The 269456-nt window shown below is 39.6% G+C and overlaps 3 protein-coding genes across 3 annotated transcripts; 1 reads left to right on the forward strand and 2 right to left on the reverse strand.

The window, feature by feature from the left end:
- The first annotated feature begins 38424 nt into the window (after nucleotides 1-38424).
- LOC119258586 (lithostathine-like) lies at nucleotides 38425-40587 on the forward strand. Its single transcript, XM_037526848.2, has 5 exons — nucleotides 38425-38509; nucleotides 39058-39170; nucleotides 39358-39495; nucleotides 40113-40239; nucleotides 40520-40587. The coding sequence occupies exons 1-5, from the start codon at nucleotides 38425-38427 to the stop codon at nucleotides 40585-40587; spliced, it is 531 nt and encodes a 176-aa protein (XP_037382745.1).
- A 6519-nt stretch (nucleotides 40588-47106) lies between these two features.
- On the reverse strand, nucleotides 47107-49325 carry LOC119258587 (regenerating islet-derived protein 3-alpha-like). Its single transcript, XM_037526850.1, has 5 exons — nucleotides 49241-49325; nucleotides 48580-48698; nucleotides 48255-48392; nucleotides 47514-47637; nucleotides 47107-47183 (listed from the first exon to the last, which is right to left on the reverse strand). Exons 1-5 carry the CDS (start codon nucleotides 49323-49325, stop codon nucleotides 47116-47118), a joined length of 534 nt encoding a protein of 177 aa, XP_037382747.1. The 3' UTR covers nucleotides 47107-47115.
- Nucleotides 49326-58842: 9517 nt separating this feature from the next.
- On the reverse strand, nucleotides 58843-180669 carry LOC119259873 (lithostathine-like). The gene is made up of 6 exons (XM_054701777.1): nucleotides 180318-180669; nucleotides 178931-179731; nucleotides 60349-60467; nucleotides 60025-60162; nucleotides 59360-59486; nucleotides 58843-59078 (listed from the first exon to the last, which is right to left on the reverse strand). The coding sequence occupies exons 3-6, from the start codon at nucleotides 60409-60411 to the stop codon at nucleotides 59011-59013; spliced, it is 396 nt and encodes a 131-aa protein (XP_054557752.1). The 5' UTR covers nucleotides 60412-60467; nucleotides 178931-179731; nucleotides 180318-180669; the 3' UTR covers nucleotides 58843-59010.
- Nucleotides 180670-269456: the final 88787 nt, after the last annotated feature.

The raw sequence follows: 269456 nt of genomic DNA on the forward strand, positions 1-269456 counted from the left end.
AAAAAATGGTTGTCCACTTGAGTACAAATAAGCACTTGTCTCTTTGAAAATAACAACCAAACCATGAATCATAGGAACTTTGCCTTGTTTTACCTATCATTCTTGCTCTTTGTCTTCATTAAAGGAAATACCTAATGAAAATATATGATTTTCCCACCTTGCTCCTCAAGCTTAATTGATTTCCAGCATGACAAAAAAAAAAAAAAAAAGAAGCAGCAGCAGCAGAAGAAGTATTAGGCAGGAAAAAGAAAATTCAAACCTCATGAGTTTCCTCTTAAAAACCATTTAATCCTAAGTTGTTTTCACAAATGCTAATTATAAACATCCTTAATTGTGCATGTCGCCCACCACGGTTGAATGCAATTCAATTTCTTGGACTTTGACATAATGTTCTACTACTATATCACCAGCCAAGGAACTGTCAGGAATTTAGCCTTTTTACTTCCTACTCAGGAAAGCAAAATCGGTCAGCAGTTCAAGCCTAGTAAATCAGTTTCTATCAGTAAGGAATATGTCTTAGGATGCAGGAGGCCTCACCAGGACAGGGATGGCCTGGGATGGGCCCACTGGCAGTAACAGCTCTGTGTTAATTAAAAAGTCAATGGAATTAATTAATTTGATGATCACATGCAGAGAACAGGGGGTAGTTCCGGAGGCCCGGAGATATTGTTCCTGTCTTCAGAGACAATTCGCATTAGAAAGAGAGATGATTCCGGTTTATTAAGGCAAGCTGCTAAGAACTATGATATTGGCTCAAGCACCCAGGGGTGGGGAGCAGAGGACTCCTCCTGCAGAAAAAGGGCTCTGGGAGAGGGCAAAGGGCAGAAGGAACAGCATGACCAGGACCCTGGTGGTATCAATTTGTTCAGGGCTTTCAGGGAGGCCCATAGTTCTGTGGGGCTTCTGAGAGGCCATACCAGGCTGCATCACTACAAAAGGATGAGATAGGAGTGGAGAGAGGCAGCAGTGCTTTCATAGGAGGTATAGGCATCATCGCTTAGGGGGTCTTAAGGGTTGTGTATAGATAAGAAGTGCTCTCACCTACAGTTTAGTAAGACCTCTCTCCCATTCACACATGCTCAGAGGGACCTGCAGCTCCGGCGTGTAGGTAAAATTTGTCACTGAAGCCCCAAGTCTCCTGCTGGTCCCTTTTTGTGCTACTTCTCCTCAGGTCCAGTACCCCTGCCTCCTTGCAGGAACCAACTTGAGCCCCTTTCAGAAACGGTAGGCTTTCCCTCCATCTTGACTTGTCACCTCTAAAACTTTCTTGACCTCTTGACAGAAAGCTTTTGTTTCCCTGTTCTGGAAGGAAGCAGCCCAATAAGGAAACAGCAAGGACAGCAGCTGTAGGGGAGAGGGGTGGGGTGGGATGTGAAGTCAAAGAGCCTCAGTCTCCCTCCACCTGCAGGGGAGGATCAGAGGTGAAGCTAGAACTGCTGATGTCCTGGACTTGGGACCCTCCACCCCGTTACTGACATATTATGAGGAGGGGGCAAATTTGTAACAGACTAAGTCAAATAGAACCCAAGTGAGGAGAGACAATGGACCTCAGAGAAGTTGAGGGGGTGGGCGAGGAGGCAAGGGAGCACAACAATCAATTTACTAAACACTGCTCTGTCCTGTTTTGGTGAACGTCGATGAGTGACAGCTCAGCAGTAGAACATCAGCTTTCTTTGTCTTGACCACGTTTTCCCAATGATGAAAAAAAAAATTTTTTTTTAAGAAAAGCTTAAATTTCCCAAAGAGATTGCATTTCTTTCTAGTTTAAAATTTACCTTCCAGGTAAATAGGCAATCAAGTTGTAATCATGTAAAAATGTATTTGCTTTGAAAGAATATTCACTTATATGATTTAAGATAATTTCCTGTGAGACATACATCTCTGATAATAGAAATAATTTAAGTTATGCTAAGTATAGGTAAATGGTTAGTAAAACGTCTATGTGCTAAATGCAGTTAGGAAGAAAGGGAAGGAGCACAGAGTACCCAAGAGGGATGAGGCAACTTCTGAGATAGTGAATACACAGACACTAAATATATATGAACACTTAGTACACAGCATCTCAATTCAGTTGCCCTTTGGAGACTCCCATTCTGCCTTGATGTAGCCTCTGCCCAAGAAACGAAAATAAAACAAATTAGCCAACTGCTCGTCTGTCTAATTGGCAAGCTGCAGCTGTTAACCAGGTGTCCTCTGAGTCTTTTTTGATAGAACAGATTAGTGTCTTTGACACAAGGCATCTCCATCTGGAGGCCTCTTGCTCAAATGTCACCTCTGGTCCTCATAATCACCTCATCCGTTTGGGAGGCAGAAGATGTAGAGAGAGGCGGGAGGCAGAGAGATGGTAAATCCCAGGATTTGGGTGGTGTGGGCCCTCCAGCCCTGCCACAGCCTCGCTTCCTCCATCCTTTCCACTTGCTTCTCTCTCATTATACATTGCAACTGATTTCATAAGACAACCAAACTTTGCTTTTTAAAAAAATTAAACTTAAAAAATACTTTTCTCTTTCAGTTAATCTTCATTTGCAAGACCACCAAATTTCCTGGACTTTGAACCTCACATGGAGTGATGGTCGTCCATATCTTAGGCAGGATCTACCTTCCCCATTGAACAGGGGATGCTACTGAATAAGCTGATTATACACCTAACCACGACTACAGTTCACTAGGAACACAGACGCATTGTCTCAGAATATTAGCCCTACTTCAAAGGTTATGCTCCAGGAAATGGGCTAAACAGTGGTGAGCAAGATGACATGGTTTATGATCCAACTGGAGATTACATTTTAGAAAGACAATTCAAACCCAACTAAGTAAACCTGTACATAAGATAATTAAGGAATGTGATAGATAAGCAAAGTTGTTCAACAAATAACCTATCAGAGGTTCAGTTCAGTAACCTAGCAAGGAATCAACAGAGAAAAGGGTTTTCCCCCAAGCAGCCAGAAGAAATTATCTGCTGACAATTCCCTTTGGGCCAGTGGCCCTGGGCAGCTGGGGCTTCCCAGCACTTACCGAAAGAAATCACACCTCAGCTCTGACTGCTTGGTGCCTAAGGCAAGACTTTACTCCACAGTATAAAGTCATCTCATGTCCAGATTTGGGGTGATATTCATCTGGACCATGATGGTAGGGTTGACAATGGAGAGCAGTAGGCTGATTCCACTCTGTCTGGGAGGTGGGGTTGAGAGTGGTGGAAATGAGTATCAAGGTTTCTTCCAAGTTTTTTTTTTTTTTTAAAAGATTTATTTATTTATACAAGCACTGGGTACAGTCAGAAGCGTGGGAGGGTGAGAGAATTCACCAGAGCCAGAGCGGGGAGCAGAGCAGGCAGAAGGACCAAAGCACACTGCTGAGGGGAGCAGCGGGTGCCAGGAGAGGTCTGTGCGCCATGTGGGACCCTCCTCCGGTGGCTGGGGAGTAGCCAGGGATCGAACCTGTGCTGCAGAGGCTGCGGTCAGCTTTGTAACCCAACGCTCAACCACTGTGCCATCGGGGAGGCCCTCTTCCAAGGTTTTGACTTGAGCAACTGGTAGAAGGTGATGTTACTTAGGGAACTGAAAGGCTTGGGAGACATTTGAATGCACTGAGGTGGCAAGGGATCATGGCGTTTGGAGTGCCATCTTTGAGATGACTTTTGGGCACTTGTGTACTCGGGAGACTTTGTCTAGGGAACCCTCACGCAGTTAGGGCTTCTGTAGGCTTTTTTTTTTTTTTAACTTATTTATTTATACAAGCACTGGGTACAATCAGAAGTGTGGGAGGGTGAGAGAATTCACCAGAGCCAGAGCGGGGAGCAGAACAGGCAGACTGATGAAATACACTGCTGAGGGAGCAACGGGCGGCAGGAGAGGTCTGCGCGCCATGTGGGACCCTCGCCAGTGGCCGGGGATCGAACCAGCGCTGCAGAGGCTGCGGGCAGCTTCGCAACCCAGCACTCAACTGCGGCACCGCCAGGGGAGACCCCTTTTGTAGGCTTTTGCCACAGGCAACAGCCCACTTCATCTGAGCATGGCTGGCCCTTTCCTACCAAACCCCTCCCTACTTCTCTGAGGGCAAGTTTAAAGTTTGCACAAATGATCTCTTTTCCCATTACTTCTCCTTCCATATGATCTCAGACATTTTTGCTTTGTCTCCATAAGAGTTTTGCATCATCCCACTGTCAACCTGGCAGGTAGGGAAGTCCTGTGTCTTTACATCTTCACCTCCAAGAAAAGGCACATAGCAGAAATCTAAAGGGAAAGCCCTTCTTCATCATCTGGAAACTGGTTTCCAGGAGTCTGGGGTCTGTCTGGCCAGGATCCCTGCCTTGTAAGGCCCTGCCCAGGAGAAGTTATCAGCCGACTGTTTACAATTCAAATCTAGGGCTGTTTTCCCCCTTTCCTTCCAGGATCTGAGAGCGGGAGTGATTCTGTCAAGGAAAGTAATAAAGAATGCTAAACACCTGTACTTTTTAGGTTCCTGCTTCCAGAAATGGCCTCAGCAGACTCTCCCTCCCTTCCAATGCCCGCCTTCTACATGCATGACCTCAGTGACCCAATGAGGCCATTCATCTGTCAGGAAATGTACTACAAATTCTCTTTGATAATGTCCTATGCAAATGCTCTCTTTAAAAAAAATGTATTTCCTGAAATATCAACAAGTTCAAGACACAACAGTCTGTACCAACCACATCACAGGTCAGGCCCTGTTCTGGTGGAATTCACCCTGTTAGGGGGTAGCCAGTGGAAAGATGAGCAAGCTAGTGAGCACAGGAAGCACATCCCAGTCAGTGCTGTGTGCTGTCCAGAAAATGAGACAGTAAAACAGAGTAGACAGAGGCAGGACGGGGGTGGGGGGTGGGAGGGTGCAACCCGCAAGGAAGATTAGGGGAAGGGATGTTGAAAGGGTAAGATTTGGGTTTGAAAAAATTAGGAACACAACTTTTTGCAAAGGGGGTCCTAGCTCAGGGAACAGCAAGGGCAGCACTTGCCAGCTGAGGTCAGATTTGGAATGACAGTCTTTCCATTTCCAGCGTGGCTGCAGCCTGCTGAGAAGGGGAGTTTTCAGCCCGATGTCTGGTCAGGGTGAAAAGCAGAAATCACATTTCATTTATTTACCATTTTCCTTGCACAAAGCAGCATGGGATTAGGCAACTAGGAAGCATAAAGACATAGTTGGGATGGAAACGAAGCAGATTTAGATGCAAGTGGGGAAGACTCAGGTCAGAAGAGCAGATCACACAAGTCATTCCTCTTTGCTTCACAGATGATCCTGGGTCTTCACCAGTCAGCTAGTTCCTCCAGCAGACCTCTGCTGTGCCCTTGAGAGCCTCAGTTTGCAGAAGTTTCCCTCCCCTCTCCCTCTCTGTGGCCAGCTGTTGCTCCCCCTTTACAGCTTCTCTCAATACCACCTCCTCCAGAAATGGTGAGTGGCACTTCTTGAGTCTTGACAACCAAAAATTTCTCCAGACATTATTAACGGTCTGCAATGGGATTGTGGGGAGATCATTCCCAGTCGAGAATCAATCTCTATGCCCCTTTTCTATCTAGGCACATGCCTTCCTTCAGGGAGCGAAGGAAGGCAAGCAGAAGTGAGGATGTTGGGAAACACAGCAGCCCCCAGGGCTTGTTTCTTGTTACAAATCACTTCTGAGTTAAAAAACAAAACAAAACAAAACAAAATAAAAAAAAAACAACCAGTCAATTAGTGCAAACTGCCACATGTCAAGTGCAGAAAAGGCACAATAATTAAATAATCAGAGAAAGTGAGTTCAAGAGACCCATTCTGGAACCAAGACTCAATTTTTGTACCCACTGCCCCAACAACACCATCAAACTTCAGGTTGTTCAAGCCAGCACACTAAAAAAAAGTTGTTTCTTTAAAAGTACCGCTAAGTGGGCCTCCCCTGGTGGCACAGTGGTTGAGCGCTGGGCTGCGAAGCTGCCTGCAGCCTCTGCAATGCTGGTTCGATCCCCGGCCACCAGGGAGGGTCTCACATGGCGCGCAGACCTCTCCTGCCGTGCCCGCTGCTCCCCTCAGCAGTGTATTTCATCAGTCTGCCTGTTCTGTTCCCTGCTCTGTCTCTGGTGAATCCTCTCACCCTCCTGTGCATCTGGCCTGTACCCCAGCTCTTGTATAAAAACAAATAAATAAATACATCTTAAAAAAAAAATAAATAAAAGTACCACTAAGTAATCTACCATAATTGCATGTTGGGTGGTTGGTTGAATGTGTTGGAAAGTAATTGAACTTTGAAACCTCACCCTGGTAACCGTTGTGTTTATAACTTCCCGTGAACCCATGTTTTGCATAGCTATTTTCCACTCACACCCACAGAAGGCCTGCTGTCATCCTCGAAGTCGCTGTAATCTGTATCTAGAGGACAAGGAAATTGAGAAGCTGGAACCAGCACCTCAGATGCAAATGAGGGTTCCAGGGTTCTGCCCGTGATGATGAGGTTGGGTAAGGAGGGGCATTTAATTCAAGCCTGGCAGGGATCCCAAGACCAAGCAGTTCACGTCCTCCTGGAGTCCTTGGAGAGTCAAAGGCGCTTGAGTCTGCAGGAGAGTGCTCCCCCTAAAGGTTCTAAAAGGAAGTCTCAGACTTGTCAACCTGTTTCCTTTGGGACCCCAGCCTTTTTGCCTACTCCTTCCATCCCTAAACTTTCCTCTTCTCTAAGATTTTAAGCTTGTTTGCTCTTTCCCACATCTTTCTCAGAGCTCTAAGTTCTTCCTAAGAAAGTAAGCAAATGGCTGTAAACTCGCAAATGAACTTTACACATTATTCTTCCATTGCAGAATTTATACTCTGGGGGGAAGGGCAAATTTTCTTTTCTTTTTATTTTTTATATCTAGTTGATATTAGCAATGTTTCATCTATGTATAACACCCTGTATGTTAAAAAAAGAAAAAAAAGACTAACAATTATATAGAAATCTACAGTTCCATTCTGTGGACACTAGTCAGGTGTGTCTGTTGAGTAAATGAAATGTGACCAGTCTGAGTTGAGATGTTCTGTGAGTATAAGATACAAGCCATGTTGGCGCCTCCCTGGTGGCACAAGGGGTTAAGTCTCAGCACTGTGAAGCTATCAGCAGCCACCACAGAACAAGTTCAGTCCATGTCCGGGGAGCTACCCACGTGGCGCAGCAGACCTCTCCTGTCTTGCCCACTGTGCCCCTCAGCAGTGTATTTCAGTCCGTCTGCCTGTTCTGTTCCCCACTCTGTCTCTCGTGAGTCCTCTCACCCCCTGCATCTCTGGTCTGTACCCCAGCTCTTGTATGCATAAATAAAAAAATCTTTAAAAGAAAATACAAGCCATGTTTTGAAGATGTAGTGTGAAAAGCGGTAAAATATCTCATTAGTAATGTTCATTTTGATTACATGAGGTGATATTTAGGATATAGATTAGGTTAAATAAAATAGATTATCAAGATTGATTTCACCTGTTTCCTTTTACTTTTTAAAATAGTTATTAGAAAATCTAAAGTGGTATGTATGCTTTTAATTTCTCTTGGACAGTGCTGTTAAAGTCCCATAATCTGGAAAGGATTTGATTGTTAAGCCATTTCACCAAAAAAATGAAACAGAGGTAAAAAATTTGCTCTCGATCATGCAGCTAACAGCAAAATATACCTGAGTCAGCTAAATACACAACCTCCTATCCTCTATGTAAAAAATCCAAGGACAACTTCACTTCTTTTGATAAAACTATGAACTTAAGTCTCAGACAGACTTAAGTTGTCAGACAGACAAACTTCAGTACAAATCTCCTTTTTTCTAAAACTTTATATTCTTCTTAAAGCATTTTTTCACCTTTTAAAGTTGAAACAACAAAGACAGATGGAAGGATAAGGAAATCTCATTGTCCTGGGGCCTCAGGGGAGTCCTTCATCCCTGGTCAATGGTACCCTGGGACAATGAAACAGATCATTGGTAAAGAAAGCTCCTTTGTAACAAACCAGGAAATAATAAAAAGGACAATTTATGTTCCTTTTTTGAGGGAAAATAAATTAACTCAGCTGACTGTCTAGTTATTTGCAGTCAATTTGCCTCAAACCCTTCCCCTCTTTCCCCAAGCTCAGCAGAGATTAATTACCCACCTCTCACATCCTGCTGTTACACACTCTGAGCAGAGAAGAGCTTTGCTTTCCTTCCCCGAAAACCGGCCGCATCCTCCCTGTTCAGCAATGATGAGTACAAGATTAGGTGGTTGCTAACCTATCCCCAAAGTCATCCTCATGAGTCCTGCATCCCTGGCCAGGACCCATAAGGGCCTGTTCCGATGCAGTGGATGAACCCAGGGGGCAGGGCAGAAAAAAAAAAAAAAACTGGGGCTGGGATCAAAACACTTGGTTCAGGAGAATGACTTTCCCATCACTGGAGACACTTAGATTTTATTTTATTTTTTTTAAGATTTATTTATTTTATTTATACAAGCACTGGGTACAGCCAGAAGCGCAGGAGGGTGAGAGAATTCACCAGAGCCAGAGCAGGGAACAGAACAGGCAGACTTAGGAAACACACTGCTGAGGGGAGCAGAGGGCACGGCAGGAGAGGTCTGTGTGCCATGTGGGACCCTTGCCAGTGGCCGGGGATCTAATTGGCAGCGCTGCAGAGGCTGCCGGCAGCTTCGCAGCCCAGAGCTCAACCGCTGTACCACCAGGGGAGGTCCTTGGATGTTCATTTCATGGTGAAAAACACAAACACACTAATTAGAGGAGCATATGCACCTCCATGTTCATCGCAGCACTATTTACAATAGCCATTAGCTGGAAGCAACTTAAGTGCCCATCAGCAGATGAATGGATTAGCAAAATGTGGCATATATACACAATGGAATATTACTCCGGTATGAAAAAATGAAACTCTGATTTGCAATAAAATGGATGGACCTAGAAGACATTATGCATCGTGAAATACCTCAGAGGAAGCAAATACCATGTGATTTCACTCACTTGTGGCATATGAAGAAGCCAAACATATTAACTAAATTCAGCAAAATTAAACTTTTGGACTCTAAGACTAATTAGTGGTTACCAAAATAGAAGAGGGGTGGGTAAATAGGACCAAAGTGGACAACTGTGGACTTTTAGCAGTGGACTTAATGCAGTATACATTAAATATACATCAACATTCATGTTGATTTTTCAATGACACACACCTGAAACTTACGTAAGTTATAATCCAATGTTACTTGCCAAGAACTGGAAAGCAAAGTGCCCATTGATAGATGGCTACATTAAAAATGTGGGCTATGTGCACAATGGAGTACTTACTCAGTTACAAAAGAAAGTTCCTGGGCCTCCCCTAGTGGCGCAGCAGTTGAGTGCTGGGTTGAGAGGCTGCCCACAGCCTCTGCAGCACCAGTTCTATCCCTGGCCACCGGCAAGGGTCCCACAAAAAAAAAAAAAAAAGAAGGAAAGTTCCTACCTTTCACAACATGGATGGATTAGTGACTTAGTGAAATAAGTCAGACAGAGAAAGACATAACCACATGATTTCACTGATATATGGCATATGGAGAACCTAAATGAATGGGCTAAATTAAACAAAAATAAGCTTACAAAATAAATTTCAAGTGTCTGCCAGCCCTAAGGGTCAATAATTTTATGGCAAGGAAATTCTGCAGAGGAAAGAAACCCTTCACAACTTCTTTCTAGTCAGCACCCCACCCCCTACCCATGGCCCATGCCTGGCTTTGACCATTGCTGTTGAGATGACCACCTCTACAGCTGTTAGGGTGTCTCTTTCTGGCTCTGAGATAATTGAATCTTGGAAGTTGATGATAAATGCAGCAGCTCAGACTGATAAACAAGCAGCACTGATAATAGAGCTCAACGGAGATAGCTGTGCCAGGAAATATTTAGGGGTTGGATGTAATTTCAAAGGTCAATAAACATGCCAGTGACTGAAGCCTGAACTGAATATACACTGAGAAGGGCAGGGGGCTGGACTGAATTCCCTCCTCCCTTGGTAAAAAGAGTTTGAGTCTATCCTCAAGTTGTCATTGTATTTCTACGTTTGGCTGTAGACTAACATCCATTTTTAACCATCATGTTTCTTTTTTCTTTCACCTAAAAATAATTCAAGGATTTCTTTGCAGGATGGCAAAATAAAAAAAAAAAAATCACACACCCTTTATATTTATTTATAATAGTTTACTTGTCACAGACAGTTGAAGTTAGAGAATTTCCAGGGACCAAGTTATTAGCAAGATGTATACTCCCCCTCACATGGAAGTCCTCTGTACCCAGCCCCCAGCTAGCTAGTGCAACATATTAAAAAGAGGAATACACAATCCCTGCCCTTGAAGCATCTTGATGTAGTTGGAGAGATAAGAACAGGTGGCACCATGAACATCAGAAGATAAATGTGTAGAACTGGGGTTTGAACACGAACTCTGTGCATACTGATGTCCTCCAATGCCCTCTCAACAACTCCCAGACTCTGGTAGTTTCACTGTTCCCATTTGGTCATTCTCTTCATACCCATACCAATGGATCCAGAGAGCACCTCAAACACAGGACTCTTCTTTGAAACTAAATCTGACCTGGCTCCTAAGTTTCAGTCTCACATTCCTCTTGGAATGCCTACCACAAAACTAACATACCAAATATCAAAACCATCTCCATTATCCACAATCAGAATTGCCCTTCAGGTGCATATATTACCTCTCCCTAGGCCTGATCCATGCTGTATTTCTCACCATATATGTGCCCTTGGACAGGTCATGTATGCCCTCTTTGACACTTCATTTCCTCACATACAAATTTGGACTAATAACATTCCCCTGATGTGCTCTCTCCTGTAATACTAAAAAACCAAAGGGAAAATAACAAAAAGTTTAGATCAGGTACAAATAATAAGCCTCTCGAACATTCTGGTGCTAGATTGGGTATATGTTCTCTTTTGTCTGTATAGTATTTTCACCTAGTAACTGGTCTCCACCTCTCTAGCAACTCTACCTCATTTTATCTCTGATTCATGAAACTCTTCCACCAGTATAAGTCCAAAAATTTACCCTAGATCCTTGGTTTCAATTTTATCACCCTAAATATCAGAATGAGCCAAAACTGTGCTTACATGTTGAGTTCAGGTACCAAACACCTATCTGCAAATGTTCTGACCAATCAGAATCTTCCTTATTTGTGGGAGGCTGAGGAGACTTCTGGGAAACAACTTATCAAAAAAAGAGAATCAAGCAGACAAGTCCGATTCTGACACATCTGCTAAGCCATGAGAGAAGAGGGGTGACTGAATACAGTGCTGTGACCATGATATAAATCCTCCAGCCCTCCCATTGCAGAATCTGAGTCTGCTGCTCAAGAGAGAGGAAGAGCAATGACTGTCTTGTCAGGAATGGAAACAACTGGTTTAGAGAAATGCACTAAGATTGTGGGACTTAGGCATGAGGGACCCCTAGGCAGAAATGCCCTGGCCCTGTTTTAAAGTCCCTTCACAGGATACAACATGAAGAGAAGAGTGATCAATCATCCCCTACCACCTTGCAAAACTTTTCAGAGTCCACAGCCTGAAGTCACAGGGCTGTCGTGTGAGGATTAGAGCTACTGCCATCTGAAAACTACCCGTCAGTGCTAATGCTAGAGGGACACCAGTGGAGATCCTAATGGAAATTGGAATTGCAATATCAGAAGAGCTGCCCACAGGCATCTATCAGAAAAACCAATGAACTTGCAAAAGCTCTTGAGATGACACGAAGGAATAGAGATTTTCAGAATGCACTGTATCAGCAAGTGTGGTCAAAAGTCAATGAGATTAACATTTCTTAATGGGATCCCATTTAAATCAACAATTTGAAAAATTCAGACCATTGTTACATATCCCCCAAACATGACCAGAAATCCCCATATATTAGACATAGCTTAAGTATGATGATCTACCCATACATTATCCAAATAAATGTTGGTTTCAACTCAGTTCATTTCACTGAGTTTCAAGACTCAGATGTCACATCAGCATTTCATGTGGCCACTTTTAATGTCCCAAGGAAAACCTTCCCCTTTATAAATATCTAAACAACTGAAGATATATGCATGCACAAGGAATGAAAGAAAAAGAAAAATGGAAAACATCCCTAGGTTGCTTCCCATGGCACAGACAATAAGCACTCTGTGATGGCTCCAAAAAGTTACTTTTATTTTTGCTTGTCTTGTGTCAACATATTAGCAGCTACTTTGAAAGATTACTGAAATTTTTGTCTCAAAGAAATAAGAAGAGATATGTAATTCTTGGCAAAGTATAGAATTATAGTCCTGGGAATGGATTTTGGCTGGAGAAGACTGAACAGGATGATGGGATGTCATAGATGAAGAAGGGACTCAATGGGGTGAAACAAGCATGTTACAGTATGGTATGGACAAAAGTGGGTTGGTAAGGACAAGTGGGTAGAGAAAGCTGGAGGAGGGGTCATGATTCAGAAGCTGTTAAGTAGTGACAAATAGTTGCTCATCCTGAAAATAAAATAAGTTTCCCCAAGGTGTCCAGAACAGGCCTTCTTAACATGTTCCATTTTGATATGTGGCTTATTTCAACTAGGGTCTATCATGGCCCTGCAGTTCCATGAGAAAGTGTTTGCTACTCCCTTACAAGCCTAAAGGACTGAAAATTAGGGGCACTACCCAGGATTTGGATTTTTACCAGAAATAACCCTTTTTTTTAATCGGAGAAAACTATATGTCAGGGCAAACATGAAATTGCTGAGCATCTGGTCTTCATCATGAATCACCTTCTCTTCACTTCTTGAAGTCCCAAGTCCCAAGTCCCTATTACATTTCTTAACTCAGAATAAATACTCTCATCTTGCCCCATTTGCTTCAGGAGGCACATGCGTGTGGATTTCCCATATGTATGTAATTGCATTTATACTTTTCTCCTGTCTGGTGTTAATTGCTTGAGCAGTCTGAGAAGAAACCATAGGGGTAAGGGAAAATCCCTCCTCTACCCAGACAGAAGCCTAGATGCTATCATCACCATTTATGCAGAAAAAAATTAAAATTAGTGTTGAGGTGATAAGAAAAGCATTCAGACACACTCAGTAGGAGAGTGAACTAGAATATGAACTTTGGGATGTTGTGCCAGCCTCATTACCCACTTGCTCTGCTGGGAATGTCAGTGTTTCTCTGATTCTCCAAGACTCTTGAGATATTGTTTCCATTTTATCACTGATGAAACAGATGCAGAGAAGATATGTTACCTGCCTTGTCTCACTTAGCCAGAAATTGTCAAAGTTTATATTTATATCCAGTTCTCATCTGAAAAACTCAGTTCTTTATTCTTTCAGACTTTGCCGTAGGTAGAAGCTGGTGTGGATCAGGCTGCTCCCCCAGAAGTAGCGCCATAATTGTAGTAATCACTTGCTGTTGGGGAATGTTTAGTGCATGTGCTATTAAACCACAGCCTCTTGGCTGCTGTGTTTGCTGCATTCCTAATTTTTTGGGGTGAAAGAAAGGACCGTAAGCTTTATTTAAAAGATATATGAAGTGTATAGCCAGAGGGACAAAACTACCTGGTTTACCACCAACCATTCCCTAAGTGAGGATTAAAACACATTTTATTTTATTTATTTATTTTTAAAGATTTATTTATTTATTTGTTTGTTTATACAAGCACTGGGTACAGTCAGAAGCACGGGAGGGTGAGAGAATTCACCAGAGCCAGAGCGGGGAGCAGAGCAGGCAGAAGGACCAAAGTACACTGCTGAGGGGAACCGGCAGCTGGAGGGGTCTGCGCGCCATGCGGGACCCTCCGCCAGTGGCAGGGGAGCAGCCCGAGATCGAACCGGCACTGCAGAGGCTGCAGGCAGCTTCGCAACCCAGTGCTCAAACGCTGCGCCACTGGGGAGGCCCTAAAACACATTTTAGAGTATCACTGGGACATTGCTTATGGTGGGGGAAAGGGTGATTAATGATCACAATCACTAGTTTGAGGATCTCTCATCTTCCCTTGAGCTTAAGCCCAAAATACCAAGGTTAGCATATTCTACTAAACAATTCAAACATTTGGAGCTGTTCCTTCTGCCTTCTGCATTTGAAGGCAATGTCCTTGACCACATTTTAGTTCCCTTTAGTAGCGCTGAACTGTGAGTCATATCTTCAGCAGAGGAGAAAGTTATATTAATATGTGCCTGCTCCCTGCAAACTGAGTACCTGTATTTATGAGCAGCTGGTGGGATCCAACTTCAAACACTTGACTTTCCCCAAACTAGATGTGCTAAGCCATTGGAAGCTAGAGAAAAAATATCTAAGGATTCAAATTTCTGCTGGTCCTTCCCCTTAATAAAATAGAGCAAGTAGAGCTTTCCATGCCTTCAATTAATAAGACAATATAAAAGTTCATCACAATGAGCTCCACAAAGTTTGTATATAGGAAAAATTGTTGCAAAAGAATTCAAAGCCAATTTCATCTCAGACTCAGTCTGTGTGTGCATGCATGCGTATGTGTATTTATTCCTATTACATATATGATAAAATCACAGTCCAACTGAATACAAAACAATGCAGTTGAAACTTGAGATGCAATGGACCTTAAGAAATGATAGTTACGGGGCCTCTTTGGTGGCACAGGCAGTTGAGTGCCGCACTGTGAAGCTGTCCACAGCCTCTGCAGCACAGGTTTGATCCCCGCCCCCAGGCGAGAATACCACATGGCGCGGCAGACTTCTGTCTCGCCCGCTGCTCCCCTCAGCAGTGTATTTCTTCAGTCTGCCTGTTCTGTTCTCCACTATGTCTCTGGAGAATCCTCTCAGCCTCCCGAGCATCTGGCCTGTACCCCGGTTCTTATATAAATAAACAAATCTTTTAAAAAAATGATAGTTACTATCATCCTTATACTTGTCCATGACAACATCGTAGTTTTTTCAGTGCATTTTTTTAAATTTTTTTTTTTAAATAGAGGCATGTTTTTATTTATTTATTTATTTGTTTGTTTGTTTTGTTTATACATGCACTGGGTACAGTCAGAAGTGCGGGAGGGTGAGAGAATTCACCAGAGCCAGAGCGCGGAGCAGAGCAGGCAGAAGGACCGAAGTACACTGCTGAGGGGAGCAGCTGGTGGCAGGAGAGGTCTGTGCACCATGTGGGACCCTCCTCCGGTGGCCGGGGAGCAGCAGGGGATCAAACCGGCGCCGCAGAGGCCACGGGCAGCTTCGCAACCCAGCGCTCAACCTCTACGCCACCGGGGAGGCCCTTCTCAGTGCATTTTTAAATTATTGACCTTACTACATTCTCATATTGTACCTCTGAACTAGAAAGTCACAAGAGCACCACTTCTCAAGAATGGACAGTTGATACCAGACAGGTTAAATCCCAATTCACCAATTGTCCAGGTATGCCAAGTGGCATTCTAGATTTTTTTTTTTAAGATTTATTTTTTATTTATACAAGCACTGGGTACAGTCAGAAGCACTGGAGGGTGAGAGAATTCACCAGAACCAGAGCAGGGAACAGAACAGGCAGACTGATGAAACACACTGCTGAGGGAAGCAGCGGGCACGGCAGGAGAGATCTGTCACGCCATGTGGGACCCTCGCCAGTGGCCAGGATTGAACCGGCTCTGCAGAGGCTGCAGGCAGCTTCACAGCCCAGCGCTCAAGTGATGCACCACCAGGGGAGGCCCAGCATTCCAGATTTTTAATATCAGTTTTACGCTGCAAAATTCTTTCTGCCATTAAACTGAACCCTACTGGTTTACAAGTCAGGGATCTTGAGTTCTAGTCTCAGCTCAACAGTTATAGTCACATGACCTTGAGGAACAATTCCTTAACTCATGAGTCTCAGTTGACTCATCTGATTCTCAGGTAAGACTCAATGCTAAGAAATGAAGCATAGTAATAAAGAAGAAAACCATAACCTCTTCCTTCACTGAACCCATATCCTAGACGGGAAACTAGCTATAGTGTAAATAGTTGCAGTAAAGTGCAGAGAATCAAATATGCTATGGGAGCAAATACCAGAAGAACCCTATCCAAATAGAACTTCAGGAAAATTCCAAAGAGGTGATGTATAAGTGGGGGCCTAAAGGGACACTCAGATGAAGTAGGAAGGGGAAAGTATGAAATTGAAGAGAAGTTGGTTCCATTCATCCAAGACAGAGAGTTGAACTTAACACAGGTAGCTTGTGGTTTAATAGATACACCCAGAATCTTTTGAATTTACTTTTCCAGCTTCCAGCATGAATCTACTAAACTTTGAGTAAATTCTTAGGCTACCCTTGAGGCAAATGACTATCACTCATCTATTACTCTTCCCATTAGCCCATCTGGCTTGCCTGAGTTTCAGTCTTTGTTTCCTTTGCACCTGAGTTCAGCAGGGGCCCAAAATCCAATTTTGAATTTCTATCCTTTATGACTCACACTACATTTTCCCAAGACATCTGATATATCCTTGCCTTGTCTCTTCCAAATTCAATATAATTTCCTGAGGTCTAAAACCTCCAAAGTTCCTAGGAATTGACATTTGTTCTTAGTCTAGCTCCTGACTGAAGAATGCTGAATCTAAAGGGCTTCTGTGGTATGCCCATGGATTTACTATTCTCTATTTTTAAGGCTTTCCTCCTAGTGAGTTTTCTCTGTGGTCTTGAGGCATGTTGATTCTCATACCTCCAGCTCCAGATCTCCCAAAAAATACTGTAAGCAAACTCTTACATTGCCTAGAGCTGAAACAACTGTAGGACACCGTGCCATCTAAAAAGGTCTTGAAACATGTCTTGATTTTTGCAAAGGAAAACCAAAATTCTGAACTAAATTCACATAGCTGTGTGCTTAAATTTACACTTGTGGACACCTACATTTACCTAAAAAATCCTAGTGACAACATGAAGGATCATGGTCCAATTATAGCTAAGAACAACAGAGAAGTGCCTAGTTACTCTCAAAAATTAATTAGACCAATATTCCATGCAGTAAATACCTTTGCATGAAATGACATTTAAACTCTGTATGAAGCTTAGAAAAGGTAACTAACCAATAACCTGCTGAAACTTCCATTAGCAGAAAGTAAATAACATGTTCTAAAGTTAATGAATCCATCAACTAAGGCAAAACCTTACAAAAACCTATCATGTCAGAGAGCAATTAATTGAATCTTTTTCAGGATTTAACTCATTGCTGCTGAATACTTAAAGGGTTTTCATTCAAATGAAATAACATGGGGTCTACTATCAAGAAAAAATAACTTAGGGGTAAAATTCATTCTCATACTGACTTGTAATTAAAATGCAGTGTGACATAGACTAAGTCGGGCTCCATCTCTGTCCCTGAATTTCTTCATTGTGATGTGGAGTTCATTAACACCTGTCCTGCGTAACATATAGGGCAGTTTTGAGTATAAAAGCAAATAATGAACAATATTGGCAATTTAGACAATTGTCTAAATCAGAGGGAAGTTGGAGTTCATAGCATTTGGATGCTTTATTATAGGGAAAGCAGGATTGTATCAGTCCTCTAGACACAAGAGATTGATGATGTTTTATTTTGATTAAGTAAAGAGAATCTGATAACTCCATGAACACATTCATTTTCTTAGTGTCCATTAACTTAATGTAGCTTAGTAAATAACTACACACGGCTGTTGGTCACATTATTTCCCTGGTGTTTTCAATTCCCTGTGTATATCAGAAATCTGATATTCTAGGTTTAGATCTTCCAAATGTCAGGTCCATCCTAATGGTAAATTGAACATCTTAGAAAAACTATTTTCTCTTTCATGATGCAGAAGCTAATGGCCTTGCAGGAAAGACCAATACTCTATTTCTGTTCTTGTAGGAAAAGAAATCTCTATGCTAGAAGCAGCAGCTATCAGTGATCAAGATGTTTGAATTTGATGTTTGAATTTTAATCTCTTCTGTGGAACCATGACAAATTATTCAACCTCACCCAAATTTCATTTTCTTGGATGAAAAGAATAATAGTTTCATCATGATGATCTGGATATTACTTATGATAATTTATGCAGAGCTCTTAGCACAATGCCTGGCATGAAATTAGTGGTGAATAAATGGATAGTTGTAATTAGATGAGTACACTACAAATTAGTCAGAAAAATCTCTGATAATACTGAACTTAAGAGTAAAGCGCTTTCCGCTGTCTGGAATTTCCTCAGTCTACTAAAAATGGAGCTACCATATGACCCAGCAATTCCACTCCTAGGGATCTACCCAAAGGACACAAAAACACTGATTCAAAAGACCACCTGTACCCCTATGTTTATTGCAGCACTATTTACAATAGGTAAAACCTGGAAACAACCCAAATGCCCAAAAATAGATGACTGGATCAAGAAGATATGGTATATATACACCATGGAATATTATTCAGCAATCAGAAAAGATAAACCGATGCCATTCACAGCAATGTGGATGAAGCTAGAAGGAATTATGCTCAGTGAAATAAGCCAGAAGGAAAAAGAAAAAAATATCGGATGGTTTCACTTATAGCAGGAATATAGGGGAACCAAATAAGACATCAGTGTAAAAAAATAACAAATAACAATATAAAACACAACAAAGCAAAAACAGACAATTATAAATCAGAGACATCCTGCAGGGGAGGAGGAGGGAGAGGGATCAGAGGGAGGGAGGGAGGAGCACAGGGGACTGAGGTGATGGTGCACGGGTGCATTGGGGAAGGACACTCTATGGGGACTGCATCTGAGGGGGTGGGGGGAAGCAAATATTGTATAAAAATGAACAGTGATGTAAAAAAAAAAAGAGTAAAGTGCTTTCCTAAATTAGCAACATTTAAATAATTTATAAAAATAGATACCCTTTCACTTTTGAGCTGACCATAGGTTTGAGGCACACAACAGGGGAGATAGAGGGAGAGCAATCAAAATAGGGGAGGGAATAGCATAAGGAACTATAGTGACAGTTCAAAAATGACATGGTGGTGGGAAAACTGTAGGGACTACACCTGAAGGGAGAAATCAAATATTGTACAAAGACAAGCAATGCTGGGCCGCCCTGGTGGCACATGAGGTTAAGCACCATATTATGAAGCAATCCAAAGCCTCTACAGCACGAGTTTGATCCCCAGCTGGCCAGGGAGCAACCCACATGGCACAGCAGACCTCTCCTGACTCACCCACTGCTCCCCTCAGCAGTGTATTTCACTCAGTCTGCCTGTTCTGTTCCCCACTCTGTCTCTGGTAAATCCTCTCACCCGCCATTCCCCTCATCTCTGATCTCTGGTCTGTACCCCAGCTCTTGTATGCATAAATACATAAATCTTTAAAAAATAAAGACAAGCAATGCTGTAAGAAAATAAATTAAAAAATACTATTTCATTGCATCTAAGGCTGTATAAATAGTACAAAGGCTGGACAAGCAAAGCTCCCTTGATTTCCTCAAAGGAACATTTTCCACTTAGATAAGTTCCAACTTGAGACATACTATTCCTTTTCTACTTCACCTAATACTCCATCTCTACCTATTCCTGTTTGGTGTCTCCATTTTATTTATATCCTACTCCTGGTTCTCCCTTCACTTTGTCCACATCTCCATTCTCCACAAAGCAACTAAGGTTGCTCTATGAAAGAAAAAGTAGGGGGTGGGTGGGGGAGATGTGAAATAAAGAAAGCCTTGGATACTGTGTACTATGATTTGAATAGAATTTTCTATCAATTTCCTTTCCTCTCTATTCTTCCCAGCTCAGACTACTTCAAAATGTGAGATAAAGGAGGAAAATTTCTTTTACTCCAAGGTCTTGACTCTAGCTAACTCACAGATCAGATATGTTAAGATTTTCAGATTATCTTGTCTGTTTTCCTTCTACTCTTGAACCTTCTTTTTTCTTTTCTTTTCCTTTTTTTAAGTAAATTGGTCTCTAAAAATGGACTTCTGAGCACTCTCTTCCATGAAATATAATTCTGTGTCGAACTGTGGTCCCACTTCTGTTTTAATTTAGCCCAAATTCCAGTGTCTTAATATATATAATGGATCTCCTGGCTGGATTTAGCAAGGAGGAGTTGGACACAGAAAGAACCTGTGATGTTTTACTAATTTTTGAAAGATTTTCTGAAAGAATATGTCCCCAGTGTGATCAGATTCTGTTCTGGCACTTTTTCACTGTATACCAGACACCATGTACAGAACTTTGAGAAAAGTTCTCTTTCTTCTAATGCTCCATAAGGGTTGGGATTACAGAATTTAACAAATCATTATACTTTGAATTAAGTTAGTGAATCAAATATATTAGGTGGTAATTCTTTAAGTACTCTATGTATATAAATATCCAAGGAGAACCCAGTAGGAATGTTTCCACTTTGGAAGTAGACTGTTTCTAATGGTCAATAGTAAAATAATAGTGTGAAAATTCTCTGTAATTGCTCATTTCAGACTGACTTCATGACATGGTATTTTTACTAAAGCTCGTTCACACATGAATCCACTGATGCAAGAAGAGAAGAAGAGGGCCTTCCCAAAGATTATCAGAGAGTTTAACATGGGAGCAGTAATTTTTCCAGAAAGTCTTTGACCCTCTGCATTCATGATTTTCCACCATTCCAGCCAACAATAGAGAGCAATAGAATGTAACTTAGAGACGTCTTTGTCCAATATCCTCATCAGAAAATAGTGACACACACTTATTGAAAGGATGGGGGAAAGTTACTTCCTCAAAACAATACATCAAATGAAAGAAAATCAATTAAACATCAAATCTTTTAAAACTCTAAAGAATTATATGATTAAATGCAGCTGCTGTCATTACAAAATTATTGTGAATAAGTCACTTTATTTAATAAGCATGAATAAGTGCTTAATATTCTAGATACCAGGGAATACAAAGTCATGTTTGATCAATAGAGAATGATGGGAATGGCATTATGCCATTCCTCAACCTTGTGTAAGAGAACTGGTAACTTCTGCCTTGCCTTCTGGAGCCCTGCCCAACAATGAAAGTTCTACTATCCCAACAACTCTATAAGAAATCCAAACACATAAAAAAAGCCCCACACTGACACTCTAGTTAACAGCTCAACCTGAACTCTCACTGAACAGTCAACATCAATTACCACTCATATTTATGGATGACTTTCTTTGGGGCCCAGTCCATTTCATCCATGTTTCCAGCTCCAGTCATTTCAGAATGAGAAAATTCAGTCGATTAACAGAACCATGAGATCTTCTAATATTAAATTGCGGTTTTAAGCCACTAATTTTAGGTAATTTGTTGTTCCATAGGTAATAATTGCCGCAAGTAATGTAGAAATCATTGAAAGATTTCAAATGAGAGTTATGATATATTCAGTTTATAACTCAGTATTTTTTAATAGATAGGGCTCTAGGTATCATTTTCTTCAGACAGTCGGAGATAAGAACCCTGTCCCCATACATCTGAGTTTAGTTGGATTTTTGTATATCACATAGATTCAGATCTACTAGGAAAAAGAATTACCAAGCCTCTTACACATGACTTCTGATTCATGGCTAATAAAACATTGGGTTCCAACTTCAGTAGTAAACTACTAAGATAGCACCCAAATGCCTATTTCCTGGTATTCACACCCTAGTGTAATTTAATTTCTTACCAGATAAGACTGACCCATGTAACCAATAAGATATTGCAGAAAAGACCAAGTGAAGCAACTGAAACTAAGTTTTAATGACACTGCAGCTTTCATGTTTGCCTACTTGAGTCACTCATTCTGGAGTAAGTCAAGTACCAAGTTGTAAGAATACTCGAGAAGCCCTATGGAAAAGTCCATGTGGTGAGAAACTGAATCCTCCTGCCAACAGCCAGCACAAATTTAGTATAATAATAAGGAGTTACCTTTGAAGTGGATATTCAAACCCAAGTCAAGCCTTCAGATGACAATAACTTGGCCAATATCTTGATGAAACCATCTAAAGTTCAACAACAGTTTCAGATTAATTTCTATGGGCTATCTCCAATAATTTATGGATAATTTAAATTAATTCTAGTCTTTCTACCTTGCTTAATTCAATTGGACTTAAGTAAATTTTCTTTAATTTTTATTATGGTTTATGAGTAAAAGACAATATACATGACATAAGTATTATCAAAAGAATAATTTTTAAAAGTTCAAGTATATACCACTCTACTTAAAAATAAATGACTGCCAATATATGTTAAGCCCTCTGTGTCTCATTCCAATAATACTCAATTTTAACTCAATAAAGAAAGAACATGCAAGATGATTAAAAAGGTACTCTATTGAATAGGAGACAATATTAACACAGCATATAATTGATAAGAGATTAATACCTAAGATATGTAAAAAACAACTCAGCAATAAAAAAAGAACCCAATTAACAGGCAGCTATGAACAGACAATCTACCAAAGAGGATATTCAGAAGACTAATAAAAAAATGTTCATTGTTGCTTCAATAAGAGAGGTACAGGTTAAAACCACAATGAGACACCATCTCTTGCCCATGAGAATGGCAGATATTAAAAACGCCTGCAGCAAGTACTGGAGAGGATGCAAAAGGAAACCAGTTACACTGTTGGTGGGAATGTAAAGTGGTACAACCATATAGAAAGTAATCAGAATTTACTTAAAACAACTAAATATAGGGGCCTCCCCTGGTGGCGCAGGTGGTTGAGCGATGTGCTGTGAGGCTGTCTGCAGCCTCTGAAGTGCTGGTTCAATCCCAGCCGGCTGGCGTGGGTCCCACATGGCGCGGCAGACCTCTCCTGACGCACCCGCTGCTCCCCTCAGCGGTGTATTTCATCAGTCTGCCTGTTCTGTTCCCTGCTCTGTCTCTGGTGAATCCTCTCACCCTCCCAGGCATCTGGCCTGTACTCCGGTTCTTGTGTAAATGAATAAATAAATCTTAAAAAAAAACCAACTAAATATAGGAGTATAATACAACACAATAACCTTATGTCAGGCTTGTATTCAAAGAATATGAAAACATCCACAAAAATCCATATGTGCCTTGTTCATAACAGCATTATTTATAGTAGGTGGGAACTGGAAGCAGTTTAAGTGTCCATTAAGGGATAATTTGATCAAGAAGATGTGGTATATCCACACCAAGGAGTATTATATAGGCATAACAAAGGATGAAGTTTAGCCATTTTCAACAAAATGGAGGTAGTTTGAAAAAATTGTATGTAGTAAAGCAAGTCAGAATGATAATAACAAATACCAGACATTTATAAGGGAGATGATTTAATAACATAAAACACTTTCAATTACTGGTAGACATCAATATACACTATGAGGACTCTGAGGTGAATTTGGTGGGATGAGAGGAAAGAACAAAGGGATATAAGAAATGATGGTGGGAAAAACATATCTTAATTAATTAAAAACAAACAAAATTAGAATTAAGGAGAGAAAAAGAGTCAGTTCCCTAATACATTCTAAGCCACTGGGGAAAATAAAACAACACAGAAAAGTCATGAAGTTATTTCTGGTAATACTCTCATTGTGGTCAAATCCCTGAATTTAAATTATTCCAGGTTGGGCCCCTCTGATGGCTCAAGGGGTTGAGGGTCAGCACCATGAAGCTATCAGCAGCCTCTGCAGCACGAGTTCGATTCCTGGCCACGATTCCTGGCACATAGCACAGCAGACCTCTCCTAACTCGCCCGCTGCTCCCCTCAGCAGTGTGTTTCAGTCAGTCTGCCTGTTCTGTTCCCGCTCTGTCTCTGGTGAATGCTCTCACACCATGCCCCCTCCATACCTCTGGCCTAAATAAATCTGTTAAAATAAATAAATAAATAAATAAATAAATAAATAAATAAATAAATAAATAAATAAATTCCTGGTAGTTAAAAAAGAGGCAAAATTTCCTTTTGAGTATGCAGGACCTTATTTGCCTCCACCTTAAAATAACCCACAATACAAAGTGGTACATGTCTCTTAAAGCATCTTTTCCACATTGTGCCTTATATATTAATTTTTATTTTGCTTTTAAATTTAAATGCAGTCTCAATTAGTAATGTCTTAAAATTTGTGCTTTTTGTGTTTAAGAAATACAATCCCTAACCCAAAGTCAATTTGCATTTTTAAATATTCTCTTCCAAAATTAAAATTTTCGGTTTTCATATGTGTCAACAATCCTCCCAGATTTTTTTTTGTTAAGGGGAAGAGAAGTTTATTGTTTTGTTTTCATGTTTTCAGGGACAGGGACCTAATACATATTTTATTCATATGGTATCAATGAACCTAAATCATTCAACACATGCTTTCTCACTGATCAACAATGACCTGCTATAGTTCCACTTTCTATATATCAAAATTATGTTTCTGGACTCTTCTCTATTACACTGGTCAATTTTCTATCCTCTCACGAGTACTAATTTACAGAAAACTGTCTTGATGTATGGTCAGACAAAATATTCTTCAGCGGTTTCTTGACTACTCTTGCCCTTTATATTCCTCTATGAAATTTTAAATTAGTTCTTCACATTATCTGGAAACTCTTTTGGTATTCCAACTGCATTCCCATTGATCAAAATTGTGAGATGAGACATGTCTTGGGCATTGAGAAATTCCTTTTCAAAACATGATAGATTTTTTCCATCTATTTGTGTTTTCTTTGTAGTTTAAATTTTTTTATGGGATCCTGACTGCTATATATCAGATATGTTCTTTGGAAGTTTATATTTTCATTCCTATTAAAAATTGCAACTTTCTTAAAAATACAGTTTTCTATTAATGGGATGTAAAATACATTTAGAATTTACATTTTGAGTATATATTTTCTTGCCTGTTAGTGTGTCAGTTTGATTTAACAATTAATTTAAAATCATTTGGGTCTGCTATGGAGAAAATAAATCATATGCAAGTAGTGACAATATAATTTACTCTCCTTCCACATTTAAATTTTCTTTCCTAACTGTGATTTTATTTTATTTTATTTTATTTTAAAGATTCATTTTTTTTTATTTATTTATACAAGCACTGGGTACAGTCAGAAGTGCGGGAGGGTGAGAGAATTCACCAGAGCCAGAGCAGGGAGCAGAGCAGGCAGAAGGACCGAAGTACACTGCTGAGGGGAGCAGCGGGCCGCAGGAGAGGTCTGCGTGCCATGTGGGACCCTCCTCCGGTGGCCGGGGAGCAGCCGGGGATCGAACCATTGCTGCAGAGGCTATGGGCAGCTTCGCAACCCAGCGCTCAACCGCTGCGCCACCGGGGAGGCCCCTAACTGTAATTTTAAATCACAGTATTGTAGAATAGAATCAGTGAATGGAGGAAACTTTCATCATCTGATTTAGAAGAAAATGTATTCAATGTTTTACTTTTGAGTTTACATATGTTTCTTTCTCTTGTTAAGGAATTCCTATCTACCCCTTTTGTTAAGAATTTTTCTCAATCTCTGGTGGGTGTATAATTTCACTGATTACTTTTTCTAGGGCATTTATGCAAGGATGGTCACATGTATTCCTCCTTTAATTTCTTTTTTTTTTTTAAGATTCATTTATTTATACCAGAACCGGGGTACAGGCCAGATGTGTGGGAGGGTGAGAGGATTCACCAGAGACAGAGTGTGGAACAGAACAGACAGACCGACTGAAATATATTGCTGAGGGGAACAGTGGGAGAGTCAGGAGAGGTCTGCTGCACCATGGATGTCACCTTCCTGGCTGGGGATCGAACTCACATTGCAGGGGCTGCAGATAGCTTCACAGGTTGCATCTTAACCCCTTGCACCACCAAAGGGGCATTAAAGGCCCCTCTCCTTTAATTTCTAACTAAAATATTGTGTTATATCAATGGAATCTGATAATGAACTAACCTTGCATTCCTGATATTGGTTCTTTCATTCTCATTTGTTACATACATTTGTATGTACGTATACACAATGCATTTGTTGAATTTGATTTGCTTAGTACTTTTTACAGGATTTTTGCATTATGGCTTAAAAATATCTTTCTCAATTGTTGTTCATCAATTTATCTTTTTCCAAAACATTTCTCCCTATCTATTTCATGATAAATACTTAAACCTAACAAGAATAATACAATGAGCCTCTATGTATCTACCCCCAAACAAGTCCATCATTACCTTGTTGCCACTTATTTTATCTTACATCCCCCTTTTTTAACCCCTACCACCCTGAATTATTTGGATGTAATAGCAACAACATATTTCTTCTGAAAGTATTCCATTATGTGTTTCTAAAGGATAAGAACAGAATAACTGCAAGATGATCCCATAGTCACAACAGATAAATACAGCCTTATAACAATTTCATTTATTTATCTATTTTGTAAATAATGTTTATTGAGGTAAGCTTGGTTTACATGTTTGTATCTTCTTTGGGGGTTATAGATTTTAAACGTCTACAAATGTTTGTTTTCATACCAAACCCATTGCCTGTGCCCAACTAATCCCCATCATAACAATTTAAAATGTTTGCTTTTAGTCAGTTGTCTCATAATTATTTTTCCCATTTGAGTTTTTCAAATCAGGATCTAACAGTGTCCACACATTGCATTTGATTGATAAATCTCTTCAATGTCAGGAGTGCTATATGTTTATACTTCCTTAAATTTGCTAGCTAAAGAAATGGGGGGGGTCATTGACATTATAGAGTTCCCAACTTTTAGTCTCTTGATTGATTCTTCATTTTTTTTTTTTTTAAGATCTATTCATTTATACAAGAGCTGGGGCACAGGCCAGATGTGCCAGAGGGTGAGAGGACTCACCAGACAGAGTGGGGAAAAGAGCAGGCAGAATGAGAGCCTTCCTGGTGGCACAGCAGTTGAGCGCTGGGTTGCGAAGCTGCCCGCAGCCTCTGCAGCACCAGTTCGATCCCCGGCTGCTCCCCGGCCACCAGAGGAGGGTCCCACATGGCGCGCAGACCTCTCCTGCCGCCCGCTGCTCCCCTCAGCAGTGTACTTCGGTCCTTCTGCCTGCTCTGCTCCCCGCTCTGGCTCTGGTGAATTCTCTCACCCTCCCGCGCTTCTGACTGTACCCAGTGCTTGCATAAATAAGTAAATCTTAAAAAAAAAAAAAAAAGAAAGAAAGAAAGAAAAAGAACAGGCAGAATGAAATACCCTGCTGAGGGGAGGCGCAGGCGGGACAGGAGATGTCTTCCGAGACATGTGGGCATCTCCCCAGGCCCACCGGGATCAAAATTGCACTGCAGAGGCTGCGGTCAGCCTCACAGCGCTGCTCAACCACCTGCGCCACCAGGGAGGCCCCGTTCTTTTTTTTTTTTAATTAATTTATATATTTATGCAGGCCAGATGCACTGGAGGGTGAGAAGATTCACCAGAGACTGAGCGGGGAACAGAACAGGCAGAATGACGAAATACATATACTGCTGAGGGGAGGAGTAGGAGAGACAGGAGAGGCCTGCCGCACCATGTGGGACCCACGCGGGGCAGCAGGGATCGAACCAGCGACGCAGAGGCTACGGACAGCTAAACATTACGGCGCTCAACTGCCTGCGCCACCAGAGGAGGCACCGATTCTTCATTTTGTATGATAAAGTCTGTTACCATCCTCTGTATTCCTAGAAATTGGTAGCAACATTAATCAGAAATTCTTAAAATATTTTGATTAGGAAACTTACGCTCCTAAATTATGAGGACTCCATTTGTATTCATGTGATACTACTACTTATTAAAATGTAATTTTAAAAAGCTAGCTAACTTTAACTCTTTTTTAAGAAATTGTCAACAAAAACAGCATGTGTGAATAACTGAAGTTGGCCTGCAGGCCATTTGTCAACAATCGGGTTCCTTAAATAAAGCAGATTAGAACTCTGTTTTACACATGCTTTTCCATACTTTTTTTTTTTTTTTTTAAGATTTATTTATTTATTTATACAAGAACTGGGATATAGGCCAGATGGGCAGGAGGGTGAGAGGATCCAGCAGAGACAGAGCAGGGAACAGAACAGGCAGACTGACAAAATACACTGCCGAGGGGAGCAGCAGGGGAGATAGGAGAGGTCTGCGGCGCCATGTGGGACCCTCGCTGGCCAGCCGGGTATGAACTAGCGCTGCAGAGGCTGCAGACAGCTTCACAGCACGGTGCTCAACTGCCTGCGCCACCAGGGGAGGCCCGTTTTTCCGTACTTTAAACTAAGTAGTCAAATGTCCCATTTAGTCAGATAGGATAGTAAAAGCAATGTATTCAAGAGTTCACATCTAGCACAATTAATATTCTTACTTATTCACCTAGTTCATCAAGGACATTTTAAAGCGAAAATACAAGTTTAAAGGAAAATACAAATTTATGCCACTGCTTGATCAATGATAAGACACTAGAACTTTTACCCACTAGTGCTTTTGCTCCATGAATGCAAAGGTCAACAATGAAAAAAATAAATATTTCACTACCGTTAATAAAATAACAGGCTCACAGTCCTGCTGACATGATTTTGAAGATGTCATGTGTGTGCAGATCAAAATCTGAGAATGCTACCATGAGTTATCAAATTGCCAGAACGCAAAGTAAACAGAGGAACTATTTTCCAGCCTTCCCACAGAAAATGGCTGAAAGCAAGTTTGTTTATCTGCCACCCCATAAAATCCTAGTAAGAGTGTTGATTTAAAAGCTCATTCCGGGCCTCCCCTGGTGGCACAGGTGATTGAGTGCAGCGCTGTGGAACTGTCCACAGACTCTGCAGCGCGGGTTCAATTCCCTGCCTGCCGGCCAGATTTCCACATGGCACAGCAGACCTCTCCTGTTGCGCCCACTGCTCCCCTTAACAGTGCTTTCGGTCCGTCTGCCTGTTCTGCTCCCTGCTCTGTCTCTGGTGAATTCTCTCACCCTCCCACACATCTGGTTCTTGTATGCATGAATAAATAAATCTTTAAAAAAATAAATAAAACATCATTCCATGCCTCCTTAACAACTCAATGCAATAATGAGGCAGCAGCTCTGAATCATTACTCTTTTCCTAGTTCCAGCTCCTTTTTTCCCCTCATAATTTTTGGACCTGTGTCAAAATCCTTTATATGGGCCTTAGCAACACAGCTCTGCTTAAGAGTCACAGGTACCAGATTAAGTACTGGACACCTCTCTATTATAAATTCAAATTTGATGCTTTAGGGAATTTCCATATCATTTTCCATAAGGTACAATCCCAGCAAAATTATACAGGGATTCTTTTTTCTGCCACCTCTTTGCCAACACTTGTGATTTCCTATGTTTTTGAGATGGGCTGTTCTCACAGGGTGAGGTGATATCTCATTGTGGTTTGATTTGCATTTCTCTGATGATAAGAGATGAAAAGAGAACATTTTTTGATATGCCTGTTGGCCATCTGTCTACTTTGGAGAAGCAACTATTCATATCTTCTCCCCAGTTATTGATTGACTTGCTGCTCTTTGGTGTTGAGGTTTTCAGTACTTTCATATTTTTGATATCGACCCTTGTGAGAGGTACCCTGGGTTATAACACTATGCCCAATAAAAAGGAGCTCAACTAATACAGATATTTATTGATTCACTTAAGAATTCTACGAACAGAACTTTTAAGGGCTCACCAATAACTAAAAGATGACAGGACTATGGGCTATTTTTTCTATAATTATCTTAGCCTTTTTTTCATTAACACAAATAAAAACAATACAACCTAAACTTTTTCTGCAATTCTCAATGCAGTAGAGGCCCCAGTAGATATAACTTCACATTTCATTTGCCAAAGTAGGGTTTCAGTTCTAGTTTCACAACAATCACCAGAAAAGGGATTGAGATTGCCATAATTTACTTTGAACAACAATGATTCATCACCTGGGGCTGGACAGAAGATCATCAACAAAAATCAGGATTTTTTTTTAGCAGAAGGTAAAAGGAATATTTGTCAAGACAAACAACATTGTCAACTGCAGTTAGAGCCACAGTCATTATGTGATATTCTTCTCACAGAGGATCTTCTGCTACATTTATAACTTTTATTCAAGATTAGTCTTTGTTTTGGACCATTTTTAAAGTTTTCTTGCCCTGGTAAGCTCTCATGAACTTTCTATTTACAAATACATTTATTTTCTTCCTCTGCCAGATGTATCCCTCTGCAGTCTCCATGACTTCATACCTCTCAGTCAGCTTAGGGCACTGCTCTGACACTGGTGATAAAAATGTACTCTCCCGGGCCTCTGTGGTGGCGCAAGGGGTTAAGACAAAGATGCAGCCTATGAAGCTATCCATAGCCACTGCAGCATGAATTCGATTCCTGGGCAGGGAGCTACCCACATGATGCAGCAGACCTCTGCTGCTCCCCTCAGCAGTGTATTTCAGCCAATCTGCCTATTCTGTTGCCCACTCTGTCTCTGGTGAGTCCTCTTACCGCCCCCCACACACACCACTGGCCTGTACCCTAGTTCTTGTATGCATAAATAAATAAATCTTTTTTAAAAAATATACTCTTCCTATTAGTAATCTCTTACATACTCTCATAATCTACAGCCCATCAAGATGGGGGAAAACGTCAGGATGCTTGATTTTTGTGTATAGGATATACCTAAAATCTGAGTGAGAAATTTCGTGATATATCCAATATCCTATCCCATAAAATTCCTCTTCTAGAGTTCATGATCCCATTGATTTGCTGCCAGCTCAAAGGTGTCCTGCCTGAAATAGTACACGGGCATCTTTTAGGCAAACTGAGTTTAGGATCATTGGATATAAGTGCTAACGTGTATTCTAACTGACTCAAGAAAAGGGGGCTGTTTTGAGAAAGGACACAGATGTATCTGAAGGCATCCAAGATTAGGACATTACCAGGGTTTCATGAAGGACCAGATAAAGGAAAAAACAAGTCAGAAATTGGGGTTACTCCTTCCCTTTCTCTCTTTAATGTACTAAGCTTTATTCATTTTCATTCATTGAATCACTTTCCTTGCATTTGGGTGCAGACAGAATGACCAAACAAGATAATTTCATCAGAGTTCTCCAAACTTTTCATTTCAGGGATTCAAATCATTTCTTCTTGGTCGATCAACCTTGGCAAAGAATGAGTCACACTGCTATTATTAGGTGCTTCACACACTTCATAAATAGGAACAATAAACGAGACCTAACTTTCTGGAAAGGGGTCAGTACAGAAAAACTCCCCAACAGAAGTTCATTGCAGGAACAAGATATAATTATTCCACCTTCTAACTTTTTTTTTAAACCCATGTTTTCCTCCCACAATATTGACATGTTGCCCTAGGTGCCATAACTGCTTCTGACCTTGGACTGTCCTCCTGACTTGCTGGATCATTTGAATTTTATTACACTTATCCATTCTTGATCATTTGAGGGCTATATATTTAACTCATTTTGGCATTGATTTCTGTATCACTGTGAGTCAATGAACTGGACAAAATTTTTATTATTTATTCACATCAGCATATCTCCACAAGTCCCTGGTCTTTAGTGATGACTTTCACTGATGTCACTCTCCATATGGAATTCAGGAGATGAAATAATTTGATAGCTTCACAGATGCAATGAGCAGCTGGATAATAGTAAGATGAACAGAGGGACACTACTTCCTAATATCCTTGAATGAAACTTGATTATTCACTCCAATCAGCTTTAACAGAATTCTTCCCGCTCCAACTCTGGTCATCCCATCTGAAAGCTAGTTTTTTCTGGTCTTCCTAATTCATTTTGCAAGGACACCTTTGGGAGGCCATTGCCTACTAACTCATAGATATCTGCTTATTTTGGTTTTGATCTTTTAAAAAAAAGATTTGTTCACATGTTAAATCTTCTATTTTTAATTCTTTTCCCTCCACATTATTTTTCTGAGATTATATGATATTAATGCCTATAACTATGAGTCTCTCATTTCCAATGACACAATATTTTCTAGTACTTGTTCAAGTCACAAAATATTTATCCATTCTCATGTTAGTGGCTATGTTTTTTAAGTCCTTGGCAATACAAATAATGTTTTGCAAACATTCCTGTGTAGAACACTTGCCATACATCTGGAAGCTGCATATCCCAAAAATAGAATAATTACCAGAATTAAGAAAATGCCAGTTGTCCAAGATAGCGTATTAATTCACACAAACAATGGCAGAGATATAGAAGAGCTGTTGCTTAAATTTGCATTAAAATGTTGAGCAAACTGTCTTATTGGTCAATAAGATGGTATATTATATTCAGGTTTGATGTGAATTTCATTGATTAATAATGAGGTTGACTTATTTTCCTATGGGTAGTGATCTCACTGTTTTTTCTTCTGGGAAATGTATGCTCTTGGTTGTTTTGTTTTTTCACTTCTTTTCACTAAATGCATTATTCTTTTTCCTATTGATATTTAGTGCTATTTACATATTATATATATAAATCCTTTCTAAACTATATGGCATGGTAATTTAAGCTTCCCCGTATCATTCTTCTCTAGTGGTGAAATTAACAAATCAAAATCAAACAAATTCACAGGAAAGAGAAGAGTTTAATTCCATCAATACAGGTACCATATACCCATGAGAGGTTCAGAAGCCAAAAGGTAAACTGCAAAAGGGAAAGAAATTGGGGTCTTGGACTTCAAAGGAGACAGAGAGTAATTCACATGCTATAAAGAGAACAGATGTTCACTAACTAGATGTTGGCCCTCTCGTACACGTAGTCATCAACAGTCATTTCTGGTAACATAGGGTAAGACCCTCCTTAATTCTTCCAAGTAGTGAAGGGAGAGGCAAAAGTTACTCATAAGTACGGGATCTTGATTACCTTGAGCTCATGATAATTCACATGCCAAAGAGACTCTTCCTGGGAAAGCCTGTTCTGAAACCTTAGGTAGTCTTATCTGAAGCCCTTGATTTTCTAAAGCTTTTACTTCCTTATGCCTTACACATTACTGCTATTTTATTTTTATTTAATTTTCATGAGATCATACTTAGCAGTATCTTATAACATTAGTGTTTTTTTTTTCTGTTTAAGAACTGTATTTCTAACTCCAATAAAAAACAAATGTTTTAGTATTCTTTTCTAAATATTAGAAGAAAAATACATTTTTGTGTGTGTGCAGGTGGTACCAGTTGTCATTTTGTTTTCAAACACTAAGGGTTAGAGATTCAATTTAATTTTTGTTTAATTATATAGTCAATGAACCAAATCATTCAGCCCATCCTTTCTACTGCTCAGCATAGACTTGCCATTATTCCAATAGCCAAGTATCACTCTTATATGCTGCTGGATTCTCTTCTGTTATATTAGTCAAGTTTTCTATCTCTGCACCCACATTTTATATCAAGAAGTTTTGATGAATGGCAAAACAAAATCTTCACTCTCCGTTTTTTAGAATATCTTGAATACACTGGTTCTTTTTTTTTTTTTCTATGACTTTTTAGGTTAGTTTATCAAATTAATTGCAAGCTATGTCACTATTCTAATTGCTTTTGGATTGATCAGTATAGTAAGAAAGAACACATTTAGGGTACTGAGACTTTCTTCTGCTAAAAATGAGAGAACTACACATATATAAGTCTTCTTTGTTGGTTCAAATTTTTATGGTATTTAAGTATATTTTATCAGATACATATATATTCATATGTTTGATATATATTATATTCCAAGGTACTTTATTTTGTACTATTAAAAAAATGGTATCTTTATTGAAAATGCCTTCATCTGTTCCTAGAATACAAAATTCATTTGGGATTTATATGTTGATTTGATGTACTAAATCTTCCATTGATTTTTGTTTGTTTGTTTGTCTACAGATTTATTTATTTATTTATTTATACAAGAAACAGGGTACAGGTCAGATGGGCAGGAGGGTGAGAGGATTCACCAGAGACAGAGCAGGGAACAGAACAGGCAGACTCACGAAATACACTGCTGAGAGGAGCAGCGGGCAAAACAGGAGAGGTCGGCTGCATCATGTGGGACCCTTGCCAGCTGGCCGGGATCGAACTGGCGCCACAGAGGCTGTGGACAGCTTCACAGCGCTGCACTCAACTGCCTGCGCCACGAGGGGAAGCCTAATCTTCCATTGATTTTAACAATTATTTTAAAAATCTTTTGGGATTTTCTATGGAGAAAATACATATGCAATTTGTATAATTTTATTCTTCTTTCGTGTTTTAATTTTCTTTTTTTCCACTAAGTATAATTATATAACATGATATTACTGAATAGAATCAGTGAATGTGAGATATTTCTATCTTCTTAATTTATAAGGAAAATTCTTTTATGTTTTATCCACTTTTTGAGTCTATGTAGGTAACTATCATGTTAAGGAGTTCCTATCTACTCTTATCTTTCAAGAATTTTTCTCACTTACTAGCTGGTGAAGATTTTCACTGAATTACTACTTCTAAGATATTCACATTTTTATTCTCCTGTAAATTTTCATGTGAGGTTCAATTAACATAATGGTTTCTCATTATAAACTCACCATACATTCCTGAGGTCACTTCTTTCTCTTCACTAATTATATGTACTGGCAAATTTAATTTTTTTAGTATTTTGTTCAGGAACTTTGCATTATGGCTTTGAGTCATCTTAAAATTAAAATAGTATTTTTAATTACTGCTTCTCAATATTTATTCTTCTAAAAAATTTCCCCTTAATATTTTAAAACAAATATTGAAACAAACCCAAAGACAATAATGTAATAAGGCTCTGTGTATCTATCCCCACAATGGTCAGCTATCACTTTATGACCTCTTTTTAATTTGTATCCCCTTGTTCCCCCTTATCACACTAGAATATTTGGAGGTAATACAAACAATATTTTTTTCTGAAAATATTTCATTACATATTTATAACAGATAGAAAAGTTTAAGTAATAAAATTATGAAACCACAATCACACCAGAAAAATAGAATCTTATAACCATTTCAAATGTTCATGTTTTCTCTTGTCTTATTGCTCTGGTTAGAACTTCCAGTATTATATTGAAAAGTCCACTTTTGAGAGTGGACATCCTTGTTTTGCTCCAGATCTTAACAGAAATGCTTTCAACTTTTCACCATTGAGAATGATACTGGCTATGGGCTTGTCATATATAGCCTTTATGATGTTGAGGTATGTTCCTTGTATCCTGAGAATTTCAAGGGCCTTTATCATAAATGGGTGTTGTACTTTGTTGAAAACTTTCTCAGCATCTATTGATATTATCATATGGTTTTTGTATTTCTTTTTGTTGATGTGTTGGATTATACTGATTGATTTTCGGATGTTGAACCATCCTTGTGTCCCTGGAATAAATCCTATTTGGTCGTGGTGAATTATCTTATGGATACATTGTTGGATTCTGATAGCTAAAATTTTATTGAGGATTTTTGCATCTGTGTTCATTAGAGAGATTAGCCTGTAGTTTTCTTTTTTTGTTTTGTCCTTGTTCGGTTTTGGTATTAGTATAATGTTGGCTTCATAGAACGTGATTAGTATTATCCCTTCCTTCTCAATTTTTTGAAAAAATTTGTGAAGGATAGGCACTAATTCGTTTCTGAATGTTTGGAAGAATTCATCTGTAAATCCATCAGGTCCTAGGCTTTTGTTTTTGGGGAGGTTTTTGATTACCATTTCAATTTCGCTGCTTGTAATTGGTCTGTTTAGGTGTTCTGTTTCTTCTTTATCTAGCTTTGGGTGATTGTAGAGTTGTAGGAATTTGTCCATCTCTTCTAGATTGTTGAACTTGTTTGCATATAAGTGTTCATAGTAGTTTCTGATTATTCTTTTGATTTCTGCTGTGTCTGTTGTGATTTCTCCTCTTTCATTTGTGATCCTAATTATTTGTGCTTTCTCCTGTTTTTCTTTGTGAGCCTGGCTAGGGGTTTGTCTATTTTTTATTTTTTCTAAGAACTAGCTTTTGGTTTCATTGATCTTTTGGATTTTTTTTTTAGTTTTGATTTCATTTATTTCTGCTTTGATTTTTATTATTTCTTTTCTTCTACTGGTTTTGGGGTTTTTTGTTATTCTTTTTCTAGTTCTTTAAGTTTTGAGATTAGGTTGTTTCTTTGAGTTCTTTCTTGTTTCTTGATGTGAGCCTCTATTGCTATATATTTTCCTCTTATTACTGCTTTTGCTGCTTTTGCTGCATTTAGGAAATTGGTATCCTCTTTGTCATTCAACTCAAAGTATTTTTAATTTCTTCTTTGATCTCCTCATTAGTCCAGTGGTCTTCCAGTAATGTGGGTTTCTATCTCCATGAGATAGGAGAGTTCCTTGCCTTCATTCTATGGTTTATTTCTAGTTTAATCCCTTCATGGTCAGAGAAGGTAGTTGGTATGATTTCAATCTTGGTGTTTCTGTTGATGTTTGTCTTGTATCCCAGTATGTGATTGATGCTGGAGAATGATCTGTGTGCACTTGAGAAAAATGTGTACTCAGATTTTTTTGGATTTAGTGTTCTATAGATGTCTGTTAAGCCCAGGAGCTCTAGATCCTTATTTAGAGCTTTAGTGTCCTTACTTATTTTTGCCTCGTTGATCTATCCATTATTGATAGTGGTGTGTTGAAGCCTCCTACAAATGCTCATGTTTAGTGGAATTTCTCATAAGGATCTAAACATCATTCAGATATTGCATTTAACTTATAAATCTCTGGAATGTTAGAATTGTCATTAGGCCTTATTTCCTTAAACTCATTGAAAGAGGAAAATGTGTCATTGATCTTAAACATTCTCATTTCTAGACTGCTATTGTATCTTTGCTTGTAACATGAAGACTGCCACATCCTTTGTCTTCCTGGAAACTAGTAGCTAAATTTTTATCAGAGGGGCCTTCCTCATGGCATTTACTCACTTTGACTTTTGAGCAATTATCAACTAAATGTCTATAGCTTAACTTAGAATGGTAGGTAGACCATTTTTCAGGAATTGTATCCTATAAAATAATATATTAAGACCATGTTTACCAAGTGTTTATTCTGACAGCATTGAAATCAGTAGACCAACTTCCCAATTAGTGTAACAGATTAAAATAAAACATACTCAAGGACTGAATTTACAAAATTAATTATTGTACTGCTTCATCTAGGTCATCAAGGAAGTCTTGTAAGTGAGAATATCTTTTTATAACTTGTAAGTACATGTATAGGAGGAACATAGATTGATGACCCTTTGTGACTATTACTAGGACACACAACTTGTACGCTTCCTTACCTTTCATATGCATGGGCAACACAGAGTAAATAGCAAATGACATTTCACTATGGTTAAGAAAATGACAGCAAAAGAGTCCTGCTGAACAGACTCACACGTATGCAGGTCACAGTGTGAGAAGTTTGTTACGCTGGCATCAAATTGCCAACTCAAAATTGAACTTAACTGAGAAACTATGAGATAGTGTTCCCTCATCAAGGTAGATGGAAGGCAAGCCTATCTGCTAATCCTTAAAATCCTGACTTGTCTATAAATTTATACATTTTTCCATTTTATATTTTAACGTTTACTGTAACACTGAAGCAACAAGTTTGAAACATTATACCTTTCCTTATTCTTTTTACCTCAACCAAATTTATATTCACCAATTCCCTTAGATACCCAATTTTAAGTTATTAACTTGTCTTCATTTAATCATATAGGAGAGTTGAAAAATCATGCTTACAGGAGTAAATTCTTGACCAAACATATTTTTTTTTTTATAGAGGCATGTTTTTATTTATTTATTTATTTATTTTATTTGTGTGCTTTGTTCATACATGCACTGGGTACAGTCAGAAGTGCGGGAGGGTGAGAGAATTCACCAGAGCCAGAGTGGGGAGCAGAGCAGGCAGAAGGACTGAAGTACACTGCTGAGGGGAGCAGCGGGTGGCAGGAGAGGTCTGCGCACCATGTGGGATCCTCTTCCGGTGGCCGGGGAGCAGCCGGGGATCGAACCGGCGCCGCAGAGGCCGCAGGCAGCTTCGCAACCCAGCGCTCAACAGCTGCGCCACCGGGGAGGCCGACAAAACATATTTTATATTTTCCTTAACTAGCCAAAGCCACAGAAGTTTCTAAAATATACATGAGAATTATATCTATAGAGCTGTCTTTATACTTGGAGTTTTCCAGCGTAGGGCTGAAAGGGTGGGGAAACTTCTAATATCTTTCCCGAAACACCTGTTTCGGAAAATTATGTTCTGTTATCAGGAGAGAAGCAATATTTATCACCACGCCCTGCCTTTGGCAGTAAGAGGCCCCTCCCCAGGGCAGAATCCCTTGCACCCAAGCCAAGCCCTTCTCAGAGCGCTGTCCCCATCGTGGTACTGCTATTTGGTTCGTGGTTCCTCCCTCACATCCTCTTATAAAAGCCCAGAATTTTCTGACCTGCTAAACCACTGCCTAGCCCAGCCAGACTGGTAAGTGGAAGCTGAGGGGATGTGAGACCCATGGCACTGGGATTTGCCTCACCCTTTGGTAGACGGGATGGGGGTACCTGCCTCCCAGAACAAGGAACCGGGATCTCAGCAAGGGAGGACCTGGGAGGCCTGGGTGGAGCAGTGTGCAGAGATATTCAGGTTCTTGAAGAACTATGGTAGGGCTGCCACCATGAGCAGTAGGTCTCAGCATGTACTCTCTCTGACCAGCGCCCTTCAGAGACCAGCTACCTCGTGGAGTCATGGACAGGGTGGTGCGCTCCGTGGCCCTGCGCAGCGTGTCCTGGACGCTGCTCTCCTGCCTGATGCTCCTGGCTCAGGTCCAAGGTGAGATGACTCAGCCTCTGCATGAGCTTCCACTGGAGGCTCAGGACCAGGGAAGCAGGTAGACTCCTGATGACACCTGTGGTCACGGGGATAAGGATCTCGCACAGAGGAAGTGCTGCAAATTCCCCTGCTCACCCCTTCCTTCAGGGAAGTGGGCGGTGGGGAGGCACCACAGGACAATGAACAGGGGGCTGGTGGGATTTCCCGTGGGGTCAGTGGACGCTGGATGAGAGGTGCAGCAGACAGGACATGAAGCATCAGCAATCAGACTTGGGGAAGGGGTTGTGGGAACTGTCGGCCCTGAGTGGGAGTATATTGAGCATCTGAATTAAGAGGAAGAGTATAAAGCAAGGAGTGGGTGCCTCATCTGAGAGTGGTTCAAGGTCAAGCATTGTTGGAAATGCTGGCAATGGTGAAAGGTTGTCAACAATTTGGTGTTGCTTCCTCAAGTTTTGGCCCCATAGATGTTCCTCAAGGTGTTTCCCACCCAAACCCCCACTCCTCACACTCCATCTCTCTTGATTGATCATTTTCCACTCCAGGTGCAGCCGTGCAGCAGGCACAAGATTCTCCACGGAGCCGCTGTCCTAGTGGCTCTATGTACTATTCCTCCTACTGCTATAGCTTTTTTCCACGAGGCAAAACCTGGATGGATGCATATGTGAGTGGGAGCATTTGTATTTAAGGACTTATATCTTCACCCAGGGCAGGGGTCCTCCTTTCCCCAGAGTTTCTCGGGTGACATGAGCATCCCCTACTTTCTCATAAATATCACTCCCTCACCTCCCTCAGCCCTGCTCCTCATTCACTGACTTCTCAAGCTCCACCTCTTATGTCCTCCCACACAGTTTGACTGCAGCAGAAGACCCGCTGGGCACCTTGTGTCTGTGCTGACTGGATCGGAGGGTTCCTTCATCTCCGCCCTGATTAAGAGCACTGTAAATAGCTTCAATCATGTCTGGATTGGACTCCATGACCCCACAGAGGTGCGATGATTTCTGTTTCTTTCTGTTACCACTGAAGATGCTGTTGCCCTGCAGCACTCTCAATCCCCTTACCTGCCCAGGGAATAGCCTAGAGATCTTGGAACAAGATCTGGGAGATGTTTGGAGAAAGCAAAGTCTCTGAGGTAGTTGAAGAGCCATGTCTGTGGAGGTCCCTCAACTAAGCTGAAGTGCAAGTGCATCTTGTCATGTTTTTATACAATTTGCTCAAAATTCAGGTCTCTGGATTTCCAGAGTCTGCACAGACTATGCTGAGAAAATACCACATGAACTTAGGATGTATTCCAAGCTCAAGCTATGGAGCAGACACCTCTCTGCAGCTCAGGGGCTGTCAGGAATGCACTACCAATTGTTGTAACACCTGGGACATTCTGCTTGAGGGATGCCATTGTTATTTGTGGTACATGCATTGGGATTTCCCCACAGTAGCCAGAGTTTAGGGAGAACTTCCCAGGAGAAAGCTCTGCCATAAGACCTGGAAGAAAAAGCATAAATTCCTGATGCTGGAAGGAAGGGGTCAGGTTTTGCAGTGATGGACTTGAGCATGGAGAATTCTCAAGGTCATTCAGCCTCACCTGGTTTTATCCCCTACTCCTCAGGGTACTCGGCCTAATGGGGGAGGCTGGCAATGGAGCAACGGTGATATTCTGAGTTACAGCTCCTGGGAGAGATTTCCTCCCATCAGTTCAACATCTAGCTACTGTGGGAGTGTGTCAAGAACCTCAGGTAAGAACCAGAACTGGCCACTTTTTGCCCCCAAATTTTCATTCTCTCATACCCTATTTTTGAACCTGACCTTTAGGGTATCTCACCCAACTGTGAGTGGCAACTTTAGTTTGCTCTCTCCCTGGCTTCTCTTCTCTCCTTTCCTTCATTTTCCTTCCCATGGAACAGCACCCTGGTGAAAATGAAGGAGAGGCTTTGAGCCTAAGCCAGAATCCAGGAGGAATTTCTAGTAGGTGACAAACTCCACCAGGCCATTCACTTGTCTTTTTTGTCTCTCCAGATTTTAAGAAATGGAGAGATGTTAACTGTGAAGCAATCCTCCCCTATGTCTGCAAGTTCAAGAACTAGGTTGGAATCCATCTGCTGAGTAGGTTGTCAGCTCATCATGCACCTGGAACCAATCAGAAGTCTCCCGAAACCCACCCCCCACCCCAGAGCATATTCTCCCTGGACCCTTAGCTTGGCCCATTCCATCTGATATTTTCTCCTCCCCAGCCTGTTTCTGCCTTTTATGTATCTGCATGCATTCTATGGCCTCAGGCCTCTGAAAGCAATAATAAACACCTTAGTGCACAGTTGCTTGCTTTTGTGTTCTCTTCTCAGATTAAACCTTTAAAGGAAAAATGTGTGTGAGAGGAATTTGAGGTCTTAGGTCTGTCAGTTTCACACAACCCCCCAGGAAAAGACTAAATGCACATTGCCACCCATTTTTATTCACATGCAGCCTGTGTCTAGCACAGAGAAACATATTGCTCTCCCACAAACTCCACTGCACATTTCTGCTGGAGTGTGATATTTGTTGAATAGCAGTTCTGAAATCATGGACTGTAAGCAATCATATTTTTTTAATTTCTAAACTACCTTGAGTAAGACTTTTATAAAATACAGTAGGAAATCAATTACTTGGACCTCAGGGTACTGTGCTCATAATTACAGAATTTCAATCGTCATTATGAAACAAGAAGAAAGCTGATCAATTTGAAAACAACAATTTTGGGGGACATAATTACCCTAATATCTGCACAGTTTCTACAGTATATAGAACTCCTGCTTGCATTTTTCCTTATCTAAAACAGAGCTGCTTGTGTCACAAACTTTAGGAACATCAGATGGTATTTTTGAGTAATAGTTCTGTGGATGGTTTAAGAGCAAAAAATTTCTGGGCTCCAGGGCTTCCCCCGGTGGCGCAGCGGTTGAGCGCTAGGCTGTGAAGCTGCCCACAGCCTTTGCTGCACCAGTTCGATCCCCGGCTGCCGGGCGAGGGTCCCACATGGCGGGACAGACCTCTCCTGCCATATCTGCTGCTCCCTTCAACAGTGTATTTCGTCAGTCTGCCTGTTCTGTTCCCCACTCTGGCTCTGGTGAATTTTCTCACCCTCCAGCGCTTCTGACTGTACCCAGTGCTTGTATAAATAAATAAATAGATAGATAAATAGATAAATAAATAAATAAATCTAAAAAAAAAAAATCCTGGGCTCCAAATCTAAGGGAGGTCTCCAAGCTTTCATGGGTCTTACCTTTTGGACCCTAAACAGAGTATTGTTGTGAAGGGAAAAAAACTACATTTTGATTTGTCTGTACAAAGCATTATTGGCTCTGTTCTTGAATTTTCTTCAACCACATTATCTTTTGCTATGTTGCATAATGTATGACTTAGTCTTGCTTGGACTCTCCTTCCCGTCTCTGGTTTTGTTACTGCTTTTCTTCACCTACTGTATCAATTTTGATACTCTGTCCGTAACAGAATGCAGAACCACCAGAAGCCTAAATAAGTTACCTATGTTTCATTTACTTATGAATTCTGGAAACAGCTTCTTTTACAGATTCGCCAGAAATGCAGAGATGACAGGATTTGGGTTATATGCTCCATGATTATCTTGGCCTTTCCCTCATTGACACAAAATAACACCATTGCCCAAGCTTTATCTGATCATTTCCAATGCACTAAAGAAGAAAAGAAAGTAAGTAAGGCTTCTTTTCCATACAATTTTATTATGGAGCAGAAGTTTCCACACCAGCCCTTAGTAGATTTAATCTCACATATCCTTGATACAAGTTGGGTTGCAGTTCTAACCTCCCATCAGTAATCAGGAAAGGAATTGGATTGAAATTCCCATTGAGGGGCCTCCCTGGTGAAGCAAGGGGTTAAGCACTGCACTATGAAGCAATCTGAAGCCTCTGCAGCACGAGTTCAATCCCCAGCCCACCAGGGAGCTACACACATGGTGCAGTAGACCTCTCCTGTCTCGCCCACTGCTCCACTCAGTAGTGTGTTTTGGTTAGTCTGCCTGTCCTGTTCCCCATTCTGTCTCTGGTGAATCCTGGTGAATCCTCTCACCCTCACCCCCACACACCTCTGGCCTGTACCCCATCTCTTGTATGCATAAATAAATAAATCTTAAAAAAAAAAAAGAAATCCCCATTGACTTCTTTATAATAAGGATTCATTTCCTTGGATTGCATACACTGTTTTCCATAAAAAGTCAGAAGTTTTGTTGGTAGAATTTGAGTTAATCAACCCCTAGAGCCATGCTTAAGTTCCAGAGGAACTTCTCACAGAGGATAATTTGTGGTATTTAAAGTCTTCATTCATGATCAGTTGGTTCTGGATAATTTTAAATGTACATATAATGTACATTTAGAAATGTACATTTCTCCATGGAAATTGAGAACAGAAATTGTCAGGCAGTTTCTAGTTCTTCTCCCTGCTTATCCATTTTATCCCATCAAAACTTCCATCATTTCATTTCTTCCAGGGAGTGCAGGTTTCTATTTCTACACATTTGATAAATGCCCTATCCTCTAATATTATATTTTATCCTCTCTCCCTAAAAACTAGTCTCACTCAAATTTGGGTGAGAATGTAGGGTTGTGTCAGTTTGTATATGGGCTTCTACAACCTAAAATTTGTGTATGAAATTTGTCATATAATCAGTATCTGAATTTGCAATAATTTTCTTTTCCAGAATCCATACTCCTACTGAGTTGCAATTCAATAATGCCTTATTTATTTTGTTGGTAAAATACTTCCAATTGGCTTCTGGGATCTCCTTCATTTAGAGCTTTTATTCAATTCACACAACACCAAAAATATGTTTTTATTTTTACAATTATGTCCATAATTTCTGGCATAGCCTCATTTTATATATTCACAATGGTGGTCTTGATTCAACCATTTCATAGAAAAGTTCTTTTTTTTGGAGAATGGCATTATAATCAACAAAATCTGAGTACCATGGGTGTCCCACAGATCCATGACATTCTGTCCCTGAGACTACCTAGGACCACTTTGCTGAGTCTCCGAGCCCATATTTTCTGAGTATTGACATCCTCCTATACCTTCCCTCGATGTGTGAGGTAAAATCACTGCCCTGGATCTCATCTCTCGGCTGCTACTTACCTTTCTTTTTGGATGTTCTTTGGTTTGCCAAGTCAGAAAAGACTGGGCTTTTATAAGAGCTCCTGAGGAAGGACCCTGGAATGAGTGATAGAAGGGTGGAGGCCTTATAGGGGTCATGGTAAAGGGCTGGGCATGCATTCAGGAGATTCCCGTCAAGGGCTGGGGAATATTTCCAGCAAAGGCTGGGAATTGCTACAGATGTTGCCTTATTCCAGTTAGCAGTCAAAAATTTCTCCAGGAACAGGTTAAGTTTGAATTTCACCCACCATTGCTCAAATATTTGTGTGTGTGTGAAAAAATGAAAGATGGCGTCTCTGTGGATCAAATTCTGATATGCATAGTTTAGAAACCATTGTGGCATTGGGTAGTTAAGGAAAATGTCACATGTGTATTTTGGAGCATCTGCCAATAACTCACTCCTGTAAGGATAAGTATGAATTTTTAAATACTTTTCTAGTACAATTAAACAAGCCCAAATTAACAAGTAAAACTTGGGTGTTTTGGGGAATTGGAAGCATTAGTGAGTGTAAAGTATGGTTGAGAAAGAATTGAAACCAAGGGAAGGAAGAACGTTTCAGAGTCACTACCTAGTATTAGATGTTTTAGCAGATTGAAAAGGAAAAATGGAAAAATCTGTAAATACATAGGCAAGTCAGGATTTTAAGGAACAGTATATATATATATATATATATGTAAACTTGTCTTTCATCAACCTTTGTGTGGGAAGACTGAGTAATACTTTCTCAGTTTTGTTCATTTTTTAACTGGTAGCTTGATAACTCATAGTAGTATCCTTAGATTGTGATCTACACACAAGGAATTATCAAAACCAATTCAGCAGGCCAAGGTTGTAATCTTCCTAATTATAGTAAAAAGTCATTTGCTTTTTTTCCTCTTGATTGATCTTTGGGTAAAATTGTTGGTGCCTTAGCAGTAGTCAAACAGAAGCATCAACTTGAATTCTTCCTATCCATACACTTGCAAGAAATAAGAAGGGTGTTTTCATTTAAAAATGACCTGGACAAAACTTGACAAACCAGTAAAGATAACTGATTTTGCAAATATCAACCCTTAAATAAATAGACTGGAATGAACACCCAGATCTAACTAAACTAATCAGATATTCTCCTAAAAGTGAATTTGTTCATGTGAATAGAGTTAAAGTTTTGAATACCTAGAGTAAAAAGTTTGGAAGAATTCTAATGAGTTAGTCATGTTTGATCACTCTTGTGCCCCAAAGGCAAGTAAACTGATGGACTAAACGAGAATGAAACAAAGCCAATGAAATAAAGAGAGAAGAAAGGAGAGATTGACCTTGCCTTCTGACTTTCTTATTTCTTTTCTTAGGTCCTTCCTGAGACCAGCCATTTGCCCTAGCTTGGGGAGTTTTGGAGTACAGCAAAATCCTCCAGCATCCCTCTGGTTTCTTCTCTGGCTAGACAAGGAGACAAAACTACATCAGATGAGATAGCAAAGGAAAACCAACCAATTTAATAACATACATTATGATGTATGATACACGGTTGTAAATTCTAAAGAATAATGAATCAGACAAGGAATATTTATTCTGTGTTTTGTTATCTAGGACCTCCAGAACTGAGAGGAGAAGATTAAGAGGGCGTGATCAAATCCTCACTCAAGAGTAAAGAGGAGAGGGCATCCCCTAGTAGTGCAGGCAGTTGAGCGCTGTGCTGTGGAGCTGTCCGCAGCCTCTGCAGCGCTGGTTCAATCCCCGCCTGCCGGCGAGAATCCCACATGGCGCGGCAGACCTCTCCTGTCTCTCCCGCTGCTCCCCTCAGCAGTGTATTTCTGTCAGTCTGCCTGTTCTGTTCCCCACTCTGTCTCTGGTGAATCCTCTTACCCCCAGCATCTCTGGCCTGTACCCTAGTTCTTGTATGCATAAATAAATAAATCTTAAAAAAAATCCTTTTTTCTTGCTTAAGCAAGGTAAATTTTAGCTACCCATTGGGAGTTTGGAAGAGGAAATTATCGGAAATTCAGATATTGAATATAACAGTTTCTCACACAAATATTGGTACTTGCAGCTCATACAAAAAACAGGCATAATCCCATATTCTGACTCAAATACGAGTGAGACGAGTTTTTAGAGAGAAGATAGGTGGCTCAAATACCAGTGCATTTATCAAATGTGTGTGAAATAGAATTTGAATGTGGCTTGCTAATACCTTGTTGGGATTTTGTATCCTTGCACATCAGGGGCATCCATCTGTAGTATTCTTCCCCTGGAGTGTCCTTGTCTGGACAGATTTGAAAATGATGTTTGTTTTCCCTCACAATAACAATGTGGTTGGGTTCCAAAGGGCAATTGTCATGAAACTGTGGAGACCTCCCTAAGACCCAAGGAATTTCTCAGGCTTTAATTTCCAAAGAGTGATTACTCAAAAATACATTTTGGTGTTCCTAAGGTTTGTGATTAAGTAGCACTGCTCCAAGTAAGGAAGTATACTGGAAGAGGCTTTAAGTAATCAAGAGCCAGTACAGATAGCAGCGGTATTAGCCCAGAAAATGCTGTTGGTTTTCAAATGATCAGATATTTTCATGTTTTAGGAAGAGAGTGACACTACAAAGCTCTAATTATGAGCATCAAATAGGCAATTTCCTATTGTATTTTATAAAGTCTTAGTCAAAGGGAGTTTAAAAAATTCAAAAACAGGGGCTTCTCTGGTGGTGCAAGGGGTTAAGTTGTAGCACTATGAAGCTATCCACAGCCTCTGCAGCATGAGTTTGATTCCCGGCCAGGATGGTGATCCACATGGTGCAGAAGATCTCTCCTGTCTTGCCTGCTGCTCCCCTCAGCAGTGTATTTCAGTATATCTGCCTGTTCAGCTCCCCACTCTGTCTCTGGTGAATCCTCTCACCCTCCACACCTCTGGGCTACACCTCAGTTCTTGTATGCCCAAATAAATAAATCTTTTTAAAAAATTGAAAAACAAACAAAAAATGATCATTTCAGACCTGCTACTCAAAAAACATCACACTCCACTGAGGCTATGAAGGTCTCCCCATCAGCAGGAATGTGAAGTAGAGTGTGTGGGAGAGCAGCATGTTTCTCTGTGAGAGATGCAAATCATATGTGAACAGAGCATCACCACAAACACTTGGGTGGCAGTGTGCATTTAGTCATTTCCTGGGGGTGTTGCATGTAACTGACAGGCCTGAGACCTCAAATTCCTCTCACATACAGCTTTCCCTCAAAGATTTAATCTGCGAACAGAACACAAAAGCAAACAAGTGTGCGCTAAGGTGTTTATTATTGCTTTCAGAGGCCTGAGGCCATAGAATGCATGCAGATACATACAAGGCAGAAACAGGCTGGGGAGGAGAAAATATCAGAAGGAATGGGCCAAGCTAAGGGTCCAGGGAGAATATGCCCTGAGGTGCGGGGGTGCGGGGGAATTCTGATTGGTTCCAGGTGCATGATGAGCTGACAACCTACTCAGCAGATGGATTCCAACCTAGTTCTTGAACTTGCAGACATAGGGGAGGGCTGTTTCACAGTTAATATCTCTCCATTTCTTAAAATCTGGAGAGACAAAAGAGACAAGTAAATGGCCTGGTGGAGTTTGTCACTTACTAGAAATTCCTCCTGGATTCTGGCTTAGGCTCAAAGCCTCTCCTTCATTTTCACCAGTGCATTGCTCCAGGGGAGGAAGATCAAGGAAAGGAGAGAAGAGAAGCCATGGAAGAGAGGAAACTAAAATTGCCACTCACAGTTGGGTGAGATACCCTAAAGGTCAGTTTCAGAAATAGGGGATGAGGGGGCGTATAGCTCAGGGGAAGAGCATTTGACTGCAGAAATAGGGGATGAGGGAATGAAAATTTGGGGGAAGAGAGTGGTCATCCTTGTTCTTACCTGAGGTTCTTGACACACTCCCACAGTAGCTAGATGAACTGGTGGGAGGAAATCTCTCCCAGGAGCTATAACGCAGAATATCACCGTTGCTCCATTGCCAGCCTCCCCCATTAGGCCGAGTACCCTGAGGAGTAGGGGATAAAACCAGGTGAGGCTGAATGACCTTGAGAATTCTCCATGCTCAAGTCCATCACTGCAAAACCTGACCCCTTCCTTCCAGCATCAGGAATTTATGCTTTTTCTTCCAGGTCTTATGGCAGAGCTTTCTCCTGGGAAGTTCTCCCTAAACTCTGGCTACTGTGGGGAAATCCCAATGCATGTACCACAAATAACAATGGCATCCCTCAAGCAGAATGTCCCAGGTGTTACAACAATTGGTAGTGCATTCCTGACAGCCCCTGAGCTGCAGAGAGGTGTCTGCTCCATAGCTTGAGCTTGGAATACATCCTAAGTTCATGTGGTATTTTCTCAGCATAGTCTGTGCAGACTCTGGAAATCCACAGACGTGAACTTCGAGCAAATTGTATAAAAACATGACAAGGTGCACTTGCACTTCAGCTTAGGTGAGGGACCTCCACAGACATGGCTCTTCAACTACCTCAGAGACTTTGCTTTTTCCAAACATCTCCCAGATTTTGTTCAAAGATCTCTAGGCTATTCCCTGGGCAGGTAAGGGGATTGAGAGTGCTGCAGGGCAACAGCATCTTCAGTGGTAACAGAAAGAAACAGAAGTCATCGCACCTCTGTGGGGTCATGGAGTCCAATCCAGACATGACTGTAGCTATTTGTAGTGCTCTTGATCAGGAAGGACACAAGTGAACCCTCATGTCCGGAGTGGACAGTCACAAGGTGCCCAGCGGGTCTTCTGCTGCAGTCAAACTGTGAGGGAGGACATAAGAGGTGGAGCTTGAGAGGTCAGTGAATGAGGAGCAGGGCTGAGGGAGGTGAGGGAGTCATTTTATGAGAAAGTAGGGGATGCTCATGTCACCCGAGAAACTCTGGGGAAAAGGAGGACCCCTGCCCTGGGTGAAGATATAAGTCCTTAAATACAAATGCTCCCACTCACATATGCATCCATCCAGGTTTTGCCTCGTGGAAAAAAGGTATAGCAGTAGGAGGAATAGTACACAGAGCCACTAGGACAGCCGCTCCATGGAGAATCTTGTGCCTGCTGCACGGCTGCACCTGGAGTGGAAAATGATCAATCAAGAGAGATGGAGTGTGAGGAGTGGGGGTTTGGGTGGGAAACACCTTGAGGAACATCTATGGAGCCAAAACTTGAGAAAGCAACACCAAATTGTTGACAACCTTTCACCATTGCCAGCATTTCCAACAATGCTTGACCTTGAACCGCTCTCAGATGAGGCACCCACTCCTTGCTTTATACTCTTCCTCTTAATTCAGATGCTCAATATACTCCCACTCAGGGCCGACAGTTCCCACAACCCCTTCCCCAAGTCTGATTGCTGATGCTTCATGTCCTGTCTGCTGCACCTCTCATCCAGTGTCCACTGACCCCACGGGAAATCCCACCAGCCCCCTGTTCATTGTCCTGCGGTGCCTCCCCACCGCCCACTTCCCTGAAGGAAGGGGTGAGCAGGGGAAGTTGCAGCACTTCCTCTGTGCAAGATCCTTATCCCCGTGACCACGGGTGTCATCAGGAGTCTACCTGCTTCCCTGGTCCTGAGCCTCCAGTGGAAGCTCATGCAGAGGCTGAGTCATCTCACCTTGGACCTGAGCCAGGAGCATCAGGCAGGAGAGCAGCGTCCAGGACACGCTGCGTAGGGCCACGGAGCGCACCACCCTGTCCATGACTCCAGGAGGCAGCTGGTCTCTGAAGGGCGCTGGTCAGAGAGAGGACACGCTGAGACCTGCTGCTCACAGTGGCAGCCCTACCATAGTTCTTCAAGAACCTGAATATCTCTGCACACTGTTCCACCCAGGCCTCCCAGGTCCTCCCTTGCTGAGATCCCGGTTCCTTGTTCTGGGAGGCAGGTACCCCCATCCCGCCCACCAAAGAGTGAGGCAAATCCCAGTGCCATGGGTCTCATATCCCCTCAGCTTCCACTTACCAGTCTGTCTGGGCTAGGCAGTGGTTTAGCAGGTCAGAAAATTCTGGGCTTTTATAAGAGGATGTGAGGGAGGAACCACAAATCAAAAAGCAGTACCGCAATGGGGACAGCGCTCATGGAAAGGGCTTGGCTTGGGTGCAAGGAATTCTGCCCTGGGGAGGGGCCTCTTACTGCCAAAGGCAGGGTGTGGTGACAAATATTGTTTCTCTCCTGATAACAGGACATAATTTTCTGAAACAGGTGTTTCAGGAAAGATATTAGAAGTTCCCCCACCTTTTTCAGCCCTACGCTGGAAAACTCCAAGTATAAAGACAGCTCTATAGATATAATTCTCATGTATATTTTAGAAACTTCTGTGGCTTTGGCTAGTTAAGGAAAATATCAATGTCTTTATTTAGCAAGCTGTCAAGAACTTAGTCTGTAAGTATGAATATGATTTTTAAACTTGGTGTACAGTTAAGTGAATACAAATTAATAATTTAAAATGGGGGGCTAAAGGAATTGGTGAATATAAAGAATTGTTGCAGTAATATCTCAAGTGAAGGAGCAATGTTTCAAGCGTGTTGCTTCAGTGTTAGAGCAAATTATAAGCATGGAGGGAAAAATCTATAAATCCATAGGCAAGTCAGGATTTTAAGGATTAGCAGATAGACCTGCCTTCCTTCCACTTTGATGAGGAAAGATTACCTCATAGTTTGTCAGTTCATTTCAATGCTGAGCTGGCAATATGATCAGCATAGCAACCTTCTCACACAGTGACCTGCATAAATGTGGGGTCTGCAAGGTCATTTCAGCTGGAAAGATTTGTTGTCATTTTCTTAACTATAGTGAAATGTCATTTGCTATTTACACTGTGTTGCCCTGTGCATGGGTATGAAAGGCATGGGGGGTACAAGCTTTTGTGCCCCAGCATACGTCAAGCAAGGGCGTCAACCTGTATTCCTCCCATCCCCGTAGTTACACCTAACAAAGACATTCTCGCTTACAAGACATCCTTGATGAACTAGATGAAGCAGTGCAGCTAATTAAATTTAAAATTCTCAAGCCTTGAATACATTTATTTTACTATTCTGTCTCACTAAACGGGAAGCTGGCCTACTAATGTTAATGCTGTCAGAGGAAGAGCTTTGGTAAACAGCATTCTAATATATTTTGTGGAACACAATTCCTAATAAATGGACTGGTACCATCCTAAGGTATCTACATGTGGGCATTTTGTTGACAATTGTCAAAGTGAATAAATGAAGAACTATTTTTATATCCTTTTCAATGTGTATCATTATAAATAGCAACAAGTCACATATAGATATTGTGTATATTTTTATATTTCTCAGACCACAAAATGTCTGTCCTGCTCAGAACATTTTTAGAACTTCTGATTAATATTGAGCTACCAGTTTCCAGGAAGACAGAGGATGGGCAGACTTCATGTTACAAGTGAATATACAACAGCAGTCTAGAAATGAGAATGGTACAAAATCAATGACTATTTCCTCTCCAAATGAATTTAAGGAAATAAAGCCACATGACACTCTCAGCATTAAAGAGATTTATCTGTAAAATGCAAAATATGGATGATATTTAGATCTTTATGAGAGATTTCACTAAACATGAGCATTTGAAATAGGAGATTCTCTATTTGTGTGATTGTGGTATTGCTATTATATTCTTTAAGTTGTTCTTATCATTTAAAAATATATAATGAATTTTTTCAAAAAAAGTATGTTTTTGGTATTATTTCCAACTTATCTATCCATGGTGATAGGGGTAAAGAAATGAATATAGATGAAAAAAGAAGCCACGACATGGTAACTGACTTTGCTTGGGGATAGATTATAGGGGTTTATCATATTATTGTCTTTGGGTTTGCTTGATTGTTTATCTTAAAATGTTTTGCAAAGGAAAAATTGATGAGTATCAATTTAAAAGATATTTTAAGTTTAAAGTGACTTAAGGCCATAATGTAATATTCCTTAACAAAATACTAAACAAATTCATTGATGCATAGAATCAATGAAGAGAAAGAAGAGGTGAACTCAGAAATGCAAGAAGAGTTATAATGAGAAATCATCACTTTAACTGTATCCTCAGAGAAAATTTAAAGGAGAATAAATTCATGACCATCTTGGAAGTAGTAATTTGGTGAAATTCTTGACCCACTAGTAGGCAAGAAAACTTCTTGAGAAAATATGTATAGATAGGAATTCCTCAGTATGAAAACGGTACCTACATAGGCTCAAAAGTGGGTAAAACAAAGAAGACATTTCTTTATGAAACAGGATGATAAAAATTTCCTACATCCACTGATTCTATTCAACAACAGCATGACAGAGGAAGTATACTTAAAAAAAAATAAAAAGTAAGCATGAAGTAAAATATTTGAAATTATTCCACTTGCATATATATTTTTTTCTGTGGAAACCCCCAGAGAACTTTTAAAGACAATTGTCAAAATCAATGGGAAAATTTTCAAACAAAAGAATATGAGATCAACATAAATGTCCCAAAGGAATTTTTATCCCAGTAACAGAGAAAGTTAACTTTAAAAAATACACCATTATAGGGCCTCCCCTGGTGGCGCAGGTGTTGAGCGCTGGGCTGCGAAGCTGCCCGCAGACTCTGCTGCAGCGCTGGTTTGATCCCCGGCCACCAGTGAGGGTCCCACGTGGCGTGCAGACCTCTCCTGCCGCCCACTGCTCCCCTCAGCAGTGTATTTCGTCGGTCTGCCTGTTCTGTTCCCCACTCTGGCTCTGGTGAATTCTCTCACCCTCCCGTGCTTCTGACTGTACCCAGTGCTTGTATAAATAAATAAAATTTAAAAAATACACCATTATAATAGGAAAAAATATAAAGTTAATAGCAATATTTTATATATAATAGATATGAATGTATATCTGATAAAATATAGTCAACAGGACATAAAAAAATTGAACAAGAAGATATGTATATTTGGAGAGACCTATCATGTTTATTAAAAGTCTCCATACCCTAAACGCATTCCTTCTCAATATGCTGATGAATCTGAATTTCAACAGGATCTTCCAGATAATTTGATAAACTAATATAAAAAGTCATAGAAGAGACAAAGTGTTCAGTGTTATTAAGATATTTCTGAAGAAAAACAGGGAGTGAAGATTTTGTTTCACCAATCATCAAAACTTCTTGTTATAAAGTAACATGGGTGCAGAGATAGAAAACTTTATCAATATAACAGAAGAGAGTCCAGCAAGAGTGATACTTGGCTACTGGAATTGTGGCAAATCTTTGCTGAGCAGTAGAAAGGATGGGCTGAATGATTTAGTGTATTGACTATATAATTAAACAAAAATTTAAATTGAATCCCTACCCCTTAGAACATGAAAACAAAATAGCAACTGGTCTCCTCTGCATTAAAGAAATGTATTTTGTCTTCTAATATATAGAAGAGAATACTAAAACATTTGCTTTTTCATTGGAGTTAGAAATACAGTTCTTAAACAGAAAAAAAAAATGCTGTAAGATATTGCTAAATATGACCACATTAAAATAAATAAAAATAAAATAACAGTAAATGTGTAAGGTACAAGGAAGTAAAAACTTTAGAAAATCCAGGACTTCAGAGCTGACTACCTAAGGGATTCAAACAGGCCTTCCCAAAAAGAGTCTCTTTGGCATGTGAATTATCATGAGCTGAAGGCAATCAAGATCCCATGGATTGCCTCTATCTTCACCGCCTAGAAGAATTTAAATAGGGGGGCCCTTGCTTAGTGTTACCAGAAATGACTTGATGACTGATGTGTATGAGAGGGCCAACATCTAGCTACTGAACATACAGTTCTCTTTATAGCATGTGGATTATAATCTTTCCCCTTTGAAGTCCAAAGCCCCAAATCTTATCCTTCTGCAGGATAATATATATTCTTTCGTTTACCTTTGATGCTGAAACCCCTCATAAATATCTGGTACTTGTATGTATGGAATTAAAGTGAAAGTCTTGAAGTCTCTGCTATTAATATTAAGGAAATTTTATCTATATTTTAAAATCTGTACTAATCAGTCAATAAAAAAAAAAAAGAAATCCTGCCATTTGCAACAACACAGATGGAACTGGAGCATATTATTATGTGAAGAGAAAAAAACACCTCAAAAGACAAAACAAACCCTTTACACCTGACAGTACAACTGAGGCTACTAGGAGGGTGAAAGATAGGATCAAATTGGGGAGGGGGGCTGATCGATTATGCTGGAAGATTATTGATGCTTTTGGTGGTGGATTCTGTCAGAGGATCTACACTTTCACAGGTGTGAGTCTACAGTGTAGGAAATCAACATTTTTTTTTTAAGATTGTTTATTTATTTATTTGTTTGTACAAGCACTGGGTACAGTCAGAAGTGCGGGAGGGTGAGAGAATTCACCAGAGCCAGAGTGGAGAGCAGAGCAGGCAGAGTGACAAAGTACACTGCTGAGGGGAGCAGCGGGTGGCAGGAGAGGTCTGCGCGCCATGTAGGACCCTCGCCTGGTGGCCGGGGATCAAACCTGCGCTGCAGAGGCTGCAAGCTGCTTTGCAACCCAGCTCTCAACCGCTGCACCACCGGGGAGGCTCTAGGAAATCAATATTAACTCAATAAGTCAAAATTTAAAAATAATAAGTTGAAATAAAAATAAAAATCTCACAAAGAAAATATTAGGTCAAGAGAGATTTTCAGATTAGTAAACTAACATGAAAAATCTCTTTTTAATCTATACAACAACTTTTAGAGAAAAAATAAAAAATACACCATAGCTGTGACAGGTAATAATAGAAAAAGAATTCTTTGTCAAGAGGACTAAATAAGCTTTTTGTTAAGTTTCTGTTGCAACTGGTGTTTCTCTCTCTTTGAAGATAGGCATCTTATCTTAGAAAGGGTACAGCAAACTTGCAAAACATTAGTTAGGACAAGTAGATATTGTTCATTTATCTCTTATTACTTATTTATTATAGAAGGTGATGACAGAAACAAGTACAATGGTATAAAAATATTTACATTTATTTAAAAGCTCATCTTTCTTCACTCACATAAGTTTTGCTTTTCACATAAATACTTTTATTCAAGTAAGGCAAAACTTTAATTAATTAAAAAACATTTATTCCTTTATGAAAGTTTAGTGGAATATTTACCTGATACTAAGTTTTCCCAGGTCTTGGCCTGGCTGAGTCCAGATTATTCTTAGGACATGTGTCAGAAATCCCACTGGGACCTTTACTTGCAAGTCTAAAGAAAATATTTCCATTCAGCATCTGTAGGGATAATAAAGTAATTTTGTGGTCCATGATAGGTGCTGATTCTCAGATGTTTATTGTCCATCTATGGGGAGAGTAATACAGAAATTGAGAGTAGGAGTTTAGAAAATCTTTTTATTATTATTATTATTATTATTTATTTATTTATTTATTTATACAAGCACTGGGTACAGTCAGAAGCACAGAAGGGTGAGAGGATTCACCAGAGCCAGAGCTGGGAACAGAACAGGCAGACTGATGAAACACACTTCTGAGGGGAGTAGCCGGCGTGGCAGGAGACTTCTGCCCCGCCATGTGGGACCCTCACCCAGTGGCCGGAGATCCAACCCGCGCAGAGGCTGCCGGCAGCTTCGCAGCCCAGCGCTCAACCGCTGCACCACCAGGGGAGATCCTAGAAAATCTTACAGTAATTTGACAGACAATTTTTAAAATCTAAAACTTTTTTTTAATATTTATTTATACAAGAACCGGGGTACAGGCCAGATGTGTGGGAGATGAGAGGACCCACCAGAGACAGAGTAAGGAACAGAACAGGCAGACTGACGAAATACACTGCGGAGGGGAGCAGCAGGCGCGACAGGAGAGGTTTGTGGCACCATGTGGGACCCTCACCGGCTGGCCAGATCAAGCACGCGCTGCAGAGGCCGCGGACAGCTTCACAGCACGGCGCTCAACCGCCTGCGCCACCAGGAGGCCCTAAAATCTAAAACTTTTAAAATGAACTTGGAATACCTTTTTTTATATTTTTGGTAATCTATTTTTTAAACAGACTTGAATATTTAGACCTTTTTAGACTTATAGAATTATTGCAATGGTAACATATGCCTTATATTCCGTTTCCCTATAATCAATATGTTATAAATCTTACATTAGTATAGTACTTGTTTTGACTAATGAATCACATTGATAAATTATTACTCATTAAAACCCAAAATTTTCCGATTTCCTTAGTTTTTACCCAGTATTCTCTATACTTCCCTCTTGCTTGATAAACTTGACAGTTTTGCAAAGCATTGACCAGGGATTTGGTGTAATATTATTTTATTCCTCACTGTTAAATTATTCCTCCCTCCTCACCTCTTTTCAAGGCCCCCCTACACACTGCTTTTCTAGTTTTATCTTTGAAAAGAAGTCACTGTGTACAACCCATATTTAAAATGTGGGAATTTCTGTTTTCCATCGTTGAAGGTGGAGGATTCACATTAAATTTTTTGACATTTTCCTTCATAAGAGATTTGTCTTTTACAATTTTTTTATTTATATCGCTACTAACTCATAATTATTTACTATTGATACTATTGGTTGCAATCCAACATTATTTATTTTGTTTCTCAATTATTTCCAGCTCTGGCCATTGGCACATCTTTCAGTTGGCTCCTGTGTCCCATTGACACAATCCCAGCAACATGCTTTTATTTTTATAGTCACTTCCTTACTTTCTGGAAACATAAATTCTTCTGGATCATTTTATATATTTGTCATATCAGTCTTGATTCAAGTACTCCTGTAGAAGCTCTTCCTTTAATTGGAGAATGATATTAAAACCAACATTTGGACACCAACTGATCCTACAGCTCCTGGGTATTCTCCTCCATTTTTTTCACATCTTCATTGAAAAATAATCTGTATACAAAAGGTACATAATGTACACAATTTGATGAATGAGACATACATATGTGTTGCCATCAACACATCCAAGGTAATAACTAATCCATTACTGACAGTTTCCTTGTATCCCTTTTTTTGTATTTTCACAGTTTTTAAGAGTATAATACCTTACTATAGACTATAAACTTTATGTGGTACCAAGATTCTGTGAATTTTTATGCATCTATTGAGATGGCCATGCACATTTGTTCTTTATCGTATTAATGTGGTGTGGCCTTTTAATTTATTTGTATATGTTGACCCATATTTGCATCTCATAGGTAAATCCCAACTTCATCATGGTGTATATTTTTAATGTTCTATTGAATTTGGTTTGCTAATATTTTGTTGAGCTTTTTGCATTCAAGTATTCAGGGATCTGATTATACTATTAATTGCCACTCTTGTGGTGTCTTTGGACAGACTTCAAAATGGTTATTTTTTTTCACACCAAAGTATCTGGTGGGGAATGAAGAAGGCAAAACCCAAGAAAGTGAAAAGACCACACTATGAAGTGATCTGTAGCCTCTGCAGCACAAGTTCAAATCCCCCAGCTGGCCAGGAGCAACACACATGGCTAAGCAGACCTCTCCTGACCCACCCTCTGCTCCCCTCAGCATTATATTTCAGAAGATCTGCCTGTTCTGTTCCCCACTCTGTCTCTGGTGAATTCTGTCACTCCCCACACATCTGGCCTGTACCCCAGTTCTTGTATGCATAAATAAATCTTTAAAAAAAAGTGTGAAGACCTTTGAGATTGCTACCCAAAGACCTTTGAGATTGCCACCCTTAAACCAGACACAGAGATTTCTCAAAATTATAATTCAATGTTCTTAGCAGCTCCTGCTCCAAGTAACCAGAAATCAGATGGGATATATGTATTCTGGAGCCTCTGCAGCTATCATAAAGATGAGTCTAAGAAAAGCTATTGGTGGGCCTCCATGGTGGCGCAAAGGGTTAAGTCTCAGCACTATTAAACTATCACCAGCACCAGCGGCATGAGTTTGATCCCTGGCCATGGAGCTGACCCATATGGCGTAGCAGAGCTCTCTTGTCTCCCCCACTTCTCCCCTCAACAGTGTATTTCAGTAGATCCACCTGTCCTGCTCCCCACTCCCTCTGGTGAATCCTCTCACCCCCTCAACTCTGGCCTACACCCCAGTTCTTGTATGCATAGATTTTTTTTTTTAAATATCATCCTATGTCTTTTTTTTAAGATTTATTTATTTTTATACAAGAGCTGGGGTACAGGCAAGAGGCATGGAAGGGTGAGAGGATTCATCAGAGACAGAGTGCGGAGCAGAACAGGCAGACTGATCGAAATACACTGCTGAGGAGTGCAGCGAGCACAACAGGAGAGGTCTGCTGCGCCATGTCGGTATCTCCCTGGCCGGCCAGGAATCACACCTTCAGATTCAAAGCCTCTCCCTCATCTTCACCGTGCTGCAGAGGCTGTGGACAGCTTCACAGCACTGCTCTCAATGCACTGCACTGCCGGGGAGACCCCCATAGATACTTTTTTTTTAAAAGAAAAGCTATTGGGCCTCCCCGGTGGCACAGCAGTTGAGTGCTGGGTTGCAAAGCTGCCCGCAGCCTCTGCAGCGCTGGTTTGATCCCCAGCCACTGGGCGAGGGTCCCACATGGTGCACAGACCTCTCCTGCCGCCTGCTGCTCCCCTCAGCAGTGTACTTCATCAGTCTACCTGTTCTACTCTCTGCTCTGGCTCTGGTGAATTCTCTCACCCTCCCGTGCCTCTGACTGTACCCAGTGCTTGCATAAATAAATAAATAAATAAATCTTTAAAAGAAAGAAAAGCTATTGGCTTTCAAACTGTTCAGAATGTTTTTTCTTGTTTTAAGGATGAGAGTAATGCCACCAATGCTCTACATGTGAGCACTATAACCAAAAGTCCAAATAGTTAATTTCTTACTATATTTTATAAAAGTCACTTTCCAAGGAGGATTGAAATCACACACACACAAAACTGATAATTCTCAGTAAATGGTTTTAAAAGTGCTATTCTGCAAACATCGGACCCCACTAAGTTTGTTTTTGTCAAATCAGCAGAAATGCACTATAGATTGTGTGAAAAAGTAATGTCATTCTCTGTACTCAACACAAATCCCATGTAATAGGGCTTAAACACACCAACCCCAGATACATGGGTGGGGAGGTACATTTAATCATTTCCCCTGGGCCCTGATTAAACTGGACAGAGATATGATCTAGATTTCAATTCACACAGAGTTCTTCCTCAGTTTTGCAATGAGAACAGAGCACAGAAGAATGCAAGTTGGACTAAAATATTTATTACTACTTTTTGAGACCTTAGGCCATAGAATACACCAAAGTGGAAAAAAAAAAAAGCCTGAATTGAAGCCGGAAGGATGGAAGTTCAGAATGACAAGGTCAGGTTTAAGTGTGAGGAGAATATTCCCTCCAGGGAAGGCCTTCAAACATGGTTCCATGTCCATCAAGAGCTGCATATCAGGCTCAGTCACTTGACTTTGCACCAACCTAGGCCTTGAACCGGCAAACAAAGGGTAACTTCTGATTACAAGCATAATCTTTCCATTGCTGATAACCTAGAGGGACAGAAGAACTGAAGTGAATGGTCTGCTGGAGTCTGGGAGCCTAGTGGAGAGGCATCTGAGATTCCAACTTCAGATTCAAAGCCTCTCCCTCATCTTCACTGGTATCCTACTCCAGGAGAAAAAGACTCAAAGAAAAGCGAGAAGAGATGGCATAGGAGAAGAGAAAAGAACAGAGCACTATCTACGTTGGGAGGACTCCAGAAGGAAGGCTCACATATAGGGGATGAGAGGACAGAAATGGCGAGACAGAGGGGAATTCTTCAGTTTCTTACCTGTGTTTTCTGAGACAGTGGCACAATAGCCATTATATGCACATGGGGGGGGATTTGCCTCCCAGGCATGGTAATGCAGCACATCATTGTTAATCCACCTCCATCCACCTCTATTGGGTTGCTGACCCTGTGGAGTAGAGGATGGAGCCAGGTGAGGTTGAATAGCCATTAGAGTTCTAGTTTTGTGATTCCCTCTCTGGTCACCAGATCTCCTCCCAGCCTTAGATTTTGGTCTGAGCTTACAGATGCTTCATCAGAACTGTCCCCTGAGAAACTCTCCCTAATTCCACAAAGACCAGTAGACCACTCAGAGGAACATGGTACTGGCTGGTGCATTGGTGATTACCTTCTGAAGCCCAAACACCATGTCTGTTATATAGGAGAAAAGTGCACATTATCTTTATTTTTTGATGTCCTCAAGACAGAACTAAATTTACACACAGTTCTTATATGAATTGCACAAACATTTGACATGAGTCAGATTAAAATCAATTTGAGATGAGGGACTACCACCAACTCACAGTAGGCCTCAGTCTTCCTTTCCCTCAAATAGCCCCCTCATCTCTGAGCTACAGAGATGGAATTTCCTGGTTAGGCAAGGTAAATGACAATGGCCTGGATGGCAATAGATCTCGGGAGATATCAGAGAGAAGATACAATTGTACCTCTGTGGGATCATGAAGCCCAATCCAGATGTAAGGTTTTCTAATCCCACTGGTCTTAATCATAGTGGCCACAAAGGATGCCTCAGTTCCACTGAGCACAGACGTGAGGTGTCCTAAATGTTGAGTCTGACAGTATATCTGTGTGGGAAGCAAGATATGAGAAGGAGTTTCAGAAATCTCTAGAGAAATGTAAAGCAGAGGGAGGTGAGAAGAGGTATGTGTACAGATGATGAGGTTACTCACTCTCATCTCCAGAAGACCTTTCCCCAGTCTCCAATGAATTTCCCCCTAAAAATAAACTCATTGAAAAATCCTACTACTCACTTCTGCTTCCATCCAAGTTACTTCTTGCCTGTGCAAGGTATAGCAGTAAGAGGAAAAACCCATTGAGCCTGCAGGACAGTTGTGCCGTGAAGAGGGCTCTTTCTCCTGCAAGTCTTCAGCTGAGGTGGAACAAATAAAGAATAGAGATGGAGTGCAAGGATGAGTGGGGATTTGGATGGGAAGTGACCTTCAGGGGCATCTATGACGCCATGGCTTGGGAAAGTGATACCAAACAATTGCCATTACTTTTAGAATTCCTTGATCTGAACCAACTCCAATAAACGAGACCATCTCTTTCTTTCATACCTGTCTCCCTTTTCAAAATTTCTACCTTTCACCATTGTGGTCAGAGAGTTTCCACATGGGTTGCAAGCAATCTCTTTCACCATGTCTCATTACTGACCCTTCTTGATTTCCCACTTCCTCCTGCCAACACTGACAGAAAATGGCAAATCATCTCATTCCAATGGTCCACTACTCATTCTAGTGTCCACACTATTAGTTACACTGAAGGAAGGAGGCTATGGAGGAATTGCAGGCAATTTCTTGTAGGGAGATGGACCTCCCCAATACCACTTGTGTCACAGAAGAGTCTGCTTTTCTATTCCTTGGCCCTAACCATTCACTGGGAACCCAATGCTAGAGGCAAAGAAATTTCACCTTGGACCTGAGAAAGGAGCATCACACAGGAGAGCAGCATCCAGGACACCCTGGGGAGGGCCATGGGAGAGAGCATCCTGTCTGTGACTTGAAGAGGCAATCAGCAACACTAAAAGAAATGTGGTCAGAGAGAGGGCATGCAGACTCTGCTCCCCTACCTCTTTTCCTTCGTCTAGTCTCCTAGAACCAGAGGTGACATCTATCCCTTCTATAGTTCTGGAAAAGATTCAGAAATAGGGGCCTCCCTGGTGCCACAAGGGGTTAAGCACAACACTATGAAGCAATCCGCAACCTCTGCAGCATGAGTTCGATCCCCAGCCAGACAGGGAGCAACCCACATGGCGCAGCAGACCTCTCCTGACTCGCCCGCTGCTCCCCTCAGCAGTGTATTCCAGTCAGTCTACCTGTTCTGCTCCTACTCTGTCTCTGGTAAATCCTCTCACCCCCCCACAATCTCTTGTCTGTACCCCAGCTCTAGTATGCATAAATAAACAAATAAATAAATCTTTTTAAAAAAGATACAGAAATATAATACACATACTCTACCACCCCTGGGACCTCCCAGGACCACCTTTGCTGAGTCTCAGAGCTCCTCTATTCTCCGAGGACAGGCACCCTCCTATATCTTCCCTGTACCTTCCCTCAAATGTGTGGAGAAAAGCCTCCAGCATGGCTTCCATCTTCTCTTGGTTCCTACTTACCTTTCTTATCGGATGTGCTTTGCTTTGTTAAGTCAGAGAAGCCTGGGTTTTTATAGAAAGACTTGAGGGAGGGGCAGTGAAATGAGTAACAGGATGTGGAGCCAGGACAGGGGTTTTGGAGAAGGCCTGGTGTGGATTCAAGGACATTTCCGCCATGGGAGGAGACTTCCAGCAAAGGCTGGGAATTGCCACAGATGTTGCCTCTTTCCAGTTAATAGGCCAGCTTTACCACAGAAACAGGTGAAGTCTGAATTTTCATCACTCGTGCTCTGATAACTTTTTCTGAAAAAACTTAAGGGAATGAAGGTACCTCCGGCACAAATTCTGATATACATGGTTTAGGATATACTATGGGACTGGATAGCTAAGGAAAATATCAAAAGTGATTTTTGAGCAATCTGCCATAAAATTACTACTATAAATATAGATATGGTTTTCTTTTTCTTTCCCATCATGACCCCTTTTAACCATTGACCTTTTCTCCCTGCTCTCCTTTTATAACCTCAGAAACCATTATTAATGTTGATTAGTTTGGGGTATTTTGCTCTGATGAATTCTTGGCATGTTAATGTCCAATATTTGTTGTTATGACTTGTTTTGTATAATTCCTTCAAAACCTCATTTTGCAGTAAAGACAGCATTTTGCCTTTCCATATGACTGAATAATGTTTCATTGTGTGGATGCATGCATCTTGATCAGTGAGTACTTACATTATTTCTATGTCCTAGCTGTTGTAAATAATGCTGTAATAAACATCGTAGCATATATAAATTTTCAGTTGACAGTATGGTATTCTTCCAACAGATGCCCAAAAGTAGAATTGCTGTATTGTACAGTATTCCATTTTTGCTTGTTAAGGTAAATCTAGATCACTAGTTTACATTCTCACCAATAATGTAATAGGGTTCCTCTCCAGTACTTGTTGTTGGAGGTCTTTTTAATATGTGCCCTCCTTACAGGTGTGAGATAATATATTTTGATTTTGACTTGCATCTTCCTTAATGAAAGTGGTGATGAACATTTTCTATGTATCTATTGGCCTTCTGGATATCCTCATTAGTAGGTTGTCAGTTCAAGTCTGCTGTCCGTTGATTAATTGGGTTGCTAATTTATGATTAAATTCAGTAAGTTTTTTGTATATCTTATGTATTGTGTAATTTTGAATATTTTCTGCCTTCAGTAAGATATCTATTCTACTATTATTTGCTTTTGCTGTATAAAGGGTTTTTTAATTTGGGGTTATCCCAATTGCTAACTTTTGCTTTAAAAAAAAAAAGATTTATTTATGCATACAAGAGCTGGTGTACAGGACAGAGATTTTAGGAGAGGATTCACCAGAGACAGCATGGGGAACAGAACAGGCAGACTGACTGAAATATACTGCTGAGGGGAGTGGTGGGCGAGTCAGGAGAGGTCTGCTGTGCCATGTGGGTTGCTCCCTGGCCAGCCGCAGATTGAACACCTGCTGCAGAGACTGTGGATTACTTCAATGTGCTTAAGTCCTTGCGCCACCAGGGAACCCTGCTAATTTTTGCTTTTAATTCACTTGCTATAGGGTCTAATCTCCAGAAAAATCTTTATCATTGATGTCACGAAGTGTATTGCCAATGTTTTTCTCTATCTTTTAATTATGTCAGGCCTCATAGCAAGGCCATTTTTTTCTTTTGGTTTAATGCTTTTGCTTGCCATCCAGACTGTACCCTTTTTGTATTGTATTATTTTTTTTCTTGATTGTGGTAACATTGGTTTACACCCTGAATATATATTTAGTCCACACTGAATATATTTTTGTGCATGCAATCAGAGAGTAATCCAACTTCATGTCTTCACATTTTATTATCCAGTTTCCCCAGCACAGTTTGTTAAAGAAAGTCTCCTTTCCCCATTGTTTGGGCTTGACTCATTTGACATGAAATTAGTATGATATATACATGGGTTTATCTGGATGCTTCTGATTCTTTTCCATTGATTCATGTATCTATTTTTATTACAATGCCATATTGTCTTAATTACCGTAGCTTTATTGTATAGTTTAAAGTTTGGTAAAATGATACCTCCATTTCACTTTTTTCAGGATTGTTTTTTCTATTCCAGGTCTTTTATATATATTTTAATACTTTTTATTCAATTTATTTGAGAAATAGTATTAGTATTTTAATGGAGATTGCATTAAATTTACACATCACTTTTAGCAGAAAGGTCATTTTGACTATATTGATTCTCCCCATTTATATGGAATGTCTTTGTCCTTATGTCCTGATCTACATCCTTTAATATTTAATAACATTGTATATGCAATGATATACCATCTTACACCAGTGAGAATGGCACATATTAAAAAAACTAGCAACAACAAATGTTGGCGAGGATGTGGTGAAGTAACTCTCCTGCACTGCTGGTGGGAGTGCAAACTGGTCCAACCGCTATGGAAAGCTGTGTGGAGATTCCTCAACCTACTAAAGATAGAGCTTCCATATGATCCAGCAATTCCACTCCTAGGTATTTACCCAAAGGACACAGAATCATTAATTCCAAAGAGCACCTGCACCCCTATGTTTATAGCAGCACTATTTACGATAGCTAAGCTTTGGAAACAACCCAAATACCCAAAAATAGATGGCTGGATCAAGATGTGGTACATATACACAATGGAATATTACTCAGCAATATTCCCAAAAAAGATAAACACATGCAATTTGCAGCAACATGGATGGAGCTGGAAGGGATCGTGCTCAGCGAAATAAGCCAGAAAGAAAAAGAAAAATACCAGATGGTCTCACTCATAGCAGGAATCTAGAAAACCTAAATAAGGGACCAGGAAAAAGAATAACTATAAGAAAGAAAAAATCAAAATCAACAAACAACTATGAACCAGAGACACACTATGGGGAGGGTGGGGAAAGGAGGGATTGGGATCAAAATAAGGGGGTTGCAATTGTATAGGGAATATAAAAATAAAATTAAAAAAATAACAACATCATATATGTTTTTCACCTCTTTTGCTATGTTAATTCATAGGTATTTGATTCCTTTGAATGGGATTATTTTGGACAAAACAGGACATATGTGTTATGTAATTTGTGTATGTATGGGTGTGTATGGAAATATTTCTTGCATGACTAAATTCAACACTAAGTTATGCAAAGCCAAAGAGTTTCCTCTGCTGCAGGGTCTTTCCACGTCTTTCTGTGCAAATTTATGAAATAAAAGAAAGTGATATGGTTTGAAATTCATCAGGTGTATGGTTACAGGGTTTTTTTGTGTGCATTTTTCTGTATCTCTATTTAACAGAAATACCTATTAGTAGCTCACTAGTTTAACTGAGTTTTAACAATAGCCCAAAGTACTGTTTTTAATAAGTATGGGTTAAAATTTATGGTTCAGAAGTCATTAAATCAATTTAGTGAATAATAAATCATATATTTTCCTAAGTGAAAGGAAAATGTACAAGAAAATTCTACCATATATTGCACAATGTTGGTAAATACTGTTTGGTAAAATTCTAATTTTAGTGTTGTATAGATATGTATACACACATATATACATATATTTATGAAGAAATATGGAAATACAAAATATATTGTTTTATAAATAGCTGTCAACATTTTGAATGCCACGAATCTAAAGCATAGGCTTTTACAAGCTGTGAGAGGATTGCACAAATTTACCACTAGAGGGAGAACTGGCCAAACACAGAATGTAGTACTGGGAAAAATTACAAGCAAGCACTGGTTGCTTCAAAACAGAGGTTAGAAAAAGACATTATACCAAAAAAACAAAACAAAACAAACAAAAAAAAACTTTAATATATTTCTATATCCTATGAGATTAAATATTTGCCACAGTAGCACATCCCAGGGAACAGAAGGAACAAATCTTGCGTAGAAAAATTCATTGTAGGGCCTCCCCGGTGGCGCAGCGGTTGAGCGCTGGGTTGCGAAGCTGCCCGCGGCCTCTGCGGCGCCGGTTCGATCCCCGGCTGCTCCCCGGCCACCAGAGGAGGGTCCCACATGGCGCGCAGACCTCTCCTGCCGCCCGCTGCTCCCCTCAGCAGTGTACTTCGGTCCTTCTGCCTGCTCTGCTCCCTGCTCTGGCGCTGGTGAATTCTCTCACCCTCCCGTGCTTCTGACTGTACCCAGTGCATGTATAAACAAAACAAACAAACAAATAAATAAATAAATAAAACATGCCTCTATTAAAAAAAAAAAAAGAAAAAAGAAAAATTCATTGTATGTAAATAACAGGAATCAGAATTGGGTTGTTTTGCTGTGTCCTTCACTCAATTGATGGCCAAGAGAGTGTAGTGCCAAATGCTATCCACAGGAATAAATCAGAGACCTAGGACACAGTGTATCTTATGCCTTCAGAAATTAAGTCACGTGAATACTTGCAGTCATTTGTCCATTTTTCCCTTTTGACTGCAGAAAATGACAATGCTTTGTATTAAGGAACATCCCATGCTGGGGTTTTTGGTGTTTGGAAGCTAAGAGCACAGCTCCAATTACAGAAGCTAAGACGGAAGATACGTCTATCTCTCAATTATCTGGCAACTGGACTCTGGGATATGATGGAAGCATGGCCGTGGAATGCCCCAGCCAAGTATTGATGCCAAGAAAGAATCAGCTAGAGATCATTCACAATGCAGTAGGTTTGGGTGTCTTTAAGTGAAGGCAATGAGGAATCAATGGTTGTGGTTCACATAGAGTTGCGTAACAAAATTGCTCTAACTACATGAACCTATTTGTATTTGTAGCTGCCAAACTTTCCTGTTACCTTCTCTTGTCCAGACCTGGGAGGCTCCAGCCTCCCAATGCATCTTTGATCTAATTAAGAGTCTTTATATTTTATTTTGGCTGCATAGCTTTATCAAGATATATTTGAGGTAAAGAAATTGCATACATATATATACACACATACAAAGTTTACAAGTTGAGGGCTTCCCCTGGTGGCGCAGGCAGTTGAGTGCCATGCTGTGAAGCTGTCCGCAAACTCTGCAAGCCCCAGTTCGATCCCGGCCACCCAGCGAGGATCCCACATGGCACGGCAGACCTCTCCTATCTCGCCTGCTGCTCCCCTCAGCAGTGTATTTGGTCAGTCTGCCTGTTCCATTCCCCGCTCTGTCTCTGGTTAATCCTCTCACCTCCTGCGCATCTGGCCTGTACCCTAGTTGTTGTGTAAATGAATAAATAAATCTTTAAAAATAATCATAATAAAGTTTACAAGTTGATAAACCTTGACGTTTCTATACAGTCAAGAAATGATCAACGTAATTGATGTAATAACTTATGGATAGCCATTAAGGGTTTCCTTCCCCTTCTATAGCAGTCAAGTCACCCTCAACTTGTCCCTTCCTTCCAATATAGGGAGCCATTGATATGTTTTCTGACTCTATAGATGGGTTCCATTTGCATTTTCTAGAACTTTGTATAAATTCTATAGTAGATGTATAATTTTCTCTCATGTTTCTTATACTCAGTGTAATTATTTTGGGATTCATTCCCATTATTGCATGTATCAATATTTCATTTACTTTCACTACTTAGTAATATTCCATTGTGTAGATATGGTAATTTCTCTATTCTGCTGATGGACTGTCAGATGGCTTTGAGTGTTGTCTATTATAAATAAAACTGCTGTGAATATTAGTATATAATTTTATGTGAGAAAATGTTTTTATTTTTCTGGGGTACTGTAAAGGGCAGGACAGGACACAGTGCAGGTTTTTTAGGATCCCATGCAGACCGGGTGAAGGAGGAGTCAGAGTCCTCAGTGGTTTTATTGCAGGTTTTATTTGGTCACCAGGCATATGGCAGGCAGGGGTGCTGGGGGGGCTGGGAGGCTGGCAGGCCTCCCAGCCCCCAGCAAGTCCTCACTCTATCTGGGCTCTCTAGCGTTCGTTCTGCTGCTTCTCGGCTTCGGCTTCGGCTTGCGGCGGCTGCTGCTTGCTGGTGCTGGTGCTGCTGCTGGTGCTGCTAGCGTCCCCCCGTGACGCCGCCCTTAAAAGCACAGTCTTAGCTCAGCTGAATCCCATCTACCTATGCCCACACCCTATTCCAGGTGCCCACCATCAGGCATGCATTCAGGACAAGGATCCATCATCTATCCTGATGGCGGAAGGGCAGAAAAGCCTGATATTTCTTTACCCTACAGTCCACCCCCTCAGGGTTTTCTGCCATACAGTCTATACATATATACACAATTTCTAAGCAAACAAACAATGCAGCCATGGCCCACAAAAGCAAATACATCAAATAACAAAATACAACATAACAAAATACAACAGAACACAAATAAGTCCAGGCAGGGCACCAACCAAGTGCAAAAGACAATTATTGGTACCAGCAGATGAGCCACCAAATCTGCTGCCGAAGGCACTGCTCATGCGAGGGAGGGGAAATCACACACGGCATCTGCTATAACACACCAGGAGCCGTCAGGCTTCTGGCCTTCTCTGGCTGTAGTCTCGGCTACAAGGCATCACACAGCATCCACCCCAGGATGCACTAGCTCTGGGATTGGCAATTTTATTCTGTTGGGGTAATCGCCAACCCTCAGGGTTTCTGTCTGCAGTCGCTCCAACACTCGGCCTTCATGGCCACCCATGCGACTCACAGACCCCTGCTCTCAAGCCAACCCACTGCACAAGCACATGGGTTGGGGATCCAAACTTTGCATTTGGCTTGGGCTCCACCCCAAGCCACATTCCCCACCCGTCCCCCAAGGACGGGCTCCTCAGCTCCTCACCCTCACTCAAGAATGAGCAGGCATCACCCATAGGTGATTTTACGAGACTCACAGGGCTTCAGCATACCCAGGCTGCTTAACAGCCGCTTTAGGGCTTCTCAACTTAGCATCAGTACCAGCTTTTGCCACCTTAGTTGGCTTTTTCTCCTCCACCTGGCCACTGGGCATACACAGGCTGCTTTGGCCATCTAGGCCCACTGGCCACCCCCAGATTCTCAAAAAATAAACAAACCTGCTAAGGTCCTCCGCCTTCTGGCGGGATTGTCAGTCCAAAATCATCAGTTCATCAGTTCTATCAGTCCATGGCCTCTCCCTGCTTCAGCAATGGCTGCTGCCTCAGGGTCATTGGCTGGTCCTTTCCGGTGTCGTTGGCTGGTCCTATCCGGTGTCGTTGGCTGGTCCTTTCCGGTGTCGTTGGCTGGTCCTTTCGGGCGTCTCCTTCACGCCAGGTCTCATCCTGTAGCTCGTGGACGTATCCATCTTCTTTATACCGCCATGGTGCCTCCAGCGTCGTCACAGGCAAAGTCTGCCTCTCCTAGTCCCTCCAGGTCTTCGGAGGGCTCCAATACCCGTCTGCATGGATCTTGCCGACATACGCCAATTGTAAGGGGCAGGACAGGCACAAGGCAGGTTTTCTGATCCCATGCAGATCGGGTAAAGGAGTCAGAGTCCTCAGTAGTTTTGCAGGTTTTTTATTTGGGGTTCACCAGGCATATGGCAGGCAGGGTGCTGGCTGGGGGCTGGGAGGCTGGCAGGCCTCCCAGCCCCCAGCAAGTCCTCACTCTATCTGGGCTCTCTAGCGTTCGTTCTGCTGCTTCTCGCTTCGGCTTCGGCTGCGGCGGCGGCTGCTGCTGCTGGTGCTGGTGCTGCATGCTGGTGCTGCTAGCGTCCCCCCGTGACGCCGCCCTTAAAAGCACAGTCTTAGCTCAGCTGAATCCCATCTACCTATGCCCACACCCTATTCCAGGTGCCCACCATCAGGCATGCATTCAGGACAAGGATCCATTCATCTATCCTGATGGCGAAGGGCAGAAAAGCCTGATATTTTTTCTTTACCCTACAGGTACTGTAAAGGGCAGGACAGGACACAGTGCAGGTTTTTTAGGATCCCATGCAGACCGGGTGAAGGAGGAGTCAGAGTCCTCAGTGGTTTTATTGGGATTTACCCGGTACACAGCAGGCAGGGGTGCTGGGGGCCGGGAGGCTGGCAGGCCTTCCAGCCCCCAACAAGTCTTCACTCTATCTGGGCTCTCCAGCATTCTCTGCTTCTCTCTCGGCTGCTTCTTTTGGCTTCTTTTTCGGCTTCTGCTGGCATCCCCGTGACGCTGCCCTTAAAAGCCCAGTCTCAGCCCAGGTGAATCCCATCTACCTCCGCCCACACCCTATTCCAGGTGCCCGCCATCAGGCAGGCATTCAGGACCACAAGGATCCTTCATCTATCCTGATGGCGGGAGGGCAGAAAAGCCTGACATTTTTCCTTACCCTACAGGTACATATCTTAAAGTGGAATACTAGAATTGCACAAAAGGTATATGCTTAACTTTTTAAAAAAACATCTACAAGTCTGCTAATGTGATTTTATCATTTGCTTCAACACCAGCAATGTTTGAATCGCCTAGTTGCTTGTTTTTATTAATTTTCAGTGTGGTCTGTCTTTCTAATGTTAGTCATTCTAATAAGTGTGTGGTGACAGCTCATTATGATTTTAATCTCTAAAAATGATGAGGCTTTGGGGCAGTAGAGTCAAGACGTAGTTGAGTAGCTCAAAGCTGGCAAGCCTCCCCTTCAAGTATGACTAAAATAGTAACCATCACCCACACATGTATCTCATCAGCTCATTGCCAGCGTCACCAGATCAACACAAGCCTCTTTCTCCCAGAGGTGCATGTTTTGTTTCTTGCTAAGGTTTGGAGCAGAGAGGAAGTGGAGGGCCGGCTTGGTCATAGTGGTGGTCATACCTGATGGAAACACAAAGTTGGGCAGGGCATAGGCTCTGTGTGCCCAGACTAGCACAAGGATCTCTGAAGTGAGTGTGACATAACATAGTGCTTCCTGACTCAGTCCTGGGCCAGAGTGACCAACTCCAGAGCATTAGCTTGGCTACAGTGAGCTCTGGCAGAATGCCATCCTGCCCCACCCATTTTAATGAGTGCGTTCTCCTGAGGGTGGAGAGAAATGAACCGTGGATCATGCAGTCCTGAGGTACCAAGACAGGGACCTGGGAAGCAGGCTCCAGGCAGAGTAGAGCTTATTTTAATCATGGGAAAAGAAGTAGCAGTACAAGTTTCTCAGGTTTAGCATGACTTTCCCCACCAGACATGATGAACACTTACTCAAAGCATCTGGGCTCCCCTCTTCTCACACTCTTCCCTCCAGATTGCCTTGAAAAACAAGGAGAGGGGCCTCCCTGGTGGCGCAAGGGATTAAGAGAAAACCTATGAAACTATCTGCAGACTCTGCAGCACGAGTTCGATCCCAGGCCAGGAGCTACTCTCTTGACTCCCCTGCTGCTCCCCTCAGCAGTGTATTTCAGTCAGTCTGCCCGTTCTGTTCCCCACTCTGTCTCTGATGAAGCCTTTTACCCCCGACTCCTCTGGCCTGTACCCCAGTTCTTGTATGCATAAATAAATAAATATTTAAAAAGAAAAAGAAATACAAGGAGAATCCCAACACTAAAGCCATAGCACACCTACCAGGGGAATAAAGGACCTCTCCCATGAAAAAGAAGGAACAACTCAGAGAACTCAACATGGATAAAGGTGACAAAGCTGAACTTAAGCTTCATGACTCAGAATGAATTGGAGGAGCTAGCAGACGAATAGTTCAGAAGAACAATCAAGGAAATAATGGTCTTAAGTGAAGGAATGCATTGAGTGTACTTAATAGCCATGTAAAAGAGCTTTCCATCCCATAAAGCAGAATTTGCATCTAACTTTACTCTCTCCTCACAATGCCTATTGGCAGGATAGCAAGAGTTAGGATGTTGAGGGAAGGTGTTACTGGACATGTGCAGGGAAGGCTGAGCAGGATATATGGTGCTGAGCTTCTGATGCAAAACTCACTCAGAGAAGAAATAAGATCTCACTAAAAAACATAATAGCTTACCATTAAGACAACAAGAAATGACAAAACATATGTTTGGGACTTACAAAAACTGTTAATTAAACAAAATATGCCCATACTGGCAGCTTAATAAATGTGATATGTCACCACTTCGATTCCAGCACCCTCAACACCCTACTTCTACCTAGCAACATAATCTGAGCTCCACAGACTGATACTCCATCTGCTTTCCCATGCTAGCAGTGCCAGCCATTCCTTGAAAAAACCTCAGTGATCCTCACTAAGAAAAAAAACTAGGAGATTTTTTTTCAGGAGCTCCTCACCATTTTCTGGATCTTGCTATGAAGTGAGAACAGCTGTTAGTCAACTCTTGCCAGCTTCAAGCTGATAACTCCCAACACCATGAGGCTCTAAATAAACTGTCCTCTGACTATATGGAACCTGTAATTGGAAGTGTTTAAAATTCTACACAGGCTGTTTTTTTTCTCTCTCACAGCTATAAATGCATCTGCACTCAACTGCCAACTTCTTTCTTTCTTTCCTTTTTTTGTTGAGGTAACATTGGTTTACAACACCACATTATGTAGGGGACAGGTTCACACCTCCTCAGATATTTGTTGCCACACACACCATCCACACCATCAAAGCACGTGTAGTCTTTTACCCTAGGACGTGGGGATCCTTCTGCCCTTTCTCACACCCTTATTCTTCCACCCCCTCTAGCCACCTCAGTTCTGCAGTCATATATCTAGGGTTTATTTTGGTTCAGTTTTCTCAGTTCCTTTTCTTTCTCACTATATTTCACTTATGAGTGGAATCATCTGGTATTTGTCTTTCTTTTAAATTATTTCACTTAGCATAACCCCCTCCCGTTCCATTATTACAATGGCAAGAGCTCATTTTTTATTTAGAGCTGACAAATATTCCATTGTTTATCTACACAACACCTTCTCAATCTACTGCTCTGCACATAGCCACTTCAGTTGTTTCCATAGCTTGGCTATTATAAATAGTGCTACAATGAACACAAGAGTGTGCATTTCTCTTCAAATACGTTATTTTGTATTTTGGGGGTAGACACTTAAGAGTGGAATTGCTGGGTCATATTAAAGATCTATTTTTAATATCTTGAGGAGTCTATACAGTATCCATTGGGGCTGGACCAGACTGCATTCCACCAAATATATGAGTGTTCCTTTCTCTTTAAACCCTCATCAATACTTGCTTCAGTTTTCTTTGATATGGAGCATTTTTATAGATGTGAGGTGGTACCTCATTATAGTTTTGGTTTGATTTCCTTATTAAACCAATATTCATTCAGTAGTGTGTTTTGCACTCTCCAGATATTTGATTTTTGTGCTGATTTCTAGTTTAATTCCATTGTGATCATAGAAGATAATTGATATGATTTTACTTCATGAATTTACTGACAATTATGTTGTGACCCAACATGTGGACTATCCTGGGAAATGTTCCATAAGCACTTAAGAAGAATGTACACTTAGTTTTTTGTTTTTTTTTTTTTTTTTTTTTATGCAGTGCTCTGTAAAGGTTTAGTGGTCATCTGGTCTAATTACTCTCTTAAGGCTATTGATTCCTTGTTGACTTTCTGTCTGGTTGATCTGTCCATTGCTGTAAATAGATCTGAACTGGAACTCACTGAGCTCTGTGAAGGCCTATTGTGGCAGATCTGTTTCTAGGCTCTTCCCTGGAGTTCTCTTAAGTCTATTCGGGATAGGGAGCTACCTTGGTGGTTTTGCTTCCAGGTGCCTCCCTGGAGCTTGCTGAGACCTGCTGCTGATGAATGCCCATGGAACTGTTTCCAGACCCACCAAGCTCTGTGCCAATGGCTTTGAAGTGCTACTGTGGCAAGTCTTCTTCCAGATCCCATCCAGGGGCTCACTGAACAAACTGCCAATTTTTAAGATAGATAGAAACCTACAGACTTTTTTTCAGGTAGAAAATTAGTTTCAGGGGCCTCCCTGGTGGTGCAAGGGGCAAAATATAGCACTGTGAAGCTATTCGCTGCCTATGAAGCATGAGTTCCATCCCCCCAGCCAGGGAGTTGACCCATATGGTGCAGCATACTCTCCTGTCTTGCCTGCTGCTACCCTTAGCCTTGTATTTCAGTAGATCTGCCTGTTCTGTTCCCCACTCTGTCTCTAGTGAATCCTCTTCACCCCCCCCACCTCCGACCTGTACCCCAGTTCTTGTATGCATAAATAAATAAATCTTTAAAAAAAAAAAGAAAAGAAAACTGGTTCCATATTTGAACAAAAGCCATTGAATGCTTTGCTTCTTCATATTTCTATAATACTCTAGAGTTTTCATGACAGTCTTCTCTTTTCCTCACTGTGATCCATCCCATTATCCAAAACTTTACATTCAAACTTCCACTTTTGGAACAAAAATAAAAAGTTTCTGGCAAAAGGAATCCAGATGTGAAGGAGCAGAACTGGAAAGAATTGGGATGCGATTTAGAGTCAGGGAAAGTTTCTAAAGAAAATTCTATATGCAAATACTCCAATTCACAATTAATGCTTCAACTTATGCTTTAGGAAACTAACAGCACCCAAAGATAAGCTTTTACTCTGGTTACCGAATACCCTCTCACCAGTTACATCCTCCATAAGTTTTTTCAGAAACCTTTCTCCATGTACTCTCGGGAAAGAATCACCTGGGATCTTGACACTCTCTTTTGGAAGTTCTGAAGATTCACTTGAACACTGGCCAAGATCCTGCCGAAATTTTGCCTTTCTGGATCAGCGTGTGTTAAATCACCGGAGAGAAAATTTCTTGAATTAATATTACTCAAAGAATATATTCAAAATAATTATTCATTAAATTATTCTAAAGCATTCTACTGTAGACAAAGAATAATTGCCATGATTTTAAAGTTATGGCTCAATAGCCACCCTATCATGATTAATGTGCTTATCCTTGGAATGATTGTCTCACAGGTTAGGTAGGCATTGGATACACAAGACCCACAATTTGTGCAAAGGGGTTTATTTGGTTATTACTTCAGAATGGACACTGCTCTAATTCAAATACTAGTCAACATTGTATTTTTTAAAATCTTCTAAACAACTCTACGAGAATTATTACTATCCCAATTTTATACATAATGGAAGAGAGTCACAACACAGTTAAGTAACTTAACAAAAGTCACAAATAGTGCTCATGGGTCTGACTCCTGTTGTTTTGCAAACTTGTCTGTTCTCAGGTGAATTCTAAAGCTGTCCTCCATGCATTGAGGGCAAGGGGAGACCAAAGAGAGAGGAAAACCACTCCAGATTGATGGGTTGTAGTTTTAGTAAACACAGGAATTAATATGAGAATTTTCATGGGAGTAGCAAGACAAGTATGCTCCACATCCAATCATGGGAATCTTTTTTTTTTTAATAAATCTTTTTTTTTAAAGATTTATTTATTTTATACAAGAACCGGGGTACAGGCCAGATGTGCGGGAGGGTGAGAGGATTCACCAGAGACAGAGTGGGGAACAGAACAGGCAGACTGACGAAATACACTGCTGAGGGGAGCAGCGGGCATGGCAGGAGAGGTCTGTCTCTCCATGTGGGACCCTCGCAGGCTGGCTGGGATCAAATCGGCACTGCAGAGGCTTCGGACAGCTTCAGAGCATGGCGCTCAACCGCCTGTGCCACCAGGGGAGGCCCCATCCATGGGAATCTTAAGATTGCAAATAGAGGCTTTTGTGAGGTTCAGTCATGTCCAGATAATCTCAAGAGCACATCATTCTCTCAATGCTGTGTCCTTAAAAATGGCTCCTCACTGTGGGAATTATGGGCAAAACACATTCCCAGCACAGGGAAGGGAACAAAGGCCCTCGTATTGCCTGGCTCCAACTCATAGTTCAACACGAGATCATATTCTTCTCCAACAACTCCCCAGGACCAGATGAAATAAGAGAGGATGCAAGGTTACCTTCAGGTCTCTTTCCTCATTGAACAGTCTTTAATAAATAAGTAAATTATATAGAGAATGAGTAGTGCAAAGCAAACAGAAACAGTTGAGAAGGGTAATAGAAAATGGTAGATCCTATAGGAAATGAAATCTATCAAAATTATAAATACATAGGTCAGGATTGGCTTGTCAAAAATTTGACACTTGAACAAAAACTTATTGTTGAAAAAGTTAACCATGAAATATATCTGAGATGTATTTTCAAGGAAGAGAGCACAACTAATACAAACTTAATAGTTAATGATGCAATGCCTGGTGATTTCTGGAGTAGAGTCAGAGAGCAGAGATCATGGAGGAAATAGTACCAGATCATTCAGGACCTTGCAGATTTTTTTTTTAAATGGCTAAGTTTTTTTTTTTTTTTAAGATTTATTTATTTATTTATACAAGCACTGGGTACAGTCAGAAGTGCAGGAGGGTGAGAGAATTCACCAGAGCCAGAGCAGGGAGCAGAACAGGCAGAAGGACCGAAGTACACTGGTGTGGGAAGCAGTCAGCGGCAGGAGAGGTCTGCGCACCACGTGGGACCCTTCTCCAGGGGCCGGGGAGCAGCCGGGGATTGAACTGGCGCTGCAGAGCCTGTGGGCAGCTTTGCAACCCAGCGCTCAACCGCTGTGCCTCTGGGGAGGCCCAGAACCTTGCAGATTTCTACTCTGAGTAAGATGAGACAATGCATGATTTTGAATGAGAACTAAGTATATAAACTGGCTATTATTTAAAAGTAACTCCTGGTTACTGAATGCACAGTAGATGCAGAAGATGGAGTGAAAGCAGGGTTAAGAAATAACTGCAATAATTCAGGCAAGGATAAAATGGTGCTTGAGCTAGGATGACAGCATCAGATATTTAGAAATGGCCAAGTAGGATATATATTGAAGAGAGTATCAGTGACATATCCTTAACATGGAAAGTGGACATTGAATGAGCAATGACTCCATGTACTGGCTTCAACAACCAGAAGAAACTATCATTAGCGAGATGGGAAAACTGGTGTTCAAGCAAGGTTTTTTATATGGAGTTATCAGGAGGAGAAAATCATGTGGGCTTGAATTTGAAGTGTGTATGAGAAGCAATGGAGCTTATATATAACTGCGTGTGTGTGTGAGTGTAAGTGTGAGTGTGTGTGTGTGTGTGTGTGTGTGTGTGAAAAGACAGGGAGAAAAGAGGAAAGGAGAGGAAGAGGTAGGAGAGGGAGAAGGATGGGAGAGGGAAAGAGAATCAATGACTGGGAACTTGAGTGTTTCAACATGAAGAAACCAGGGGCCTCCCTGGTGGTGCAGGGGGTTGAGCGCAGGGCCGTGAAGCTGTCCGCAGCCTTTGCGATGTGAGTTTCATCCCCTGCTAGGGAGCTAATCCACATGGTGCAGCAGACCTCTCCTGTCTCGCTCGCTGCTCCCCTCAGCAGTGTATTTCGGTGCATCTGCCTGTTCTGTTCCCTGCTCTCTCTGGTGAATCTTCTCACCCGCTGCGACTCTGGCCTGTACCCCACTTCTAAAAAAAAATAAAAATAAAAATAAACTGATTATAATTTTTAAAAATTAAGAAGCCAGAAAAAAATAAACAGCAGGAAGTAGGCACAAAAAGTGAAAGGGGTGACTGACTGATGAGGTGATAAGGAATACCAATAGATAGTGCAGTGTCCTAGAAACCATAAGGGCATCTAGAACAGATTGGAAGGGATAGATTAATTATTTTAAAATTAAACCTCTCCGGGCCTCCCTGGTGGCGCAGCGGTTGAGCGCTGGGTTGCTAAGCTGCCCGCGGCCTCTGCGGCGCCAGTTCGCGATCCCTGGCTGCTCCCCGGCCATTGGAGGAGGGTCCCACATGGCGCGCAGACCTCTCCTGCCGCCCGCTGCTCCCCTCAGCAGTGTACTTCGGTCCTTCTGCCTGCTCTGCTCCCCGCTCTGCCTCTGGTGAATTCTCTCACCCTCCCACGCTTCTGACTGTACCCAGTGCATGTATAAACAAACAAACAAACAAATAAATAAATAAATAAACATGCCTCTAAAAAAAAAAATAAAAAATAAAATAAAATTAAACCTCTCTGAATACTAAACTCCTCACCTGTAAAACCTAAGGCATATAGCTACCTCAGGATTAAATGAGGTAACATGTATGGTAGACTTAAAATATGGTCCCTTAATTCTTAAAATATGTAACTATTACCTTATTTTGGAAAAGACGTTTTGCAGGTATGATTAATTAAGAATTTGGGGATGAGGAGATTGTCTTGGATTATCCAGGTAATTCCTAAATGCAGCCACAACTGTCTTTATTATACAGAGAAACTTAACACATACACACAGAGAAGAAGAACATGGCAAAGATAGCAGAGAGGGAGTTTTAAAGTAGTGAGCTTGAAGTTCAGCACAATGCAGCAAGGTTATAGCAAGCAAATGCAGAGAAAGGATCCCCCAGAAGATCCTGAGGGAACACAACCTTGCCAAAACTTGTAGATTTTCCTGAGTGATACTAATAGATTTTTGACCTTTATTACATAAGAGAATACATTTTTGTTGTTCTAAGCCACCAACTTTGTGGTAACTTGTTACAACTGCCTTATGGAATTAATACAAGTAAGCAGAACAGAACCATAGAAGACCCTCAGTGTGTGACAGTTCTATCCAGGGTGTTGGACAGGGAACAGGCGATTAAGAAACTTGAAGTCGGATATGAAATTCACCACCTGCTTAATTCACCACTTCAGGCTTCTTTCTGCTGGAGCTATACATATTTTATATCCAAAATGCTTGCTGCATGAACACATGGAATTTCTGCACCAATGAATTTGTCCATTACTATACAAAGACCATTTCACAGATGGAAAGAGACTATTATGAAGGCATCATGGCTATCACTCTGAAAGACAGCAAGCTTTGAAAATATCTGAAAATAATGACTCTCAAACTGGTGGATGGCTTTGCATGGGGATCATTAGAAAATCTTTACCAACAACAACATTCTCCAGTATAAAACCCACCTAGCTGGGGTTGTTTATGCAAAAAGAAAGTGGCTGAATCTTGGTATTGAAGCCACTTGGTGAATCTCATGCAAACTGATTGCCTATGATTTAGTACATGGCTTATGGCTCAGTACATAACTCCCTAGACCAGGATAATGCTAACATTTTATTCAAAAGTATCTTTCAACTTAATCTATCCTCCTTCCAATAGCAAATTGGTAGATTTCCTCCTACTCCCTATAAATTTGTAAACTTACTTTGTTGTTAGGCATGGGTAGGAGTGGGAGAAGAGTTGGCTACTTGAGAGGATATTAATATCTATATATTATCCTTAAAATATAGAGATACCAAATTAATATCTATACATTATCTACTGATTAGTTCACATGTGATTTAAAAATGAAAACCCAAAATGGGAGAATATAAAGAATAATTATTATAGTATTTTCCCTTATTTATAAATTTTTAGTTTTCTTTTTAAAAGGCAAGAGATTTTATATAAAAATGGTAAATGTTACTATTTTTATTTGGACTAATGGGTTCATATGTGTTTGCTTAATTAGTCCAATTTACTTACCCATTTATTAAAAATAGCTACACATAAGAGTTATGATTATGAAAAGATATATATTTTTTTTCCTTCAATAAATAAGAGATTCAATTATGTTCTTCCGAGTGATTGAAAGATGCAGTTGTGAGGTATCCACTGTATTTCGTTCCATGACAGATTAGCTAATAATGAATAAGCACTTAATTTTAAAAAAAGCATACTTTGTGGCATTTTTTTAAATATGAAAGTTTTTGTACTTCAACTTAAAACTTAAACTTATAACTTAAAAAAATTAAGGTCTAATACTTTGGAGTGCACAATAAAATTTATTATAGCTAGTAATATATAAGGTGGGAACTACTGGGATATAAAAAACAGGAGCATTTAAAAAAGGAGAACTATCAACACAGCTCTCTTCTCAAATTTTGTATTGCCTCCATAGCTATGATCCCATTGAGATAGTTGTCCTTATTGCTTACACACATGATTGACTAGGTTCCACGTGCAAGGTAATAAAATTGAGGACATTTGCTGTGTCCAAACTCTTGCCTTTCTGGAGGAAGTCTTGTTTCCCATCGCTTCAATATTTATCTCTTTATCCTCATGGGCCTCAAAGTTCTGTCTTCCCACCTTGCCTCACAAAATTCACAGGAACGCCTCTGAAAGTCTTCTGATAGATGGAAAGCAGTAGCCTGCACATCTAATGACAGTGTGTCCCTAAGTGGAATAGTGGAATAATTTTTTTTATTTATAATAGTTTCTCTTTTATTTTTAATTTATTTATTTATACAAACACTGGGTACAGTCAGAAGTGCAGGAGAGTGAGAGAACTCACCGGAGCCAGAGCAGGGAGCAGAAGAGGCAGACTGACGAAATACACTGCTGAGGGGAGCAGCAGGCATGGCAGGAGAGGTCTGTCACGCCATGTGGGACCCTTGCCGGCAGCTGGGGATTGAACCGGCACTGCAGAGGCTGTGGGCAGCTTTGCAGTCCAGCGCTCAACCGCTGCGCCACCAGGGGAAGCCCTGGAATAATTTCTTAATAAATTTCCACCAAGGCTAAGGAAGTCTCATGGCTATGACTGGTGCGTGATATTGACACTGCTGGCCTTCCTCCAGTAGTTATGCACTAATTTTCCACCATGTGCTAAGTATTTTAATCTTTCTATAGAGAGATTATCTCCCTCTTGTTTTAATGGTTGGAAGTCATATGGATAAGAGCTTGTTTGCAAATATTAGACTGGGGAGAAAAGAAGCCAGAAATTACAAGATGAACTTTCAAGTTCAAAATTACGAGATGAGGACTTCCATGATCTGCTTGTGCTCCTTAGGTATAAGGAAACTTACTTATACCTTACACATTACTGCTTCAAAGGAAACTAGTTTATTTAACAGATACTTTACTGATGTTCTAGGTAGCAGATACTATCCTAAATGCTTTACGAATAGTAACCTGTTTAATAACCCATAACATAGCAACCTGATAATATAGGTGGTTTTATTAGGCACGTTTTACAGATGAAAGAGTGAAGATCAGAGAAGCTAGTAGCTTACATGAGATCAAACAACTACTAAGTATTGAAACTAGATTCACTTGAAACCAAGAAGTTCTGTGTCAGGTTTTTTTTTTTTTTTTTTTGTATTAACAAAACTGATCTCCCTCTCTTTAGTATTTTTATACTTAATTCCTCCAGGTCTCTGGGATCTGGCTGATTTCAATAAACAACCACCCACTGATCATGGTTATAGCTATAGACGGCCCCCCTAAAAAAACTTGAAAGTGAATAAATGTCAGGAATCTAGCACTCAATCATTTGACTCACAATTTAATTTCCCTTTACATACACCAGCATCACAAATATATTTGTGTGTTTGGGCAAGAGTGCTGTTTGTCATCTAAACATATGTACAAGCAATCCTCACTGATGGTCAGAAACACACAGAGCAAAATAATTTGAAATCTTGATGGAAACTTGGATGGACAAAAGCAAGTTAGATTTCCCATCTCTCCCTTTCTCCTGTCTCAGCATATGTCCACAGAAATAAAATTTGCAAAAGCATTAGGAATAAAAAACCAGCTACTACAGAAAAACATCAATGATGTCTCCTTCCTCTGTCTCACATCTTGGGTGGATAGAAAAACATACTCTATGAAGCAACTCACTATTTGATTTATTTAACTTGATTATGAAATTTCACAAAAGTTTAAATTCTTGAAATCCAAATATAGTTCTTTTCTTCTAGATTCTTTGTCTTGACTTTGGGGCCTCCCCTGGTGGCGCAGCGGTTGAGCGCTGGGTTGCGAGGCTGCCAGCGGCCTCTGCAACACCAGTTCGATCCCCGGCCACTGGCGAGGGTCCCACAAAAAAAAAAAAAAGATAAAGTCTTGACTTTGAATTATAAGGAATACAAAGTAAAAGCTCAAAGAGTCTTCAGAGAACGCTGATACTAGACAATCTGGCATCAGGAATAGTCTCTTTCTGGCACACCCTGAGAATAATCACAGATGAGGTGCCCTTCCCGCAAACAGGTTGGCAGACTGTTCAAGTGAAACATGACTTTGTTCTTCCCAATAGCAACCAAATGCCCAGTTCCCATGGCCCTGAACAAACTAGGAAGTACCAGAGACTTTCCTGGAATCGTTGTGAGTGTACTAGGACAACCTCAGTCACACTTCCAACTTTTCAGATATGAATTTCGTAATCATTCCTCCAATTTTGATTTTTAGGCATTGACTTCATATATCTACCAACCATTTGTAGTATTTCTTTCTAGATTTACATATATGTTCATTTTATGTAGCATTCTGGATTTTTTTTTTTTTTTTTGCTCATTTGATGTTAGGGTTCTAACTCATTTGTTTTTTAACTGCAGTGTAATATTTATTTTATATCTGTATCTCAAGACTATGTATCCATTCTTTTACTGGGAGAAATTTGTCATATGTTGCTGATTTTAAGATACATAATTTGTCACTTTTTAAAATCTCTTAAATCTGAAAAATGGTATTCACCATGTAGGGCAAGTGTCATTAAAGTTCTTCTGCAAGGGGCCAGATTATAAATAGTTTGTGTTCTATAAATTACACTATCTTTTTCATCATTATTCAACTCTGCTATCATAGCTTGAAAGCAGCAAAAAACAACATGTAAATGAATGCTCATATCTGTATTCTAGTAAGCATTAAATATGGACATTGAAATTTGAATGTGCATCATTTTATGTGTCACAAAATGTTATTATTTTTTGCACTTTTTCCTAACCACTTAAAAGGTAAAATACTACTCTTCACACATGGACCATGTGAAAATAGAGAATGGACAAAATTAAGACCACTGACTATAGTTTGCTGACCTGGTATATAGAAATAAATGTAAAAAATCCACAATGCAATAGAAAAACACTGCATGCAAAATTATGATCAGTCTATCATAAATTGCTCTCATATAATAAAAAAATATAATTAAAACTATACTGAGTCATATGGGAAATCTCTACTTCAATGAAATATAAGTCTACAATCTCTGAACCAAATGTGTTAGAATTCTGAAGGTTTTTTTTTTAATTAACAGTTATTATAGTACCTGTATATTACATAATGTTCAAAGAAGGGACCAGGGTGGTACCTCTTTATCAACCACATTAGTATTCTGCAGCAACATGTTTGAAAAATCACACTGTAATACATAAAGACTATTATTATCTAAGTATCTTCACTTCAAGTCAAGTCAGATCAGGTCAAATAGGATGAGATTACATCACTGGTTTAAGCAGAATAATGGCTCCTGAAAGATATCCATGCCCCATCCTTGGAACCTATTAGTGGTATGCTTACATGACATTACATTAGGCTGGGTGTGTTATATGCATTGATATGCCATTACATACATTGGGTTATAAGATAAAATGGGCTGTACAAGTGTAATTAGCATTAAGAACATAGAGATGGGGAGACTATTGTATATTTTCCTGGTGAATTAATATAATTACCATAACCATTAAAAAATTGATAAATGCCCTAGATTGGAAGAAGAAGCAGACAGAAGAGGAGAGATATGGCAGGGAAAAAAGAAAAAGAAAGAAAGAAACAGGTTCAGAGAAGGACTCTGGGCACTAATCCTGATTTAAAGGTGGAAGAGCAAAAAGGAATGTGGTGTCCTTAAGGACTGAGGAAGGTGATGGCCAACAAGGAAATGGAGACCTCAGCCCTAAAAAATCATGGAACTCACTCCTGGTAACAACCAGAATGAATTTGAAAGCAGATTCTCCTCTAGAATCGCCCTTCAGAAAGGGAGATATTTTGATTTTTGTCCTGATGAAATCTGAGACAGAGAGCCAAATGTCTACTCTACCTAGATTTCTAAACTATACAACTATGAGGTCATATTTGTGCTGTTTTAAGAGTCTAAGTTTATGGCAAGTTGCTGAAGAAGAAATAAAAAGTAAATACAATCACCAAATGAGTACTCAGAGCACTTTGTCTAATGTTTTCCTCTTACTTTATTTTATAATATGTACACAGATAATTCCACAAATGGTAAATGATTGTTCAATGAATTTTCAATAACTGAATACAGCCAGTGTATCCAGAGCTCAAATCAGGAAACTGTATATTGCTAGAATCCCAGAAACCCACCTGCACTTTCTTCCATGGAGATCTAGCCCCAATATATAAATGAGTTTAGACTCTTTCTGTACTTGACATAAATGATATCATAAAATATGTACTGACTCATGTTTGGTTTCTCTCAATGGCACTTGTATTTGTGATATATGTTCAAATTATTTTGTATACTTGTAGATTATTCATTCTAATTGCTGTGTGGTTTTTAATTATATGGATACACTTCAATTTATTTATTTTTTCAGTTGACATAGATTTTGATAATTTTCAGTGTTTGAATATTAATACTATTAAGAACATTCCAATACATGTTTTATGCACACACTATTCTTGGTTATATATCTAGGAGTAAAATAATGAGCAATTGAAAGTTTTGGTTTTCTTTTTCTCAAAATATAGATAAGGACTTGAGGACCTATACTACGCAGGTATGAAAAACAATAAAGAAGTTCTTCATGTACTGATCAGAAAAACTTCTAGGATAAGAATAAATGGAAAAATACAAAGTGGAGTATATTGTATTTTGTGTAAAAGGGAGATAAGAAAATAAATATTTGCTTTTATATGCATGAAGAAATTCTTGCAGGATAAGCAAGATGTGAATAAATGTGTTACCTTCAGGTATGTTTATATACATTAATATACATAGCTTTTTCAACTGTGGGGATGTACTCAAAAATAAAAATAAAATTAGCAGGCAACCATAAATCAGACATTCTGCAAGAGAGGGGGAGGAAAAGGGATCAAAACAGGGGAGAGAAGAGCACAAGGGCCTATGGTGATGGTTCATGGGTGAATTGGTGGGAATTTTACAAGCAATACACAATGATGTAAAAGATATAAATGATAAATAAATAAATAAATAAATAAAATGGCAGCTTTAAAGGGTTAAACCTTAAATAGTATGAAGTCGAAATTTCCTTTGTTAGGTTTGATTACGTTTGGTTGGCCCTGGAAATTCTCAGAAAGTTATCCCCTTCCTAGTCAGTTTCCTAGCAGTAGTTATTAGCCTTAGCCTTTAGCAAAAATGTTCTCCTTCCAGGGAAAATGATGCCTTTTCTGGGGAATGCTCCAATTCTCTCTCTTGCATTAAGGTAGCTAGAGGCATGGTATGTATGATAATGAAAACCAACAAGTAAAGCAAAACACTTCTTTAAAACCATTATTATATTACCAAAAAATCCTCATTTTGTTTAAGGCCCTAAAGGGGCTTTAATTTCCAATTTTCTGTGATCTAAAACTTTGGCACATATTCCCAAAGTAAAATTTCATAAGAGAGAAATTAGCAAGCTATCTATCCTTTCACCCTAATGGAGACATGTGGTATGTTACACAAATAGAAAACAATATAAATAAGAGAAACAAGAAGTGTTTTTTCCAACAGTCAAAAACAATGAACATCTTTGTTTCCTTTTATACAATATACGCTCCATGGCAGCCTGGCCTCATGAAGGAAGAAATCTCATAGCCAGCGTATGTCTACTGAACTTCCCTATCTTTCTACCTCCTCAGTCCCTTACCTCCTTTGATTTGTTCCAGTATGAGAATACAAAGAGACACAGTGCCACCTACTCTGCCCAAACATAAAGTCAAAAGACATTATGAGCTTCAATGTGACTCTCTGATTTCTGGTCCCATGTTCAGTCTCAATGAAAACTTGCATAACTCCTTCTCCAATCATGATCATAAAAATGTCTTCTTTTCCATAACAGGCTACCATAACTGATGGCTACTTTACAAAGACAAAATAGTCAATATACTGGGCAAGTCTCTCCATCTATTTCCTGTAAGACATACAAACAATTTATGATCCTTCTGTCTGATCATCCAGGAATATATTGATTTTTTTAACTACAGAGTTGACACCTGTGATTACTAGTTCCAAATGCACCAAATAATTAAACAGCAAAATCATTTTACCCTTTACATTTGTGATTGATCAATGGTACTCATTTCCCTCTATTTCCTGCAAGTTTTCAGTCCCCAGAGAATCTTTAATTTATAGTCTTCTTATTGAAGGAACAAATACGTTTTCCTTCAGTATAGGAGATCTGTTCAACATTGTGCTTGGCAACATTTTAAACATGCCTCTTCCAAGATTTCTGCCAAGATTTCTTCCAAGATTTCAGTTATTCAATGAAATACTGATGTAGGTACTGTTGGGAACTTTGCAGATATAACTAAAGCCACCAGGTAGCTGGCCATAAAGTGGGACAATAATCTTTGATTATCTGGGTGAGTGTAATGTAAATACAGGCACCCTCAAGAGCAGAAGAGGTATATAGAAAAGCCAACCAGAGAGATGTGGAAGAAGAAGGCAAGAGAGACGAGGCAGAAGGAAAATAGAGATCTTGAGTATGAGCACTTGGCAGATCATGTTGGCCTTGAAAATGGAAGGATGGGGCCATGAGCTATAGAAAGCTGTTATTCTCGAGAAGCTGAGAACAGCCCTAGTAAACAGCCAGCAAGGGGTCTCCCTGGTGGCGCAGCAGTTGAGCACTGGGCTTCGGGGCTGCCCGCAGCCTCTGTGGCACCGGTTCAATCCCTGGTCGCCAAGCGAGGGTCCCACATGGCGCAAAGACCTCTCCTGTCATGCCCGCTGCTCCTCTCAGCAGTGTATTTCGTCAGTCTGCCTGTTCTGCTCCGTGCTCTGGCTCTGGTGAATTCTCTCACCCGCCCACGCTTCTGACTGTACCCAGTGCTTGTATAAATAAATAAATGAATCTTAAAAAAGAAAAAAAAAAAGAAAAGAAACAGCCAGTAACAAGGATTTCAGTCCTACAACCACAAAGAATGGAATACTGCCAACTACATCAATGAGCTGGGAAGCAGATTCATCCCCAGAATCTCCAGGAAGAAATACAAGCCTATCATTACATTGGTTTCAACTTTGTGAAAACTAGGGCATTGAAATAGCTGAGCCATACTCTACTTGCATATCTCATAGACAGAAAAGGAAGATAATAAAAGTGTATGATCTTCAGTCACTAAATTTATGGTTACTTGCTGTGAAATCTATAGAAAATGAGTACAAACATTTATTCATTTTCACATAAGTAAAAATTTTCCATATAAGAAGACATGGTGTGGGCCTACCCTGGTGGTGCAGTGTTTGAGCGCTGGGCTGCGAAACTGCCCACAGCCTCTGCAGCACCGGTTCAATCCCTGGTCGCTGGAGGAGGGTCCCACATGGTGCACATACCTCTCCTGTCGCGCCCACTGCTCCCCTCAGCAGTGTATTTCGTCAGTCTGTCTGTTCTGCTCCCTGCTCTGGCTCTGGTGAATTCTCTCACGGTCCCACACTTCTGACTGTACCCAGTGCTTGTATAAATAAATAAATAAATCTTAAAAAAAAAAATAAAGACATGAAGAAGGCTTAACACAAACCTTGATATCTACCCTGCCATCATCATCAACATCTTTACTTTCATCTGCTTCATCTTTACTACTAAATTCTGTTCATAATCAATTATTGTGACACTATCACTCATGAAAAAAATGCACTCTGTTGAAAAAAAAAGTCTTTTTTTTTTTTTAATATCAAAAGCACCTAGTGCAGAGACTGGCATACAGCAAGTCTTCAATAACCACGTCGCTCTGAGTTGATTATTTAGCTTTTCCCATGAATACCATCTGAACACTTTATTTTCTGACATGTCTTCTCCCACCTTTGTACCAACTGATTACAAAAACTTAGATCATGGAGTTGTAACTCCCTAGTAATGGTACAACGTAACCCTGGTCAACCAAATCCTTACCTGATCCCCTGGCTCCACTGGAGTATGTGACTGTTACAGGTCAAAAGAAACACAAAACTAGAGGCCAATTGGTCAATCTGTAGTTACGCTTAGGAATCTGTCTTAAAAAGAATTGTCAAGTGTTGATTTATAGATCTAGAAACATGTTTGTAGGTCAGCTTGTGGCCACCATATCAATTTTTGCTTTCGGCAAGGACAGTGTTCAAAATTAACTTCAGAATCTCACCAAAGTCTTCAGATTATTTTCAGGACTTCTCCAACATTTACTTTGTGTGAAAATGGCAAATCCCTCCTAAATATCCAGCTTCAGGAAAACCTTTCATATTCTTCCCAGAAAAAGGAGGGAAACTGTGAGAACTGTGGCAGCCTTGATGTCTGTGTCTTGTCCATGTCCACTACCCAGGGGGCAGAAGTCTCACAAAGGAAATTAAGATGCCTAAATCATGCAGTTTATTGAATCAATTCAAAACATAAGATGAAAATGCAGGAAGAAGCAATAAGGTAAATTAACATAGGTAAGGGTATAATCTGCATAAAAATCCAACGCTTCTTAATTTCTCAAATATGTCCTTAAAGTTACAATTCTATGGGCCTGGTGGCACAAGGGGTTAAGACACAGCAGTATGAAGCTGTCCAGAGCCACTGCAGCACAAGTTCAATCCCCAGCCAGGGAGCTACCCACATGGCACAGCAGACCGCTCCTGACTCGCCCACTGCTCCTCTCGACAGTGTATTTCAGTAGATCTGCCTGTTCTGCTCCCCACTCTGTCTGGTGAATCCTTTCACTCCCCGCATCTCTGACCTGCACCCCAGCTCTTGTATGCATAAATGAATAAAATCTTTTTTTAAAAATTTTATTTCTGTTTTAGATCAGGTCCATTCTTTAGTTTCAGATCTGATAATTTTTTTAGTTTTTCTTCCCTATCTTATATCTTAGTTAAAAGATGAAATATGTAGAATACAGACTACAGAGACCAGAAGATGTAATTTGTAAAATTAAAGAAAGCCAGAACAAAGGAACAGGAAAAAAATAGTCGAGGAAAAAAGAAACTATAAAATGGAGAATTATGTGAATTACTGGTGGGTTTTAGAAGAGAGATGGGGTGGGGACATTTACTATCAAGATGACCTAAAGCTAGACGAATGAACTTGAAGAATAAGAAAAATTAGCACCATTATAACTTCCCCAGTTATTCTCTTTTCTCTTCAGTACCTGCTTCTTTTCATTAATAGCTTCTTGCTCTTCTGAGAATACAAAGAAATTTTCAAAAAACATTTCTTCTGTTTTTTTTTTTTTAATCCAGCTGTGTTCTTCTTTTAAGCCTTGTCTTCTTGTTTGACACTACACACTTACAGCTGCAAAACTTGATTGCCTTTAAATCTATTCATCTTTATATATCATTATTCATCTATATATAATTCATCTATAATGATATATATATATTCATCTATATATATCATTATTTATCTATATCATCTATTCATCTATATATATCATTATCTTCCCTAGAGGAAAAATTTGGAGGATTCCACTCAACCCTTCTGTTTCCCTAGATACTTTTAATTTTCACTTAGTGCCTGGGCTGGAAGGCAATGTATTAGTGGTTTGTAATCTCTGCTACATCTTGTGTTTGAGCGTGGGAGGTGGCTGCAGTATCTGGATTGAATTGGCAAAACGAGCAGTTGGCAGTTGGTAATACTAATTCAAGTAAGCTCTGTCTTAGCACTTGCCAAATTAGAAATACCATCTGCCTGAGGGATGTATGTGCTCCCTTGATTAAATGTGTGAGGTTACCTCAGAGTTCACCCTTTCCATTGCTTTGAGGAGAGCAAGTTACATTTTGGGAAACTAGTGACTGTGAAATCCACTTGGCTTCCAAACTTTCTGTTGCATTGTTATTAACTTATTTCAATTGACTTTCTTTTTTTTTTTTCTTTTTTTTTTTTTTCCAATTGACTTTCATCTGAAACTACAAACCTGAATCTTCCTTTTTGTTTCCCTGCTTCATCTCATAATTTAGGACTATTATAAATAATGAGACCCAATGACTTCAGCAATAGGGCTTTGTTTGCATAAATGGAAATATATAAACACTGGGATAAATTTGTGTAGGACTGATCTACCACTAAAGACCCAGGATGTTTCCAATTCTGATCCACCTGCTTCATTCATAGTTTAATATTAGTAGAATTGATGCACATGTGGTTTACTATACTGTTTTCTTTGCTTTTGTGTACACTTGAGATTTTATTTTATTTTTTAAGATTTATTTATTTATTTATGCAAGCACTGGTATAGTCAGAAGTGTGGGAGGGTGAGAGAATTCAACAGAGCCAGAGCAGGGAACAGAACAGGCAGACTGACAAAGTACACTGCTGAGGGGAGCAGTGGGCGGCAGGAGAGGTCTGCGCGCCATGTGGGACCCTCACCCGGTGGACGGGGATTGAACCGGCGCTGCAGAGGCCGTGGGCAGCTTCGCAGCCCAGCACTCAACCGCTGCGCCACCGGGGAGGCCCTACACTTGAGATTTTAAATATAAAAAGTAAAATAAAATTAACCAAATGAGGAACTCCCTACATATCTTTCCCTATACTCAAAACTTCCATAAAGGATAGTTTTGGGGTCTATTCTTGCTTTCATCTTATGTTCAGACCTCTGCTTTGTGCTTGACAGTTAAAGCGTTCTCTGTACCTGTCTTTCTTTTATTTGATTCAAATTTCATATATTTGTTAAGTTTGTCATATGGACTTGTGACAGATTGATTGGAGATGGACTTTACCATTTTAAACTTTTGTTCATTCAGATGGATTGCTTTTGGAAAGGGGAATTAAATAAACAAGAACTTTTTCTTGCCAAGAGAGTCTGTTGAGAAGGAACATTTATTAATTTGTTTGACAGAGGTGTCAATACAAATCTAAAAACCACAAGGAACAAAACATAAAGTCTCTATACAAATAATCCCCAAAATGTCACCACCAAATGTAGTACTTTTTCCAGGATTGAGAGCTCAAAGAAATCTTTACCAGCTTTTCAAATTTGTTCTTTTGCTTGGTCCTAACTCCTTCCCTGGTGAAGTTATAATTCCTTCATGAGACTGCTACAGCTCATCCTGCAAGCAACACTACTCAGTCCAAGACATTATTTGAGCCTCTTTCTGATTTATAAATGAAGTTTTAGTTATTATTTCCTCAATTCCAAGGTGCCATCATTATAAAAAAAATCAATGGATGATGTTGCGGATCACTGAATTAATAATGTTTTTTCCACAAAGGGTACATAGTATCTAGAAGATTCTCTCTGATTTAAAAAAAAATAAGAATATGACAAAATACATCTGCTAGAATTGTTGAAATATGCAAGTCTTCTGTTTTCTGAGACCCCAGAAACCTGAAGTTTCTTAGAAACACAGATGTCAGCAGTCATACCAGATTGCAGCTCATCCGGGGCAGCTTTAGCAGCAGGTTGTGTGAGTCTGGTCTTTTTCTGTAAGTTGTGTCTTTATGGTTTCTCCTTGCACCCTGTGACCCAGGATGCTGTGTTTTCTACTGATACTTGAGCCTCTCTATTACCTCTTTCTATTCAACTCTATTTTTCAGCAAGATCTGAGGTTTTGAATCTTCCTCACCTTATCTTGATTTAGATTAGCTAATTCCAATTCCATTCTGCAAATTTTGCCATCATTTTCTCTTCTCTGAAATAATAAAAATGTTCAATCTTCTTGCTTATATGCAGGGATAGTTACCCCTCAAGAGTGAGAGATAACATTTAGGATTGGTGTTATCTGTCATACTCTTATTTGTGAGCTGATCCACAAATAAATGGTCTATGCCATTGTAAATATGATAATCTCCTTCTGCCCCTCCTTTGCCCAGCTATTTATATCAACTGCAGGGAATCAGTGATGATAGTGTTGTTGAAACCACAATTTGCCAAACAAAATGCCGTGGTCTTTTGGATAGCTTTCAATTCTGTGACTGCCTTACAGGTTAACTTTGTTTTCGAGGAGAAAGAGGGGAAACAGATACAAAAAATTTTGTGATAGGGTTCCTGAGGAACATAATAATTGGTGTTGTCAGAAATGTGTGAAGCCTCCTCCCCAAATGAACACACATCATCTGCAGGGCCAGCTGCCACATCTTCATAAGGGTAATTTTTTAGGGTAAAAGCAACTCAATCTAATAGCTGCCATATTAAATCTTCTAATATCCTCTCCTCTTATGATAAAGGAAACTACAACTGGCCAAGCAAAGAAGTGACTACTGCTGTTCTGATGTAAATCAATGAGGGTCTTCTTCCCACATCTGAAAATTTTAAAAATTATTTAACAGAAACTCTGGATGCTGGTATATAATGTTCCTGATGTTAGTCCATCTCAAATCTTTACTGTACCAAGAAGAGAAAATAAAGAATTTGGCCTCCCTGGTGGCACAAGTTAAAGTCTTAGGGCTATCAAGCTATCGCCAGTCACTGTGGCACAAGTTCGATCCCCGGCCAGGATGCTGACCCACATGGCGCAGCAGACCTCTCCTATCTTGCCTGCTGTTCCCCTCAGCAGTGTATTTCAGTAGATCTGTCTGTTCTGCTCCCCACTCTGTCTCTGGTGAACCCTCTCATTCCCCCACACTCTGGCCTATACTACCCAGTTCTTCTGTGCACAAATAAAATAAAATAAATCTTTAGAAACAAAGAAGTTGGTGAAACAATTCACAATTACATTTATTCAATTAAAAATTTTCCCCATGACTATGTTTTTCATATGTGTGGGGATATACAAATATAGCGAGTAATTTTTACTTTATTTTACATTTTTAATTTTAATAAAATACAGAATTAGCAGCCATATTATAGCCTCCCATATCTAGTCCATGAAATTCAAAAGCTTGATAAGTACTTGGGTATTCTGAACCTAGAAAATGCATATAATGGCATAGTGTCTGCCACAGAAGAGTATTTAATAAATGATTGCTATTGTCATTGCCATTTCCTTTAAAAAAAATGCTCACTTGTGCTTGTGAATGCTAGATTGTGCTCTGAGTTTCTGAGTCTTTTTCTCCCACTTATGAACTGTGAAATGGAAAGTAAAAGTGGCAAAGTCTTTAACGAAGGAAAATGAAAGATGTATACTGTTTGTACAAGTGTGTTCATAGACTAGCAAAACATTGTCACATGTATTTTGTATAAAAAGTACTGCATCAAGAAACCTAAAAGTGTCTGCTAATTACACAGCCACCGCTGAGTAGAACTCCTACAAATAGTCTCCTACTTAAGACTGTCATATTTCATACCATGATATCTTACCACTCTGGCATCAGCAGATCAAGTTAGGGTCAGGTGCCTAGAGTGTAAAAGGTGACAGGATGGCTTGGTATGAAATATCCACCTAAAACTAAACTCTGAATTTGATAGCATGTAACCCAGGAATAGTTAGCAAAAAATATTCCTCTTCCTAAATTTTAATGCAAGACTTTTGCTAAGTAACAAATGTAAATTTAGAAAGTGCAGATAAAAATTCACCCATCCATCCATTCATTATATATATACATATATATATATTTATATATATGTATATATATATATATATATACATACCCGTAATCATTATAGGAGTTTTGTCAAAGAAAAGAGGAAGTGAGAAGGAGAGAAAATAAGGGATGTCTGCTTCATGAGAGATGACCACTCTATTTAATACTAGAAAATCAGAACTTCTATTGCCTCCTGAACTAAAAATCTATTGCACTTTAATGTGATTGCTTTCTCTTTTATTATATGTGACAAATGAAACTCACGTTAGCTAAAACAAAAAAGATGAACATAAAGATAAGAGCTTGTTTAACATAACTAATATTAGGAAAAATGCTATTTCCCCATCTCCTGTCACTGCCCCTTTTCCACCGTCTTTTTTTTTTTTTAAGATTTATTTATTTATGCATACAAGAATGGGGTATAGGCCAGAGGTGTGGGGGGTGAGAGGATTCACCAGAGACAGAGTGGGGAACAGAACAGGCAAAATGACTGAAACACACTGCCGAGGGGAGCAGCGGGTAAGTCAGGAGAGGTCGGCTGCACCATGTGGGAAGCTCCCTGGCCAGGGATCAAACCTGTGCTGCAGTGGCTGCCGACAGCCTCCTAGGTTGCATCTTAACCCCTTGCACCACCAGGGAGGCCCTCACAGTCCTTTCTTAAAGCTATTCTTTCTTAAGGGGGGAAAAACAGTCTAAATTTTTTTTTCTACTTTTCTGCTTTTCTACCATCATACAAGCCTCCATGTTACTGTTCAGCCACCAGAGAGAACCTGACCTCTGCAGGGTCCCTTTCCAATTCCAGGTTCCCAATGAAAGGTTTTATTTGTTTCAGCTTGGATCAAATGGGTATAAAAAACAAAAACAAAAATGTTCCCACTTTGATTATGTTATAGAAAGGAAGACAGTTCATAGGGAAAGGATTCTATGTTGAAAATCCAGTTAAGGGTCTATCAATTTCCCTGCCTCTCCACTTACCTTTGCCTTACTCTTATTTTTTGAAACCCAACGATCAAAGAAATGTAAGATGGTAACTAGAAGTTCTTTTCTTTGAAAAACAAAAGTTGGGTATTGAAACTAATGGTAGGATTGGGATGTTTATATATGGTATTATCATCAGAAGCTCCAGACTTGTCTGAATCTGTGTTTGAACTACATTTTTCTAAAAACTGTCTGATGAAAGTATCAACAGCCAAGGAAACATTAGCACTACATATTTTTTTTTTCTTTTTCTTGACTTACTTTTATCTTGCATTTCTCTCCAATTTTGTGTATTGAGGTAAAGTTGTTACACACCATTGTGTTTGTTTTAGGGGTTATAGGTTCAAATCTCTACAAATGTATGTTTTCACACCATGCCCAACTGCGAAGCTCCAAAAATCCTCCACCATGCTCCATTGTGTCCCCTCCCTATTATTCTCCCCTTCTTGTCTCAGTTTTGCTTCAGAAGTCAAAGGTTTGTTATTGGTTTGATTTTATCTAACCCTTTGTTTCATTTCTCTATATTCCACGTATAAGTGTAACCATGAAGTATTTTTTTTTCTTCTTCTGACTTATTTCACTCAACATTATCTCCTCTAGACCTCTAGATCCATCCATGTTGTCACAAATGACAAGAATTCATCTATTTATATCTGATAGTTTCTGTTGTGTTCGTGTATGTATATGTGCATATATTTGATACAAGGTTTCCTTTTTCTCCACATCTTCATCAATACTTGTTGTTTCTGGTCTTTTTGACATGGCCCATTCTCCAGGTGTGAGATGGTGGTTTTTGCTTGCATTTCTGTGATGATAAATTATGATAAGCACTTCATTTACTTGTTGGACATCTGTATGTCTTTTTAGGACAGGGTTCTATTTAGCTCTCTGCCCACTTTTTTGACTGGGCTCACTATTTCTTTTTGTTGAGTTGAATGAGTTCATTATATATTTTGGATATCAGTCCTTCATCAGAAGTGCAAATATTTTCTCCCATTCAGGAGGGTATCTTTTTGTTTAAATGGTAGTTTATTTTGCTGCAGAAAAATTTTAATTTGAGGTAATCACATTTGTTTGTTTTTGCTTCTTTTGCTATTAAAATAAATCCCCAAAGGGAAAAAAAAAGATAAATCCCCAAAGACATCTCTAAAGCCAATGTCATGGAGTGTTTAGACTATTTTTCTTCAATGTATTTTATAGTTTGAGGTTAAATAGCCATGTATTTATCTAGTTTGAGTTACTTTTTGTATAAGGTGGAAGATGGTGTTCTAGCTTCATTTTTTTTTTTTTTTTTTTTTTTTTTGCTTATGGCTTTCCAGTTTTCCCAACACCAATTGTTGAAAAGACTCTCCTTTCTCCAGTATATATTCTTAGTTCCTTTGTCCTAGATTAACCCATTAGTCAGTGTGTCTGTTTTTGGTGAAGTACCATACTGTTTGGATTACTAAAACTTTGCAATAGCTTGAAATATGGGCGTGTAATACTGTACTCTTCTTTCATCAGGATTATTTTGAATATTTAGGTTTTCTGTGGTTCCATATGAACTTCATTATCATTTCTTCTATTTTCTTGAAGAATGCCACTGGAACTTGATAGGCATTTAATCTATGTATTGCTTTGGCAGGGTGGCCATTTTAACAATGTTAATTCTTTCAATCCATGAGTCAGAGATCTCTTACCATTTTTCTGTGTGTCTTCTATTTATTTTAACAATGCCTTTAGTTTTCTTTTCTTTTTTTTTAAAGGTTTATTTGTTTATGCATACAAGAACGGGAGTACAGGCCAGAGGTGTGGGTGGGGTGAGAGGATTCACCAGAGACAGAGTGGGGAACAAAAGAGGCAGATTGACTGAAATACACTGCTGAGGGGAGCAACGGATGAGTCAGGAGAGGTCTGCTGCACCATGTGGGTACCTCCCTGGCTAGGGATCGAACTTGTGCAGCAGTGGCTGTGGATAGCTTCATAGGTTGCGTCTTAACCCCTTGCACCACCAGGGAGGCCAATATCTTTAGTTTTCATTGTTTTCATGAAGGTCCTATAGGACCTTCATCTCCTTTGTTAAGGTCACTCCTAGTCACTTAGTGCTTTTTGTTGTAATTGTGACTGGGGTTATTTTCTTGATTTTTATCTCTGTTAACTCATTGTTTGCATATAAAACACAAATGATTTTTGTCAATTGCTTTTGTACCCTAGCAATTGACTGAATTGATTTATTATCTCAATCAGTTTTTTACTGGAGTCTTTAGGGTTGTCCATTTATGGCATCAACAGATAATGATAGTTTCACTTATTCTTTCCAAATTTGAACTCCTTTTATATCTTTCACTTGCCTGACTGCTCTAGCTAACGCTTCCAATACAATGCTGAATAGTGGTTAAAGTGGACATCCTTGTCTTGCACCAGATCTTAGAGGAAGTTTTCAGTCTTTCACCACTGAGTATAATGTACACTGTGGGTTTGTCATATATGGTCTCAATTATGTTGAGGAATGTTCCCCTGATCACCGATATTTTTGAAAATTTTTATCATAAATTGATGTTGAATCTTACAAATGCTTTCTCTGCACTTTTTGATATAATTGTGATTTCTATTTTTTTTCTTTTAGCTGACTAGTTGAATTACATTGATTAATTTTCAAACATCGTCCATTCCTACATCCCTGGTATAAATCCCACTTGGTCATGATGTATGATCCTTTTGATCATATTGTTGACTGTACTTACTAATATTTTGTTGAGGATTTTTGCACCTATGTTCATCAGGGAATTTGGTCTGAATTTCTTTTTCTTTTTTCAGGTTTCAGTTTCAGAGTGATGTTGGTCTCATAAAATGTGTTTGGAAGTTTTCCCTCTTTTTCTATTTTTTGGAAGAGTTTGAGAAGTAGAGGTATTAGTTTATCTTTGAAGGTTTGATAGAACATACTGGTAAAACCATCTGGGTCTGGGTTTTTTTATTTTTCAGGAAACTTTCAATTACTGTTTCAACTTTCTTGCTTGTAATTGTTCTGTTCAGGTTTTCGTTTTCTTCTTGGTTCACTCTTGGAGTATTGTTTTCTAAGAATTTCCTCTAGGTTATTAAATTTGTTGGAATATAGATGTTTGTAGTGATCTTTTTTTTTTTTTAATAGAGGCATGTTTATTTATTTATTTGTTTGTTTGTTTGTTTATACATGCACTGGGTACAGTCAGAAGGCGGGAGGGTGAGAGAATTCACCAGAGCCAGAGCGGGGAGCAGAGCAGGCAGAAGGACCGAAGTACACTGCTGAGGGGAGCAGCGGGCGGCAGGAGAGGTCTGCGCGCCATGTGGGACCCTCCTCCCGTGGCCGGGGAGCAGCCGGGGATTGAACCGGCACCGCAGAGGCCACAGGCAGCTTCGCAACCCAGCGCTCAACCGCTGCGCCACCGGGGAGGCCCTGTAGTGATCTTTTTTTGATCTTCTGTATTTCTGAAAAGTTTGCTGTAATTTCTTCTCTCTCATTTTTGATTCTATTTATTAGATTTGTTCCCTTTTATGTGAGTCTAGCTGCAGGTTTGTCTATTTTATGTATTTTGTCAAAGAACCAGCTCTTGGTTTTGTTGATTCATTGGGCTGTCATTTTTATTTCTATTCCATTTTATTTCCTGTAATTTTTAGTATTTCCTTCCTTCCACTGAACTTTAGCTTTATTTGTTCTTTCTCTAATATCTTGAAGTGAGAAGTAAGTTTGTTTATTTGAGCTCTCTCTTGACTCCATGTGGGCCTGTATTGATATATTCTTTCCTCTTAGTACCATTTTTGCTGCAGACCATAGATTCTGATAGGTTGTTCCTTCATGTTTGTTCATCTCCAGGTTTTTTAAAATATCTTCATTTACCAATGGTTACTCAGTTGTGTTGTTCAAACTCCATATATTAGAGGTTTTTCCTGCCATCTTTTTGTTTTCTACTTTGATGTCATTGAGATGGAAGAGTATACTTCTTACACTGCTTTAGCTGCAAACCACTAGATTTTTAAACATTTCAGGATGTTTAAAAATTATAAGCTCCTTCATGTCACACTTTTGGGTCCAATTGGTCTTTAATAATGACTTTTTGTTACATATAAGAGATCGCACTTTAGTAAGCCAGAGTGGTTAATTGTAATTACTGATCAAGAAACTGGAAAGTCATTATGGCCCCATGTAATTTCTCTCTTACTATTATCTTCCCACTCCCCCAATAGTCATACATTTCTCCCTCTTTGCCAGTTCAGTTTTCTCACTCTCTGCTGACTCGTTTTTTCTGCTTTTTCACATACGAGGCCAAACATAGTAACATTCAAATGCTGGCCAAGATGACTGCTTGGCAAATTCTGGTCCAATTACAAAAAATACAAACATGACTGAAAATATGCTGCAAATGCTATAACATACTCACAGTTGTGATGAGCACGTTAAGTTAGTTAGCCTCCTACTCCCCTCAGGGAAGCATCCCAATGATATCAGCTAAATTCTACTTTGAACAAATAATATACATACCATGTGTCTCCATATGTCCAATGCAATGGAATGCAATCTGTTTTCATCTGACACTTCTTCAGGGGAATTAGAACAAGACAGTCAATTGGATCATCTTTGGATTTTGGAAGACTGTGTTCCTCATTTGCTAATTTTATTTTATATATACCCTAATCTTAAAAGGAATTTCTCCTCTGCTTTGGTTGCAATCTAACTCTATAACATTGACCACAAGAAGGTGCCCTAAATCTGCCACAGAGTGAGATGGAGATGCTCTGTACTACACACCATACTCTTATGAATTAAACTCCACTTCAATGTTTAACACCGAGTAGCCCTGGAACATTACCTTCTCAACCCTGAATGTTCTTCACTGAAATTAATGAGACTTTTTCATTTGAAAGAAAATAAATTATATTGGGTAATGGATATTTGAGAACACAGTAACTAACATGGAAATGTTACCTAATTTTGCACTCATAGTTCAAACTCTGAAGTGCATAATCAGTACTGCCTATATTTCCAAAAGACCCTGTTCTTAGTTTATGTTGCATAATTTTGAAATAGTGAATTATCTGATTAAAACATGTAAAAAGAGATGAGCATAACCAAATATCTATTAGACCAAATGTTCCTCTTCCTGGAACAAGAGACATTTTCAAATTAGCTAATGAATAACAAGTGTACTTTTCCATTTTCTTTTTTTTTAAAGATTATTTATGCATAGAAGAACTGGGGTGTTGGCCAGAGGGGTGGGGGTGGAGTAGGGGGAAGAGGATTCACCAGAGGCAGAGTGGGGAGCAGAACAGGCACACTGCCTGAAATACACTGCTGAGGGGAGCAGCAGGAGAGACAGGAGAGGTCTGCTTGCCCATGTGAGTCATCTCCTTGGCTGGGGGATCGAATTTGTGTTTCAGTGACTGGTGATAGCTTGATAGTGCTCTGTCTTTGATCCCTGAGCCACCAGGGTGACCCAACTTTTCCATTTCTGTGGGAAAAGAGACCTACATTTCAGCCTCATTATGCCTTGAATAAAATAAGCTGATAAAAATCCTTACTTTCTTTTAGATTGTTGCTGTTTTCAAGATAGTTTAGGAAATAATCTATGTAACAAAAACATAAAGAATGATAATGTATGTCCCATCAAAGAAATAGGACTTTAAAAATACAGTTAAATCTTGTTATCTGTACTCAATCACAGTCATTCTCTTCTCCCTTCAAGAAAATATATCCCTGAACTTAGCATCTGTAATTACCATGTATTTCTTTGTAGTTTTAGGTATTGCTAAACACTATTTTATATTGCTTTATATAATTTTATATTACCATATGTCTGCAAATTAATTTTCTTTCAAATTATTGTTGTGATATTTTCCATGTATTAGATATTTCATTTCTTAGTTAAGTTTCAATTTATTCATTCTTCTTTGGGGGAAATTTCAGTGTTGCTTCCAGGTTAAGATTAAATACTGTTTTTCACAATGGTGCTATACCTTCCAATTCAGGATCCTCTTTTTGGGCATTCTCATACTAGGGCATATCTAGAAGCTCTTGGTAAGTATCTGGTCAAAAGTTCCTCAGAAAACTAAGCAATTGTTAGGCATCTTCTATTCCTCAATTAAAAAGCATTTTACCCTTTGATAGAAATTATATTCTATGCCTATTTCCTCATCTGCCCAAAGGAATAGTAATGGTACCTATTTATAAGGTAGTTGTGATGATTAAATGAGTTAATAATACATATAAATGCTCAGAACAATGAACAATATTATCTGAGTATTCACAACGTTTATTATTATGGTAACCCTATGGGTAATATTTTGTTATTTTTATATGCATTACAGTTATTTTATAGATGTCATTGTTATGCAGTAGATATACTTTTCCTCATCCTGGCCTTGGATGTTATATATTCCGAGACATGGGCAGAAAATGCTAATGAAATTTTCCATCCTTTACAAGTCTAACTTCAAAGGATGGCTTATCATCCTTTGTGTCTGTTCAGCTAATATTACTAAACACTGATGAAAAAAAAAAAAAAAAAACAGAAACTGAAAGCATGTTTGAGCTACTATCACCAAAACTGTTATCGGTGGAGGGCAAATTAGGTAGGAAAGAGAGTTTAATGTGGACATGAACTGCATAAAGTTGCCTATAGGTCAAGCCACTTCTTCTCTTAAGGTAGCAGGGGACTAGGAAAGACTAGAGAATATCATGTCATTTTATTTCAGGTTACCTTGGGCAAATATGACTTTTACTGGTCCCTGAGAACCCAGACCAGTAGGTTTCCCAGGCTGTTGATCTTCTCTCTGGCTGACACACCAAGCCCTCTAAATGGGTTGAGGTTCAGTGGTACATTCAGGACAGTTTTTTTTTTTTTTTTAAGATTTATTTATTTATGCATACAAGAGCTGGGGTACAGGCCAGAGATGCAGGGGGTGAGAAGACCCACCAGAGACAGAGTGTGGAACAGAACAGGCAGATTGACTGAAGTACACTGCTGAGGGGAGCAGCAGGTGAGACAGGAGAGGTCTGCTGTGCCATGTGGGTTGCTCCCTGGCCGGCCAGGGATGGAACTCGTGCTGCAGAGGCTGCAGATTGCTTCATAGCATAGTGCTGCATCCCTTGCGCCACCAGGAAGGCCCACATTCAGGACACTTTTTGTAAGTCTCTAGTTCCTAGAGCAAACCTATAGCCATAGTGAGAGCTGGATAGTCCACCACTGATGGCCAAGACAAGCACCTGAACTCTCAGGTCAGTAAGTCTCAAGTCACAGCACAGATTGAGCAGCTTGCCCTATGGATTCAAGCATCTTCACTCACCTGAGTCTCTGCCTGCCTTCTAGTATTTTACCACCTTCAAAGAAATTTAAAGTGTCTGGGAAAAAAAATGCCCAATTAACTTAAAAAATCATAACATTTCAGAGATACTTAGGGACCACGTTTTACAATGGAATCTGAAATGTTACTTTGTTTCACGATTTCTCAGAGTATATGGTTGTTGCCCTTTAGCAACCCAACGACCTCCAACATCATTTAGTGAATCTCTTCGTTCTTTCACATACTTTGGGCAATCCTGCTGAGGGAATAAGGCTGACACAGTCATTTGAGATTGCCACCATGGGAACTGTAAATTGGTATGCAGTAGAAGTCAGATTGCTGTCTTTGAAGCACTCTGAGCATGCTGCTGAGTTAATGCCAGAATGACCCCCTTTGTGTGACTGCTTTTCTTATGAATAAGATCTCTAGATCCATTTGCCATTCCTATCAGTTGATAAGCCTCCTAAACATGATGACATATTGAATCCCCACAGAATCGCTGCTTACACTCACCCGACCTAGATAGCACTCAATGCAGAAATGGGACCCTTTTCAGATTTAGGAAAAACCCAAATCCTACAAATAAGAATTACAAAAAGGGGTTTTCTGGATTACCACTCAAAATTGCGGACTATCAGGTTGATCTGCGGTAGGAGGATAAGGATTACAGGTTATAAAAGCCTTGTCTCTATTAAAGTTGAAACAGCCAAAGACCAGCAGATACAAGCTTTTAGTCTAATAGAATCATATTTAATCACTCAATTCATCGAGGGAAGGCAACTCAATTAAACTATACACTGCTTGCCATTCTTATTTGTTCGGCTTGCTTCAGAACCAGAATACAGATACTGTTACACTTTGATACAGTCAGGAAAAGAATAAATATGGGATATTAGAACATCAGCAGGACTCTGAACACTTTCCCACTCCAGTGACCTCAGTATATTTACACCTAATAATCTTTCTCACTCACTTTCTGAGGGAGACATAAAGGAGTGGGTAATATCATCTGAGGAAGGAGTAAGTTTTGTCATTTCTGAATCCTCAGCAAAAAGAGCAGGGCCCAGGACATGGAGACAATTCAATAATATCACTGAAAGAATGTTCTGTGGGCCTAAAATGTAAAAGGTAAGCAGTTAGCTTAGGAGGGGGCACAGAGATGGGGCAAAAAGGGGGACTGGGCACAGTTTTATGTATTTAGAGTTTGAAATGTGTTTTTCTTAGGTTTTTTAAGTGACTCATTAGAATTTATAATACTTAGATATTACCAAGTATTTTCACACAGTCACTCCAAATTGAGTACCTCTGAACTAAACTGTAGCCAACATCTTGTTATTTAGTGCCTTTTGGGGAGTGCTTGAGTTTCTGCCTCTACTAAACCTGTGAATTTCACTTTCTTAAAATTATGTATTGTAATTTTTTCTTCCAATGGGAAAGTGATGCTTCGTTTATAGCATATATTCTGGATTATCAGGTCCTAGTCTGCTATTGTCAATGTCCTTGAACTTTTAACTTTTTTATAAGTCATAGATAATGCATATATTCCTGTCTAAGTGTCGCTGGATTTCCTCCTGCTCCCTCTCCCTCACTGTCCCATATGTGACTCATCCCAACAGTTCTTTTACACAGATAAATAAATCTGTGCTGTTTTGACTTTCCTCTGAACCAGCTATAATTTCTATATGGTTCCCTTATAACATGTGAGGAAAATAAAAATGTTAACATGATTTTAATCAGTGTGAGAGTCCCACTTTACCTTTCTCTAAAAATTATCTCTGAACAGCACCTATTTCTTAGCCTGTGAGTGCCTCGTACTTAATAATCATTTTGTTTTGGTCCATAAGTAAAGAAATACATCATGTTAGGTACTGTCTTGAGGTTTCTTTGAGAGAATTTCTAATTGTTTACTTTCCGTGCCAGCTTATTTCACTTCTTTGCAAAGCAAAATCATCAGAATGGGGAAGGTGAATTTCTGCCACCTCTACAAAGGCTGCAGTGCAATTTACTTGTAGAGATGACTAGGGGTCAGGGGTTTGTGCAATCAGTTATTTTTGTTGATGTGCTCTTATTGTTACAGAATTTTTGTTTCAGTCTGCATACCTCTTTGTCTCTTCTCAGTATCTCTTATGATTCTGACTTTTATTTTTAGAACAAGAGACTGAGATGTTCCAATTAACATTGGTCCCATCGGCATTCCCCTTCAGATTCTTTCTCAGAGCATTACCAAGTTTGCTTCTTTTCTCTGGATCTGTTTCTTCATTCACTTGCCAATATCAACACTAGGATTGTGGGCAGTCCTTCAAGACTTGAACAGGCAAGATCTTCCTTTCCTGATAGGCATTGCATGGATCACCAAATCACAACAAGCATAGGCTATTTATTCAGAGCTTTTTACAGTCATTTAGCTTGATCACACCCAGCCATCCATCAATCTATCTATATATTCCTCAAATATTAATTGAACTACTATTATGTTTTAGATATAGTGTTAGTACCTGAGACTTCAAACAAATAAATAAAATATGGCATTAAGCTTTTCCACTGTTAAACTATAATTTTCAAGAAAAAGTTAAAATCAAGAGTTACAAAGATATGAAAAGATTATGGTACAAAAGATTTTACGTGACTCATTCATGAGGAAATTGGTAAGGTGTTATAACCTGTTCAAAGGTGAGTCTAAAGAACAAATTCATGTTTCAGGAATATTGGAATGAGTATGCAAATATGAAACAAAACTGGTATTCCCTGAGAGAAAATATATGGATGTACAGAAGTCATTTGCATGTCTATAGACAAGAATTATTTTGTATTATCAATTATATGAAATTTTAAGTTGTAAAATAGCTCCCATGAAATTGGAATCAGATAACCAAGAAGGAAATCTCTAGATAGTTCATGGTTTTCTACTGAAACACATTTTTTTTTCTCTATAAAATGAAGGCAAACACGTAGCACGTTTGACAGTCATTGCTAATCAGGCCTTCGATGTTTTTCTCTTGTACTTCCCCTCCCTGCTAGCAGAACCCTGACTGTTCAGGTAAATGCAGAGTTCCTTACCCTGACTCTATCAATAAATGACACCTCTTCATTCATTTTGGCCAATAATTATTTCTGGGCTGGCCTCTGTTTTCCCAACAAATTATAAGAGACATTTTTCTAAGTGAGATTCCAAAAAACTTTTACTTTCCTAGTAAAAAGATTCAGTGGCAATTGGCAACTGTGCTTTCTCTTTTCCCTTTCTCCTTTATATGCTGAAATATAAGTATGATTACCGGATTTCAGCGGTTATCTTATGGCCATAGAGTGACCAACATAATACAATCATAGAATGCTAAACGAGTTAAAGAAGGAACATATCTCAACATAATAAAGGTCATATGTGACAAGACCACAAAAATATCACTCAACAGTAAAAAGCTGAAGGTTCTCCTGTTCAGAAAAGATCGCCCACTCTTGTCACTTTTATTCAACATAGTATTAGAAGTCCTAGTCAAAGCAACCAGGCAAAAGATGAAATAAAAGATACCCAAATAAAAAAAAGAAGAAAAACTGTCAAAATTTGCAGATGATATATTATATATAGAAAAGCGTGGACAACACCGACAGCTAGTGTTGATGGAACCATTGCTGTGTGCCAGATATTGCTCTAAGTGCTTTTCATATACTGACACTTTTAATCATTGCAATTAATCTGAGAATGGGTATTATTTTCATTATTTTACGAATGAAAAGACTGATGGCAAGGCTAAGAATAATAATCAAGACTTCAACTAAGGCTATTTGATGGCAGAAACTGTGCTCCCAACCATCATGTGAGCACCCCCTCTTACAATCAAAGCACTGGCTCTTTTTAGAGCCACTGAACTAAGGTCAGCAGACACCTACTCCCAGACTTCTCATTATGTAAGACAGATTAAACCTCTGTCAATATAAGTTGCAAACAATTTAATTCATCATGGTATAGCCTTTCATCATTTAGTTAACTTTGCTGAATTTGGGGGGGGTGGTGTTTGGGTGTTTGTAAATGCTGTATTTAAGATTGAGGAAGTCCCTTTGCCGACTTGCTAAAAAATTTGTATGATAAAATAATTAAATTTAGTTATAGAAACAATCTGGTCAAGAAATGGACAGGGGAACTTAGAGTACATTTCTCCAAAGAGGAGGTGCGGATGATCGACAGGAATATGAAAAAATGTTCAACATCCCTTATCATCAGGGAAATGCAAATTAAAACCACATTAAGATACCACCTTGTACCAGTAAGAATGGCACATATCAAAAAAACAAGCAACAACAAATGTTGGCGAGGATGTGGTGAAAAAGGAGCTCTCCTACATTGCTGGTGGGAGTGCAAACTAGTCCAACCACAATGGAAAGCTGTCTGGAGGTTCTTCAGTACACTAAAAATGGAACTAACATATGACCTGGCAATTCCACTCCTAGGGATCTACCCAGAGGACACAAAAACACTGATTCAAAAGAGCACCTGTACCCCTATGTTTATTGTGGCACTATTTACAATAGGTAAAACCTGGAAACAACCCAAATGCCCAAAAATAGATGACTGGATCAAGAAGCTGTGGCATATATACACAATGGAATATTATTCATCAATCAAAAAAGATAAATTCATGCTATTTGCAGCAATGTGCATGGAGCTAGAAGGAATTATGCTCAGTGAAATAAGCCAGAAGGAAAAGGAAAATATTGGATGGTTTCACTTACAGCAGGAATATAGTGTAATAAGTCATCAGTGTAAAAAAATAATAACAGTACAAAACACAACAAAGCAAAAACAGACAATTATAAAAGAGACATACAACAGGGGAGGAGGAGGGAGAGGGATCAGAGGGAGGGAGGGAGGAACACAGGGAACTGAGGTGATGGTGCATGGGTGCACTGATGAAGGAAACACTATGGGGACTACACCTGAGGGGGTGGGTGAACAATGAACAATGAAGTGGGCCGCCCCTGGTGGCGCAGGCTGCTGAGCACAGTGCTGTGAAGCTGTCAGCAGCCTCTGCAGCGCCGGTTCGATCCCTGCCAATGAGCAAGTGTCCCACATGGTGCTGCAGACCTCTCCTGTCATGCTCCCTGCTCCCCGCAGCAGTGTATTTCATCAGTCTGCCTATCCTGTTCCCTGCTCTATCTCTCGTGAATCCTCTCACCCTCCATTAATCTGGCCTGTACCCCAGTTCTTGTAGAAATAAATCTTTAAAAAAATATAAAAAATGAACAATGATGCAAATAAATAAATAAATAAATGAAATTCAAAAATAAATAAATAAATTTATTTATAGAAAAATCATGAAATTTAAGATGATTATCTTCCTCTAAAGAGGATTTCATTTGTTTCTGCCAGATGCCTGGGGCCACAACAGCATGATCACCCTAATCCAACTTGAAAGATTGAACTTTTCTGGGCCTCCTACTAACTGGATGCTAAGCTGCACTGTGAGGGTTAGTTAACTTCCAGTTTACTCTGTATCCTGGAGTATATCCTTTACAGTTCAACCTTAAGCACAGAGGTTTTCCCCAATTTTGACACCCCAGTTCTAGAAGGCTGTCACACTAGCTTTGCTCACCTATTCTGTATCCTTAGAGCTGAAAGGTATTCAACACACCACTCAGTTTTCAACAGCTCCTGGATATTGGCTCAATACCCTCAAGTAAATTTTTTTAAGTTCCCACACTTTCTAATTGTCTTTAGAGGAAAGATTGTCTGATACCATTATTGGAAATGTAAGTCTTCCTCTTTCCTTTTCCTGTAAACTTAGTTTCATTTACCTTCACTTGCCATACTTCATAGGTCGCCCTTTTCTTTACTATTACAGAAACTGAAGCTCTAATCCACATCCCATATATTATATAAAGCCCCCCCCAATATTTCTATATGTTTCAAAGATGGAAAACTTTCTGGAGGTTGGGGTGGGAGTGGAGTGGGAGGGGTATTCTTTGTTTTTTAATTTGCTGCAACATGCATTTCTGCTGCCACAGCCTAGCAACTGTTTTCACATAGCTTCTGACATAACATCTCTGTACTTTATCTCCCAATGTACCTCAGATACAATGCTTTGGGTGCAGTCATTTATGAACAAATCTTTGAAAAGGGCCCACTGAAGCATCAGAAACCCAGATCAGCACAGACTAACAATAGACCAGATGTCTTTAAAGTTCTTTAATTCCTCTTCCTTGTACACTTTCTCACTTGTCTTTCTCTTCAGACACCCTCCCCGGCCTCCTGGCCCCCTCAATATCCCACCTCCTGGTATACCTAGTAGGTTGCCCTGTGGCTTGAGCTCTGACTCCTCACAGCGATCTGACTGATTGATTGACTGATATCTCCTCTCTAAAGCTGTCAATCCTCAAATCTTCAAAATCCTGTTCATTCAAATGAAGAATAGTATAAACCTTTCTCTAATCACTATTTTAAAATGAGTTCAGGTCCAAACTTACATAGGAAAGATAATTTCCAGAAAATGGCAAAATTATGACTCTCGTACAGATATAAAAATGGCAACATTTTTAAGATTCTAGTTGATGCATATAATTTAAAAGAATGGGTTCAAAGGAAACATAACATTTAGATAAATGAATTGAATAGCAAATGGAGGCAAAATTACTTATCTACAAAAGGGAGAGAGTTAACTGTAAACCCTACTAGACAAAAGAATGCACATATCCATCAGTTTCCTTCAGGTTAAAATAGGGGCAAAACAGCTCAAAGACAATGACAGGCCTGGAACCAGGCTTCCCAGAAGGGTGTGCTATAGACAGTGCAGTTTTTCAAGGAAGTACAAAACTTTTCTATACTTAGCATATTCAAATATTCATTACAGGGTCAGAACTGTTGAACAAAAGGTCATCAAGATTTAGGGTGCGGGCCTCCCCGGTGGTGCAGCGGTTGAGCGCTGGGTTGCGAAGCTGCCCGCGGCCTCTGCGGCGCCGGTTCGATCCCCGGCTGCTCCCCGGCCACCAGAGGAGGGTCCCACATGGTGCGCAGACCTCTCCTGCCACCCGCTGCTCCCCTCAGCAGTGTACTTCAGTCCTTCTGCCTGCTCTGCTCCCCCCTCTGGCTCTGGTGAATTCTCTCACCCTCCCGCGCTTCTGACTGTACCCAGTGCATGTATAAACAAAAACAAACAAATATAATAAATAAATAAAAAAAAACATGCCTCTATAAAAAAAAAAAAAAAAAAAAAGATTTAGGGTGCTCCTTTTTGAGAGGCAAAGTACTCACTGGTGCTCTTAAATTACACCGAAAAGTGCTATTCAATTATACTTTCTGCACTGCTGTGATTAAACTGAGAGGCAGAATCTGAGTACCAAAGAAAGCAATATGATGCTTAAACTACTTTTTCCCCCACAGGGGTCATTTCTGTTCTTCTGTCTCATCTGAATTGTATAAAATAAGCCAGCTGTCTCTTCCCATTGTCACTTGAGTGAGTTGTCTTTTGACATCCCTGGTTATGGTGTCTTTTACCATCAGCTATTTGTCTCAACCTATTAAATGCTGACACAGATAATATTAATAGCCAAGGGTCAAGACATTTAATTTTTTGTCTATTATGGAAATGATTCTGTATTTAAAGCAATAATAAAGGAATTGCAGAATATCAGAGACAGACAGGGCCTTAGAATTTACCTAATTCAATGTGACATCTTATAAGTGAAGATCAAGGGAGCCCAGAGGGGCTGTGCCCTGTCAACTAAGGTCACATGGAAGCCTAGGAGAGGGAACCCAGAATGTCAGGCTGACTCACTTCATTTTGCCTTTTGGTATCTGAACTAGCCACCTCAGTTTCTTTGGTTTCCTACTGTAAGTCCTTCATCATAGGGAAGATGAGGTCAACACGGAAAAGAGTATAGTCAAGAAAATCATAGAAAAACAAAATTAGAGGCCTGACTATATTACACCTGAAGGTCACTCTCAATCATTGGTTTTTAAGTAATGTGACCAGTTTTGTCAGTGAGATGGCCAATCAGGAGCTGCCTCCAGTCTGTTCTGGAAAACTTCCTGTTGTTTGTCAAACGTGCTGGCCCTTGCCAACACCTGATGACTTATTGAGGATGAATGAGACCTTCAGAAGAGGCTGGGGAGGTGTGTTAGAACCATGAGATCTCCACAGGACTTCAAAGAACTGTGGTATTTGGGGAGGTGTTTTGTTTCATCTTGGTTTGTTTTAAAATTTGAGTTGCAAATGTACTCACTATATTTAAATATGCAGAAGAAATATAGATCACTTATTTCTTTCTCACTGAAATAATCTGATCTTTCTCGTGATGGCCCCTAGCCCCAGGTGTAAGAGAGAGGTGAGGAGAAATAGGTACACCTACCCACTATTTGTAAGCCTTATAAACTGATTCTTGTCTTCAAGTTACCTAAGTCCATTTTGGATCAATGTTGTATGGGATGGAAGGAAAGGCTGGGGGAGGATCTTGGTATCCCTCCATCTCTCTCTTGCACTGTGGCTAGTCCAGTGAGGTGCCTCTAATGCTGCATAAAATTTATGGCTCCAGCTTCAGTTGCCCACAAGAAGCAAGTGACATCTCCCCTAGGGGTTATTAGCCTCTCTCCTCTCTTCCCAAGGGAGCAAACTTTTGTACTAAATTCTCTTTCCTTGAAACTAATTCCAGTGTTTCTGTAGCCTCCCGTTCCTCTCTAAAGGTCCTGGCTGCAGGAGAGGGAAACTGAGGCATCTGTTGCTTTATCCCCTCAATCTATTTTCTGCCCAGAGTTATCAGAACTCAAAAGGCTTTTCTTCCACTTCTTATCCACACAGGATTTCCGGTATGTAAAATACAAGGAAAATCCAAAACTGAGGGTATATAAAGACTTTTCAAGAATATATATATATAATAAATAAATAAATCTTAAAAAAAATATATATATATATATATATATACACACACACAGAGCTCTCCTGTACACCTGTGACTATGCAGGTGCCTCTCTTTTTCTTTCTCTTTTTCCTAATATACCTGTCCTTTTAAAATGTTAACCAAAAAAGAGTATGTATATATAAAGTATTTGACTCTCAATTTCCAAGTTCCTCATTTTAGTTTTTTTTTTCTCTTCAAATTTCATCTTTGATGAGGAGGCATCCATGACATTTTTAATCTGTTAAAAAACAAAATTCATAAATGTAAAGCTCTAATAAGCTTTATTAAATAATTCATGAATCAGGCAGCAACCAGTCTAGATACTGCAAAGGCTTACACAAAATGGAGGGGATTGGTAGACAGAAAGAGGGTGGGATTAAGTTATTAGTAAAAGAAAAGATTATTTCAGGTAAAGTTACCCTCCCTCAGAGGAATGTAGAGGTATCTTACCATGCAGTTTGTCTCATGGGAGCTGGTTAGTAAATTCCAGACTGATAGGTCAGGGAGAGGTTGGAACTGTCACCGGTATTAAGTTCAGGTGGGGGCCCAACCCAAAGGACTCCATTTTGGGCCTACATTTTCTATTTTTAACACATCTCACTTTTTATAGCTACCCCCCTCATTTTAGTAATGAAAACTATTCATTTCCCCACCAGTAATCTTCCCATGGCCTCTGGGCATGAGATTCTCCAGCTCGCTAAACTGAAGGGCATGACAGGTGATTGGGAAGCAAGACACTGAGCTAATTTAAGGAGGAATTTTTAGTGTTATTTGAAGACAACATGGGGGGACAAAAGCAAAGATTTGAGAGGAAATCAAAGCCTCTGACGCTTACAGCTACAAAAATTTTACACATACCCTATATCTCCTAGTCAGATAACAGATTCTCACACATGCTCAAAATGTTTGATGAAGAGAGGAAAAAAAAGACGACTTGTTGATTAAGTAAACATCTGAATAATAACAACTAAAAACCTGTTTCTTCCAAGATTCAGGCACTTTACATAAATCATTGTAATCCTACAACAGTCCTTCATATATCATGCATCTCAGAAATCAGAAAACTGAAGCCAGAGAACTTGGGCATGAGGCCAGCAGTTGCGCTGAAAGGAACTGCTAAGCAAATAAAACTTTCCAGTCTCCTGCCTAAAGGGTCATAGGCCTGGTGCAATAAATAAGCCAATGCAATTGTAATTAGCAAGTTTGCTTACTTAATAAATCTTTCCTTAGAGAGCTTTCCATCTAAGTTTTAGCTTATCTAAATGAGGTTACATTTTAACAAGGTCAGACATCAGGCCAAGCTGATTTATCTCTCAAAGGCCATCCCTGAATGTCTATATCTTTCCCCCTTTGTCTAGGAGTTTTACAGCAAATAGTTGTGCTTGCTAACCGATACTATCAATGTAAGACAGTTGTGTATAAAAGAAACCCTTTGTCTCTAGATGGGTGCTCAGACCTTACGGGACTACCCAGGTCTGAGACCTCATGCATGAGTAATAAAGCTTCTCCTGACCTCACCATTCCTGAAGTACCACTTGTTCTTCTCCTGCCTAGGTTAAAGGCTAGAATTTATTTCTGCAACAGCTCCCCCAGAGCAAGCTGTCACTGCGTGGGGCTTTTCTCACCCTGACAGAGGCCCAAAGTGGAAGAATAGAAGCAAATGCATCCAGGAGAATCTGAGTTTCCTTTCTTTTCTTTTTTAAAAAGATTGACTCGCTTATACAAGAACTGGGGTACAGTCAGAGGCACAGGAGGGTGAGAGAATTCATCAGAGACAGAGTGGGGAGCAGAACAGGCAGACGGACTGAAGACACTGCTGAGGGGAGCAGCAGGCAAGGCAGGAGAGGTCTGCCATGTCATGTGGGTTTCTCCCTGGCCATCCGGGAATCGAACCCACACTGCAGAGGCTGCAGACAGCTTCACAGTGTGGCGCTCAACCCGCTGCGCCACCAGGGAGGCCCCTGAGTTTCCTTTCTTAAGCCATATACATTTTTCTTAAATTTCAAACAATTTCTGAAAGAGCCAGATAGAAAATAAGGTTTGTTATAGAATAGCTATAGGACACAAAATGAAAAATGATGTAAAAAAATATATAAAATAAAATATTAAAAAAATAAAATAGCCATAGGACACAAAGGAGAAACTCATTAAGAATATCAGACACAGGGCTTCCCCTGATGGCACAGAGGTTGAGCGCTGGGCTGCGAAGCTGCCCGCAGCCTCTGCAGCTCCGGTTGGATCCCCGGCTGCTGGCGAGGATTCCACATGACGCGCAGACCTCTCCTGCCATGTCCGCTGCTCCCCTCGGCAGTGCATTTTGTCCGTCTGCCTGTCCTGTTCCCTGTTCTGGCTCTGGTGAATTCTCTCACCCTTCTGCGCTTCTGACTGTACCCAGTGCTTGTATAATTAAATAAATTAATTAAAAAAAAGAAGAATATCAGACACAATAAAATGTTTTACTGATTCACTTCACTTCATGAATGAATGAATGAAATACTGGACTCAGGTGTTAAATAGGTACAGCACTCAGGGAGAATCTGGAGATCACTAACTACCTCAGGAAGTCTGAGAGACATGGTACAAATTATGGATCCCGAAACAATTATGAGATGATTTATGAAAGCGGGTGTTTATATGTGTATATACAACTATATGAATTTAAAATGTGGACTGCAAGGTTCTTAAAAAAGGGTTGAATATAAAGTCAAAAGAAGAAAATAAAATCCTTTATAATCCACAGTATAAATTACCAACAGTTACCCACTGATAATATTGTGATCTCTTTCTCCTTTTCTATATATGTACATGTATGTATAGTATGAAATTGCCAAATTTTGTGTTATATTGTATACTCATATATGCACATCTATGTATACATGCATTTTAAATATATATAAAAACCTCACTTCCTCCTTTTGTTCTTAAAATTATAACATAAGCATCCCCCTACATTAAAAAATACACTATTTTTAATGGCTATGTAATATTCCAGCACATATTTATGTCACAATTCAGGTAACCAATAGTCTACTACTGAATATTTAAATTTTTTCCACTGGTTCAGTGTTACAAATAATTGGAAGAATCATCACATTTAAAAACTTCCCTTTTTTAATTGAAAATAAAACTAAAATGAAAGTCATTAGAAATTTTATGATATTGAAAAAGTTTAATTCTGCACTGTCTAGTAGAAAAGACACTAGCCAGATGTGGCTATTGATTTGTGCAACTGAGAAACTTGATTCTTCATTCCATTTAATTTTAATAAATTTAAGTTATATAAATACTTGTGGCTAATTATAATCGTATTGATCAAAACTTGAGTTCAGAGCTCTACTCTAGGTATTTGCTAATACCCCCATCTTGTGGCCTTTTAGAATATTGCTTCTAAAACTGAATCCCAGGTGTATTTGCAATTGGAAGCACAATTTGTAGGTGTAACTTCAAGATGTCCATGGATCATAGAAATATATAATATTAGTTAGCAGTTTATATAAAGTATCTGCAAGTTTAAAGAAAGGAATTGCTAAGACACTGTGCATGGGGCAAATGAATTTACAGGGGGACAGTACATTCCTGGACAAACACTAAGAATAAGGATATCTGCTTTGCCATTTGGTATAGAGTCCTACCTTTCAGGTTGACTCTTTTTTTTTAAGATTTATTTATTTATACAAGACCTGGGGTACAGGTGAGAGGCGTAGGAGGGTGAGCGAATTCACTAGAGACAGAGCAGGGAGCAGAACAGGCAGATGGACCAAAGACACTGCTGAGGGGAGCAGCGGGCGAGACAGGAGAGGTCTGCAGTGCCATGTGGGAATCTCCCTGGCCTGCCAGGAATCAAACCCACGCTGCAGAGGCTGAGGACAGCTTCACAACGCGGCACTCAATCCGCTGTGCCACGAGGGAGACCCTCTGGTTGACTCTTTAATAAGCAGCTGAATCTCTAGGAGCTATTGACATACCTAGAGTCAGGCTCTTCATTTGTTCTCTTTGAAAGGACTCTTATTTTTAAATGTAATTTGAAAATCTTGTCCTTCTTGGAGCTTCTAGAAGCTATTCCTAATTGTCTTCATGTATATATACTGATATTTCCTGTTCTTCAGACTTACTCAGCATGTTCATAAAGCCCATATTTTGTAAATTCTATAAAATCCGTATTTTGTACATTTGTTCTATTTCCCCCACTAATTCAACTCTTCAATCCTTCCCCAAAAACTAGCACAGAATTCTTATATACATACACATATGTGCACATGTATATATCTATTTTTTTAAACATGAATTACCAGTTAGTTATTTTGAATAGGGACAAAATTGATTTCCCATTTACCCCAACTAACTTTGAAACTAATTAAGAGACAGACAAAGGTGGAAGACAGATAAGACAAAAATATCAGCTTTATTACAGAAAGAACTAATTTTAAAATGTGGCTCTGTGGTACAATAATGATGAAATACTAATATTAAATCACAGATTAGAATTAGAATTTTTACCAACTCACATGCAGCTCTGGAAAGCCACAAGTTTCTCCCGAAGGGCAAGACCCTAAAAATTACAGGCCACCATTGGTATGTATAATATTATGGATAGTTGATCTATTCCAGAGAGAAGGATTAGACAAGTCGAGAAAGAAGGGAGACTGTAAGGAAAGATCCCCAACAAGCAGGGCAGGCATCCTGCAATCTCTCATAATTTATTCTACTTAGGGAGAAAGAATTCAAGGCTGTTTGTTTAGGCAAACTCCCTCTACACAGAAACTAGAAAACTGAGAAAAGCTATTCACGCTAATGGAAATGAATATTCGAGCTTGATGTTAGCGAAAATTTCAGCTGTTTGACAAAGTATTCTTTTAACAGCACATGAGAGCTGTTAGAATAATTTACGCAACTTCCCACAAGTCTGAGCATTATTGTTCATCTTTTTCAAATGGAATGGATCATAAATTAGATGACTCATAAATGACAGAAAGAAAAAAACAATAAAGACTGACATCAAACTCATTCCCCTTAAAATAATGCTTCTCTCTGTCAGGGAGACTGAAAACTCAGCGGTGACGTCAAGCTCAAAAAGAAAAGAATTATTTCAAAAAATAATGTATTATAGAATATTTTAAAACTTCAGTTACTACATGAAGGGCAAAAAATCAATAACTGCTTAACAGCACTACAGCAACAGTAATAAAGTATAGCCTATAATAAAAAAAGTTTATTCACAACAGCAATAAAAAAATAAAATTCTAATTGTAGGAATTTGCCCTAAGGATATAGGTGCAGTTGTAGATAAGAGTTTATTATAGGGATATTCATTATAGGAATGTTCATAATCATACCCATAAAATTTTTACATGACCTGACAATTCTATGCTGTGTCCAACACCAAAGACTTACTCATTATAGAAACAATAAATCTGCAAATAGTTTTATTAGATCCAGTAATATGTCCCTCTAAGAATGGGTATTAAAGACAGCTGTAAATACACAGAATGTGGACAACCTGGTCAGAGATCATCTTCCCTAGTGAGAAGAGATACTAGGAAATACATTTTGACTTGAGTCATTGAAGGCGAGCTCCATTTGCCTTCACCAAATATCCCTGAGGCTAACCACAACCTTTTAAACATTTTTATTGAAGTATAACGGACATATAACATTATCTTAGTTTCAGATGTACAACATAAGGACTTGACATTTGTATGCATGGTGAAATGATTATGACTATAAGTATTTCTTTTCTTACCAATTTTCAAATTGGCAATACCATTTATTGATTATAGTCCTCATGATTATATCTCCTTGGCTTATTTATTTTGTTATTGGAAGTTATTTCTTGATTCACCACTCATTCTCACTTCTCCCATCCTGCCTCTTTTCTGGCAACCATCCATCTTATTTCTGTCTTTTCTGTCTCCCTGATAGCAGTTTTGTTTTTGAGTCTCACATATAAGTGAAATTGTATTTGTCTCTCATTGTCCGACATTTCACTGAGCATGATACATTTAAGGTCCATCTATGTGGTGACAAATGACAAGAGCTGATTCTTTTGAATAGTTGCATAGTATTCCATTGTGTGTGTGTGTGTGTTTCTCACATCTTTAACCATTCAAAAATCAATGGACAGTTAGGTTGTTTCCACATCATGACTATTATAAATTGCACTGTAATGATCATGTGTGTGTGTGTGTGTGTGTGTGTGTGAGCGTGTGTGCTTGTATATGTCTCACATTTTTAATCAGTCATCAATCATTGGACAGTTAGGTTGGACAGTTAGGTTATTTCCATATTGTAACTATTGTAAAGTGCACTGCAATGATCATACGGGTGCATCTATCGTTCCAAATTAGTGTTTTCATTTCCTTTGTGTAAATACCCAGAAGAGGAATTGCTGGATCATATGGTGGTTCTATTTTGAATTTGTTGAGCAACAACTATACTATTTTCTATAGTGGCTGCACCAACTTACTTTCTCACCAGCAACAATTCATCACTTTTCTCTATATACTTACTAAGAAATTTGCTGTTTGTTGTCTTTTTGAGATTAGTCATTCTGACAGGAGTGCAGTGGCACCTCATGTTGGTTTTGATTTGCATTTCCCTGATGCTTAATGTTGTTGAGCATCTTTGCATGTCTATTGGCCATCTGTATGTATTCCAAAGAATACATACAGATTTATTTAAGATGTCTAGTCAGTTTCTCTGCCCATTTTTAATATATTTTAACACATTTTTTAAATTGAGTTGCACTTACAACTCATTTTGGATATTAACCCTTGTATTTTGGATATTAACCCTTAAGAGATATAGGATTTATGAATACTTTATTCTATTCAATGGATTGCCTTCTCTTTTTGTTGATGGTTTCTTTGCTGCGCAGAATCTTTTCAGTTTGATATAGTCTCTTTTGTTTATTATTGCTTTTGCCATGATTGCCTTTGGATCAAATTCAGCAAAACATTGCTAAGACCAACATCAAACATTTTACCAACTATGTTTCCATCTAGCAATTTGATGCTTCAGGTCTTCCACAAAATCTTTAATCCAGGGCCTCCCCTGGTGGCGCAAGCAGTTGAGCGCAGCACTGTGAAACTGTCTGCAGCCTCTGCAGCACTGATTCCATCCTGACCAGCCAGCAAGATACCCACATGGTGCAGCAGACCTCTCCTGTCTCGCCTGCTGTTCCCCTCAGCAGTGTATTTCAGTCAGTCTGCCTGTTCTGTTCCCCACTCTGTCTCTGGTGAATCCTCTCACCCTCCTGCACATCTGGCCTGTACCCCAGTTCTTGTATTCATGAATAAATAAATCTAAAAAAAAGGAGATAATCTAAAAAAATCTTTAATCCATATGAAGTTAATTTTTGTGTATGGTGTGTATGATAGTGGTCAATTTCATTATTTTGCTTGTGCCTGTCCAGTTTTCCTGAAGCCATTGAATGAAGAGACTGACTCTTCCCTATTATATTTTCCTGACTTTTTTTGTCTTGGGTTAACTTACTGTATATGCATGGGTTGATTTCTGGTCTCTTTATTCTCTTCTATTGCCACTTTTTTTTAGCACAATCCCATACTCTTTTGATTTGTGTAGCTTGTGATTTAATTTGAATTTTGGGTCTGTGATGCCTTTTACTTTGTTCTTTATCAAGATTTATTCGGATATTTGGGATATTTTGTGGTTCCATGTGAATTTTAGGATTGTTTGTTCTAGTTCTGTGAAAATTGTCATTGTAATTTTTTTATAGAGATTGCATTGATTTTGTAGATTATCTTGAGTAAAATGGGCACTTAAAATATTAATTTTTCCAAACCATGAGCATGGACAATATTTCCATTTATTCTTCCTTATTTCATCAATGTCTTATAAATTTCATTGCTCCAGGGTTATGTATCCTTTGTTAAATTTATTCTTATGTATTTTATTCTTTTAGATAAGATTATAAATGGGGTTGTTTTCTTTATTTCCCCTTCTGATAGTTGATTATTTAGTTTGATTCATGGGCAAGATCAACATGAATATTTTAATTCCACCAAACCAATGATGGTTGAGATTTTTGTATATATATTTTACCATGAATAATCAAATAACTAACACCTAAATTTTACAATATTTATTTGTTAGTTCCACAATTTTAGTGTGGAATCTTTAGGGATTTCTATATGTAATATTTATGTTCTTTGCAAAGAGTGACAATGTTACTTTATATTGCAAGCACAAATGCTACCGGACAGGCAATATTATGTTTGTGTCAAGCTGGATATAAAACAGAGAAACAATAATGTTATTCATGAAATGTGTGTTGCCAAATATAGCATTTCTGTGGGTCAGATTTGACCTATGGACAGCCAGTTTATGACCCTTGACTGAGGTTGCGAGTTAATCTTCCTTCAAAAAGAATCATAGCTGACATGGGGCCTCCCCGGTGGCGCAGCGGTTGAGCGCTGGGTTGCGAAGCTGCCCGCGGCCTCTGCAGCGCCGGTTCGATCCCCGGCTGCTCCCCAGCCACCAGAGGAGGGTCCCACATGGCGCACAGACCTCTCCTGCCGCCCGCTGCTCCCCTCAGCAGTGTACTTCGGTCCCTCTGCCTGCTCTGCTCCCTGCTCTGGCTCTGGTGAATTCTCTCACCCTCCCGTGCTTCTGACTGTACCCAGTGCATGTATAAACAAAACAAACAAACAAATAAAAATCATAAATAAATAAAAATACATGCCTCTAAAAAAAAAAAAAAAAAAAGAATCATAGCTGACTACTCTGTAGGAATCTCATCCAGACAAGCAGAAGCATGTGTCCTCTTGTATGAGGCAGGAAACGTGTGGATAGAGATGTCATGTGGCAGTGAAGAGCAATGGCAGAGAGATCTTATCCAACACTCAATAGATAATGGATTTTCTATTAGTAAAACAGGTGGGGATCTTAAGAAAGAAGCAGATAAAGACCACAAAGAACAATATGTGCGTAGTATAGCTTTGAGGCATTCCTATCCATTTTAAAGTTTACTTTAAGTCTCCCTCTATCCCTTTGCCTTCCTTTTCCTTCCTTCCTATCAGCCTGCTTTCCTCCTCCTTTCTCTTACACCCACTCTATCTCCCTATCTGTTCCCTACCCCTCTTTTCTCCCCCTCATCATCAGTCTGTGAACTCTTTTATTTGTAAAAAAAGATTTATTTATTTGTGCATACAAGAACTGGGGTACAGGCCAGAGGTGTGGGGGGCGGGTAAGAGGATTCACCAGAGACAGAGTGGGGAACAGAACAGGCAGATGGACTGACATAATTGCTGAGGGGAGCAGCAGGCAAGTCAGGTGAGGTCCCCTGCACAATGTGGGTAGCTCCCTGGCTGGCTGGGGATCAAACTTGTGCTGCACTGGCTGTGAATAGCTTCATAGGTTGTGTCTTAACCCCTTGTGCCACCAGGGAGGCCCCAGTCAGTGAACTCTTAAGGATACATTATGAAATTTCACTTCTTAGATACATGAGATCATGTATCTTCTCAGATAAATAAGGTCAGGTCTAAGTGTGGGAATTTCATCTCCCTCGGGTGTCAATTTCCCTGTCAGTTCATGTTTTCAGTATAGCAGTGTTCAGAAAGCACTCTAAGGCTAGAACTCTTTGCGCTAATCACTTTTATGTACACCAATTGTTTCTCTCGTCTCTATTCACGTATCCCATTTTCTTGTACCCAGAAATATGAATGTAATGTTGTTGACTGGTAAGTGAGTTAAATTGACAGTTGGTGGCGCTGCTTCTCAACCAAAATTCCTAATGCATAAGCATAGGAAATTTATTTCTTTATTTACCACAAGAGATGATCTAAGCTCTAAGGACATTCGAATTACAAGAGGAACAGATTTCTGAGCCCAACAACCTCTTAGAAACAAATCAATCAGGTCTTGGAACCTGCAGGTTTATTTAGCATTCTAAATGATTCCAGTTCAGGTGGTTCCTAAAATGAAGATATGAAACCACTGGACTTTGAATTTAAGACTGCAATGGTGTAAAATTCCTTCAAGCATATATTTTTGATTCAAGAGATCTGCCAAACGAAGTCTTCAAAATCTTCCAGGATATTGTGTTTTTATCAATTTCTGATACACACACACACACTTGTGGAGGAATAAAGAGCTATGTCCATTAACTGTCAGAGAGTCACAGTTCTCTTAATGGTTCCTTTTCCATTCATGAGCAAGATCAAAATGAATCTATTTTGTCCACCAAACCAGTAAATGGTAACATTTTACTATCCTTATTCATCAATTTTCTATGCTTCCACCCTTTCTTATATATCAATCCTTATGTTTGATGCATCTTATTAAAACATAAGTTGGAGACATTCATACAAATACTTTACTATGCATCTTATTAACTAGAGTACACATTTGGTTTTAATTTTTAATGCCAAATATATGTTATACACACACATACACATACACACACATAAAATGAAATGCATGCATCTCTTGGTTATCATTCGATGAGGTCAGACACCCACATTCACCCTAACAAGCTAAATTCTTGTCAAGATGCAAGACATTATCATTATCCCAGGAAATTCCCTCTTGTGCCTTCACTATAAATCCCCACTACCAAGCATTGTTCTAAATATTTTTCCAATGTAAATAATGTTTACTTTTTCTAAGATTTCAATAAGTGGAATCATATATTAAAGTTTAGTTTATTTGCGAGGCTTCTTTCATTTAGCATGTTTTTGAGATCAGTACATGTTGTTGTACATACTGAAAGGCCTGGCGGGAGCCAGAGTCCCTAGGACGAAAAGGCATCTGGTATCTTGCTCAACGGGACCCCCTGCCCACCCCTCTCCCCTGCCGCTGGCGCCTGCTGGAAAATCCTGACTGACATAAGAGGAACCATCACAGAACGTTGAAGACTGCAGGCGCAGATGTCCCCTCGAGAGTGAGGAAGCCCACCTAGGAAGCCCACCAAAGGGCGAGAATGAGGGCCTGCTGATACCATCAGAAAACAACTCTGTTCCTCGTCAAACTAGTTCCTCCACCTGCAAGCCCGGTTTCCCTCTCCCCATCCTATAAAAACTTGCTTTCCACGGACAATGGGCACTCGCCTACCCCCAACTTGGGTTGGTGAATTTAGCCCAGGAACAGCAACAGAGCGCCCCCTTTAAACTTATTCTGTCATCCTCGTCTTTCTCTGCCGACCCGTTCACATACTAATAGACCTTTTTACTGATGTCAGAATTTTAAAAATTTAAATCAGTTGTGCCATTTTAACCATATTCCTCTTTCTCTCTATGCATATATATATATATGCTCCAGTTTCTTCATATTCTTAATAACATTTTCCATTGTCAGTATTTTAAGCATATTTGTGTGTATGTAGTAGTAGCTGGGATCTTGACTCACCTGTCAACTCTTTTTTGAATGAATCATGTGATTTTTCTTTATATTCAGAGTTATTCCATAAGTAATTTCTAAAACCATATTTGATAATCTACTCCTGTATTTAGAATTACTAGGAGATATGTGAGAGTTGAAAGAGAAAAACAGCCTTCTGTCTGTAAAATCTTGCATTCTAAACATCTCCAAATAAGACAGTAAAATCTAAGGCCTATGTGACTGAACTTGATTCAGATTGTTGCACATTTGGATAAAATGAAATTATGCTCAGTGAAATAAACCAGAAGGAAAAAGAAAAGTATCGGATGGTTTCACTTATAGCAGGAATATAGGGGAACCAAATAAGACATCAGTGTAAAAAAGTAATAACAGTACAAAACACAACAAAGCAAAAACAGACAATTATAAATCAGAGACATACCGCAGGGGAGGAGGAGGGAGAGGGATCAGAGGGAGGGAGGAGCACAGGGGACTAAGATTATGGTGCATGGGTGCCTTGGCGAAGGAAATTCTGTGAGGACTACACCTGAGGGGGTAGGGGGAAGTACATATTGTTTAAAAATGAACAATGATGTAAAAAATTTTTAAAAATAAAAAATAAAAATAATTTTCATTGCAATAGTCAACTGTCATGGAAGTCTTTATTTTATTTTATTTATTATTACATTTATTTATTTATTTAGCATTTTCTCATGAAAATCTTTAAACTGGAGTTGAAAAAGTGAGGGTTTATTTGGTATAAAGTGAGAAACAAGGTTGGTATTCCACTGGAAAAATAGTCAAGATGAGGCCTGACACACAGAACAACCAAGGATTGAAAAAAATAAGGGGGGCATGTCCCTGCAGCTCTATGTACAGCCTTTTGCAACATCCATTAAGGCTTTCATAGGTATAATGACACCATTAGATCTCAAGTCAAGATTCAACTATTTGGCCATTTCTCCTTGCCACCTCTTTACAATTTAATTATTTCTCATTTTTAATTACACACCACAAAATTCAAACTGATGTTTTAGTGCGCCATTGAGACAGATGACTTGTTTTGTATAATAAATCAAAGTTTGGAGGGCCTCCCTGGTGGCACAGGCAGTTGAGCGCAGTGCTGTGAAGCTGTCCGCAGCTTCTGCAGTGCCAGTTGGATCCCCGCCTGCCTTGGAGCAACCCACATGGCGATCAGACCTCTGCTGTCTTGCCTGCTGCTCCCCTTAGCAGTGTATTTCATCAGTCTGCCTGTTCTGTTCCCTGCTCTGTCTCTGGTGAATCCTCTCACCCTCCCATGCATCTGGCCTGTACCCTGGCTCTTGTAGAAATAAAATAAATCTTTATAAAAAAAAAAATCAAAGTTTGGGACCTCCCTGGTAGCTCAGGGGTTAGGCTCAGCACTATCACTGCCACAGCCTGAGTTTGATCCCTGGCCAGTGACCTACCCACATGGCACAACAGACCTCTCCTCTCTCATCTGCTGCTCCCCTCAGCAATGTATTTTAGTAGATCTGCCTGTTCTGCTCCCCACTTTGTCTCTGGTGAATTCTATCACCGCCCTCCCACCCCTGCACCTCTAGCCTACACCCTTGTTCTTGTATGCATAAATAAATAAAAATAAATCTTAAAAAAAAATTGTTATTTTGGTCTTGAGAGCAACATACATAGTTCTCTACACATATGGAAGTGTCATTCTGTGAAGAGGGCAATGTAATCTTTGTTCTTTTTTAATAGACCTGAGATTTCTCTCCATCAGATTTTAAGTTATGTATCCTTGAGAACATCTGATGTAATATATGAGGAAATAAACTCAGTCTGTCAGACACACCTGAGATTCTGATGTGACTTTTGAGCAGGTTAAGTAAAGTCCCTAAGATTCAGTTTTCTCATCTATAAAGTTGGAAAAATAATTATAGAATCCACCTGTAGAGCTTTTGAGAGGATGTTAAGGCATGTTAAGTTCTTAGCACAGTACCTGACTCAGAATTGCTCAATAAATATCAGTTATTTTTATTACTCTATTTGATCATGTTTGCCTATTTCTCCTGATCACTTTATCATTCCTAGAGTACATGTATTAAATATGAAATCACATACAGTGAACATATTTTGATGCCTGAATTGGTAATAGATTGTGTAATATTTTTCACTATAGCTCAGTCAATAAATGTTTCTCCGGATTTCTTTTTTTTAATATTTTATATAATTCTTACATCATTTTTCATTTTTGCACAATGCATGCATTTTCATTTTGGTTATATTCCCCATACAATTTCACCCCCCCTTATTTTGACCTTAATCCTTCCTCTCCCCACCCCACTTCCTGATTTCTTTAAACTAATAGCTCATTCATAATTTGGATTTTTTAATATAATGAAAATGAACAAATGTAATCTCTTTAAGAAGATTGAAACATATTAAAAATTCATACCTAAAAAGAACATTGAGTGGGAAATATTAGAGGAGAGGATTCCAGGGTCATATGGCTACAGAGGCAGAATTCTTGGAAATGTTTTGGTGATAAAAGTAACTTCATTCTGACAACAGACTCCATTGCAGCATTTATTTGTATTCCAAGTTATTGTCATGGCCTTTGTTTTGTTGCAAAACCAGATACTTGCTCAGAGTGATCTGAGGAGCCCTGGATCAAACTCTCCACTAAAAATATCAAGCCTCCACCACCTTGTTGGCATTGCCTGAAATTGAAGAACTCTGTTAAGAGAAAAATATTCTGGAAGGGTTAACACAGTAAGCAGTCTCTTGAGAACTTCAGACCTTAAAATGAACTTAAAAATTAGATGGATTACCCACTGACCTAAGTGGAAACTTCTGGTGGAGATTAAAAAGGAAATGTAGTGCATCTGGGGCAGTCTCCAGACAGGGCAATCAAAAGTTTTCATTTGGCCATACCAGACATCATAGTACAGTGTGCTTGAGGAGCTCTGTGCAGGACTGAGAGGCAGAAGACGCAGCTGAGTTTTAGTCTATAACTTGACATGTGTGCAAACAAGGTCAGCTTTCAAATTTTTGAAACATGTTTCCTAACTTATATGAAAAGGAAAAATATTTCTGTACTAATATCAGGATGTTAGTGAGAGTTAAACAGCCGACTGTACATAAAAATGTTCTTACTACCTAAAAGCATTAAGTATAATACATAATGTTATTCTTTTCAAGATTATTGTTAATATAGGTCCTTAGAAAATGCATATTGATGATGGTAGAAGAATATTGGAGCTCTGGTGATAGCATGGTGTGATAACTTATAACTGTAGAGGTGTGAACATATGCCCCAAAATTACACACAATGTTGTAAATCAATGATACCTCAATAGACATTTAAAAATTTAAACAAATTAAATGCATATTGAAGGATTAAAATAAGTAAACATAAGAAAGACTGCCTATGAAGCAGAAACAATTTATCATTAGTATTTTAAATTATAGCCTGACACAACTATTTTCCTATTTAGTATTTATAAAAACACTGTGACTTGGGGAGGACAGATCCTTCTATCTCCACTTTACAGATGAGGATGTTAAAATCAATACACAAGAGTCATCTGGTTCAATATCATTTTCTTTGTACCTCACGGCTGGCAGAATAGCATGGGCAGTAGTGTTGACATGTTACAGTGAAAATGGGAAACTCTTGAACACACTGGGCTTCTGGGCAGTCCAGTAGGGAATGGAGCATTAAACCAAGGAAGGGATGAGATACAGGTTGATATACAGGCTCAGTGAAGAGGCTGAAAAGGAGATACTAGATTCTTTGAATGACCTTACATCCCACAGTCCAGATAAATAATAAACTCTTAAACAGAGGGTCGAACTGAAATGGTGAGAGAAGCAAGACACCATGTTAAGATCAGTCAGGTTCTTAAAGAGCAGCTCATATCAGGTTAACTCAGTTTTCTGAGGTTTGTTATTGTCAGTTGGTGGATCAAAGGAATGATCATATTCATATAGCCATATAATAAAAATCTCTGAATTTATCCTTGTGGTCAAGATGGAAATATGAGGTATGAACAATAAATGGGACAGTTTGAAAATTGGCTGAGAGGTGAAATCCAAAGAATGGCAGTGAATGAACTGAATTCTGTCCAAAACAGTCTTAAGTTCCCAAAACTTAAAATGATACAGAATGCACTTAATCACACATGAAGATGACACCACATTTCTTAAACTTTTTGAATCTCCCATAGTTAATTTTTCATCCATCCCATCCCAGAGCCCTGACTCTGCAATATACCTCCTTTTGCTTTGACCCTCCATCTTATAGCTCTGCTGACTTTCCTGTTCATGAATTTTCTGGGCTTCAGTCAGCTTATTTCCATTTGTAAGGCATTTCTGCAGATAGGCAGCTGAAGAATTGGATAGGCCTTTTCACTCTCAATAGGATTTTAGAATTTCCACACTGAAAACAAATTGCATGGAAAACTCAGATGGATCAATATTCTCCTTCTGTTTTGGTAAGTTGTTATCATTATGGAGTACTTAATAAACATCAGGCACTATGTTAAGATTTTTATTAAAATACTGCATTTTTTCACACAAAAGCTCTGAGGTAAATGCTAATAAGTCTTATATGTCACCTGAGGAAATCAAAGGAGGGATGATAGTGAAATGAGAGGTAATGTAGAATGACATCATGCTAACCCCTTATGAATAAGCTGGATAACAGACTGAAAATCAAAATTACAACAATTTAACTTACCTAGGCAGAATGTTGTCAAACTGGAATGAGTTATACTAAAGACAAATAAAAGGTAAAAGGATAGGAAAATCAATTTTGTGTGAGGATAAATGAAAGAACTAGAAATATCTAACATGGAAAATTTGGGAGAAAATAGGTGTCTATTCTCAAGTAATCAAAAGGTTATACTATGGAGAAAAGGATTCCACTTACTCCATTTGTTCTAAAAGGTAGACCTTGAACTTGAAGTTATAAGTTATTAGATTTCAATCCAATGTAATTTTTAAAAAGTTTCTAATGAATTGAATTGTCTCAAAATGAAATATCCTTCAATAACTCAAATTATCTGTTACAAAAGGTATTCAGGAAGTGTCTAATGACCACTTATCTGAAATTTATAGAGCAAATTCTTGAATAGGGTGGGAAATTGGATAGATATATGACTAGTAATATACATGAGCCACTGATACCCACCAAAAATAGTACTGAATCACTTCATAAGATTTGATTTTTTATTTTCTTCCAAGTCTTTTTATTCTGTTAAAAGAAAAACCTAGTTGATTCTCTACATAGATATACCTTATGTTTAATTTTGATCATTCCAGTATATTTTATTTCTTAAAGATACTGTTTTCTGATTATTGCATCCACTTACTCTTCTTGAAGTTAATTTTTCCATGTGGTTTGCAAGTTTTTCTAGAAGTTCATCTTTAGGGAGATATGGTCACCCTGAGATGTGATCAAGTCTTTCTAAGAATGTTTTGGGAAATTCTTCTCCTGGGCTGGTGAGGGATTTCTCCAGATGAGGTTTAGGTAGGAATTTTTTTTTTTTTTTGGTTGTTACTATTGCTTTCTTTGTCTGTTTTATTTTTGGTCTTATGAGTGTGTGCTTCTTGTACCACACAGTAATATAAATCCAACCATAGATTGGGTGGTGAAGGATTTGAGAATTTGATTTCTTGCTGTCATCATCTTCATCCTCATGTGAAAGAAACTTTCCTTGAGACTGGACCATGATAGGGGTTAGAATCTTTCTAGTCTGTGAAATTAGCAAACTATTTGAAATTCCAAACATTAAACTGGTGATTGACTTCTAGGTTTCCATTTTTCTTAGCTGCCAGTCAAATTCCTAAATGATATATCTTGCAAACCCCCAATGTCAATTTCTCTTATATGAACAGCTTTTATTTTTCTCTTTGATTCGTATACATGGACATTTCCTTTTCATTTCTTGAGTTAGTCATGCAATACATTTTTTTAAAGTATTCTTTATCCAGCATTCCTTTATGTTTTTAATGGGAGAAAGAGAGGTTCTCTCTGGTATGTTCTTGCTACATCTCTATCTCTTACTTAACCTCCTTCTTTGAAAAGAGAGTGGGTCTTAGGATCATGTATTTTGTCATAGACTAATAGCTAGCAAAAATTTAGTAATTTTGTTTTCATTTTTATTGATCATTATAGTATCTGATTTGTGGAATGTGTTAGATTTTTTTTGAAGCAGCTTTATTGAGATATCATCTACATACCATATAACTTGATCTTTTAAATCAAAGAATTCAATGATTTTTAGGGTATCCATAGAGTTATAAAATTACCACCACAATTTCAGAGTATTTTCACCACACCAAAGAGAAATCCAATACACATTAACTGTCACTCTTCTTTCCTTCCATCACCCTCCCTCAGCCTTAAGCAGCCACAAATAAACTTTCTGCCCCTAATGTTTTACTTATTCTGCTCATTTCATATAAATGAAATCGTATAATCTGATTTTCAGTGACTAGCCTCCTTTACATAGCACAGAATTATCAAGACTTACGTATGTTGTTTTGTACATTAGACTTCATTCCTTTTCACTGTAAAATAATATCCCATTTTATGGATATACTGCATTTGTTTATACATTCATCAGTGATACATATTTGGGACTAAATCCCCTTTTGGCTGTTTTTATAAACAATGCTTCCATGAGCATTCATGTAAAAATTTTGTGTGGTCATGTTTTCACCTCTTTTAGGCATAAACTTAGAAGTGGAATTGTCAGCTGAAATGGTAATTCCATGTGTAGTCATTCAAGAAACCATTTTCCAAAGTAACTGGGTGCTTTCATATCTTCACCAGTAGGGTACTAGATTTTCAATTTCTCTACATCTTTGCTAACTCTTGTTATAATCTGCTCTCTTGATGATAGTCATCCTAGTGGTTGTGAAGCAATACCTCATTATGTCTGAAGTTTTCTATTTAGCTGACAGACAATAAGACAATGATAGAATCTTTTTATGTTTGTTTGAAATTTTATCTATGTGTGTGCGTTTGTGTATACATATATATATATATACACACACAAATATAAATATATATACATATATATGTAATGTTTTTCAGAAATACCTATTCAAGATTTTTGTTCATTTTTTAATTGGGCTATTTGTCTTTTTTGTTGAGTTGAATGTGGCTTTTATATATTCTAGACAAAGTCCTTTATGAGATAAACGATTTGCAAAAATTTTCTCCCATTCTGTTGGTGGGTTGTAGTTTATCTTTCTTGATAATATCATTTGATACACAAAAGTTTCTAATTCTGAAAAAGTCTAATTTGACTGTTTTTCTCTTTTCTTACATTGCCAAATCTAAAGCCACAAAGATTTACCCCTATATGTTCTCAAATTTATATAGTTTTAGCTCCTGAATTTAGGTCTATGATCCATTTTGAGTTAATTTTTACAGAGGGTTTGAGGTAAGGGTGTTTTAAATAACAATAGGATCAGAATTTTTTTTTAAAAATTATGTAAGTAGAAGAGTAGGCACATTCAAAGAAAAACATAAAGTCAATAATAGCCCGTGCATATCTGAATATGGCAAAAATTGTGAAATTATATATGGATAATTGAACTAATGGTCTCTTAGGTCTCTTCTCACACTGATTAAGAGATTGCACTGTGAATGAAAGCATCAAACTAAATGCTTTTCTACAAGTTTTATCCTGAAAAATTTCAAACCTACAGAAAAATTATAAGAAAAATGCAATGAATACACAAATTCTTTTACCTAAATTCACTAGTGTTTAACCCTTTGCCACTCTCCCTTCACTCTCTATGAAGTAAGGTATTTGACGTCACCTAAAGGGAAGTTTACTCCTTATCTTGACTGCTAGGAAATAATCTCAAAACCCTTAAATCTCCTTAGTGATGGAAATATTTTTATTATCCATAGTATACCCATAGATCCAGTGCTGACAGTTGATGCTAACAAGTTGACTCAGTTTGCAGGGTGGACGTACTATATAGAAAGGCAGTCATGTTATTGGAGGATTGGGGAGCTTCATGTGATACCAGCCTTAGATCAGGGGAAGGAAGGTGTTAGAAATTAAGTTCAATTGCATGGACAATGAATCATCTGTCTTGCCTAAGTAATGAAGCCTCAATAAAAATACTTGACACAGAGACTTGGGTAAGTTTCTCTACTGGGCAATGCATGGCCATATGTTAATACCTGGAGAGGAGCCTTAGGATGTGTTCCATATTATGGAAGCTTCCATGTGGAAACTTCTTTTATTATGCACTTTCTATTTGTTTTTTTGGCTGATTCTAATTTGTATCCTTTTTCAGTAATAGATCTGTAATCATAAGTATAAAATTTTCCTAAGTTCTGTGAGTCATTTAGGTGAATTATTGAACTTGAAGGTGTTTTAGGAGAATCTAGCTTTCAGTTGGGGTCTAAAGGAGGGCAGTCTTATGTGGATAATTACTCCTGATTTTGCATTTTACCTAACCCATGGTACTCTCTAAAAATACATCACCAACATCCTGATCTTTCTCCTCACAGTACTTTAGCACTTTTCTCCTGCAAACTCCTGCAAATTGTTGTCTGCATAATCACAATAATAAAATATAACCATCTAGCATACAAACTATATTCAAATTTCCCCAATTGTAACACAAAGGCATTTCAGAGAGAGATTGTAATTGGTTTTCAAGGTGTTGGTATTCATGATAAAACTGATACTAAACAATAATATGCTTTCTTTTTAATTCCTAACCTCAACTGAAAGGAAAACTCCCATAGAAGAGATGTGTGGAGAGCAGAGATCTATTTTTTTGGAGCACAGTTACAAGGAGAAAAACAATTTAAGATTAAATTCAATCAAGGAAGCTGACCATAGGTGGGTTGTGGGTGGAAAAGCATTAGCAGTTCATTAATGCAAGGAAAATTGTAATTAAGGAAACTGTTGACTCACAGCTTAAGCTTTTAAATGAGAATTGTCTCAACTTATAATAAAATATTTCTTTCTTTCTGAATGACATGTTATAATGTAGAAGCCATAATGTGGGTTGGAGAAAGCCAAAGGAAGACTATGGATTTGTTGTTTTAATATTAGAGAAAGAAACCAGCATTCTCTATAGGTGCAAGTTATAGGACTTGAGTGTTTCTTTCCTTGTCTATCTTACCTCAAACTCTTGCTGCTCATCTACCCATTTGAATCAATAAAATACTAAGCCCATTCCATGTTCCAGGCATTTGGAAGGAATTGGGGTGAAGGTGGTAAAAAGACAGGTAAAGTTCTTCCTGAAAATAATTTTCAAGCAAGAGAAAAACTACCAAATAGGTAGTTAAAATTAAAATTAGTGACTTGAAGGAGAAATACAGGTACTGTATAGAGTCAAGGAAAACCTTACCAAGGAAGCAACTTTCAAGTTGAAACCCAAATGTTAATGTTAACCTGGGGAAATGAGTAGAGGTAAAGAAGGAAAGAAAAGAGAAAGCAGCATTTGAGAAAAACAAATGAGTCACGAAGAATCTTTCTATAAGTGAGGGCAACTTTTTGAAATGGTAAAATTGCTCTTTGTTTCTAAATTTTCTGGTTTTCCTTTGGCAGTTTGTAACTTCTTATGATGGCCCTTCCCTCTATTTTTTCCTTTTTAAATTAACTCTTTTCTGTTTCTAAAGTAATAGGCAGTGAATAAGATTAGAGGTCAGGGAGAGGGAGAATTAACCCTATGGAAATACCATCATTGCAGAACTCTGTCCACTCTTAATATACTTTGTGGAATTACTTTGGCTCTAGGTCTCATTTCTGTGTGGATTTAGCAGACTGTTTTGCTCTCAGATCATCTGTGGGTGGACTGTTTCAATGCAAGTGACATGCTTTCTCATTTAATCTCTTCCTAAGAACTTTTATCCAGAAGTTGATGTTCAACTTAACACCACCTCTCCTGGACTTTATCACTCTCATTTCAGTAAAAAAGTATAAAGAGATTTCTTTATGTGCAAACCACAAAAAAAAGTTTTTGGTGAAGCAATTTGATTCAACACTGTGATTTTATCCCTTGGAAGCTAATTATATACAAACAGACACATTGATTTGGCATTTACTTTGTTTTTATTTTTACTATGTTTTTGGGCTCTTGTTTTATTTGGCTACTTTGATTCAGGCATAACCCCCGGTTTTTAAAAATTCGTTTTGAGGATGTTTAGTTACCCAAAAAAGTTGCAAGGAGAAAAAGAAGGCATAGCATAGTAAATATGTTGAAAGATAATCATGTGCATTCACGGGGCTCATGCAAAGTGGAACAATTTGTCAATTCAAAGAGACTAGAGACCTTTAAAAACTAAGCTCCAGGCCTCCCTGGTGGTGCAAGGGGTTAAGACGCAACCTATGAAGCTGTCCGCAGCCTCTGCAGCACAAGTTCAATCCCAGCCAGCAAGGGAGCAACCCACATGGCGCAGCAGACGTTTCCTGACTTGCCCACTGCTCCCTTCAGCAGTGTACTTCGGTCAATCTGCCTGTTCTGTTCCCCACTCTGTCTCTGGTGAGTCCTCTCAAGCCCCACACCTCTGGCCTGTACCCCAGCTCTTGTATGCATAAATAAATAAATCTTTAAAAAATAAAAATAAAAAAATAAAAACTAAGCTCCATGATAGCACGCATTCCACTGATTCACTCACTGCTATCTCTTGCAAATATAACAGTGCCCATCATGTTGTAGTAGTTCAAAAAATACTTATTGAATAAATGAAAATAATAGCTAGCAATAATGGAATTTAGAGAAAATAATCTGTAAAGAAATCTGTATACAAACTACTTAGCATTTCTTCCTCTAAAGAGGTGCATGACTCAACAAAAACAAATAAACAATCCAGTCAAGAAATAGGCAGAAGAACTTAAAAGACATTTCTCCAAAGAGGAAATGCAAATGGCCAACAGGCATATGAAAAAATGTTCAACATCCCTTATAATCAGGGAAATGCAAATCAAAACCACATTGAGATACCACCTTACACCAGTAAGAATGGCACATATCAAAAAAACAGCAACAACAAATGTTGGTAAGAGTGTGGTGAAAAAGGAGCTCTCCTACACTGCTGGTGGGAGTGCAATCTGGTCCAACCACTGTGGAAAGCTGTGTGGAGATTCCTCAACCTGCTAAAAATGGAGCTACCATATGACCTAGCATTTCCACTACTAGGGATCTACCCGAAGGACACAAAAACATTGATTCAAAAGAACACCTGTACCCCTGTTTATTGCAGCACTATTTACAATAGGTAAAACCTGGAAACAACCCAAATGCCCAAAAATAAATGACTGGATCAAGAAGATGTGGCATATATACACAATGGAATATTATTCAGCAATCAAAAAAGATAATCTCATGACATTTGCAGCAACGTGCATGGAGCTAGAAGGAATTATTCTCAGTGAAATAAGCCAGAAGGAAAAAGAAAAATATCAGATGGTTTCACTTATATCAGGAATATTGGGAACAAAATAAGACATCAATGCAAAAAAATAATAACAGTACAAAGCATAACAAAGCAAAAAGAGATTATTATAAATCAGAGACATACTGCAGGGGAGGAGGGAGAGAGATCAGAGGGAGCGAGAGAGGAGCACAGGGTATAGGTGATGGTGCATGGGTGCCTTAGTGAAGGAAACTCTATGGGGGCTGCACCTGAGGGGGTGGGGGGAAACAAATATTGTTTAAAAATGAACAATGATATAAAAATTTAAAAAAAATAATTAAAAAAAAAGAGAGAGATACATTAATACCAGCATTATCTATTTACAATGAGGCTGCGGATTCTGCACCTTTCCAATGATGGACCCAGACCTCCTCAGAAACTTCTAATCTGGGGATCATTCAAAACCAGCTTTAGCTTTAGGGTAATGCAGTTGGTGTCAGAATCAAATTCTTTGCATCAATGGAAATGAAATGTTGGCTGATTTTATCCTTTCCATTGGCTTGCTTTCCTGAAGTGTCATGGAGATGAGCAATAATGAGACCAAACTGCTAGGTGACTTTTGAGTGTGGGGTTAACACTGCTGTGTTGGATGGTCACAGCCCCAAATGTCTTTTTTAAGGTGTTGGGTTTCTCCAGGTACAAATCCTGGCCTTGGTTCTATTCCTTCTTTCCTCAGTTAGGGTGGCAGGGATGCCCAGAATGCAGGGACTCTGTGATGGCATGCAAACTTCAAGGTGTTCAGAGCTCAAGGAGGCCAGACCCTAGCCTGTTTCTTGATAACTGGTGCCCATTCCCTAATCCAAATGGTCTTCTAGCAATTATCATTATGCTTAAATTTATGGAGCTAATATGATTTTCTTCAAACATTGATTTCTCTGAAAGACTCAGATATTTGTGGACAGAGCCCAAGACTGGGAAATATGAGTTCAGGATCCCAATCCCAGCATTTTCTCTTCTTGAATATATTTTGCTATTGCTAGGTCTCATTTTTTCTACTTGTTTGAGGATATGGACAAGATGATTTCTAAAGTTTCCTCTGGTGCTTACATCATGTGGTTCCATTTTGAATTCAAAGATGATCCAGACCAGAATATACTGGTCCATATTCATTTTCAGGGGAAAATTAATTTTATCATATTGGTATTGTTTGACTTGCCTTCTGTTCTGGGTCCCTTTCTTGTTCTATAATTTACAGCTGAGTCTCTGCCAAACATTGTCTATATATGATATGTTGGGGGTTTTCCCTACCATCTGCCAAACTGTCATGCCAATCATCAGGAATTTGTTATCAGGGACTGCCTTTGCACTAGTAACACTTCCAATACCAGCAATAGGATGTAGAAGCCTTTTGCTCTAGGATTATGGTGAAAAGATGAGGAAAGATACAATAAACATCAAAGTTATAGTTTAGATGGTAATTATAATGCAAACAGATTTACATATCAAAACACTGTTGATTTGATTTCACAGAGATAAGGAGGCTTACTAAGTGTGATTCCAAAGTAATGATCCTCTTCCTTCAATAGTGGGGGCACAAATTGCAATTGATCTCAAAAGCAAAAGGAGAAGGAAGAGTTTATGATTTGTGTGACACCATACATGCTATTTTCTAATGATTTAAGCTCCAGCTGAGAAAGAAGCAGAGGATGCACAATATATTGACATCCAAAAGAAGAGAGGGAAGATTTCATAATTAGGGATTTGGGACTACATCGTTCTGGGCACAGTTATCTTGGACTCTTCTGCAGAAACACATGTCAGGTGTAGCATAGATGTTACATAACTTTGTTTTTTAACTGAGATTCACGTGTCACAGGACAGGGTGAGGTGTACCCCAGGAACCTCAAATCTGCCAGCTCTAAATAGGTTTTGCCATCCACCACATCAAGACAAAACATTCTCGTGCATAAGACTTTTAATAGAAAGGAACTTTAACACAATTAGGGTGAAATAAAGAGAAGAAAAGGGAAAGACAAAATATAGTTTCCAAATCAAGTCCCTGAAGTTACCCATCCCTTTGTGGGTAAATGCCCAGCCAAACAGGGTTGGCCCAAAGCAGGGCCACTGAGGTCCAAAAGTTTGCCACAAGTCTAAGGCACCTCCCGGTAGGACCCATAGGAAAGGGGAAGATGTGGTCAGACAAGTCGGGAAGGACTAACACTAATCAAGATCAGGATAAACACTATCATTGTTAACCTCCCCATGGATCTCTCACCCATGTCTGCTTCAAATGTGTCCTTCCATACCCCCCAAGTCACTGGTACAAGTCCGAGGTTGAGAAGCAATCACGGCTTCTTCACATGTCTCTCTGCTCCATGTGCCTCCCCCAGTTCTCCTTCTTATTTTTCATCTTCTGCCTTCTTTCTCAGTTTCCTCTCCAGCTTCTCCTCCTCCTAGCTCAGCTCCACCCTTCTTTGGGTGGGGCAAGGAACCTAGAATCTCCCTTTTTCCTGGGGATGACCCTATTACACAGCGACTATAGATACTTGGACCATTCCATTTTAATAATGCTCAGTACCCTGTATTGGCTCAGAGTGATTTTAGGAAGTACTTGTGAAACTGGGAAGATTTGTAGACCACAAGCTATAGGCCCTGGTATGTCAGGACATCATTTTCCCCTAACATAATCACCCACTAACTCAAGGTGGAATTTCACACAACTCACTCAAGACCCCCGGTTTCTTCCTCATCCTGATCTGTCTTATAGGATTATTTTCCCCACTTTTTAACCTTTTAATACTAAAATAAGTTGAGACTTACAGAAAAGTTGCTAATCTAATAGGAGTTCACAAGGTCAAATGAATCAAGCATGAGGAAATATTCTGAGGAGTTTAGAAAGGACTGTATTTAAGTTGCTATTGAGTTGGCGCTTGTCCAACAACAACTGTATGAATGCCTTCATCACAGTACTGATTTTGGAACATTATAATTATATATATGTTTCTCTTTTAGTAGAAAGGCATATTTATTTCCTTATCTTAGCAGAGTACCTGACAAATAATAGTTGAACTTGGAAAAGATGAATAGAAGAGTTGATTGTAGGGTACCATGGCTATAGGGAACACTCTAGAGATACAACCCAAGACTAACCAGTAACACTGGTTACTATCAGCACTGTCAGAGCACAAAAGAAATCATTCCATACCCCACTAGACTCTCGTAGGTTGGCATATAATCAAACAAGTATGGGACACCTTGGTAAAAGCAAAAGCCACAATCTCAAAAAATTTAATAGTGACATATATACCTCCTGTATACGTAGTAGAGACACAGTGTGACTACTGGCCCAGATGGCTAAAATGTTAAATAACTTAGTTAAGGTAGGGGACTGGGCAGGCTGTGTGTTGGAAGGGGTGAGGTAGAGGGGGAGGGAGATAAGAAGGAAGATAAGGAGATTACTGGGAAAGCACACTTGACAAAGATACACAGAATTAAGTCCTGCTTTCTCTATTTCAAAGAGATAAGGAGATTAGATTAGCTAGGAAGACACCTTAAGAGAGCTTTTCCTTTATACATATATATATATATATATATATATATATTATACAAAACTCCACCTCCACCCTCCTTTCAGAGGCCCTCTTGAAATCTATCTTTTGTTCACAAGACTTATTTGTGGGTGAAAGATTTTTGCCCTCCTAAAGCACTATTGAATATTATCTTTTTATGGTAAAGGGACTGTGCAAGTATGATTGAATTAAAATTTGAGATGAGGAGATTACCCTGGATTATCCAGGGAGCCCAAAATGTAATCAAAAGTGCCCTTTTAAGAGGAAGGCAGAGGGAGACATGAAAACTGAAAAAGACATTAGGAAAAAAGCAGAGAGAAATTGAAAATTCTATGGGGCTGACTTTGAAGATGAAGGAATGGGTCATGGGCCAACAAATGCAAGGAATGGAGCTCTGGAAATTAAGAATTTTCTCATACAGTTTCCAAAGGGAGTATGGCCCTGTCAGCATCTTAACTTTAACCCAGTAAAACTGATATTGGCTTCTGGCCTCAGAACTACAAGAACTATAAGTTTGTATTGTGTTAACCTATTAAATTGGTGGTACCTCAGGAAAAGGAGACAGGGTAGCCTACGGGTGTGGGTCAGAAACCTGTATTTATTACTAATCAGTTTTACCTTGGAATATTACCTAATCTGTCTGAATCTTGATTTTCTCATGTGTAAATTCTAATAGAAATTTACTTATAGGCTTTTTAGGGGTTTTGCATTATTGCATGATAGTATCTTGTCCAGGGCTATCCAATAGTAATATTCACATTTTATTTTTTTAAAAGATTTATTTATGTATATAATAACTGGGGTACAGGCCAGAGGTGTGAAAGGATTCACCAGAGACAGAGGGGGAACAGAACAGGCAGGTTGACTGAAATATACTGCTGAGGGGAGCAGCGTGTGAGTTGCGCCATGGGGGTGTCTACCTGGCAGCATCAAACTTGTGCTGCATTGGCTGCAGACAGTTTCATAGGTTGCATCTTAACCCCTTGCACCACCAGGAAGGCCCTTCACATTTTCTATAATTACTTTTACTGAGCATTTACTCCTTTGGAGCTTCTAATATGGGATGGGAACTGCTGACAGAATCTTCCTTCTGCAATCCTTAATTCCCTCCCCAGAGCCTTCCTCTGGGTACACTGATCTTTTGACCTTGCATCATAAATTAACTAAAACCTACTTGGAAAAAATTTAAAAAATAAAATAAATAAAAATAAATAAATAAAACCTACTTGGAACACTCATTTGTAGAAGACCTTGGAGTAATAAAATCTACATACACCTCTTGCAGAAGACTTTACCCTCTTTTTATTACACCATATAGGACATTAGATCTTCCCCTCTCTTTATTTCTGACTGCTTTTCCACTGCATCTTTATTTCTTCTTTCTGAGACAAGAAGCTCACTTTCATCTTCTGCTATTAGTCCTTATAGTCCTTAATACAATACTAACTTACTTTTTCCATCCCTTCTCTTTTAGGCTTGGTATTTTGTCCCCATCTCTGTTTTTTTGCCTGCAAATCTGCATATGTGTAGGTGTCACTGGAAACTGTAGCAGCCTAGCACCTAAATATTTTATATCAGCTACATTTGCCACTGTTGTGTTCTACTTTACCTGGCTGATAATGATGCCTCCTGAATAGGCTGCATTCCACTGACTGAACTGATATCAGCTTTCACAGCTAGAAAAGCTTCCTTGTATTGCCACCAACTGCCCATCACTGTCTCTTTTGCCATCTATATTAGAATTCTGTAATAAAAATGAAGTATTTCTAAGTTAAACAAGAATAATGGATAATATGCTATTTATTGCCTATGTAGGCTCTCTTATTAGGCAGACTTAGAAGTCTAAGGAACCCATCAAAAAAGCAAGTACCTTTCTAGGGTTTATGTCCATTTTAGGTTCTAGCACATTCTTCATCTTGAGAACCAAGAACTGCCTAGGTCTGTTTCCCTAATATCCTGATACACCTGTAAACTCTCCCACCCACTCACGCTCTCCCCACTTCCCTGTAGAAATGCACCCTTCCCCCAGCCTATCATTACTGAGATACACTTGCATGAGGCCTTCATCCACAGAAACATATTTTTTCCAGGGTTAGAAACAATATCTATATATTAAGTTTCATTTATGCAAATAGAGTTAGCAAGTCTGAATTCTAGCTGTTGGAGTGGTCCATTGCAGACAAGGGGCTAAACTCCAACCCTGATGCCCAGCCACTGCCCAAGCAGGAAGGGGCAATGCCTGCACAGTGCCTTGGTCTGAACTCCACACCTGACATCCTTAGCAAGGGTGCTGCTGGGAAGGGGGCATTGCTGAGAGGCCATTTAGGGAGTGATACCTTTAAAAGGGAATGATACATGTGGACTTTCCTCTTTTTTGTAGGAACTTCCTTAGAGCACAGATGCCCCAGGGGGTGACCAGCCTTCACACCCCACCCAGGCAGTAGGGAAGCCCCTGAGCTCAGAAGCAGCAGGCTCTGTCATGCCCTGCCAGCTCTTGTAGCTGGAACTCTACTTCACATCATCCGTCAGTAACTGATGTTCTTCTATGGTGTTAGAATAAATCAGGTGTTTGTTTGTTTTTTTCTTTCTGCACTAAAGTCCCTTGTGTTTGCATTTGTGGCAGTGGGTGGCCAGACCCAATATCAGTGAGAAAGGTTCTGACTCAGTGACAGTTTTGGACCCTTTGCCTGGTAAATAGCCACAAATCCCTGTACCCCGAAGCAAGGCATGACCCTTCTCTGTTTCTGCATTTGGGTTGCATGTTCTGAGAGCCCTGATGGGGAGATGCTGTTGTACCCGCTTGATATCTTGTTTGTGAATTTTGTTCTACCGCCAGGCCTTAGGATTCACATTTTGGTAATCTTTAGACAAAATAACCTTACAGTTGTGTTTCATTCAGCATACACAGTGGCCTGTTTTGAATTTAACACAGATGGTTAATATGTGTTTTCTAACACTACCAAACAATTATGCACCACCAACTGAGGGTCCTATAATTTAAATCAACTCTGACACTATGCACCTGGAGATAGCATCAGATTCCACCTAAAGACTCATCTGATAAAACCACCTCCCTGCTTTCAGATGCCAGCCACATTCCAGGTTGTTACCTGCACTTCTGATCAATCAAATATAAATCAGAACTTCCAATGATTCTCTCATTGGAGTCAATTAACTTGCTAGAGTGGCTCACAGAACTCAGGAAAACATTTACTTACTGACTTATTATAAAAAGATACAACTCCGGAGGGAACAGGCAGAGGGAGGAGATGCATAGTGCAACTTCTGGAGTTTCCTTTTCTCTCTGAGAGTACCATTCTCCCCAAATTTCTGTATTTCACATGGAAAACTCTCTGTAGTATCTGAGGTTCTGTGGAGGCATTATTAAGCAGGCATTATTGATTAAACCATTGGTCATTGGTGATTGAACTCAAATCAGAGTATCACTCCTCTCCCTGAGGTCAGGAAGTAGGCTGAAAGTTCCAACCATCTAAATGCTCACTTGGTTACCCTGGCAACCAGCCCCTACCTGAGAGAGGGTCTTTTCAAAACTCACCTCTTTAACATAAACACCAGTATGGTTGAAAGGGACTTGTTACAAATAACAAAAGATTCCTTTCACCTTTATTGATAGGATTAATAAGGATTAATTAATTCCCCAAAGATTTGAGGGATACTATGCCAGAATCTGAAGCAAAGACCAAAAATATATTTCTTGTATAAATTATAGCATCACAGGATAGCTTAGACATACCTGCCTCTCCTGACAGTACTTACCATTTTGTTCTTTCACCAGGCAGGCAACACACACACACATACACACACACACACACACACACACACACACACCCGGAGGCATTTTAGTTTTTGCTTTAGGCCCAGCCTTGTGATGGCAATGCCCCTCGGAGTTTATGAAAATGAAAATAGCCATCCTAGGGTCCATCAGAGAAAAGGATTACTTAGTCTAAAGTCAAAGTACTATATCTATGTAGCAATAGTAAAATCAGGCTATTCCTACAGCCTCTGCTCATTGCCATCCGTTTTATTACAAGAAACTAACAGTTCCATTCTGCTCTGCTTCTTTGCAAAGCCACCCAGGCCCCAGATGCCAATTTGGGATGTGGCAGCAACAGAAGTACTGAGATTTACAGAATTGCATTGTACCTGGAGCTCTGAGGCAGGCTGCAGCCAATTCTAATTTATGTTCATTTACTGATCAATGATTCAAAGAGCCTACTGTTCCTGCTATAGGCACTACCTACCTGCCTGGAGGCTGGGAAATACACTATGGATCAGAGAGGGCAGAGGGTAAGGTACTTATAGAGCAGTTACTGTCTGAGATTACCTGCAGGTTCCAATCTCCTTGTATTGACACCCATGTATTTTCCCTCCCCTTTAATTATGGGCTGGATTTAGAAACTGACATCTAACAAACAATATAAAGCACAAGTGATGGAATGGGTCTTTGCAGATTAGGTTATAAAAAAATCAACTTAAGGCCCAGACTTACTCTTCTCTCACATTTCTCACTCTGGGAGAAGCCAGCTACCATGCAGAAGCCCTCATGGTAGAGAACTGATGGAGATAAGCTTGGAAATGGATCCCCTTCTTTGGGCCTTGAGGTGACCACAGCCCTGGCCCACACCTTGATTTCTGCCAATGAGAGACCCACAGCCTGAGGAACCACCAAAGCCAGGGCCAACTTTCTGATCTATGAAACTGGAGTCACAAATTTTTGTTGTTTTAAACTGATAAATTTGGAATAATTTGTTTTGCAGCAATTCATAGTTAATTGGGCATTGCAAGACCAGGACACACATCAGAAGTATGAAAAATATAATAGAAGTGTCAGGGACAGGGATCATGCACAATCTTGTAACAGGATGGTCCCCAGGAAAAGGGGAGGTTCCAGGTTTCCTGGTCCCCTCCAGGAAAGCAGGGAGGAGAAGGATGGAGCTGAGCAGGGAGGAGAAGAAGCTGGAGAGGAGACTGAGGAAGGAAGGGAGAAGGATGGAGAACAAGAAGGAGACTTGGAGGAAGCATGCGGAGCAGAGACATGTGAAGAAACTGCACTTGCTTCTTGGTCCTGGACTGGGTGAAACAGATGTGGGTGAGAGACCCCATAGGGAGCTTAACAATAGCAGTTTTTATCTTGATTTTGATTTTGCTCTTTTCCTCCCAGACTTGTCTGACTGTTTCTGACCCTTCTTTATGGTCCCTGCCAGAAGGTGCTTTACACTTGTGACAGGCTTTCAGGCCTTGCTTTGGGCCCATCCAGTGTGGGTGGACTTTTACCCATGAGGGGATAGGTAACTTTGGGTACTTGATTTGAAAACTATATTCTTTGTCTTGTCTGTATCGCATACTAATTATATTAAAGTTCCTTTCCATTAAAGTTCCTTCAATTAAAGGTCCTTTCCTTTCCATTGATGCAGCAGATGGCAAAACCTATTTAGAGCAGGCAGGTTTGGGGGTTCTGGAGTACCCCTCTCCCTTCCCTGTAATAGTCTCACTTCTCAATTGGTTTCAGGGGTCAGAGGCCAGAGAAGAGATGTCAGAAATTCTGTATAGGTCACCAGAGAGAGATTCTTCACAGGTGGAGATCTTTTCTCTTCATTTTTCTTTGCACAGGTTGGCTCTTCACATTATGTTCTAAAGCCTGAAGCACATTTAATTCATCAGCTCTCTGAGAACATTGAGTAGGAGAATTGAACATCTTGAGGAATAAAGAGAAGTAAAAGGACTGCTTGGCCCTTCAATCAGTTTGACACAGCATCCCAAGTGGAGATAGCCTGGTGATCTCAAACCTTTCATTTGCTTTGTTAATATGTCTAGTAATTTTAACATAAGTTCCAGAGTAGAACTTCCTGAAATAGGTTAAATAATCACCCACAATTTTTGTTGTCTATATGACTTCAGTTTTTATATTGAAATCATTGATACAACTAGAATATTTTATTTTATTTTATTTTTTTAAAGGTTTATTTATTTATTTATACAAGCACCGGGTACAGTCAGAAGCGCGGGAGGGTGAGAGGATCCACCAGAGCCAGAGCGGGGAGCAGAGCAGGCAGAAGGACCGAAGGACACTGCTGAGGGAAGCAGCGGGCGGCAGGAGGGGTCTGCGCGCCACGTGGGACCCCTCCTCCGGTGGCCGGGGAACAGCCGGGGATCGAACCGGCGCTGCAGAGGCCGCGGGCAGCTTCGCAACACCGCGCTCAACTGCTGCGCCACCGGGGAGGCCCGACAACTAGAATATTTTAAATGTGCAATATGATGTAAGGATACAACTTGATTTCCATCCCAACTTAAATGATTTAGCAGCACTTTTTCCTTCGTAATTACAGCTCCCTCACTGATCTGGGAGATTTTTTTATATTATACAACACGTTTTATTGTTCTAGATTCTTATAAGTTCTCTTGAACACTTTTTCCCTGATGCACAGAAACTAGATTCCTGAGCCATCACCACTTTCTTTCTATTATTGCAATGTTATGATACATTTGTCATAATTTTGTTATAGGGTGTGTCCCAATGTTCCCTATTATTCTCAATTTTGGAAAATTTCTTGGTTATTCAAAGGTTTTTAGTAATGAACTCTAATTTGGTTAAGAGATAATGGTAAAATCCAGGTTTATCTAACTGGAAACCCTGTAATTTAATTACTGCAAAATATTAACTCCCACTTTTTTTTCTCCCACCATTTAATAATGAGAAAGCAAGGCAGGGGGAGGCTGTCAACTTTAGGATACTGCATACCATAACTGCCCCAAATCACACACTGAGTCTGCAGAATCAGCAGGAGGATGTGCTCCTACAGCAGGGGCACCAGGGAAAGGCATTATGGTACACATTATCCTAGAGTTGACAGACTCCCCCTGCCTTGCTTTCTCTTTATTAAATGGTGGGGAAAAAAAAGTGAAAGTTAATATTATGCAGTACAGGGTTTCCAGTTAGGGTTTCCAATTAGACAAATCTGGATTTTACCATCATCTCTTGACCAAATTAAAGTTCATTACCAAAAACAAAATTAATAACCAAAAACTTTTCCATAATTGAGGGTAATAGGGGATACCAGAACATACCCTATAACAAAATGATTACAATCTGTAAACAAAGGTGATTGGTCACGTGATTTACAAGGTTTCTCATGTGTCTGATGTATTTTATAACTCAAAATATCCAGAAGGAAAAATCAGAGAGATGATGCGATCCTGGGTGTGGCTTGGTCAAAGGTGGAGGGAAAATCTGTGTGCAGTGTGGGACTATTGGCTGAAATTAATGAGCAATGAGTTCTGAATACATTGAGAAACACAGGATTTTATGTATTTATGCAAATTCTACTAATTAGCATGGGCAAATGAGAAATAGATGTCCAGGGAAATGTTGATGTTTATTTTCTAACACTCGTGTATGTTAATGATGAAAATAAGATCTGCAAATCAGCCTATATGTATCTTCCAAGGTTAATATTATAATTTGGTGAGCTTTCAAACAGTTTGACTTGCACTACTATGCTGGAAGACTGCCAGGAACCCCAAATCAGCTCCCCACTGTCTAATAATTTCAGAACTTATAGTGGACATTGGTGGCTGAGGGCTCACTCTGATGGGGGTGAGGAAGGACAGCATCAAAGGAGTCCTCTCTTTCCTTTACGCTACAGATTTTAACTTTACAGATTTTAACTTGTTCATTTGTCAAAATTCTCTTAAGGCCTTGTTCTCTGACCTTCAAAAATGGAGATAATATCTTGGATCATTTTGCTATTATTTTATTTTATTTTTTTAGAAAAGAAGACATTGTATATTTATCATAGAGTTTATGAATAGGAATGACATTGAGTTTGTTAGTTGTCATGAACAAATGTCTTGAAAAGAGAGTACATGTGTAGTTTGTGGCTCCTTTGGGGGGTTGACGGTACAAGGATCAAGAAGTTTCAGAAAAGTGTTCTCAGTTTAACTTTAAGAGCAGGTTTCTATATTGGAATTGATTGATTAAGAGTTGAACTCAGTTGAAACAGGTTACTCCAGAATTTAGTAAACAAGATCAAATAGTCACTGGCTACCACTAGCTATAAATGCTAAAGGGAAATAATCTCAGGTTTCATTTAGGGACTACAAAGAATTTCTAAAGCAGAGATTATGTGACCCTATTATACGCTGTATGGTAAAAAGTAAACTCACTTGGACTAATTCTATCACATGTGTAGGAGCCCTAGAGCAAGGAGGAATGTCTGCCACAGAAATATCTACATCAAAAAAATCCATGAATAAATCCATGAATTACAGTGATAAATTTGTATCACAGTAATGACAAAGTAATTTATCTGTATCAAATAGAATAGCCTAGCTGTAAAGTGTCTAGTTCGCATTACCAGAAATGTCTTTGAAGTTTCATAATTGGTAGAAAGAGTTACCAGCCTCTAAGGGAAATACCTGGGGTAAAGCAGGAGTATAAACTAGCTCAGTGATTCTGTATCAAGACTCCCATGTTTCGGCTAAACCAGCAACATCCTGTCATACCCAAGTTCTTACCAGGACGTGCAGAGTAGGGCATTGGAATTTATATGACAAACATCCTAAATCATATATAACCAGTATGAGAAGGGCTCAGAATTTTCTACAACTCTTAAAATCTCAGACAATTTTAGAAAGAAAAGATTATTGCTAATTCATACAGGTTGCATCTCACTATAGGATCCCAGTTTAATACGAAACTTCCTGCAATAATTACACAAGATTAAGGTAGGAATCATCGCTCATAATAAAAATTACTCTCATTCCTAATTATTGTTGATTATTCTTTCCAACCATAGATATTTGCCATACTTCAGAACTGAGGGAATACTAAGATTTCAATTCAGAGCTCCCAATTCTAAATGTACTAATTAGAAGGTAATTATTCCCTATGTCTGCTATACTTTGATGTATATGTAATGACACATTGGATGTGAAAATAATATTGAAAAGTTCTTATGTAGATTCTATCCAATAATTGCCCCCCCAAATTTCTCTGTCAGAGTGCCCTTTGGGAGTAGCTAATCTCACATTTCTATATTGCATCCTAGAAGGAGCGTTGTACACAGTCAGCAATCTAAATTCTGGAAATGCTTCTGTCACTGCCCGGCTTTTTAATTTTGAGCAAGCACCTCTCTAAGTCCCAATTTTCTCATTTGTAAAATTGTATCATAATAATACCTAGCTTGAAAATAAATTGAAGATTAATTTTTTTATAAAGGTGTAAAGTTTAGCACAGTGCTTGACACAGAGTATGTGCTGAGAAAATATTAATTTGATAATAGTATTATAATGATGACTGTTATTTTAATACATCATTTATATGGAAAGCACACAAACTATTAAAAAATAGAAAAGAGTAACTTAGGAGATAAAACACATTTTCAACACTGGATCGTCAATGCCATTAGGAATTTTTATTCATTATTTTAGATGTGGTGATGATGCTATATTTATATCTTTATAGGAAAGCCCTTATTTGCTAAGATACAAACAGACATACTTATTGCTAGAATAATTGGACTGCACTGCAAAATAATCTAGGCTGGTAGGAAGAGGGACAATGATGACAAGACTGCCAGTAAGTAAAATATTGATTCTTTTAGTACTTCATATGTGGGTATTCATTTTGCTATTTTCTTTACTTTTGTATATATGTTTTTAAAATTCCATAATAATAGTTTTTGAAAAATCACTGTGACACATACATATATAAAAACAAAAATAGCATGCTGAAGTATCTAGTCTCTAATCAATCCAAATCAACTAAACTTTACTCTTTACTTATTCAGTGCTTAACACCAGAAGACACAAAACTCCAACAGAACATAGTTCAAGGATGACTCAGATGTGTTTGTTTGTATACTCATTGGTTTGTTTTCAGAAAACAAGAGGATATATGTTTATATACAATTCCTACCATAATTGTCATGATTTTATTTATAGTGGTACAAATAACAAACAATGGCAGAGGAAGGGAGAGATAGTCAGAAAATTTCATGAGGAAGGTAAGATTTAATTTTTTTTTAAGATTTATTTGTTTATTTATACAAGCACTGGGTACAGTCAGAAGCACGGAAGGGTGAGAGAATTCACCAGAGCCAGAGGGGAGAGCAGAACAGGCAGACAGACTGAAGACACTGCTGAGGGGAGCAGCAGGGCGGCAGGAGAGGTCTGCGCGCCATGTGGGACCCTTGCCGGGCGGCCGGGGATCGAACCAGCACTGCAAAGGCTGCACAAAGGCTGTGGGCAGCTTCAAAGCTCAGCGCTCAACCGCTGCACCACCAGGGGAGGCCCGGGAAGGTAAGATTGAAATAAGGTTTTGAAAAACAGGTAGGATCTCAAAGGAAACCATGAGTGGGGACTGGGAGAAAGAACCATACCACTCCAAGAACTCATCAAAGACGGCCTGCATCAGAAGGTAAAAAGAGACTTAAAAGATTAAAAAGTGACTAAGAAGAAAATGAACATGAGGAAATACAAGTTATTCTGGACTGTTCTAGAGAATATCATACACAATGCCTGCATCAGCTTCTCAAGGGTACCTTAACAAAATACCATAAACTGGTTGACTTCACAGAAATATACATTCTCATATTTCTAGAAGTTAGAAGTCCAAATTAAGGTGTCAGCAAAGCTAGAACCTTTGAAAAGTCATAGTAGAACTCTTCATTGCCTTTTCTTGGCTGCTGGTAGTTTGCTAGCTGTCTGGCATCTGACTTGCTACAAGACGCCAAGCTCTGCCTACATCGCCAGTTGGCTTTCTCCTTTGTGCGCATCTTCACAAGCCTGTCTTCTTATGAAACACCAGTCATTAGATTACTACCACAGTACGACCTCATTGTAACCTAATAATTCACATCTATAATGACCCTACTTCCAAATAAGGTCAAATTATGAGATACTGGGGTTGCAACTTCCATATATCTTTTTTAGGGAATAATTCAACTATGAAAGTGTCAAAGCAGAAATCACTTAGAGAGGAAAAAGTGTTTTATGGAACTGGTCTTCTTGAAGCAATTGGAATATTAAGTTCAATCTTGGTTTGTCCAGTTCTTATCCACGTGACCTTGGGCTGTTCCCACTCAAGTTCTCTGAACCTATGAAACAGAACTAGCTGCAGCGTTCTCGGAGGATGAAATAGAAGTATGTTGTAAAAACACTCTGAATATCTCAAAGACCTGGACCCAAATTATATAAATTACTATTATTATTAACCCTTATATCCATATGTCATTCTCTGACCCTGTCCAGAAAAAACTGGAAATCCCAATGACTGGGATTATGTATGAAAGCTGTCTCTAGAGTATTCTTGCTAAAGGATAAAATTGCTGTCTGAGAAAGGACGATTATTCAGTGGAAGGTGTCAAGCAGTGACAATACAGGAGGCCTGAAGGCAAAAGTAGCACTGAGCACAATACTCTGAGAAAAGGCCACTATTTCTCCTCCAAGTCTTCTGGTTCCCAAAAAGGAAGGACCTTGTATATGTCTTTCCATGAGGAGCAAGGCCAGAGACTCCCTTCATACTGTAACAGGGTGGCAGGTTTGCGGGGTTTGGGCTGCCCCTCTCCCTGTCCTATAACAATACCCAGCACAACTCTGCTACACAGCACAGACTAATTAATCTGGTTAGAACTTCCAACATTCAATGAGTGTTTATTTCCCAAGGCAGTAAAAAGATAACTTGAAATGATATTTTTTTCTCTGTCCTGCCAGTCAGAGATGTGAAAGGCAGGTCTAGGACTCCAACAATTGACTGGGCAATCAGGGTTCCCCCAGACTACACAGTTATCTTAATAGGTGAGTTTTAAGTTTGATAGATAGGGAAGAATAATCAAATCCCAGCTTCTGGAAAGTGAACAATACCAGGGAGGCCGGAATTTTCTGTTTTTGATATGTGCCTATTGGATGTTCCAGTAAATAAAACTAAAGTGTGGATCTCCATCTGGCTATGTGTACTCTGTGCTTATTCTTTCTATTTAGATTCATGTGGAAAGGAGGGGTGGATATTAGCCAGCTTTCCTTCCCTAGTTCCTTCCAATATACACTCAAGATTATACTATCCAAGTCAACTAAGGACAGATGCTACCTAACACATGAATCAACAGAAAGAACAAGTTCTGAGGTGACCCAAGAAACAATCTGAGTCAACCATGGTGTATTAGGATCATGCTGGTTCTTGAAAAAGCAAAAATCCCACCAGGCGGTAACTTCCAAAGCACAGACAGCTAGGGATGCTTTCATTGTCACAGTGCTTAGGACTCTATAGGATATGGGATGTGGGGCAAGAATGAGTTGGAGACTGAGATAAGAGGTAGCAGTTATAGAGCATAAGGCTAGGACTGTGATTAGGCTTTGAGGATTATCTACCTGCAGTATCTCCCACCTTATCAATTATCAGGGTGACGTAGTGAGGACAGTTTCAATCAGAACTGTGCTAAGAGACCAAGAATAAATATGGAGAATGCATGAAAATACTAAAATATCCTGGGAACAGACTTAGCATTTTCAACAAGTGATGGTCTATGGTCTGGGCCTCAGCCTTCACAGGTAAGAAAGAGACAGAGCTGTGATTAAAGACCATTATTTGGTCATTTTGAGGCAAGAAACTATCAAATTAGGTTTAGATACATAATGCTAAATGAAGAGATAGAGAGATGACATTTAGGAATTTTTCTACTTGTCAATATTCCTGATGGATTTTCCCACCTAGTCATTTTGCCTTATTAGTTTAAAGTTCTCCAGAACAAGCCAGAAAACAAGAACAATTCACCAGAGCCTTTCTTCCCCTTCAAGTTGGCTTGTTGATGATGGGCATTGCCTGGAAGTTCTTCTGAGAGCAACTATTACTGTATCTGGCAGCCAAGGAAAGCATCACCTTGTTTTCATTTCTCTCAGCTCAAGGAAATATTCTCCTAGTGTCTTCTTCCCACGCAGAGGCCCCCAAATTGCTTCCTCCCTCTGTAATATGAAGAAAATCTGTCAGTTGTCTGGGCAGGGACAGAACACATGAGCCACTTGTAAATGGAGTGGGCGCTGTGTTCAAGCAAAGAAAATTCTTCTGCCTCTGCTGGATATCAGTCTAAAATTACCTCAGAAATGCATGAGGAAACCTAGGTTTTCTCTCTGTCTTGGTTACTCATCTTTTCTTTTCTTAATCACTTGGGTCTGTTAAGTTGAGAGAAGTTGCTAAACAGAAATAATAACTAGAACTATGATGTGATTTTTTCTTTAAGCTATTTAAGATGATCCCAGGGTTGTGAAGGAATTTGAAAGTTTTTCTTCATTCAACGGTACATTCAATATCTCAGTACAAATTCTGAAAGTTTATATTCAGAGTCTCTCACACGAGGGGCTTCCTGCTTTCAGGCAAAAGTCCCAGAATCAGCTGAAATCTGATGTGCACTACCAGACCAGGTGATTCTGATATGTGCTAAGTTTTGAGAACCACTGCTGTAATAGAATGTGAAGTCCTGTCAAAATCAGCAGGTAAATCCATCTTAAAGAAACATAAACCATAGCATGAAAGGTAACCATTCCCTCATGACTCCATGGTATCATTCAAGCAAATATTTATGGATTGACACTCACATCCATACTACTGTTCTAAGTACTGGAACTACAGTGGTAAACAGAGAACAATGTACGAGCTATGTGACAAAATATAAACAATGAAAGAACAAAGACATGTGAAAAACAAACCATAAAAAGATAACATATAAACAAATTATTATAATAAACCTAAGAAATATCTACTCTTAAAATTATGAAAACAAGTGAAAGGAAAGTGAAAAATTAACACTTTTTGGCCCTCCGCCATTAGCATTAATGATGGATCCCTGTGGTCCTACATGCATGCCTGATGGCGGACACCGGATGTAGGGTGTGGGCACACCTGGGCTGAGACTGGGCTTATAAGGCAGTGCCTTAGGGATGCCAGCACAATGAGAAAGAGCAACAGCAGAATGAGAGCAGAACCAGTAGAGAAGCAGAGACCACAAGAGAACACCAGAGAACCCAGAAAGAGTGAAGACTTGCCAGGGGCTGGGAGGCCTGCCAGCCTCCCGGCCCCTGGCACTCCTGCCTGCAGTGTACCTGGTAAAAGCTCAATAAAAGTCTGAAAGGCCACCCAAGGGTCCAGGACTCTCTTTTATCCATCTGCCAGGATCATAGAGATCCTGCTCTGTGCCTTCCTGGCACTACACCAAGATTCTCAGATTTTATAAAAACAAGAGTCAACATGTTACTACTTAAAGAAATGCACACCTAAAACTGTGAAAACTAAAAATAATAATGATGATAATGGTGACAATGAATGTATAATACTATACTATAATACATGAGAACATAGTAATTACATGATCATGCTTTTCCAGGCAAATGCAAAGGAAACAAGTGAATGGCGCAATATTTGTTTCAGAGAAACTGTAACTAAGTTCTAGAATAATCCGGAAAAGTTGAGGGGAGCACAGGTACACTTGGGACAGATAGAGCCGGTTTCAAAAACTTGTGAGGTGTGGGCCTCCCTGGTGGCGCAGGCGGTTGAGCACAGCTCTGTGAAGCTGTCCACAGCCTCTGCAGCGCCATTTCGATCCCCACCGGCCTTAGAGCAACCCACATGGCAAGCAGACCTTTCCTGTCTCACCCGCTGCTCCCCTCAGCAGTGTATTTCAGTCTGCCTGTTCTGTTCCCCGCTCTGTCTCTGGTGAATCCTCTCACCCTCCCGCGCATCTGGCCTGTACCCCAGTTCTTGTATAAATGAAATAAATCTTAAAAAAAAAAAAAACTTGTGATGTGCTAATGTGAGGGCCAGTTCTGTCTAAATGGCTGCAAGTAGAATAAAATAGAAGATAAATACTCTTTCATACCACAGTTGGTACAGATGATGATATATGTGGCACATTTAAAATAAAGTTTGCTTAAAATATGATTTTACTTCAATGCAATTATAATTAGCTCAGCTAGCCTGTCTTTAAAGATATTACTGTTTGTAACAAAGATAAAAATTGTTAAAGTTAATTAAAAAAGTCATTGACCAAAAATGGTATATGTCCTATTTCTGAATATAAGCAGTAATAAGGTTTGAAAGTGATGCATTTTAAAAAGAATTGAAGTTTAGGTAATACTGTGATAAGTGAGGTGAAATCACCAGGTTACTCACCACTCAGTTCTTTAAAGTCATAGAACAAAATTTGCCATTATAATCTCCTCAAAGTTCAGAAGGATGACCTTTTTCAGAAGCCATTAGGACTGAACAAATCCTCCACCTCATACTTATAATTCTACTACTAAAATCCTGCACCTCATACTTACAATTCTACAACGGCAATCCTTTTTTGTTTTGAAATTAGCAATATGTTCTGTTCTATGATCACTTGTATAGTAACACAGTTATGAAGAAAAGGTAGTTGTCAAGAATCTGCTTGAAGCTATTCTATCAACTCTAGTTCAATGCTGTTAAGCTATGGAGAGTAATTCCTAATAGCTTTCAATCAGGTACAGCTTCACCTTCTGAAAGATCTTATACTCCATGCAGAAACTCCATCTCTGGTCCTCTGATCCATCTACTCTACTACTCCACAGCCCTCGCACTGCATTTTTCATTAGCTTTTTAAAGGATCTATAATAATAGGATAAGGAAGACTGGCTTTCCCATCCATATTAAAATGCTTCAAGCATAACATTATTGAACTTTGGGGAATTGTTCTAAAGAAGAATCACAATTCCAATTTTATTCACAACTGCTTAAATCTTCTTTGCCCCAAATTGCCAGTTGGAGATAAATTTGCCAGTCACCACAAATATTAACAACAGATAACACACAACATATGGAGGAAAGCCAGACTATTTCACAAATATGAGACAGGCAGCTCCAGTGATGAGTGAAGCATAATATATTTTCACCCAAGAGCTGAGCTGGAATGAGATACTCAAGGAGTGAACCCGAGAGCAGTTCCATATGGTGCCAGGACAGCTTGTGGGGACTGCTGAGATGGAAATTCTCTAATACCTCCTCCTAGAGTCAAGACAAGCCTGAATGCCAGAAAACTTTCTTTTCTGTCTTCTACTAAATACTGCTACTCGGGCCTCCCTGGTGGTGCAAGGGGTTAAGACGCAATCGATGAAGCTAACCGCAGCCTCTGCAAGCATAAATTCGATCCCCAGCCAGGTAGCAAACCACATGGTGCAGCAGACCCCTCCTGTCTCACCCGCTGATCCCCTCAGCAGTGTGTTTCAGTCAATCTGCCTGTTCTGTTCCCCACTCTCTCTCTGGTGAATCACCTCCTCACCCCGCACCTCTGGCCTGTACCCCAGCTCTTGTATGCATAAAAATTAAAAAAATTAAAAAAATAAAATGAATACTCCTACTCATTTGGAGAAGAATAACATGAACACATGTCAAAGAGACTTGAAGCAGATAGGATTTTTCCAAATCTGAGGATTTGACTGGACACAAATAACTATATCATTTTAAACGTTCTAATTAATTATCAGCTAGAGGTCATAGGAGGGAAAATATTTGAAAATCAGGATGAATTCAAATGGGTTTCTGTACAGTTACTAGAATTGTAAATCAGGGAGATATTTAAGACATTCAGTGTTTATTATTGATGATGATTTTGCAGGCAAATGCAAAGGAAACAAATGAATGGAGCAATATTTATTTCAGAGAAAATACAAATCAGGACCAGAATAATCTGAAAAAGCAGAGAGAAACATAGGTACACTTGGGACAGAGAGTACTGTATAGAGTTGGTTTTAAAAGCTTGTGAGGTATGATATTGTAACAGGGTGGTCCCCAGGAAAGGGAGAGGTTACAGGTTTCCTGCCCCACCCAAGGGAGGGTAGAGCTGAGTAGGGAGAGAAGAAGCTGTAGAGGAGAATGAGGAAGGAAGGAAGCAGAATGCAGAGCCAGAAGAAGACTTGGAGGAGGCACATGGAATGGAGAGACACGTGCAGAAACTGCGCTTGCCTTTTGGTCGTGGACTGGGTGACACAGATGTGGGTGAGAGACCCTTGGGGACAATGGCGGTTTTTGTCTTGATTTTAATTTTGCTCTTTTCCTTCCAGACTTGCCTGGTTGTTTCTGACCCTTTTCTGTGGGTCCCCACTGGAAGATGCTTTAGACTTGTGGCAGGCTTTGGGGCCTTGCTCTGGGCCAACCCTGCTTGGATGGACTTTTACCCATGAAGGGACGGGTAGCTTTGAGTACTTGATTTAGAAACTATATTCTTTGCCTTTCCTGTATCGTTTCTTAATTGTATTAAAGTTCCTTCCCATTAAAGTCTCATATGTTTTGTGTTGATGCTTTGGATGGCAAAACCTATTTAGAGCAGGCAGGTTTGTGGTGTCTGGGGTGTCCCTCTCCCTGCCCTGTAACAATGTGATAATGTGAAGGCCAGTTCTGTCTAAATGGCTGCGAGTAAAATAAAATCAAACTAAATATTTTTCATAACACCGTTGGTTCAAATGATGATTTAAGTGGCACATGAAAAGTAAATATGCTGGACTCTCAAGTGTCCTAGGATATCCTTGCAGAAAAAAAGAATAGAAGGAGAATGGGTGGAAGTGTTAGGGGGAAAAGGATGTCCGCCCTATAACAGAAGTACCCATTAGTGGGAGAAATTCTTACATCAGTAAACACCGACAAAGAATATTATTTAGTAGGCTGGTATTCTAGAGAACTAGAGTGATTTTTCATAGATTTTTAAAGTTAACTTGGTCATGAATAAGGATATTTACCAATAAATTGAATAAACACATAAAAGTTAGTGACGACACCTTCAGGTGTTGCTGCTGCTGGGCCTGAATATCTCATCTGTACCACCTGAATGCTCATCAGTCTGACTTCCAACTGCCAGCACCTCCATTTATTTGCTTCTCTGACTCTTAGGACCTGCTTGGATACCCCCTGAAACACTAGGAAATTAACATCCCTGTAATATCTTTACTTCCTTGTAAAATGCCAATGTGTGTCATTTACTGCCTAAATTCTACCATTTCTGGCTCCCAGAACTCTTTTGTGCTGTGCTCTTTACTGAAAGGTTTTCCAAGGGTAAGCCTCAGGCCACCTGCAGCAGCAGCATCTGGGGTAACAGGTACAACACGGACATTCCAGCTCTGTTTGTTATAGGACAACCCCAATATTGAACGGGTTCCTGGCTGTGGGTCCTCACCCGCACGCTTAAAAGGGACTTATTAATACTCCACTACAGGCACACACAAAAGGTTAATAAAAGGTTTATTAACAAGGGAAAAGGAAATAAGGAAAATGTACAACTCAGGGAGAAAATAGGGAAATAAAGTCTTTAATGTGTCCTACCCGACCCACCGATCTGGAAACCCAAAGTCACTCTCAGAGCTGGCCGGATGCTGCGAGCTGGTGGAGAGCCAAAATGGGGGACACCCCCAAAGCCCACGTGTCTGCCTTTATACCAACCTGGCTGCTTAACTCCACCCTCAGGTCCCAGACATCTTCCCTTTGGTGGTGATGGGATTTGGAGTTCCCAGTGTCTTTGGCTTTGGCCTGGGGTGGGGGTGGAGTCCACAAAGCCTGTATGGGATTAGCTTTAGGACATCCTTTTCCCCCTAACATGTTCACATACCTACAGAATCAGAATTTCTTAGGGTCTAAACTTGGAACCTATACTTTTGCAAACAAAGTGCTCAACCTCTGGGAATGATTAATAAATTCTCCTTTTGGCTATTCTAGTAAGGACTGAATTGCTCTTTCACTTATTTTGGTTTTAAAAAAATTTTTTTTACAACATCATGATAATGGAGCCACAAGAGAGGTGACCTCTGAGTTATAGAAGCATATCTAAATCCTGAAGTCCCTTGAGGTGGCTTACTCCTGTTATGCACATGATGTCCTCAACCCCAGCAAAAGAACTTTTGTGACATAATAGATAAGGAAGGCCAGGAATTTCTGGAGATACTGAAAGAAATTGAGAGATAAGGCCTTTTACTGGTTGAAGCACAGGGAGAGAAAAGGAGGGTATCAAAGTAGAGAGGAAATAACAATTTATTCCTTATGAAGTGGCTAATGTGATTAGCTTTTCGATATGTGTGTGTGGAGAGGCGAGCAGCTGGAGATGGCTTTTGATCTCTGCAGCCTGACTATAGAATCTGCAGCTGGGGGTGGAGGCAGCTCTCAGATCTCCTGCTCAGGGCAGGGAACAGAGGCTGGCTCTTTGAAGTGTTTGCCTCTCCACCTTTCCTGCTAACAGATGGTGAAGAAGGAGGCCATGTCCCCAGGGCAGGTTGGGCAGGCCTTGAAGTTTCCCCCAGACTCGGAAGTTAACAGAGATGACCATGGGCAAAGTTGCAAAGTAGTTTAGTTAGGCTGCATTTCAATGACTCTCCATCACTTCTCAGATCTATCTCTATTTCAGCCAAAGAGCAGGTTTATTTTTCTGCTCCTCCTAATTACAAAAGTCTCCTCATAGAGCCCTCATCAACTGAGATTACATTCTATCCCATAGCATTCCTCCTCTTCCATCAAAGCGAAACAGAATCCATTCTGTCAGAGGCTTGTTAACTGAATTCATACCAGCCTCTAATAGTTTACAATAATAATACCTAGTATTATTGAGGGCAATTATGCACTAGGTCCTTTTTAAGGACCTCACTTCAGTTACCTTTGCCTGCCGATATTCTCAATCACCCTATTACAGGGTTGACAGGCAATCTTACTCACTCCAATTACTTACTGGAGGTAACTTACCACTCTGCTGAAGTGAGGGCTCAATGGAGATCGAGGGAATTATAATGATAATTTTCTGACAACAACAGCCTTGCTTTTCCCAATGAACCTGTTAGGGGGAAATGATGCCCTGAGTTAATCCCATACAGGCTTTGTGGACTCCACCCCCACTCCAGACTAAAGCCATCAGGACATTGGGAAAGACAAATCCCATCACCACCAAAGGGAGGGTGGCTGGGACCTGAGGGTGGAGTTGGGCAGCCAGGTTGGGTATAAAAACCAAACACATGGGCCTTGGGGGGCTCGCTGTTGCTCACCTCCTGGCTTCAAGGCTCCTGGTTTGCCGCCAGCTCTCAGAGTGCCATTTGGGATTCCTGATCGGCGGATCGGGTAGGACGCATTTAAAACTTTCTCTCCCACTTTTCTCCCTGAACTGTACATTTCCTCATTTCCCCTTCCCTTATAAATAAACCTTTTATTAACCTTTCGCGTGTGCCTGCAGTAGAGCATAGATAAGTTCTTTTAAGCGCGCGGGTGAGGACCCACAGTCAGGCACCCCGTTTTGTATCGGGGTTGCTCTACAACAAACCTAGGGCTCTTTCTGAAACTTCCTGAGGATATCCTGTTTATGTGCCCACTCAGATATGAAGAGTGAATAAGAAAACATATTATTAGCTACTTATTGAAAACTTTAATAAATCAAGAAATCAAACATTAAAAAATAGTGGATAATTCAAAATCATTTCTAGACAGTATATAACATAATCTCCCCCAATTCAGGTTGGCCTTTTCAGCCAAAATTTGTCAAAACAATAAGCGACATACTAGGGCCTCCCTGATGGCTCAAGGGGTTAAGCACAGCACTATGAAGCAATTTGCAGCCTCTGCAGCAAGAGTTCAATCATGGTCCCATGCCGGCCAGGGAGCTACCCACATGGTACAGCAGACTTCTCCTGTCTCACCTGCTGCTCCCCTCAGCAGTGTATTTTGGTCAGTCTGCCTGTTCTGTCCCCACTCTGTCTCTGGTGAATCCTCTCACCCTCCACACCTCTGGCCTGTACCCCAGTTCTTGTATGCATAAATAAATAAATCTTTAAAAAGTACCAGTGATGGAGAGTCAAGTTGGCCTCCTCTGGAATGTTGCGGCTTTTTGATTTGCTAAAGCCTCTTTACATAAGATTTTATGTGAAAACGCAGGCTTCCTTGCCACAGCGTATATGGGAGCAAGTGGAGGAGAGGCTATATAAGAATTTTGCAGAAATAAATTCTAGCCTTTTATCCAGGCAGGGAAAGAACAAGCGGTACTTCAGGAATGGTGAGGTCAGGAGAAGCTTTGTTACTCATGCATGAGGTCCCAGACCTGGGTAGCCCCATAAGGTCTGAGCACTAGTCTAGAGACAAAGAGTTTCTTTTATACATAACAACTTTACATTGATAAGGTTGATTAGTTAGCATACAAATTCTTGACACAGGAAAAGGGGAAGGATATAGATCTTTGATGGCCTGGGAGATCAATCAGCCTAGCAGGCTGCCAGGCTTTGTTTAGATATGCTTATTAAGGAAGCAAACTTGTTATTTACTTTACATTTCCAGGTCTATGACTTTTTTTTTTTTTTTAAAGATTTATTTATTTATTTATACAAGCACTGGATACAGTCGAGGGAGCCAGAGCGGGGAACAGAGCAGGCAGACTGATGAAATACACTGCCGAGGGGAGCAGCGGGCACAGCAGGAGAGGTCTGTGCACCATGTGGGACCCTCGCAGGCAGCAGGGGATTGAACCAGAGCTGCAGAGGCTGCTGGCAGTTTCACAGCCCAGCGCTCAATCGCTGCACCACTGGGGAGGCCCGTCTATGACTCTTTAACAGGGAAAGATTTCCCTTCCTTAGCAGTTCCCTTTCAAGAGGAGTGCAGGGCATTCGGGCTGTTGGAGAACCAAGAGAATCCCAAGTCTAGTTCGTACTCCAAGGTCCAGCCCTAGCTGCAAGGCAGTTAACTTTAGATGGGGAAGCAAATTCAAGTAAAGTGTATAGGAACTAGCAAGAATGAGATGAAAATGGGTCATAAGGAGCAGGTCTGGGACAGTCATCAACAATCAAGTTCAAACTGAGTAAGTTACATTATTATCCATATTAACTGGGGTAGAAAAGGGAGGAAAGAAGAACAAGGGCCCTGTTTTGAGGCTCTAGGATTAACTGTATTACCTATTGTTTTTCTGTTCTCTGAAGTTCTGGTTTGGCAATAGTTCCCTGCTGACTTAGGTAAAATATTTGGCAAAAGGGAACTTTTCACACACCCCTCCCTGATACTCATACCAGTGCTTATTGGAGCTGTGAATGTCATCCCCTGCGGTTTACCCCACTGTTATGACCCGGGACAGAGAATGAATGGGAATTTGGCACTGACCGCCCCATCCTCAGCTGGAGCACTTTGCACTATTCTTATCACTAGCTGGTGGGAGAAGAAGCTGCTGCGTCATAGGGCAGAGACTCAAGTACCTCTGAAGTCTGTACTCATCTGGCTGGGTACTCCTAAGCATGGAAACATGACCTTAAGTGGCAAATAAAAACCAGAGGACTGTTTGAGATAGAAATCTCTGAAGAAAAGAAAAGGGTCACATTTTGTTACCTTTAACAGCACTTTTTCCTGCTTTTTGAACAAAGGGTCCCACGTTTTCATTTTGCACAGTGTCCCACAAATTATACAAACAGCTCTACCTGCAAATGTGTAGTATTTATGGGGAGAATAAAATATGATCTTTCTTTTAACATTCCTTCAGTCTCCTATGCACTTTCTTATGATCCCACTTTCCTAGAATATTTTCTTGGATGACAATGAACTTTTATGCTCACCTTATTAGGATATGGGACTCTCAAGGTTAATTCTCCCCTTTTGTATTTCTCCATCCCAAAAATATATTTAACCTTGCTAAGAATGTGATGCTAATATTTTCATACTCATCTGTATGTCTTTGTTTTCCCCACCCAAATGGCCATTTGAAATTGTGCTCTATCTATGCAACATGTAAGGTCTTCTCTTCCAAAACTTTTCTTCTTGCATAACATCAATTTGCTAAGGGATAAAAAATTTTACCACCACTGATTTTAATAATGAAAAAATGGCATAGCCTTTCAATCTCATATACTAATAATTTATTGTTCCTGGTAAGATTTATGCCCTTTACCTGAACAACTAGACATTTCTGCAAACAAACAACAATAACAGAAAAATCAAATGTATAATGCAACCAACCCAGTTATTTTAGAGTCTGATGAAAAAGACAAGACACTCCACCTTCTATGGCTTACAAATTGGTGCAACATAGGTGATAATTTCGTAAAGTGGTTTGAATATTACAGTGGGCATCTCATTGTTTTTATTTGCTCAGCCTGTATGCCCTGTGCTTCAATTTTCCCTTGAAGAAATTTAACTTCCAAAAACCCTCAGACCACTTTTTCTTGAACTTTCGTGTTCCTGGAAGACTGTCCTTGGTCTGCTAGCATTCCCAAGGAGAGGAAAATGCCTAGGCATTTATAACCCCCTGTCCAGAGAAAGCCCACAACCAATGACAATGGGTACAGGCTATAAAAATCTGTTGGGGTAACTCTGAGACATTGCTTAAAGCCTGGAGCTTTTCTTCAGGATCAGGCTGAGGCTGGTTATCCTGGACATAATTATCCTGGGATCCCACTCCTGGTTGACTTCCTCTCCCTCACTGTCCTCCCTCCCAACACCCTATAGATTTCCTCCTAGAAGATTTATATGATTTGCACATAAATCCTCACCTGAGGGTATACAGCTGGGGAATCTAGGCAAAGACAAGAAACACGCCTCCATGATTGTAAGAAGTCTGTTGGGACTGTCAGTCAGGAACCTTGTACTTCACTGGACAAAGGTGACTTGGAAACCCAAGCAACAATTACATCCTATTGTAACAGGGTGGTCCCCAGGAAAAGGGTTTCAGGTTCCCTCCCCCACCCAAGGGTGGAGCTGAGCAGGAAGGAGCAAAGCTGGAGAGGAGACTGGGGAAGGAAGAAAGCAGGATGAAGGACCAAAAGGAGACCTGGAGGAGGCACATGGAGCAGAGAGACATGTGAAAAAACTGCTTGCTTGGTCCTGGACTGTCGGAAACAGATGTGTGTGAGAGACCTATGTGGAGTTTAACAGTGGCAGCTTTTATCTTGATTTTGCTCCTTCTGTCCCGGATGTGCTGGGCCCTTTCTGCCCCTTTCCTATGGGACCCCACCAGGAGGTGCCCTGTGGCAGGCTTTCAGGCTTCAGTGGCCCTGCTTTCAGCCAACCCATACCCACGAGGGGATGGGCAACTTCAGGTGCTTGACTTTGAAACTTTATTCTTTGTCCTTTCTGTATTGCATATAAATTGTATTAAAGTTCCTTTCCATTAAAGGTCTTATTCATTAAAGTATGTTTTGTCTTAATGCAACACATGGCAGAACCTATTTAAAATGGGTAGGTTTGGGGTTTCTGGGGAGTGTGCCACATCTCGTCCTGCAACACACTCACCTGGGAATCTGCTTCTCTATCGGATAACTCAGTTCCCATGGTGGTGATGTTAAAGCTCTAGCCACTCATTTCTGCTTTCAGGTGAAGACCTATCCTTTTACAGATTCCACTTTCCCAATTTTTTTCACATCAGTCTAGATGCTTAGAATAAATCCTTTATATTATTGAGAGTTGTTTGTGATTAAATAACCCTCACGACACAGATACCAAATAAAATAACAAAGAACTGCTTTGTCAACTGTGAGTACTTTTCTGCAATCATCAATTTTTTGCATAAGTAGGGTTATTTGGTTGTTTACTGTACTGCTTATTTGAAAATATCAAAACAAATCTGTATTTGATTTCTGCCTCCTCTTACCTGTGCATTTCATAGTTTCAGGAGTGACAAGTGAACTTTTTGAAACTACCAGACAACAGCATACTCTCTATCAGCAGTTTTATTTATTGATATCAGTCTAAGCATCTTCTGGAAACAGAATAATGTGATTTCAGACATCTGTGCTTTATGTTTGCAAATTTATCTGTTTTTGGCATCATTTCCAGGAGCACACTGGTTCTTAGAACAGAGATGACTGCTATAATTCCCTAGCTTTCTATCTAGGGAATCACAATTAACTAGTTTCCAAATGTTTCCTATAAAATTTCCAATAATCCAGCCCAAATTCTGCCTTTTTGAACAACTATAATTTACAATAGTCACCTGTCAATAAAAATATGAATAATCCTTGTCTTTTATAAGTGCTTTGCAGTTTCTCATCTAATTGTTAAATTGTTCCATTGACACCTTCATGAGATTAGATTTAGCTGAGATAAGAAAATCAGAACTGTTCAGATGAGAAAAATCGGATTCAGAAAATTTGTCATTTTTAAGTATTCTATAATTATTAAGTGACACTGTGTTTTCATCTTTTCAGTCCTTTCTGAATTTACCATCTGTTTATCTATTTCTACATAATAAACAGCCTCCAAATTTTAGTGGTTAAACTGAATTTTATTAGTGTCTTCTGATGTGTGGTTTAACTTGATTTGTTTTAGTTTTAGGGCTCTGTCTTAGTCTTTTATAAAATAATTTTATAACAATATACCATATTTAAACTGGATGTTTTCAGGGCTTCCCTGATGTTACAAGGGGTTGAGATGCAGCCTATGGGACTGTCCGCAGCCTCTGCAGCAGGTGTTCAATCCCCAGCCAGGGAGCTACCCACAGGGTGCAGCAGACCTCTCCTGTCTCACTCACTGCTCCCCTCAGCAGCGTATTTCTGTTAATCTGCCTGTTCTGCTCCCCACTCTGTCTCTGGTGAATCCTCTCACTTCCTGCACCTCTAGCCTATACCCCAGTTCTTGTATGCATAAATAAACAAGTCTTAAAAAAATAATAAAGTGGGTGTTTTCAGCAGACATTAATTTCTTATAGATCTGGAGGCTGAAATGTCCAACATTACCAGAACTGTATCTGGTAAGGGCCCCCTTTCTAGGCTGGGAGATGACTGCTGAGCTCTGTATTCACATGGCTTTTCTTTGGTATATGCTCTTGAAGAGAAAGAGATCTCTTTCTCTTCTTGTAAAGTCAACCCTATCACATGGAGCCTATCCTAAATCTAATCAACCCAATCAATCACCTGATTAATCTGAAGTTAATTATCTGAAACTTCCCACCTCCAAATTCCATCACATTGGGATTTAGGGTTTCAGCATAGGCATTTTGGGAGGATACAAACATTCTGTCTATCAGGCACTAAATGCTAATACTCCACGAAAAAGAAGTTGATGATTCTGATCTCTTAGACCTGACTCTAAAAACTGACTCAATTTTACTTCCACTGCATTCTATTTGGCAAAACAGTCACAAGGTCTGCCAAGATTCAAAGGTACAGACCTAGATTCCCATCTTTAAATGGGTGGAATGTTGAGCATCATGGTCTCCTTGAATCTCCCATATCATCTTAACTGCATCGCTGCAATTTAAAGTCAGTCAGCACTTTCATAAGAATATGAAAAAGCCAAACATATATCAATAAATTTCCCAAAACTGAAACAGAAAAAGAAAATAATTCAATTATTTGGAAATCATTTTTTTTCTACCATAGCCTTGTATCCTTTGAACTGACATTATGAAGATACAAGCTGATAATTTTTTCTTTATTTTTTGTTTTATAATGGGATTTTGGGGTGTGGTCTAAAAACTACTTGGCCTTGGGCCTCCCCGGTGGCGCAGCGGTTGAGCGCTTGGTTGCAAAGCTGCCTGCAGCCTCTGCAGTGCTGGTTCGATCCCCGGCAGCCGGCAAGGGTCCCACATGGCTCACAGACCTCTCCTGCCACCTGCTGCTCCCCTCAGCAATGTACTTCGGTCTTTCTGCCTGTTCTGCTCCCTGCTCTGGCTCTGGTGAATCCTCTCACCCTCCGGTGCTTCCGACTGTACCCAGTGCTTGTATAAATAAATAAATAAATCTTTTTTAAAAAAACCAACTACTTGGCCTTAGCCTAATGTAGTGAGGCCTGTCTGTGTCAGAAATATGGGCCAAATCACATTTTCCTAAGGTGGCATCTAGCATCTGAAAAATTGAGGTTGTTTACTTCCTTCCAAATCTAGCCTCCGCTTCTCTGTTTTGTTATTATTGTCTATGTGATTCCAGAAGGTGGACTATACATCCCGCCTCCTCAGTCTCACAGAGTTGAGCTGGAGAGGATGATTTCTGACAGAGCCAGGAAAAGCAAGGATGTTATTTTCTCTCCTGTTTTTCCTTGGGGGTTGTTTTACTTTGTTTTGTTTCTGTGTGCAGCTAGCATAATTTCCATAAGGTAAATATAGATTTAATGATGAAGATAACAAAAGACATGGGTGTTTGTTAATGAAAATTGAAATTATATTCTTTCTCTAGTTTTCTATAGATTTAATGTGACAAATGGCAAGCGCCTGAGCTGAGTTGGTTATATGGCACTACTTCAACTAAAGGGATCTGTTAACTCTTTAGCGTTCTTATTTGCTACATGAGACACTATAGAATTAATTATAATGCTTCACTTAAGAGAAAGGGCTTGAGAGCCAGACTGCTGAAATTCTGTTGGATTGATTACAATCTGTGCAGACTTGGATATGTTAGTCAACCTTGCTGTGCCTCTATTTGCTCTTCTGTGAAATGGGAATTTGCAAGTCTGTCAGAGAGTTGTAAGGATTCAATTAGATGCCAAATGTTAGATGCTCACACAAGTGGAATACTCTTGTATGCTTTCAGTAACATTAGCCAGTATTCAAATTGACAGCTATTCTGGCCATGACTTCAGCCTTTCCCTAATTCCTTCCATTAATTGATGACTAATCAGAGTTTCTAGTCAGACTAGAAATTGACTACAAACTGATCCTCACCACTCTGGAAGGTAGCATTGGAGTCACAGGGAAACAATAAAGCTTTAAGATGGATCAGGAGCCATAGTCCAGTGTAATAGTCATAGACTGAAAGAAGAGTGGAAGTAACCCTTGAATACTTGAGCCCTGCTTAGCCATTAGTTTAGCTTTAGGAAGTTCCAACTCTATCCTCCACTAAGTAGAATTTTTAAAGCCAGAGAGGGACTAGTATCTGTCATAGAGTCAGGATCTGCAAAAGAATTAGTGATTCTTGGGCCTCCCCTGGTGGTGCAGTGGTTGAGCGCTGGGCTGCGAAGCTGCCAGCAGCCTCTGCAGCGCTGGTTCAATCCCCGGCCTCCAGTGAGGATCCCATATGGCGCGGCAGACCTCTCCTGCCATGCCCGCTGCTCCCCTCAGCAGTGTACTTCGGTTGATCTGCCTGTTCTGCTCCCCACTCTGGCTCTGGTGAATTCTCTCACCCTCCCACGCTTCTGACTGTACCCAGTGCTTGTATAAATAAATAAATAAATCTTTAAAAAAAAAAAAAAGAATTAGCATTTCTTCCATATCAACCAAACACATTTCTTTGGTTTTAATTTCCCCCTAATTTTTCTTGTGTTGAAAAATATCAGCAAAATAGCTTATTTAATAAGTTAAGAACATCCCCAGCCCATTTTAACTCCAGGTTAGGGACAAGATAGAGATACAGTTAGAGTTGAAGTGAACCCCAAATCTAAAAAGCTCATCGTGGGCCTCCCTGGTGGGGCAGGGGTTGAAGTCTCCGTGACATCGAGCTCTTACCAACCACTGCAGCCTGAGTTTGATCCCCATCCAGGGAGCTTGCCCACATGGCGCAGCAGAACTCTCCTGTCTCCCCTGCTGCTCCCATCAGCAGTATGTTCAGTAGATCCACCTGTTCTGTTCCCCACTCTGTCTCGAGTGAATCCTCGCATCCCCTCACCTCTGGCCTACACCCCAGTTCTTGTATGCATAAATAAATAAAAATAAATCAGGGCTTGGGCCTCCCATGGTGGCACAGCAGTTGAACGCTGGGCTGCAAGGCTGCCCGCGGCCTCTACAGCGCCGGTTGGTTCCTGGCCGCCTGCGAGGGTCCCGCAAAATAAATAAATAAATAAATCAGAGCTCATGGTGATTTTGAATCTGAGGGAATGTTAGGGAAAATTAGGCAGTCTCAAGGACAGTGCAGGTGGGGACCTTGGGAGAATTAAGGAAGGCTTCAGAGATAAGGGCAACAAGAGGAATGTAACTAATTCTGCTAGGAATAATAAACATCCCAGGACTAAGGTCAACATTGTTACCAAACACTGGTGTCAGTTTCTCTCTACTAATAAAGGGAGGCGGAGTTTGGAAGAAGGTTTCATTTGTTGACAAAATTAGGAGGGCAGCAGACTCATGTCTGAAAGACCCACCGTCCTGCCCTTTGACAGAGTGCCGGGATATTTATGCAAGGGGGAGATGAGAAGGAGTCAGCACTGAGATGGGTGGGCACCAGCCTGTTTTTCTTCAATAGCTGATGTTTGACTTTCTCTTCCCTAAAATGCAGGGGTGCTCATTTGGGAGACTGGGTCATAAAGATCAATCTATCAAACAAGGGGTAAGATGCAACAAATGGAGAAAGACACACCTGTTAGATAAGGAATGTAAAGATCCCCTGCTCTGTAGCAGATTAAGTGAGACAACCGAGAACTAATCAATCACAAAGAGACTGGTGGAGCTTTAGAATAATGAGGGAAAGAAGGTATATATTTCCTCCACTTTGTCTTCCTTGCCCCTCCCTGGCCTGGTTTCATGGCCTGGCAGTCCCACTTTATTTCTGTGCTTTTTCTCCTCAATAAACTTTTTCTTTCTCTAAACAAACCTGCCTCTTCTTGCTTGCTTGCCTGAGAGTCTGCGAAGTTCCTGCTGCAGCTTCGTGAGACACCAACCCATGGTGGTCTAGTGGCTGGGTCTCAGCGCTTCACCTGCAGCCTGGGATCTGTTCCTGGCTGGGAGACTAGGCCTGACAATTCCAGTATCGATTTTGATTTTTCTGTTAACTCAGTGTAGAGTAAGGAAAAATGTCAGGTTTTTCTGCCCTCCCACCATCAGGACAGATGATGAATCCTTGCAGTCCTGAATGCATGCCTGATGGCGGGCACCTGGAGTAGGTTGTGGGCATAGGTAGATGGGATTCACCTGGGCTAAGACTGGGCTTTTAAGGTCAGCATCACGGGAACGCCAGCAGAAGCCAAGAAGCCGAGAACGCACAGAAGCTGAAAGAGAAGCCGAGAAGCAGCAGAAGCCCAGGAAGAGAGAGAGAAGGTCGGAGAGCCCAGAGTGAAGACTAGCCTCCCAGCCCCCCAGCACCCTTGCCTGCTGTGTACCGGGTAAACCCCAATAAAAACCTGCAAAAGCTACTAAGGACTCTGACCCCTCCTTTACCCGGTCTGCATGGGATCAGAAAACCTGCACTGTGTCCAGTCCTGCCCATACACTCCGGTATCCAAGGATGGCAAAATATTGTTCAGGGCTGAAGTTACTTTTATCAAGTACAACTTTAATCAAGTACTTTTAAACAAGTACACTGAAGTTACTTTAACCAAGTAGACACCAAAAGAGTTTGATAGAGGTTAAGAGCAGTTACTTCCTTTCTTCTTGTTAGTCTATACTATCAAGCTCCCCAACCTAATTGTCTGATTATTAAAAAAAAAAGTCTCAGACCAAAATCTGCCAGCATATAGAGAAGCAAGCAGCTAGGCACAAACAGTTCATATAAACTGTTGCCTAATCTTGCCAAAATTCCAGAGCTGTCTCCTTTCAAATGATCTGTCCATGTTCATTGAAAGTTTCAACTGTAGCTGACACAACTCTCTAGAAACAGGATTTAGTGCCTAAAGTCATCATCAGATAATCAAAAAGACTCCTAAACAAATGGCTGATCATAGTGGGGAATAGGCTGGGGCAAACAAGGACTTTTCAGGGAGTCACACACTTCAGGTGTGGTGTCGTCGGTGTCCAGGACAGTTTCCAATGCGATACGTGAGTAGACCTTCCCACACAAACAAGCAATTCACAGATACCACCAGGATGTCTCAACTCAATTCTTACACCACTGAACAGAAGATAGTCGGGTTAAGGGCTCAGCCTCTCAAGACCTCCCTCTACTTCAGACACTAGATGCAAGCCCAGGTAGTTACCTATGCTTCTGACCAACTGGCTACAGAGGAGAGGTCCCCACAATCCCTCCTCAGATTTAAGTTGCCTGCCCCAAAGTCAGATTATAATCATACTTCAGATTGACAAGTTATAAATCAAAAGCTTCCCAGGACAACTTACTCAGGTTTGATTAATTTGTTAGAGGGGTACACAGAACTCATGAAATCCATTTACTTTCTATAGGACCAATTTATTACAAAGGCTAATAAAGAATACAAATCAATGGCCAGATGGAAGAGATCCATAGGGCAAGGTAGATGGAAAAGTCCTGAAGATTTCATGTCCTATCCAGATGCACCATGCTCTTCAAATCTCCAAGTATTCAACCCAGAAATTCTCTGAAGCTCCTCCTTTTCCATTTTTATGGAGGCTTCAATACAAAGGATGCTTGATGAATTCATTGACCTTTGGCAATTGAACTCAACCACTGCCTCCTCTCCCCTCTGAGGGGCAAGGGTAGTACTGCAAGACCCAAACCTTATTCTTAATGATTTCCGTAGCACTTATCGCCCACCTTCCCAGGTGTTTCCCCCAAAGTTATCTCTATTAGATAACAAGAGACACTTTTAAGACTCTCAAAACCTAGGAAATTCCAAGGCTTTGGGGGGGGGGGATTGTGAACCAGGAACTGTGGCTAAAGATCAAGTTTGTTTGAGAAATAGCTATTTTGATCATCTGAATGAACTAAGTATATATTTTGATAAATAACAATATTGTGGGTATCTAGCCCACATTTTCAAGGCCCTGAAAGTGAGCATCTCCTAAAATTTTATACCCTAGGCTCTTGACTTGCCTCATTGTAACCCAGGTCTTGAGCTGGCCATAAAGTCATTTAAAAATCAAGCCAAAGAGCCATTTATCAGACTGATCAAGAGCTACCATTTTTCACTATTAAAACCCGTGACATTTATTATGTTGATTTGTAGAGCATGGGTTACTGATCAAGCACAGAGAGACAAAGTACTACAAGGGCATCTGGAGTGTGTTCCTTTTTAATATGATGCGAGGTAACTTCCCTTGGTTATAAATTCTTGATTTGAACAACAACTGGTTAGAGAATTAAATCCTAACCTAACTAGCATATGCATTATGTTGTACTATCTATGCAGAAGTATTTTAAAGTAAATTAAAGCCATCCTAATGTAACAGAGTGATCCCCAAGAAAGGGGGAGGTTCCAGGTTTCCTGCACCACCCAAAAGGAGGGTGGAGCTGAGCAGGGAGAGAAGAAGCTGTAGAGGAGACTGAGGAAGGAAGGAAGCAGGATAGAGCCAGAAGGAGCCCTGGAGGAGGCGCATGGAGCAGAGAGACACGTGAAGAAACTGTGCTTGCCTTTTGGTTGTGGACGGGGTGACACAGATGTGGGTGAGAGACCCGTGGGGAGGTGACAATGCGGTTTTTGTCTTGATTTTGATTTTGCTCTTGAAGGAAGGGAGCAGGATGGAGCCAGAAGGAGACCTGGAGGGGGTACATGGAGCCGAGAGACATGTGAAGAAACTGCATTTGCCTTTTGGTTGTGGACTGGTTGACACAGATGTGGATGAGAGACCCGTGGGGAGGTGACAGTGGTGGTTTTTGCCTTGATTTTGCTCTTTTCCTTCCAGACTTTTCTGGTTATTTCTGATCCTTTTCTGTAGGTCCCCACTGGAAGATGCTTTAGACTTGTAGCAGGCTTTGGGGCCTTGCTCCGGGCCAATCCTGTGTGGGTGGACTTTTACCCACGAGGGGACGGGTAACTTTGGGTGCTTGATTTAGAAACTAGATTCTTTGCCTTTTCTGTATTGTTTACTAATTGTATTCAAGTTCCCTTTCAGTAAAGTCTCATATGTTTTGTGTTGATGTGGAGGATAGCAGAACCTATTTAGAACTGGTAGATTTGCGGGGTCTGGAGTACCCCTCTCCCTGCCCTGTAACATTAACAGATGTGACTGTCTCAGGAGGCTGTCAAGTATATGTTAGTCTCAAAGAGTTCTCCAGGAAAAAAAAAAAAATAGAGATGATACATGCAGGATTCCCTGTATTTTTTTTTTCAACTTAGTAACTGCTTTCTTGTCCCCTGCCTCATAGTGGGGTTTGTCTTGCTGAGCTATAACTGGCATGTATTACTTATAGTTGGTATATAGATCCCCCAAATTGCCAGGTATCCACCTTCCCTTGTTCTCCCTTTCTATTTCTTCCCTGGAACCAGGGGTTTATTTTTATTTTTATTTTTTTAAGATTTATTTTATTTATATAAGAGCTGGGGCACAGGCCAGATGCGTGGGAGGGTAAGAGGATTTACCAGAGACAGAGCAGGGAGAAGAACAGGCAGACTGACTGAAATACACTGCTGAGGGGAGCAGCGGGCAAGACAGGAGAGGTCTGCCACACCATATGGGAGTCTCACCCGCTGGCCAGGATCAAACCTGCGCTGCAGAGGCTGTGGACAGCTTCACAGTGCAGCGCTCAATCGCCTGCACCACCAGGGAGGCCCCCTGGAACCAGGGGTTTAGAAAAACATTTCCATCTCACATGTGGACAACTTGTGTTCTAAGATTTGATAAATTCTCATTTACGCAGATGTGTAGCTTCCAGCCTCCACTTTCACCTTTAATTCTAACCTTCCTCCCAAAGAAGTGAATACACAAAAAGACTCACTAATTTATCAGGGAATCTGACCATATTATTTGTGAATAGTTTCCTCCCAAGGCAATGACTTGTATACTAGGGAGGATTTGACCTATGTGTCATCCATATTTATTTTTATTTCATACATACTTTTGAAAGAGAAGAGTATTTACCTGTGCATTGCCATGGCAGCCAAGATCTTGTATGGAAGGTGTGAGGGGTGGGGAGGAAGGAGAGACTGAATTGATTAACTACAAGACTGAGGAGCAAATTCACAGGGCCCTAGAGCAAAGCTTCAGATAACAAGGGCTTTTGGTAGGTAGAGTTCATCTGTGGTGGTGGTTGATCAGCTCAGTCTCTCAGCTTATCTTGAAGAAAAATAAGGAGAAAAGATAAAATGTTGGAAAGGTAATTAAAGTTCTAGAGGAGTTCAGCTCTCATCTTTCTTGATTGGTGGCCTTAAAAAAAAATTATGGTTCTTTTCGTGCTTTATTAAAGTTCACAATGGCTATTTGCCACTATAAATCATTTCTGCTGCCTAAGGAAGCAATGATGGTAGTGGCAGTGAGGGGTAACTAGGGCTACACTGAATTCCCTGGGGCCAAAAACTGAAAGCTATTTATTGGAGTACTGGAAGGACATTTTCTATGCTGAGAGCTCTGTTTCACTCTGCAGTCATTGAGAGCTGAGAGAGTTCCAGCTGATGCTTTAACTGGCTGGTTTTCTTTCAAAGAGAAATACATGCAGTCCAGCAAGGATTGAATGACTTGAATCATCACCTAGGCGATCAATTGTAATGCCAGGTGGTCTCTGAGGGATTAAAAGATGAGGGTTTCTTTCAAATGTTCCAATTAATTTTCTCAGTGTGTCTTTAGATGCAGGGGTATGTATGGTAAGTACAAGTACCCATTCCCCAGGGTAGGTCACTGAGGCCCAGATGGAAGGGATGTCTTTGGAATCACATGGCAAAAAGAAAAAAAGAAAAGAAAAGAAAAAGAAAAAATATCCTGAATTTTGGCTAGCATTAAGGGCCAGAGTTAACAAACAGGGCTTTTATTCTCTGAGCAACTCTGGCTTCAGTGCAAGAATCTAACAAAAGCATTGGCTCCCGTAATCCTTCCCTTTATTCTATTGGAGCGTTTCTGTGTGGGGACAGTGCCCTCCGTCTGGTCAGTATCGCACTTGGTTGAACACTAGCTTCTCATTGGAATTTTCTATATAACAACTTTGTTTTCTCTCCAAAAGGTGGTGGAATGTTGACCATGACATGACCTGCTTCTACAACACCCTAACTATGACCACTTACCTGTCCGAGCCTTTTGTCACCTTTTCTTCCCTCTCTGCTTCAACATTGCTTTCATTTATCCCCCAAATCTCTCTACTATTTGGCAGCATTCCTTCATTCATCAAAATCTAGTAGGCCTTTCTGGAGTGAGCTCTCAGAGCTGACCTCCTTTTTGAGACATCTATTTGCATGCATGAAGCCACCAATGACATCAATGGTTTAGCAGTATTGAGCCACATCTTGGGTTTTACCTCGAAGATGTGCAGAATATCAATGTTTTCATGAGGTATTTGGGCCAGTTTCTCATACAGGAGGGAAAATGTTACAGATGAAAAAAGTAGGGAATGTAAATTGGCCACTTAGTTTCTGTAGGCATTTTCTTTCATTTATTTCATATGAATGTGTCATTAAGCATTATGTGAAAACCAGTTTCAGTGCTAAGCAAATACTACAGTCCCTCTCCTCTAGGAGCTTACACTCTAGCTAGGAAGGAAAGAAATAGCAAATAAATGTATTATTCATCAAATAAGTAATATAAGCAATGAGGTTTCTATACAGGAGTTCAATGGCACACAGAATGAAAAAGTTGGAGAAGACTTTGTAGAGGAAATTGCCATCAGCTGAAGGCAAATTAAAAGAAAATAGAATTAAGAGAGTTTCTGCAAATTAAAAATATACATACAAAATAACACTGTTTTCCAAGGATACATGCATTTAATCAAAACAAATACAGTATCTTGAATGCCTTTGTGTGTGGAGAAAAGGAAGTAGGCATGAGTGGTAAATAGAAAATAAAACAAGGAAGATTTTGCTCAAGTCAGTGATTATAATGTGCTATGAAATGCAAATAATCCTGTTTCCTGCCTCTTTTTCAGTTTCAGTCAGAACAGAAAGGGAGGATAAGGAATAAAAAAAAAAACAAACCAACAAATCCCAAACAAAAGCAGAGTATTCAGAGTGAACAGTACTTTGAGCAAATGTGATCTGGGGAATGAATAGAGGGTTATGGTAGCCTTCAAAATGCCAGGAGTCTCAGGCTGTTAGTCTAAAACAAGTGTTTATACACAGGCCTCATCATTTCACTAAGCAGGGCTTGCTGCCTGTGGAATATCTCCATCACTCTGGTTCTGAATTTAAGGGAACATTGACCATCTTGACTGTGTTCTAAGGATGAATGGACTCCTCAGAGATGATGTGGGAGGAACTATTAAAGGAACTGGAAATGTTTGTCCTAAGGACATGAAAAAGGAACACAGGACTTATACACAGCCACTTTCAGACAACTGGGACGCCTGATGGGAGAAGAGGTGCCTTCTCAAGCTAGCTGTCCTGTTTGCCTCTTCACAGACCTCAGGAGGCTCATGTTTACCAGTGATAAATCCCTTTTAAAGAAACAACCTGACTGGAAGTTGAAGTACATATCTGCTTTCGTAAGGCAGAGGTATGGAGAAGGCATCTCCCAACTGACTTAGTACATATCAGAATGAGATACAGAACGAAAGCATTCTATTTTCTGGTTGAGAAAATACATGAGTAATTCAAGAGAGATAAACTAGACTATTTTAAGAGCCCTTACTAAAGGTCATTTTTGATTAAAAGAGAGAAAACTCTCCAGAGAAATATTACTAAATGGGATGTAAACCAACATGCGTGTGTTTATTTGTTTATTCTTAGGAATTGGCTCATGCTATTATGGAAGCTGATAAGTCCTAAGATGTTGGGTAGGTAAGCTGGAGACACAGAACAACTGATGGTATGATTTCAGTCCAAGACTGAATGCTGAGATGCAGAAATGGTAATCCAGTCTAAATATCATCAGAATTGAGACCTAGGAAGAGCCTCTTTTCAAGCCCAAAGAGGCAAAAATCAGTCAATGTCCCAGATCAAGGAAGTCATGCAAGTGGAGGTCCCCCTTATTCCCAGAGGTTCAACCTTTTTGTTCTGTTCAGGTCTTCAGGTTAAGACTCATCTACATGAAGGAGAACAATCTATTTTACTCAATCTACTCATTCAAGTGTTAATCTCATCCAGAAACACCACCAGACACACCCAGACTTATGTTTAACCAAACGTTGGCATCCCATGAGCCAGTCAAGTTGCCTTATAAAATTAACCATCAAAGTTCATCTCCTGCCAATGTGACTCCCATAAATATCTCCTAAACCATACTCAGTCTCCAAAAAAGACAATAACCAGGTCATGAAAAGTGATAAAAGGGCATAAAGGAACAAGGAAACAAAGATGAAGGAAAATATATTTAAAGGAAAAAAGAGGCAGTAACATCCCAGAAACAACACATAAACCATTACACTAACCATTGTTCCCCAAAGAAGGAATCTTTGGGAACCCCTAATTCTTGTGGGTCACCTTTAGAAAGAGTTCTTAGAAGCTAACAGACCTGGGTTTTATCATTGTCTTTGGTAGCAGGACAGGCTTATCTGTACAATGAGGATAATAATATTCTTTCAGACTTGATTGCAGAATGAAATAACATGAAAAGTACTCTCTTAGCTCAGGTTGCCATAACAAGATACCATAAACTAGGTGGCTTATAAATAACAAATTTTTTTTCTCACGGTTCTGGAGGCTGGGAAGTTCAAGACCAAGGCGCTGGCTTGCTCTCTCACTCCTGGATTGTAGATGACTGCCTTCTCCCCATACCTTCACGTAGTAGGGAAAGACAGAGAGAGAGTTGGAAAGGGGCAGAGTAAAAGGAAGAGAGTTCTCTGGTGTTATTTCTTATGAGGATATTAATCTTATTGGCACTTATGATTCCATTTAACCTTAATTACTGTCTTGTAGGCCCTATCTCTGAATATAAGCACATTAGGTGTTAGGGTATCAACATATGAACTGAGGAAGAACACAATTTTGTGTTCAAGTATTCAGAGTTATTCTCTATTCCTTAAACCTTCATATCCCCACTTGACCTTTTTATTTTAACCATAGTTCAAAAGTGGGAACAGGATATCATATAGAGATCTGGGATTAAGACACAACTGGGGCTTCCGGGTGGTGCAGTGGTTGAGCACTGGGTTGCAAAGCTGCCCACAGCCTCTGCAGTGCCAGTTCGATCCCCGGCTGCTCCCTAGCCACAGGAGGGTCCCGCATGGCGCGCAGACCTCTCCTGCCGCCCGCTGCTCCCCTCAGCAGTGTACTTCGTCAGTCTGCCTGCTCTGCTCCCTGCTCTGGCTCTGGTGAATTCTTTCACCCTCCCACGCTTCTGACTGTACCCAGTGCTTGTATAAATAAATAAAAAATAAATCTTAAAAAAAAAAAAAAAGACACAACTGGCACTTATTTTATCGATTATTGGGAAAACGACACTCAGTGGTAATATGTTGGAATTTTGTATGATATTTCACTCAATCTTTACATGCTGTATTGCAATCTATATTTTTTTAATTCAACACATTTTTTAATTCAACATGAATAACTTCCTGCTTCACTAAATGTAAAACTATACCTTTAGTTGGTGCCTATTCTGATTCTATTTCAGGATTTTTCTATAATTTACTTAAATATTCTTTTTGTGGACATATTGTCTATCTTAATGCTATTATACACAATGCCATGGTGAACATCCTCATTCATGCATCTCTGCACTTATGTATGTCTCTGTACATACTCAGCTTCAGGTTGATGCATATTATTAAAAGGTCATCTAGAAAATGCACTGTGCTACCTATTTTTATCATTCTCAGTTTATTTTGCTTTGTATTATTTAGTGTTCCATTATTCTGCCATCTAAGTCTATTGCTTGCTTTTCCAGGTTTAACCCAGAATTGCTCCCTTCCCCCAGAATTTATTTCTGCAGATAACTTTGACACTTACCTTGCTGATACTCAAGAAACACTTTCATATTCTTCAGAGCCACTTATTCAACTTGCAAGCTTTTATAAAATTAAACACCCTGAATTGGGAGAGTCATGTTGCTGCATTAGTTTCATGTGTTAATAAAATTCAAATTAAATGCTAGCTCTAGGCCAGAAGTAAAAGACCATGGATGCAAGAAACAGTGCCAACTCTTCCTTCCAATCAATGTAAAAGATACTTTGCTCCACTTAGCTGGATTTCTTCTTTTTTGCCTCCAACCCCCTCACCCCCAACACCCAGACATTTTTTTCAAAATGTGGCTATTTTTCTGTTTCTTCACATACGTTGCACAAAATGACTTTTCAAAAACATTTTTAACTGACAAATGCTGAGGTGTGTACATGGTTTGTTGATAACTGAGAAATGGAATAAAACTACAAATTATAGACTGAGACTATTAAGGGAAAACTATCCTCCACTCTCCTTCTCTGTAGATCCAAATTCTTCCATTTCTCTATGACGTCCATTCAAGGATCTCTTTCCTCCTCCACTGGACTCCTAGGATAATACCTGGATGAACTGAGTATTTACACAATCTTGTTCAGTCATCTGCAGGGTATAAATTTCTTTCTTCTCAACAAATTGTAAGTTTCCAAAGGTAGGAATTTTGGCTTCTCTTTCTGCATGGCCTGCTACTATACTTAAAAATAGTAAATACTAAATCTTCTGTAAACACTAATCAATGGATTTCTGGAAGTAGTGGAGAGGTAAAGAGGAAGGCGTTCACCTAAATTCTATCCTCATTACATGAAATGTATCAGTGAAGTCAAGTAGTAAACACATACAACTTTAAAGAACACTCCCCACAACAAGAAACAAGTAATTATATCATCTCTAGTCTAGTTATAGGATGGAGACTGCAGAATTATCTGACTTCCTGAATCACAGTGCTTCCCCCTCTCGTTTTTTTCAAATTTATATAGCACTTTTACCTTCTCAGGTTTTCAAAGTTGCCATCAACATACATTATGGGCTGAGAAAGAATTAAAGACTTTAAAAGTTATGAATGAGCTTTGCTGCTGGGAAAGGTAAGAGTTAAATATTAGCTGTGACTTTTGTTTATTATGCATGTCTGCCTTTCCTTGTTTTCAGTTTTCATTTGTCTATGCACTTATTCAATGCATTTATTGTTTACCTGAGAACCTACTATGTGCCAGGCATATGCTAAACACTGAAAGTAACCTACAGTAAGACAGACAACTCTATGTTCATGGCTTTTAAGCATCTGAAAGTTGGATGACAAATAGGGAACACATAGAGACAAAAGTGATCTTCCTCTCCCTCTCTGCACCCCAAAAGTAAATTTGTCTATTCGGTACTTTGTTCAGAGAAAATATTCAAAAACATAGACCCAGACAATTCTGTACTTTCTGAGGCATGCTATGACATTAACTCTTTACATTTTAACTGCTGCTAATACTGTCCCCTACAGACTCCACCCCCACCACCTCCCAAGACTCTGCCTTCTGTTTTGCTGTGTCTGCACACTCTTGCTCCTTCTACAGGCCTCAAAGGCAAGGATAGGGCTTTTTCATTCTTCTTGCTCAGCATTGTCACTTCCAAACCATTTTTGTCACTTAGAAGACATCCTTTCCTGCATACCATTCAGCTATTTCCTTTTTTCTCGCGTTCTCATTGATATTGATCTCTGTTCCTCCTCCAGTTTTACTGAAGATCTGGGAATATAGTGTAAGAAAATCCCCTCTACTCCTAGTCTGTTATAATCCTCAATGATTTTGATGTTTTAACAACAATCCGTCCTCAACTCCAGTTTAAGAATGCTTTGAGGGATCTTTGTCACCTGTCTACTGCAGTCATCCACATCCACTGATATTCTGGTTCTGGTCATCACCTAGAAATATTCCACTTCTGAAATCGTAACATCTGACAACAACCTTCCTTTTCTTCCCATCCACTCATTTACATTTGAACAAGAATTCTGAAAGAAATTCCTAAAAAAACAATTATAGTCTTCAAATTACTTTAATTTCCCACCTGCCTTTACTTTCTCCTATCCTCGTCTGGACCACGATTCATTTCTTTCTTGCTCTGTTTTACCCCTTAAAACTGTTTGTCACCTATTCTGCAACCAACTTTGGCGTAATAGAATCATTAGTTTCTCAATCCTATTCCGGACTGCTGAGAAACCTGGTAATTAGAGACAATACAAGTTCCTCATATCTTTCAAAATTACTCTCTATCAATCAATAATTTTATCTACTCATTGCTTTACCTTAAACCCCTCTCTGATTTCTACTCTTTCCATTTTTTTCTTTCTTAATGTCACATTCTGAGGCAGATTGTCCACACTTACTGGAAACAAATAAGTGGCAATTATTACTTACCTGTTTTCAATTTGACCTCCAAATCTTTGCAATCTATTTTTAGCTTCTATCACTTCATGTAGCTGCTTTTCCAAAGGTCATTCATGACACTACTATTAAAAAACTAACCTCTCATAACTCTTGAGAATGCTACAACATTTGCACACTCCACCTCATTCCATATTCTGCACCTCGCCCCCAATCTGGCTTCATTGATGTCATTCATCCACCCCTTCTCCAAGTCTAATGACTTCATCTCAGTTTTTCCTGAGGGATCTCCTTCAGGCTCCTCCTCTGACTGTCTTTCTATTAAGAGTGTTCCCAAAATTCACAACTCAGTCAATTGTTTTCATCTCTATATGCAGAATCCCTATTTCATATCCAAAGTGACAACTCCCCCTTCAATACTGATGTTCCCAAAGGGAAAACCCTCTTTAGAGTTCTGTGCATCTCCACTGAACTATACTCCAGGTTTCTCAATTTCTAAACATTGAAAACTAGATCTAGTTTTTTTTTTTTCCTTCACATATTGTCCCACCCCAAAATCTGTGTCAAATGCACATTTGGTAGTTAAAATAAAATTTGAATGAGTAGAGAGTATAATGTACTTGGAATCAATGAGTAACTTCTTCAGTGTAACACCCCCTGATTCTATATAGTTCTTTCAACAGAGATAGTCATTGGAAGAACTCAGAATAATTCATAGTCATTCATAATCTTCAGCAGCTCATGAAACATTTTGCTTAGTACACTGCCTCTGAGGTAGACTTTATTATGTAACAAAGCCTAAGCCATCATATATTAAAGCCTATGGGGCTCCCAAAGGTTGGTCCCAAGAGGATATAGTAAGTCAGAAGTGGAGGATTGCTTTGTGGGTTCCAATGCAGATAGGGAATTAATTGTCCTCACAGTCCACTAGTACTCAGAGTCTTGCTTCTTGAACTCATAGGTGAGATTTATTTGGATGTCTTTAGCAAGTGATAGAAGGATCCAATCCTTGGACATACCCTATTAGTTTGTTTAGCCTGTCAGCATTATTCTGATTGTTTAGTGCCATCGTCACAGACTACAAGATGCAAAATAGGCGAAGCGGCTAATAAGTTAAGAAAACTCTGATTAAGTTCTGTGAGGACTCAATGAGCATTGTACAGGTTAATTGAATTTTTATAGATTAATTCTCCTTTCTGGATTCTAAGAGGTTGTTATGTTTCAGAGCCCACTGCCAAACCAGTGATGGGAGAAATTAGAAATCCTAAACTAAATAAATTGTTCCTGCTTCTCATCTTGGGGATCATAATGCACCGAGCTGCAAATATAAAATGAGTAGAAAAATAGTAACTGAGTTTCTACGGTTATCGACAGCAAGACAAGGTGAACTTCTGAACTAATAATAAATAATCAAACAAATTGAGGAGTTATTGCTCTAAAGCTTGAAGAAGATGTTTAGAACTGAAGCAAAATTCCAGTTGATCTGCTCTTTACACATTCCCAATAAGTACATTTCAAAGCAACTCTAGAGAACTAGGTCACACTGGGGATGAATTGGGCTTTCCTCTACACGAATAAATTTCCATAAATAGGGAGCACATGTGGGGGGAAATATGTATTTTTCAATTAGTAAACTTTTTATTACTTATTTAGTCACAGAAAAGGTTTATCAGAGCACCTCACCTTCAACTGATGTAGCACTGATGTGGTCTCCCCTTTATGAAAACCAATTGGAGATAATAGACTCAATTCCAAAGTGGTTCTTGTACAAAAATGTACAAAAGTAGTTTCTGGTATGACTTGTTCTCTGCCTCTGTGGTCTGCATCTTGACACTCCAAAACATACTGCTAATGGTTATACATATCCATTTCACAGATGGGAAAACACACCAAAGTAGCTGTTGCAAGTAGGTATTAGGAGTTGCCTTTCTTGGCCTGGTACAGTTGGAAGGCCTGTGGGACTGTGGGGGGTGGGGGCAGCTGAGCCTGGAGAGCAGGTCTGCCTGGTGTCTTTCCCAAGCCTCATGGAGGAGGGAAGGTACTCAGTGCAGGATCAGGGTACAAGTGGGAAAATCTCAGGAGCTGCTGAAATCTGGAATGAAGTCCTCAGTCTTTGGGAGGGGCAACCCCCTGCCAGGGAGGTGCACAGGAGAAAGGCAGGCAAGACTGCTGAAGAGGCCCCAACCAGGAGGGCTTCTCAGACTCCTCCCCGTAGTGATATCTGTGGGTGGCTGGGGTGGGCCCTGAGCCAGAAGCAGCAGCTGGGCCAGGAAGCTGGGGCAGGTGAGGAGAAGAAAGCCACCCCAGCTCAGGACAGACACATCCACTGGTAACTCGTTCATCATTTCCAGCTTCTCCCCACCCTATGCAGCTGTAGCACTGTAGGGCCCACAGGAAAACCGTTTTCTCAGAGTATTTTTCAATGTGACCTTCCAGCAGAGGTGGCCTAGTAGATTACATGTAACCTTGAGATGTAGTCTGCACCTGCAGAAAGCAGTAAATAATATATAACACTGATATATAGTTTGTATGCACAAAACTCATTTTGGCCTAAACTTGGTCCTCTACCAACGTTGTCTTTAAATCATATAAAAGCTAATAGGGCTCCTGGGGTGGGGGATGGCTCTCCCTGGCCACTCTAGGGGCACAGGACCACTGCTGTGGCTGGGGCTCAGGGGGTTTCTGCTGCTGGACGCTGATGCTGATGCTGCTGCTGCCACCACAGCTGCTGCTATTGTGTTGCTGCTGCTGCTGACACAGGGCGGCAAGGGGCACTGAAACCAGCCAAGGCACCACCCAAATAGTTTATAAGTCACTATCTGAGTTTTTTACCCACACGCACAATCGCAAGGCTACTCAGATTCAGAGAACAGCAAGAACAGGATTTATTTAACAAACCAGGGAAATGGCCGTTTACCTCACCCGAAGCCGTTTCTGGTGTTTTCAAGACCTAAACACAGATCTAAAAATGGCGTCTTCCCACCGCTGAGGACCTGGAGCAAGCAGCAGTCAAATTACAAGTAGGGTTCCAACTCCTAAAGACAGCAGAGGAGACACAGGAGATACTGACCGGAGCTGCCGAGATGCCCCAGTGCAGCACAGACAAGCGACACGAAAAACAGCAGCTGCAGCAGCCGAACTACCCGCCAGCTCAGCTCAGCAAGGGGCCCGGCTCCGGGTCTTTGCCTTCCCTTCCGGGCTGTACAGCAGCAAAACCGGGAGTAGTTTCAGTTGCTCGGCTACTTGCAAAACCTCCGAACATTTCCTCTCTTCAGGCTGGCTGCTGGAAGCCTCTTCACGTTCTTCAGAGGCCTGCACCAGCCTTCTGGAAATTGGCATAGCGGGGGCAGAAATCTCTCACCCCAGAATTGCTGAAGATTTGAAAACGCTAAAATGCTGAACGCTAACTCCTGAACACTGAATCCAGAATGCTGACTCCCCAGTCCCTTATATTTCTTATCAGAATCTCCACCCCATTGATACTTTGTTCAAATTTTCCCTGGGGCTATCCATCCTCACCAGCACTCCCCTCCAGGGGCCACCATCTGTAACAGTGTTTGGCTTCAGCAACTGGTTACACTGCTACTACTGCTGCCAAAACCAAGGGCTTACTCCCACCCCACTCCTGGGGCAGGAGGGAACCACAGAGGGCCAAGAGGGCCTGAGAGGTGTCACTACCAGGGCCAGCACTACTAGGGCTACTGCTTCCAGAGCCACTGGGCGGGGCTGCTCCCACCAGGCCAGACAGATAACGCTGCTGCTACCTGTGTATCTCCTGCTGCCTCTTAAGAAAGACTTGTTCCTGCTCCCTACATATGGGCTTCATGACCTGCTTCCCACCTACCAACTTGGAGAACTAGGCAATCTCATAGCTGAGGCCCTTTAATGACAAGCAGCCAGGCTGTCGGGCTGTCATAGGCAGGGTTCACCAGGACCATCGTGGGCATGTTTCTCACCTTCAGATAGTCAAAGATACTGCAGATAAAGGCGACACAGATCTAGCCTTGCACAGCACAGGCAGGCTCGCAGCTGTTTCTAAGCCTGGTACACCTGCTGCAACCAGTTGAGGAGTCCACACCCTCAGCCATTCTGGCCTTGGAGGGTAAGTAAAAATGATATCAGGCTTTTCTGCCCTCCTGCGATTAGGATTAATGATGGATCCCCAAGGTCCTGAATGCATGCCTGATGCGTAAGTGGGTACACCTGGGCTAAGGCTGGGCTTAAAAGGGCGGCATCACGGGGACGCCAGCAGAACCACAAGAGCAGCAGAGAATGAGGCCACCAGAGAACGCCGGAGAGCCCAGGTAGCATGAAGACTTGCTGGGGGCTGGGAGGCCTGCCAGCCTCATCACCCCAACCAGCTGTGTACCTCATAAATTCCAATAAAAGCCTGAAAAGCCACCGAGGGCTTCAGGACTCTCTCCTCCTTTACCCTGTCTGCTTGGGTCATAGAAAACCTGCCCTGTGTCCTCCTGCCATTACAGGTCTGTTTGCTTGCTCTCTGCCTCAGTGACCGTAAATCACAAGTGTCCTGCTTCTATTGAAGACACAGTCCTGTAGAGAATGGGCCACAACCACACTGGCCATTTTCTCCATGTCCAGGCCTGGGATTTTTTTTTTTTAAGATTTATTTATGCATCTAAGAACTGGGGTAGGGCCTCCCCGGTGGCGCAGCAGTTGAGCGCTGGGTTGCGAAGCTGCCCGCAGCCTCTGCAGCACTGGTTCGATACCCGGCTGCTCCCCGGCCACCGGAGGAGGGTCCCGCATGGCGCGCAGACCTCTCCTGCCGCCCGCTGCTCCCCTCAGCAGTGTACTTCGGTCCTTCTGCCTGCTCTGCTCCCTGCTCTGGCTCTGGTGAATTCTCTCACCCTCCCGCGCTTCTGACTGTACCCAGTGCATGTATAAATAAATAAATAAATAAATAAATCTTAAAAAAAAAAAAAAAAGAACTGGTGTACAGGCCAGAGTGTGGGGGTGTGTGTGAGAGGATTCACCAGAGACAGTGAGGAGCAGAACAGACAGACAAATACACTGCTGAGGGGAGCAGCAGGCGAGACAGGAGAGGTCTGCTTCACCATGGGGGTCACCTCCCTGGCCAGGGATTGAACTCATGCTGCAATGGCTATGGGTGGCCTCATAGTGCTGAGTCTTAACCCCTTATGCCACCAGGGTGGCCCCCAAGCCTGGCATATTTGACAGCTGTCTTCAGCAGCTGCTGGGTTGCTGCATCGAAGACTGCATCTTAGATTCCTCTTTCCCAGCCTCCCCATGACTATCCAGCCCCAGTTGTGCCTTATTGTGGCAGGATTATTGCACCTGGTAACCCTGGGCCTGTCCACAGCCACCACTACTTGGCTCACATGAAGCTCAACCACAGCAACACCAATTAGTAAGAGTTATAAATATACATTTTAGGCTTGCAGAAAAATTGAGAAGAAACTATATACCTCCTCACTGCACCCCCACCCCATACACAAACATAGTTTCTGCTAATGCCTTGCATTAGTGTGGAGTATCCATTGTACTATATCAACATTGATATATTATTATTTACTAGAGTCATAGTTTATATTGGTTTTCACTCTGTTGTATTTTCTGTGGGTTTTGATATCTTCATAATATACATATCTACTATTACAGTATCATAATCGTTTCACTGACCTTGAATTCCCCTGTGTCCCACCTATTCACTTTGTCCTGCCTCCCTCTAACTCCTGGAACTACTGATGTTTTTATTGTATCCATAGTTTTTTTTCTTTTCCAAAATGCCAAAGAGCTAGAATCACGTAGCATCTAGTCTTTGCACGCCTTCTTTCATTTCATTTAAGTTTCCTCTATGTCTTTTATGATTTGATAGCGCATATTTTTACTGCTGAAGAATATTTCATTGTATGGATATAAAGAAATATGTATTTTTAGCAATAGACCATAGAACTCTCCAGGAGCTAGATCACTCCATGCAGGAAGTTGCAGCTCTTCTTTTTTCTATGGAAGAAGGCCACTAGAATTCATTCACTGTGGGAAGACTGGGTCGTATCCAGCAACTATATCAGGATATGATTGGGGAAATTCTTTTTGCTCTCTGTTGATGTGCTCTCACAAATTCCTTCCAATCAATTACCCACAACCCAAAGAATTGACCTCCTTAATTTCTTAAATTTCATTAGATATATAGCAGCTTGTAAATTATTCTACATATCACTATTTTAATCCTTATCACTTCTTCACAAATTATTGCGATATTTTCTTATCTGGTCTCTCTGCTTTTAGCCATGCCCTCTTCCAATCTACGTTCTTCATTGTCTACAGAGAAATCTTTCTGTTATAAAAATCTTATGTCACTCTTTTGCCAAAATCATCTGATAATTCCTCAACACCTTTGTACTTCCTCATCTAGTTCTTGCTTCTCCAAAATGCCTTTAGATTTTCTCTGACTCATACATTTTGCTCTTTGGCAACCTCACTTCTTGGGCACCATTTTTTCTGATTTCTGTGACTTAGTTTACTGTGTTTTCTTTCTAAAATGTCATTATATTGCCCCCAGTAGACTTCACTTGTCTTCAGTCTTAGCTGAAATATTACACATTACAAGATGCCTTTCTTGAAACTATTTTCCTTCCTCCCTCTGCTATCTAAACTGTGTGAGTCCCCTATTTTGCATAAAACTTGTTCATATCTCTAGCTTTATATCTGCTTTATTATGACTCAACAAGGTGATTTTCATATTTGCCTTCTACTAGGCACTAGATTGTAAGACTCAAGAAGGCAGAGACTCCTTCACCATTAAATTCACCACCCTGGCATGGAGATTGGTACATAAGTATATAGATGCATTTAAATGAATGAAAAAAGTAGATGTCCAACCAAGTTGACTCCTCACTGGTCACCAAGAATCAGTCTTATGTTTGAGATCCCTGGCTGTCTGTGAAGTCGACCCAAACCAGAGTCCTGGGCAAAAGTCTCTGGAATGGACAAATGGAACCCTGAAAAAGATTGAAAGCTCTGTTTCTGTTTTCCTTTCTTGTGTCTTTGAACTCCATTTCAGCAGCTTGAGATTATTTTTCTCTGCTGTTAGTTTGATATAGACAACATTTTCCCACTGCTCACTTCTCATTCTTACGGACACATCACTACTCCTCTACCCATGCCCACCACCCCCCCCCCAAGATTATAATCAGAATGCAATGCCTGTGAAGTTGTCCCAACAGTAGTCAATTTGAGTAGTCCCTCAGATAACGCTGTTGGGAGTCAAAGGAATGAGATCTGGATTTTCTTATTAAATAAGAAGCTTCGCCTTGAACAGGGAATTTACTTGAAAAGACTTATTGAGATCAAACTCTAACCCACGTCTGAGAAGGTTATCATGACCATACCTGCTTCTCATATTTCCCAGTTCTTCCCGGCTCAGGCTCTTCCCATTCATTTTTTCTTTCTTTTTTTTTTAAGATTTATTTATTTATTTATACAAGCACTGGGTACAAACAGAAGCGCGGGAGGGTAAGAGAATTCACCAGAGCCAGAGCGGGGAGCAGAACAGACAGACTGATGAAATACACTGCTGAGGGGAGCAGCAGGCACAGCAGGAGGGGTCTGCGCGCCATGTGGGACCCTCGCCAGTGGCCGGGGATCGAACCAGGGCTGCAGAGGCTGTGGGCAGCTTCACAGCCCAGCGCTCAACAGGCACCACCAGGGAGGACGCCCCATTCATTTTTTCATGGGCAATGATGGGCAGCAGCATTGCCCTTCTCTCTGGGAAAGACTGTTTATTCTTTTCAGTGTTTAAGGTCAAACCCAACTGATTCTGTTCACTTATAGATATAATAGCAGACCCTTCCCATCCCCGTCACTTTACCAAAGAGTTTCTGGAAGGAATAAGGAAGAGGCAAAGGACATTTCTGATGTGTTTATTTTATACCTTTACACCTTTCTTTGGAGGATTTGGGTCTTCATTCTCTTGTCAGGAAATATTAGCTGTCTTCTCAATGAAGATTGAGGTATCTTGATGAAAGGACTCTCTAGAAAACCCAACAAATATGACTCCATAATTCCTTAGGACAGGAGGAATTTTCTTGTTGTTTAAGAAAGCACTATTTCAAGTCCTATGCAAATCAAATCCACATTTTCTAGAAACTGAGAAAAGAAGGGAACCAGTATTAATTGTCTATTTGGCACCAGGCATAAAGCTTGGTGATTTGCATAAATAGCTATCATTTCAATTTTCACAACAACCATAATAATAATTTTGTCAACATTTATTGAGCTTTAATTATGTGCCAGGTCCTCTGTTAACAGGTTTATTTGAGCTATCTAATTTAAACCTCACAACCACACACAATATAGATAATTTTAAATTATCCTTTCTTTGCAGATAAGAATAAAACATAAGGAGAAGTTATTCAACTTGTTCAGGAAGACATAATTAGTAAGATAGGTCTAAGAATCGACTCCAGGACTAAATGAATCTGTGTTCAAATGAATCTGTGTTCACAGATAGTATACAGCTTTTGACCATATAATATAGAAATTATTATTGTTATTCACATTTAATAGCCCACAGACACAGTTTGAAAATTGGTGGAAAGTCAAGTTGGAAAATCAGTTATGTCACATTCTTAATCTCTTTGCCCTACACTACGATGTAATAGAGACTAGAGGTCCCGATGCAGGATTGTCTCTTGATGGCATGGAGTTTTGTAGGTGGAAGTTAAGACACACTGCATAGTGTTGTCACATAGATATCCCAGGATTATCTTTCCATCTTTCCCCACCCCCAGGCCTGTTTCATTTATTCACAGTAAAAGTTGGTCTGGAAAAGGGACTTGAAAATGGCATATTCATCTCAGAGCAGAATCCAGATCCTCTAAATTTGGTTGAATCACAGGAAAAGAAAATTGACTTAAATGCTATTTCCACTGTGATATTTCCACTGGCTTAAAGAGATTAAATTCCCAAGACTTGCCTAAGTGAAGCAGGCTCTTACCGCCTCTGGAAGTGACCTGTAATACAAATAACTTTCCCAGTAGTCCAATATGCCTTGATTGTGAGCTCAGAAACAAAAATGAGTAAGTGCATCCTATAAAGAAAGGGAGAAGATCTTTCCTTAAAGAGTTCTTGTTCAATGGATGGCTCTATTGTAAGGACTCAAAAATATCTGTTTTAAGAAGCCAATCAATACCCGTTCTTGTTGTAAAGATCGAAAATTGAGCAAAACCAAATTAGGAACAAACTTTAGTTAAACAGAGTCAGAAGTTGTCACAGATTTAGGCCACAGGAAAGATGTGCAAACAAAACAGATACAGACTGTTTTTAACATGGCACTTGAGTTCATAAAATGGTCTGGTCAGTGAGGTTCTCAGAAACAAGTTGCTGACTGAGTGGTGGGTAGGTTTTGTACCTCCCACACCTTTGGCTTACACCCCAGTTCTTGTATGCATAAGTAAATATGCATACAATTTGCATTTCTCTAAAAAAACAGTGCCCTTTGGGTTACTTGTCAGAGGACTGAGAAAAGAAAATGTAAGTTCATTTTATTTATTTATTTATTTACTTTTATTTTTTTAAAGCAGGTTTTTTTTTCAAAGATTTTATTTATTTATTTGTTTGTTTATTCATTTATTTATTTATTTATACAAGCACTGGGTACAGTCAGAAGCGCGGGAGGGTGAGAGAATTCACCAGAGCCAGAGCGGGGAGCAGAGCAGGCAGAAGGACCGAAGTACACTGCTGAGGGGAGCAGCGGGCGGCAGGAGAGGTCTACGTGCCATGCGGGACCCTCCTCTGGTGGCCGGGGAGCAGCCGGGGATCGAACCAGCACTGCAGAGGCTGCGGGCAGCTTCACAACCCAGCACTCAACTGCTGCGCCACCGGGGAGGCCCCGTAAGTTCATTTTAAAATGAAAACTGAAGTGTATTTAATTGGAAAAAATTGTCACATTCTTTTATGACACAAAAAGTATATCTACACATGTATTTTTGTGTGTGAACTGATGTGGTGAACTGATGTGGATTAGATCCTAAACCTCAATTTTTGTAACTGTATCTTAATTGACATGTGTATATTCTCTCTGTTATGTCTTTTTTTTTTTTTAAGATTTATTTATTTATACATACAAGAACTGGGGTGTAAGCCAGAAGTGCAGGGGTGAGAGGATTCACCAGAGAGAGTCAGGAACAGAACAGGCAGATCCACTGAATTACACTGCTGAGGAGAGCAGTGAGCCAGGCAGGAGAGGTCTGCTGTGACATGTGGGTCAGCTCCCTGGCGGGCCTGGCATGGAACTTGTGCTACAGTGGCTGGCCATAACTTGATAGCACTGTGTCTTTAACCACCGTGCCACCAGGTAGGCCCCTCTCTGCTATGTTTTACCTATTCTCCCCACTTCATGTTCTCAGTCTTATCCTTAAACTTACTACTCATAAGTAATTCATTAATGTGTTTGGTATTGTTCCAGACAATAAATTGTAATTTATTTCAACACACTTTTTCTGAGAGCTCTCCATGTTACTATCTACCTTTATAGACCAGCCTGTATTAGAGAGAAATTTCTTCTGGCTTATTCATACGACTTCATACTTCCGAGGTTAGAAATTTTTGATGGACACTTAGACTGTTTGAAATTTTAGCTTTTATGAGTCACACTGTGTTGAATATCCTTGCCCATTTTTTAATAATTGTGTGTGTGTGAGAAATTATCTCCATATCTAGTATTAGATATGCACATATTTGATTGTATTAAATACTTCCAAATTACTTCAGCATAGCTACACTTGTTTACAAGTGTTCCTGTTCCCACATTCTCACCAGAACATGATTTTATCTCACTTTAATTTTTGCCAATTAGATGGGTTAAGATGGTGTATCGTTGTTGTTTTAATTTGCATTTCTCTGAAAACCAATGAGATCGGGCATCTCTTCAGATGATGGTTTTCCCCTTTGCCCACTAATCTATTGTGATTATCTCTTTCTTGACTCATTTGTGGATATGCTATATGTTAATCCTTCGCTAGCAATATATATGTACTTTAATATTAATCTTTTATCAGTTGAATATACATGAACATTTATTCTCTTACAAAATAACTATTTGCAACCTAATTTGGACATACCCAAGCCCATAAAGTGTTTCCTTTTGTGGTTTTGTTTTAGATTCAGGGATTTTTACCCCTTCTCATTTTATATTTTCTTCAAATGGTTATCTAGATTTGCCCTTAATGTTTTTATTTTAAATCCACTTGGAAATTATATTGGCTTCTTATTTGGTGCATAATGCAGTTTTACTTTTCTCCATGTTAGAAACAGATTTCTTGACATCTCCCTGTTACATCATTTTGTCTCTATTATCAAATGGAAGTTTCACATATATGGATTTCTGGAATTTCCAGTCTGTTTTCTTGGTCTTTCTCTGATCCATTTATGCTATGTTTTAATTACCTTGGCTTTGAATATTTTATAGAATATCATGGAGTTGATTCACTTGGAATTTTTCTTCCTCTTCTTCTTTTCCTTGCTCTAGACAAGACTCTTAGTAATAAAGAATCCAACAACCTCTTCAGAGGGCCAGAATCAATCCCTTTCCCCCCATCATCAGGATATTGGTCCTCTCATACTTTCCTATACCTGCTACAAGCCCCTTCTCAATGCTCACTCCAAATAGGCATCACCCTATCTTCCTCCAGTAAACCTAGTCTATTTGTGGTCTCAATTGCATCTCATTTGTTGTTTCTTCATCCCCTTGGCACATGGAATTTATCTGGTATATCTTTTCCCATGAAAGTATTTATACTGGAAACATATTCCTGCATTATCTCCCAAGGCAGTGTTGTTTTAGCCAGACATAAGGTTTTCATTAAAATGTAAAACTTCATTCAATGGAAAGAGATACCAGTAGAAATATGTACTTTGCCAGCTATCCTAATGGAGGATTTTCAGACGCTATCACGCTGTCAATCCCTTTTTACTTACTTAATAAGTGAAAAGGGCATGCTTTCATTCTTATATTAAAAACTGCCTTCATAGAATATATGCTGTTTCCCCCAACAATGAGGGAGACAAACTGCAACAACCATATTTAATTAGTCTCATTCCTTCATTTACTAATTTATTCATTCACTCAACAGAGATTCGCGCATCAGGGCTTATATCTGTTAGGAATTAGATTGTGTTTAAATTGAAAGTAAAACAAAAATAAATAAAAAGTAAAACAAGATGAGGGGCCTCCCTGGTGTTGCAAGGGATTAAGTCTCAGCACTATGATGCTGTTGCCAGCCGCTGCAGCACGAGTTCCATCCCTGGCCAGGTTGCTGACCCACATGGCGCAGCAGACCTCTCCTGCCTCGCCCACTGCTCCTTTCAGCAGTATATTTCAGTAGATGTGTTTGTTCTGCTCCCCATTCTGTCTCTTGTGAATCCTCTCACCCTCCCGCACCTGTGGCCTGCACCCTAGTTCTTACATGTATAAATAAATAAATCTTTTTATTTGGGGGGGGGGGGTTGAGAATATTCACCAGTACAGAGTGGGGAACAGAACAGACAGATTGACTGAAATACACTGCTAAGGGGAGCAGCGGGTGAGTCAGGAGAGGTCTGCTGCACCATGTGGGTAGCTTCCTAGCCAGGTATTGAACTCATGCTGCAGTGGCTGCAGACAGCTTCATGGGTTGTGTCTTAACACTTGTGCCACCAGGGAGGGCCAAAATAAATCTTTTTTTAAAAAAGTGAAACAAGATGAGAAAATTATTTTGTAATCAGGTCTGAAAGATCCTTATCTGAAGATCAGTCCAGGGTGAAAACTAAAGTTCAAAGATTGTCGGTAAAGTCTTTGGCAAAATAGATGTTCCACACACTACTTAATTCTTACTGTTGACCTTCATTCACATGAAGAGAATTCAGCTGGATGTTTGTCACAATTCTAATATCCTTGCAAAGATGAGATGCATGAATCATGCAGCAATCTCATCAAAAAGGTAAGGAAATGAGGGTATGTTTTATCCTGATGGATTTTTCTAGCTTAAATCCAATCACTCTCATTCCTTCATGCCCCTTTCCAAGGAGTTCTTTTTTTTTTTTTTTTCAAAACCTAACCAGCTGCTTAACACCCCATGTACAGCTAGTATTAAATCTTATCTCATTGTAATTACTGTTTGTGTACAGAGCAATTAATTAGCAGTAGTCACATTTTCACCTCACTCATGGAACTAAGTGCCAAAATGCTGAAGTCTAGAGAAAAAATTACTTCAATGACTTTGATTAATTTCCTACAAACCATCCTGAAGCACTTCACAATACTTTATGCTTTCACCTTCCTTCTGCAGTGTGTAGTTGGGGTTGGGGCTAGACAGGCTTCATGTGTAAGTGTAATTGCTCCAGAGCCGAGGAATTGGTATAATAGTGTGCACTGATCCCTCTAGTCCATGGTTTCAGAGCTTTGCCTAAACACTTTAGTCTTCTCCTACACTACTGTGGAAGTATGATGTGTATACAAAACATGGAGCATTTTCTAGCAGGCATATTATAATAGTTAAGATTAATTGAACATTTGCTATGTGCCAAAAAACATGTTAAGCTCTTTGCATGTGTTACTTCCCTGAATGGCCCATAATAACTCTCTAAGTTTCTGTGCAATTATCATCCGTTTTAGAGAGTTATGGAATGGAGTTGCAGAAAGACAAAGTCATTTAGCCATGCATGGACTGGCTGTTCACAATTTTGAAGGCAAAACTAAAGGAATGTTTGGAGTGGAGGGTGTGGTGTGATGTAGAATTTTGTTGAAGATTTAGTAACACTGGGCTTGTGCACAAGCACAGTATCAGTTGACATGTCATGAAATCATTCACAGGCAAATCCTTACTGTTGTACTGGTTTTGCTAGTACTATACAAAGGTCATGTGAGGCTCACAGGCCCAATTTGGCAAACGGAAATGAATGAAGATCAATGTTTTTTTTAGCCTCATTATGAATTCCAGAATCATAGAAACACACAATGGATTATTTCATGAAATCATTAATTCTGAAGTGATAAGGGCACCCTCTCCCTCAGTGTTCACTCTCCTTTCTCTCTCTTCCTTTTGCTTTTTCAATAGTGATTATGAATTTCATAAGGTAGAGTGACCCTACTATTCCTATAATCTCCTATTTATTTATTGACTCATCTGACTTTTTATTTATTTATTTTTTTAAAAATTGATTGATTGATTGATTTATACATACATACATACAAGCACTGGGTACAGTCAGAAGCGCGGGAGGGTGAGAGAATTCACCAGAGCCAGAGCGGAGAGCAGAGCAGGCATAAGGACCGAAGTACACTGCTGAGGGGAGCAGCGGGCGGCAGGAGAGGACTGCGCGCCATGTGGGACCCTCCTCTGGTGGTCAGGGAGCAGCCGGGGATCGAACCGGTACAGCAGAAGCTGCGGGCAGCTTAGCAACCCAGCGCTCAACCGCTGTGCCACCGGGGAGGCCCTCATCTGACTTTTTAAAAAGTTTAATTGCTTTATTTAAATATAATTCGTGGGGCCTCCCCGGTGGCGTAGCGGTTGAGCGCTGGGTTGCGAAGCTGTCCCCAGCCTCGGCAGCGCAGGTTCGATCCCCGGCTGCTCCCCGGCCACCGAAGGAGGGTCCCACATGGCGCGCAGACCTCCCCTGCCGCCCGCTGCTCCCCTCAGCAGTGTACTTCGGTCCTTCTGCCTGCTCTGCTCCCCGCTCTGGCTCTGGTGAATTCTCTCACCCTCCCGCGCTTCTGACTGTACCCAGTGCTTGTATAAATAAATAAATAAATAAATCTTTAAAAAAAAAAAAAACACAAAAGATTTAAAAAATAAATAAATAAATAAATAAATAAATAAATATAATTCGTAAGTCATTCAATTGACTCACTCAATGTCCACAATCCAGTTGTTTTAGTATAGTCACCCATTTGTGCAAATAACACCAGTATCAATATTAGAACATTTCATCACTTTAAAACGGAATCTTGTAACCATTCACAGTCACTCCCTGGGCCTCCCTGGTGGCACCAGGGTTTGAGTCTCAGCACTATAAAGCTGTCCACAGCCACAGCAGCACGAGTTCAATACCGGCTAGGGAGCTACCCACATGGTGTAGCAGACCTCTCCTGTCTCACCTGCTGCTTCCCTCAGCAGTTTATTTCAGTCAGAATGCCTGTTCTGTTCCCCACTCTGTCTCTGGTAAATCTTCTCACTTCCCACAACTCTGGCCTATACCCCAGTTCTTGTGTGCATAAATAAATAAACCTTTAAAAAAAAAAGTCATTCCCTATTCCTCTTCAAGCCAACCAACTATAAGTAAAATTAGTCTAATTGTGATTTTATGCATTTGCCTTTTTGAACAATTCATATAAATGGAATTTTACAATATACAGTCTTTTGTGACAGACTCCTACTTAAAATCATGTTTTTAAAATCCATTCTGTTATAGCCTATATCATTCATTCATTTTTATGGCCTAATAATATTCCACTATGAACATACTACATTTTATTCATTTATCATTTGATATTCATTTGGCTTCTTTCCATTTATGGACTACTATCAGTAATGACTTCTGTGAATATATGTATACAGATTTTTACGTGGAAGTAGGTTTTCATATCTCTTGGATGTATACCTATAAATGGAATAGCTGGATCTTATGGTAATTCCAAATTTATTTTTTTTTTGGTAACACATGTTTATCACCTCAATATCTGTGAGTTGTGACTCTAGGTATAGTTTAACAAGACTCTCAGCTTCAAGGTGCTACCTTGTTCACCTGCAAAGCAGTTGATGAATTTATCAAATTTCCTGGGTGCATAACTGATTTCTGGTTATGCTTAGTGAAAGTCTTATCAAAATCTCCCAACTCAGGCTTATTGTGACCTCATGCTTTGAAGGCTGCCCAGCTGCTTTCCAAAGTGACTGTACTATTTTACATTCTCACCAGCAATTATTAAGAACTCCAGTTTCTCCACATCTTTATCAACACATGTTAGGATATGTCTTTTTGGTTATATCATATCTTTTATCTTTCTTGATATACTGTCACACAAAAGATTTTAATCTCGATGAAGTCCAATTTATCTGTTTTCTTCTGTCACATATGCTTTCAATGTTCTAAGAGAGTCACAAAGTCACAAAGATTTGTTCCCATGTTTTCTTACAAGAGATTTATAATTTTAGCTTTTATATTTAGGCCTGTGAATTGATTTAATTTTGTCTTTGATGTAAGAAAGGGCCCAAATTCATGCTTTTGTTTGTGGATATCCAGTATCTCAGCACTATTCATTGAAAATAAAAAATTTTCTTCCATTGAATTGTCTTGGCACTCTTGCCAAAAATAAATTGACCATAAATTTAATGGTTTTGTTACAGGGCAGCCCCGATACAAAACGGGTTGCCTGACTATGGGTCCTCACCCACGCGCTTAAAAGGACTTATCAATACTCTACTGCAGGCATACACGAAAGGTTAATAAAAGGTTTATTTACAAGGGAAGGGCAAATGAGGAAATGTACAACTTAGGGAGAAAAGTGGGAGACAAAGTTTTAAATGTGTCCTACCCGATCCGCTGATCTGGAATCCCAAATGGCACTCTGAGAGCTAGCCGCAAGCCAGGAGCCTAGAAGCCAGGAGGCGAGCGAGAGAGCAAGAAACCCCCAAGGCCCACGCATTTTTTTTTTTTTTTTAAGATTTATTTTTATTTATTTATTTATACAAGCACTGGGTACAGTCAGAAGCGCGGGAGGGTGAGCAAATTCACCAGAGCCAGAGCGGGGAGCAGAGCAGGCAGAAGGACCGAATTACACTGCTGAGGGGAGCAGCGGGCGGCAGGAGAGGTCTGCGTGCCATGTGGGACCCTCCTCGGGTGGCCGGGGAGCAGCTGGGGATCGAACCGGTGCTGCAGAGGCTGTGGGCAGCTTCACAACCCAGTGCCCAACCACTGTGCCACCGGGGAGGCCCTGCATTTGGTTTTTATACCAAACCTGGCTGCTTAACTCCACCCTCAGTTCCCAGCAACCTTCCCTTTGGTCTGAAGTGGGGGTGGAGTCCACAAAGCCTGTATGGAATTAGCTCAGGACATCCTTTCCCCCTAACAGTTTATTTTTAGGACTCCATTTCTATTCCAATGATCTATATGCCTATCCTTATACCCATAACACAGGCTTTTTAGTAAATTTTGAAGCCTGGAAGAGTAAGATTTCTAGCTTTGATCTTTATCAAGACTGTTTTAGCAATTCTGATACCCTTGCATTTCCATATGAATTGTAGATGCTGCTTGTCAATTTCTACTAAAATGAAAGTTGAGATTATGTTAAATCTGTAAATCAATTTGAACAGAATTTCCATCTTAACAATATTAGGTTTTTCAGTCCATAAACACTACCTTTCCATTTATTTAGGTCCTCTTTAATTTCTTTCACTGATGCTTTGTATTTTTCAGAGAACAAGTTTTATACTTCTTTGAATAAATTTATTACTGAACAGTTCATTATTTTTGATAAGAGTGTAAGTGGAATTGTTTTCTTAATTTCATTTTGTATTGTTCATTTTAGTGTACAGAAATGCAGCCATGTTTGTGTATCTGCTTGTGTATCTTGCAAAATTGCTGAATTTGTTTATTAACTCTGTTTTCTTGTGCATTTCTTAGAACTTTCAATGTACAAGATCATGTCATCTGCAACAAAACCCCAAAAAACTAGTTTTACTACTTGATTTCAAATATGGAACCCCACCCCCATTATACAAGCATGAATCTCCAGTATAATGTTAAATAGAAATAGCAAGAGCAGATATCTGTGTCTTCTTTCTGATCTTAAGGGAGAAAGTTAGTCTTTGACCATAAATACTATATTAAATGTGGGGTACTCAAAAATGTCCTTTATCAATTGAAGAAATTCTCTTTTTTTCTTAGTTTGTCAAGTGTTCTCATCATGAAAGTGTGCTGGGTTTGTCAAATGCTTTTTCTAAAACTGTTGAGGTGATAATGTGGCTATTGTCCTGTATTCTATTGATAGAGTACATTGCATTAAGTGTTTTTCACAAGTTAAATCAATCTTGCATTCCTGGGATAAATTCTATTTGGTCATGTTGCTGGACTCAGTTTTAAGTATTTTGCTGAGACTATTTGCATGTATATCTTAAATAGCTATTGGTTGTATTGGCTTTATTTTTTGTCATGTATTCATCTGGTTTTGGTTCTGGCCTCACAGACTCAACTGGGTTATTCGACTTTTTACAAAGAGAACCCTCATCCAATAACATAAGAACTTTTGGCAAAGTCAAACCCCAAAACTCCCAAACCAGTAATTCAATAAAGGCATGATGATCTGAATTAATCTGCCTACATGTGGAGCCTTTCCATTGGCAGTTTCTATCCAATCCCAAGGAAGTGGCTTTTCCCCCACTCCCTTCAAGTTCTACTTGGGTCTCATTCCAAAATTTATGAAACTTTGAATATATATATGATTTTCATAAGATTGGTTAGAAATACAGCAGATTGGTAACTTGTTTTGTCATGATTCAAACTAGTACTCCTGGAAATTTAGCAAGATTTGCTAATGTATTTGCCGGTATATTTTATCACTATATTTTGAACTTTGCCATGAATTTTGCTTAATGTATAATATAATGGGTATTCAAAAATCAATGAAAAAACATTAAAATAAACAAATGTTGATCAATATAAAATTGGTATTTTTTATTAAACATAGTAAATGGGAAACGATGCAGCATTATAATGGGTATTATAGTAAAACATTCTGCTTGTCCAAAAATACTTATTGAAAACTGATTATGCCCAGACAAATAAAAGATTAAGGCTTTTTGTCCATATTAGTGACATGAGGTAATTTTTACAGTACACAGCTATAAAAACAAATGTACTAAATATATGTCATTTGATCTAATGATTTCAAAATATATGTATAGAAAGTATAAATATGTATACATTCACAAACTTATATAACACATACATGTATCATAATATCCAGAAGTTGCACTTAGAAATGATGATTTAGTAATTTTCTTTTTTTAAAAGATTTGTTTATTTATGCATACAAGAACTGGGGTACAGACCCGAGGGGTGTGGAGGGGGGGGCAGAAGAATTCACCAATACAGAGTAGAGAACAGAAGAGGCAGATTGACTGAAGTACACTGCTGAGGGGTGCAGCAGGTGAATCAGGAGAGGTCTGCTGTTCCATGTGGGTAGCTCCCTGGCTGGGGATCGAACTCATGCTGCCGTGGTTGCAGTCAGCTTCATAGGTTAACATCTTAACCCCTTGCGCCACCAGGGAGGCCCTGATTTAGTAATTTTTTTCATCATTGTATTTCCTAGAGCTGTCATTCAAAAGCAATTAAGGTGGAAACAATTGAATTCTAGGTGGAGATAGGAAAGAATGAAAAAGAAAGATGTTTTAAGGGTTACTTGAATGTGAAGTGACTTTCTCACTCCAGGTTGGCTATTACCCTACTTTTTCAAAATTTTCTAGGTTTCAGTTCAATTCAAATTAAGACATATTGATTGATCTTGTTCTTTTCCAGATATTGAACTCTTCTCACTCATGTAGAAAGATGCATGTATCATTATTACGGCATTAAGGAACTCACTACTGACTAGAAGATATGTACCCTATGGAGAGTTTGAAGGCCTAGGAAATCTTCAAGAATAGGATTCATCAAATTATAGTCTGCAGGCCAAATCTGGCCTACTGCCTGTGTTTGATAAATACAAATCTTTGCGACAGGGCCAGGCTCATTCATTTCCTTGTCTATGGCTGCTTTCCTGCTAGAGCAATAGAGAAGAGCAGCCATGATAAAAACTGTCAGGAGGTGACAGTAACTGGGAGGAAGGCAGTGCCAGCAAGGTTTGTCATAGGAAAAAAGAACACACCCCTTGCTCCTCTCAGGAATCTTTGGAGAAGAGGCAGCAATGTCCCCTCATTTATCCCTTTAGGTTTCAAATTATTTTACCTGAAGTGCGAAGAAAAAGGAGTCTCAGAAACTAGAGGTCTTAGGACAAATATGTTCTCACTATAATGTGCATTGGTATTTGTACCAATGTTTGTGAATTCTAAAGTCATTGTTCTTAACTCATCTACTACCTGCAAGGCATTGACTTTAATTGCAAGAATCTTAGCATTCATCCAGACTCAGAAATGAATGGAGGAGAAATTCAGGACGGAGTCATGGAGAGGTATTGGTACATAGAAGTCGTTTGCTAAAGAAAACTAGGAATGTCTTGTGAATAAGGAAGGCTGTGAATCAGTCTCTGGAAGTTGCTAAGGGCTTCTGTTTGCTGAGAATCTGATTAGCTGTTGACAGAGAACTCCTCTACAGAATTCTCTTTAATGATCCATTACTTAGCTAATTCTTATGAAAGCATTGTGAGGGCCTCCCTGGTGGCGCAGCGGTTGAGCACTGGGTTGCGAAGCTGCCCACAGCCTTTGCAGTGCTGGTTCGATCCCCGGCTGCTCCCCGGCCACCGAAGGAGGGTCCCACATGGTGCGCAGACCTCTCCTGCAGCCCGCTGCTCCCCTCAGCAGTGTACTTCGGTCCTTCTGCTCCCTGCTCTGGCTCTGGTGAGTTCTCTCGCCCTCCCGTGCTTCTGACTGTACCCAGTGCTTATATAAATAAATAAATAAATCTTAAAAAAAAAAAGAATGTTATAAAATAAAAAAAAAGAAAGCATTGTGATATGAGATCAGGTTTCATAATTGTAGTATCTTAGTTTTACCAAAAAAAAAAAAAAAAAAAAAAACAAAGCCCAAGGCCAGGATGGGATGCGATATATATATATATATATATATATATATATATCGCATTACCCAGAGGCAAGATATATATATATATATTAATTTTATATATTTTTACATCATTTTTCATTTTTGCACAATGTATGCATTTTCATCTTGGTAATGTGAGATATTTAATTAAAAGACAGAGATAAGGGCCTCCCTGGTGGCACAGGGGTTAAGTCTCAGCACTATGGAGCTATTGGCAGCCACCGCATCACTAGTTTGATTCCCGGCCTGGGAGCTAACCCACATGACACAGCAGAACTCTCCTGTCTCTCCCACTGCTCCACTCAACAGTGTATTTCAGTTAATCCATCTGTTCTGCTTCCCATTCTGTCTCTGGTGAATCCTCTCATCCCCTGTACCTCTGGCCTGTATCCCAGTTCTTATATGCATAAATAAATAAATCTTTTTAAAAAATAAATAAAGAGCAGAGATAAGATGCAGCAAGCCTTTGGAGTCAACTTCATCTAATTCCTTCTCCCATTTGATTGTTCACACACACACACACACACACACACAGGCACACATATAAGCACAAAAATACACTTATCTATTCACACATGGTCTTAGCACAGTAGCTGAACACAAAGTCCCAGATTTCAGTACAAGACTCCAACTGGCCACAGGGCTTTCGCAGGCATTATTAACATCCCAGCAGAAGACGTATTATCCTCAACTGCACTATAGTTGAGCATTTGAAGTCCACATCTTTAGTCTTTTCATTTATAAAAATTACAGTGATGGCATCATTTAGAGATGAAAGGGCAAATGTGATCACAGAAACTAATTAGGGAACAATTAATAATTCAAAACTGCAATAAAGCTGTTTTATAGTTCCAAGACTATCCTGGAAATGATCCCCAAGCCTAATACCACTCTCCTAAAGGAGAAGTCTTCAAAGGAACAAAGATAATTGTCATGAACAAAGCCCTTGAAAGAAACTGCTTAAGAAGTTTCCAAGCACTAAAGGAATGGTCTCTTAAGTGTTGATGGACAGTGGATGCTGCAATGCTAAGTTCACTTCTTGCTATTGTTTTACTGAAGCCCTGAACTAGCTTAACATGACTTTTTCATCTTTAATGGTGCTGCTTCATTTTCATATATCTGCATGTATCTGTTATCAGGAAAGTAATTATTTGCCAGGAATTTTTCCTAAATGTCTTTTATATCAGATACTCATATGAAAGTGGATTGGATTTTCCATTGCCATATATCCCAAACTCTAACATTAGAAAATACTCTCAGGCCTCCCTGGTGGCTGAGGCAGTTGAGCGCAGTGCTGTGAAGCTGTCCACAGCCTCTACAGTGCCTGTTCAATCCCTGCCAGCCTCGAAGCAACCCACATGGTGAGCAGACCTCTCTTGTCTCACCCACTGCTCCTCTCAGCCATGTATTTCGTTGGTCTGCAGGTTCTGTTCCCCGCTGTCTCTGGTGAATCCTCTCACCCTCCCGCACATCTGGCCTGTGCCCTGGTTCTTGTATAAATAAAATAAATATTTAAAAAAAAATAAAATACTCTCAGCCCAGATATTTTTTTCCATATGTTATATTTTCTGGTTGATCTGACTTAGTAAGAGAGAAGGTAGGTGTGGGACTAGAGGTATTTTACAGAGATGGCATATTCTTGTCCATGTCTATGAAGAACAATGCTTCTTAAAACATTTCCATTTCCACTGATTCATTCGATTCTCATGATCTCCTCAGGAGGATGTGAACACAGGTGTATTGGCTATTTCATAAATAGGAATATTAGAGCTAAATTACACTCAGAACTTTTGTATCAGGGTGGTCCCCAGGAAAGGGGAAGTTTCCATGTTTCCTGCCCCACCCAAGGGAGGGTGGAGCTGAGCAGGGAGAGAAGAAGCTGTAGAGGAGACTGAGGAAGGAAGGAAACAGGATGGAGAGCCAGAATGAGACCTGGAGGAGGCACATGCAGCCAAGAGACATGTGAAGAAATTTCACTTGGCTTTTGGTCGTGGACTGGTTGACACAGATTAGGTGAGAGACCCGTGGGGAGATGACAATGGCGGTTTTTGTCTTGATTTTCATTTTGCTCTTTTTCCTCCAGACTTGTCTGGTTGTTTCTGATCCTTTTCTGTGGGTCCCCACTGGAAGGTGCTTTAGACTTGCGGCAGGCTTTGGGGCTTTGCTCTGGGCCAATCCCATTTGGATGGGCTTTTACCCACGAGGGGATGGGTAACTTTGGGTGCTTGATTTAGAAACTAGATTCTTTGTCTTTTCTGTATTGTTCATTAATTGTATTAAAGTTCCTTCTCACTAACTTCTCATTTGTTTTGTGTTAATGCGGCGGATGGCAGAACCCATTTAGAAAGGACAGTTTTGGGGAGTCTGGGGTGCCCCTCTCTCTGCCCTGTAACACTTTGACAGAGTAACTTTGAGAAAAGGTGGTAAAAATCATCTTGAACTTGTTTTTTGTCTCTTGGTCAAATGTTCTCTATCCAACTATTCACCCACAAGGAACAGGGAAACCCTGTCATTTACAACATGCATGGATCTTGAGGGTATTTATATGGAGATAAATCAGACAATGAAAGACGAATGCTGTATGATATCACATATATGTGGAATCTAAAAATGATGAATTCACAGAAACACAAAACAGAATGGTGTTTGTGGAACCAAGCATAAGTATTCTTAGCCATTGCTTTGTCATTTTGTGTGTAACTGCCATTTTAGAATTTTAGGTTTTGCTGTCCCAGGAGTGACGACTGCATTCCAGAGATAGTTTCGACAGTTTCAACCCTCACTCCACCCTTGCCCTCTGGTCACTAATGAGGGCGAACTTGCCACAATTGGAGCTGCATCTTGGCCAGACCAATCAGCTTAGAATTATAGCCACACAAATTTGGAGAACACATCCTTGTAGCCAATGAGTAACTGCCAGCATGATTTAATTTATTAAACCTGCTATCTGCCACTGTGTCTGTAGGTGCCGTGAGTCCAGACTCGAGTCTGTAATAAACTCCCTTTTGTGTTTGCATCAGTTGTCTTTGGGTTCTTGGGGGCTATGCTCGCTGAGTCCACCGATCTTTGGGCACAACAGTGTTAACAGGCGGTGTAGGCTAAGAAAAAATGGGGAGATGTTGGTTGAACTGTACAAACTGAGTTATAAGGTGAATAAGTTCTGGAGAGGAACCATACAATATGTTAATTATAGTTAATAGTGTGCCATATAAATGAAAACTGCAAAGAGATTAGATTGTAAATGTTTTCATTACAAAAAAGCAATGGTAAATGATAGAGGACAAGAATAAAAACTGGAAAGGAGGCCTCACGAAACTAAAACTGTTACAGGGCAGGGAGAGGGGCAGCCCAGACCCCCCAAAACCTGTCTGTTCTAAATAGGTTCTGCCATCTGCCACATCAACACAAAACATATGAGACTTTAATGGGAAGGAACTTTAATACAATTAGGAAACAATACAGGAAAGGCAAAAATCTAGTTTCTAAATCAAGCACCCAAAGTTACCCGTCCCCTTGTGGGTAAAAGTCCACCCAAGTAGGATTGGCCCAGAGCAAGGCCCCAAAGCCTGCCACAAGTCTAAAGCATCTTCCAGTGGTGACCCACAGAAAATCACCAGAAACAACTAGACAAGTCTTTAAGGAAAAGATCAAAATCAAAATCAAGATAAAAGCTGCTATTGTCACCTCCCCACAGGTCTCTCACCCACATCTGTGTCACCCAGTCCATGACCAAAAGGCAAGCGCAGTTTCTTCACATGTCTCTAGGCTCCATGTGCCTCCTCCAGGTCTCCTTCTGGCTCTCCATCCTGCTTCCTTCCTTCCTCAGTCTTCTCTGCAGCTTCTTTTCTCTCTGCTCAGCTCCACCCTCCATTTGGGTGGAGCAGGGAACCTGCAACCTCCCCCTTTTCTGGGGACAACCCTGTTACAAAACCTGACTCACACAAGGAGATGGGGGTCGAGGGGAATAGCATGACCATTAACCCAGCTGTAGAGGTCTTGACCCTTAGGCACCAGTGCCTTATCACAAGGCAGGAGACCCAAGCAGGATCAGACTGCTATAGGGAGTGGAGCACAGACCTGAGGGTAAAGATATGGAAATTGGGCCCACCCTGGAATCTTGGTCCCTTCCTGGTTTTGCCTAGTTATCCCAAATAAGCAACAAACAGGCCACTCTATGGAGTGACCCCTTGCAAACAGAAGAGGACTATATCAGTGCAGTCTCTGCACAAGCTCGTGGTAGCACTCCCACTGCTCACCTGTGATGATGCAGGTGCTTCTTTTCATAACTTTCTCCCCCTGCAGGGCAGCAGCCTCCTGCCTGCCCGTGACCTGTAGCATGCCGGGACTCCTCAAGGCCGCCCGCCTGCAACCTTGTAGACCACTCTTAGCAAAACCTGTCCCTTTCCCTTTCTCTAATAAACCTGTTCTTTAAATATGACTAATGTCTCTGTCTCATGGAGAAATTCACCTGGGAAACTTGCTGCGTGTCACTGAAATGGGAGCTCTGGTGAAACCTTTCCCAGAGTGAGCCCAAGGACTCTGCACTCTACAAAACTCCATCATTTTGGTGACCACGAAGGGACTCTTCACATCATCTGGTGCCAACATCAGTAAATATGGGAGGTGATGAGGTATTATGGTAATTATTTTGCAATATGTACATCTATCTATTAATTATATGTCAATTATATCTCAATAAGGCGGGAGAAAAGCGAGATTCCCATTTTTTAAAGTGTTCATTTTAAAATTACGCTCCAAACTGCAATGTCATTACACTATATTATGTCTTTTTTTTTTCTTAAAGATTTATTTATACAAGAACTGGGGTACAGTCAGAGGCGCGGGAGGGCGAGAGAATTCACCAGAGACAGAGTGGGGAACAGAGCAGGCAGACGGACCGAAGACCCTGCTGAGGGGAGCAGCAGGCGAGGCAGAAGTCTGCTGCGCCATGTGGGTTTCTCCCTGGAGGGCCAGGGATCGAACCCGCGCTGCAGAGGCTGCGGTGGACAGCTTCACAGAGCAGCACTCAACCCTCTGCGCCACCAAGGAGGCCCTATAGTATGCCTTTAAAAGAAGTTATGTACTGAAATGGAAAGATACCCAACTCAGCTGTTAGGTTAAAAACAAGCTGCTGTTTAAAAAAAGAGAGAGAAGAACTAAAGATTGGCAGAATGATCTTAATAGCAATTCAGAAATCTTCAGGACTGTCCATCCCATCATCCTCCAGAATTCAAAGTGCCCAGCGCCAAAGTGGTTTTAAAGGTGGGGCCAGCAGTGCCTGGAGGCCTTGGGGGGACACTGTCTTACCTGGTTTCATATCTTGGGCCCTGCTTTTTGAACTCAGTTGCTGCAGTCATCTACCACCCTTGTACAATATGGACCTCTAGAGGGCACAGAGAACTTTTGTACCATAGTGCCATCCATCTATCACACAGAATGCACATGCTATAGACATGTGGCTGCTTCCACCTAGATTTCAAAAACACTGGGGTTCCCACCCCAAGGGGATGCTGCTCAGACAAGACCCACTATAGGGGTGGGGCCATCAAAGACCTTCAAGGCTAGGGCCACTGCTGGGACCTCCACTAAAATAACACCTAATGGAGACCCACTTCTGTGACACCAGTCAGGTGGAGACACCAGGGCATGATTTTAAGCATGTCAGATGCAAAACTGTTGCCTGGGAGAGCCATAGGCAAGGAACACCAATCCCTGAGAGCTCTGGAGGCAGGGTCTCAACCCCAATGTGCCCAGAAAGGGGGATCTCTGCCTCAGTGGACCTGGAAAGCAGATAATTTAAGCCAGAGGATTAATTAATTAATCTATTAATTACCTATTAATTAAGGACCTATTAATTACCTCTTTTTTCTTTCATTTTTCTCCCTTTTGGAATGGAGTGTCAATCCTTTTCCTGTCTCACCCAAAGCTGACTAGATGATATTTAGATGAAACATTGAATTTTAGGCTTTTGAGTTGATGCTGTAATGACTAAGACTTTTGGAGTTATAAGGGTAGAATCAGTATAATTTGCATTTGAGAAGGATAGGAATTTGGTGGGGGGGGGGCAGGCAGGTTGCTACAGATAATGTTTATGTTGCCCACCAATTTTTATGTTGAAATTTAATCCACAGAGTGATGGTATTAGCAGATGTGCATTTAGAGGGGATTGACTTGTGAGGGTAGATAAGTGATGAGTGGTCTTATAAAGCAAACCCAGAGAACTCCTTTACCTCTTCTACCAAATAAGGGTTCAGGAAAAAGACATCAATCTTTTTCTCCACCCTCACACCCTGTTGGTGGGAATGTCCAACTGCTTTAGAAAACACCATGGAGGTTTCTCAAAGTATTAAAAATAAATCACCATATGATTCTGAATAATATAAAAACACTAATTCAAAGAGATTATGCACTCCTATGTTCACTGCAATGCTATTTACAATAGTCAAGTTATGGAAACAACCAAAGTAGCCAATGACACATGAGTGGTTTAATCAGATGGGGTATATACACACAATGAAATACTACACACCTATAAAAAGATGAAATCTTGTGATTTGCAACAATGTGGATGGACCTGGAAGGGATTATGCTAGGGGAAATAAATTAGAAGGAGAAAGACAAATGCTGGATTATTTCACTCTTGTGGTATATATAGAAAAACAAAAAACAAAAAAACAAAAGAACAGGCAAAATCAAACCTAAAGAAAGCCTAGAAATCTGACCATGGAATTGAGGCTTCCAGAGTGGGAGGGTCTGGGTGGGGAGCAAAGGGTAGAAGGAACCCAAAGGACTACAATGGAGAATTGTGACTGCTTCGGTCTTGGCCATAGTATGGTAAAATACATCTGAAGCAGTGTGAACCTCCTCATACACAATTGTAAACTGACATCACCTCAATACTAATTAAAAAAAAAAAAAAAAAAAACAGTGATCTAAGAATGAGGAAAAAGGCTCAAACAAGATACCAAATTTGTTGGTGACTTGATCTTTGACATTGAGCCACCAGAATTGTAGGAAATGTATTTCTATTGTTCATAGGCATCCAGTTCATGGTATTTAGTTACAGACCAAAAGAACTGAGACAAGATAATAGGAAATTTTTTTCTTGCCTCTGGCCATTCTGTCTGGTCAGAATGCCTGAAACAGTGTCAGCTATCTTACTAGCAGCCTGAAGGAAACAAAAAAAAAAAAATTAAGAAGAGTCAGCTTTGGGCCTCCCCGGTGGTGCAGCGGTTGAGCGCAGGGTTGCAAAGCTGCCCACAGCCTCTGCAGCTCCGGTTTGCAACCCGGCCACCAGAGGAGAGTCCCACATGGCGCGCAGACCTCTCCTGCCGCCCGCTGCTCCCCTCAGCAGTGTACTTCGGTCCTTCTGCCTGCTCTGCTCCCTGCTCTGGCTCTGGTGAATTCTCTCACCCTCCCGCGCTTCTGACTGTACCCAGTGCTTGTATAAATAAATAAATGAATAAATCTTTAAAAGAAAAAAAAAAAAAGAAGAGTCAGCTTCCAGAATCAGTTGGAAGAGGAACTCAAGCCTTGATCAGCCTGTGCCTGAAACTGACTTCATTTTGGATATCTTTTGTGAGACAAGTTGAGGCCATGCTTTCAATGCCTGACAGCAAGGGCCTCATAAACAGAACTCTCCTGTTATAAGATCTAAAGATATAAAGATTCTTTCAATGGTGGACACAACAATTGAATAAAGGGAAGACTGACTTTTTATAACTTACAGCCAACATAGAGAATGCTGACAGTCAGGCCCACAAAGGCGGCTGCAATGCGGGATATCAGTCGCCTGAGCTGGAGTTCCAGGGGAAGCTTACATATGGCAAGCAGGGTGGGGTTAACTAGGTTTTGGTTCCTCGGGTACTGGCTAATCTGAATGATTTTGCTGCCTCCAGGCATAGGAGTAGTTGTAGGAAGCTTGGCCCCAAGGTAATTCAGCTTGGGTTTGTAGACAGCCACAAGTCTGTATATAGTGGCACCTGGTTTGAGTGTGAATTTAATCAACTGTTCAACTCACTAGTCAGTCCTTCAAAACTGCATCAAGACAACACAATTAAGAAAAACAACTATGTGGAAAGTTAAAAGGAGCAGAAGCTGCCAGCATTTGCCATTTGCTTTTGGATGTGCTTTCCAAAACAACATGGGCACTTCCTTGCTTTAACTCCAGGGATCATGGGCCACCCAGGAGGCCCCTAAGATCAAGGACACACACATACATACTCACACACATTTTTTTTTTTCAGGAAAGAATCTTAAATAGTTAGTATCCAGAAGCCACCCTGCCTGCCCAGTCTGTTAGTGTATGACAAAGGGGTGCCCCAAACCACCTCCCCAAAATTGTGTGCTCTCAAGGGGTCTGGCTATCTGTGCATATTTGTTGTAAAAGAACTTTAATAGGATTAGTGTGTATAGAAAGATAGAAGAAGGAATAATAGTTTTCCAATAAAACACACAAGGTTACCCATCACCTTATAACATGCTGGCCCAAAGTGGGGCTACTGAGACCTGAAAATTTGCCACAAGTCTAAGACACCTTCTGGTGGGGAGTCAGAATAAGGGGCCAGACAATCTGGGACAATAAAAGGAGTACAATCAAAGCACAAATCAAGATAATGGCTGCCCCTGTCAGGCATTTGACATGCCTCTCACCCATGTGTCTCTTCAAGAGTTTCTGCATCTCTCTCCTCCACATGTCTCTTCCCATGTCCCTTAAATCCCTGGTGGAAATCCAAAGCTGAGAAGGAAGCAAGTCCTTCTCCACATGTCTCTCCAGTGCCCACCCACCCCCAAGCTATTAGCTTCACCTGGCTGCTCAGCTATCCCAGAGTTAACTAGGACAGGGATAATGGTAACTTCCCTTTTCTTAAAAAAAAAAAAAAAAATTATGCATAAAAGAACTGGGGTAGAGACCAGAGGTATGGGAGGGAGGGGGTTCACCAGAAACAGAGTGGGGAATGGAACAAGCAGACTGACTGAAATACACTGCTGAGGGGAATAGCGGGAGAGACAGGAGAGGTCTGCTGCGCCATGTGGGTATATTCCTGGCAGGCCAGGGATCGAACTTGTGCTGCAGAGGCTGTGGATAGCTTCATAGTGCTGTGCTTAACCCCTTGCACCACCAGAGAGGCTGTACCTTTCCTTTTTATGGAGCTGTCTCTGCAACAATTCCAGAGCGTGGCCGGGAAGGCAGTACGAGGAGGAGCCATAGCTAACACTGGTCAAGAAAGAAGATACAACTTGAGCCTAAGATGTCTACAGGCAAAGAAATAGGTCCAGGCTCAGCCCAGACTGACACCGCTGGTAAAATGGAGCTACATAAATCCACCACCCTTCAATAAGTCTAAAATCCCAGGCTTTCTGAAGCCGCTTTTCAAAGCTATCATCTGAAACACAAAGGATGGTCTCATTTTTATTGGAAGATTAAGATAAGAGATAAGTTCAAAACCTCCTAAGATCTCCCTGAGATGCAGACACCTAGGAGAAAGATTACATCAAAAAAGAAGGGCACTGAACTATGAGGAATTGGAATAGGTATATCAATAGGAAAAAATCAAGGATGATTTCCCCCAAAGCTTCCTAAAGCTTAGATCTTATAGGCTATGGTATTACCATTTCAAACCATTCTAAAGATGTCATCTGTTGTAATAATCATTCAAATTCAGACTGCCAGAAAGCAAAGAAGCTGCAAACTGTACCTACACATATACTGAGAATCCATATAAGAAAAAGATCATCGTTATTTTCCTTGCCTTCTTCCCCTCTCCCTGTCCTATAACACTTCCAATAGCATTTTACAGTCTGTGTGTGCTGCTGGGATGGGCCCTATCCACTAAAAAATATGATGACTATACTCCTCCCAGGGTCGTTTAATATGAGAAAGATAATGTTCCAGGTAAAATCAATAAGGAAAAATTTATTGAATACCATGTCCCAATTACATTGTGAAATGACTATCGATGGAACAGCACTCCCCAGAATGTCTTTTGACCCAGTCATGAGTAGGTCATTAATATAGCAACATCACTTCACCTGGGCAAGCTCCCTCCCTTGAACACTAGGTTATCCCATAGGTTCTCTGTTGCACACTGTGCTTCTCTTTTTCAAGAATGTTTGTATAGCAAATAGGCTGAGAATACAGAGATGATGTCTCTCTTTGGAGAAAAGGTCATATATGCTCACTGTCCAGTGTAATAAGATAATGTCTCCCTTTAGAGCTAAAAAAGCCAACATGAGGGATCTCCCTGGAGGCGCAAGGGGTTAAGATGCAACCTATGCAGCTATCCGCACCCTCTGCAGCACATTTCAATCCCCGGCCAGCCAGGGCACAACCCACGTGGCACGGCAGACCTCTCCTGACTCGCCTGCTGCGTCCCCTCAGCAGTGTATTTCAGTCAGTCTGCCTGTTCTGTTCCCTGCTCTGTCTCTAGTGAATTCTCTCACCCTCCACATCTCTGGTCTGTACCCTAGTTCTTATATAAATCAATAAATCTAAATAAATAAAAAAGCAAACATGTTCACTGCCCATTCTAAAATATTTTGTGGGGCCACAAATATGTTCTTTAAGTTCAGTTTTCCTCTCCTATAACACAACCCAGAGTGTGCAGGGGTCACCTTGTCCTAATTGCATACCCTGGTGGAAAGTCAGAAGTGGGAACAGACACAAATGCTGATATTCTGGCATTTGAATTTGCTGGGAGGTTAACTTGTTAGCTTGCAGGTAGGGTATAATCTCAGATCCTTCCATAGTTGATATTCACTAACTAGGGAACTTGGAGAAAATAACCTTTATAAACCTCAGTCCCTTTTTCCCATAAAAAGGGGGACAGTAAGAGTACAGGATCATAAAGATTAAATGGAGCAACCCATGTATAGCCCATTACTCAATGTATGGCATATTATGTGAAGACTACAATGGAGAATTCAAAGATAACTAGTAAGTTTAGAATTTTGCTAATGTTGTAGACATAATTTCCTTGATAACAGAAACTGAAATAGATTTTTTTTTTAAATATTTATTTATTTCTGCAAACAAGAACTGGAGTACAAGCCAGAGGTGTGGGGGCTAAAAGGATTCACCAGAGACAGAGTGGGGAACAGAACAGGCCGATTGACTGAAATACACTGCTGAGGGGAGCAGAGGGCAAGTCAGGAGAGGTCTGCTTCACCATTTGGGATGCTCACAGGCTGGCCAGGGATTGAATTCATGCTGCAGTGTCTGAGGATAGATTCAAAGTGCTGTTCTTAACCCCTTGCACCACCAAGGAGGCCCTGAAATAGATTTTAAGTTCCAGTTCCAATTAACCACTGGAGTCTGCCTTGTTTACTATGATGAGAAAGATCCTGAAGTAGGATCCAGGCTCAGTAGGAGAGATTGTCTGAAGCCAAGTGCTTTCTGCTATGGATTTAACTGAGGCAGAGTTAGTACTATTCTGTATATTTTTCTCTGGGGCAAGATGTTATTTTATGTGTCTTCTACCTCTGTATTTGTTTCTGCATTATAACTTTTCATCTATGCAGTAAGGCATTGAATGCAAATAAACCCAAAAGAAGAAAAACAATGATTTAGCCACCTAATTTTTTTTTATTTTGGGGTACATTTTCAATTAGTTATCTTCACGATTTCTATCAGGATAATGCAGTACTTACAATTAGACATGCTGTGGATTCTTTAAGATTGGTGTACAGTCATTCTGGTAGTAACAATTACAAATACTTTCCCTGTCACATAGAACATCTTATGTTGAATATTCCTGGGACACAAATTATCTTGGGAATATGTATCCACCCTACCGTGGGAGATGAGTATTCACCATATGACTAGGGATAGGCCCATTAATAACAGGCCAAATGTCTCCACGGTGCCAAACCAGACAACTGTAAATATTCTCTAAGGTACTATTCCTGTGTCACTGCCTTCATTTTAAGCACACTCACAGGGTCTACTTTTGTGGCAGTAAATACCCTTATGAAGGGAAATTTGGTAATATGTGCCCTAGGAGTGATGCACTTGATAAATCTAGGAAATCATCCTGAGAAAATAACTCATCCTGAGAAAACATGACTGGACTGGTTCTTATTCTCATAAATTTATGAACAAGGTTATGCATTGTAGTATTTTTAAATTTCTATGAAAATTGTATTTCTTGCAAATGAAGGTAGAATAAATTATGATAACTCATCATGACTTAATAGTCATTAAAATCATACATCGAGTAAATTTAATGATTGGAACCTCTTCTAATGTAATATTAATGAAGAAAAAGTTAGGTATATAAAATTACAATGATTCAAAAAAGATAAATCTTAAAATATAAAAATATAAAATTTCTATAAGCATGATCTATGTAAGGAGAGATGGCTAATTTCTTGCTGACTTCAGGTGTGGAAAGTGTTCATTCTGCAGAGAAAGTCTGTTGCTTGGACTCTGCTTTAGAAGAACTCAGTGCCACTCACAGGAATAGCAATGGGTAATTCAAAGTGGATTGTTTCATGTACCTTGCATTCTTTCAACTTCTTCTAGAAATAGAATATTGATTTCCCTGGCCCAGAAACAACTTCCCCACCATGAATAGTCTTGATAGGGTTATTGATCAAGATGTCCACTCCTTCATGGTCAGAGTGCCCATCACACGACCCAGTCCAGATCAATTGAACTTTCTTTCAGGGATTTTGATTATGGAAACAGGAATGAAAATTATTAATATTGACCTAACCCTAATGCACTGGCCTGAACAAGACAATTATTATTTTCACTACCAGAAACTCTGGTAGTTATTACTCTGTCCTCATTTTTCTAAGCCTACTTCTTTAGCTGTTCCTTTAATTCTTCACCTATCATTTAACCTTCTGCAAATTGTGTTTTTGTGAAAGTTAACTAGAATTGGCTCAATGCCCTATAAGTGAAAAATGATAAATTCATACAATAAAAAAAAAAAAAATCATGTTCTCTTTACTTGGTTGGAATCTTAGACTCAAGATCAGTGGGTTTTCTGGGCATGCCCCAGTCTTTGACATCCCCTGCCTCTGGGTGTATAAGTCCTGTGTTCATTTCTTCTTGCAATTTACTAGTCCTGAGACGCTGTTTGTGAAATTCAGCTGCTTCCACAGCTTTTTCAACAGACACATTGCCCAGAGGGGCAGTTTTTGGCCAGTATACTCCCAAGGGGAGCCAAGCTATGCAGCCCATTATGTAATAAAAAGTCTCCCAGGTGTCCCTGCACTATTACTGGCGATGGGAGGCATTCTCATTGGAAAGGAAGGGAATGATGTTTCTGGAATTCATTTTTTATTTCAATGCAAGAATCATTTGATGTCCATGTAAGATAAAGAGATTTCTTTTTCCTAGTGGCAGTTGTTGCTCCAATGGTTGGCATTTTCTATTCACATAGCTTAAATCCAGTGATATTACAATCTCTAAATAATTGTGAAAAGTTTCAGCTTATCTTTTATGATTTTTTTCCCCTTTGGAAAAGTTTGGCACAATAGGTCCTAAATTATACAATAGCACATTGGAGCAATAATGAAACACAATAAGATCCTACCAAATGAGGTTATTATGAGTTAATGCTAAATACTCCCCAAGTGCTTCTGCTAGGAATGCTTTCCTTTGTACACTTCCCATCTATTTCTCTTTTAAAACCCAGTTCAAAATGTTCCCTTCTGTATTAAATCTGACTAAGATGAATGTAAAAGAAAGAAAGAAAAATATTTTTTTATCTGTTTTGTAGAATCAGACTAGATGATATGTGCTCAATCTCTTGCAAACTGTGTGACTTTTATCAAGTTGTATCACCATTCTAGAATCATTAGATATATGTTCCTGTATACATATATATGTATATATTTGCATATTTATATATGCAGATATATGTAGTCTGCTCTATGGAAAGCTACGCAAGTGTCCCGTCCAAAATGACAACCAGCAGTCTAATGGGCCCATCATTATATAGGATTCTTGCCATAGTCCATTTAAGACAGAATCCAGGATCCAGACACTGGTCACTGGAAGGACTTGTGTGTATATATCAGGAAAACAAGGTAATCAAATTGTCTCAAAATAAGGCCAAGGTACTTAAAAGAGGAATGAATGTCACAGACAATTGTCAATTAGCTCCAATGGTAGAACCGATGGAGAAAAATGCAAATCTATTGCTTTATTTTTTGGTTCAATGTGGTTCTCTTATTACTTGTTTCATCTCATTAAGTCTTCATAGTAATCTATAAGGTAGATATTGATCCATTTTTCAGATAAGGGTACTGAATGAGTTTTAGAATGGTTGAACAATTTGATCAATGTTTCAAGAGTTTGAAATCTTTGCAGTGTTACAGGAACACAGATCCTTGATTTCAGTGCTGGCTGAAGACTGCAGAGAGCAAAATAAGGATAGACTTCATAAGAATATATAGAGCTACCTTAAATGTAAACTTTCAGGGCCTCCCTGGTGGCACAGGGGTTAAGTCTCAGCACTATGAAGCTATTGGAAGCCACTGCAACATGGGTTCAATCCCCAGCCAGGGAGCTAACCTACATGGCACAGCAGACCTCTCCTGTCTTGCCCTCTGCTCCCCTCAGTGAATCCACCTGTTCTGCTCCTCACTGTCTCTGGTGAATGCTCTCACCCCCCTGTACCTCTGGTCTATCCCAGCTATTGTATGCATAAATAAATAAAATAAATCTTTTAAAAAAAAAGGGAAACTTTCAGAAAAGATTGTGTTAAGCATTAGAGAAAGAGATTTGGAGGGACTACCAAAATGTGAAGTCAATAGCGTAGAGAACCTTGAGGCATATAATTCTCTCCACAATTCTCTCAGCCTTTCAAATAGCTTGGCCTGAGCTAAAACCTAAGGCTTTGTGTGTGTGTCTCTCCACCTAAAGATAATGAGGCCATACAGTCAATTAACCTGGGTCACAGAAGCTCCCAAAATATCTTTTTTTTACATCTATTGAGGTAATTGTGCCAAAAAATATTTCAACATGAAATACTCTAATAATGATTTTCATTTGTCTCTATCCTCTCCAGGACAATCTCTTTACTTCTTGATGTCTCATTTGCTTTCCAATTCCTCCTCACTCACTCCTTAGTTTGGTCATGGCTAAAAATGAGTCAGTTACTTCCCTTGCTTCTTTCACTATTTATGATGTATGATTAGCTTTTTCGTAGGCCTACAGAAAAACTGCAATTGGCAGAGTCAAATTACTTGTCAAAGATCACTGAATATCAATACAATATTAAGATAAAAGTCATGATATGCAAAATGGAAATTCTTCTTAGCAATAATAACTGACTTACCTTGTCTACAATTTGATATATCATGCATATTGATGCTGTAGGCCTTGCTGCAATTCTGATTGCACAATGGGTAGAATAAAAGCAAGGGTGAAATGTAAGTAATTCACCTGGAATTGCATCATCACTAGGGAATGAGGTTAGGAAGAACATTTCAAAGAAATTTATTCAATCATGTGTATAGTCTTTATTCTCTCAACAAATATTTCTTATATTAATAATATTGAACAGTGTTTCTTGTTGTTCAATAGCTAATGGGTTTAGACATCTGTGGTGTTTATTAAATGTAATGTCTTTGGTTTCAACCCAGGATTTTTATTCCAAATCTCTGGGATTAGAGCCCATGAATTGCCCAATGAGAACTTGTTTCTCTCTAAACTTTAAAAATAAAAAAAAAAATAAAAATCACTGTACTATGTGCTAAAGGTAACAAACGCAAGCTATTAAGATTGTGAAGGAGAATATAAACTGGTTGAAGACACAAGTTCTATTCAAATTGAGAGATAGTTAAAATTTTATGGATTTGATGTACTAGTCAATAATAGCTCTTGGAAGTCTGAAATAGACTAGAAAAAGTTTGAATGAATCAGAAAAGCATCAAATCTGTATAAAATGTAGCCAAAAAAGCACATGTCTGAAGCTATCAAATAGCTGATGAAGGAGACAAGAGTTGAGGAGACAAGATGTTAGAAAGAGGGGAAGGTCACTGAGGTGTTCCCAAGAGTTGTCAAAAAGATCAGAAATGATAGCAGCAAAACCAATCGATGACTGAAGCAGTTATTAGTAAAAGTTTATTGTGCACATACCAAAAAGTTTAACAAAGCACTTGAACAAAAATACAGAATGAAGTTCAGGTATATTGTTACAAAGCTGTTTCTTTTATATATATATATATATATATATATATATATATATATATATATATATATTTACTTATGCATACAAGAACTGGGGTGCAGCCTTGAGGTATGGGGGGGAATGAGAGGGTTCACCAGAGACAGAGTAGGGAGCAGAACAAACAGACTGTCCAAAACACACTGCTGAGGGGAGCAGCGAGCAAGACAGGAGAGGTCTGCTGAGCCATGTGGGTAACTCCCTGGCTAGCTGGGAATCAAACATGCTGCAGTGGCTGTGGATAGCTTCATAGTGCTATGCTTAACCTCTTGCACCACCAAGGAGGCCCAACTGAGATTAAGATGCTATTTGTTACCACAGTGTAATCTAGCCTGTATTATCAGATTGACAGGGACAGAGGTGAGACAGAGACAGGAGACAAAGGTAATGCTTTAGAAAAACAGAAGAGGAATGGGTGAGGTTGAGTGGGAAAATAACAGATTTGGAATCAGACAGTTTTAGGTCTTAACCTTTATACCACTTCCTGTGTGATATGGAACTCTTTCTTAACCCCACACCTTGGTTCCTCATCAGTTGTTTGGAGAAATAAATTAACATATGTAAAATACTTGTTTCCTGATAATCTGTCACTTTGTGGGTACTCATTACATTTGTTTTGTTTTTAAGGAGCTATGTCTTTTTTTTAAGATTTATTTATTCATGTATACAAGAACCAGGGTACAGGCCTGATATACGGGAGGGTGAGAAGATTCACCAGAGACAAAGCTGGGAACAGAACAGGCAGGCCGACTGAAATACACTGCTGAGGGCAGCAGTGGGCAAGACAGGAGAGATCTGCCACGCAGTGTGGGTATCTCCCTGGCTGGGGATCAAACTCGTGCTGCAATGGCTGCAGATAGATTCACAGTGCTGCGTTCAAACCGCTACACCACCAGGGAGGCCCTCATTATATTTGTTTTAATCCCCTACACCCATACACTTAAGATCACACCATATAGAAAACTGAGTCCTCTTATATTCTTTAAACCAGCCATCACTGTAACTTCCCCTCTGACTCCAGGTTAAGGATATGTCTGGAGAAAGGATTCTCCTTTGCTGTTCTTTTTTTTTTTTTTTAAAGATTGTTTTTATTTATTTTATTTATTTTTATTTATACAAGCACTGGGTACAGTCAGAAGCGCAGGAGGGTGAGAGAATTCATCAGAGCCAGAGCGGGGAGCAGAGCAGGCAGAAGGACCGAAGTACACTGCTGAGGGGAGCAGCCGGCGGCAGGAGAGGTCTGCGCACCATGCGGGACCCACCTAGGGTGGCCGGGGAGCAGCCGGGGATCGAACCAGCGCTGCAGAGGCTGCAGGCAGCTTCGCAACCCAGCGCTCAACCGCTGCGCCACCAGGGAGGCCCTCCTTTGCTGTTCTTAATGCTCTAGACCCAAGAACCCTAGACAGATATTCAGTTGTGTATTCCATTTAAAGCTAAGTCATTATGGGCTGAGGAGCAGATGAATTATACAGTACAACGTTACCACTAAATCAACGCCTTACACAAAGAAGCAATCCAGAACAGGCAATCACTCTCCTTGGGCCAGGTTAGAATGCAAATGAAAGGCAGAGAGGCAGGTCAAAGAGGAGTGAATGTTACTGAGAAAGTCATTGAAAATAGCTGACTCCTGGCTGGTGCAACTCTGAGTTTCAGTTCCTAATGTGACTTCGAGCTGGTGAGGAAGCATTAAATCTGAAGGTCAGTTGATTGTGCTTGGGGCACCATATCACTATAGCAAATCATGGATATGAAAGTCTTTCAAAGTTTAAGGTCTTAGTGGAGTTGGGGAAGAAATTATCAGCAAGCAGTTTTTAAGGCTGACAAATGAGTTGATTGGTAATTAAGGAGAGTAAATAGGAATGCACCAACTATTCCCTTGCAAGAAAATTAGACCATAATGCAGATAAGCATTTGTGAAGGTTCATAACTGTATTCCCCTAGGTTTATAGAACGGCTTGAGATGATGTTTTTCTTCCCCAATATATATTCAATGAGCCGTAATTTGTAGCTTAAACTATGTTTAAGTTCATGCAAGTCCATTGACACTTCTAGGGCCAGTCCTGTTTGTAAGGAGATGTAACTTTCTGGGGAAAATCTACTAGTTCAAAATATAAAATTTATCTTATGCTAACTAGTGTGATATTGGTATATGATATTCTCTGGGCAAAATAACATCCTCTTTTTCCTTTTTGGGAGTAATAACATTAAACAAAGTTAATACCCTGGTGGGAATTTAGGTTGTCTCTTAAAGAGACACTTCAAAACCTTCAATAGACATAGGTAGAACAAAAGCTGGAAGTAAAATCAAAATGATTTCACCTTACCAGGGCCCAGCTAAGACTCTCAGAAAATGTAACGTCATTCTCCATTAACCTCAGTTTTATTTTGAAAGTAGATTTAACATGTAAACTAAACTAAACTTTTTGAAAAAGACCGTGAGGATTAATAGTTTAGGTAAAGAAGGAATAGGCAGAAATCATTTAACTTTCCCTTACATTTTATATTTTGTTTCGCTTATTAGATCACAAAGTACATGATTTTAGCATTGTTCTTCAAAATCATCCCAGTATTTCATATCTTGCATCATATTTATATTGCAACCTTCCTTGATATGTGGACAATATTTGAATGAATTTTTTTAATAATTTTTTTTAATTTTTAATTTTATTTATTTATTTATACAAGCACTGGGTATATATAGTCAGAAGCGCGGGAGGGTGAGAGAATCACCAGAGCCAGAGCGGGGAGCAGAGCAGGCAGAAGGACTGAAGTACACTGCTGAGGGGAGCAGCGGGCGGCAGGAGAAGTCTGGGTGCCATGTGGGACCCTCCTCCAGTGGCCGGGTTGCAGCCCGGGATAGGACCGGGCCTGCAGAGCCTGAGGGCAGCTTCGCAGCCCAGAGCTCAACCACTGCGCCACCAGGGGAGGCCCCTGAATGAATGTTTGAAACCTGCAAATGAGAATTCAAGAAGTGAGAAGATGAATCTAGTTTTTTTTGTGATTAGACATGCGGAAGAAAACAAGATGCAACCTTTGTGGTTCTTTCAGCTACAGCTGTTTTGCTTTGTACCCTCTGTTCCCTACCAAGAGAGCCCAGGAAAGTCATATTTCCTGGGTCCTGTGAAATGATTCAGTATTGGCCACGGTAATTCATACCCTTGATTTGTCCTGGGTCACTGGTAAGTATAATGGTTTGTGATTACTACGCATTCCAAAGGTCTCCCCAAGGTTACCCAGTGAGGGTTAATGTTCAGTTCATCCCCACATTTATGAAGGGGAAGAGAAAGCTTCTATTAGCTTTTGTGCAGTTTAAACAAAAATTGGGAAGATGCCTATGCTCTCAGTGGACTCTTCAGAATCTACTGGAAGGCAAGGGCTGTATTTGGCTCATATGTAGTATTAGGTAATCATGAGTGTGTGTATCATGGAGGGCTGAGGAAGGACATCTCTCCACAGATCACTGAACAGACTTTTAGTTTACTTCTGTGCTATGCATGATGGGCACAAGATTTGCCACCTGTAGTAAATAAACAAACAATTAAATAAATAGCAAATTTCTAAAAAGCACATCTTCCCACAATATTCAGGCCTTAATTAATTAATTAATTAATTATGATATTTTCATACAGTTGGAAGAAAGCCTGCTAGAAACAGGAATCTTCTTCCTTGTTTAGGAACAATGACCTCATTTTCTGGGTTTGTAGGTCCTCTTAACTCTGGGTTGTCTTTTCCTAATTATTCCTTTTTTGTTGGGCTTTTTTACTGTCAAGGCCCAGTGAAAACCAAATGAAAGATGAAGATGGGGGGGGCTATTTGTCAGTGGGAGCAATTTATGACCCTTGTTCATTTTGGCTACAGTAGGACTGATTCTGGTTTGTCTAATTTATAAAGGGTTTCATAAGGAAAAACGGAAGAAATATCCTGTCCATGATTATGGGGACAAGATTCTAGTATTATGCGAGAGTCTTTAGAGGTCTAAACAGATAAAAGAGGTCATTAATTCAATATTCAGCACAAATTGGGAGCACATAACATGGGTTGGATACAGAGAACTATATTCTGCCTTTGCATAATAATATACATCCCAGTGATGGGAGATAAGCAACAGATGTTTTCATACCTATGAAAGATATTTAATGTGTCAGGTAGAACTACTATGAGAAGGGTAAGGAATACAGGGCAAAAAGAAAGTGCAAATTAAAATGGAATGCTTTGTCATATGTCAAATATGAAAAAAATGTTCAACATATCTTATTACAAAAGAAATTAAAATTAAAAGCACACTGAAATATCACCACACCCTTATGAGAAATCCTATATTAAAAAAGAATGGAATTAATAAATGTTGGCGAGGTTGTGGTGAAAAAGGATATTTTATCCACTATTGGTGGGAATGAAAGCTGGTACAGCCCCAGAGGAAGACGGTAGGGAGATTTCTCAAGAAAATAAAAATGGAAATTCTGTTTGACCCAGGAATACTGCTATTAGGTATTTATCCAAATAACATGAAAATCAAATGCGAATAGGTTTATTTATACTTATATGCATAGCAGCACTGTTTAGAATTGCCATATCATGGAACCAACCCAAGTGCCCTTCAACAGATGAATGAATAGAGAAACTGGGAAACACATATCCTATGGAATATTATATAGCTGTGAAGAAAGATGAAACAGTGACATTTGGGATAAGACAGATGGACTTTGAGGTAATTATGTTGAATGAAATCAGTCAAAAAGTGAAGGACAAATTGTCCACCCCACTCCAGACCCCCAAAATACATACAAACAACAGAAGAAATAAAAATTTGAACTCAGCAGAAAAGAAGATAATGGTTACCAGAGGGAATGGGGGAAATTTGGAGGGATGAAAAAGGGAGGTAGAAAGGGTGTGGGCATGGGTGATTTATTGGAGGCAAAAATAAAAAGATAAAATAAAATAGTATGCCTTGGGAAGGTCTCACAGAGACATTTAAGTAAAGAGCTAATAAAGAAGTAAAAGAAACAACAAGCAACTACAGAGAAAGCACTGCTGTTAGAGGAAATAACAATAACAAAGCCCTAAGATATGTCCGATTTTCAAAGGACCAAGGGGCAAGCCTGTGTGGATGAACTCAAATAAACTAAGGGTAAAGGAGTAGGAGTTGATTTCAAAAACTGACAGGGGAAGGAGATTATGTGACACTTTCTAGATCTCTGGCTGAAGAGTGCCAGGGTAAGACTTCCTTAACTCCTCGATTACAAATTTACTGAAGAGGGCACAGGGAAGCAGACCAAACTCTTAGATGGTTATTTGCATAATCCAGGTTAGAGATACATGGGCTTTCAAGACAGAGACTATGTTGTCATTTCTTCTGACAATTCAAACCTATGGGCTATATTTAAAAATAAAATGAGGATAAGTCATTTACACGAATTACCTCAATTATTATTGTAATCTGAAGTTTACTAATGAGAAAGTTTTGCATCTTAGTTTCTTTATGTGCCACAGAAAATAGTACTATCTACCCTATAGAATTGTGGTGAAGACAAAATGCTATAATTCTGCCACAGAGCATGTACTCAATGAGGGATGATGGTTGTGATGATTATCACAGGAATTGATTAGGACAGAGCTTTGTCTACCTGCCTGTGAAAGTAAATTGATGTACCTCGCACTTTCCATCATCCACTTAATTTAGCTGTAAGTCAATTAACACAAATTTGAGGAGCAGACTTTTTACATTTAATAAAATATTCCTTTTGACAAATCTTTATATGAGCTTTGCCTGGAAAACTAGGACTTTCATTTTTCTGTACTGGTATTTTCCTCCTATTTTTATTTTCTGCTCAGAGCTATTTCTTTCCAGTACTGGAATTTTATTTCTTCTGGGATAAATGTTATGTTCCTCCCACACTGCTCAGAATTCCCTTTCACAATAAAATCATTTCACAGTATCATCTCATCCTACACAATGCATCTTCCCACCATCCAGTTCTAGCTACTCCATAATTGGGCACTTATAGGAACTTCCTTTTCTTTTCACATTTGTGAATGTGTTCTTTGCTATGGCCTCGATATTCCTATAGACAAGACTGAGCCTTCTTTCATACCACAAATGGGCTCCCTAAGTATGGAAATGGGGAAGCATATTAAACATTTCTTTCCTCAAACATGTCACAAGCTTATTAGATAGGAAAACAGCTCATACATAAAGCTGCCAAGCATAAAGCCCTATTCCCTTTCTTTTAACCTAAAATGGAGCTTGCATCTGCTGGACCACTCAAGGTAGAATCCATCTAACACTACATGAGTAATGACAGCAGCAACAGTAAAGGTTTTATATTCAGTCACTTATGCCATTGGCTATAAGCAAGTTAGAACCTATGCTTAGGTAAGATTTTAATGATCTAGGGACAAAGTGTTTCATTGTTAGGCTTTGATTTTTTTTTCCAAATGGGCTGGATGATGTTGTTCTTGAAAAAGAAAATCTTTTCTGATCAGACCTTTCCCTGATTGTAAATGGGGGAATGACCTCTAACCCTGCATTTTAAAGATTAAGCACAGACTGAACTGCCACCAGCACACCCAGACTAACTGCTAAGAGCCACAGAATCTCTTCCTAACCACTGGGCACCTCATTTAGGTGCCAGTGGGAATCAGCTGAAAAGAAAGAATGTGGGTCTCACTAAGCTACTCAGCTCAGTAACATCATCCCTATAAATGGATAAAGGCAGGGTCTGTCAGGACTTTTAGATGCAAGATTTTCCTGGGAAGAATGAGAATTCTGGTCTCCGATCTTAAGTATCAGTGGAGAAGAGTGTGGTCTCTTTATTGTTTCTTGACAACACACACAACTGAACTCTCCTCACAGCCCTCCAGTACTGCCAACTTTTGCTGCTGCAGATTCCACAGTGTGTTGTTCACTTTCCTAATATTCTCCTAATATTGCTTTGGCTTTTATCAAGGCACATCCCCGTGACGGAAGCAGCACCCCAATGTCTGGTCCACTGTGTACATTAACGTTCCTCCAGTGCCACTGCTTATTAATGGGCAGCTGCTCCATCATCTAAAGCAGCTCCCCCAAGTAGGTATTAGAACCCAAGCTTCCTTCCAGGACTTCAAGGCTCATCAAACTTGAACTAAATCCTATTTCCCCAAAAACAGCCTCCACTTTTGTCAGTTACACCAACCTGCTTTTCCCCTAATGCGCCATTCATCCCCCTCTCCATCCTTTGCTCACGTGATTTCCACCTCCTTCCAACGGTGATGACTCCCCTTCTCCACCTATTTAAATTCTGTCCAACATTCAAGACACCGTGTAAGTCTGTCTTCCTCCATGAAAGCTCTGGGATCACTCCAGTCTTCAGTATTATTACAATTATAATTGCTACCTTGCAGTTTTGTCAATGTTTTGTTTTGTTTTTTTCCAGTTTTACATAGCTGATATCTGAATCTTGATTGCAAATTTGAAGACTACTTGAGAAAATGATTCATGTATTTCTCTGCTGCTTAGCCCAATTCTGGGCACAGAGGAGATGCTCAACTTTGTGGTCATGTAATCAAACTATATCTTGTATAAGATGAAAAAATAGAGAACAGATTTTTTTTATTCTAGTATTAAGGTATAGAGAGTATTTTGTATTCTTACTTACATCTCCATGAAAGTCCAATTTCTCCACACAAACAAATAGAACAAGGTCTTCTAGTTTTGTTTGCTAAAATTGTAGAGCAATTGAACTCTGCTCTGAATAAGAACAGGCTATCAGACTTCCAGAACTGAATAGTTCAGATTCATAATCCAAACCATGAGGAGTAATCTGAAGCTCAGAGAAAATAAAGTTTCTTTCCTCCAAGTAACAGAGTAGATGAAGAGGCTGAAAATGAGCACCAGGTACCAAATCTTTCCTTTTTCCATCTAGAATCCTGACCTGGAATTCCTGAGTGAATCTCCACGTATCTCCATTGAACTTTCTTTGAACTTTGGGTGACAATAATAGATAATATAATAGTTTGACAGATATTCTCCAAGTACTTTCTGTGTCCCAGGCTCTGTTCTAGAACTTGTGAGACCAGGAGAAAAGGAAATAAAAATAAAATGAACTCAACTTCACACTCAGGACTCAACGCTCAGCAGTTTTTCTAAAGCAATATTCTTAATTTTTTTTTATTTTATTTTTTGTGAGTCATAAACCTGCTGAGAACATAATTAAAATTATGGGCTTAGAAAAAAGCACATACATACAAACCAACAAAACACTGTGCATAACTTCAGGATTTTTTTGCAGTCTTGAACCGCTATGTTATAGCTTCTTTGCTGAAACCCTGGAAAGCATTCTCTCATCACCTTCAAAGATAGAGCCATGGTTTTATAATTTACAGTGTCCAGATGTTAACCCTCATCTTTTCCTCCTCCCTTCTGAGTGACTAGAGGGAAGTCTGTAATCACAGATTCATCTCCTCTCTAAATAAATAAGCACATCCCTGAGTGCCTCAACTCCACTGCTCCAGATGTCACGCTGGATGAATGGCTCATTTAGGCCTCAGCAGGGCCCAGGTCATGCTCAGAGTTGATCAGCGTTTTTGTGCCCTGCCCTTCCCATCCAGAGAAGCTTCCCGCCACTATGCTTATTTGGAAAATCCACATTCCCATCAGGGGCCTGAGAGCAGAGTCAGTTTTTGCATCATTTCGGCACTGCTAGGAGAGGAGGGGGCTGGGCCTCCCATAATGCAGGGGAAAGGCCCATGGGGTGTTTTAAGTGGTAGGTCTGGAATGAAAGATGTGGCGGTAGGAGCACTTCTCTCAGAAGCCATATATCATGGAACTTCTCCAGGCAGGAGAAAGTGAGAAACAGATGGCGATGAACAGGCAAAGGCACCATAGGGACAAAGCTTGAGTGGGAGGGTGTGAGGAGGCAGAAGCCATTGGCAGGAGCGGACAGAGGGAAAGGGCCCACTCTGCGGAACCTACATATGGAAGGCTCGGGTAGAAGAGAGAGGTTGGGACCAAATGGCAAAGGATGAGTTCTCACAAAACGCGGAATCAAGGACAGGGCTGTGCTCTTTCTTTGGCAAACGAGAGAAACTCCTACCTGCTATCACTGTTGGAAACACATTTTGGCACTTGAGAAAATAAGTTGTTCTTGCAAGGGTTAGGGTAGCAATTCTCAACCTTCTGTGCATAATAATGACAGGAGAAACATGATGAAAAACACTGGGACTTCCTAGAGTGACCAAATGTCCTAGTTTCCTCAGCATTTTCCTGGTTTTAGTACTGAAATCCCCAGAGTAATTACTCCTCAGTCCTGGGCAAGCTGGGCCAGCACCCTGGGATACCTCTTATTATTCTGATCCTTTAGTTAGAGATACAGTGCAGAAATCTGCATGTCTACCCAGCACTCCTAGGAGATTCTCAGGCTGGGGCATGAGAGGTTGGGCCAAGGAACACATACAAACATTGTGTATTTAATCCCTGATACAACCTGCTAAGTAGGCCTAAAAGAGAAAAATTTTTAAAAAGAGGAAGGATAGCAGGAAGAATTGATGGTTTCTAAAAATTCTAAACCAGATGGTCTCAATCCTTTGAATCACATGGAAGGAAAGCTTTTTAAACCACTGATGCCTGGCCCGTGTCCAGACAACTGCATGGCTTCTGTGAGGGTGGGGCCTCACAGGACTGAGCACCCTGATATTGGGTGGTGTTTTGATTTCCTGATGGCTGGCATCTGGTGCCAGGCAACTAGAAGCAGTAAGAACTGCTAAGTGCCCACAGCTGGACTAAATCGCACTGCCCCCAGCTGATGGGAGCAATGAGGTCCCTCGAAAGTGTCCTTTCAAGTTCTCAGTGTCACTGTCCAGTTAAGGAAGCAGTTAACCTATGGGAATTGTCCCAAATAATATGAGAGATGTACAGATGTGCATCGAACCTTATCCTTCAGGAATCACAAAACATGAGGCCCCTTTCAATGCTAAGCAGGGAATGTGCCCAGGTTCTCTCTGTGCCTGAGGGAATCACAACCTATGGGCATCAGCTACCCTTCCATTATTGAGAAAAACCTGGGAGTTCAGGAACCCTCTTTTTATTTAAGAAGAGAGAAAAATGTATCCGAAAAGAAAGGAAAAGGCAGGGAAGGGAAATCACAAGAAATGCTACAATATATCAAGAAAGAGGAGGAAAAGGGAGAGACAGGCATCCTAGGGGCTGCATTCTAAGTTGCAGCCTGTCCATCAAGGCCACCTGACAACATAAACAGCATAATTTCAGCAAATTCGCAGTGGTCTTGAACTGCTAGGCTATAGCTTCTTTGCTGTAACCCGTCATTCAGTTATTTTGCCCAGATTAAAAGGGTATATTGTGTGGTGTTCAACAGAGCCAAAGTTGATGAGGTCGTTGAATGTTAAACTAGTAAAGGCCATAGAGGTTGTAACATATTCTTAAAGGGTATGTAAGGAGAAAGGAGAGGTGGCCCAAACTGAAATTTGCATTTTCTTTCCACCCCTACAGATCCTTCTTGGGGGGGGGGGGGAACAGCTTCTCGGCTTACACAACTGGGAAAAGTAATCCCTTGTAGATGGACAGCCGCATAGTATAGCAAGCTAATAAAAAATAATTAGATGAATAAAAAGGACAGAGTAATCCTTGGCAAAATATATAGCAGTATGAAAATATTTTCTAATAAATTGTTATAATGGTTAGCACTTTGAATTAGAATGGCAAACAGTTTGTTATAGAATACCTACATTTTATGCTTATCTATCATATCAAAACAAATACAGACTTGAGACTTTCATGGTACCTTCTCACTAAAGATTGGACCTCATCATTGGAGCAAGTTTTATCAGATTTATTTATTAAGCCCAAAGCTTCTATTGGCTCTGTGTTATACAGAGACTTAAACAAACAAACAAACAAACAAACAAATAAATAGTGTTATACAGAGACTTAAGCAAACAAACAAACAAACAAATAAATAAATAAGAAATCTTTAAAGTAGCGTTGCCCTTAAGTCTATATATTTTGTGGTAAATCTTCCTATTGAAACATGTAAACTGTTATGAAAGTTAGTGATTCACACTCAAAGAAGAAAAATTTGCCCTTTTTGACAGCAAGACAATATCTAAATAATGATAGAGCTGAAACTGATTACTGTCACCTTCAGCTTTCATTTCTCAAACTCTCAGTAAATACAGGACAGTGAACACAGAAGGGAATACAAACAGTCACAAAATCTGGGCTCTGTCCTAAATGAGTCCACAGTCTTGTTTGAGGGAGAGAAGATAAACATACACCAAAAGATAAATAATTCCTATAAAGTGTTTTATAAGTGGTCAGTGAGTAATTAGGACCCTAAATTTGTTAGTAGTTTGGAGAAGAGTGCAATCACCAAAATAAGGAAGCTTTGCAAGATTAACTATCGACACTGAAAGTTAAAAAAGAGAAGATATGTGATAATAACAAGTGCTTACATTTGCTTTATGGTACCCAACCCATCCTCTATCATATTTAATTCTTATAGTAACCAGTTGAAATTAATATTGTAATATCTGTCTTACAGGTGAGAAAGCTGAGACTCAGAGAAGTTAAGCAGTTTGATAAGGCCACACAGAGTTAAGACTCAGAGTCAAGATCTGTGGCTCAGGATCTCAGTCTCAGGAGCTGTGCCAATGGAAACACCCCCTTGGGATCCAGCAAAGGACAACTTCGAAGCAGCCAACCATAGCAGGTTACTGTCTATGAATATCATCTGCCCAAGTGTTCCTTTAAAGGCAAGACCTTTATAGTTTATCTTATTCAGCCTTCTTCTCAGCCTGTCTTACTAACCCAACTGGATATATCTAATGCTCATAGGAGGATTTGCCATTTTCCCCACTAGCCAAGTCCTGGATTATTCATTATCATCACCAGCAGCAGCAACAGAAATAGTGGACTGACTGCTTCAAATAAAATCTTACATGGAAACCTAATGCATAACAGTGTATGCCTTCTCCTGTCTCTGGCCCTCTTGCTTTCTAGAATTAACATTTCTGAAAGAAGATAGAAAGAGGTATAGAAGAGATATTCAGTATTTTCACTGCTTCAAAACAAGCACATATATACAAAGAAAGAGTGACTGCATACTTACGTAAGTTGTTACAAACTAACTCTGATTCATAGACTGGCAGTGTACAAAGGAATAAACTATTTTCACTTTTCCATGGGGAAACAGTTCTCAGTTTCCTAGGAGGAAGCATCATTAGACGAACTTGTTTTTGTTGTGTTTCTTCAGTCTTATGTTTCAGCAACATTCTCTGATCCCGATTCTGGCAATCAGCTCTTTAAAATTTTAGTTTCTGGAGATGATGTATAGTTTTGTCTTTTTCTGTGTCTTCATTGATATTTTAGTAGAAGTTTGGGAGACGATGCATTGGTGGCAACCAGCCAAGTGCCATTTTAAACTGAAATCCAATAGAAATTTAATTTGATTGCATTACAAATGTTAACTTCATGAAATTTTTTTCCCTCCCATCAAGTGTGTCTCTCCTTCCCATTAGGCATATTTGGGTGGTACAAATGGGTAACTTGACTAGGAGCAGAAAGAGATTCATTCCATTCCAATTTTGAATATGACAGTTGTAAAGTCAGACTCATGACCTATGTGCCAATTTGCAATCCAATGAAAATTTAAATGCTTGAGTTATTAACAGAGAGTGAGGGATAGAGATTAGAATGGAGACATTTATAATGAGATGACAAATACCAGCATAATAAAGTTACTGTTTTTTGGACCATCTTAGATGCATATTCCCTGAGGTTTTCATAGCTTGTAAATTGTTTGTTGGAATTCACTTTGAATTCTCTTTACTATTTCATTTTCAGCAGTCAAAGCAGCTGTGGAATGCAAAATGATATAATAATAAAACAAAAGCTCAAGGAAAGCTCAAACTTTCAATAGATATACATGGACTCAAATTCCATCTCTGGCAACAGAACTGATCAGGTTGGTGAGAAAACACATATCTAACTTTCAGATTCTGCCCATTTGTTTTCCTGCACTGGTTGTCTCATTTCACCAGCATCTTTTTCTTACTTTTTAATTGTGTAACAAACACAGATTAATTATGCACATATTTAAATACAGATAGTCAAAAAGAGAAATTAGTGCATGGATGGCTGCAGTCAACATGAGATTTTCTATACTTTTTCACCTATACATAAATTCATTCCATGTTGTGCAAAAATGGATCCTATTGCACACATCTTGTGTTGGTCTGATATTTTTTCACTTAATAAATGACGAATACTAGTTCATGAAAATAAATAAATGACTACATACATCGTGGATGCATAGTATTCCCTTATCAGAATATAAAATCATCTATTTAGTAGTTACTTGAGTTAAAACGTACCTGAAAGCCTCCAAGAAGCTTTTACTGTATATTCACCCCAAGTCTTTGTTAGGTGGCCATTCTCCAACTCCCCACAGCACCTGAAGGGCCTCTATCACAGCTCTTAGCATCCTGTGTCATTATCTGTTCCTAGCCTGTATATACATATACCTACTTAGCTTGCTATTTTCTTTTCATTCCAATATGTAAACAGTTACTGACACATAGTGGGTTCTCTAACATATTTGCTGAACTGAAATGAATAACAGTATTTTGGTTAAGATCCTTCTACAAACATCTTTCACACTTGTCAAACAATTTACTCAAGCTAACACCTTTAAGGTGAATGGCTGAATCACACATACACAAATACTGAAGCCTTTTAATTTATAGAAAGTGTACATGCCATGATTTCTGGGCATGAAGCACCATCTTAATTTCTGTTGTTTTTCTTTTTTTGCCTTTTGTATTTGTTATCTTTCTGGAATTGAGAAAAGCGGAGAGAAGAGTAGGAAGATGCATCTCAGAGAACTAGATCATTTCCTTCAATCCCATTCCCAGCTCAACATCCAAAGTAAAAGTAGATAAATGCAATCCCATAATTTATATACATCGGTCCTCAAAGCATGCAGTTGTACAGATATTCACAACACCCAAAGTCCCTTGATTTTCACAATTGGACAGTTCTGTTAATCTTGTTTGTAAATATATACTGCTGTTATTTTATTGTATCATTTTGTTGTGTCCATAGGGAAATTACTAAATAACTTCCTATAATCTAAAAACTGGACAGAAATTTTGTTGCAACATGATATAGAGTGAAAACACTATCAAGTGCCTCCCAGGGCTCTTGTGCCTGAGAGTCTTGTTTAGAGAAGCAGGAATCTCAAGGAGTAAAATTGCAGCAGGGCTAAGAAATTTGTTATTTTCTTTTCTCATGACTAAGAATGAGCAAGTCGTCCCAGGTTGTTCAAGGAAGAGATGTTTCACGACTGTAACCTGAAGGCAGTAGCATTACTCTGCCTTTTATGCCTGTGTCTCTTTCACTTTATGAAAATGGAAAATTCTGTGCTTTGGCACACATTTGCCTGCCACACCAACTTGGACCTAAAGAGATACAATCATATGTGGCAGCTTCTTCCAATCTAGAATCTCAGCACACAAAGCATATGATAAACCAGTAATTGGTTTGTGAATTCAGTTACTCTAAGCAGTCTAAATGCATATTTTAAGATTTAATTACTCTTTCATCAGTCTTTATTTTTTCTTTCCTTCAATTAAGCAAACAAGTAGAGAAAATGTAGGATTTTAAACTTATAGCACCTGCATAATTATAATTAGACCTGTCTTCAAAGACAGGGAGTTGGTTTGCCACAGAGAGAATTGCCTGGTGTATAAAACTGCAAATTAGAAGGTGATTTCAACATTATGAAATGATTGACTATTTTGTGAAAATTCATTATTAAGTGATGGGATAGTAGATGAACCTTTGAATTAGAACTCAGTATAACTGTTATATGAGTGGGTTGCAACATTCAAGGCCACAGAATTCAAACTATATGCAAAATGCCTTGTATAGAATCTGACACAGAAATCAGACCAAATTTGGGGGAAATTCTGGAAAACAAGTAAACGTTGAAGATAGTCGATCACTATAAGACAATTTTATTTTATTTTCATAGAATTTTCTGATTTTTTCCCCCAAAATGTTTAAGAACTTTTCTGAGTATGAAAATAAAATAATTCAAAAGAGTGCTTTATAGTTGGAAGAGTTAGAGCTTCAAGTAACTTCCCTGGTCACCCACTGCAACTCCCTTAATTTATAATTGAATAAACAGAGGCCCATCTACTCATGTAAGTTAATAAACAAAACAAAACCCAGAGACCAAATCTCACAGATGTTAGACCAGTGCAATTTTAACATAATTCAATATGCTCTTAGTCAATAAAAACAAAATTTGCCTTTGATATGATTCACATTGTGATTTTCACAGTGTTCATCGATGTATTTGTAGCTTCACAGGTTTGAATCAATGATCAAAAACAATTAAGTCAACTTTATTTTTTTAAAGATTTATTTATTTATGCATATAAGAATCGGGGTATAGGCCAGAGGTGTGGTGGGTGAGAAGATTTACCAGAGACAGAGTGGGGAACAGAACAGGCAGATTGACTAAAATACACTGCTTAGGGGAGCAGCAGGCAAGTCAGGAGAGGTCTGCTGTGCCATGTGGGTAGCCCCCTGGCCAGGGATAGAACTCATGCTACAGTGGCTGTGTATTGCTTCATAGGTTGTGTCTTAACCCCTTGCGCCACCAGGGAGGTCCCCAAGTCAACTTTAAATGCACTTGGTTTGCATCTAACATTTTAATGCCATGGCATTATTGTATTACTTGTTTGTTAAAATAAACCTGCTGTTGCCAATGAATGAAGATTTCTTTTGTTCTGAGCTCCTGAAGTATGTGACTCCTCTCTATCTATAAACAGGCCATCATCCAAGACTCATAGTTCTCTGGGACATAACAGGTTATTCAACAAGCATTTTTCAGTTTAGGTTGAAGTTTCTGCTTGTTGGAGATGATGAGTTGGAGTTCTCTGTTTGCAAAGATAATTACTCCTTCCTCCACTGGTAGTTTCCATTTTGATTAAGCTGGCAATGCATGCTTGCTTCCCTCAACTATGTAAAAGAGTATTACAAAAAAGGAAAATTCAGCTTACAAAAAAATACCTTAGATCATCATTAAGAATTTTATAATAGGGCCTCCCGGTGGCACAGCAGTTGAGCACTGGGTTGCGAAGCTGCCCGGAGCTTCTGCAGCACCGGTTCGATCCCTGGCTGCTCCCCAGCCACCGGAGGAGGGTCCCACATGGCGCGCAGACCTCTCCTGCCGCCCGCTGCTCCCCTCAGCCGTGTGTTTCGGTTGGTCTGCCTGTTCTGTTCCCCACTCTGTCTCTGGTGAATCCTCTCACACACACTCCCACCCTGGTGAATCCTCTCTGGCCTGTACCCCAGCTCTTGTATACATAAATAAATAAATCTTTTTTTAAAAGAATTTTATAATAGGGGCCTCCCTGGTGGCGCAAGGGGTAAAGTACCACACTATGAAGCAATCCGCAGCCTCTGCAGCACAAGTTCAACGCCCCGACGTCCAGGGAGCAACCCACATGGCGCAGCAGACCTCTCCTGACTCGCCTGCTGCTCCCCTCAGCAGTGTACTTCAGTCCTTCTGCCTGTTCTGCTCCCTGTTCTGTCTCTGGTGAATTCTCTCACCCCCTGCATCTCTGGCCTGTACCCAGCTCATGTATGCCTAAATAAATCTTTAAAAAAAAAAAAAAAGAATTTTATAATAGGGCCTCCCTGGTGGCATGAGAGGTGAAGACACAACCTATGAAGCTGTCCGCAGCCACTGCAGCATGAGTTTGATCCCCAGCAGGCCAGGGAGCAACCTACATGGCGCAGCAGACCTCTCCTGGCTCGCCTGCTGGTCCCCTCAGCAGTGTATTTCAGTCAGTCTGCCTGTTCTGTTCCCTGCTCTGTCTCTGGTGAATCCTTTCAATCCCCTGGCCCCACACATCTGGCCTACACTCCAGTTCTTGTATGTGTAAATAAATAAAAATAAATCTTAAAAAAATAAAGTGTATGCCATGATGATTTGGTATATATATCCACCATGGAATGATTACCAAGCTCAAGTCAATTAACATACCCATCTCCTCCTATCTTGACATCAAGCCTTAAGTACTCACTTTGGTTTTAACATGTGATGCAAATAACTAGATTTCAGAAAAAATAATAGCCTCGTGCCTAATTTGATATTAAGAGCCATCTCCTGAGTTCTGTGTGATTTGAATAGCAGTTTCTCATCAATCAAATGCCACCAGCCCTTTGCTGAAGTCGCTGTCTACCTTTCTGGGTATGAAACATAGCACAAAGAAAGGTTTCTTTGTGTTTGCATGGCATCCCTATTTATGGTGGTAACAAGCAAGTGTTATCTTTGAAAGTAGGACAGAGGAGGAGAGAGAGAATAGGCACTATTATCCTGACCCATTCATAATCATTGCAGTCCAAACAGTGGAAAGGGCATAGAGAAATTAAACAACTCTTACAGGCAATACATTGTAATGAATGGGAAGCATTTAGCAACTGAGATCACCAAAGGGAATGGAGCAGTTGGCTTCACAATCTCCCCAGGATTTACTGAAGTTAGGAAGGAGTGTATGATAAAAACAATCGGAGTAAATTACAGAGCCATCTTTCGTGATGCTTTAATTAAAAAGCCTTTCATCATTTCCAGCTTAAGCATCTCTTTTCTTTGTCTTGAAAGTAACTACTGAATCTTCAAGTGCTTTCACATTTGTAGTCAGGAAAATCTGGTTTTCATTTCCAGGCTGTCTAAGGAAAGCATTTCATATCCTTACCCTAGTAAATCAAATGAATATTTCTACTATACTTTTGTTCTATTCCAGAGTAATGCATGTTTTTTCAAATATTCAAAAACCACTAGGATGTCAAACTCTTGGAAATAAAGGTTAAAAGAAATGCAGGTATCAGAGTAGCTGTAATATACACTAAGTGGAACAAATATAAACTATGGATTCATTAGGAGGCACTTAGGATGTTAGCTACTAAAGATGACTTGGTGGAAATTACTTCGATAACTTTAAAAGGTGGAGACAATGTGACAGCAAAGCTGTCTGCCATTTCTTCAGTTGCTCTGCACCCTCTTGGTGCATTTACACCAACTCACTTTTTTGTTCAGAATTCTTTCCTACTTATCATTGTCAAAATCCTATGCAATCTCTAGTCACTTCATTTCTATGATCTCTAATCTCATTACTTATTAAAGGGAAGACCAGTCTAGCTGACTTGAATATTGATTGTGTCATAAATATGGTTCACATGAAAATTCTTTTGTTCTTAAAAAGAACACCCAAAAGATGATCACATTTCTTGAGTCTTAGATAGATACAATTATAGTAAAATGTTCATCACATCAAGTCATGGGATTTTTAAAAATGAATTTATGCATACAAGAGCTGGGGTAGAAGCTAGAGGTGGGGGGGGTGGCAGGATTCACTCTGGTGATCCCCACCCAAGTGGGGAACAGAACAGGTGGATTGCCTGAAATACACTGCTGAGAGGAGCAGCTGGCAAGAAAGGAGAGGTCTGCTGTGCCATGTGGGTCACCTCCCTGGCTGGGGATGGAACTTGTGCTGTAGTGGCTGCCGACAGCTTCATAGTGCTGAGACTTAACCCCTTGTACCCCCAGGGAGGCCCAAGTCATGGGATTTAGTTAGTATAAAATTGCTTTTATTTGACAAAGGCATAGAATTTCCTTTACTTACATACATTGTGCTTACTTAGATTTCCCTTTCTGGAATTCATCACTTTTCCATCTTCCTGAGTCACAGACTTCAAGAAACATGAATGTTTAGAAAAGTTGAACATCTAGTGTGTTGGTCCTTGGGGGGCATTTTCCTCATATAGTTCTTCCCTGCTCCCCTATGAAGGTTAAGCAGGTATACTAAGTCAAAGCAAAGGCAGCCTACTCTTTGACTACTTCACCATTCATGAAAGTTGCCTGCTAACTTTGGAGTAAATCCTTCATGCACCTAACCTATCCCATAACGTCCCCAACTCTGGCTATGTCCCTGCTACAACAGACTATTCATATAAAAATTCAAATATCAGGGCCTTCTTGATATTTGAAGGGGTGAGGGGTGCAAGTGGTGAGGTCACAACACTATGAAGCTATGGGCAGCCATTGAGCACGAGCTTGATCTCAGGCCAGGGAGCTATCCACATGGAGCAACAGACCTCTCCTGTCTCATTAGCTGCTCCCCTCAGCAGTGTATTTCAATCTACCTGTGCTGCTCCCCACTCTGTCTTTGGTGAATCCTCTCACCCCCCACACACCTCTGGCTGACACCCCAGCTCTTATATGCATAAATAAATAAAACTTTAAAAAATTCAAATATCAGAAATTACACCACCAAAAGCACTTACAACATGGTATACTGGTCTATGAAATTGGCTATGAGAATCTCATGAAGAATTTGCCTCCCTGGCTCCTAAGCACTCTTCCTATGTGTAGAAGATTCCCCACAAATGATTTCTGCTGGGACAGAGGCTCTGCTGGCCAACAAAGGGGCCATCTTCCCTTGCTGCTGGAGCTGGCACATGACCTAAGTGCTGCCACCTGCCACTCCCACCCCAGAGCTTAAATTAAGGTTTTGGAGAGGCAAGTAAGAAAGGGATGTTTGGAGTTTCCCTGAGTGGCAGTGAGAGGCACAGTGCTGGTGCTGCTCTGACGTCGAGGGCGAGGTACTAAGGTATGGTGAGCTTTGTAGGTGCCCCTGAATTACAGTGCTGTAAGGAGAAAAACCATAGCTTTTAAACAACTTTGTGAAATACAATTTACGTATCATAAAGTTTGCCCTTTTAAATAGGCAATTCGATGAATTATTTTGTAAGTTTGCAATGGTTGCACCCATTACCACAATTCAGTTTTAGAATACTTCTGTCATGCCCCCCTCAAACCGCCCCCCCCAAATTCCTTATGCCTGTTTACACTAATTTTGGATCTAACTCTCAGTCCTATTCTTCTCTGTCTTTATAGATTTGCCTTCTCTGGATATTGCACATAAGTGCAATCACATATTATGTAGTCTTTTGCATCTGTTTTTTGTTTTGTTTGTCCTAGTTTGAAGTTAGTCATATTGTAACATATATCAGGACTTTGCTTCTTTTTATTGTTAATGGTATTCCACTATATGCCTTTTGTTTATTCCTATAACAGTTGTTGAGCATTTGAATTGTTTTCACTTTTTGGCTGCTATGAATAATGTTGCTCTTGCATCAGGTTTTCAAGCACATTTCTTCTGAACACCTCTGGAGTAGACTCTACTTTTTGCAACAAAGATTTCTGATGGATAAGAGGAGAGGTTCATAATTATATTTCTCTGGGACACACTTCAACTAATAAGTCAAAATCCTCACATCTCAGACCCAGGAAACCTTTAATAAGCTACCAGTTGGCAGTAAGCATGACATACTCCCTAACAATATTTGGGAACCACTGTCTTAGGAGATAACACTTATGCAGCTTTTTCCCACCTCTGCATTAATTATATACTCTCCTCAGGTTAGACTACCTTTCCATTCCCACAATATCTTCCCCTAAAAAGCTGACCAACTTAAATATCTTTTTTTAATAATAATTAAAAAAATCCCTTAATTCGAAATAAACATTTCTTTCTCTGTATTCCCATGAGAAGTCTTATTTGTCAAAACTTGCCTTATTTAATGTTTTTTAACTCACTTTTAACTTTCCCCTCTTCTCACATGTTAAAACCCAAGAAATTTAAGCTAAGGAATGCACCAAGAAATTATTTTCTCTTTTAAATACATTGTGAACACAAATCCTACCTGTGTGTTTGCTATCTTCAACTTATTTAATAATTTCTTATACTTGTTTCTACCCTATTTTTTTTTTTTTTTAGTCTCCTTGACAAAGGGTGTCATGTCTTTCTCTATAGGCAGAGAAATCTTCTCTTACTCATCTGAATTATCTAGTCAGTACTATAGAGTAGGACCATTTATTCACATTGTCACCTCTCCTCCCTCTGTGATACTGAGGCAGTCGCTCATGGCATCACTTGAGAAATGCTGGTTTGAATAGGTTGCTTGAGTCAACAATGACAGTGGCTGTCCTATCACGTGCTCCCTGCAGGCCTTCTATCATTTAGTTTTCCTTTAAAAAAATACTTTATCCTGCTATTATCTTGATGACCTCTTTGCTTAAGTTCTCTGGTGATCAAAAGAATTGGGGTCTTTCTTTTCTAAGTTCCTGACTTAGTTTTTCAAGTCTCTATGTCACAAGTATAGTCACCTGGCTTGGGTTACCTGGCTGGGTTCTGCACTTGGGGCATGCCCGGCCAACTTCTTGGTTCTGAGCATTCAGAACCTGAAGTTCTTCCATTTTTTCTCTCTCCTGGACTTGTTAATTGTTTTTCTTGGGCTATTTAGTAAGTTCTTCAGGGATTACTTTCTCCATTCTGAATTGTTTTTTTAATTATCATGGGTCAAACTTTATCCTACGGAACCAGAAAGTGAGAAGAAAGAGACAGGATATAGCACAGAACCTGGCACCATGCTGGGGTCAACATTTGAACAATGAATCCAACTTCAGTGGTTGATGTGAGAAGCACAGCTGCATGGACTAAGCACCAAGTCAAATGGAGCACTCTAGTCACAGTTGCCATTCGACATTGGTGGTCACTAATGCTTTCCATCAGGCACATCATCCAACCAGTACCAGACTGGCTGATATTAGTAAGTTTGAAAACTCTCTTCAAAGAAAGAAGAACTTCAAAATTAGGCTGCCAAGAGGGGCAGAGTTTAGGTCGGCCATGGCAAAGGAAGGCAGTCACCAATGTTTAAGTACACTTTCCAAGAAGACTGATCCTAGAAATGAGATGGACATTAGCCAAAACCAGGTATGAGACACCATGAAGACCTAATAAAACCAGAAAGCCATATGGAATAAATATGGTAAGTGAGCATAATGAGTCATCAGACTCTACATCTTGAATCAGGCCATATCTTACTCGTTCACAGAAGAGGAAGAATTTATTAATATATTATTCTAACACAATCAGAACTTCCCTACAAATAAGAAAAAAATAAAAATATAATTGAACATATTTTCTGTAGGTTATGGCTGCTAGGAACCAACGCCAAAATCTCAGTAGCTTAAAATGGCAAACATATTATTTATTTATTTGTTTGTTTGTTTATTTTTTAAAGATTTATTTATTCATGCATACAAGAACTGTGGTACAGACCAGATACCCGGGAGGGTAAGAGGATTCACCAGAGACAGAGCAGGGAACAGAACAGGCAGACTGGCTGAAATACACTGAAATACACTGCAACACAGGAGAGGTCTGCCATACCATGTGGGATTCTCGCTGGCCGGCTGGGATCCAACCAGCACTGCAGAGGCTGTGGACAGCTTCACAGTGCTGCGATCGACTGCCTGAACCACCAGGGGAGGGCCAGCAAGTATTTATTTTTAATTCACACTTCATATCCATTGTATGTTGGAGAGGGCATGATGACCATACTCTCTCACAAACCCAGGCTAACATGAAGGTCACTGTTGTAGAAGGAGGGAAATTTCTTCTTCAATCAGCAATTAATGGACCAACTCAAAATGGATACTTATTTCTTCTGTTTATGACTTACTGGCCAAATCTGGTTATATGACCTCAGCCAATTACAAGGAATCCAGAAAGTGCAGAGTCAGAAATAGTTGAACAGAATTATTGACCTTGTACATCCTTCATTTTATTAAATTAATGAAGGTAAAACTAGAATTTAAATACCAACACACATAGAGCATTTAATGCTGCATCTCTTCTTCCAGTCATGTCAAAGCAATTATATATAACTTCAATGCACAATGGTGTCCAAAGTACATTTGTAGTTCTTTTAGCCCTGTTCTATTCCCAGTCCACATTGTTGGTTTCCAGTGCACCTGCCAAAATGTACTGCAGATAAAGGCAGTTAATAACTAGTACTTTATTCCTAATGTCATCAACACAGTGACCCTCTTTTTCAATCCTCTCCCCTCTCCTTTCTAACCATTACCATTACTTAATGAAGCATTTGATATTTTTCTGGACAGCATTCCAAGAATATTTTTCCTTGCAAAATAAAATTTTCACTACATTTAATCAAAATTAATTTACCTCAGGTCCATTCAGATGGACACTATCATGTTTAACTTTGTTTGTGCTTACGCAGTGTTCATATACATAGAAAACCCAGAATTAAAAGAATAAACTAACTTGGAAATTCTCCAGCCTGTTATGTAAGAAAGGTCTCAAAACCATTCATTCTGTTTTAAAGAATTTGGGAGAACATAATGATAACAAAATAAAATGAACAAAAGTGCATATTTTATTCTACAAAAATTGCAATAATGAGTCACATTATGTACAAATCTGACTTGCTTAAAGTTTTCCAATTGGATATACAATTCTTATTCTAACATATAATTAGAAGAAATTTGATAGATTTGTTAGACCTAGGCATTGCTTGCAGCCTGAATGTCAAATAATATAGAATACCACTCACTTAGTTTCTGTACCCTAAATTTTCATGAGATTTAGAATATGTAAATGAGCCACTGCACTTCACAGATTAAACAAACTAGGGGTGGGGTTTCCCTGGTGGTGCAAGGGTTAAGACACAATCTATGAAGCTGTCCGCAGCCACTGCAGCACAAGTTCGATTCCCGGCCAGTCAGGGAGCAACCCACATGGTGCAACAGACCTCTCCTGACTCACCCGCCACTCCCCTCAGCAGTCTACTTTGGTCAATCTGCCTGTTCTGTTCCCCACTCTGTCCCTGGTGAATCCTCTCATCCCCCCACACTTCTTGCCTGTACCCGTGTTCTTGTATGCATAAATATTTTCTTTGAAAAAAAGAAACAAGGCAAAACAGAGAACTTAGAACATTTTATAAATCAAAAACATAAATGCTAAGTAAGTGTATGCTTTGTTAAAGGTGAATCTTCAGATTCATAGAAATAAGTATAAATTTATTCAATAGAAATTCTGATTCCTCTTGTGCTTAAGTGTGTCATGCATAGAAAATGAAGAAAAGAAACTTGGTCTACCATCCTAACTCATACAATGTGAACAAGCTAGTCAGGGATATTTCAAATATCCAAGAACAGTGGAGCAGATTAAAATGTTTCTAAGATTATATCATGGTTTAGCTATGAGTGTTTTATTTTCTTTTGTTTTGAATGAGGTTAATTTAGAGAAAAGTGTGGGGTTTTATCCACAGAGTAATAATCAATGGTATGCTTTCTATTATTACACAATTATTTCATCAACTGATAATGATTATGTAAAATAGCTAATTATTTCCATGATTACTTCAGAATAAACATTATAGGAAACTATGCACTTCCTTAAAATTCATAAAAGTCTCATTTTATAAACCACCAGCTAAACCATATTTTTTTTCAACTTTGGAAGTACATCTGTTTGTCTTTACCCTCTGAATATTTGTGTTAACTTGGTCATTCCTCATTCTTCATCATGACAGGGACCAGAGAGAAAGCCAGCAAGGGATCTGAATATGAGGTGTGTACCTGTAAACTAATTAAGGTTGATTTATTTCTTTTGGCAACATCTTGCATTTCTCTCTGTTTTATTTAAAACTTGAGTGCTTACAACAAACAATTGACTTAGCAGAGTTGAGGTGATAATTTTTTTTTTAAGATTTATTTATTTTTATGCAAGAACCGGGGTACAGGCCAGATGCGCGGGAGGGTGAGAGGACTCACCAGAGACAGAGCGGGGAACAAAACAGGCAGACTGACAAAATACACTGCTGAGGGGAGCAGCGAGGTCTGCCTTGCCATGTGGGATTCTCACCGGCCGGCCAGGATCAAACAGGCGCTGCAGAGGCTGCGCACAGCTTCACAGTGGGGTGCTCAACTGCCAGCGCCACGAGGGGGGCCGAGGTGATAATTTTGATTGAACTTTATCTATCAACAATTGGAAGAAAACATGAACTCAGGTTCACTGAGCCATCACCTGTCTATTCTTTATGTGACATTTGAAGTTATTTCAGGCTCCAAATATAGAGGATTTTTTGTTTTATTCACTGGAGTTTTATTCTCTTGATTCAAACTTGAATTTCAAACATACCTCCTCCAGTAAACCTTCCTTGATTGCTTCATTCATCTGAGAAATTTATCTGTAACTTTAACCCAATAGTGAGGTATTAATACCTCAATACTGAGTTTATAGTTTTCTTGCTGCACTTGTGACACATAGATTAACATGGCTGCTACTTGAGTAACATTTTAAAATTTTTCAGTAGAGTCAAAATCCCTGTCCAAGATTTCCTGTTAAAATTATGAGTTGGGGACCTCCCTGGTGGCTCAAGGGTTTAAGATGCAACCTATGAAGCTATCCACAGCCACTGCAGCCTGAGTTCGATCCCCAGCCAGGGAGCTACCCACATGGCACTGCAGAACCCTCCTGACTCGCCTGCTGCTCCCCTCAGCAGTGTATTTCAATCAATCTGCCTGTTCTGTTCCCCCCCCACACTCAATCTCTGGTGAATCCTCTCACCTCTGCACCTCTGGCCTGTACCCCAGTTCTTGCATGCATAAAATAAATAAATCTTTAAAAATAAAATAGAATAAAATAAAATTATGAGGTGAAGAGCATTGACTTGCTTATAAAGGAATAAAAATAATACCTTCCATAACTTTGGATCGTTCAAATATTATCCTCTTTGCACCCTCCAGAAGACTGACATTCAATAATATTTTTGAGATAACATTGTTTCACAACACTATGTGATTCAGAGGAATAGGATCATACTTCTTTAGATACATGTTACCACACCACACCCACACAAGGCACCCATAATTCTCCACTGTTGTCCATCATGCCAGCTCCCCACTTTGCTCTTCCCCACCTTCTCTTCCTCTGGTGGTCTCAATTCTACATTTAAATTTCTAGGGCTTTTTATTGCTTCAGGTTTGTTTGACTCCCTGTTTTGCATCTCTGTATTCCACATTTGACACCATCCAGTATTTGTCTTTCTTCTTCTGACTTATCTTACTTAGCATTATCCACTCCAGCTCAGTCCATGTTGTTGCAAATGGCAAAAGTTTATCTTTTTTTTAAATATAGCTAAGTAATATTTCATGATGTATATATGCCACATCTTCTTAATTCTCTGTTCTTGGGCACTTAGATTGTTTCCATAACTTAGCTATTGTGCATATTGCTGCAATGAACATGGGATTGCACACATCCTTTCAAATTAGTTGTTTTGCATCCTTCAGATAAACACCTAGTACTGGAATTGTTGGGTCATATGGTAGAGCTATTTTTAATATTTTGAGAAATATCCATATTGTTTCCTGTAGGGATTGGGCCAATCTACATCCCCACCAACAGTGTATGAGCGTTTCTCTTCTTCAATACCCTCACCAATACTTGTTGTTTCTAGACTTTTTGATATGAGCTATCTTTACAGGTGTATTCTTGATTTGCATTTATCTGATGATAAGTGATAATGAACATTATTTCATGTGCCTATTGGTCATCTGTGTATCTTCTTTGTGTCTTCTTTGGAGAAGTGTCTATTTAGCTCCTTTGTCCATTTCTTGATTGACATATCTGCTCTCTTTTCATTAAGTTATATGAGTTCTTCATATACCTTGGATATCAACCTATTGTCAGATGTATAATCTGCAAATATATTGTTTTAATTATAGCTTCTCTATAAAGAAGCTTTTAGGTTTCATTTAGTCCTATTTCATTATATTCATTTTTGTTTATCTTGCTGTTGGAGATGAATCAGCAAAGACATCACTGAAGCCAATGTCGTGGAATATTTTGCCTATATTTTCTTCAATGTATTTTATGGTTTGAGATCTTACATCCATGTTTTAAACCCATTTTGAGATTATTTTCTGTCAGGTGTGAGATGATGACCTAGTTTTATTCTTTTGCAAGTGCCTGTATAGTTCTCCCAGCACCATTTGTTGAAGAGACTTTCCTCTTCAATGTACACTCTTGCCTTCTTTGCTGTAAATTTGCTGTCTAAATATGTGCAAGTTTATTTCTGAACTCTCAATTCTATTCCATTGGTCATTGTGTCTGTTTTCAACAATATTTTTAATAAATAAAGACTTATAATTACATCTTAATTAATTCAACAACAAAAGAAAAAGAAGTTACTAAGGAAGCCTGCAATTAAAAAAAATAGGAAAAGGAGGGTCTCCCTAGTGGCACAGGGGATACATGTCAGTACCAGGCTTACACCAGCAGGGGGACCTGGGCTGGTGGTCGCTTCCACCCAAAGATGAGTCACTTCTGCCCAAAGCGGAAGCTGATGCAACAGTAACCGGATGTAGCAAATCCACGTAAAGCGCATGCGCAGGCTTTCCGATACATATAGCCCCTCCCCTCGAATAAGGAGAGTTCCTGCTTCCAGCCAAGAGAGTGCACGCGTCTTTTCATCCCCAGCCCCTCTGCCGTGTTCCTGAACCCCGTCGGCCTGCAGGCAGGACCGGCAGATACATCTCAGCACCATTAAGCTATCAGCAGCCACTATAGCACAAGTTCAATCTCTGGCCAGGGAGTTAACCCACATGGTGCAGCAGACCTCTCCAGTGTATTTCAGTCAATCCGCCTGTTTTGTTCCCCACTCTGTCTCTGGTGAATTCTCTCACCCCTGCCACCTCTGGCCTACACCCCAGCTCTTGTATGCATAAATAAATAAAATAAAAATCTTTTTTAAAAAAAGTAGGAAAAGGAAAGGAAACCAGAAACACTGAGACAAGGAACAAGGAGAATAAGAACCACTGACAACATTTCCTATTCCTTTCCCTCCCTCAATGCCTGCTAGCCTATCTCCAGATGCAGTAGGAAGCTGTACTGAAGATCACAGTTGCCACTTGTTAATATTTATTGAGTTCCTACAATGAACTATTTCATTCCACTCTCTCAATATGTGCAATGAACTGATGAAAACACTGAATGCTATTATTTCAATTTTAGAGATGAAAAAAAAGGCTCCCACAAACTAATAAATGGCTGAAATTTTTAAACTAGTAGAACCAAGGTTTCACACACCCCCAAATCTGATTCCAGTAACCTCACATTTAAGCACTGTGCTTTGATGTATTTCTATAAACCACCAAGACAAATGTTTATTTTGTTGTCTTATTTTATAAACATCTGCATGCTTCATTGGGATAAATTGAAATGATTTTTAAGACTTTGTTAGCTGATATGAAACCCAACATATAGTAGGTGCTCACTTAACTGTGGTCATTAATTGTGAGTTATTATGCTTCATATAATATGCCTTAAAATTACTTATTTTCTATTTTTTAAAACATAGTATAGATATACATATATTAAATTCCTAGTGAGTCTCTGACTCAAGATTGCTGCATCCTTGACCTTATCACAAGAAGATCAAGAAGGACTCTTAGGGTGGCTAATGGGTGAAATTGTGTCTTCACCTACTTGGAGCCATGAGACATGAGAATATGCCTATCACACTCCTCAGGGCATCTTAGCAAATCTTGCTTCTTATAATGACCTGGTGCCAGCATCCAAATAGGAGATGTTCCAAATTTTGTTATTTTCCAACCAGCCAAGTGAACAGTTGTGTGCTGTGGTTAGTGTTGCCTCTATCCTAGAAGAATGTTTCTTCTGGCCAACCACAGAAATCTCACCAATGTCCTGACTTGCTGAATACTTGTGGCATATCCGAGTCCTTGAGAATATCACAACCTAGGTTCAAATCCTTAATTTTCCTGGAATAAAATCATTAATTTGTCTTCTATGTAACAGGCAACATTTTGTTAAATATTAATATCGGAAACTCAATTTCTTCATCCACACAGTGGGATGATAATAAATCTTATCTCTGAGGGTCATTGAATCAATTTACTTTCATAGTTTGTACAAAGCCCTGGCATACATAATAAACACCTACGCTGTCACTGTCTCTGCCACTCTTCTAGCCTTACTCTGCTGTGACTGTTACATGTGGCTGGACCTTTTTCTACATTGCAGTCTCAATTTCTGAAAAGCTGTATTTGTTTTTTCTCATGCAGAGCATGTATTAGTTTCCTAGGGCGACCAAAGCAAAATACCACTGACTGGTTGGCTCTAACAACAGAAATCTATTTTTTCACAGTTCTGAATTATGAAGTCTCCAAATATTTAGCAGTATACTAGAACTATAAATTATATATGCTCTGATCAAGGCGAAATTAGGCAGATTCCTAACTTTAAACTATTTTCTATCTCAAGGCCTTTGTAAGCCCTGGTTCTTCCTGATTCTTAAGTTTCCAATCTGTAAATGAATAAACTATCTGACATGCTGCCATTTAATAACATAATAACCAACACAGAACCCAACATATAGTAGGTGCTCACTTAACTGTGGTCATTAATTTAACTGTGAGTTATTATGCTTCATATAATATGCCTTAAAATTACTTATTTTCTATTTTTTAAAACATAGTATAGATATACATATATTTCTTGTTTAATTAGATAAAACTGTTTTTTAACATCATTCTGAAATGTCTGCTTTAGTGGGTTCAGTATATAATTGAATCTTTCTTTAATCACTGAATCTCTCATTGGACTCTAGAGACATTAATTTGAACTTCATGTCTCATTGTTGCATAGTGGAGAAGGAGACTATGGATACAGAATATTAGGAAGATATTCCAACCTAATACAAAATTGTTGAATTTACATTTCCAGTTAAAACCTGAAAATGAATTTTTTTTTAGTTGAACTATTTCAGTAGGTATTTAAGGATATAACTCTTAAAACTCTCTGTCCTGGTGCTATAATCATTATCATAATAAATATTATGCCCACTTTCTGCTTGAGAGACCTCTGACTTTAGGTTAATACTTTCCCCCTCAATTAATAAGATGAGTGAACATTCAAAACAAACCATAGAATTAGAAAGGGAAAAAATTGTCTCACTCTTATATACATGTTACTTTTCCATGAAGAGGCAAGAATCCTCATGGATTACCTCTGTGTGCCAAGGTATATAATTTGTTAAGCAGCTGTTCTCCAACTTCAGGGTATATCAGAATCACAGAGACAGTTTATTAAAAAAACAGATTTCTGGATCTCATCCACAGATTTCTGATTCAGTAGTCCACGGTGTGATGTTACATTTTTAAGAAGTTCCCAGACAAGCTACTATTACTGGTCCAGGGGCCACATTTTGAAAATATCAATATTCTCTAAGATTAAAATTTTTTTCAGCATCTCAAAGAGTATCTTTCAAAAGAAATATCTTTTAAGAGCCAGCTAGGTTTTTAATAATAGCTTTTTCTTGTCCTCATGAATAAGGCCATTTCTTGAGAATTTTTTTCTTGATATCATTTCTTTTTCTATTGCAAAGCAGCCCCTAGTCTTCCTTGTTCCTTTCTATGAAATTGTTTTCAGGTATCTATTTCTAATTCCTTCATCACGCTTGAGATCTAAGTCCAGCATGCCACATGTTCTTATTCAACAAGAATTTGTGAAACAAATGAATAAGTGAATAAATGAATATCTTATCCCAAGATAACTGAAGAAGCAAAATGCTGCAACTTGAAAGTCTCTTGACCTTCAATTCCAAACCTTAACCCCCATTAATTGTGAAAAAATATATTTTATTATATATTTAATGGAAATAGGAATGAGAGAATAAGATGAATAGGAAAGAGTGAACCTGAGCTGCAATTACTACAATTGTATAGAAGAGTGCCTTCCTGGTGGCACAGGGGTTAAAAACACAAGGCTATCAAGCTATTTCCAGCTACTACAGCTTGAGTTTGATACCCAGCAACTAGGGAGCTGACTCACATGGTGCAGCAGACCTCTCCCGTGTTGCCCACTGCTCCCCTCAGCAGTGTATTTCAGTAGATCTGCCTGTTCTGCTTCCCACTCTGTCTCTGGTGAATCCTCTCACCCACCCCACACATCTCTGATCTACACCTAAGTTCTTGTATGCATAAATAAATAAATCTTTAAATAAATACAATAAAATTGTTTAAGTTTGGGAGGCAAGTAGGTCTATTGACATTAAAAAATTGTCACAATGGGATATGGATGAGTTGTAAGAAATTCTGATATGTCTCTAAGTTTTTTCCTAAAATTTATCTTAAATACCAATATCTTGACTCCCTGTAAGAGTCACTTACTTAAAACAATCTTTTTGCAATTTCTACTAATTCCTGGAGAAATTATGGAGATTAGTGCCATCATTAAATTTTAAAAGGTGAAATTCTGACAGTTTGTGTCACAAGCCAAATAAATTTGCCTCCTTTAATCTCTCCTTTGTGCTTCAGATTTATATTACCTGGGTTAAGTCTTAAGTTCTAAGGGACCTTGATTGCTTTGACATTCCAAAGACCATTACCCACTTTACCATATTGATGACACCATGCAATTATTCCTATAACCAAGAGAATAGCAATTAATATATATATTATATTCAATTTCATGCTAAATGAATATCCTAGAGAGGAAGAAAGATAACCAAAACTATTCAGAGTACTGCCTTATCAGGGAAATTTTTAGAAGCCCCATTGTCTTAGGTGATTCTAAGGTAAAGATGGAATATACTCCCACTTTCAGGAATGGACTTTACATCCTATTCTGGGGTATGAGCTTTACCTTCCTAAGCAACCACGAATACTCAAGTGATAAAATAAAGAAATGTGGAGGCATTAAAACCCCACTGTGTGAACCTTTACCAATAAGAACTAGACAGGTAAACAGTTTTTCCTTTCTAATGTGCTTACTTTGGGGGTCTGGGAACATGAAAAAAATTTTCATAAAAATGAAGAGGAATTACTTCTTCACCTTTATGCCATTTTAACTTATAAAAGGATTCAAGAATGCTCTACTTCAGTATGGGGGTTGGGCAGGCAAACTGTATTTATATTCATCAAACCAACTTTAGTGGGTTTGTACTTACCGGAAATTCTTCCAGAATTCTTCCATTTTATTTTAAGCTTTGGGTTATGTTATTATGAGCTTTTAAAAAATATATATGTATCATATGCATATAAACTTCTATAAAAATCTGAGAGATGCTGTAATAAGAGCTGCCAACCAGGCACTATTTTAAACTAGAATCTAGTGTTAGGAAATATGGTCCTTGAGCCCAGTAGAGATGCCAATTTTGGTATCACCAGCAAAGAGATAGTAATTTCAGTGTTGTGATAGAATTCTAAGCTCACCCTGTGACTATCCTTTCGGCCTGACTTAATCAGTTAGACCCTTAAAAAAACAGTGTAGCGGTAAGAGATTCAAAGTGGCAGAGGCACTCCTGCTGGTTGTGAAGTGCCCTGAGTCCTATAAACCACAAGAAAATAAATTCTGTCAATAGCCTGAGAGACCTTGGAAGAGAATGTCAAGACTCAGATGAGATTGTAAGCAGAGGACACATGTGATCATAAGCAGAGGACACAGGTACAATGGGTCTAGACTCCTGATCTATGCAAATTATAATAATAACTGGTGTAGAATTAAGCTGCTAAATTTGTGGCAATTTGTTTTAGAAAACTAATACAAGTATTTGAAGATGGTTCACTTGCCTGAGGGAATTAATAAGTAGACAAGAAGGAGAAGGCTGGACCTTAGAAGGATACTCACAGTTAAGGGCAGAAGTAGGACCTCCCTGGTGGCCTAGGGATTAAGTCTCAGCGCAATCAGCTCCATGGGCTGAGTTCCATTCTGTGTCAGGTAGCTAAACCACATATGATACAGCAGACCTCTCCTGTTTCATTCACTGTTCCCCTAAGCAGTGTGTTTCAGTAGATCCGCCTTTTCTGCTCCCCAATCTGTCTCTGATGAATCCTCTCACCCCTTGAACCTTTGGCCTATACCCCAGTTCTTCTATGCATAAATAAATAAATATTAAGAAAAGAGCAGAAGTATGCTCCATGGGGTTGTTGTCATCATTTTATTTAATTATTATTTTTTAAAGATTTATTTATTTATGCATACGAGAGCTGGGGTGCAGGCCAGAAGTGCGGGGTATGAGAGGACTCACCAGAGACAAGAGTGGAGAGCAGAATAGGGCCAGACTGACTGAAATACACTGCTGAGGGGAGCAGCAGGCAAGACAGGAGAGGTCTGCTGTGCCATGTGGGTCACCTCCCTAGCCGGGGATTGAACTAGCACTGCAGTAGCTGCAGATTGCTTCATAGTGCTAACACTTAACCCCTTGCAGCACCAGGGAAGCCCCGGTGTCATCATTTTAAAAGATTAAGAACAATGTCAGGACCTCTCCTGGTGGCGCAGCAGTTGAGCGCTGGGCTACGAAGCTGCCAGTAGCTTCTGCAGCATCAGTTCGATCCCCAGCCGCGGGAGAGGGTCCCACATGGCACGACAGACCTCTCCAGCCACGCCCGCTGCTCCCCTCAGCAGTGTGTTTCAGTCTGCCTGTTCTGTTCCCTGCTCTGGCTCTGGTGAATTCTCTCACCCTCCCAGGCTTCTGACTGTACCCAGTGCTTGTGTAAATACATAAATAAATCTTTAAAAAAAAAAAAAAAAGAGCAATGTCATAGAATTTAAGAAACAAAGAGACCCAAGGACAAAGGGTGGCTAAAGGTCCAAAATGGTACAGACAGATCAAAATGAATGTTAAGTAAAACTGACAAAGGCATTACAAGAAAGGCTATTAATATTAATATGTCTAGAGTCCAAGGGCTTTAATTACCAACTTCCAGTCGCAAAGAATCAGGCCATCTACAACTCTTGAGTTTGAACAGCCACAGTAACCTGAGTATAGAGCAACAATCAAACTCCCAAGACTCAAAAAGCTGCAGCCAGAGCACTTTACTTAGCTTTAAGAAGATACGTTATCAGGCCATAACAATGTGAAGGTAACAGCATTACTCAAAAGTACAACTTTCAGTTCCCAAAATTCCCTCCATACTTAGGACTCATATGAGCATAAAATAACTGGCCAAGTTACTATGCATTTCCTCACTTTGAAAGTTGTAGCATCTGGCATCTTGTGGATTTTCTGCATTGCTAGTCATGAAACTTCTTCTAAAGCATCCTACAGCATGTAGTCTCTAGGGCAGTAAATATCAGCAACATCAGTTACCAATTACAAATAAGCCCTGTTAACAACAAGGTAAAACGGGCCTCCCTGGTGGCGCAGCGGTTGAGCGCTGGGTTGCGAAGCTGCCCGCGGCCTCTGCGGCGCCGGTTCGATCCCCAGCTGCTCCCTGGCCACCGGAGGAGGGTCCCATATGGCGCGCAGACCTCTCCTGCCGCCCGCTGCTCCCCTCAGCAGTGTACTTCGGTCCTTCTGCCTGCTCTGCTCCCCGCTCTGGCTCTGGTGAATTCTCTCACCCTCCCGCGCTTCTGACTGTACCCAGTGCTTGTATAAACAAAACAAACAAACAAACAAATAAATAAATAAAACATGCCTCTATAAAAAATAAAATAAAATAAATTTAAAAAAAAAACAAAAAAAAAAAAACAACAAGGTAAAACTGTTTGTCCATTGCCTAGTAATCTTGATCATTTCCTCATTTGTTACACAACTGTGAAATCTGAGTTAATGTGGCAAGATAGATTTGACTGAGAGAAAACCCTCAGGCTAGAGGAAATGCCGTATATCAGACTTTTCTTCTGCCATTCCAAACAGAGGAGACACTAATCATCTTATCTCAGTGCCTGAATGCTTCTGTACACCCACATTCCAGTACATTTTTCATTGTTGTTTATTGTATGTTAGCATCATGCTCCATTTCTGGGACTTGCCCTTATTCTCATAATTTCAACTGGGTAATCACCTTCATTTCCAGAACCTTCTCGTACACCATCTCACAGAGCCTTCACTTATAGTAGCCAGTGACTTCAGTTCAATCCTCCCCTCATTTATTTAATCTGACTGAATGTAGTGCCCTTCTCTCCATTCTCCAAAGACTCTGGTAAAACTAGCAGGATCCTCGGAGTACAACCATATTACAAATGTTACCTAATGCAATGAAATGATATGATTGTGGATGAAAATTGCCAATTTTGTAAAATAATTTATCTAATACTGGAGATGCTCAGGTCTTTCAAAAATGCTACATGATTATTTTACTTCAGTCCCATTTTACAGCTTAGGATTATAAGTGACATATATTGTGGAAGAAGGTTTTGATAGGTGACAAAGTGAGGTTACATTTTTTAACCATATTCTGAAGAGCATATCATTGGCTAATCTTAAGAACTAAGATAATAAGTCATATATCTTTTTCTGTTTATATTTTTCTCACTATGCATAAACTCACACTCATATACTCACACTATACTCACACTATAACTATATTCACTCGCTGCATCACACATATATACAATGTTTCACTTGTCCATTTACAAGTAACCTGTCTGAGTTCACCATTCCCACAATACTTTCCATAAAAATAATAAGATAACAGATTATCTTTCAGTCATGCAATGAAGAGATAGGAGTTCTGGGTCTAAGATGTACACCAGTCAATCAAAGACAAACTAAGAGACAGGTCTCTATCAAGATAACTCAGGTCTCTATCAAAAACTCAGGAAGTATTACCTCAACCAGCAGAACAAGGAAATAGATGGTAATGGCCATCTTAGTTCTGTTGCCTTAAGGAAATACTCGTAGTCTTAAAGTAATTTGCCAAACTGTATGTGTGTGTGTTTATCTATCTATCCATCTATCCATCTATCCATCCATCCATCCATCCATCCATCCATCCATCCATCCATCCATCCATCTATCTATCTATCTATCTATCTATCTATCTATCTATCTATCTATCTATCTATCTATCTACCTACCTTCCTACCTATCTATCCATCCATCCGTCCTCCTAATGGTTATAATAATTCCTTGAAATTCTATAGTATAGAGATATTTAGAGGTCAAAAAAAATGGTTCCAAATTCTTTCCAGATGATACCATCAAGAGAGTAGGAACTTGAATCCTAGTAGGTTTTATAAGTTGCTTTGGCCAATAAAATACAGTAGAAATGATTTTATAAAACATTTGAGCCAGAATGAACAATGATTTTAGCTTCCCCTCTCACTCGGTGGGTCCTTCTGACACCATGTAAAGATGTTAGAGTAGTCTTGTTGAGAATGTGAGGGGGCAGTTGCTAGGCAGCATCGGCCACACATATGAGATTGTCATAGACCATCCAGTCCTAGTCAAGTCACCATCTGTATGACCATAGAGAAACCTGAAGATCTTTCCAGCTGGCCCAGACCAAATCACTAGCTCACAGAATCTTGAGCAACTACAAAGCTTGTTTTATGCTATTAAGCTTTAGGGCAGTCTGTTTTACAGCATTGGAGAACTATGCAACTTACTTTAAACCATAATTTTCCAAACAATTTGACTTGAAACACTTTTTTTATTAAACATCTAATTAACATCTCCAGGAACAGAAAGACATATTAATATCTTTCAGGAATGGAAAGGTAGACATATTTATCATTATGTCATATAAATTTAGCATCTTTAAAGAATATTATTTGGGAAAGCAGAAAATATTTGATTTCTTATTGAAAACATCCTTCTCAGGAAATTCTTCTATTGTCCTGTTTGAACATAATTAGCCTACTATCTGTAAGACAGACTATACTTCAAGTGTTTCTCTATCCAATGGAAAATCAAATGTGATCTTTACTATCAATAAATTCTGTCTGTACCTTTTGTAGGTAAAATCTCCTGACATATGAATCATAAATCTTATAGTCAGGGGAGGTATACTTATCATTTCTTGGAAATAAATGTTGAGATATGACTTGTTTATGTTTTGAAAATGTTCTCAGACTTCAATCTTATTTTGTTTTATCAGCAAGAATTATAATAGCTGTCTCATCATTGAAATTAGATAAATGCTGCAAGTTAATCACTAAAAGCTACAGGTACCTATTAATAAGATACTGAATAAGCAACTTGCCTAAATTATTTCAGCTTTCTTCCCAGAACTACTTTGTATTTAATTAAGACACCTTCTTCCAGACACTGGCATTCTCAGTGCTCCAGGGTCCTACTCATTTTCTTTCACTTCAAGAGCAGGGATGTGCATCTCCTGGTCTTTGCCCTCATTATGTTTTAATTTTTTTCGCCTGGACTAATAGAAGAGCATGTTTCCCAGTTAAGAGCATTTCCATTTCAAAACAGTAAATTTTGTCCCTGTTTCAAATCCCAATTCTAAGCTCATTTCATAGTCTTGCTTTAAAGCTTTAATTTAATCTTTTCCTAACATAAGGCTTGTGTTTACAATGATTTTAACATGCGAACATCTTTGAAGCATGGTTATCTGTCTATATCAACAGGATATGCGTTCATCTAAGTAATACAATTTGGTGAAGCCCTGGACAAGGACACATTTTCCAAAATGTTAACCAAAATGTAATTTCAATTATTGTATATTTGTTCATCTGGACCTAAGCTTTATATTCTTTGTGCTTAATATAAAAATTCACTTAGTTCTGGAAGGGATTAGTCCCTTGTTGGCAACTGCTTGGATTAATAGTTGAGAATATATTTGATGGCCCCATGAAAGCACAGGCAAATAGAAATGAAATATGAATAAGAGGAGATTACAGAATAGAGAAAATCTCATACATAGTGCCCATAAGGTTTTCATGGAACTTAATTCCTTTTCACCTTACCTCAGCCCCTTTATACACAAGTTATTTAAAGGATGAGCCAAGTTTTTTTTTTTTCCTAAAACAGGATTTTTATAGGATACCCTATAAAACTCAACTCTAAGACAACACACTAAATGATCTCATGATTAAGTAGTTCCAATACAAGCCATAGACAATGCCATACATGTGGCATTTTGTGGTCAAAATCACACTTCTTTACACATAATCTCTGTCACCTGAAGGCTTATTCTGTGTATATACTTTAGGATTTTCATACTCAACATTACAAAAAATGTTGACTGTGCTGGGTGACATGAAAAAGTGAAAAAGATCTTGAGGGATATTAACTTGTAGCTTTAAAAATATTTTTAACTGCATTTTGGTATTTGAAGACAATTAAAGCTTAGCACTAAATTTCAAAATAAGCTTAGAATTTGTATGTCCTGCTGAAATTCTCATTTTAGTCAAGGAGACTAGAAAGAAAAAATTACCACAATTGGAAGCAAATCCTTTTGTATGATTACAATTTTAACTTCAGAAGTTTAGAGCTAAATGTTGTTGATTAAAGCAATTTAAAAATATATTAAAGGACTATAAAATGCTCTAGGACAAGTGTTAACTCTTCAGTGTTCAATAAAGGGCTGAATTAACAAGTGCTTCAAAGAGTTTATTGTCACACTTAAAGTTTAACTTAAAGCCTTGTTTCCTGGAACTCTCTACTCTCTTTAACCTATCCAAATGCTATATTTCTTTCAAAGTTCAGTGCAAGTTCCATCTTTAGAGTGAAGTCTTCTATGAATTCCCCACCCTGTACTGACATCCTATATCTGTACTTATTAAACACCATAAGCAATCTTCATTATACTATTTCATAGATACAGATCACCTTTCTAAGGACGAAAGTCCCCTGAGAACAGGAACAGGGTATTATATGTGTACATGCATGCTGTCGTCTACACTCCATATACATTGTGCTGTAAATTGTGCCTGAATTGTATCAAATGATATAGATCTAAACTCCATCAATTCCAGGTCTAACATTTGACCTTGGACCTGCCACTTAGACTTTCAGATTCAATTCCTTTCTCCATAGAGACAGAAGACCTGACTTCTATCCTCATCTGCATGTTGTGAAGATTAAATGACACTATGAATGAAATTGCCTAATGATGATAAATAATTACTATGATATGAGGTTTTTTTAGCATGTCTGTTTGTTTTTAATTGTAATTTTTATTGGGGCGATGGTTTATAGCAGTGTATATGATATAGAACTATAGGTTCACAGATATATTTTTGTACACTGTAGCCAAGGCCAAAGGCCTTATAGTCCTCTACCATAGTCTATTGGTCCCAGTCCCCCACTTTGCTCCCCAACCCAACCCTCCCCCTCTGGTAGTTTCAATTCTAGCATAAGATTTCTGGGATTGGGCCTCCCTCGTGGCGCAAGGGGTTAAGACGCAGCCTATGAAGTTGTCCGCAGCCTCTGCAGTGTGAGTTTGAGCCCTGGCTGGCCAGGGAGCTACCCACATGGGCAACTGCTCTCCTGGCTTGCCTGCTGCTCCCCTCAGCAGTGTACTTCAGTCAATCTGCCTGTTCTGTTCCCTATTCAGTCTCTAGTGAATCCTCTCACCCCCAACTCTTCTGGCCTGTACCTCAGTTCTTGTATGCATAAATACATAAATCTTAAAAAAAAAAGATTTCTAGGGATTCTTTGGCTTAGTTTTGTCTGTTCCTTTGTTTCGTTACTTTATAGTATACATATTAGTTAAATCATCCAGTATTTGTCTTCCTCCTTTTGATTTATTTCACTTAGTATAATCCCTACAGTTCCATCCAAGTTATCCCAAATGACAATATTTATCTGCTTTTTATAGATGAATAGTTTCCATTGTGTACATATGCTACATCATTTTCATTAACTGATTTATTGTTGGGCATGTAGGTTGTTTTCATACCTTGACCACTGTAAATAGCGCTTCAATGGACAATGTACTACATATATCCATTCAAATTAGTGCTTCTGTAATCTTCAGATGGATACTTAGGAGTGGAATTGCTGGATCATATGGGAGATATACTTTGGAAAATCTCCCAAATATTTTCTGTGGGGCCTGGACTAGTCTACATTCCCACAAACAATGTTCAAGTGTTCCCTTTTCTCCATACCTTGCAAACACTTATTGTCTCTGGTCTTATTGTTGCTGAGAGTTTTTAATCATAAATGAACTTTAAATCTTGTCAAATGTCTCTCTCCAATGTAGTGAGACCCTCCTCTGTGTCACCCTGTGCAGTCTGTGTTGGTCTCTGATTCCAAGGGGTGTTGCAAATTAGCCCCAAACCATGGAACTCTCCAGGTATAGTGACACAAGTTCTTTCTATATTTTTACTGAGAGTTGAAAGCAAAACAAGCAACCTCCTATCACCATCTTGGTGACATCTATTGGTGGCAAGTCAGGCACCCACAAGTTATTCACTGAATAAACAATGAATAACTCATATTGCCCCCCCTGGAAATTACACAGTATGCATAAAGTGTTCATTGATATTGAGAAGGCTATATTGAGAAATTATAATTGTTAATATTCATAGACTATTAATGAGATCATTTATAAACACACAGGTCATAAATAGCAAAATTAGGAAATTCTGTCTACCTGGCACAAATGACACAAAGGAAGAGGGGAATGATAGCATGTAGAGGCCGTGGATGTTGCTGTATATCTTAAAATTCACAGCACAGTGCTACACAAAAATCTTATTAGACCCAAAATGTTAATACTGTCAAGACTGAGGAAACGTTTGCAGCCTTCAATGCTTCTTGTCTCCACAAGTATAATTGAGAGAATCAACAAAATAAAATAGGATATAACATTCTGGAAAACAAGACTGCAAAGACAATAAAAAGATTAATGGTTGCAGTGAGGAGGATGAGACTGGTTTGGAGGGAAGCAGAGATATGTAAGTACAGAGCAAAAAGGATTTTGAGGGCAGTTAAAATACACTGTGTGATATTACAATGAAAGATACATGTCAGTATAGATATGTCAAATCTATACAAGGTGCAACACCAAAAGTGATAAATTATGGACTTTGGGTGAAAAATGTACCATTTTGGTGAAAATGTACCATTCTGTTGAGCAATGTTGATAATGGGAGAGGTTATGCAGATGCAAGGCAGGAGAAATCTTTTTAATTATCTCTTAGTACACAGTAAACCTAAAGCTACTCTAAAGATATAAGCCTTAAAACAAAAACAAAATGCAAAGTAGATAGTGTACAAATTAGAATAAAGAACTCAAATAAAAAGGGACGACGAGGGCATCATTCCCAGGAATTTGAAGTTGGAAGCCAACACTTCACAGAATGTTGCAAAGAAATAAAATTTCTGCAGAATTATAGTAATAAAGGTTGTAAGTAAAGTGCATTTTTGGTACATATAAAGAATAATTTTAATATTCTGCAAAGAATAAAGACATTGTGTTGCAATAGTGACATCCCATAACAAAGAGGTGTGAAACAAGACCACATGGGGCAAAAAAATCTGCATAATTTAGCAATGCAAGAAGACAACACAAGACCAGTCAGTTCAATATTAATTCTTTATGAGGAGGGAATTGAGAGCACAAATCATGGTTTATTGTATGTATTTATGTGTATTTTCCCATCAATTTCCATAGTTAGTAATATGGAAGATTAAAGACTATTGCAAATTCTTTGACCTTCCTTCCATTAGGAAGAGGGCTCCAAATAACCTCCACATGAAATTGGCAGGGTTTCATGATTGCTTGACCAACAGAATATAGTTTCTGGGCTCAAGCCTTAAGACACTGATAGCTTATACTTCCTGGATCTTGGAACATTATTTTTGAGAGGTCGAAAGAGTCATGAATGAATTTTAATTTACCTTAGATGACCATTTTGAGAAAATTACATGTAGATATTTTATTCAATAGCCTTAAATGAACCTGGTCTTTCATTTAACATCACCAAGGTGGCAGACATATGAGTAAAACTAACATGGACCTTCTAGATCAATGTGTTTATCACGTAATTCTATGGAGGGACCTCTATAGACACCACATGGAAAAAACTGCCCAGCTAAACCCCACTTAAATTAATGATCTACAAAATTGTGAAATAAAGTAGACTATTTGTTGTTTTAATCACTTAGTTTTAAGGTGTACATAGATAGCAATAGTTAAGCAAAAAATTATTTTGTAATATTTTTAAGATAGCATATTAAAGAATTCCTCTCTAGGTATTTATATAGGTTGATACAAAAATTGAATGAATTTATCTGACCAATTTTATTGAATTACCATTTGTTTACAGGGTCATAAAATTTTGAGAGCACAGCTTCACCTGTCAAAATGTGAATATGATTTACTCACATATCACCAAAGCTACCTTGCCACTATACTACCATAGAGCACACTCTATCCCCTCCTCCTTCGCACTCTACTCTGATATCTCCTCTGGTATTTTTTGCAGAGACTTCACTGTTGTAGTTTGTTGTGATTTGCCAGTTTAAAAATCTATCTTTTTATTTCCACTTCTTGCAAGTAGTTCAAAGAAGAAAGCTTGCATGTGCTGATGAGGATAGTGATTACACTCCAGGATGTCAACATATGGAATGATGCTAGCACATGGGGGATAAGGGGTTGAGGCAGACAGGTAGAGTTGTGAAGGCACTGGGGAAAATAGCTTTTTCTTGCTTTTGCTCTGTCCCTTGAAATAACCCCTGCCTATAATGTATCTTAATAATATTCCCAGAATAAATCTATCCTCTCTTCCTCTTTTTTTTTTTTTTTTTAAGATTTATTTATTTTTTTATACAAGCACTGGGTACATTTGAAAGTGCGGGAGGGTGAATTTACCAGAGCCAGAGCGGGGAACAGAACAGGCAGACTCATGAAACACACTGCTGAGGGGAGCAGCAGGCGCGGCAGGAGAGGTCTGCAGGAGAGGTCTGCGCACCATGTGGCCAGGGATTGAATAGGCACTGCAGAGGTTGTGGGCAGCTTCGCAGCCCAGTGCTCAATCGCTCTGCCACCAGGGTAGGCCCCTCCTCTCTTCCTCTTACAAGGTATTCAAAAATGTGTTCTCCCTGAATTTTCTCTCCAGGCAACACATTCTCATGTCTTTGAATTCTTTATGTCCCTTAGTATATCAATTATCATTATGTTTTTAAGTGTGAGGCTTATTCAAAAGAGCTAGTATTCAAAAGAGCAACATACTTAGTTCTATTAGAAAAAACAATATTCACAGATTTAGACATCTAATTGACTCTATTAAATGATTGAGACAGTAGTTATTGCAAGGGCTTACCCAAAATGGAGGGTATTTACAGACAAAAAGAGACTGGGACAAGGTTATTAGCAAAAGAACATATTATTTCAGGAAAAGTCACCTTTTTAATAATAAGGCAGGGAAACTCTTACTGTGAGGAGATTACCTCACTGGAGCTGATTAGCAAATTCCAGACTAAGTGGTTTAGAATTACATTTTTTGAAGAGGTTTTGCAATACATGTTAAGCTGGGTGGGGGTCTGGCATGGGGTCTCCATTTTGGCCCCTTTTTTTCTATTTTTAACCCTTCCATTGGGATTAGAGTACATGTACAGCAGTGTAAGATGAGCTTTTTATTTAATAGCACATTGTTAGACAATAATAAACATAAGTTACCTTATACCTTTGCACACCTAGTTACATTTGCCCCCATCAGATACGGAGGAATTTGAAAGGCTAGTTGAATAAATGAGGACTTTGTACTGAGCAATGTTTTTAGAGGCCAATGAGGAGGGAATGTGCAATAAGACAAAATTCCAATCTCAGAAACTCAATTCTGAGAAAAAGCGCTGTTTCAAGTAGGAATGCAAATATTTCAGCTTCTGTTCATGACTTTCTCATGAGGCAAAAGACATAATAGCAACAATTTGAAAGAAAAGTGGAATTGAGGTTCATGGTTGTCTAAGGTATTCATTTTAGTGGGAAACAAGTCTTTGTTTCATTAATGCAGGCTTGTAGAAAAAGAAATGAAGAAATGCAGGGGTGTACATTAGTGAAACAAATATTTTATAAACACAATCAAGTAGGAATCCAGACAGAGTGAGGTCCTCTGCCTTAAAGGAGTGGAAGCTGGAGTTAAATAGAATAGTCTTTCCTGCTAAGTTTAGGTATTTTAAACAGAGAAGGCGACTTCAGAAAAACAAACAAACAAAAATATATATATTTGCATGTAATATATTGTATTTGTTACATATGTATATATAGTATATGTGTAAGTACATATTTGTGTGTACACAATATGCTGTATATATATTGTGTGTGTATGAGTATAAATATATACTGTAATTGCTGATAATTCTATGACTAGGATAAAGATAAAAAAAGAAAATTAAAAGAAAACGGTGAACTAACCTGGCTGAGTGTAAATGATTGGCAACTATTTGAAAGGAGCCAAAGGTTCTTTCATTAACACAGAAGGCCAGTTCCTGTGTCAACATGTGTACACATAGATCCATTGAAATTGTTTTCTACTAGAAATTAAAAAGATTCATAAATTTTAACATCATGAATGTTCTCCATTATTAAGGAATCTGATTGTATTATTGTCTTCTCTATGAAGTCTTATCTCATCTACAAAGTATCATAATCTAAAAACCTACCATCGGGCTTCCCCGGTGGCGCAGCGGTTGAGCGCTGGGTTGCGAAGCTGCCCGCGGCCTCCGCAGTGCGGGTTCTATCCCCGGCTGCTCCCCGGCCACCGCAGGAGGGTCCCGCATGGCGCGCAGACCTCTCCTGCCGCCAGCTGCTCCCCTCAGCAGTGTACTTCATCAGTCTGCCTGCTCTGCTCCCCGCTCTGGCTTGGGTGAATTCTCTCACCCTCCCGCGCTTCTGACTGTACCCAGTGCTTGTATAAATAAATTAAAATAAATCTAAAAAATTAAAAAAAAAATACTGTCAGGAGGAAAAATTTAAAAATAAAAAAATAAAAAAATAAAAACCTGCCATCGACTATTGCTTAAGAGATAAAGAATTAAGATACTTTACTTTTTTTAGTAAACTTCATATTAATGTTCATAGTTTCTAATGGAAACTGTATAACTATAAAATGAACAACATATCAGTGTACTGATAGCAGACATATTAGCACCAAGACTTATAAACAGACTCATCAATCATATGGAATGATTATAACTTATATTTGGGAAAGTTTTAAGATTGGTCATTTAATAAACATATTAAAACTAAAAAAATTAAGTCTTTCACTAAAAAAAAATTAGTCTTTCCTTGTAGCCAAACATATCCAGTAAGACCATTATCTCCTGAAATATTTTGTGAAAACATTCATATTGTAATATTGTAGAATCTTCTGAACAATCAAGATATAGCAGATCTTTGGGAGTGGCCACAATTTTTTAGAGCTTATCTGAATGAATTTGATGATTATCAAGTTGAGTTATGATCGTTGGAAAAAATATAGGGTATACATATTGAAGGGAGGTTTTCTATGTGATTTGTAAGCAAATTATAAAGGGAATTTTATGGTGATGAAGCTGGGGGGGGGAAGGGCAGCCACAGAGGATGGTCTTCTTCAAGGTTACAGTGTACTTGAAGGAAATATCAGTCATGAGGAATTGTGCATGCATGGACAGCCAGTGTGGTAAAGTCCTCTGTTCTAGAAAAGAGTTATTCAGTTCAGGTGAAAACAACAACAACAACAACAACAACAACAAAGCAAAACTGGAGATGTTAGTCAAACAAATAGAAAACAGATATCAGAAGAAAACACAGCTGATGGGCCTCCCTGGTGGCACAGGGATTAAGGACAATGCTGTCAGGCTGTCGCCAGCCACTGCAACAGAAGTTTGATTGCCGGCCGGCCAGGGAGCAACCCACATGGTGCAGCAGACCTCTCCTGACTCTCCCGCTGCTCCCCTCAGCAGTATATTTCAGTGTATCTGCCTGTTCTGCTCCCCACTCTGTCTCTGGTGAATCCTCTTACCCTCTGCGACTCTGGCTTACACCCCAGTTCTTGTATGCATAAATAAATAAATCTTTAAAAAAAAAAAAAAAAACCACACAGCTGAAATTATAGAACATGGAAGGCAGGTAGGTACACCTCTCTTACTTCTGCAACCTCACTTATATCCAGGCACTTAAAGGAAATTTGTGAAAGAGAGACTTGTAAAGACACTTGGAAGAGACCTGTGGGTGAGAGACACGTAGGCTGGTTGTCCTTGGCAGAGACAATGGCAATCGTCATCCTGATTTGTACTTTGATTTTTCACTTTTTCTCTCTCTTCTTATGTCTCAGCAATCTGGGAACTGCCTAATGCATTTATGTTTCTCTACCAGAAATTTCCTTAGATATAAGGCAATCTTTTAAGTCCTAGAGGCCCCACTTCAAGCCAAACCTGTCTGGTTGGCCATTTGCCCATGAAGCCCTGGGTAATTTTCAAAGTTTTATTAGGAATATCCTTCTTTTCTGTCTTTAAATTACACTAATTTTATTCAAGATCTTTCACATTAAGAGGATGCTTCCTTTTCCTTTGTGCAGTGAGTGGCCAATCGCTTTCAGAGTCTGCATTCCTTAACAGACTAAGTCATACACTAACAAAAGCTGGCATTAAAATGAACATCTTACAACTATGTCTGTGTGCCTTAAAATTACACCTACCATTTTAGAGACCCAAGTCATTTTATTTCTCTAAAGTATTATTTAACATATTTAAAAGTGTTATTCTTTGCTGAAGGCTTTGCACCACTTTCCCCATTTTTCTCAAACAACAAGAAGAGGAAGAAATCTGATTTTTCAGCAAAGGAAATATAAGTAGAGTGAGGTCAAGTGACATATGCAGGGTCACAAAGCTTGAGAAAGGCAAAAATCTTAAGCTCCAAGGCTGGGACATTACTAGCCCATGTCTTAATCTTATAAGTCATGGTCTCTGCCTCTCTGAGTGATGATGATTTGAACTACAACAAAAGGGCTATAATTCAAGGAGCTTGTCCAAATGCTCTTGCTTCAAAGACCCAGGAGAGGAAGGGAAAATAATTTTTCTGAAATTGAAATATATCACAAGGCAGGGCTTCTTATCATTGTCCAATCATTTATGAGCTCTCATTTTTCTTGAGTTGGTAATTTTAACTGGAAAAATACAGTATATGCTGTCATAGAAGAAAATGTATTATCATCCCTAAAGGGCTGATCCTAAGAGCAGGAGAAAATTGGTAATGGTTTGAGTTTATGATAATACCTTCAAAACCCAAACAAAGCAAGGTAACAACCAATCCATGCATACACATTTATTTTTATTTTAATATTTGTGATTGTACTGAGTGCCAACTATCTGCCAAATACACTTTAAGCCTTTTTGTACATATTATTTCACTTAATTCTAAAATTTCTCTAAAAATAATTTACTTCCATTTTATACAGAGAGAAATAGGGCTTAGAAAGGTTATTTGGTTTGCTCAAATATCCCAAAATCCCCTAAAATTGAAATGCCTAAGGAAGGTATTAGTCCTTCTCTCCTAACTCCTTAAATATGCCCACATGGGTTGCAAAAATTCAAAGAAAGACAGGTATATTCCAGGCAGATAAAGCTATATAAGAATATTATATATGATACTATTTTATATATATAAGAATTATATACTATATACTATATAAGAATATTATATATATGATACTAATATATACTATATTATATATGATACTATACATGATATTTTGTCTTTGATATATTAAAAAGGCTAAAATATAATTTTCATCTATAATTATTATACTTTTATCATTTGTATGAAGATTTCTATGTGGATAGGAATGTAAGCATGGCTGAAAGTCTGAGATAATTCCTTGTACCTTTTTTCACTTGGACTCTAGACTGAGTGTTCTGGAATCTAGGCTGAAAGAGCACCTTCTGACTGGAAAATTCCAGATCAGAAAGAGATATGAAAAATTATGTGTTGGCTATTAAGCTGCTGCTTGGACACAACTCATAATCGTTCCACTCATATTTTATTGGACAAGTAAGTTAGATATTCATGCCTAAATTCTCTATAGGATAGACACAGAATTTTCCTTTAGGGAAGGATGGAGAGGGAAAGCAGAATTCACAGTCACAGAAATAAAATTACAGTGCACTGTTTGGCCACCAAATATTTAGTTTCCCTCTCATATACAGAACATCCCTCTCTCCCTACGGAGACAATCTGAAGGACCCATTGAGTCACTTTGCTAGTTGAAAGTAACAGGGTCTTTTGGTGATAGCACCATTTTCTCACCTAGGCCTGAATGTTGCTCCTCTTGTGAACAAGAAGACACTCTCTTGTCTCACATTCCCAGTATGCAATTGCGTAACAGGAGAATGGCTGCACTAAAACATCCCATTGGAAATGGTGAAAAATATAAGGCATGTAGAAGTTATTGGTTCATAACAATTCTGAAATACCACTAGGAAGATATGAGGATATCCTGATATGGAGATGAGAAATGATTTTGATTGAGTAGAATCTGTGACTCTATTTTAACATTTTAATTTTTGACAACACCCCTTAATTCTCCTAACAAATTTTTCTATCAGTACCATAGGCTTTTTTTTTCCCCTCCTAGTAATGAATAGTTTCAGAATCTCCAGAAGTGACTTATAATATTGGACATGGAATGAATGCCGAGTGAAATATTTGACAAGTCATCTCTGAAAACAGACATCAGAAAAAAACACATACGTAATGGGAGACTTCAACACACCACTAACAACAATGGGTAGATCAACAAGACAAAAAATAAGTAAAGACACTAAAACTCTAAATAAGGACCTAGAGCGCTTGGGCTTAACAGTCATCTATAGAACACTAAACCCAAAAAAAACGGAGTACACATTTTTCTCAAGCACACACGGATCATTCTCCAGGATCAATCACATACTGGGGCACAAGACAAACATCAACAGATACACCAAGATTGAAATCATACCAACCATCTTTTCTGATCATGAAGGCATCAAACTAGAAATAAACCATAAAAAGAAGGCAAGGAACTCTCCTACATCATGGAGATTGAAAACCACATTACTGGAAGACCACTGGACTAACGAGGAGATCAAAGAAGAAATTAAAAAATTCTTTGGATTGAATGACAAGGAGGACACCAATTTCATAAATGTATGGGATGCAGCAAAAGCAGTAATAAGAGGAAAATATATAGCAATAGAGGCTCACATCAAGAAACAAGAAAGAACTTAAAGAAACAACCTAATCTTGAAGCTCAAAGATCTAGAAAAAGAACAACAAAAAAAACCCAAAACCAGTAGAAGAAAAGAAATAATAAAAACCAAAGCAGAAATAAATGAAATTGAAACTAAAAAAACAATCCAAAAGATCAATGAAACCAAGAGCTGGTTCTTCGAAAAAAATCAATAAAATAGACAAACACCTAGCCAGGCTCACAAAGGAAAAAAGGGAGAAAGCACAAATAAACAGGATCATAGATGAAAGAAGAGAAATCACAATGGACACAGCAGAAATCAAAAGAATAATCAGTAACTACTATGAACAGTTATATGGAAACAAGTTCAACAATCTAGAGGAGATGGACAAATTCCTACAACTCTACAATCACCCAAAGCTAGATAAAGAAGAAATAGAACACCTAAACAGACCAATTACAAGCAGCGAAATTGAAATGGTAATCAAAACCTCCCCAAAAACAAAAGCCCAGGACCTGATGGATATACAAATGAATTCTACCAAACATTTAGAGACGAATTAGTACCTATCCTTCACAAACTCTTCCAAAAAATTGAGAAGGAAGGGACAATACCAAACACGGTCTATGAAGCCAACATTACACTAATACCAAAACCGAACAAGGACAACACAAAAAAAGAAAACTACAGGCCAATCTCCCCAATGAACACTGATGCAAAAATCCTCAATAAAATTTTAGCTATCAGAATCCAACAATGTATCCACAAGATAATTCACCACGACCAAGTAGGATTCATTCCAGAAACACAAGGATGGTTCAACATTTGAAAATCAATCAACGTTATCCAACACATCAACAAAAAGAAATATAAAAACCATATGATAATATCAATAGATGCTGAGAAAGCTTTTGACAAAGTGCAACACGCATTCATGATAAAAGCCCTTGAAATTCTTGGGATACAAGGAACATACCTCAACATCATAAAGGCCATCTATGACAAGCCAACAGCCAATATCATTCTCAATGGTGAAAAGCTGAAAGCAATTCCATTAAGATCTGGAACAAGACAACAATGTCCACTCTCACCACTGCTTTTCAATATAATATTGGAAGTCCTAGCCAGAGCAATAAGACAAGAGAAAGACATACAAGGAATCCAAATAGGAAAAGAAGAAGACAAACTATCACTATTTGCAGGTGATATGATAATATACATAGAGAACCCCAAAACCTCCACAGAAAAACTAATTCAACTCATCAATCAGTTCAGTAAAGTGGCAGGATACAAAATCAACATGCAAAAGTCAGTAGCCTTCCTATACACAAACAATAAATCTGAAGAAGAAGAAATTAAAAAAAAAAACATCACTTTTATTATCCAAACAAAAAAAAGCAAATACTTGGGAATAAATCTAACAAAAGAGGTAAAGGACCTATACAAAAAAAACTATAAAACACTGTTAAAAGAAATAGAAGAAGACACAAAGAAATGGAAAGACATCCCCTGCTCATGGATCAGAAGAATAAACATTATTAAAATGGCCATCCTACCAAAAACAATATACAGATTCAATGCTATTCCAATAAAAATTTCAATGTCATTCTTCAAAGAAATAGTACAATTATTGATGAAATTCATATGGAATCACAAAAAACCCCGAATAGCCAAAGCTCTCCTGAAAAAAAAAAGGGAATGGAGGCATCACACTCCCAGACTGCAAACTATACTACAAAGCCATAATCATCAAAACTACATGGTATTGGAACAAGAACAGACATACAGACCAATGGAATCCACAGATTTATGGTCAACTAATCTTTGACAAAGGAGCAAAGACTATGCATTGGAGCAAAGAAAGTTTGTTCAATAAATGGTGCTGGGAAAACTGGGTTGCTACATGCAAAAGAATGAAGCTTGACCACTACCTCACACCATACACAAAAATCAACTCAAAATGGATTAAAGAACTAGACACAAGACCTGAAACCATAAAATACATAGAAGGAAATATAGGCAAAACACTACGTGATATTCACATCAAAGACATCTTTACAGACACATCACCCAAAGCAGTGATAGTGAAGGCAAAGATAAACAGCTGGGACTACATTAAATTAAAGAGCTCCTGCACAGCAAAAGAGACAATAACAAAACCAAAGAGAAACCCCACCGACTGGGAGAACATTTTTGCACACAACACTAATGATAAAGGACTGATCACAAAAATCTACAAAGAGCTGAACAGACTCAAAAAAAAAAAACAAAGAAAATAATCCAGTCAAAAAATGGGCAGAAGAGCTAAAAAGAAACTTTTCTGAAGAGGAAATGCAAATGGCCAACAGGCATATGAAAAAATGTTCAGCATCACTTGTAATCAGGGAAATGCAAATCAAAATTACCATGAGATACCATCTTACACCAGTGAGAATGGCACACATTAAAAAAACTAGCAACAACAAATGTTGGCGAGGATGTGGAGAAAAAGGAACTCTTCTGCACTGTTGGTGGGAGTGCAAACTGGTCCAACCACTATGGAGAGCTGTGTGGAGATTTCTGGACCTACTAAACATAGAGCTTCCATATGATCCAGCAATTCCACTCCTAGGTATTTACCCAAAGGACACAGAAACATCAATTCCAAAGAGCACCTGCACCCCTATGTTTATAGCAACACTATTTACAATAAACTAAGCTTTGAAAACAACCCAAATGCCCAAAAATAGATGACTGGATCAAAAAGATGTGGTACACATATGCCAGTGGAATATTACTCAGCATTCAAAAAAGATAAACACATGCAATTTGCAGCAACATGGATGGCGCTGGAAGGGATCATGCTCAGCGAAATAAGCCAGAAAGAAAAAGAAAAATACCGGATGGCCTCACTTATAGCAGGAATCTAGAAAACTTAAATAAGGTACCAGGAAAATGAATAAGAAAGTGAAAATCAAAATCAACAAAAAACTATGAACCAGAGACACTCTATGGGGGTAGGGGGCAGGGAGGGGAGGGATTGGGGTAAAAAATAAGGGGGTTCTAATTGTATGGGGAATATAAAAATAAAATTTATTAAAAAATATTTGACAAGTAGGATTATGATCACCAACAACTAAAATATAGTAAGCATCGCTATCAAGACCAGTTGTGGTTGAGAACTTGATGTCTCCATGAAGTTATCTCTTTCAAGATTAGATAGCCAGAACCAAGATTGAATAGTTAGAACCAGGATTCCAACCCAAATCTCTCTGACTCCAAAATCTATATGCATTCTACTATATGATAGAGAAATGTTCACATGAATAAAAAGGTAGACATTCCTTAGAGTCATCTAGATTGAACTACAAGTTGATTTGGGATACTTTTAAAATGTTAAATCTGAATTATTCAGATTTAAATTATTATTCAATATTTTCTTTCCTGCTTTTGCTGACATGTTGTTCGAACACTTTGGACTTAACCTGAGTTATAACTTCATGGTACTTCCATTTTCTTCACTTACCTACTTTTGAGGCAAAGCATTTAAAAAAATATTGTATCCTCCCCAATGATTATAGCTTAGAAGCACTGATCAGTCAGAGTTCATAAGGGCAAAACTGGAAGTGTTTCAGACTGAAAGATCAGCTACTTCTCCCAAACAGAAGGTTCCCATTTTAGTGCCAACTTTGGAGATCTGTGGGTATATTTTCACTTAGATAAGCTGTGGTGTTGCCAGGAAGACATCAAAGAGAAACTTATCTGCTGCAACAGTTTTATCGGTTGCCGGTTCTGATACTTACTCAAAAGTTTTTTGTGCTTTCATCTCCTGCCCAATAACAGAGACCCTCTTTTGACCAATTTAATCTTCAACAGAAAATTATACCAGTGTTTAAGTGTACCTCTAACCAAACCTAATTGCTCTATGGAAAACAAATGGCAAAGTTGGATAAAGAAAACAAATACTGTTCCTGTTTGTCAGCAAGGTGGTTTTCAAATAGTAACTGGAGTAAATGCTTCATCCACAATTTACACAGAGGCTGATGCCAGCATGTGGCATGAGGAAAAAGAAGCCAGCCTTCACAAGATTGTTCCAGTGGTTGGAATCCATCCCCTAGCTCACAGCTCGTTCTTCTTACCACCAGTCTGCTGTTTCCGTAGAACTTTACACTTGTTTCTCACTTCTATAGTATTTTCAAATTTAGAAACACTTTCAAATCATTGTTTCATTTGAAAAGGGAATGTGTTTTTGGTAGATCTAAATTATTTTATTCATATTCAAGAGAAAAGAAACAAGTTAGAAAGGGAACTACTCCTAAACCCCCCGTGGAAGGCTTGCTCATAGAGAAAGGGCCAAGATTTTAGCAACAGCAGCCAGATCTCAGGTGTTATGCGGGGCTCGCTCCAAAGTTATTCCTGCTGGCCACCTATCCAGGTGTCCCCCTGATCAATTTCCAACACGAGCTTCCCCCAACAACAGGCAATTCTTGGACACCTGCAGGATGTCCAATCATTCAACTCAATTCTGCTCAGTTCTGTCACTATCTGCCCAAAGAAAGCATCAGATTCCACAGGTAAAGGATTCTGTCTCCAAAGACCTTCCTCTACTTCAGATGCAAGTCACAAGCCCACGTCATCACCTTTGCTTCTGACCTACTGTCCATAGGTCAAGGTTCCCGGGACACCCTCCTCAAGTTTGATTAACTTACAAGTGACTCCTAGAACTTGGGAAACTTATTTACTCACTAGGTCACCAATTTATTACAAAGGATATTATCAGAACCAATCAGAAGGGAGACATGCTCAGGGCAAGGCATGGGGAAAGGTCTGGAGTTTCATGCCCTCTAGGCATAACATTCTCCCCAAAATTCTATGTGTTCATTAACATGGAAGATTTCAGCTTTCCAAAGTCCCCTCCTCCTGTTGTTGATTTTTTAAAGATTTATTTATTTATACATAGAAGAACTTGGGTACAGGAGGTGAGAGAATTCACCAGAGACAGAGTGGGGAATGGAACAGGCAGACTGACTGAAATACACTGCTGAGGGGCGCAGCAGGTGAGACAGGAGAGGTCTGCTGCACCATATGGGTAGGTCCCTGGCCAGATGGAGCTAGAACTCATGCTGCAGTGGCTGCAGATAGCTTCACAGTGCTGTGCTTAGCCCTTAGTGCCTCCAGGAAGGCCCCCCACCCTGGGTTTTAATGGAGGTTTCATTACAGAGACATAATTGATTGAATCATCAATTATTGGCAATTGAATTCAGCCTTTAGCCTCTTACTCCTTCCTGGAAATAAAGCTGCAGGACATAAGGTCCCACCCTTAATTCACTCTGGTTTACTTGGCAACCAGCCTCATCCTCAGCTACTTCCAAAGGTTACCCACAGTAACGTGAAAAGAGATGCTATTTTCCTTCATAACACTTAGGAAATCCCAAGGATTTGGGGAACTGTGAGCCAGGAACTAAGAATGAAGACCAAATACATATGAGAAATATAGTTTGTCATCTGAATGATCCAATACATGTATTTTTTTTTTTTAAGACAAGTTCCAGATTGGGAGCAATATTCACAAAACTTTTTTTTTTTAAAGATTTATTTATTTATACAAGCACTGGGTATAATCAGAAGTGCGGGAGAGTGAGAGAATTCACCAGAGCCAGAGCAGGGAGCAGAGCAGGCAGAAGGACCGAAGTACACTGCTGAGGGGAGCAGCGGGCGGCAGGAGAGGTCTATGCGCCATGTGGGACCCTCCTCCGGTGGCCGGGGAGCAGCCAGGGATAGAACCGGCGCTGCAGAGGCTGCGCTCAACCGTTGCGCCACCAGGGAGGCCCCCAATACATGTATTTCTTAGAAGTCACAACATCATATCACCCTTGTGCTAAAAGAGTAAATTAGTATGACCTGTTTAATTCCCCTGTACTAAAAATTTATCTGCCAAATATCAACTTACCCTACATGTCAGAGAAAAACAATCCCTTGCTTTAGGAAGAGAATATAAATTCATGTCATGGAACAGAAAACTTTTAACCAAGAAACTTGCAGTACTGTTAAGGAAACAAGAAAAATCACTTAAAAAAAAAAACATGAAGAGGCAGAATGCAGGTAGTTTAACCTGTGAACATGACTCCCATCGTAACAACAAATACAGCATGAAATGGCACGCAGCAAGCTACATGAAAGTTTGGACAAGAGTGAAGAAGATAGAGTATTGAATTAGAGCTTAGCTTTTGCCTGGTACACACATAACTGGGGTCTAGTCTCTCCAGAGTGAACTGAGAACACACTAATGTACAGTTCCTGATTTGTGTTCTTAACAGAACACTTCCTCGATATTGAGTTTATTACAAATTCCACTAAGCTGGGGGAGTAGGTGAAGACATACCAGAGAGTCTAGGTCAGTAGCCACCTAACTGACATGAATCAGAACTGCCTGGGATGTTTGTAAAACAACACAGATCCCTCAAAACTTG

The sequence above is a fragment of the Talpa occidentalis genome, unplaced genomic scaffold, assembly GCF_014898055.3.
Source record: "Talpa occidentalis isolate TD23 unplaced genomic scaffold, MPIMG_talOcc4v2.1 talOcc4.5, whole genome shotgun sequence".
Classification (NCBI taxonomy): domain Eukaryota; kingdom Metazoa; phylum Chordata; class Mammalia; order Eulipotyphla; family Talpidae; genus Talpa; species Talpa occidentalis.

Bases quoted from the DNA above. Each gene is read 5' to 3' on its own strand.
- LOC119258586 (XM_037526848.2), top strand. From the start codon at position 38,425: ATGGACAGGGTGGTGCGCTCCGTGGCCCTGCGCAGCGTGTCCTGGACG. The intron at 38,510-39,057 runs GTGAGATGACTC...CTCCAGGTGCAG, and splicing joins GCTCCTGGCTCAGGTCCAAG to CCGTGCAGCAGGCACAAGAT. The intron at 39,496-40,112 runs GTGCGATGATTT...CCTACTCCTCAG, and splicing joins GACTCCATGACCCCACAGAG to GGTACTCGGCCTAATGGGGG.
- LOC119258587 (XM_037526850.1), bottom strand. From the start codon at position 49,325: ATGGACAGGGTGGTGCGCTCCGTGGCCCTACGCAGCGTGTCCTGGACG. The intron at 48,393-48,579 runs GTGAGTGGGAGC...CCTCCCTCACAG, and splicing joins AAACCTGGATGGATGCATAT to TTTGACTGCAGCAGAAGACC. The intron at 47,184-47,513 runs GTAAGAACAAGG...TTGTCTCTCCAG, and splicing joins GAGTGTGTCAAGAACCTCAG to ATTTTAAGAAATGGAGAGAT.
- LOC119259873 (XM_054701777.1), bottom strand. From the start codon at position 60,411: ATGGGTTTTTCCTCTTACTGCTATACCTTGCACAGGCAAGAAGTAACT. The intron at 59,487-60,024 runs GTACAATTGTAT...TCTACTCCACAG, and splicing joins GGCTTCATGATCCCACAGAG to GGTCAGCAACCCAATAGAGG. The intron at 59,079-59,359 runs GTAAGAAACTGA...CTGTCCCTCTAG, and splicing joins CACTGTCTCAGAAAACACAG to GTTATCAGCAATGGAAAGAT.